The 288358-nt window shown below is 40.2% G+C and overlaps 2 protein-coding genes, 1 non-coding gene and 3 pseudogenes across 5 annotated transcripts in view; 3 read left to right on the top strand and 3 right to left on the bottom strand.

Moving 5' to 3' along the window:
- Positions 1-12459: 12459 nt before the first annotated feature.
- Positions 12460-221674, top strand: DENND5B (DENN domain containing 5B). Of its 3 annotated transcripts, XM_065886568.1 has the most exons (22): positions 12502-12586; positions 113176-113241; positions 116375-116484; positions 124017-124683; positions 151195-151382; positions 157594-158130; positions 160806-161037; positions 165439-165589; positions 175553-175646; positions 180096-180227; positions 181509-181661; positions 182533-182611; positions 189856-189937; positions 205532-205660; positions 207448-207569; positions 210225-210370; positions 212215-212333; positions 213175-213362; positions 217104-217186; positions 217400-217526; positions 219759-219933; positions 221491-221674. In XM_065886568.1, the coding sequence occupies exons 3-22, from the start codon at positions 116482-116484 to the stop codon at positions 221672-221674; spliced, it is 3591 nt and encodes a 1196-aa protein (XP_065742640.1). In that variant the 5' UTR covers positions 12502-12586; positions 113176-113241; positions 116375-116481. The 3 variants fall into 3 exon arrangements, with proteins under 3 accessions (XP_065742639.1, XP_065742641.1, XP_065742640.1); XM_065886567.1 differs by lacking the exon at positions 113176-113241 and having other exon boundaries at positions 12460-12586; XM_065886569.1 differs by lacking the exons at positions 113176-113241; positions 160806-161037; positions 165439-165589; ... (12 more) ...; positions 219759-219933; positions 221491-221674 and having other exon boundaries at positions 12460-12586; positions 124017-124152; positions 157594-158238.
- Positions 20009-20115, bottom strand: LOC136131688 (U6 spliceosomal RNA). The gene has a single exon (XR_010656417.1). It is a non-coding gene; the product is annotated as a U6 spliceosomal RNA (small nuclear RNA).
- Positions 67076-69815, bottom strand: LOC136131092 (RNA-binding protein 25-like; annotated as a pseudogene).
- Positions 202633-204157, top strand: LOC136130673 (glucose-6-phosphate 1-dehydrogenase pseudogene; annotated as a pseudogene).
- A 9186-nt stretch (positions 221675-230860) lies between the features above and the next one.
- Positions 230861-231100, bottom strand: LOC136131530 (cytochrome c oxidase subunit NDUFA4 pseudogene; annotated as a pseudogene).
- Positions 231101-287619: 56519 nt separating this feature from the next.
- The window catches only part of SINHCAF (SIN3-HDAC complex associated factor), a 13149-nt gene continuing 12410 nt past the window's right edge, over positions 287620-288358 (top strand). Inside the window, exon 1 of the mRNA XM_065887823.1 lies at positions 287620-287747. Coding sequence (XP_065743895.1) covers positions 287620-287747 — 128 coding nt within the window. The remainder of the gene's footprint in view (positions 287748-288358) is intronic.

The raw sequence follows: 288358 nt of genomic DNA on the forward strand, positions 1-288358 counted from the left end.
CATGTGATATTGCAGCAGATTGAATGCAGAAGTAGATGTGAAAATGCAACCTTTTTTTTTTAAGTCAGACATTAAAGAGATTGGCAAAAAGGTAAAGCAATGCCACTATTCTCTCTAAATTTTGTGGAGACATATGTCTACTTAGAAAAATATATTATTGGGGCTTCCCTGGTGGCGCAGTGGTTGAGAGTCCGCCTGCTGATGCAGGGGACGCGGGTTCGTGCCCCGGTCCGCGAAGATCCCACATGCCGCGGAGCAGCTGGGCCCGTGAGCCATGGCCACTGAGCCTGCGCATCTGGAGCCTGTGCTCCCCAACAGGAGAGGCCACAACAGTGAGAGGGCCGCGTACCGCAAAAAAAAAAAAATATATATATATATATATTATTTATATTAACATGATATGGATTTATTTTTTAATGGGCAAATAAATATTTTAAATTGTTTCAGCTCAGATTTCTAATACTAATGATACGTATTAATATAACTCACATAAACAAAGGCCTTGGGAGTCCACAATACTAGTTTCCAAGAGTGTGAAGGGACCCTGAGACCAAAAAGGTTGAGGACTGCTGAACTAGAATAATAGCAATGGAGGTAGTACAAAGTGGTTTGAAGGTAGACTCCATTGCTGGGGGTTTAGATGTTAGTAGTAAGAGGAAGAAAAGAGTCAAGAATGGCTTCTGGTTTGGGGCCTAAGCAAATGTGGATGGTGATGCCATGAGCTGAAATGGGGAGAACTGTGTGAGGAGGAGGTTTGGTACCGAAAATCAAGTTCTATGTCAGAAATTTAGACGTTTGGACATTGAAAGATGATCTCATTTAATACTCCCTCCAGTCCAATGAGTTAGATATTACTGTCTCCATTTTACAGGTGAAGACATTATAATTCAGAGTTTGCCTAGAACGCAAGAGATAGATCCTGATCTGAACCAGGTCTAACTCTGAAATCCTGGCTCATCTCAGTCGCCCTAAACTAAATTCATCTGAACTCCCAAACAGGAGAAAATAATAAAGGGATTTAGGTAAAAAGTGACATTTAAAATATGTAACAACCAGCGTGGTACCCTGTGGAGGCTGCAGTTCCCAGGAGTAGCAACGGCAGGTTTTCTGTGGGATTGCACAGGGTGAGGGGGACCAGGTGGGCATCAACCATGTCCACTAGGGTGCCGGCAGAGTTGCCAACCAGAGCCCAGGTCTGCTCCACTCAGGGCAGGATAAGCCAGTGGGCGGGTTGGGGGAGGAGGAGGAGGAGGCGCTAAGGTAAGTTCTCACCTTTTAAGAGGAATTTTAATATTTTAACAGAGTGCAACTATAGCAGTGTAAAGCCAGCTGAAAGTGAGCTGTGGTGCTGGGAAGGTGGATGATAAAATATTTCTCCTCTCATTCCGGGTTCAGAGAAATTGTTTTCAAAAGCAGAGACGTGGGGTTCCCTCGTGGTGCAGTGGTTGAGAGTCCGCCTGCAGATGCAGGGGACACGGGTTCGTGCCCCGGTCCGGGAAGATCCCACGTGCCGTGGAGCCGCTGGGCACGTGAGCCATGGCCGCTGAGCCTGCGCGTCCGGAGCCTGTGCTCCGCAACGGGAGAGGCCACAACAGTGAGAAGCCCGCGTACCGCAAAAAAAAAAAAAAAAGCAGAGACGTTGGGTTTCTTTTTTGCTCTGTTTCTTGTCCTGTTAATAACTTGCTTCAGTTCTACTCCTCAGATAAAATCAACCACCGAACCAACCAACCTATCACATATGGGAATGTGACTTATAACAGATATTCATTCTAACATAATTTCAACACAATAAAACAATACGTGGAAATACTTAAACTCAAAATTCAAATTCCTGCAACTTCAATCTGAAAAAAATTTTGTATTACCACTATTATCTAAACTAGGTGACTATCAGTAAGAATTTTAATATTACTTACTGTATATTATTTGGTATTAAGGTATTCATTTTTTATGTTTGAAAATGGCATTATGATTGTGCTTTTAAAAAAAGAGTCAATCTCTTAGATATACATACTACAGTATTTTCTGGTGAGATGATATTATATCTGACAGTTGATTTCCAATAATCTAGTGCAGTGGGGGTGAGGAGACAGTGGGGTTATAAATGAAACAAGATAGACCACATATCGATAAATGTTGAATCCAGGTAATCAATACATGGGGACTCATTATTCCATTCTTTCTTTCTACTTTGTGTATGTTTGGAAATTTCCAGGACAAAAGTTTAAGAAAAGAGTTCAATATTTATCCAATGTTTAGAGAGTGTTGTTGTTCAAAAAAAGGACACAGGATACAAGACTGTGAATTGTTTTCTATATTTCACTTTCTTTAGGGTCTTTTTTCTTTAAAGGATTCTGTAAAATTGTACATTTCAAGACGAATATACAAAGTAGTGTGTATTTATCCATAATCTCCTTTATCGCAGCTTCTGGGTACCTCCTGTACACTTCTAATTATAGCAATGAGAGTAAATAATTGCCCCTAATTTGGTCTTAATGTTCAACTGTTGTCACATTAATTGCTACCTTTGTGTAGCTACTGCCTAGTAATACATCACTAGACAAGACAGACATTTTAGTGTCTAAATTCAGATGTTAACCATGCAAGTTTTTCATTTTTCAGTAATTTACTTTTTTTAGGTGAAAATTTTTAAATTCTGTTTTAACTTAGTTCCTTATTGTAATCTGGGCATATTTTGCCTTAGAGGCGTCTCCAGAACTCACTTTTTACCCAACGATGTTGAAAAGGTGGTTCCACAATATTTTAACATTTCTAGCTATAAATTATTTTTACACCCTGAATAAGATACTCCTGCCACCACCACCCCCTCGCCACATGTGAAGACGCAACTTGAAGACGGCCGTCTGCAAACCAGGAAGAGGGCTCTCCCCAGACACCCAATCTGCTGGCACTTTGATCATGGATTTCTCAGCCTTCAGAACTGTGAAAAATAAATTTTTATTATTTAAACCTCCCAGCCTATGATAATTGCAGCCTGAACTAAGACAAGGAGTTTGGTGTTTTATAAGCCTAGATAGCAATTTTGTAAAGTGATAAAAAGTTAAGCAAACTTAACTTTTAACTAAATTTAAGGACAGGACAGCTAAATACAGAAAGTTGAAGGTATGTTATCCATTTCAAACCTTGAAGAAATGGGAGTATAAATTTAAAATGGTTGTTTCATGCTCTTGGTTCTTCACTACTAGATAATGCTCTTTCCTACTCTTAGTTAATAACATGCATATCTAAAATTAAGCCTCTTGTGTTGCCTTGGATTCTGTTACTTTAAATAGGCACCAACCAGATTATAATTTTTACTTGTTTGAAGGTTGTTGGAGTCTGATATTAATTTCTTTCCTGCCAAAAAAATCACAATGGGCAAGCTGGAAGTCAGAAACAATTATTCAGGATAGCACAATTAAATTGGCTTTTCTCCCGGCATCTTTCTTGTTACCTTTACTTATCGTTGGAGTCTGAAGTTCAAGGAAATAGTCATAGGAGAAGAATTCTTTTAAAAAAGTGAGAGAGAGAAAGAGGCTATAGTTTTCCTTAAACAGAATAGGTACTTTCCAGAATGTATTCCAAAAAGTATTATGTAATCTAAAATTGCTCCCTAGAAATCATGGAGGGTGTTCTAAGCTTGGAGGATAACAGTTGCTTAGAAGCAACTAAGATGAATAAACATGCTGCAATTTCCTCCTAAGATTTCAAGCCTAATTCAATGATGGGATTATGTCTAAATTGCTAAGCTTAAAATAATTGCCTCACGGATAGTCATATTGATTATGACTGAAAAACACAGAGGATCTGTGTTCTATTTTTAGTTTAAATGTACACTCTTTGTTGAGGAAGCTGAGGGATGCATTTACAGTTTTCTGAAAGAATAAACTGTGATGTGTGGATGTGAGGAAAGAGAAAACAGTTCTTGACCTCCATAAGCTCTCAGCTGTACAAGTTGGAAAGAAAAGATTTATATATCTGAATTAATTAATATTGCAAGACTAAATTGTGTGGGACTAATTACAAGTGCCTCTGAATTCAGGGTGGGAGAGAATTGATGAGTGAGATTTCTGTGATTTAAAGGAAGTATTAGAAAAATTGTATATGAAGTCTGGAACTGAGAACTCAGTTTAAGTTTAAGTTCTGGCATGTGGTAAGGGTCTAAAGATGTTGGATCCAAAACACACCCAAATCAAGATCGGTAGTTTTATTTAGCTGGCTCTTCAATTCAGTGCTTTCAACTATAAGGTTTATAGTTGAAACTGAAGGTTACACATTTATAACACGAAATCGAGTTCATCACTGAATAGCCAAATTAAATGGTTTTGATGATTGAAAATTATACACACATAAACATTATACTTTGCTACATTTCGACATTTATAGTTACGTATATTCTTGAGACTATTTTGGATCTCATTATGTGCAACACTGTATATCTATAGGACTCATTGACATATCACTAGAACACTGCCTGGCATACAGTAGGCACTCAATAAGAATTGTTGAATAATGAATGAATTGTCAACATTCATACTCCTTTATGCATGCATGTGTATATATGCATATATAAATATATCTATAGTCATTCAAATTGATCTTAAGAATAAGTCAATAAAATAGTTACAAGTTTGAGTTATTTATGAAAATAATCATGATTCACAATGTTGACAATCTTTTCTCACAGAAAAATACACATACACACTTAAAAAGGAAAGGTTTTGAATTACAAAACTGCAACAGATGCCTGTTGTAAATTTTTTTAACAATTTATAAATTTCATATTTGAGATATGAAAAATAAAAAGTGGAAGCTTTTCATATTTTCTAAGCACAAACATATGTATAGAGTTTATTTTTAACACAGGATCATACTCTATATTTTTCTTTCTTGATCTGATATATTTTATATATTCAACCATATAGTAGATAATCTTTTTTCTATCCGTGCATCCTTCTTTCTTGGCATTACACCACATAGATATACCATAATTTATATAACCATTTCCTCTTGGTAGAAATTAGATTGTCTCCATTTTTTTAATACCATGAACAATGTTTCAGGTCATATCACTGCACACATATCCTTTGCTTGTGTATTTTTGTAGGAGAGATTCTGAGAAGCAGAATTGATGAAACAAAAGGCAGGAGTGTTCTAAATTTTGATGGAAAATCTGTATTTTAATCGCTACTCTTATATTCTCAGTCTTGGTTTAGAGAAGGAACCCATCCAACCAAGGAAGCTATCCTCTACAGCAGACTGTTAAGATTTCTTCCTCATCCTATGGCCCCTGATTCTCAGGGGGAGCCTGCCCTAGCTGCCTGAGGTTCTAGTGGTATATTGTCATTACCTCTTGAGAAGAGATAGCATTGGGGCTTTTTCCAGAATATGGAATTATATATTCTTTCCTTTTAGATTTAGAGTATGTATAATTTTATTTTTAACTGGGAGGGAACTTACAGATCAATCTCCTTATTTGGGGGGCATACTTTTAGTTGATAGTAAAAGAAAATAACTCAAACCGGCTGAAACAATAAAAGGAATGTATTGGCTCACATTAACTGACAAATCCCAGATATTGACCTGGCTTCTTGTGTGATTTGATCCGGAGTTCATGATATAATCTGCTTTTCAGAGTTCCTCTAGTCTCTGCCCTGTTCTGTATGTTGGCTTCATCCTTGGCCTGGCTTTCCTTGTAGGGCTACCAGCAATTCTGTATACTTCCTCATTTACATCCAAGACGAGAAGAGGGTGTTCCTTCTTGCGGTTATCAAATGAAAGTTCTGAACCTCACACTAAGTAGACCAGCTTAGGACAATTGTCCATCTCCAAATCATTAACCCTTAAAGGGATATAGGTTCACAAAGCCTCACCCTAGAGCTAGCAGTAAGGCCAATCCCACCTAAACAACATCAAGGCTAAACAATGAAGGGAGGGGAATGGATTCTGATTAAACAAACACTCCTTAGGGAGGAACTTCCTTTCCTCTTGCCTCTTTTCCATAAGGAGGGACTTCTACTACTGTAACACTCATGGCCCCTCCTTTGCCCCTTGCTTACTATTCTCTTGAATGATGGATAGCAAAGTCTGACATTCATGGTCCTCATTTCTCTGCTGGATGGAGCTAATCTAATTAAAGGTTGTAAGCATTGAAGATTCAGCTATTTTCTTTCCACCTGGAGCTTATGTGGGGCAGCAATACTAGGGTAAATGTAGATGTTCTGCAGTCTCAAATGTTCCCTTCTGTGTGCCGTGCCAGGGTCTGGCTTGGGGGAAGATTTCTGAACACAAAATGTAATCTGTCAACAATTGAAAAAATAAGTTTATGATATTTTAAATATAGTCTGCTATTGTTTCAAGAAGTAGATAAGGTACAATTAGTTTTTATAGGTTTATGTATTTATAGTTATATAAATCTTGAAAACATATACAGTTACAGCTTCTCTTCACGTCTTTTCAATTGGGGTTGGGTAGATGCGTAGAGAGGTTTTTATACCTTTTAGCCTGGAGTAGCCAGAAGGTTTTGCCTAATTCTTCCTATCAATACTCTCCAGGCCAAATCACAGTTACATATATGCTGTTTTGGCTGCAAGGGGCAGAATCCCAATTTAAATTACCTTAGGCAAAAAAAAAGTCAAATTCATGATAACATTAGAGGATGCTTGCTCCATTTGTCTCCTCTGTACTGAGTGTCATCCTCATTCTTCTCTCTTGCTGCAGATTATCTTTCTTCACATAACAGAAACATGACCACTGGTATCTCCTGAGTTTCTCAGCTTACAATGCTGGCCACCTGCAGAGAGACCACCTCAACTCTCTAGGTCCCAAGTCCAAGACCAATGAGAAATTGCTTATTGGTCCAGCTTGGGCCACAAGGCTTCTTCTAGACCAATCAATTTTTTTGAGAGGAGGGAGAGATGTCTATGTGTGTGTGTGTGTGTGTGTGTGTCTGTGTGTCTGTGAGATGTTGTATCACATCATTGTATCAATTTGGTTGGAATGAAAGGAACAGGGTTCTCAGAAGAAGGAGGCGGTCCTGAGAAAATAATTACATAAATCTACTATAGTATTATTGGAAAAAAGAGAAAGAATAGGACTAGATGATGAATAGGAACTAATGTTTGGTATTTTATGTGAGGTAAAGGGAGAAAAGAAGGTCTAGAGATTTCATTGAGAAAGTAAGGAAACATTCATGTGAAACTTTTTTTTTTAACATCTTTATTGAAGTATAATTGCTTTACAATGGTGTGTTAGTTTGTGCTTTATAACGAAGTGAATCGGCTATACATATACATATATCACCATATCTCCTCCCTCTTGCGTCTCCCTATTTTTTTTTTTTTAATTAGGATTTAAAAAAATTTTTTTAATTTATTTTTGGCTGCTTTGGTCTTCATTGCTCTGCGTGGGCTTTCTCTAGTTGTAGTGAGTGGGGGTCTACTCTTTGTTGTGGTGCATGGGCTTCTCATTGTGGTGGCTTCTCTTGTTGTGGAGCATGGGCTCTAGACATGTGGTCTTCAGTAGTTGTGGCTCGCGGGCTCTAGAGCGCAGGCTCAGTAGTTGTGGTGCTCCAGTTTAATTGCTCCGCGGCATGTGGGATCTTCCCGGACCAGGGGTCAAACCCATGTCCCCTGCATTCGCACGCGGATTCTTAAGCACTGCGTCACCAGGGAAGTCCCCATGTGAAACTTTAGATAGTACAGACATACTCAAAATGTTGACAAATGTTATGCCTTATTACTTTCAAATACTTCAGTAAAAAACAGATGAAACAAAATGGCAAAATGTTAATATTAAAACTAGGTGATGGGTATATATGTGCTCATTATCCTAGTCTTTCTGTATGTTTGAAAAATGTTCATTTCAAAAGAAAAAAATAATCAAATTCCGAAGTGGATCTCTGAAAAGAAGTCATAAGCAGCACAGAGAGGAAAGATTAGTCAACTCAAGTAAGGAGATGTCATAGACTTATCAACATCAGAGCTGAAAGGGCCTTAAGATATCCTACAATCCAGTCTTTTAGGCTTTGTTCCTGTCCTGCCACTAACAATGTGTGTTTGGGTAAGTCACGAAAATTCTGCGGAACTTAGACATTTTTATTTGTAAAGTGAGGGGGCTGGCTTAGCTGATTTCAAATATTCTGTGTTAAACTCACTCAAAACTAGCTAAGACTAGGGACTTCCCTGGTGGCACAATGGTTAAAAATCCACCTGCCAATGCAGGGGACATGGCTTCGAGCCCTGGTCCGGGAAGATCCCACATGCAGCAGAGCAGCTAAACCTGAGAGCCACAACTACTGAAGCCCCTAGATCCTGAGTTCCGCAACAAGAGAAGCCTGCGCACCACAATGAAGAGTAGGCCCTGTTCACTGCAACTAGAGAGAAAGCTCACACACAGCAACGAAGACCCAACACAGCCAAAAATAAATAAATAAATAAATTTATTAAAAGAAATCATTAGCTAAGACTAGCTCTCAGGTACCAGCAAGACTTTAAGAAAGTGAGTCACCCCCATTTGCCTGGCATTGAAGGCTCTTCATGCTCTGGCTCCAACTGAACTATTGTCCTCTATGCACTTTTATACCCCAGTCATTTCTTCTGTGCCTGGAACGTCTTCCTTCCCATCTCTACCTGATGAACTCCTATTCCTCTTATAAGGCCACCTCAAATATTACCACTTTCTTGATGTCCTAGTGGATTCCTTAATAAGATTTGACCTCTGCTCACTAAATCCTACATCACTTTTTGAACTTGTCCTGTGGAATATACATTTTACTTTTTATTATCTCTTTTTGGTATTTTAATTATTATTATTAATTTTTTGCGGTACGTGGGCCTCTCACCGCTGTGGCCTCTCCCGTTGCGGAGCACAGGCTCTGGACGCGCAGGCTCAGTGGCCATGGCTCACGGGCCCAGCCGCTGCAAGGCATGTGGGATCTTCCCGGACCGGGGTACGAACCCGTGTCCCCTGCATCAGCAGGTGGACTCTCAACCACTGCGCTACCAGGGAAGCCTGGTATTTTAATTATTTTTGAAAAATATTTTCCTTCCTGCTAGACTCCTGAAGAAGAGGGATTGTGTCTTATTTAGTTTCATATTCTCAAAGCATTAGCATAATGACTTACCTAAAAGAGATTTTTTATAAACTTGGACCCATTGTATACGGTAGAAACAGATTTATGCAAAATCGTGAGATGGCTGTTTTGCTACCAAACTCTTATTGGCATAAACTAACACTTTTTCTGAAACTAATGATGAGGGAATATGGTTATTGATTTTCCAAATAACTTTTCATTGTGATAAGATTTTCCCAGAAAGCTAAAACCCTGGCAGAAGAAAATGTCACTCAAGAAAACGTCACTCACAAAAGAAAATCTTTTGTTGGAATTGTGATTATTCGGCATGTTTTGTGCTATGTAGAGGTTAAAGCTGGGATTGTTTTCTCCATTGCAGGTTCCTAGTCAGGCAGCATATGTACAAGCAGAATGGAAGGCCATGCTCTAAGTATTTGATCAATGATCTGCTGTCTCTGAAGGACTCTCTGGTAAAAACTTCAATGGAGGGCATCACTTATGCTTGGAGAGGCTCAGCCATGCCAGGGTCTGCTGCCTGCAGGAAGCACAGGAATGAGGAATTGACTGCGCATGGCTAACCTGGTGGCATATCATGTGGTGACTCTGACTACTAGTAAAATGTGGTCCAATGAACATCTGGGACTCTGAATAGTTACTTTAGCAATCCCATCTCTCTTGGTTGTGAGTATGTGTGGATGACATGGTGGAAATGAAGGATGGTACCGACAGAGGTTGTCTTAGCATGGGAATAGGGATATGATCTCTCCCCTCCTCAACACAACTTAAATATTTTGTAAGATTTAAGTCATTTTTTTTCACTTAATTTATTTCTATGTCATTATTTTGGAGGAAAACATGTATGCAATGATATATAGTTAATTCTTGGTTATCCTTTCAGCTTTTTTCTTTTTTGGTTAGCGGGCCCCTCACTGCTGTGGCCCCTCCCACCGCGGGGCACAGGCTCCGGACGCACAGGCCCAGCGGCTACGGCTCACAGGCCCAGCCGCTCCGCGGCATGTGGGATCCTCCCGGACCGGAGCACGAACCCGCGTCCCCCGCATCGGCAGGCGGACTCCCAACCACTGTGCCACCAGGGAAGCCCTCAGCTTTGTTTAACTGCAGCTTAATGCAGAATATACCTACACATTGTCATTCTGAAGTGATAATGAGAACATACCCAGGTATCTTCAAATTAGAGTTTAATCTTGTAATGTGTGACAATTCTCTTGAAAGCCTTAGGGGCGATTTTAGAGATTTTGTCTATTTTGATGAAATTTATATATCATAATTGAATGCATTCTGTTTGGGCTTCTTTCTATTTTTTCATCTTGAAAACATTAATGCAGGGCTTACAAACTCATAAGTCAGTTACTTTTCAAATGAACAAAAAGTGACATATCCCTTGGCTAGTGCAAACAGTAAATTAGTTTTCTACTGTGCTTTGTTTTATTAGTCTAGAATCTAACAAACAATCTGTAAGGATCTACCAGCAAAGACAGGAGAAACATACACAACCTGTCATTCCCTCCCCCCACCATTGGTGAAATTGTTTTACATATTTCAGTACTCTGTATATGAGAAACAGCAATCATTGTCTAATAGCAAATTAGCATATGTTCATAAATATGTCACAGATATTACAGTTTCTGTATTTTCCTAGTAGCATCAACAACTTGTTACTACCTAGATAACCACCCTTCTTTCATTCATTCAATAAACATAAATTGAAGGACTACGTGGACCAGGGTTCTGATAGATACTAGAAATAGGAATAGCAGGATGGTGACTCCTGCTGTGTGGAGCTTACAATCCAGATGAGCAGACAGACACAGAAAAAGTCATTATAAGCGTTTTGAGGGAAAAGTGCAGGGTGCAACAGGAGCTAATGGTGCGTTTCCCAGGCTGTGGCTCATTCTGATTTTTTGATTCTTCTTACCCTTCAAACTTGGAGAGAAAGTGAGGGTACAAGCTACAGTAATTGATGGTATGCATGCATACATATCTTCCAGGAAGAACATTATTCAGTCAAATAATTGAGGTTCGTTCTCTCAGTCCACCTCCCTGGAAGGTTTGCTTTTGTGTCTAGCAGCGGTGTTCACGATGCACACCCACACGCCCCCCCCCCGCCCCGCCCCCTTATCCCCAAATCCCGAAGGAAGAGAGTACGGAGTGGTGTGGAAGGGATGACACTGTGGAGTGGGATGGATTCAGTTTTTCACCTTTCAAGAGAGTAAGAACTGATTGGTGAGCTCGTTCTGAATAATGTGAAGTCAGAGGAAAAGGCAGGGTAAGAGAGCCATAGTCTTGCGAAGAGCAAAGTTCAGGGTCTAACTCCTGTTGCTTTATCAGCCGCCGATTGTACCTGCTGGGAGAGCTGATAATATCAAATGAGTACAGAGCTGGGGAACTGGAGCGCCTTGGCTACTTTACACTGACCTGGAAAATGTCAGGATAAATTACGGAATGGGTCGAGGAGGGGAAGTTGGTAATTGAAGTCCTTTTAGAAGTCTCAAAGCTTTGTGGATATTGAGTATTGTTCTCCCCCTGCCCCCTTCACCATTGAGCTGGCACCAATTCAGTGAGGAAGGATGGCTTGTGAACGGGGCTGAGGGCTGGGAGAAGGATTCAAAGACTAGGATCTTAAAATGAGATTGGAATCTGCACTTGTCACAGTTTAAAACATGTTGATGGTCCAGATAGTTGTGGGAAATGATTTCAGAGCGCCGTTAACCTTTCCCAAAGCTGCATTTCTTTTTTTAAAAAATCAGGATAGGTAGCATCCCGTTTAGAAGGCATAATCCTGCTCTGCGGCTTTGCCTCTTGCGGGCAGGAGGAGGCCAGGAGCCGCGTGTGTGGGGTCGCCCCCGCGCCGCAGCCCCGGCCGGCGGGCGGGTACGAATCCCGCCAGCCCTGGGCTCTCCCTCCGAGCCCGCTGCACGCGCGCGCACACACACGGCCGAAACGCGCGCTCCCGCCCCTCGCGAGCGCGCCCTCCTCTCCGCGCCCCCGCCCCACGCGCCGGTCCTCCGCGCCCTCGCGCTCCCACAGCCCGAGCGCCGGCTCAGCTGACCCGCGGGCGCCAGACACCGTGGCTCCCAGCTCGCGAGTGCAGCTGCGGCGGCGCGGGCCTCTCACGGCGACACCCCCCCCCGCGCGCCCCTCCCCCACCCCGCACCGGGATCCGGACCGACTGCGCGCGAGCTCGCGGCCCCTTCCCCGGCGCTGAGCGAGGAGCGAAGCTGCGGTGACGAGCGGCGGCTGCGCGGCCATGGGCGCGCCCGGGTCGCCCTAGGGCGGGCGCGCGGAGACCAAAGCCCGAGCGGCAGTCTCGGCCGCGAGCCCTCTCGGGAGGCGGCGGCGGCGGCAGCAGGAGCAGCGCAGCCGGGATGAGCGGGAGCGGCGCGGCGCCTGGCCCGGGCTCGGGCTCCTCCCCGGCCGCCTGCCGTTTCGCGCACTACTTCGTGCTGTGTGGGATCGACGCGGACAGCGGCCTGGAGCCCGACGAGCTGGCGGGTAAGGCCGGGCTGCGGTGGCGCGGGGGTCCCTTCAGGGACGCGGGGGGTGCTGCGGGGACGCTTGGGAGGCGGCGTGCGGGCTCCAGACAAAGTCAGCTCACGGCGGCGCCCGCTCTCTGGCCGGCCGGGCTCTCGGGCGGCGATTAATGACATTGTTATTTATTCCGCGTGCAGGGTGCGCTGCTGAGCCCGCGGGCGCCCGCCGGGGGCTTTTGCCTGACGGGCGCGGGGTTAGGAATAATGGGTGCGGGGGCAGTGTCGGGGTCGGCCCCGAGGGCACGGCCCCAGCCCGGCGCGCCAGCCCCTTCGCCCGCAGCTGCCCGCGGAGGCGGCCGGTGAGTCACCGGGCGCATTAACTCCAGGCCTCTCTGTGCTCCTGCGGCTCCCGCCCCCTACCCTCCACCCTCCGCCCCGGCTGCGAAGTTTCAGCCTCGGCACGTGACGTGGCGCCCCGGCCCCCTCGGGGAGGGGAGTTGGAGGCCGCGGGGTTCGCGCCCACCCAGGTGGCGGTGGCCCGTGGGGCGAGCACCGGGCGGGAGGCTGGTTGTACTTCATCCCTGACTGTTCCCGGTCTGCGCCGCCTCACGCCTCGGGTTCTGCGATGACCGTCGAGTCACCTTTTGGAATCCTGTCGGTTTGGCAGTGTCACCGGAGCTGGCGACGATCTTTGAACGCTCGGGTCCCGGCACGATGCTTTGTTGACACCGCTTATACTGTTCTGAGTTTAAGTAGTTGGATATTTCCCCTCAGTTGGGTACACCGAGTGTTGCCGCCTGGGTTTTCCTGGAGGGGCATTGGCCCGTCCTCTTGACTCATTTGGTGGCGCAGTGCAGGGCTGAGCTGGGGAACCGACGCTGGGAAGGGGGGCTGTTAAAGGATGGTGATGGAGGGGCCGGGGGTGAGTGCACAGTGTCTGGAGGAGGCCGGGGAGAAAAGGCTGATTTCATTTTTCATGCCTGTTTCTTTCTGCTTGCCTTCTTGGGAAATGAATCTGGATTTTTTTTTTTTTAAATGGGTGAGATAAGTGACATCTACCGCTTGAACTTTATCTGTGTCAGTGTTAAACACTTAGGTCATAGCCTTTCAGAGCAGCTTCTTTTGGACATAGCATTCTTGATTGCACCAGTGTGTATTTTTCTTTTCCTTTTTGGAGGGGCGGACTGGGAAGAATGTATTAAATAATAAACAATAGTAAACAAAACTGTTCAGCCTTAAGATACAATACCCAAGTGACCTCTTAACCTAAGTGAATATCTTAAGTCGGTTTCACAGCAAAACATTTTCAACAAAAACTATGTCTAGTTTTACTTAATTTTATTTTTTGAAAAGAGAGAGGAGTACCAGGTTTTCTCTATGTGTAATTATATATTCATGTTGTTTCTTCAATTAAGATTTCATGTACATATTAAGAATGGCTTTGTTAAGGGTTATGGAGTTAGAAAAAAATGTTTGCAGAGGAATTTGGAGAGATTCCTCCTTTGGGATTGGTGAAGGGATTATTTTATGTTTCTAGAATCCCTTTTCCCCTAAACATCTCCCTAAGCATTTGTGGCACTGAGGCTCTTGGAGACCTTCTGTCAGTGGCGACTGATGACTGGAAAAAGCCTGTATTTTTTTCTTCATCAAGTCTGTATGCCTAGTAAAGCTAAAACAACACCTGTAAGTGTGGCCTGGGACTCTTTCAGGCATAGTGCAAATGGCTTTAACAAAATTAAACAGTAAAAAAACTTTTAATGCTTTTTTTTAAGGCACAAACTGGCTTCTTTTGCAGTACTATGGGTGAGTGTGGGTGTTGTTTGAGATTTCTGCCCCTCATAATAGTTGGTGTTTTGAGGTAACAATTTTGTCTGATAATATTTTCATTCGTTCATTCAGCAAATAGTTTTGAAAGCCTTTAGGTGTAGATTGTGTTCTAGGCCCTGGGCTCAGCTGTAATCAAAGCAGTCAAAAAATTCCTGCCATCATAGAACTTACATTCTAGCATGACGAAATAATAAAAATATAGTTTGTCAGAGGTTAATAAGTGCTATGAGAAAAAATAAAGCAGGGAAATGATGGTAGGGCAGTGCCAGCAGAATGGTGAGACTTGTGGGGTCGTAACGATTTTAAATAAGATGGTTAGGGAAGGCCTCACTGATAAGGTGATATTTGAACAGAACCCTAAAGGAGGTGAGGAAGCAAGCCATGTGGATTGTCTCAGGGAACAGCATTATAGGCAGAGGAAACAGCACGTGCAAAGACCTGAGGTGGAAGGGTGCCTAGTTTTGCAGGTAACAGCAAGGAGGCCAGTGTGGTTGATACTGAGTAAGAGGGAGGATAGTAGATACGATCATTGAGAAGGGGTAGGGGAGATTCTGTAGGGCCTCATAGACAGACTTCTACTCTGAGGTGGAAAACCATCTCACTGGGTTTTGAGCAGTGTAATGAGACCTGATGTACCTTCTGAAAAGATGGCTGTGGCTGCCATGTTGACTAGAGTATATCAGGGGCAAGGATAGAGATGGACCAGTTAGGAGGCTCTTTTTCACTGTTGGAGGTGAGAGTTGTTGGTGGCTTGGACAGGGCAGTAGCCATGAAGTGGTTAGAAGCTGGATATATTTTGAAGGGAGAGTCAGCAGGACTTGCTGATGAATTGAGTATGGTATTCATACTCAAAGAAAGTGATCAGAGATGACGCCAGGGTTTTCTGCCTAAGCAATTATAAGCACCTTTATTTACTAAAATTGGAAGACTGATGGAGAAGCTGGCTGGAGAAGATTAGTTTAGCTTTGGACATGTTAAGTTTGAGGTTCCCGTTAGACATTCAAATGGAGATACCAAGTAGGCAGGACATCTTTCAGGGGTCTGAATTTATTTTTAGATATGAATCGAAAGCCATGAAATTGGGTGACGTCACCCAGGGAGTGGGTGTAGATAGAAAAGAGGATTGAGTCCTGGAGACATTCCAACATTCAGAGGTGAGAAGGATGAGGGGAAAACAACCAAGGAGGTTAAGAAATGTGACCAGTGAAGGGCTTCCCTGGTGGCGCAGTGGTTGAGAGTCTGCCTGCTGATGCAGGGGACATGGGTTCGTGCCCTGGTCCACGAAGATCCCACATACCGTGGAGCGGCCGGGCCCGTGAGCCATGGCCGCTGAGCTTGCGCGTCCGGAGCCTGTGCTCTACAACGGGAGAGGCCACAGCAGTGAGAGGCCCCCCCCCCCCCCCCCCCCCCCCCCCCGCCAAAAAAAAAAAAGAAATGTGACCAGTGAGAGGAGAGGAAACAAGAGAATGTAGTATCATGTTCCAGCTAACAGTCTTCTTAACTGTTTCCACAGAGTTACATTTAAGGATCAGGAAACAAGGCCAGTGAGTTAGGCAAATTAGTCAGAAGGTTGTTTCTGTTTTGCTGCATTAATTTCAAAGTTAATGATAGTTAAGTTTCTATTTTACTTTTCTGGAGCTGATCCATTTTTATCACACTGTTTCTTAGCAAGTTGTCACCCTGCCTGTAGAAGATCTTAATTGACTTCTATTAAACGTAAATTCTACCAATTGCTTTATAGACTTTTTCTTAACATATGCATATTCCTAGAACTCACACTGTGCAGGTGGTGGGACATTGTTATCAAATGAAGGACACAAACCATATGATGAAGTAACAATTAAATAGACTGAGACTTTATGAGAAATGAGACCTTGACACTCCTCCAGTAAGGTGCTGCTTTACCAACAATGGAAAAGACTTCTTTCATCTCAAATAGGTCTTTTAACAGCAGAAGATAATTTAAATATATATAAATTTAAAATATTTTAAAATGGAAGACCTAGAAATTTTATGGAGATGTCTCTCTCTATATGTATACTGTTACAGCAGTATTGCCTATTGTCCTTTCTCTACCATGCCTTAGCTGTTGTGCTTCTCCTACTCACTGTATGTTTTCAAGATGTACTTTATCCGTAAACAAAATTGTCCCTTAAATGTTAAAGCAGAAATGTTTAAATTTCTCTTAATGTTAAAGAAAACAAAAAGTTTCAAACTGATTCTTTATTGCATAAAGAAGAAAGGGGCTGTAAATAGAAGTCACTGGAATTAGTTGATGTGAAGGGAAGAAGGTGTCATTTTGAAATTTTCTTTTATGTCTCTCATTTCCTCTAATACCTAGCTGTAGGAATTTATGTGGCTTGATTTACAGCACAGATCTTTCAGGCAATGGAAAAGTGAAGGATGTGGGGCTTCCATGGTGGTGCTGTGGTTAAGAATCTGCCTGCCAGTGCAGGGGACACAGGTTTGAGCCCTGATCTGGGAAGATCCCACATGCTGCGGAGCAACTAAGCCCGTGCGCCACAACTACTGAGCCTGTGCTCTAGAGCCCACGAGCCACAACTACTGAAGCCTGTGTGCCTAGAGCCCGTGCTTGGCAAAAAGAGAAGCCACCGTAATGAGAAGCCTGCGCGCTGCAACGAAGAGTAGCCCCTGCTCGCCACAACTAGAGAAAGCCCGTGAGCAGCAACGAAGACCCAACGCAGCCAAAAACAGACAAATAAATAAATAAATTAAAAAAAAAAACAAACAAAAAGAAAGAAAAATGAAGGATGTAATTAGACCTTTATTTAAGTAACATAAATATGTGAACCCCCAAGAAGGAAAAGCCTTTGCCTCTCTCTTTCATAGTACCTTATACATAGTACATAATGTTTAATAAGACTTACACATGAGTCTACAAATTGTGTGGTGACCAGAATATTCTTAAAGCTTTCCCATGGTAGCTTGGATTCAGTACTGCTGATAGATATGGAAGTCTGATGGGTGAGCACTGCCACAGACCTTTGTTTAGAGATCTTCCTTGGTGCCTCCAGCTGTTTATTTTTAGCCTTGGTGTCTTGGCTCTGGTTTGCAGAAGAGCTTAGAGGCAGTGGAGACCATGGTCTAAATTCAAATATAAAATTTAGTTGAGACTGACGATATCATGCCACAGTAGTGCTGGAAAGGACCTTAGACATCATTTAGAGTGAAGAAAGCAAGGCTGAGTTTAAGATCTTAGAGATCACATTTGACCAGTGCAGGCACCAGACTAAAGCCTGTTTTTTGGGGTTTTTTTTTGCCTTGTCTCGCGGCTTGTGGGATCTTAGTTCCCTGACCAGGGATGGAATCTGGGGTCTCGGCAGTGAGAGCGCTGAGTGAGTCCTAACCACTGGACTGCCACGGAATTCCCAAGCCTGTTTGTTCTTATACACAAAGCTCCATAGTTATTTAAGCTCAGAAAAAAGATGAGGTTTACTCAAATTCAGCAAGCATTTCAGGATTGCCCTTAATCCAGACTGAATGTCAATAGTCAAGACTGTGCTAAAGTCTTTTAAAAACTGCCTCCAGGTGTACGGGCGTGGGTGGGGTAGGAGCTTCCTTCACCTGACTACATTGGCGGTGCCTCAATTGTTAGCCTCGTGGACATCCCTGGCCCGCAATAGATTATGTTTGGGAGTTTGGAAGGTCTGACCTGGTAACTGGGAGGCTGGGGAAGGAATAATACAAGGATCAAGTTCCATTCTAATGGAGCCAAAGAAGATTCAAGGTCTGGTTGCTGTGGTATAGTGATAACTTGATTTTAAAAATCCACTGGGAGGGACTTCCCTCGTGGTCCAGTGGTTAAGACTACGCACTCCCAATGCAGGGGGCCTGGGTTCTATCCCTGGTCAGGGAACCAGATCCCACATGCCACAACTAAGAGCCCACATGCTGCAACTAAAAGGTCCCGCGTGCTGCAACTAAGACCTGGCGCAGCCAAATAAATAAATATTAAAAAAAAAAAAAAGTTAAAAAAAATCCACTGGAAATAAAACTCTTCATGGTGAAATTGGCCCAGCAGTGAGAGCAGCTAAGTCCCTGTGGTAACCCTAGGGCTCAGGCACCTGCTGCATTGGTTAATGCAGGACCTTCCAGCATAGGGAGCTCAGAAGACCAGAGAAGACAAGATGGATAGGGAGAGGGGAGGAGGGAGGGGCATAAGTGTCTCTGGAGGAGGAGAAAATAGTAAGAGAAAGGGGAAGAAAGGGGATGGGAAGAGAAAAAGAAGGCTGGAGGAGGGCAAGTACATAATATCCACTGCTAAGGAGTTGAGACATACTGTTCTGAAATTCCTGAGTATATCCTTTTGTTTGCATTTCCACTTCTGGTCACAGACACTCTTGGAGTAATAGAAGTTAGTCATAATTTCCATGGAACTCCATATGGAAGAAAACATTTTCTTCTATAATTTGGTAGAGGGTAGAGGTAGTTCCTACATAAGGTACTTTAGTCAACTATACTTCAATTAAAAAAAAAAAGTACTTTAGGAAACAAGTATTATATGTCCAGATCCTTAACAGTTTTGATTAATAATGACCTAAATTTTGTTTTTGGTAAAGCTATAACTACTATTATGCTTTGGATTAATTATTCAATTTTTAAAAAATAAATTTATTTATTTTATTTATTTGTTTTCGGCTGCGTTGGTCCTTCGTTGCTGTGCGTGGGCTTTCTCTAGTTGTGGTGAGCGGGGGCTACTCTTCATTGCTGTGCATGGACTTCTCATTGCGGTGGCTTCTCTCTTTGTGGAGCATGGGCTCTAGGCGTGCGGGCTTCAGTAGTTGTGGCACGCAGGCTCAGTAGTTGTGGCTCACGGGCTCTAGAGCACAGGCTCAATAGTTGTGGTGCATGGGCTTAGTTGCTCCATGGCATGTGGGATCTTCCCAGACCAGGGATTGAACCTGTGTCCCCTGCATTGGCAGGCAGATTCTCAACCACTGCACCACCTGGGAAGCCCCTAATTATTCAATGTTAAGTGCTTACAGTGTGCCAGGTTGAGGAGTATATAGGTGACAGTCACTGTTCTGAAAGAATCTACAATGAAATAGCAATAATAAAATAACTAACATTTATTTAGTACTTTCCACATGCCAAGCACTGGCATAATACTTCATGATTATTACCTCATTTAATCCTGACAACAGCCTTAGGAAGTGGCACTATTTTCTCTATTTTCCAGTACTTTACCTAACTTCATATAAGAAGTGAGAAACCTGGATTAAAATCTGACATGACCCATCCATGCTCATAACCACTACATTTGCTGCCTCCTTAGTAACATATACTGTATCACACAGATTATAAAATCTACCAGTACTCTTCATGGATAACCTTATAATCAAATGAGATTATTTTTTAAACTCCTCTGTAGAGGAATGATATTAAGAGGGAGAAGACTGGTCTTTATGATCTTTAAGACCTGACTTGGCTTGTCTCTTCTTAAAGGTGGCACTGCATGCATTCTATCATTCATTTATTAAAAAAAAAAAGAATATATATTTGATTTACTTTTGTTCTTTTTTTGTGGTATTAAATTTTTTAAATATCTTTATTGGAGTATAATTGCATTACAATGTTATGTTAGTTTCTGCTGTACCAAAATATGGAATGCTTCACGACTTTGCATGTCCTCCTTGCGCAGGGGCCATGCTAATCTTCTCTGTATTGTTCCAATTTTAGTATACGTGCTGCCTAAGTGAGCACTACTTTTGTTTTTATTAATGTATATTTATAAAGATAAGATATTATATAGGTATAAGGCATTTACTGCATAAATAAAAATACCACTTTCAAAAAATTTTTAAACCTTTTCATTCTTCTTACTGGGTTTTATACCTATCTTTTCTTAGCATAAATTACTTGTCCTTAGGTAAGTTTATAGTTTTTAAGAGGAATGTTGGTTGCTTGTGAAACCATGGCTTGCGTGGCTGTCAGTACAGTTGTTAAAGCTGGATGCACAGTCAGAAGCTGAGAGTCCCATCCTGGGCCTGTTACATAGGACAGCTGTGGGCCTCAAGTGTTTTTTTGTTTTTTTTGAATTTTATTTTATTTATTCTTTTATACAGCAGGTTCTTATTAGTCATCCATTCTATACACATCAGTGTATACATGTCATTCCCAGTCTTTAATTTTTGCCAGTTTGATTACTATGTGTCTCGGCGTGTTTCTCCTTGGGTTTATCCTGTATGGGACTTGCTGTGCTTGCTGGACTTGGGAGGCTCTTTCCTTTCCCATGTTAGGGAAGTTTTCGACTATAATCTCTTCAAATATTTTATTGGGTCCTTTCTCTCTCTCTTCTCCTTCTGGAACCCCTATAATGCGAATGTTGTTGTGTTTAATGTTGTCCCAGAGGTCTTTTAGGCTGTCTTCATTTCTTTTCATTCTTTTTTCTTTATTCTGTTACACAGCAGTGAATTCCACCATTCTGTCTTCCAGGTCACTTATCCGTTCTTCTGCCTCAGTTATTCTGCTATTGATTCCTTCTAGTGTAGTTTTCATTTCAGTTATTGTGTTGTTCATCTCTGTTTGTTCTTTAATTTTTCTAGGTCTTTGTTAAACATTTCTTGCATCTTCTCGATCTTTGCCTCCATTCTTTTGCCAAGGTCCTGGATCATCTCCACTATCATTATTCTGAATTCTTTTTCTGGAAGGTTTCCTATCTCCACCTCATTTAGTTGTTTTTCTGGGGTTTTATCTTGTTCCTTCATCTGGTACATAGTCCGCTGCCTTTTCATCTTGTCTGTCTTTCTGTGAATGTGGTTTTTGTTCCACAGGCTGAAGGATTGTAGTTCTTCTTGCTTCTGCTGTCTGCCCTCTGGTGGATGAGGCTATCTAAGAGGCTTGTGCGAGTTTCCTGATGGGTGGGACTTGTCTCAAGTGTTTTTATCTGTCTTGAAGGGGTTAAGTGAGATTATTGACTTCTGAACTTACCACTCCTATCTTCTATGGGCCTGAAATTATTTTTGAATGAAAAACTAAGTATATAAGTTTTTTAAAAGATTAATCCTAAATGACATAGAACATGAAGACTGAATATACCCCATATTTCACATGAGGACTGATGGAGTAATTATAATTTCATCCACGAGGAATGGAAAAAAATAAGTTAGTCTATGCAATGCCCTTTACAGGAAAGGTGCAATTTTTAATAAGCTTTTTGAAATATTAGTATCAGTTCATGGGCTCTCAGTTGTTATCTGCATGGACTCTTAGAACCCCAGAGACCCCTGTTTGAAATGACTATATTATATAATCTCTAGAAGTCTGTATTCTAGCATTATGGATGATACTGCCAGTTCTCCACAAAATAGCCAGTGGGATCTGAGAATAATTTTTTCCACTTAAAATTCTTCAATAGATTCCTTTGTATTCAAATTCTTTAATGGTATCTTAGTTTGTTCAGGCTGCTATAACAGAATACCATATACTGGGTGGCTTATAAACAGCAGGAATTTATTTCTCACAGTTCTGGAGGTTGGGAAGTCTGAGATGAAGGTGCCGGCAGATCGGCTGTCTAGTGAGGGCCCACTTCGTGGTTCATAGATGGCTGTCTTATATGAAAGGGGTGAGGTTGCTGTCTGATATATTGCTTACAAGAATATGTATGAATCCCATTCATGAAGGTTCCACTCTTATGACCTAAGCACATCCCAAAGGCCCTACCTCCAATGGTATTCATCACATTGGGGGTTAAATTTCACCATAGGAATTTTGGCGGGGGACACAAATATTCAGTCTGTTCACCCTGGTTGGCAAAGCTGTTAATGATCTGCTTTCTGCCTGCCTTTCCAACCTTCTCAGATTGGATCACTCTTTCCTGCTACATTGGTTTTCTTGCAGGTTCTTAAACACAGCAAGCTTCTTTTTTTTTTAATTTTAATTTATGTATTTTATTTATTTATTTTTGGCTGTGTTGGGTCTTCGTTGCTGCATGTGGGCTTTCTCTAGTTGAGGCAGGTGGGGGCTACTTTTGGTTGTGGTGCGTGGGCTTCTCACTGTGGTGGCTTCTCTTGTTGCGGAGCATGGCCTCTAGAGCGCAGACTCAGTAGTTGTGGCTCATGGTCTCTAGAGAGTGCAGGCTCAGTAGTTGTGGCGCACGGGCTTAGTTGCTCTGCGGCATGTGGGACCTTCCCAGACCAGGGCTCGAACCCGTGTCGCCTGCATTGACAGGCAGATTCTTAACCACTGCACCACCAGGGAAGCCCCAGCAAGCTTCTTATCTCATGGCCTGTTCATCTTCTGTTCTTTCACTAGATCCTCTTCCCCTAGACCAGCATCGTCCATTGTAAATATAATGTGAGACACTTTTGTAGTTTTAAATTTTCTAGTAGCCACATTTAGAAAGGTAAAAAGAGACAGGTGATATTAATTTTATCTATATGTCTAGGAGATTATTTCAACATATAATCAATGTAAAAATTATTCATGAGATATTTTACGTTCTTTTTTTCTTACTAAATCTTCAAAATGCAGTGTGTATTTTACGCTTTCAGCACATCTCAATTTGGACTAGGCACATTTCAAGTGTTTAGTAGCCACATGTGGGCGGTGGCCACCCTTTGGGCAGTGCAGCCCTACATCTTTGCAAGAGTGGCTTCTTCTCCTCATTCAGGTCTTTGCACAAGTGTTACCTCCTCAGAGCAGCCTTCCAAGACCATCCTGTATAAGATAGTATCCTTCCTCTCCCTGCCTGCCCCACCCTGCAGTCGCCCTGCTGTATTTCCCTCACACTTATTACCACAGCACTTATTAGTACCGGACAATATATTGTGAATGCTTTTGCTTGCTTTTACTATTTATTTTTATTTATTTGTTTGTTTATTTTTGGCTGCATTGGGTCTTTGTTGCTGCACGTGGGCCTTCTCTAGTTGTGGCGAGCGGGGGCTACTCTTCATGGGCTTCTCATTGCGGTGGCTTCCCTTGTTGTTGTGGAGCACGGGCTCTAGGTGCATGGGCTTCAGTAGTTGTGGCTCACAGGCTCTAGAGCGCAGGCTCAGTAGTTGTGGCTCACGGGCTTAGTTGCTCCTCGGCATGTGGGATCTTCCTGGACCAGGGCTCGAACCCATGTCCTCTGCATTGGCAGGCGGATTCTCAACCACTGTGCCACCAGGGAAGCCCTGCTTTTACTTTTTAATGTCAATCTCCCCCATTAGATTGTCGGCTCCTAGAGGGCAGGACCTTGTCCCTCTTGTTTAGTATTGTATACCCTTTGACTAAAATAGTGCGTAGCCCATTATAGGGACTCAGATTGTTTGAATAAATGAATGAGATAACTTGAGATGGACAAATATAGAACTTTTCCTTTTGTTACCAACAATAAAAGTTAGTATATTTGGTTTTTTTGTGGGTTTTTTAACCTCTAAAATGGACTAGAGTATTTTTTAAATGGGAAGCTTGTAATTGATTAAAAAAAACCAAGAGAGTGGATGAATGGTTAATTTTTTAAAAGGTGTATGTCAGCTTTGTGGAAAGCTACTAAAATTTCTTATGTCTATAATATTTATTAGCCTAATCCTTCCCTCTTGAAATAAGCTATGATAAATAGATAAATAAAATTAATAAACTTTTTTTTAAACACTAGTTTTATGCAAGCAAGCATGCATATACCAGAAATGCTTTGATTTTTTTTTTTTAAGCAAACAACATGTCTTACTTATTTATGAACTAGTGCCAAATTATGAGCACATAAATGGTGGGTAGTGTTTATGAAATTTCAGAAAGTGTCTGTACAAACGAGCACTGGTAGCTTCAGTTGTGTCTTTAGAGGAATACCTTAGGAAATCGCATTCAGTTTCCTTCTTCGTGGGCATCCACATCAGTTTTGGGCCTGATCAGCCAGGACAGTTCTCTTCTATAAAGTTTAATCCTTTGTATTTTTTTTTCCATTTATACTCTGTCTTTTTTTTTTTTTTTTTTTTTTTTTTTTGCCGTATGCGGGCCTCTCACTGTTGTGGCCTCTCCCATGGCGGAGCACAGGCTCCGGACGCGTAGGCCCAGCGGCCATGGCTCACGGGCCCTGCGGCTCTGCGGCGTGTGGGATCTTCCCGGACCGGGGCACGAACCCGTGTCCCCTGCATCGGCAGGCGGACCCTCAACCACTGTGCCACCAGGGAAGCTCCTATACTATACTCTGTCTTTATAGTACCTTGTATAATGTTCTGTTCTGCCTAAGGCTTGACTTTTTAAGATGGCACCATTTAATAACCTAGAGATTCCAAAAATTTTCAGTATGAGGCTGTCTTCTACATTACTTTTCAAACAGAATGCAAGGATATTTGTCTTAGTGTGAGGAGGGTAAGAACTGAGAATTCTGGGAATAAAAATGGAAGTATTTTATGCACTGCTGAGACAGCACTTCATGAGCCTAGAAGAACATGAAACAGTTGCTTTACCCTTCATTCCTGTACCTTTCCCAAGAATCCATGATTTTTACTAACTTTATTCTAAATTAAATATTGTGACATTTTAATTAGTGGATTTCTTAAGTTAATGCCTTTTACCTTGTATAAAATGTATACAAGTTATACATATATATAATGTATATAAATAAAAAATATATTTCTTATATATAAAATGTATAAAACTTGTATACATCACTGGTACAGAAAGTTAATTTTGAAATAACTCTTTCTTTAAATGAACTTTCAAAGATACGTGCTAGCACTATTAAGTCAGAAGTAGTTCCAGGAAATCACCTTTATATGATGAAGCTGTGAAAATAGTTAACATTTATTGGGCCATGAACTGTGGTTGGTTTATAAACATTGTCTTTAATCCTCACAATAACTCGAAGGTATTACTATCATCACTTTACAGGCGAGGAGGCTGAGGTTTGGTGAGTTGTTGCCCAAAGTCACAGAGACAATAAAGGCCAAAGCTGGAATTGCTTCCTGGTGACCCTCTTCCACTGTGCCCTGCTGCCCCTCCAAGTCTTCCAGACCAGCTGTCCTCAACTGCTGGGTGGTGACATATTACCGTGCCTGGCAGTTGTGAGTTGGGTCACAAGTAATTATTAATAATAGTTGAAACACTGAGGTTGTAAATGGTATGTATTTTTAAATAAGTGGGATGAATTCAAGGTCTTCCCTCTAATGATGTCACTCTCACTTACATTCCTATGTGCTTTTATTGAGTGGAAGAGAAAGAGGTGGCATTACATGCACCATACCAGCAATTGTGAATAGCCCCATACATGATGGGAAATCTATCTTGTTAATGCTACTGCCAAGCTAGTTATTGATGAGCTGTGAATAGTTTTCATATATTCATGTTCTCTTAGGAAAAGCACTGCAAAAGTAGTCTATTTGCTTCCCTTCCCTGTATATTTTTTTAAAAATTTGTTCATAGTCCAAGGACACACATGGGAGTATGTTTTTCAACACTTACCACTGATCTAGATTGTTTCTAGATACTTTTCTCAATTATAAAATATGACAGTGATTTGCAATGAGCTTTTAAACTCTAGAATACAATAAAAATATGAGGTAGAATTATAATTTTAGAGTTGTAGAATTTTTAAAGTTCAACCTTGCTGTGGACTAGTAGTCTGAATCCTTAGATACAGCTTGTAGACCTCTAGGTTTTAAACTGTGAAACCCAGTTTAAAGATATTTTAAATAGTTTGTTTTCTATATCCCAGAGGCCTTGTGATGTAAATCCACCTGTTTTGCATAATTGTCTCCTGCCCTGGCCTAGAGAATCCAGGTTTCTGCTTTGAAGATCATGTTTTCTTGCCTTCCCTGTCTCCCTCTTTTCTAGTACAACACACTCCCAATTTTAACACAGAAAATTATTCTATAGTTTGAGGAAACATTCATGTAGAAGTGATATCTAAATTAAGTTTCCAGTAGTCAGCATGCCACAAGTTTGCTCATAGACCAGGCTTTTGTACTTTTTTTTTTCCCCCTAATCCCTTCTTCAAAGATCACCCTTATTTTCATCTTAGTCCTCTTAAAACCACAACCTGCTCTTTTCTTTTTTCTATAACAACGTGGAGAAGGGGAAATAATTTTTTGGCGAAAATTTTCACTGTCATTAACATCTCATAGTGAAGAAATTGAGGTCTCATGAATCCTCCAGTTACCTTCATCCCCAGCACAAACAGGGAGGAGGTTTGTTTGTTTTTTGGGCTGCGCTGCGGCTCGTGGGGTCTTTGTTCCCTGGCCAGAGATCGAACCTGGGCCCCAGCAGTGAAAGCCCCGGGTCCTAACCACTGGATCACCAGGGATTTCCCAGGGAGGAGTTTCTAATTTAATTTTTTTTAATGAATGCATGCACGCATGAATGAATGAATTTATGGCTGTGTTGGGTCTTTGTTGCTGCATGTGGGCTTTCTCTAGTTGTGGTAAGCAGGAGCTACTCTTTGTTGTGGTTTGCAAGCTTCTCATTGCGGTGGCTTCTCTTGTTAGAGCATGGGCTCTAGGCACACGGGCTCTAGGCACACGGGTTCAGTAGTTGTGGCGCACGGGCTTAGTTGCTCTGCAGCATGTGGGATCTTCCCGGGCCAGGGTTTGAACCCGTGTCCCCTGCGTTGGAAGGTGGATTCTTAACCACTGTGCCACCAGGAAAGTCCAGGGAGGATTTTCTTATTTCCCACAGCTATTCAGGTTCCATACTTTCTGTTTCTAGTATCCCTTCAATTTCCTTCCTTTTCCTTGCCTCATAGTCCTTTGGGAAAACAGGGACAATCTGCTAGATCAACAATATTCTTTCTATATATTAAATTTATATCATTTTGTTTCCTCCCAGGACTAAAATAACAAGGAGAGATTGTTTCCCCATAGGCAGATGAAATGTGAATTGTTTTGGGGGAAGTGAGCATCCCGTACTCTCATACAATTCCCTGACATGGAAGTCCTCCCTGTCATAAGAATCAGTACCAGCATATCAACTGGAATTCCATGAGAATGAGACTTTAATAAGAATAGTTTGGGCAGTAGGAATTTAGGACTGCTTAATAGGTTTAAAGCTTATGGATGATTCACTTCTAGGACCACAGTGTTTTGTTTTACTTTCCAGGTTAGTTTTCTTCACTTTAACCCTAACTTTTAAGGAAACTTAAGTGGCTGGGGTAACAAGATAACAAATTGTTTAAAAATGTTTCCCCATCTCCAATCTCAAGTGTGTCTTAATGAACTTTTGTCCAAATTTCAAAATATTCTGGCTCAGCTCCAGGAAAATGAGCTTTCGTACTTGATTCCGTTTACTTTGTGCCATTGTTCATGAGAACAATGACTGTGATTTCACAGTTTATTAAACTATAAGCATTGGTACCATTGAGGTGTTTATGCTAAAATAGTTTATTTTGTTTAGCTGTTCTCACTCCTGTCTGGCAGTGCTTATTTTTCCACTGGCAGCCCTAGTTACAATTTTATTTTAAATAAATACATGAAAGCCTTGTGGGCTCCAATGTAAAATCTTGTGTGTTCCTCACAGTGAAGGACTGACAGGCTTCGTTTACTGTGAAGCACTTGTAAACCATCTTGTCCCTGGTGGAAGGGGCCGGTGGAGAGAGAGTTAAAGTGTGCGTGTGTAGAGGATGGAAGACAAAAACTTAAAACCACACCTGTTATTCCAGTCCTCTATTCCTGATCTCATTGATCTATCTCTTAACCTCTCTTCTACATGGAACACAGATTTTGTGGTTAGAGTGCGAGAAATGGTACAGAGATATCCAGACAAATGCCCTAGATCCTGGAGTGCCCACAGTAATTGTGCTAGAGGAGTCATTACAGGGTCTTCTGTACAAATGTCACACCTGCTAAAAGTTTAACAGAATCATGTTCACTCTTCCCTGGGATGAAATCTTCTCTAACTAGGAGTAAAAATGTAGCTTTTTCTGAATGTGGCCATAAGGCCAAGAAGTAGACATATTTTGTTGAATCATTAGAGGGCAGAGGCCTTGCTGTGAAATGTCTGTTGACATGTATGTATATTTAGTAGTTATTTCCGTGCCCCAGTGAACCCTGTTGAATAGATCAGGTGACAGCTTTTATCTGAAAGTCAGTCTTTGAGCGGCAGCTGAAGCATGGGTGTATGTGTGTGAGAGATTGGTGTTTTTTTCAGTGTAGGGGAAAGAAGTAACTTCTTAAATTCCTTGCTCTTAAAAATAAGGAATTCCTTCATAAAATTCAGATTTGCTTTGGGACTTAAAGGAAATGGTTGTATTATTTTAGTGAACATGACTGAACAGTTTTTGAATGTCTTCAGAGATGATGAGATACAGCCTCCTTTCAAGTGTGGGAACTATTTTGCACCCTGTTCCCCTGTTCCCTGACCTCTGCCTTTTGACCCTGCTGCTTTGTGTGAGATTATGGGCCTTTGAGCTTTTCACCAGTCGACCCAGGTTTCCTTACACAGAAACATAAAGCTTTAAGCTTCCTTAAGAGGTGTTCTTAGAATTGGGGAGAACATTCAGATTTAATAGTGGGCATGACTTTTGTAAATATTTTTTCTTTAAAAAGTCTGTTTTTTTCTGTCCAAAGTATCTATATATTTTCTAATAGGAACTCTAAAGTTTTGTGACTGTGTATATGACTAAATATGTTTTTTTCTTTGGAGAAAAGTGTCACAAAGTAAAGGTGTTTATTTAGGGAGAGACTTAAAATTAGAGCTTTCCAGGATAAGGGAACCCAAGAGAAACCCAACTGTTTGCTCCCTATCGTTGTTTCTTTAAAAGAAGAAGAAGAGAAGTTAAAAATCTGTATTCATAGGGTGTTATGCAAGAGCAACAAATTGAATATTTTCAGAGAGAATCAATACTTTAACCTGCTTATCTTTCAATAAGCACTTTTTAGACAAAAAGTGAGTAGGAAGAAAATCAGAGACAGACAAAAGGAGATGAACGCATTTAGTTTTGCTGCTTGTTTGTAGTTAATGTTTTTGTTTTGTTTTTGGAAAGAGGGTAAAATTAGTGTCACAAATAAAGGTTTGTGGATTGTCTATGTATTTTATTATTGTTTTGCATACTATCTTCAAGTTTATCCAGAAAACTACGCATTTGCTCTGTTTTGGACATTTTAGTAGGACTTTCTGAGGAATGTGTGTTTTACACACTGTCCGAAGGCTTTATAATAATGAAGCTTTTGGACTTTTGTTTACATGGCACTTTGCTGCTACTGAATATCCTACCAGAAGTGAGGATAGGTAAAATAATTGGCTTGAAATAATAAAAGACAGTCAGTGCTTTTAAAAAAGTATGTGGCTTTTAAATTATAAAAATAATATATGCTCAATTCAAAAGCTGAAGAATAGAGGATTGTATTAAGAAAACACAAGTATCTGTTATCCCAAAGGGGTGGAATTTAAATTAAGAAAAGAAGTTCTGATTTCTGGTCACTAGTTAGAAGCCAGAGTGACTATTTTACTGAGGTGTTTTGGTTAAATGAGCTGAGCAATAATCTGAGAAACACAATAAGATTTTCTTTTGTCCAAGTCATGGCCATTGATTTCGTAAGACAGTTATGATGATCTCTGTGAAGAATTGTTGGTTGAAGGAGTGAATGAATAAATAGTATGGAGTTGTCTACCTCAGGTGTTTACTTTGAGAGATAAAATTAAATCCTTAGTACTTACAACACAATTTTTTAAAAACCAAAATCCTCTAAGATCAGTAATTAAAATGAAATGGAAAAAGAAAGAGTAGCTTTGAATCTCAGGAGTTTAACACTAAAATAATATATTAAAATTTTTTTTTCATTGTGGAAAAGAAAGAGGAAAGCACTGGTGGACAAATGAGATGGGAAGACAGAGGAAAGAGAAGCTGGTAAGCAAGAGGCAGTTCAGTGACAAATGAGATAAAGTCTTGATCTCCATCTTTCTGGGAATCCAATTTATTCGTAGTCACATAGCAGAATAGAAATACGTTTAGATGGCATAAGAAACCTCTGATGGAAAATCTGGTTGTCTCCCCTCAGGTTGCTGAGTCTAGAAGCAGCAGCAGACCTGACACTTGTCCCTCACAGCTCCCTTCCTGTCTCCCACGTGGGGGCTGTGTAAACATTTCAGGAGCAGTGCTGGCACTGGCCTCAGAGAATTCAGAGAGCAGGGCCTGCGGTTTCCCTTTTTATGTAGCAGAATAATAAGAACAGGGACAATTTTTTGATTGTCTTGCAATGTTTTGGCTGTTGGTTCTTTTAGATCCTTTCTGTAAATTACTTTCCTCCTAAAAGACACTTAGTCATATGTTTAATGTGTTTAACCAACCAACCAGAGAGACCTTAAGATGCCATAGAAGGCATGTTTGTCATTGTAATTGGAAAAACTTTACAAGGACAGATGTGTTTTTCTCATTTTCTTTAAACCTGTCAGTTTCTTGCCATGAATATGAGTTTTGTTAGTAATGACTATGCATTCTAAAAATTTTGAGTAAATGAGGCAAAATGTCTCCTCCAAAGGAAATTTTTTTAAGGACAGAGAGAGAGGGAGAGGGAGGGAGAGGGAGGGGAGGAGGGAGTTCTTATCTGGAGAGTATTATTTGCATTTTTGTTTCTGTTTAGTTGTTTTTTAGGAGGGCTGAATTGAGGTGAATTTTAGTTGCTCCAAACTCTGAGACTAGCAGTGGTTCTTTAAACCAATTTTTGAGAATATTAGCACATTGACAAAAGAAAGTAGAGGGGCAAACCATGGGGAAGAGGGGGTTTATTTATGCGCAGATCTCTGCTCCCACTGTTTGTTTCTAGAACTGAATGTATAGCTTACACATTTAAAAGAGGTATATAGACTAGCCTCCTTTAAGCATTTCATGGAGTGGAAATGAGTTGTATCCAGCTTTTAGAAGACTTTTCTATCAGAATGCTTGTGACTATAGGTCAAACAGGACCTAAGAAATGAAGGAATTTGGCTGGTTCACATAACAGTTTTTTTGGGTGGAGGTGATCAGGTATAGTTTAAACAGAGCTCTCGCCCAGGCTCACTGCAGTTCTTTATGCTTCGTCTGTCCCCATTTGGCTTCACATTTGCATATCACATCTTCACTAGAGGAGATTTAACTTTTCCTCCTCCACTCCCCATTCTGGGTCTTTGCTATGACCAGTCCACTTTAGGTCACACTCCCTAAGGCCATCCTTGAACCATTAGTGTGACCAAGGAAAATGGGGTTAAACTGACTGTTTAGAGACCAGTTTGGGATGAAATCTACAGGGCAGCTTCACAATGGAAGAGTGGGGGAGTGGCTGCTGGAAAGCATCCTTGCTGAATGCTAGACTCTGAAGACAGAAAAAAGCCCCTCAGAGGTTTTTAACAAGGGAATGGCATGCTCCAGGATGAGGGGTGTAGAATAGAATTAAACTGGGAGCCAATTAGGAGATTGTTCTCCAAAACAAACTAGAGGGGAAAGGCCTGAATTAGGATAGTGGCAGTGGGAGCAAAGAAGCAGGGATGGATGTAGGAGATAGAGTAGACATAGGATAAATTGAACTTGGCAACCTTAGTGTATGTGAGGTTAAAGGGGTGGTGAGATGCACATGACTCGACTTTGGGCCCAGGCAACAAGGATATAAGAATGTCATTCATAGAAGGAACACAGGAGGAAATAAATTTCAGAGGATGTAGGTGAGTTTGGTTTTGAATTTGTGGTAATGATGGTAATGGTATGACATTATTTTCCTTTGTAGCAGGTGGACCAAAACCACTTTCTCCACATCTTATTATAATAGTAGTGATTAACTATTTTGAAGGATGTGTGTGTGAGCAGGTAGTGGAGCTAGAACTTGAATTCAAGCCTTCAGACCCAGAATTCCATGATCTTTATATTATGTCACACTTCTATTTATAGATATAACTCTTTTCTCCTCCTTTTCTCTCCCTCCCTCCCTCCTTTTCTTTCTTTTTCTTTTAAGGGAGCCAACAATGTGTGTATGTTAATTTAAAACTGTGTTTTTAAACATGAAGTATAAAAATACCGTAATTAAGAAAAATATAGAAACTGCCCAGGACACAAGCTGAGAGACTTATTTTTGAGTTAGAGTCATTTGTTGGGCATTAATTAGTAAGTAATTTACCCTTCTCCTGCAGTGCTTCAGTTTGTAGTTAAAATGCACAGTTTTTGTGGTAGGCTTTAGTAGAGCATTTAGAAGGCATCTGTATTCTTCGGCTATGAGGCAGTGAACCATATGCTGCATAAACTCTTTGGAGTTTGTACAGCAGACAACTACCTGACCAGTACTGAATGTCTGCAAGTGCTTGTACTGGGTTCTAGGCATTCCCACCTAGAACGTTCAGGTCCTCTGGTACTCCTGTAGAACTATGCATACCAATTGGCTGAAAATGCTTGTATAGTGGGTACTGTAGAGGCTGGTGAGATATAATTGCTCAATAAGCATCAGCTACTACCCTCTTTAACATAATTGGTTGGATTAAACCTCAGACACTGGTGAGATTTAAGATGTTGCTGGAATTCTCCTTTAGACATTAAAAGATAATTCCTAGGATTGCATCCTTTTTTTTAAATGGCAGCTAACCTTATCCATTATTTTTAAATACGTAATACATTTACGTGGAGTCATTTTCAGAAGATACAAAAAGATTATGTTAAACGATATGTCCCCTTTCCTCAGCTGTCCAATTCCTTTCCCCAGACACAACCATATAGTTATCACTTTCTTGTGTATACTTCTAGAGGTATACTGTGTTCCATGACATGTTTCTTATTAATTCCAGAGTATTGTCTTACTTTCGAACTTTGATGTATTTCTCTTACCCATGTTATTGCCCTTTTTAACCTCACTTTATTTAGTAATGTTAATGATAAAGGTATTGCTCAAATTATATTTTTTATTGCTTATAGCAGGTCAGGTACAAACCCTAGTTTGCAGTTGGCAGTCGTGTTCAGAGATGTTAAATGACTTGCCAAAGTTTGCATTGCTTTTGTAGAATTAGAACCAGAGGAAGGTTCTTCTCCAAATTCAGGCCCCCTTCCCTACAGAAGAACTTAACTATTCTCATGGGTAAAAGAGCCCACCCGTTTTATCTATTGGAAAGCAGAGCGCTTATAATTAAAAAGAACGATAATAAACTCATTAAACTTAAATCGCATTCTGAATGAAAGCAAGACCAACTTTGGGCTGTTGTATGCATGAGAATTACAGATTTTGTTGGTTGCCCATCTATTTTAGGAATAGATTATCTACACATACGGACATACCTTGTTTTATTGAGCTTTGCTTTATTGCTCTTCACTTTTTTGCGTTTTTGCCTTGTGTCCAGCAAGTCTGTCAGTGCCATTTTTACAATAGCTTTTGCTCACTTTGTGTCTCTTTGTCACATTTGGTAATTCTCGAAATATTTCAGACTTTTTCATTATTACTGTAATATTTGTTATGGTGATCTGTGTTAAGTGATCTTTGATGTTACTATTGTAATTGTTTTGGGGCACCACGAACCAAGCCCATATAAGATAGAACTTAATATATGCGTGTATTCTTTTTTTTATTTTTAATAGATCTTTATTGGAGTATAATTCCTTCACAATACTGTGTTAGTTTCTGTTGCACAACAAAGCGAATCAGCCATATGCATATACATGTCCCCACATCCCCTCCCTCTTGAGCCTCCCTCCCATCCTCCCTGTCCCACCCCTCTAGGTCATCGCAAAACACCAAGCTGCTGCTTCCCACCAGCCCACTATTTTACATTCAGTAGTGTATATATGTCCATGCTACTCTCACTTGGCCCCAGCTTCCCCCTCCCTCCCCAAGTCCTCAAGTCCATTCTCTATGTCTCCCTCTTTATTCCTGCCCTGCAACTAGGCTCATCAGTACCATTTTTAAAATATGCATTATTTGTTTTTCTCTTTCTAACTTACTTCACTCTGTATGACAGACTCTGGGTCCATCCACCTCACTACAAATAACTCAGTTTTGTTTCTTTTTATGGCTGAGTAATATTCCATTGTATGTATGTGCTACATCTTCTTCATCCAGTCATCTTTCGATGGAGATATAGGTTGGTTCCATGTCCTGGCTATTATAAGTAGTGCTGCAATGAGCATTGTGGTACATGTCTCTTTTTGAATTATGGTTTTCTCAGGGTATTTGCCCAGTAGTGGGATTACTGGGTCATGTGGTACCTCTATTTTTAGTTTTTTAAGGAACCTCCATACTGTTCTCCATAGTGGCTGTATTAATTTACATTCCCACCAACACTGCAGGAGGGTTCCCTTTTCACCACACCCGTTCCAGCATTTATTGTTTCTAGATTTTTTGATAATGGCCATTCTGACCTGCGTGAGGTGACACCTCATTGTAGTTTTGATTTGCATTTCTCTAATAGTGATGTTGAGCCTCTTTTCATGTGTCTCTTGGCCGTCTGTATGTCTTCTTTGGTGAAATGTCTACTTAGGTCTTCTGCCCATTTTTAAACTGGATTGTTTGTTTTTTTGATATTGAGCTCCATGAGCTGTTTGTATATTTTGGAGATTAATCCTTTGTCTGTTGTTTCATTTGCAAATATTTTCTCCTATTCTGAGGGTTGTCTTTTTTATGGTTTCCTTTGCTGTGCAAAAGCTTTTAAGTTTTATTAAGTCCCATTTGTTTATTTTTGTTTTTCCGTTACTCTAGGAGGTGGGTCAAAAAGGATGTTGTTGCTGTGGTTTATGTCAAAGAGTGTTTTTCCTATGTTTTCCTCTAACAGTTTTATAGTGTCTGATATTAAATTTAAGTCTTTAATCCATTTGGAGTTTATTTTTATGTATGGTGTTAGGTAGTGTTCTAATTTCATTCTTTTACATGTAGCTGTCCAGTTTTCCCAGCACCACTTATTGAAGAGGCTGTCTTTTCTCCACTGTATATTCTTGCCTCCTTTGTCATAAATCAGGTGCCCATATGTGTGTGGATTTATCTCTGGGCATTCTATCCAGTACCATTGATCTGTATTTCTGTTTTTGTGCCAGTACCATACTGTCTTGATTACTGTAGCTTTGTGGTGTAGTTTGAAGTCGGGGAGCCTGATTCCTCCAACTCTGTTTTTCTTTCTCAAGATTGCTTTGGCTATTTGGTGTCTTTTGTGTTTCCATACGAATTGTAAAATTTTTTGTCCTAATTCTGTGAAGAATGCCATTGGTAGTTTGATAGGGATTGCATTGAATCTGTAGATTGCTTTGGGTAGTATAGTCATTTTCACAATGTTGATTCTTCCAATCCAAAAATGTTGTATATTTCTCCATCTGTTTATGTCATCTTTGATTTCTTTCTTCAGGGTTTTGTAGTTTTCTGAGTACAAGTCTTTCGCCTCCTTAGGCAGGTTTATTCCTAGGTATTTTATTCTTTTTGTTGCAGTGGTAAATAGGAGTGTTTCCTTAATTTCTCTTTCTGATATTTCATTGTTTGTGTATAGGAATGCCAGAGATTTCTGTGCATTAATTTTGTATCCTGCAACCTTATCAAATTCACTGATTAGTTCTAGTAGTTTTCTGGTGGCATCTTTAGGATTTTCTATGTATAGTGTCATGTCATTGGTAAGCAGTGACAGTTTTACTTCTTCTTTTCCAATTTGTATTTTATTTCTTTTTCTTTTCTGATTGCTGTGGCTAGGACTTCCTAAACTATGTTGAATAAGAGTGGAGAGAGTGGACATCCTTGTCCTGTTCCTGATCTTAGTGGAAAAGCTTTCAGTTTTTCACCATTTAGTATGATGCTTGCTGTGGGTTTGTCATATACAGCTTTTATTATGTTGAATTAGGTTCCCTCTGTGCCCATTTTCTGGAGAGTTTTTATCATAAATGGGTGTTGAATTTTGTCAAAAGCTTTTTCTGCATCTATTGAGATGATCATATGGTTTTTTTCCTTTAATTTATTAATATGGTGTATCACATTGATTGATTTGCATACATTGAAGAATCCTTGCATCCCTTGGATAAATCCCACTTGATCATGGTGTATGATTCTTTTAATGTGTTGTTGGATTCTGTTTGCTAGTATTTTGTTCAGGTTTTTTGCATCTATGTTCATCAGTGATATTGGCCTGTAGTTTTCTTTTTTTGTGATATCTTTGGCTGGTTTTGGTATCAGGGTGATGGTGGCTTCGTAGTATGAATTTGGGAGTGTTTCTCCCTCTGCAATTTTTTGGAAGGGTTTGAGAAGGATTGGTGTTAGCTCTTCTCTAAATGTTTGATAGAATTCGCATGTGAAGTCATCTGGTCCTGGACTTTTGTTTGTCGGAAGATTTTTTTAAAATAAATTTATTTCTTTATTTAATTTATTTTTGGCTGCATTGGGTCTTTGTTGCTGTGCGCAGGCTTTCTCTAGTTGCGGCGAGTGGGGGCTGCTCTTCGTTGCAGTGCACAGGCTTCTCCTTGCGGTGGCTTCTCTTGTTGCAGAGCACGGGCTCTAGGTGTGCAGGTTTCAGTAGTGGTGGCGCACGGGCTTAGTTGCTCCGCAGCGTGTGGGATCTTCCCAGACCAGGGATTGAATCTGTGTCCCCTGCATTGGCAGGTGGATTCTTAACCACTGTGCCACCAGGGAAGTCCCTGGTGGAAGATTTTTTTTTTTTTTTTTTTGCGGTACATGGGCCTCTCACTGCTGTGGCCTCTTTCGTTGCGGAGCACAGGCTCCAGACGCGCAGGCTCAGCAGCCATGGCTCACAGGCCCAGCCGCTCCGCGGCATGTGGGATCTTCCCGGACTGGGGAACGAACCCGTGTCCCCTGCATCGGCAGGCGGACTCTCAACCACTGTACCACCAGGGAAGCCTGGAAGATTTTTAATTACGGTTTCAATTTAATTACTTGTTATAGGTCTGTTTATATTTTCTAATTCTTCCTGGTTCAGTCTTGGAAAACTGAACCTTTCCAAGAATTTGTCCATTTCTTCGTGGTTGTCCATTTCACTGGCATATAGTTGTTTGTAGTAGTCTCTTATAATCCTTTGTATTTCTGCAGTTGTGATTTCTCCTTTTTCATTTCTAATTTTATTGACTTGCATCCTGTCCTTTTTTTTCTTGATGAGTCTGGCTAAGGGTTTATCAGTTTTGTTTATCTTCTCAAAGTTTTATTGATCTGTGCTATTGTTTTCTTCGTTTCTGTTTCATTTATTTCTGCTCTGATCTTTATGATTTCTTTCCTTCTACCAACTTTGGGTTTTGTTGTTCTTTCTCTAGTTGTTTTAAGTGTAGGATTAGATAGTTTATTTGAGATTTTTCTTGTTTCTTGAGGTGAGATTGAATTGCTGTAAACTTCCCTCTTAGAACTGCTTTTGCTGTGTCCCATAGGTTTTGGGTCGTTGTGTTTTCATTATCATTTGTTTCTATGTATTTTTTTATTTCTTCTTTGATTTCTTCAGTGGTCTCTTGTTTATTTAGTAGCACACTGTTTAGCCTGCATGTATTTGTGGTTTTTTTACACTTTTTTTCCTATAATTGATTTCCAATCTCAAAGCGTTGTGGTCAGAAAAGATGCTTGATACAATTTTAGTTTTCCGAGGCTTGATTTGTGACCCAAGATGTGATCTATCCTGGAGAATGTTCCATGTGCACTTGAGAAGAAAGTGTATTCTGCCACTTTTGGGTGGAATGTTCCATAAATATCAGTTAAATCTATCTGATCTATTGTGTCATTTAAAAGTTGTGTTTCCATATTTATTTTCTGTTTGGATGATCGGTTCATTGGTGTAAATGGCGTGTTAAAGTCCTCTCTACTGTTATTGTGTTAATGTTGATTTCTCCTTTCATGGTTGTTAGCATTTGCCTTATGTATTGTGCTCCTGTGTTGGGTGCGTAATCATTTATAATTGCTATATCTTCTTCTTGGATTGATCCTTTGATCATTATTTAGTGTCCCTCCTTATCTCTTGTAACAACCTTTATTTTAAAGTCTATTTTATCTGATACGAGTATTGTTACTCCAGCTTTCTTCTGATTTTCGTTTGCATGGAATATCTTTTTCCATCCCTTCACTTTCAGTCTGTATGTGTCCCTAGGTCTGAAGTGGGTCTCTTGTAGACAGCATATATATGGGTCTTGTTTTTGTATCCATTCAGCCAGTCTGTCTTTTGGTTGGGGTATTTAATCTGTTTACATTCAAGGTTATTATCAATATGTATGTTCCTATTGCCATTTTCTTAATTATTTTGGGTTTGTTTTTGTGGGTCTTTTTCTTTTGTGTTTCCCACCTAGAGAAGTTTCTTTAGCATTTGTTGTAAAGCTGGTTTGGTGGTGCTGAGTTCTCTTAGCTTTTGCTTGTCTGAAAAGCTTTTGAGTTCTCCATCGAATCTGAATGAGATCCTTGCTGGGTAGAGTAATCTTGGTTGTAGGTTTTACTCTTTCATCACTTTAAGTGTATCCTGCCACTCCCTTCTGGGCTGCAGCGTTTCCTCTGAAAAATCAGCTGTTAACCTTATGGGAGTTCCCTTGTATGTTATTTGTTGTTTTTCCCTTGCTGCTTTCAATAATTTTTCTTTGTCCCTAATTTTTGCCAATTTGATTAGTATATGTCTCAGTGTGTTTCTCCTTGGGTTTATCCTGTGTGGGACTCGCTGTGCTTCCTGGACGTGGGTGGCTCTTTCCTTTCCCATGTTAAGGAAGTTTTTGACTATAATCTCTGAAAATATTTTCTCAGACCCTTTCTTTTTCTCTTCTTCTTTTGGGACTCCTATAATTCGAATGTTGATGCATTTAGTGTTGTCCCAGGGGTCTCTGAGATTGTTTTCAATTCTTTTCATTCTTTTTTTCTTTATTCCTCAGCAGTTATTTCCACCATTTTGTTTTCTGGCTCAGTTATTTGTTCTTCTGCCTCAGTTATTCTGTTAATTGATGCCTTCTAGTGTATTTTTCATTTCAGTTATTGTGTTGTTCATCTCTGTTTGTTTGTTCTTTTGTTCTTCTAGATCTTTGTTAAACATTTCTTGTATTTTCTCAATCCGTGCCTCCATTCTATGTCTGAGATTCTGGATCATCTTTACTATCATTACTCTGAATTCTTTTTCAGGTAGATTGCCTATTTCCTCTTCATTTATTTGGTCTTGTAGGTTTTTACCTTGCTCCTTCATCTGTGACATATTTTTTTGCTATCCCTTTTTTTTTTCATGAGTGGGATTTTGTTCCTGTCTTACTGGTTGTTTGGCCTGAGGCTTCCGACAGTGGAGTTTGTAGGCTATTGGGTAGAGCTGGGTTTTGGTGCTGATGTGAGGAACTCCCTGAGACCTCACTCTGTTGAATATTCCCTGAGGTTCTCTGTTAGTCCAGTGCTTTGGAGCTCCCACCGCAGGAGCTTTAGCCCAACCCCTGGCTCGTGAACCAAAATCCTGCAAGCTGTGTGGGGCGGAAAAAAAAAGCGCACAATAACAAAGTAAAAAATAAAATTAGACTAGGAAAGTAACAGATATGTTAGAAAGAATATAAAAATAAAAATATAGATGGATCAACAATTGGAAGGTACATTAGTAACACAATAGTAAAAAAGAGGAGGAGGGAAAAGGAAAGAAACAAAAAAAAGATGGGGAAAAGGCCTTGGCTATGGAAGGTGGGGCCTAAGCAAGGGCGAGGTTTGGGCGGTGGGCAGGGCCTGTGCTTAGGACCCACAGGGCAGGAAAAGGCCCTGGGGTCCGTGGGGGGTGGGGTTTAGGGTCAAGGAACAGAAGGGGCCCAGGCGTGCCCCCTACCCCTAGTCTCAGAGCACAGGGGCCCACACCTGGGAGCCCAGCAGGCTTCTTGGGCTCGAGTGGGCAGGGCACATGCCCTCCTCTTCTTTCCTCTCCTCTTCCGGTCTGGTAGGGCCCCTCCTGCCTGCCTCTCCTGATCTCCCTGGCCTCAGGGGCGCCGATCCTGTCTGGCCTCCACTTCTCCTCCCCTCTCAGTCCCCCTACATCCTACCAGTTCACTTTGGGGTTCCTCCCGTCTCCTTGAGTGTTAGAGTTTGTCACCACCGGCCGGCAGGCCCCCTAGTTGTGGGGAGACACTAACTCCGCATCTTCCCACGCCACCGTCTTGACTCCACCTCCTATGTGTGTATTCTGACTGCTCTACAGATCTACTGTTCCCCCGTCTCCCTCTCCTCGGGCCTCCCTGTTTCCTGAGACACAGCAATATTGAAATTAGGTCAGTTAATAACCCTACAGTGGCCTTTAAGTGTTCAAGTGAAAGGAAGAGTCACGTGTCTCTTGCTTTAAATCAAAAGTTAGAAATGATTAAGCTTAGTTATTAAGGCATGTCGAAAACCGAGATGGGCAGAAAGCTAGGCCTTTTACACCAGTCAGCCAAGTTGTAAATGCAGAAGATTGAAGATGTGACTGAATTTCTGCAATCTCACGATTAAACTTGAATGGATGAGGAGTTCCTTCTTATGGATGAGCAAAGAAAGTGTTTTCTGGAGATGGAATCTACTCCTGGTGAAGATGCTGTGAAGATTGTTGAAATGACAGCAAAGAGTTAGAATATTACATAAACTGAGTTAGTTGATAAAGCAGCAGCATTTGAGAGAATTGACTCCAATTTTGAAAGTATTCCCACCGTGGGTAAAATGCTATCAAACAGCATTGAATGGTACAGAGAAGTCGTTCATGAAAGGAAGAGTCAATCGATGTGGGATACTTCACTGTTGTCTTATTTTAAGAAATTGCCACAGGGGATTCCCCGGCAGTCCAGTGGTGAAGTGGTGAAGACTCTGCGCTTTCATTGCCTAGGGCGCGGGCTCGATCCCTAGTCAGCGAACTAAGATCCCACATGCCGCAGGGCAACTAAGCCTGTGTGCTGCAACTACTGAGCCTGAATGCTCTGGAGCCTGCGAACCATAACTACAGAGCCCAGGCGCTCGGGAGCCCGTGTGCCACAACTAGAGAGCCTGAGTGCCGCAACAAAGAGCCCTTGTGCTCTGGAGCCCAGTGCCACAACTAGCGAGAAGCCCGTGTGCCACAGCGAAGAGCCCACGTGCTGCAGCTAAGACCCGATGCAGCCAAAATAAATAAATAAATAAAATAAATTCAAAAAAATTTTTTAAAACTTTATTATCGGGAATTCCCTCGCTGTCCAGTGGCTAGGACTCGGTGCTTTCACTGCCAAGGGCCTGGGTTCAATCCCTGGTTGGGGAACTGAGATCCCATAAATCACGCCACATGGCCAAAACAAACAAACAAACTTTATTATCTAAAGAAGTACAGAACACATGTTTTGGTTTAATTAACCTTTTTCTTTGGTAAGATACATTTCTATAAATTATGTGACATCACCTGGATTTCATGGAGTCTTGGTATGTTAAGTGGAAGTTTTGATGGATTATGGTAGTTAAGTAGGAAATTAGCGACTTCCCTGGGGGCGCGGTGGTTAAGAATCGACCTGACAATGAAGGGGACAGGGTTCGAGCCCTGGTCCAGGAGGATCCCACATGCTGCAGAGCAACTAAGCCCGTGCGCCACAACCACTGAGCCTGTGCTCTAGAGCCTGCGTGCCACAACTACCGAGCCCATGTACCACAACTACTGAAGCCTGCATGCCCAGAGCCCATGCTCACAACAAGAGAAGCCACCACAATGAGAAGCCCGCGCACCACAACCAAGTGTAGCACCCACTCGCCACAACTAGAGGAAGCCTGTGTGCAGCAACCAAGACCCAACACAGCCAAAAGTAAATAAATAAATTTGTTTTAAAAAAAAAAGTAGGAAATTAGCCAGTGTAGAGTATGTTTTGTTTTGTCTGCTTAGAAAAAAACCCCAAAAAACAACAAAAAAACCCCTCATTAGTATGGAAAGTTTGAAACATACATATAATGGATCCACTTGTGCCCATTAACTAATTATCAGCTTACTGCCATATTATTTTATCTTCACCCTCCTGCCTCCTAACTCCTACCTACCACTACAGAATTATTTTGAAACAAATGCCAGATTTTGTCATTTCAACCATAATCTTTTAGAATGTTTCTCTAAAGATAAGTACTCTTTTATGTACACTTTAATGAAATGAGTTTTGGTTTTCTATTTAATCTTCAGGTCCCAGGTACAAACAATTTATGTAATGAATAAACAATATGAAATGTTTCATTAACCAAATGCAATAATTAAGTCAAGAAGTAAATCTTGTGTGTGCTTTTTAACATTTTGAAAGTTAAATTGACATAGATTTTAAAGATGTGACTAATTTTTTTTTTTTTTGGGCCATGCCACGTGACATGGGGGATCTTAGTTTCCCGACCAGGGATTGAACCCGCGCCCCCTGCAGTGGAAGTGCAGAGTCCTAACCACTGGACCACCAGGGAATTCCCAAGATGTAATTATTAAAAGCATCAATGTTATTCTAGTTTAGAAATTTAGATTTTTTTTTTTGCTGGTCTTTTTCTACTTTTTTTATTGAGATATAGTTGAGTTACAATATTGTATAACTTTCAGGTGTACAACATAGTGAATCACAATTTTTAAAGATTATGCTTCACTTATAGTTATTATGAAATATTGTCTATATTCCCTGAGCTGTAAAATAAAAGGCCCTTTCTGTTAACATCTTGTTATAAGTAAGCTGTCAATAGGGCCTCTTGCTTGTATTAGTTAACTATTGCTAAGGAACAAATTATCCTAAAATTTAGTGCTGAATAGAAATGTGTATTATCTTGCATACTTTCTGAGGGTCAGGAATCCAGGAGCAGCTTAGCTGGGTGCTTCTGGCTCAGAGTCTCTCTCTTATAAGGTTGCAGTCAAGCTGTTGGCAGGGACTGCAGTCACCCCAGGGCCCTGCCCAGCTGTGGCTGAAGAATCTGCTTCTACACTCATTTGTGTGGCTGTTAGCAGGCCTCTGTTTCTCACCACTTGGGCCACTCTGTAGGCTGCCTCTTTGTCCTAATTACGTGGCTGCTGGCTTCCTTCAGAGCAAATGATGAGAGAGACATACAGACAGACACAGACAAACAGATGGAGAGAGGGCCCATGATGGAATCTGTGGGTTTTTTATAACCTTATCTCAGAAGTGGCATACCATCATTTCTGCTTTATGCTGTTCGACCCACAGTCCAACCCTATTCCACTGTGAGAGGGAGTTCCTCAGGGTTCTGGATGTCAGGAGGCAGGGGTCATTGAGCCATCTTGCGGGCTGGCTACCACGATGATTTTGGCAATATTAAAGCTTTTAAATCTCTGATTTAGGACTTAAAACCTTCAGCAGTGATTTTAAATAGAGTATGTCAAAGCTGTACTAGTGGGTAGGATTTGAAGCAATCTGTATTTGAAAGAAATAATACCTATCTGCTCTTTTAGAGAGGCCAGCAGCAGAGTTTGAGTGTAGGCTCTGAAGCAGACTGCTTTGGGCAAGTTACTTAAATTCCCTTTACCTAATGATAATAGTACTCTAGCTCCTCTTGGGATTTGTTGATCAAATCCTACTATGCCTGGCGCATAGTAGGCGCTTACATGTTATTTGTAATTTCAATTTTTATTGTTAAAAGAACTTTAGTGAACTCAGCTGCTTTTGTCTCTGGAATATAGGGTGCAGTGTTGGAAGATGAGTCTGGAGAGGTAGGCGGGGACCAGTGTGCTCTGGCAAGGATGAGCTTTCCCCTCTGTCAGCTAAGCAGAGTTGATTTGTACTTATGTTTGATAACCCTTGGCAGTTAGTGTTTATTTTAAACTACTTTGTTTACGAAAGAGTGGTTAGGCTTTTGTAGCACTTCCTTTGTCCATTTTTGCTTCAGCAGTAACACCTAGCTAGACTCATGCTTTGGCCTCAGCAGTACAGGGCACACAGGTGTTCTTTTCTTTTCTTTAAAAATTAAAAACAAAAACCAGTCCCACTTTGAAAGAGAAGTGATGGTGGTATTGCTCTTTAAAAAAGAAAAGGAAAATGAAAAAAAAGAATGAAAAGGGTGGTAGTAGAAGGGAACTGAAAAGTGCGTGATAGATTATGTAAGGAAGCATTTGGCTTTGGTCAGAAATTTAGTAGTTAGCCAGCTGCAAGCGAACCCATCTGGCACCCTTTTTCATTATTCTTCTGAAATATTCATGGGCTCTAACAGTCCCTGCCTTGTTTCCATTAGAGTCTCACATATTCTCAGTTTTGGTAGCCAATCTAGAGTTGCAGTGGGTTGCCCTTGTTTTCTTTCTTTGTTGTTGTGGATGTAATCAATAAAGAATAGACACTCAAGGAAAAGTTTGTGTATACTCAAATTCTCTTGAAAAATAAACTGTGAAACAAATTAAATAATGTCAGATTTGAATAAAGTAACCACTACAGTTCATTATGCTTAAAAGTACGTATGATACTCTAAGCATGTCTGAATTATGAATCTCTTTTGATCTTTAAAGAGTACCCTTCATTTTCATAAAAGAAATTTTATTTTTGATTTAAAGAGCATATGATTAGTAAACTTAAAAAAATTTGTTTGTAAAAGACATTTGCATGTTTCTTATTTCTTAGAGATCTCTTGAAATCATTCAGAATGTAGATCAAGAGAGAGCACAAGGAATCCTTTTATATTTTAAGATTAGCTTTCTTTATTGAATTATAGTTGATTTATAATATTAATTTCAGGTATACAACATAGTGATTCAATATTTTTATAGATTATACTCCATTTAAGTAATGGCTGTATTTCCCTGTGCAGTACACTATATCTTTGTTGTTTATCTATTTTATACATAGTAGCTTGTATCTCTTAATCCCATACCCCTAACTTGTCCCTCCCCCTCCCCTCTCCCCACTGGTAACTGCTAGTTAGTTCTCTGTGTCTGTCTCTTTCTGTTTTGCTATATATATTTGTTTTAGTTTTTAGATTTCCACATATGAGATAACGTAGATTGTCTTTCTCTGACTTATTTCACTAAACATAATACTCTCTAGGTCCATCTATATTGTTATTGCAAATGGCAGGATTTCATTCTTTCTTATGGCTGAGTAATATTCCATAGTGTGTGTGTGTGTGTGTGTGTGTGTGTGTGTGTGTGTGTGTGTGTGTGACATCTTCTTTATCCATTCATCTGTTGATGGACACTTAGGTTGCTTCCATATCTTGCCTATTGTAAACAATGCTGCTATGAACATTGGAGTCCATGTATCTTTCTGAATTAGTGTTTTCATTTTTTTCAACTATATACTCAGAAGTGGAATTGCTGGATCATACGATAGTCCTATTTTTAATTTTTTGAGGAACCTCCATACTGTTTTCCACAGTGGCTGCATCAGTTTACATTCCCACGAACAGTGCACAAGGATTCCCCTTTTCTCTACATCCTTGTTATTTCTTGTCTTTTTTTTTTTTTTTTTTCTTTTTTTTGATGATAGCCTGTCTGACAGGTGTGAGGTGATATCTCATTGTGGTTTTGATTTGCATTTCCCTGATGATTAGTGATGTTAAGCATCTTTTCATGTGCCTTTTGGCTATCAATATTTCTTCTTTGGAAAAATGTCAATTCAGAGCTTCTGCCCATTTTTTAATTGGGTTGTTTGGGTCTTTTTGATATTGGGTCGTATGAGCTGTTTATATATTTTGGATATTAACCCCTTATCAGTCATATCATTTGCAAATATTTTCTCCCATTCAGTAGGTTGTTTAACATCTTTTACCCCAGATCATTGATACTGGAATTATTAGTTAACATTCCAAAAAAAAAGTTCTGAAAATTGGTCTTATAAATTACTCTCTAAGCTCATGAAAATGCTTTTTTCACTCATCTAGTTATTCCTACTTCTTTTTTTTTCCTTTTTCTTGGTTGCTGTTGTTTGTCTGTTTGATCTCAAACTCCCTTGATGTGGGCTTTAATGGAGGGACATCCTGGCACTTTGGAGGCAATGCTGTTGTCTTAAGAGGGATCCGTTGTGAGAAGCTTAAAGAGCCCCCTTACCCAGTGCTTTTTTTTTTTTTTTAAATTTTTTTGTTGTTGTTTTCAATTTTATTTTTTCTTTTTACTTTTGGACTCCCTTCATCAATTTCTCTAACTCCACCTCCCACCTCTGGCAACCGCCAATCTGTTCTCTGTTTCTATGAACTTGGTTTTATATATATATAAAACTATACATATATATATGTATAGTTTTTAGATTCTGCATATAAAAGAGATCATACGGTATTTGTCTTTCTCTGATGTATTTCACTTAGCATAATGCCCTCGAGGTCCATCCATGTTGTCATAAATGGCAAGATTTCATTCTTTTCTTATGGCTGAATAATATCCCATTATGTATATATATATCTCACAATTTCTTTATCCATTTATCCATTGATGGACACTTTGGTTGTTTCCATATGTTGGCTATTGTAAACAATGCCGCAATTAATATTGGGGTGCATATATCTTTTCAAGTTAGTGTTTTAATTTTCTTCAGATAAATACCCAGAAGTGGAATTGCTGTATCATATTGTAGTTCTATTTTTACTTTTTTGAGGAGCCTCCATACTGTTTTCCATAGTACCTGTACCAATTTAAATTCCTACCAGCAGTGCACGTGGGTTCCCTTTTTTTTTTGGCCCCGCCGCGTGGCTTATGGGATTTTAGTTCCCCAACCAGCAATCGAACCCAGACCCTTGGCAGTGAGAGTGCACAGTCCTTACCACTGGACCACCAGGGAATCCCCAGGGTTCCCTTTTCTTCACATCCTTGCCAGTACTTGTTATTTATGTTCTTTTTGATGATAACCATTCTGACAGGTGTGAGGTGATATCTCATTGTGGTTTTCGTTTGTGTTTCCCTGATGATTAATGATGTTGAGCATCTTTTCATGTACCTGCTGGCCATCTGTGTGTCTTTGGGAAAATGTCAATTCAGATCTACTCCCCATTTTTAAATTGGATTGTTTGGGGTTTTATTTTGGTTTTGGGTTTTTTTGGCTACTGTAAGAGTTCTTTATATATTTTGGCTATTAACCCCTTGCCAGATACATGATTTGCAAATATTTTCTCCCATTCAGTAGCTTGCCTTTTCATTTAGTTGGTGGTTTCCTTTCCTGTGCAGAAGTTTTTAGTATGATATAGTCCAACTTATTTATTTTTGTTGCTTTTTCTCTTGGTGTAAGATTCAAAAATTCATCGCCAAGACCTATGTCAAGGAGCTTACTGCCTGTATTTTCTTTTGGGCGTTTTATGGTTTCAGATCTAACATTCAAGTCTTTAATCCATTTGAGTTAATTTTTGTGTATGGTGTAAGATAGTGGTTGAATTTCATTCTTTTGCATGTGGCTGTCCAGTTTTCCCATCATGATTTGTTAAAGAGACTGTCCTTTCCCCATTGTATGTTCTTGGCTCCTTTGTTGTAAATTAGTTGACCATTTATGTGTGGGTTTGTTTCTGCATGCTGTACTCTGTTTCATTGATCTATGTGTCCGTTTTTGTGCCAGTCACATACTATTTTAATTACTATAGCTTTGTAATATAGTTTGAAATCAGGGAGTGTGATGCCTCCAGCTTTGTTCTTCTTTCTCAAGATTGTTTCCAGCTTTCTTCTTTCTCTTCTTCTTTCTCTTTTTTCTTTCTTTCTCAGGTTTTTTTGTGGTTCCTTACAAATTTTGGGATTATTTGTTGTTTCTTTGAAAAATGTCATTGGAGTTTTGATAGAGATTGCACTGAATTTGTAGATTGCATTGGGTAGTAATCACATTTTAACAATCTTGATTCTTCCAGTCCATGAGCGTGGAATATTTTTCCATTTATTTGTGTCATAAATTTTTTTTCATTAATGTCTTGAAGTTTTTGATATCCCAAGTCTTCCTCTTCCTTGGTTAAATTTATTCCTAAATATTTATTCTTTTCGATGCAGTTGTAAACGGTATTGTTTTCTTTATTTCTCTCTCTGATAGTTTGTTATTAGTGTACAAAATTGCAACAGGTTTTTGTGTATTTATTTCATATCCTACAACTTTACTGAATTTGCTTATTCTAACAGAATTTTGATAGCTTCTTCAGGGATTTCTATACATACCTACTTCTTTTTTTTTTTTTTCCTACTTCTTTTTTTAAGAAGAAACTTTTCCACTATTTAGGAATGTCTTCAATGGTCAAATATGACTTTATTCTGTTAGCTCCCTGTTTTACATGGGAAGAAAACCCTTGTATATATTTTTAAAGAGGTTAGCAGTTTTTATTCATACCAACTGCTGAGATTTTACCTAGTTGAGTGGTAGATTAAGATTTTAAAAACGAGTGGGGTCAGTCTTTTCATTTTTGTAGGTTAACATTGTGAAGGCAGTGTTAAAAAAAAAGTAGGGGCTGTTTGTGTCACAAATTTGTATGATACAGATTTTAATGTTTGTCTGATCTTCCTCTGGTTTCTCTTCTTTTAGCTTTGGCTTCTTTGTCTGCTCTGGTCTTGCAAGATGAAGAAACATAATGGCTTTATTGGGGTCAGTGCTTCTCAGAAACCTGGCTGGCTTTATTGGTCAATAGGACCCATTTGCCACCTTTTAAACAAAGGATTTGAAGGCCATGCAGGCTGCCCATCTGTCTTAGGAAGCTTTGTGTAGCTAACGTGTAAAAAGAAGTTTTACTTAGAGGCAGAAGGAAACCTTTTCTACATAAGTATTTAGAATCTGTGAAAAAAAGTTTCTAGGTGAATACTTAAAGTGGCTTTCAGTTTTGTGCTATATTAAAGTCACCTGATTTTGTTCCCGTGTGTTAGGAAGAGATGAGTTGGACAGAATTGGAGGTCTTGTCACTGAAGTAATTAAATTGAAGTTATTGCAGATCGGCCTTTTTAGAGTAGAAAGGACTTAGTTGCTTTTATCTATTATTTTCATTCATTTTACGTCTCTTGTAAAATTGCTGTCATTATGTAAATCATATACAACTATAAGCTATTTATTTCTTTAAAATTAAATTTGTTGGGCTTCCCTGGTGGCGCAGCAGTTAAGAATCTGCCTGCCAGTGCCGGGGACACTGGTTCAAGCCTTTCTCTGGGAAGATCCCACATGCCATGGAGCAACTAACTCCGTGAGCCACAACTACTGAGCCCACGTGTCACAACTGCTGAAGCCCACACACCTAGAGCCCATGCTCCACAACAATAGAAGCCACTGCAATGAGAAGCCCGCGCACCTCAATGAAGAGTAGCCCCCGCTCGCTGCAACTAGAGAAAGCCCGCGTACAGTATCGAAGACCCAACACAGCCAAAAATAAATAAATTTTAAAAAATTAAATTTGTCCTTTAGGGAGTAATTCTGTAGTATAAAATGTGTAAATTCTTTACTGTAGGTACTTAATTTGCCATTTTTATTTACCAGGTAGACTTTTGGGCACTAATGAGATGGCACTGGCCACATGTATTAACATTATTTCTAAGCTTATCTTTCTGCTCTCCAGACTTGAAGCTACTTGAGGGAAGCAGTTTAGCATAACAGTTAAGTACATGAGTCCTGGAGTTTAAAGTGCCTGAGATTAAACCCCAGCTCTGAGACTTGCTAATTTTGCCTCTTAAATTTTCTAAGCTTTAGTTTATCATCTCTAAAACAAGGATGTTTAACTCATAAAATTGTTGGATTAATAAATGAGATAATATGCAGTGTCTGGCGTACAATTAACAATAAATATAATCTATTATTCACCTTTATAACCCCTGAGTATCTAGTACAGTGCCAGAATGTATACTCATTATCAATATAATTGATAAATATGCTTAAAATAAAAGCAAATGCTCATGTGTTTGATATTTGTTCCTCATTTTGACTATAGTCACTACACTCAAGGCCATATCAGCTCCTATCACAGGCCTGCCAAATATTAGGTACTCAATACATGTTTGAATAAATTGTTGATTTTTCACTTGTCCGTGAAATGACAAGTTTTTCTGTTTGGCACTTCATGTTATGCTAAACCGATTGGAGCTTTAGGTGTCCTTTTTGAAAACTGAAACTATGAATTCAGGAAGTTAGATGTTGGCTAGTCAGAGTTCAAAATGATGATGAGTTTTTTTTTGTTTGTTTCTAAAGCTGAGCATCTCAGGTAAGAGACAAACTGTTACAGGTATACGGAGCAGAAATTATTTAATTTATTTGCATGTACCTGGCATTAAGATATATTTCCTTGCTGTTTCTCTTTTGCCATGTGTAGGTAAGGAAATGGTTTGCTATGCTTTAAATTGTGTTTGTTTGTTTTCCCCATGAGCCTCTTACATTAGTGTATACCAGATATATATTTGTGACTCAGATAGGGCCTCTGTGTATAGATCCTTTTTGGTAGCAGAACTCCTCTTTTCTTTGTCCTTTGCACATAGAGTTCTTCAAGTCTCTAAACATGACTAGGGTCTTGATGAAGGGTTCCAGCTAATCTCCTGTTCCATTTTCTCATGGGAATATACTCCCTCTAGTACTAGTACTTTCTTCCACAGTCTTTGCAAGGTGAGATGAGTTCACTGAGGGTGAATTTCTTCCTCCCTGCTTCCCTCCTTTCCTTCCTTCTGCTATATTAAGTAGAGTGGACAGGGTAGGCCTCACTGAGAAGTGATCTTTGAACAAAGACTTGAAGGAAGTAAGGGAGTTAACCGAGTGAATGTTTGGGATAAATGCCTTCCAGGCTAAGAGAACAGGAAAAGCAAAGACCCTCAGTGGGGTTCTGGTGGTTGTCTTGTGACTTCAGGGAACCTTAAGGGGCCTGGAGGAATGAACAGTGGGAAGAATAACAGGAGGGGAGGGCAGAAGGGTCGCACATGAGGTCAGATCATGAAGGGCTTTGTATCATTGAAAGGGCTTTGGTTTTAACTCTAAGAGAGATGGGGAGCCGTGGCAGGGTTTGAATAGAGGAGAGACCTTTGACTTAGTTTTAAAAGGATCATTCTGGCAGCTGTATAAAGACGAAACTGTAGGGTATTAGGGTAGAAGCAGGAAGATCTGTGAGGAAGCCTGCAGTAATCTAGGCAAGAGATGGTGGCAGCTCAGAACACATGGTGAGATATGGTTAGTTTGTAGATATATTTGGAAGATTGAAGCAATAGGATTTCATTACCAAATCATGGGATGTGAGAGAAGGATAGGAATCAAGAACAGTTCCAAAGGTTTTGACTTGAGCAACTTGAAAAATGGAGTTGATGTCAGCTTAAATGGGGAAGACTGTGGGTTGCATTGGTTGGAGGGGTGGCAGTGCAGATCAGGAATTTATTTTTGGACATGCTGAGTTTGAAATGCTTATTAGATATCTTGATCAAGTATGTGGTTAAGTGTATGAGTTTCAAGTTAGAAAAGGCTGAGCTGGAATTATAAATTATGCATGTATTTAAATCCTTGAGCCTGGATAACATTACCCAAGGAGAGAACTGTAGATAGAGAAGAGGAAAAGGGCCAACGAGAGCTCATGGACACTCTAGCATTAATACTGTATCTAGTAAGCACATTTAAAACATTTTTAGGGAAAAATTATGAGTATTTTTTTAATATATATATTTTAAATTTTTATTTATTTATTTATTTTTGGCTGCATTGGGTCCTCGTTGCTGTGCGCAGGCTTTCTCTAGTTGCGGCGAGCAGGGGCTACTCTTCGTTGCGGTGCGTGGGCCTCTCATTGCGGTGGCTTCTCTTGTTCCGGAGTACAGGCACTAGGCGTGCAGGCTTCAGTAGTTGTGGAGCACGGGCTTTAGGTGTGTGGGCTTCAGTAGTTGTGGCACACAGGCTCAGTAGTTGCAGCTTGCAGGCTCTAGAGCGCAGGCTCAGTAGTTGTGACTCACGGGCTTAGTTGCTCCGCGGCATGTGGGATCTTCCTGGACCAGGGCTCGAACCCGTGTCCCCTGCATGGGAGGCAGATTCTTAACCACTGTGCCACCAGGGAAGTCCCGAGAGTATTTTTTTTAAAGGATAGAATAGTAAAGGATGGTGGCTGCACTCAGAGTATCTCTTTTCTTTTCCCTCTTTTTCCTTCTCTTAGAAAATTCTTAAAATTTTTCCTTTGGTAGTAAGCTCAAAATCAGAGTGAACATACAGCTCACCCTTTTCCTGGTGGATTAACATCTTTTGATTGTGTTCCTTTAACTGTTTCAGTGATGTTCTAAAATCTTTGATTGAACTTCAAGTATATAATTGCTAAACAGATAGTAATAAATGCTTACTTTTCCATCACACTTTCATTAAGCTGAACAATGAAACAAAATATACGCAGAATATCTTCACTGGTATAATTGATACATTAATATTATAAATTTTGAAAATGACTAGCTGTTGGACATAGTAGGGTTTAAATTTTTTTCTTGTGATTTTATTCCTTGCTTGCTTGAGATAATGCCAAAATATTTGTGATTTGGCAACTTGGTGTGCTTAAGCAGTGTATCATAATGAATGATAGAAAGTAGCTGATCTAGCGGATGGAAAATTCTTACTGATAGTTTCAATTAGTTGAATGGAGCCGATTCTGAACTATAATGTGGCTTAGGAGACCATGTCCTTCTTTCTTCTCTCTTCCATTCTGTGTCCCAGTTCTTGAGCTTGTCTCTGAATTTGTTGAGGAAAAGTAATTTATGGAGAGTAGCTTGATGTGCCATCAGTTCATTTCCTCTACTAATGGAAGGGTTCAACTAAAATAGGTTGGAGACTGATTATTTTCCCTTCCCTAAGTAATAAGGATTGTCTGTCAGTACTAGGATGGTAGAAAGTTTGCTTTTCATTTTTCACCTGTTATTAAAACTTCTGTTCTAAATAACGTATTTACCACTGAATGAAGGTGTATCTGGTGATTGAATGACTGATATTTGGAAGGACAAGTGTACTTTTTTTCTCCACACAGATAATGCTTCAACAATGCTGATTAAGTTGGCAGTTAAGAGTCTTAAATCACTCCTAATGAGGGATGAAATTGTGTCAGTTGCATTTGTTAATAGAAATCAATATCAAACTAAATTCATGAGGTTTCTAGTTTGAACAACCACAGAGTTTCAAATACTAAAATAAACCTTCAGTTGCCAAATGGATGCATAGTCAATTCTTAGATTGATTAGATTGATTGGTTTTTTGGGCTTTACTACTGTAATTAAGCCAGTCCTTTACGGGAGGGAAACAAAGGGGAGTTGATTTAGAGTACTGTGCAAAATGTGTTTCTCTACATCAGTATGGGTATTTTTCTTGTTTTATTCATGGAGTAATGAGTTCAAAGAAGTTTTAGTAAAATGCCCAATTTTATTTGCAAAGTCAGAATAAACCTTGAAAATAAAAGCTTGTGATACTTGGGTACAAACTAAAAGACTAGGGTAGGGAGTTATTTGGATCTTGCATCTAAAATTTAGAAGTTCTAGAGAATAGTTTCTGTTTGACCTTGGACATCTATAAGTCTCCATAGATAAAAGGTTTGGTTTTCTTATTTTGCTGTTCCTTCAGTTTCACTGCAGTAATCTTTTTTGTAATATTTATTCAATTATTTATTTGGCTGCACTGGGTCTCAGTTGTGGCATGTGGGATCTTCATTGTGGCATGCAGGATCTTTTAGTTGTGGCATGTGGACTCTTAATTGCGGCATGCATGTGGGATCTAGTTCCCTGACCAGGGATGGAACCTGGGCCCCCTGCATTGGGAGCACAGAGTCTTAACCACTGGCCCACCAGGGAAGTCCCCTCACTGCAGTAATCTTTGTGAAGTGATATCATTGCAATTGCTTTTTGTTCCAAGCCCAGGAAAAAGAAAAAAAGGAGGGACAGGGAAGTTTTGACCCATATTGATACATCATATATGAAGAAATTTAGAACTGCCCTCTATGAGGAATTACTGAAAATAACAGTAAAACTTAGTGATATACTTCCATGTAACTTTAGAATGGGCTCAGTGTCTGAGTATGGCCAAAGCTAGATTATCATGATAGTGAGCTGCTGAGACTAGTCTGTGTGGCTGGTTTTGTTTCGGGGTGGGGGGGGTAGACTTAAGAGCACCTTCCCATGCTATGCTTCTGCTGTGGTTAAAGTGGTGAGCTTCTCTATGGTGTAACAGGTTGCTCACTGTTGCCACCCTTCAGCTCTTTTACTCATTTCTCCTCTTCCCTATTCTCCAAAAGACCTGAAGTGTAGTAGGCAGGTGGGGAGGGCTTTTTGCTTTTATTATTTTTTCTCCATTGTTAAGCTTCCTTATTCACTCTAAGCCTTGAATTTGTACTTCTACTTTTTGCCTTAAAAAAATGCATATAATTGTATTTTTAAACTGATTGTAAATATAGTATACATGATTTTATAGAAAATTGAAGCAGTACAGGGAAATATAAAGGAAGTAAAAATGAACAGCAGCCCAACTGTTGAGAGGTAACTACTGATATATTTTATTGGACATCATACTTCTACTCTCTATAGGTGAAGATACAACATATAATAAGTAATTTATTTGTTTATTTAATAGTAACTTTAATATATATGACTTAAATGTTTTATTTAATATATTTTCATAATCATAATATGAGTTCATTATATAAAACATTATCTTAATCTTTTCAAACTGAATAATATATTTTGGAGGTGATTTCATTGTAGAGCTGCATTATCCTTTTAAGAATAGAATATCATGTACTTTATGATGCACTTATTTATTTACATATTGTCTTCCAATAAGTACTTGGGTTGTTTTGAATTTTTTATTTATAAACAGTATTGCACAAAACTTCCTAGTGGAAAACCTTTGCACACATTTTAAATTATTTCTTTAGGTCATATTCCTAAGGGGGAAGCTACTGGATCCAGTGGCATATATATTTTATTTTTTAATGCATATTGCCAAACTGCCCTCCATAAGGGCTGTACCGGTTTACTCTACCAGTATTCTTTTTTTTTTTTGCGGTATGCGGACCTCTCACTGTTGTGGCCTCTCCAGTTGCGGAGCACAGGCTTCGGATATGCAGGCTCAGTGGCCATGGCTCACGGGCCCAGCCGCTCCACGGCATGTGGGACCTTCCCGGACTGGGGCACGAACCCGTGTCCCCTGCATCGGCAGGAGGACTCTCAACCACTGCGCCACCAGGGAAGCCCTCTACCAGTATTCTTGAAGAAATATTACTGGTTTTGACATTTTTTTAAAAATCCTCAATTATTTATTTTGTTAAGAAAAGACACTCCAGTGAAAATTTCAGAATCTCTTTATTCTATAGAAAATAACTTTCTTACTAGTGTCCTGCAAAAGCCTCTGGAATTTCCAGGTGTTGTAAAGTTCTCTTTTGAAAATTGAGTGTCCTCTTCCAGAAACCCATGTGACAAAAATTTCTTTTTCTAAAAAAAACACATAGGGACTTCCCTCGTGGTACAGTGGTTAAGAATCCACCTAAAGATGCAGGAGACACGGGTTTGGGCCCTGGTCCGGGAAGATCCAACATGCTGTGGAGCAACTAACTCCTTGCGCCACAACTACTGAGCCTGTGCTCTAGAGCCCATGAGCCACAACTACTGAGCCCACATGACACAACTACTGAAGCCTATGTACCTAGAGTCTGTGCTCTGCAACAAGAGAAGCCACCACAATGAGAAGCCCATGCACCACAATGAAGAATAGCCCCCGCTCGCCAAAACTAGAGAAAGCCCGCACGCAGCAACATAGACCCAATGCAGCCAAAATAAAAATAAATTTAAAAAAATACATAGGTACCATAATTAAAGTAACATTTGCCTTTTAAAATAATTTTTAAAATCTTAGGTTTTATTCACAACTTTAAAAGTTATAATTTCTTTTCTTACAATTAAGAAAAAAAGACAATGCCTTTTTAGTGTAACAAGGAGACTCGGTTATCACTGCTGATGTGAATAGATGGTACATTTTAACTCATTTCTGAACTTTCTTACTGAAGCCATAATTAGAAAATGAGTTTGGCTTTCAGTACTGTGCTTATTGATCCTATGCTGAAAGGCCCAAGTTTTCATTTGCACGCAGTAATATATTCTCTGTGTAAGGAAACTATAGTACTCACCATTGAAAAAATACCTAGCCATAAATTAAGTTGGTCCCCTTGAGGGCACTCTTGCTGAAAAGGTCCATCCTTTTACCCAAAGAAGGAAAAGGTTTGATTAATTTACAGATTCTGCTCCAGCATATTATATATTATTTGGGAAAATATGAGGCTCTCATGAATTTAAAAAAATTATCCTATGGGAAATTCACTTACCTGTTTATTGAATTAGTTTCCAGAAGGGTGTGAAAGCCTCAGGTCTTGTGATGGGAGGCAGGTTTGTTGAGAGACAGCGTGTCATGTAAGGAAGAAACTTGGTCTCAGAGTCAGATATCCTGGGTTTTACTCCTGTTGGGAGACTCACTTGACCTCTCTCAGCCTCAGTTTTCTCAACTGAGCAGAGTTGGTTCAGCTGCGCTTCGCGGAGCTGAATGAGCATGTCAGTCACTGGGGGGCAGAGTCTGGTTCAGGAGGTCTGGGCTGGGCCTGAGGTTCTGCATTTTGAACAAGCTCCTGGGTAGTAGCAATGCTGCTGGCCCAAATATCACAATTTGTATAGCAAGGAAATAGATGATATCTTTTTCTTCTAGCTCCAAAAGACCGATTCTAACTAAAGCTGTAGTAGACATTGTTTAAAATCTTAACATTTTAAATAAATATTTTTTTGGCCACACCAAAAAATATATTTTTTGGCCACACCTTGTGGGACCACATCCCACATGTGGGATCTTAATTCCCCGACCAGGAATCAGACCAGCACTCTCTGCAGTGGAAGCATGGAGTCTTAACCCCTGGACTGCCAGGGAAGTTTCCATTTTAAATATTTTTAATACTGTTAGGTTTAAGTGAAAGAAGACAAGTGTATTTACAACTTTTTAAGTTTGATAGCAAGAGACTTTCTTCTAATCATGTCCAAGATTTGTTTTAAAGTATTCCACTCCTTCCCTTAAAAAAGTTGGGGGGGAATAGATAAAACAAGAATAACAAAATATTGGTAATTGTTGAAGCTGGATGATGGGTACATAGCGGTTAATTATACTTTTCCCTTATTCTCTGTCCTTAGGTGAAAGTTTGAAAATGTATTTTAAACAAAGAAAAGTAAAACACAAACAAAACTAAATGTGAATTTGTCAGGATCACAGACTGATGATATATATACATATCTATATCTATTTAGCTTTAGGCACCATTTCTCAGTACTAACTTGCCTAATAGGAAGCAATGTGGCAGTGACCTGAGAGTCTTTGAAGGAAAAAAGCACAATGGCTAATGAAGCACATTTGCTGGAAGGAGATAAACTCAGAGCTGCCATTCTCCATGTGCCAATCTTAGGCTGTTTGTTTCTGTTGAACATTGCAGATGTGTCTCTGCCAACTAAACTTGAATGTGTTAATGTGATATTTTTGGAAATTCACTTTGCAAACTGTGAACTCAACATAGATTTTGGTTGCTGTTGTTGAATGTATCAATCAGATATCGCCATTTTTTTTAAATAGGACAAAGATACTTAAATTAGTGTACAGGAAATACACATTCAACAATGTTTTCTGCTATTCCAGGGGCTTTTAGATGTGGGGTTATAATGTTGCTTTTATTATTTTTATTTATTTATTTTGTATAAACAAGGTTTTAAATTTTTTTTTAAATTTATTTTTGGCTGCATTGGGTCTTCGTTGCTGTGCGTGGGCTTTCTCTAGTTGTGGCTAGCGGGGGCTACTCTTCACTGCGGTGCGTGGGCTTCTCATTGCAGTGGCTTCTCATTGCGGAGCACAGGCTCTAGGTGCACAGGCTTCAGTAGTTGTGGCACGTGGGCTCAGTAGTTGTGGCTCGCAGGCTTAGTTGCTCCATGGCCTGTGGGATCTTCCCAGACCAGGACTCACACCCGTGTCCCTTGCATTGGCAGGTGGATTCTTAACCACTGCACCACCATGGAAGCCCAATGTTGCTTTTAAATCTAGAGTGATTTTACACTCAGCAGAAAATCTTGATTCCCACTAAATACGTATTTTTCAGGGAGGAGTTGAAAACAAAATGGAGAAAGATTATAAGAGAGCTTTGTTTTGGTAAGGTTTCGGGAAAATGATCAGAAGATAGTTATAGGATGACAACCTGTTTAGGAAATAACATTTTGATATGGGATAAACAAATATACTCTAATATAAAGCTATCTAGATTAGTTATTTTATAGGTCATATATATAGTTTATAATTTGAGAATAAATATTTAAAAAGCAGAAATTAATGCTAAGTTAATAACAAAAACTAGAAAATAAAAAAAATATTTTAGAAGTGTAAACCCCAGCCACAGCGATTGTTAATATTTCATTGTATTTCCTTTCTGTTTTTAATGTGATTTTATATAGTTTTTCTCCTACCTTATATATCCTTTTATCCTGTTCTTTCACTGACTATTGTAAAATATGCACTTTTCATTATTATTCAGTTTTATAAATATAACCTGAGTAAAGTAATTCTCTTTCAGGTCAGAGTGAAGACCTTCATGGTCCCCAAATGGGTAGCTTAGAAGTATCTTTCTGCTTTGATTTATTTTTAGGCTAGGTCTAGATTGTTTATTATGGTGAGGGAAATGGGCCTAGGAAGTTATTTTCTGTTGGAGAGATCAAGGCAGTTGCGGGGTCCATTCGATATTTGAGTTTTGAACCGAAAGAGATTCTTATATTCATCCTGGAAAGAATGTAATCCCAGGTTGAACAGAGCCACACTAGACCTTTAGTCCAGACCAGTGACAGCTCTGATGCCAGGATTCAGGACTTGGAAGGCTCTTCTTGGGGAAGTCACACTTCTGAATCAAACCCCAAAGTGAACCTTTGGGTATAATTAGGATGTGATACAGGTATTTTTTGTCAGCCCAGGGAGTTCAAGCCTCAGCAAAGGACAAAACAAAATAAAAGATATGTATACACATACATGGATTAAGTGAGCTAATACAAATAAAGTGCTAAGAACAATTCTTACCACTTAGTTAGAATATAAATGTTAGGTATTGTGTAAAGAATTGAGGAGACTTTAAGTCAGCTTTTATGTTTAGTGTTAAAAGTAGTTACACACTTTAGGGCTTCCCTGGTGGCACAGTGGTTGAGAGTCCGCCTGCCGATGCAGGGGAAACGGGTTCGTGCCCCAGTCCGGGAAGATCCCACATGCCTCTGAGTGGCTGGGCCTGTGAGCCATGGCCGCTGGGCCTGCGCGTCCGGAGCCTGTGCTCCGCAATGGGAGAGGCCACAACAGTGAGAGGCCTGCATACCGCAAAAAAAAAAAAAAAAAAAAAGTAGTTACACACTTTTTAACAAGAAAGTGTGAATTTCTTTGAATACTGAATAAACTGAACCAAGTTGAAAATAATGATTAAGGCTGTTTCTGCCTCTTCTTCTCTTTCATGTTTTACCCATTTTACTGAGGACCTTCCTTGGTTTTACCTATTTCTCTAATTTAAAAGCCTTTTTTAGATGCCTGAAGTAAAATGGGAGATAACTCTTGGCTGATTATTAGAAGCAGGGGGAATTAGCTAATAATCTCGCTGGTAATTGAGAACAGGAATTTAAATGTAAGGTCTTAGGCTTCTGTTCCTTTAAGGTTTAAAGTTTTCAGAAGTAAGTGTACTTGTTCTGTTAAGGGATTTCTTTGGAGCATGTTTTCATAAGAAAATTTTCATGGTGTCTAAACATGACTTGAACTTGACAGATTTCCCTTATCATCAGTGTACTTGCTTTTAAAGATGTGAAAGTGTGTATTCTATTTTTAAAATCCAATAAATTTTTAATTTTGACACATTCAGTTTGTGCTTCGACTTTCAGATCTCTAGCAATGTTAATTTTCAAGCCTGAAAGTGTAAACTATGTTGAGATCATGGATCCCATTGCAAATGTAATAAAATGTTTGAACCTTCTTTCTAGAAAAATGTATGTACATTCAAAATGTTGTATACAGTGTGAGATTTTTCACGAATATCCTGAAACAAAAATCCACATATTATTTTTAAACTGTTGCACCTCCTAAGTTAAAAAACAAAATTAAATTAAATTAAATTAAATTAAAAAACAAGGTTCCTTCTACCAGGGGGAAGAAAAACAAAATTGTTGCTCCTCCTTAGATATGTTACTCGTCTGTTTCCATTTAGTTAATGTCTCATTGTATTAAATTTCATTAAAATTGAACTACAGTGCTATAGTGTTTAGTTTGCATAACACAAAAGTTCTAGATTGTCTCTTTGGAAGCAATAATAAAATAGAGGAGGGGCGGGACTTCCCTGGTGGCACAGTGGATAAAAGACTCCGCGCTCTCAATGCAGGGGCCCAGGTTCAATCCCTGGTCAGGGAACTAGATCCCACATGCATGCTGCAACTAAGAGTTGGCATGCCACAACTAAGAAGCCCATGTGCCACAACTAAGGAGCTGCCTGCTGTATCTAAGACCCGGTGCAACCAAATATATAAATAAATATTTTTAAAGAAAATAGAGGAAGGGCAGTTGTGCTAAGTGGATTTTTTGGAGGGTGCAGAATTCAAAGCAATGACTACTGATAAGGCAAATATAGCTATCCCTGTTTTATATACTTTATATATTTGTATATACTTTGTCTTTTAAAAATGTAATATAAGAGATTCTAAATAAAAATTGTCATCATTTTGTGTTGGGCATTTTTTTAAAAGGTATTCTCTTGAGTGATGGATGTTTTAATTCTTTTTGTAGGACTTGGAATGCTATATAGCAGTATATATTGTAAAATTTGGGGGAACCAGAAAATCTTTCAAGACATTTACGTAGTCTGGGCTTCCTTCAGTGGATCAGTTTCCTTGAAGAAATGCTGATAGCTCCACCCAATCTTAGGATGACTGAGGTTATACAGTTTTCTTTGGTTCTTTTCTGCCCTGATGTGTACCGCTTTGTGATTTTATAGGTTGCTGTAACTGTCTCCTTTGGTGATCTAGTCCAATATCATGACTTCAGTATAATCTTATATTAGCACTCTACTGATTAAATGTTAAATTTATATCTCTAGCTTAGAGTTTTCTCCTGAAATCCAGACTTTTATCTAACTGCCTTCTTAACATCTCCATTTTTTTTTTTTTTTTTGCAGTACGCGGGCCTCTCAGTGTTGTGGCCTCACCCGCTGCGGAGCACAGGCTCCGGACGCGCAGGCCCAGCGGCCACGGCTCACGGGCCCAGCCGCTCCGCGGCACGTGGGATCCTCCCGGACCGGGGCAGGAACCCGTGTCCCCTGCATCGGCAGGTGGACTCTCAACCACTGCGCCACCAGGGAAGCCCAACATCTCCATTTTGAATTAGTATCTCAAACGTAGTTTGTCCAAAACTGGAATTCTGTTATTTCCTATAAAAAGTATTCTTCCCCTTCTCAGTTGATGGTAGGTCAGTCTCAAAGCCTTGGAGTCATTCCTGATTCCTCTCTTTCTCTCACACTTCACACTCTGTTTAGTCTATCAGTAATTACTGCCTCAACCTTCAAAATATATCCAGACTCCAGCCACATCTCACCAACTCCACTGCTACCACCCTGGTTAGAGTTACTATCATCTTTTGCCTAGATTACAGCTTCTACAGTCTTCTGCTTCTTCCTTTGCCCCCTCTAGTGTATACTTAAAATTTTTTTTCCTGCAGATTCTTATTTTGAAAAATATCAAATCTATAGAAGAGTTGAAAGAATAGTATAATAAAAACCCATAAACCCTTCCTGCTAGATTCACCTGTTGTTAACATTTTGCTGCATTTGTAAGTTATCTAGTGAGTGTTCTCTCTCTATATATGTGTATTTGTTTTTGCTATACAATTTGAAAGAAAGTTACACGTTTTATGAAAGTTCATCTCTGATTCTTTCAATATATAACCCCTAAGAACAAGGATATTATCCTGTAACTGCAATCCTATTATCACATCTAAGAAAATTAATGTTAATTCAGTATCATCTAATGTCTAAGAAACATCTTTTATACCTTTCCCTTCTGTAGTAGGCTGAATAATAGCCCTCTAAAATATCAGATCCTAATTCCTGGAACCTAAATATTACCTTACTTGGAAAAAGTATTTTTGCAGATGTGATTAAATTCACGATTTTGAGATGGAGAGATTATCCTATCCTGGTGGACTCTAAATGCTTTTCACATGTGTCCTTATAAGAGGGAGGCAGAGAGAGATTTCACACACACACACACACACACACACACACACACACACACACGCACGCACGCATACACAGGAGGAAGGGATGTAAAGACAGAGGTAAATATTGCAGTGATACAGCCAACAAACCAAGGGATGCCAGCAGCCACCAGAAGCCAGGAGCAGATTTTCCTCTAGAGCCTCCAGAAGAAGCACAGCCCTGCCAACACCTTGCTTTCAGCCAGTGATACTGATTTCTGATATCTGGCCTTCAGAGCTGTGAGGCATTAAATTTCTGTTTTATGTCACACAGTTTGTGATATTGTTATAGCAGCCATAGAAAACTAATTTACACCCCTTTTAAGGATTTCAGTCGAGGTTCATTTTGCTTGGTTGTTACGGCTCTTTTAATTTAAAATAGTTCCCCTCACCCTTTTTTTTTTTTCATGACACTGACTGTTTTAAAGAGTTCAGGCCTGTTGCTTTGTAGAATGTCCCATATTCTGGAATTACCTTATTGTTTTCTCATGGTTAGGTTCAGGCTAAGAATACCACATAGGTGATGTTGAGTAAAGAGTATTTTCAATACAACTGCCAGAGTGATTCTTTTAAAACATTAAGTTGGGGCACAGTACTCTGTGCAGTCTCCAGTGGTCCCCATTCTGTTCAGAGGAAAAGCCAAAGCGCTCCTGTGGTCTGGTTCCTGAAACCTTCCTCACCTTCTCCCCTCCCACTCACCCCTCACTCTGTGCTGCCTTCTCACTGATTGTGGTGCCGCTTCCTGAACAAACTGGGCGCGCCCCAGTCTTGGAACCTTTGCTCTAGCTGCCCCGTTGCCTGGAATGCTCTTCCTCTAGGTATCCTTTGGCCTGCTCCCCCTCATGTCTTGCTCAGATGTCCTCTTCTCAGTGAGGCCTTTCCACACCACTATTTTAAAAAATCCATCTTTCCTTCTCTCCCCAACTTCCGATCTCCCAACACTGCTTTACTGTTGTGTTTTTCCATAGGATTTATTACCTTCTCACACACCACATAACTTATTTATTAAAGTTATTATTTATTGTCTGCTTCTCCTACTTGAAATACAAGCACCACAAGGCAGAAATCTTTGTTTTTTGTTCACATATTCATCCCATGATCTTATGTTCATAGCAGGTGCGCAACATTTGTTGAATAAACGTGAACGAACTTTAGATGAGTATATCTAATTTTACGTTACTCCACAGTAGAGAGTCTTCTGTAAAAAAAAAAAATAAGCAAAACACTTTACTTTGAAATAACTTTATTAATATATTTATTTATTTTTGGCTGTGTTGGGTCTTCATTGCTGTGCGTCAGCTTCTCATTGTGGTGGCTTCTCTTGTTGTGGAACACAGGCTCTAGGTGCCTGGGCTTCAGTAGTTGTGGCACATGGGCTCAGTTGTTGTGGCTCACAGGCTCTAGAGCGCAGGCTCAGTAGTTGTGGCACATGGGCTTAGGTGCTCCGTGGCACGTGGGTTCTTCCCGGACCAGGGCTTGAACCCGTGTCCCTTGCATTGGCAGGTGGATTCTTAACCACTGCGCCACCCTGAAATAACTTTAGATTTGCAGAAGAGTTTCTAAGACACTACAGAGTTCCTGTATACCTTTCATCCATCTCTCCAGATGTTAACATTCCACATAATCATGGTACATTTATCAAAACTAAGAAATTAACCATGGCATAATACTGCTAACTAAACTACAGACTCTATTTGGATTTCACTAATTTTTCCACTGCTCTTCTCTTTCTGTTCCTCTGCCCAATCCAGGATACCACACATTGCATTTGGTGGTGTCTCTTTAGTGTGCTCTAATCTGTGGAGAGACTGATTCAAAAAGACTGTAAATCTTTCCCAGGAATACTACCTTGTGTAAATTATTGTAAAACACTGCAACTCGTGCATTATTTGAGCAAGTGGCTATTTCAAGGGAAAGAAAGATGGTAAAACTCAGGAGCACCAGAATATGTAGCCGTGGGGCATTGGTAAACTTCAGACAAGAAGATCGTAGGATTTGACAGTATTTTCTGGTTTAGGTGCAGAGTATACCTATCTAGTCCATTTTCTTCTGCCATCAGAACTTCCCACCCCATCCATGCTATCACTTGAAGAGATGAATCCTAGAATATCACTTAACCATTTTTGACTTTTTAACAGGTAAATTTGACTCAATATGTTTAATTTCACTCATTATTTGCCTATGTTACTCTTTGAGGGTAATTAATTCTGTAGTACACTAAAGATACATTGAGTATCTGCTCTATGTAATGCACTGCCTTAGGTCTTGGGAAAGTGGATGCAAAGAAGAGGAAAAAGTTTTTTACTGTTCAGAAGCTTGTGCTCTAATATAGGTAACATATAACTAACAAACTATAATAACAACTGTTTTGACAGTGTAGAGGAAATTATTAATTTTTGCTAGGAAAGGTAAGAAATGGGGGAGGATCATATTTGAACTTGCCCTTAAAGTACTCATAGAGCTTTTAACACAGTTTAATTGAGATGTAATTCACATACCCTACACATACCAAACATCCCATTTAAAGCAAACAATTCAGTATCTTTTAGTATATTCACAGGGTTATGAAACCGTAAGCACAAATCAACTTTAGAACATTTTCATTATCCTAAAAAGAAACCCCATAACTGCGTTGACTCCCTGTTCTTCCTTCCTTTCAGCTCCTGGCAACTACAAATCTACTTTCTGTCTCTATAGATTTGCCTATTCTGCACAATCCATATAAATGAAATCATACAATATGTGTCTGACTTATCTCAGCATAATATTTTCAAAGTTCATCCATGTTATGGTACATATTAGTACTTCATTCCTTTGTATTGCCAAATATTCCATTGTACTGGAAGTATTATATTTTATTTTTCCATTTATCAGTCGATGGGTATCTGAGTGTTTCTACTTTTTGGCTATTACGAATAATGCTGCTGTGAATATTCACGTACAGGGTTTTGGGGGGACATATTTTCAATAGTTTTGGGTATTGAAATTGGGAGTGGAATTGCTGGGTTGAGGAACTGTCAGAATATTTTCTAAGGTACCGTTTTACATTCCTACCAGCAGTATATGAGGATTCCAATTTCTCCACATCCTAGCCAACACGTGTTCCTGTCTTTTGTTTTTTGGTTTTTTTTGGCTGCCCCACGCGGCTTGTGGGATTTTAGTTCCCTGACTAGGGACTGACCGGGGTCTTCAGAAGTGAGAGTGCAGAGTGTGGAGTCCTAACCACTGGGCCTCAAGGGAATTCCCTAGGGTTTGTTTTTTTTTTTTAATTTTAGCCTAATCCTAGTGAATGTGAAGTGGCATCGCATTGTGGTTTTGATTTGCATTTCCCAAATGACTAATGATGCTGAGCATCTTGTCTTGTGCTTATCAGCCATTTGTAGATCTTCTTTTGAGGCATAGAATTTTAATAGATAAAGAAAGGAAAAGGGAAGGGAGCACTTCAGCCTAACAGAACAGGGTCAAAGGCCTGAGAAATGGTGAAGAATCAGTAAAACTATAGAGTAGGGTCTCCAGAAGAAGGGAGTGAGAAAGGACACTGGAAAATTTTAGGGATGCTTGGGTCTCTTAAGTTTATTTTTTGATGAGTCAAGTCACACTGTCCTCTGCTTCTCTTAAGCTTAACATTGCTCAGATTTGAAGGATATTCCTTCTTTTGTAAATGTCAGTGTGTTGTGGTTAGTGCATTTGATTGATTCATCCAACCTTAAATAAAGAATTATTGAGGGCTTACTTCATTCCAGGCGTTCCAGTCTTCACTTAGTAAGAGGGGTAGATCAGTGATCAAAAACAGGCAAGGTCCTTGCTTTTCATGGAGCTTATTTTCTAGTGGGGGTGATTTTTTTACCAATAAAAAACTGCCTGTTAGAGGCTGCCTTTATCCAGCATTTCTGGGCTCAGTAAACAAATCCAGGTCTACTTTGTTCATGCTGTTGCTGATTTTGTTGGCTTGGGTCATAGCCCCTTTCAGCTTTCACCTTTTCAGACCTAAAGTTTAATCTTTAGTCATCCCTTACACAGCAGCATCCTGAAATCCCTCTTGGCATCCTTGTTTCTCTTTTTGGGACTGTTACACTTGAAGTTTTTTCCACTGTCGTTTGTACCAATTAATCAAAAAGACTGATGAACTATAAAGAAAAGTTACATGAATATTTTAAACATTTTCTCTTAAAACATACTGTGTGTATTTCATAAATGTTTGTTTTAGGACCAAGGCTTTTCCTTTGAATAAGGATCTGCTGACTATAATTTTCTGTGATGTCTCTTATTATAAAGCCCGCATATAATGAATCATCTATGATTTTTAGTTTCCATTTCTTTACAGTAGAGTGAGAATTTAAAGCCATTTCAAAGAAATCTGAGTGCAAAATCCTTCTAGATTTTTGTGATTTTCCATTCCACTCTTTAGTATTTCTGTATCTAATTAGACAGCTTATTATTGTTATTATTATTTGGGGGGAGTCATTTTAATATTTACAAGGAACAAATCAGCAGAACAAAATTATATCAGATAGGCTGTGTACAGTAGCTGCGGCTTATAAAACATACCAGTAATCTGTACCTGGTGAGTATAAAGAGAACCATGGTAGGATTCAGATGTCTTTACAACCAAGGAAGTGCACATGGCATTAACAAATTAGAGGACAAAAAAATTCACATTTTCTACATTAAAAAAAAATTACAGATCTCACAAATGTCTGTGAAGACAAAAAAAAAAATTTAAGTTCTTTGAAGGGTGGGAAAGAAGAAATCTGAAATGGAACTCTAAATGTAAAAAGAATTTTACTTCACAAGACCAATTTTCTTGGCTTCTGTTTCATATATCAGTAATCTCCACATCTTGACTATAAAAACTTCTGCTTCTTCATCAAGTACCATGGCAACATCATCTGAAATGCTCTGAGGTGAACTATGAGCCATAACCTTAGAACAAACAAAATCAACTAATGTAGCTTCTTCTCCACCTATGTATTCTATGACTTTTTTTTATTAATCCATGGTCTAATTTGTCGTTCCATCAATATAGAATCCACAATAGACCAATCCAGGGGATAAGCAAAGAGCTCAGGTTTGGCTGTAGGGTTCCCCCCCCCCCCCCCCCCGGTACGCGGGCCTCTCACTGTTGTGGCCTCTCCCGTTGCGGAGCACAGGCTCCGGACGCGCAGGCTCAGCGGCCATGGCTCACGGGCCCAGCCGCTCTGCGGTACGTGGGATCTGCCCAGACCGGGGCACGAACCCGTGTCCCCTGCATCGGCAGGTGGACTCTCAACCACTGCGCCACCAGGGAAGCCCATTGCTGTAGGGATTTTTTCAATGAGACTCTTAATGTGTTTGCACTTTTTTTCAGTGTTCACAGTGCCTTTGGCAGCATTTTTATTGTCTTCACCATAATCCAAGGGAACCAGTTTCCTTTTTCGGGGTACATCATCACTGTCTTCATTCTCAAATTTGTTAAAGACACTATCTAGAGGTAGTTTCTTTCTCTTCACAGAATTAGGCTGACCAGGACTCCTGGAAGCACCCAGTTTAAGACTCAGTCTTATTTTTGGCCTATGCTCCTCAGGTTGTTGTTGATCTGGTGAATTTTCATAAGGAATAATAATACCACAGGGAGACTCATCTCCAGGAGTGTTGGGAGTTGCATTGCCACTGGCAGAGGAAACAGATGGGGCAGAACTGATGGGCCTCAGAGTTGGTTTGAGACAGGACTTTTGCTCTGGCTCTTCCTCTTCCATGGGTTCCTCTTGTTTTTCTTCTTTTTCTTGCTTTTCTTCTTCCTCTTCCTCTGATTCTGGTTCTTGCTTTATTTGTGGTTGTCTGTGCCTCTCAGCCTCTTGTTCCATCCTGTGGAGCTCTGCATCTGGATCTGGGTGCCCTTCGGCCAAAAGGCGCTGCCTGATTTCCTCTAGCTCTTCCTTGTCTCTCTTCCTATCCCGTTCATCTGCTTCCATTTCCTTTTCCCTATCACGCAACCTTTTCTGAAGAGCGCTTCCTGTGTAATATTTGGGATCATCTCTATCATCATCATAATCTTCTAAGAATTCTTTCAGTCGTTTAGCTTCTTTTGCCATTTCTCCTCTTCTTTCTTCTTCTCTTTCAGCCTCTTTCTAATACTCCTGGGTTTTCTTTCGTTCTCTGATTTTCCAGTTCTTAAGGCACTCTTGATAAGCAGCCTCTTTCTCTCGGAGCTTTCTTTCAAGTTTTCTTCGTTCATATGCATCTTCTTCATCCTCTTCTCGGTCCCGCTTGTCTTTTTCTCTCTCGTGCTCCCATTCCCTTTCTCGCTCTCTCGCTCTCGTTCTCTTTCTTGTTCCCGTTTTCTCTCTCTCTCTCTCTCTCTCTTTACCTCTCCTGTTCCCTTTCACGATCTCTGCTCTTTTCTCTTGATGGACTGCGATGCTTATTCCGGTCTGAACTCCTTTCTCGATCACGGTCCCGATCTCTCTCTCGATCCCGATCTCGATCTCTCTCTTTTGTCCGGTCACGATCCCTATCCCATTCTCGTTCCTGCTCCCGTTCCTTCTCCTTTTCTTGTTCACGTTCTCTTTCCCTTTCTCGTTCCCGTTCTCACCTTTCTCGTTCCCTTTCACGCTCCCTCTCTCTTTCTCTCTGTTCTTTCGCAATTTCCTTTCTTTTTCCTTTTTGCCTTTCTCTTCTTCCAGTTTCTTCTGTGTCTCTGAATTTGCTGATCTCTCAGAATATCAGGTCTCTTTTGTCTTCTTCCATTTCTATAGCATTTATATCCTGCTTAGTGATGAGTGGATAAGGGATCAGTGGGGCCGCTGGAAATCTGCGAAAAATGTCCTCCTTCTTTTCCTTATTCTTCTTCCTGGGGTGAGAGTCAGATTCTTGCGAGGGGGCATTGAGCTCGCTGGAGTATTCCCGTATTAAAACTTCAATGGCCCCTTTGATCATCTGATCTCTTCTCTTTGTTTCTTCATCTAAGGCTTCTTTGTCATCATTAGTGACGGTTTCTGGCCTAGCATTCCCATTAGAAGCTTTTTTCTTTGCTTTCCATTCATCCAGTTGTGCCTTTGTCTTTGTATCAACTTTAACAAGTAGCTTCTTCTCTCCAATCTGCAGGTCATGCAATAACCTGAGTGCATGGAGGGTTGATTCAGGCTCCTTATATGCACAGAATCCAAAGGCTTGAAGTTTTCCAGATGCACCTTGTACTCTCTTCCAGCTCAAAACCAAGCCACATTTAGCAAGGAGCTGTCTTATAAGCATGTCTGAGGCTTTTTCAGAGATGTTGCCAACGAAAACTGTAGTAGTGGGACCACAGTTTTCATCATTTTCTTTAGCCTTCAAGCCTGGATGATCCTTCCGTGCTCCCAAATGTTTTCTAACCATGGACACTTAAGACAGTTGGAGCAGGAGCCATAATGCTCATTGGTACAGGAATCATTGGAGTCCCTGGAGATACAGGTGGTGGAAAGCCAGGAAACTGTGGGGGTGGGATCCCTGGTGGGAGTGCTGGGATTCCCATGGGAGGGTGATTCAAATGAGGGGGGAAAGACATTCTTATCACAGCGGTCCGCCGCTGAGGAAATTGTACTGTCTTTGCGGCCTTCCGGGCTCCAGGTTATGAGGGGGTTCCACCAGCTCGAGATTTCTGCACGCCGCTAGCCAGGAGACTCGTGCCAAAGCACCTACTCTCACAGGCCGCCTTATTATTTTTTTAGCAGCTTGCCTATGTACGTATTCAGCTTCATTTTCATAGAAATTATGAGTCTTTTCACAATCATATTTCATAATTTACTTAATAATTAAATTATGAATTCAGTATCATGTGAAACTGGATAAACATGTTGGGAATGGCTGTGGCAAACAAATTCAAGTACAAGATGTGGAAGTGCTACTGTCTATGAGCACTTTTGGCCTACTGTGGACATCAGCCATTATGTTTTACAGGAGAAACAGTGTTAGTTCAATCCAAGCTATTGGTTAAGGAGAAATTTGGTTAGGACAGCTGATTCTGTATATTGCAAGTTAAGTACTCTTCCACTGCTTTCTCCTAGCACTCTATATAGACCTCTTTTTTAACTTAATTCACTGCTTATAATCGTCTACTTGTTTGTCTTCCTTATGGGATTTCATAGTCTTTGAGGGCAGAGGTATACTCTCTTGTTGTTACATTCATAGTTCCTAGTATATTCTTGGCATGTAATCACTTATTCACTTTAAAAAAAAAAGAATTGACTGGAACTTTCCTGGTGGTCCAGCGGTTAAGACTCCATGCTCCCAATGCAGGGGGCCTGGTTTCAATCCCTGGTCAAGGAACTAGATCCCACATGCCACAACTAAGATTCCGCATGCCGCAACTAAAGATCCTGCACACCGCAACAAAGATCCCTTGTGCTGCAACTAAAGACCCGGCATGGCCAAATAAATACATTAATTAAAAAAAAAAAATTGACTGCAAGCTCAATATAGCTCAATAATATGACCAGTTCAGTATGATTCCTAGGTTGCACTAGTTGTGTGTAATGTTCGGAATAGTTCCACTGTATTTATGTTGTCTTGAACTAGGGTGATAGATTTTAAGATACATATTGACTAACTTGAGCACATCCCCTAAAAAGTTAATTCAGTGAGACTGAGACTATGTTTGTTATTCACTGCTATATCTCCAGTACATACAATATAGAGTATTAATGCCTGGAAGACCAAAGGTGCTCAGGTTTTTAATTTTTTAAATTACTGAATCCAGGGAATAGAGAATAAGATGGTGATGTTTCTTTTTTATTTCTTGAGGAATGATAAAATGAATAGGGTGTGCTTCCTTAGAAGAGGAGATTAGTGAATATATCGACCAAATTTGAAAATTTGAGCCCTAGTCATACAGAAGAGAATGTGGGCCTCAGTAGCTCTAGAGAACTGAACTGGGACTAGAGAGTATAAATTATAGGAAAGCAGATTGTATGTTGAACTATTTTCTAATTATTAAGGCTTTAAAAAAATAGAATGTATTATTTCATGAGGTCACTGGAAAAGAAGTTTAATGACTTATTTGAGGGGTGTAAAAAAATAAATTTTTGTATGAAATGTGCAGTTGGTTTATCTGTACAAACTAAATTCATCCTAATTTAAGCCCTGTAATCTCTTGTTTCAGTCTTCCATAACGTTTATATTCTTTATCAGTTATTGTCTTATAAGCTATTATAGGTCTCATGGTCTTAAGGAGAAATAAATGACTTTTTATCTCTCCGTTTAATTTTTAAGTTTGGTGGAGAGCAAATACTGTATCTTATTACAATAAAAATTTTTTTAATGGTATGCTTGTAATCCAGAAATCTTGATGGATCCAGAAATCTTGATAGATTTTGAATAGCCCCAATTGTCTGCTTCATTTATTAGTGTTACAGATGGTGTGCCAATTAATCTAGCATCAGATTGCTGATAGTACCATAACGTTTGTTGAATCTGATGGGTGCAATAGTCATTACACCCCTCCATATGATATATAATGAATCTTCATATTATAATGAATAAGTTCTATGAGATATTACTATGAAATAGTACTGCAGAAGTCTGGATTTTTTTTTTTTAATCTTTGCTGCTTTCATAGCACTTTGCAGAGTATCTTATTCATATAAGCTATTCAATAAATATTTGTTAAAAGGCTGGAAAATCTCTTGAGTTCTTAAAAACACCAATCACCCATTTGAGGAATTATTTCTTGTTTTACAGAAAGTTTATAAGCCAAAAGTACTTTGGTCCAAATGTCAAGGTTATTAAATTATATTGTTAATTTATTCTTATGTCAACAGGGCTTAATTAACGATACTCCATTTATTTATTCCAAACTTAGATAGATAGCTATAAAAATAATTTTCCTCTTTGTCTAACTTCCAAAAAACTTACTTGCTGTGTACTTCCTCTGCTTTCTTTAGATGGACTTATTCCAGTTTTGCCATATTAACAGTTGTGGGGTATTACTTTTTGAACTGTACCCCATGTCTAGAGTATCACTTTTCTTACAGATTCACATGTATGTGGCCAAAGGAACAACTCCATGTTTTCTAAAACGCCTAGAGAACATGTAGCAGGTACCTCTCATTTCCCTTTGTGTTGGTCAATTTTTACGAATTACTGGAAGATGGTGGTTCCCGCTGACAGAACCATAGGTTAGTTCTTAAACATCATCTGGAATCTTTTGTTGGGCTTCTTTTGCTTAACAAAGTGTCACTGAGATTCATCCATGTTGTTGTGTACATCAGCAGTTTATTGCTTTTTACTACTGAGTTGTGTTCCATTGAATGAATATACTACAATTTGTATATCCTTCTGCTTGTTGGTGGACATTTGAGTTGTTTCCAGTTTTTTTGCTATTATGAGTAAAGCTGACAGTCTTGTGCAAATAATTTTGTGGATATATGCTTCTTAGGAGTAGAATTGTAGGTGTATGGGTTAGGTATAAAACTCACCAACAGGTTTTTAAAGTGGCTTTGCCATTTTATAGTCCCACCAACAATGTATGAGTTCCAAGTGGTCAAGATCCTCACCAATACTTGGTATTGGTATGGTAAGTCTTTTAAATTTTGATCATTCTAGTAGGTTTGAGGTGGTGTCTCATTGTGGTTTTAATTTGTATTTTACCTGACAACTAATGATGTTGAGTACCTTTTCATTGGCTTATTGGCTTTTTGTATATATTAAATTTATTCTCTTGTTCAGATCTTTTGTCCATTTTTTAAAAATGGGTTGTCTTTTTTAAAAAAATTATTGATTATAGGAATTCTTTAAATATTCTGGTGATGAATCCTTTGTCAGATATAAGGACTTTCGGTTTTGAAAATTAGTAAAATATTCAAGCTAGAGGTTTCAAGATTCTTTGGGCATCTAAGTAATAGGTCAATTTATTATCGGCAGAAATTCAATTCCCATTATAAATCTAGGGTTGTAGAAGAAAATTGGTTAGGGGGTATGTGGATTTTTCGGTTATCTATTGCTGTGTAACAGTGTATGCTGTATTCCATAGTGGCTTAAATCAGCAGTTATTTACTGTTTCTCACAATTCTCTGGGTCAGCTAGGCAGGTCTTCTGTTTCACCCAGTGCCTACTTGGGTCGCTAATTTGGCTAGATGTCCAGGATGGCTTCTCTCACTTGACTTAGGTGGCTGAAATGGCTAGTGGCCAGGTGGGCCTCTCCTGCTTCTCCATGTCATCTCTCATTATTATTTAGTAGTTTAGCCCATGTCTCTTTATGTGGTGGTTTGATTCTAAGAGAGGAAAAACAGGAGCTGTCAGGACTCTGAAGTGCTAGGCCTGGAACTGGCACAGCGACACTTCTGTCACATTCTGCTGGTTAAAGCAAGTCACAGAACCAGCCCAGATTCAAGGGGAGGAAAATAGAACCCTTCTTTTGATAGAAGAGGCAGCATGCACACATACAGGGCAGGGAAGAATTTTTGGTGGCCATTTTTTGTGATATTTTATTACAGTGGAGTAGATGTTTAGAATTTCCTAATAAAAGGTGATTTCATTAAAAATATAATTTGTAAGTTATTCCTATATTTATTTCTATGTATCTTTCCAATTCTTTTTTTTATTTCATGCATTTGTTTATCCCTTGCTGCATATATTCTGCTACCAACGTTTCTAAGATATGATTCAAAATTGGAGATGATGAAAAAAGGCTCAGTGGTATATAACAAGGAGGCTTACTGAGCTATTAAAGATGTTAATTAGGATTCATGGTCTTTAATATGCTAGAAAGAACGTTCTGATGCCACTTTGCTGATGAACAAAATGAGCTTAATCACATCCTGGGCACTAAGTATTCTGACATTATAATCTCTTCTCTCTGAGCCCATCACAGCAGTCTTAGGATTCAAGATCTAATCCTGGGCAACATTATAGGGCCAAGTGTGTTATATACACACAGTGAAGGAAAGTAGGACGGCCTTGGTAATCCTGCAGTATTTTTCTTATCATATACTTGATTTTCATTTTCAAAAATTGAGGTAAAATTCCCATAACATAAAGTTAACCATTGACCATTTAAAAGTGTACAATTTAGTGACATTTAGTACATTCACAGTGTTTACATCTCCTCATATACTTTTTAAAGGAAGGATTTATGTCAGGGAAATGAAGAACAATAAAATTATGGCAAAAAAGACTAATAAGATGTCCAAACATTAACTCAAAAAGAACACTTCTGGGCTTCCCTGGTGGCGCAGTGGTTGGGGGTCCGCCTGCCGATGCAGGGGACACGGGTTCGTGCCCCGGTCCGGGAGGATCCCACATGCTGCGGAGCAGCTGGGCCCGTGAGCCATGGCCGCTGAGCCTGCGCTCCGCAACGGGAGAGGCCACAGCAGTGAGAGGCCCACGTACCGCAAAAAAAAAAAAGAACACTTCTTTGGTGGAATGGTTTAAGAGATATACTGGGACCACTGCCTTCCCACTGAAGTGCCAGCGTCTGGTCAGCAGCAGCATGGCCTAAGCAATCTCCTTCTTGCCTCCTGCCAGCCTCGTAAGTCCTCCAAAACTGCAAGGTTAGTTCAATTTTATCTTCCCTTCTCTCTTCTGAAGATGGTAAGCAGTCTCAGGGAATCTCCCACCTTGGTCCCCTCTATCCCAAGGCTTGGGAGTTTCACAGACCCATTCTAGATCTGAGAACAGCTCTTTTCCGGGGAGCAGAGATTGTGGGCATTCATTAGCCTCTTCCCGTCCTTTTCTATGCCTCAGAATGACTGACCCACAGGTTGTCCTGAGGGCCAAGGCTATCTGCAGTAAACTTGAAGTTGCAGGCTACTTGCAGGCCCTGCTCCCTCTTCTCCTAAAAATGGAAAGATATTTAGATACTTTTGTCATTGTTTTACTGGGGTCAGGTAAGGACTGAACAGATGTAGTAAGTCATTAGAGGTTTAAAGATGTTTTTAAAATTTTGCTATACTCTCCCTCACACACCTACAATAGTCTCAAGACTTAGCTACCACCTCACTTGACCTAAAAGAGGGTGGAGGGATGGGGGAAGGAGGAGACATCTGTGAGGAAAAAGAAATACAAAGAAGTACTCTGCCCAGAAGAATCGATCATTCCAATATCTATCTTAATGATTAGAATGGGATAGAATAGAAGCAAGAAGATTGAAGAGAACATAACCTCCTTAGATAGTAGAAGCCCAGTGATTTTTTTTTTTTTTTAACGAAATGTTGGAAAAGTAGTGCTGATGATTATGGGATACATCAAGAATAATGTTAGCAACCTTACTAATTAAAGTTTAATACCAGTCATAACTTATTTGATATTTCCCTCATCTGTGAAATGGAGATCTGCCTTACTCCTAGAGGAAGGTGCATTTAGGACTGCAGAGTACAGCAAATTTCAATTCCCAATAAGGCCATGGTATCCTAAGAAATTTCCAGAGGTAATTTGACTCTGATTTTAGCCTTACATGATCACATTAGAGCCAAACGCTTGTAAAATTTGACTCCACTGCACAATGTGATAGATGCTGAAAAAGGGGGTTTAGAGGAGTGCACCTAATGTTCCCTGGCAGGAAATGGGGAACGTTTCCGTGAGGTTGTGTCACTGAACTAGGAGCAGATGCTTGCTAAATTAGCAGGGATTCAGGGGAGAATGTATTAAACTGAGTGAAAATATTTGTAAAGGCAGAAGGAATTTGGATTTTTATTCAGCATTAAAGGGCCACTGAAGGATTTTATGCATAGGATTGTAATGATCAGACTAGCATAATAGCATATTAAGAAGATCATTTTGGCAGCAATATGGAGGCCAGATTGACAAGGAGGCCAGTTAGGAGTCCACTGGTATATTCAGGGCCAGAGATGATGAGTACCTAAACTAAGGCACTCCTTTATGATGAATTGAAAGAGAAACTAACTTCAGTAATCTAAGGCTGTGCTGCTGAGTGTGGGAGCCACTTAGCCACACATGGCTATTGAGCACTTGAAACTTGACGGTTGCAAAATGAGATGTGCTGTAGGTGTAAAATACTCACCAGATTTCAAAGCCTTGGTATCTCAGTAAAACGTTTTTGTATATTGATTACAAGTTAAAGCAATATTTTGAATACATTGGGTTAGGTAAAATATATCATTACAATTAATTTTTCCTATTTTTCCTATTTTAAGAACGTAGCTACTAGAAAATTTTAAATTATATGTATGGCTCACATTATATTTTTATTTTTTTCATTGCTGACTAAATTTATTTCAGTTCAGTTACTTGCCTAACTTATGCTAGCTGTTTGATTAGAAAGTGTTTCATTTTAACTCATAATAGGTGTGGAAACTGCAGAAATGCAAAATGGTTTTCATATATTTGGGAAACAAGGTTGAAAAGCTCTGTAAGACCGTATTTTTATTAATTAATTAATTTTATTAATAAGAGTGTCAACACAGAGTATCTGCAGGAAACTGGCTTTTGCAGTGAGGTCACAGTGCATTTTTAAATCCATTGTTAGGTAATGTTTATTCACTCTTCTGCAAATAAATTATTTCTGCAAGATATGTTCCAAAACTGGTGCATGGGTAAGACTGGACTAGAGAAAAAGTTTATTTGAAAAACACTTTTTGAAACTTTTTAAGTGTTGTCTAAATACTCTGGAGGGTTTTTTTTTGCCATGTTCCAATTGACAAAGGCCAAGAAATTCCCTCATAGGTAACAAACATTCATAGCTAACAGGGATGGCTGTTGTATCAAAAACTCTGTCTACTAATGGGTACAGAGTTTTTTTGAAGTGATGAATGTTCTAAAATTAGATAATGGTGATGGTTGTACAACTCTATGAATATACCCCAAACCACTCAGTTGTATACTTTAAAAGGGTGAATATTAGGGTTATGAACATATCTCAGTAAAGCTGTTATAAAAAAACCCTCAATCTTTACATGCACATCTGTTGCAGTTACTGATTTCCTAGTTATTTAATGAGAATTATGTGAGCAGACACACAAAAAGCAACCATATATACAAAAATTCCTGTGATCACACAAAAATGGTCTGTTCTTTTTTGGCTTCTGTACCAGCCTCACAGATCTGGTGGTAGATGGAAAGCATAGTGGCCTTCTTTGGTGGGTATTTGTGAAGTTATTAAGCAGTGTTTATCTAGCTTAAGGGATTGAAAGATTGACTGAGTACACTAGATTCTCATTCATATTCTGGTACAAAATGAATGTTATACACTGAAAGGTGTTGACTGAATCCAGCAGGTTAGTAGAAAAAATAATACTCCAATATTTGATCATTTGATGTTGAGGAATTTTTTTTTTTTTGCGGTACGCAGGCCTCTCACTGTTGTGGCCTCTCCCGTTGCGGAGCACAGGCTCTGGACACGCAGGCTCAGCGGCCATGGCTCACGGGCCCAGCCGCTCCGCAACATGTGGGATCTTCCCAGACCAGGGCACGAACCCGTGTCCCCTACATCGGCAGGCGGACTCTCAACCACTGCGCCACCAGGGAAGCCCGATGTTGAGGAATTTATTCTTAAAGTTTTTAGGCCAAGTTAGAGTTGGTTTATATCTACCTTGGATCTTGTTAGGCATGTCTCCTGTTTCTTGTATCTCAGTTCATCCTGTAGAAAACCATGCCATCTAACTCACTAGATACCCAGAGAACAGCCATGCAGTGTTTTCAGCTACAGAGACTAGCAGAGGATGCATTTACTATTTCTTTCCTGGATGCTGCCATCTGAAGTAAGATTTTCTGGCTCATCACCAAGCACCTATCATCCCAGAAAGGAAGAAATAGAGTGGATTTGGTGCATCTCTTGTCTCTCCATAACCTCTTTCCAAGTCATTTCCACAGAAGTGCCAAGGCACAGGAGAGAAGCTGAGCCCCGGTTTTTCTGTTAAAAGCAGAACTCTTCACAGATTTTTACACAGCTGCTGCATTTGTCCTAATCCCTTTCCTGCTCAGCCTTGTTACTGCGGCCTTGCTCTAGGGCTGCTTTCAGCAACCTTTCTGACACAGGTTTAATGCTGATTAGTCCCAAAACAATTCTAGGGCAGAGCTCCCTGCCAGGATGAAGAATGAACAAAATTGGTTTGCACACAGGCCAGCTGCAGTTGCTGCAAGTAGAGTCTGTCAAATGCGGACCATTTTCTTGTTTACCAAGATGAGGTTAAATTAGCACAGCATGAAGCAAAATGGATAAAAAAAAGAAAAAACTTGCAAACCATCCATGCTAGTTGAGTAGGATGCGGTGAGTATGGAATTCAGGTGATTTTAAATTAGGTTGAAAAGGTAAGGTAGTATACAGTACTAAAAGCTGATTAAAAGTCGCTTGAAAGATTTGCTTGCTCCAGGTGGGACAGGGGCGTAGGTGGACTGTATAATCTTTTAAAGATTATTCAGGTCTAGTATGGTATGAATTACTCATTTTTGCAGTTATTTTCTAAAATATTTGAATCAGATTTTATGTGTTTATAGAGCAGTCTCTGGTTGATGGACTTGCAGACTAGATGAGAAAGCAAGGTGTGAGCTATGTAAGGAAAGAACCCCGAACCCAAGAGGTCTCTGACTTCCCAGGCTTTGGTGCACCAGGCTCCCTTCTTCTTCCTTTTGTGCAGAGCCTGCCCACAGATCCTCTCTTGGGAACCCAGGCTTCTCACCCTAGCATTCAGGGCCGAGTTGAGGGGAAGAGGGGGAGTAATTAGCTGAGGAGCAGAAGTATTGGATGGGAAAGGGGGGAGAAACGGCAAATACGGAGGGTACGAGACGAAAGACACAGTGTCTCATCTGACTCCCGGCCTCTATGCTTCACCCCCGCTAGTCCTTCATCCGCTGTGGGTTTGAGAGCTCCTGATCTTCTCTGCGCTCTGACCTTTCCTGGCCTGGGTCATGAGGTGTTTTACCCCTGCTAGTTTAGGGCTGGGGAGATAGGGAGACTTAACCACCTTATAACACTGTTCCTAAGGGAAATGAATTCTCTTATAGACCAACCCCTGAATATAACCGTTAATGAAATAGACTATTAAACTGCAGCTTGTGTGGTTAGAGAGAGATCCTTCCTTTTACCAACTGTGTACTTCTCACTCAGCACTATACTGTACATTTCACGGCCCTTCACCTCCACTGAGATAATTTACCTTATGTCTCAAGACCAAGGAAGCAACAGGAGTACTAAATTAAGACACAGAGCAGCGTAGTCAGGGTGTTACCTACTCACAGGCCATTGTAAGTTCAGGCTGGAGGGAACTCACAGAAAAAATAAAGATCTGCCTATATTGGAAATAAAGTGGGTTGGGTTTAGGGAAAACAGGAATCACTGTGGGCTGTAGTAGGGTAGTTTATAATTTAAGCTGCATCCTGAAAGAGGATGGGCCAAGTGAGGACAGGCTGGTGTTCTAAGCTCCAGGCCTAAAGGGGCCAGGGAGGGGCACAAAGGGGACTTTTATTCCATCTCTAACATTTTATTTCTGTTTTAAAAAATTGTGAAGCAGATACCACAACGTGTTAACATTTGTTGAATTCAGGTGGAATATACCCACACAGGTGTTCATTATTTCTGTTCTACTTTTCTCTACGTTTGAAATATTTTTTAATTACAAAAAGGAAAAGAGGAACTTCCCTGGTGGTCCAGTGGCTAGGACTCTGCGATCCCAATGCAGGGGGCCTGGTTTGACCCCTGGTTGGGTAACTAGATCCCACATGCCACAACTGAGACCCGGCTCAGCCAAATAAATAAATAAATACTTAAAAAAAAAAAAAAAGAAAAGAAATAACCTTAAAGCTGGGCAGTACAAGAGACAAATGAAAGAACTTAAATAACATACAAGTCAGTAGCCAGCTCTTGAGTAGGCAGGTGGGTAATGGTAGTCATTTTATCAAGGGTCTTGAAGGAACATACAAATAATGTATTTTTCTGCAACCAAAGAACTGAAAAGTGATTAAAATCACCCATCATGAAAGATCAAATTAATGAAGAAGTGGAAAAAATAAATAACAGGCCAAAGCTTTTCCATGGTTTGGACTTAACCTCCTTTAGGTTGAGTAGGATGCAGTGAGATATGCTAACACAGAAAATATGTTGTACATCATTTGGAGGAAATGAATATAAATAAATGATATATTTTAGTCACTGTCATCGAAAGGAGCAAGTTCAGGAACAAAGGAAGTAAGTATAACCTGTACACCTAGTTTTCACACCTATATATATCCGTGAAAAATAATCGTAAGCATAAGAATTATTTTTCTGAGAGAGTGGCTTTAATACATATATTTAGGGAATTCCCTGGTGGTCCATTGGTTAGGACTCCGCACTTCCATTGCAGGGGGCATGGGTTCAATCCCTGGCTGGGGAAGTAAGATCCCACAAGCCACACGGTGTGACCAAGAAAAAGACCATATATTTAAATTCTGTAAAAATATACTGTATAGCCTCTCTTTTGTGATATAATTGTCTCTCTTCACCAGCTTGAATTATTGCCTTCCCAGGAATTTCTTCTATAAGCACTGAGGGAAGAACCATTACTAATAATTTTTCTGTATTCCTAATAAGTTTGGTTAAGCTCATAGAAAGAACTGGATATATTTGTTGGTTGGTGATATAGAATTGTGAACAGTCTATTAACTACCAGTAATAAATACTGTGTTCCTAGTGAAAAAATAAGTTTAATCTTACTGAAAAAAAGTATGTCCATGTAACATAGTTTTTCTAAATGACAAACTACTGATTATTTATATGTAATTGAATGAAGTTTGAGTTTGTTGGATTTTTATTCATTCATTCATGCAAAAGCCTTTAAAACTTATCCTAAAAGTAACCCTCACCCATGAGGATGGCTGCTATCAAAAAACCAGAAAACAGCAAATGTTGGTGAGCATGTAGAGAAATTGGACCCTTGTGCACTGTTGGTTAGAATGTAGAATGGTACACTTGCTATGGAAAACAGTATGGTAGTTCCTCAAAAAATTAAAAATAGAATCATCATATAATCCAGTAATTCCACCTCTGTGGGTATATACCCAGAAGAATTGAAAGCCAGAGTCTCAAAGAGATATATGTATCAGTTTCGTAACAGCATTATTCACAATGGCTATAACAAGGAAGCAAGCCAGGTGTCCACCAGTGGATAAACGAGTAAGCAAAATTTGGCTTATACTATACAGTGGAATATAACTCAGCTTTCAAAAGGAAGGAAATTCTTCAGTATGCTGCATCATGAATACACTTTGAGAACATTATACTAAGTGAAATAAGCCAGGCATGAGAAGACACTCTATGATTCTATTCATATGAGGTGCTTAGAGTAATCAAAATCATAGAGATAGTAGAATGGTGGTTGCCAGGGCCTGAGGAGGCAGAGGGAATGAGGAGTTATTGTTTAATGGGCATAGAGTTTCAATTTACCTAGATGAGAAGAATTATAGAGATGAGTGGTGATGGTTGCATATTATAAATGTATTTAATACCACGGAATTGTATACTTAAGAATGGTTAAGATGGTAAATTTTATGTTATGTGTATCTTACTACAATAAAAAAGTTGAAGGAAAGAATTCATCCTAAAAGAATTTGACTTATTATATTCTCTCACAGAAGTACAATTTAACAAACATTTATGACAATTAAATTTATCCACTATACAAGTATATCTACAAAATTATAAGTATCTGGAATGGTCATGCAGGAGCACGAAATCCATAATGCAGCTTCCCTAGTTATTTCTCAGCTATTTCTACATAATATTGTGAAAGAAACGAATACTTTTACAATGATAGTAACGATAATTTTAATTTATAATTTCGGTATAATTATAATTGCAAGTCTTAAATTCTTACTAAATGACCTTCATACTACTACAAAACTATTATTCTAAAATTTATACAAACAAGATAAAAATCTTTACATAATGTCAGTAACAACCCATGTTCTTTCCACTAGCCTGTGTTCATAATTATTCATTTACTTAGTGAATGGTCCTTGAATTCATGTTATACTAGGCACTGTGTAGGCTCTGGAGATTCAGTAGAGAACAGCTCTTACCCTCAAAGAGCTGCAGTCTTTTCCAGAAGAAATGACTATAAGCTTAGATCTGAAGGGCGGCCAAGAATTTACAGGTGGGATGGGGAGTGGGGGCAATACTGGAAGAAGTATTTGTGGCAGACATACAGCATGTATGAAAGTCGGCTAATTTGAGGGAGCGAGGTACATATGGTGAGCAGCTAGTAATTTCCTCACGGCTGGAGTATAGAATACAAAGGATATGGAAAATCTTGCAGAAAGGGTTAAGATATAAGCAGTCAGATTATGAAAAATTTTGAAGCAGTGTTAGGCAATTTGAGATTTAAGGTTAGGATAATGAAGCACTATTGAAGGGTTCTGAAGGGGAGTAACCTCGGATCTATATTTAGAAAGATTTCTTGGGCTGCGTTATGGAGTGGGGGAGATGGGTGGTAAGCCTGGCAGCAGGACAGTGATGACGTTTGTAATAATTCGGGTGAGAGGCGACATTGGATTGGACTAGAGAAGTGGCAGTGGGGATGGAGAGAGTTGGATAGATTTAAGAAAAATAGAAGGTTAAATCAGTAGGATGAAGCAATGGATTAGATGTGGGGAATAAGAGGGAAAGAGGAGTCAAGGATAATTCCAGCTATACACCTTCAGCCACTGGGTGAATGGTTGTACTACTTGAGCTGGAGAAATTACCAGTCAGGGCTTTGGAAGTGATTCCCTGTTTTATCTCTAAGAACTCTTCCTATTGTGAGTGTAAGAATTTCTGATTCTTGACACTTCTAAGAAAGCTCATTATCTAATCTACAGATTAGATCATTTTTACTGCTACTTATGTAAAAGTCATTCCTGAGATGTCCATATTCCTAGTTACTCTCAGAGTTCAAAATAATATGTGAGGTTCATTGTTAGAGCTCATTGGTTTATTTATTAAAGTAGAGAGAGTATTGTTTTCTATAGGCAGTGTATAATTTTGTCTAGTTACATATGTAACGAAGTTATACATAACCCTTTATAGTCAGTGTAGCCATGTGTCAAATAACTCAAAAAGTAACTGTAATGATAACAGAGCCACTGTTGACAAGCATGACAACATAAATATATCTAAATAAATTAATAAATGTTAAAAGTAAACACTTGACAATTCTCCTTCATTGCCAGTGGGAATGCAAAATGGTATAGCTACTTTAGAAGTCATTGTGACAGTTTCTTACAAAACTAAACATACCTTACCATATGATTCATTAGTCACACTCCCTGTTATTTATCCAAAGGAGTTGAAGGCTTATATCCGCACAAAAATCCTTACACATGGATGTTTCTAGCAGTTTTATTCTTTTTTTTCTTTTTTAATGTCTTTATTGGAGTATAGTTGCTTTACAATGGTGAGTTAGTTTGGTGTATAGCAAAGTGAATCAGCTATATGTATACATATATCTCCATATCCCCTCCCTCTTGCACCTTCCTCCCACCCTCCCTATCCTACCCCTCTAGGTGGACACAAAGCCCTGAGCTGATCTCTCTGTGCTATGTGGCTGCTTCCCACTAGCTATCTATTTTACATTTGGTAGTGTACATATGTCATTGCCACTCTCTCACTTCGTCCCAACTTCCCCTTCCCCTTCCTCATGTCCTCAACTCCATTCTCTACGTCTGTGTCTTTATTACTGTCCTGCCCCTAGGTTCTTCAGAACCTTTTTTTTTCTTCAGCTTCCATATATATGTGTTGGCATACAATATTTGTTTTTCTCTTTCTGACTGACTTCACTCTGTATGACAGACTCTAGGTCCATCCACCTCACTACAAATAACTCAATTTTGTTTCTTTCTATGGCTGAGTAATATTCCATTGTATATATGTGCCACGTCTTCTTTATCCATTCATCTGTCGATGAACACTTAGGTTGCTTCCATGTCCTGGCTATTGTAAATAGAGCTGCAATGAACATTGTGGTACATGACTCGTTTTGAATTATGGTTTTTCTCAGGGTATATACCCAGTAGTGGGATTGCTGGGTAGTATGGTAGTTCTATTTTTAGTTTTTTAAGGAACCTCCATACTGTTCTCCATAGTGGCTGTATCAATTTACATTCCCACCAACAGTGCAAGAGGGTTCCCTTTTCTCCAGCATTTATTGTTTGTAGATTTTTTGATGATGGCCATTCTCCCTCTCCAGCATTTATTGTTTGTAGATTTTTTGATGATGGCCATTCTGACTGGTGTGAGGTGTTGCCTCACTGTAGTTTGATTTGCATTTCTCTAACGATTAGTGATGTTGAGCATCCTTTCATGTGTTTGTTGGCAGTCTTTTTATCTTCTTTGGAGAAATGTCTACTTAGGTCTTCTGCCCATTTTTGGATTGGGTTGTTTGTTTTTTTGATAGTGAGCTTCATGAGCTGCTTGTGTATTTTGGAGATTAATCCTTTGTCAGTTGCTTCATTTGCAAATATTTTCTCCCATTCTAAGGGTTGTCTTTTTGTCTTGTTTATGGTTTCCTTTGCTATGCAAAAGCTTTTAAGTTTCATTAGGTCCCATTTGTTTATTTTTGTTTTTATTTCTATTTCTCTAGGAGTGGGTCAAAAAGGATCTTGCTGTGATTTATGTCATAGAGTGTTCTGCCTGTGTTTTCCTCTAAGAGTTTTATAGTGTCTGGCCTTACATTTAGGTCTTTAATCCATTTTGAGTTTATTTTTGTGTATGGTGTTAGGGAGTGTTCTAATTTCATTCTTTTACTAACAGTTTTATTCTTTTTTTAAAGAAAGATTAACTTTGTCTTCTTTTTTAATTAATTAATTTTTGTCTGTGTTGGGTCTTTGTTGCCCCACGTGGGCTTTGTCTAGTTGCGGCGAGCGGGGTCTACTCTTGGTTGGGGTGTGTGGGCTTCTCATTGTGGTGGCTTCTCTTGTTGCACAGCAAAGGCGCGTGGGCTTTAGTAGTTGCGGCACAAGGGCTCAGTGGTTGTGGCTCATGGGCTCTAGAGCACAGGCTCAATAGTTGGCCACACGGGCTTAGTTGCTCTGCAGCATGTGGGATCCTCCCAGACCAGGGCTCAAACCCATGTCCCCTGAATTGGCAGGTGGATTCTCAACCACTGAGCCACCAGGGAAGTCCAGCAGTTTTATTCCTTTTTTTGTTTGTTTGTTTTGTTTTGTTTTTGTTTTTGTGGTATGCGGGCCTCTCACAGTTGTGGCCTCTCCCATTGCGGAGCACAGGCTCCGGACGCGCAGGCTCAGCGGCCATGGCTCACGGGCCCAGCCTCTCCGCGGCATGTGGGATCCCCCCGGACCGGGGCATGAACCCGTGTCCCCTGCATCAGCAGGCGGACTCTCAACCACTGCGCCACCAGGGAAGCCCCAGCAGTTTTATTCTTAATTGCTAAAGTTTGGAAGCAACTAAGATGTCCTTAAGTAGGTAAATGGATAAATAAACTGTGGTATGTTCATACAATGGAATATTATTCAGAGCTAAATTGAAATGAGCTACCAAGCCTTGCAAAGATGTGGAGGAACCTTGAATGCTTATTATTAAGTGAAAGAAGCCAACCTGAAAAGATTTCAACTATGTGACTTTCTGGAAAGGGCTAAGCTATAGAGACAGTAAAAAGATCAGTGGTTGTCAGGGATTAGGGAGGAGAGAGGAATGAACCGACAAAACACAGAGGATTTTTAGTGCAGTGAACTATTCTGTACCATGCTACAACAGTGGATGCATGTCATTACACGTCTCAAAACCCCTAGAATGTACATCACCAAGAGTGAACCCTATTGTAAACTATGGACTTTGGTGATATTGATGTGTGGATCATCTTTTATTCAGGATTACTTTCTATTCACACACAAACACACACAACACACACACACACACACACACGCACAAATTTTTTTTCTTTCTGTCTTTCACAGTATTTGTTGGAAATACTGCTTATGTTGTCTTACATTTGTAACTCTAGGGCATTTCTTACAACTACAAATCAGTACCTAATAAGAGATTCATGTTCCTGAAGAGTTTTGGTGTTTGGGTTGTTTTTGTTGTTGTTGTTTTGTTTTTTTAATGAAAAATTGACACAAGCAAATGGAGAGCTAACTTTGTAAGTCAAGAATGCTCTTAGGGGGCTTCCCTGGTGGCACAGTGGTTGAGGGTCCACCTGCTGATGTAGGGGACACGGGTTCGTGCCCTGGTCTGGGAGGATCCCACCTGCCGCGGAGCGGCTGGGTCCATGAGCCATGGCCACTGAGCCTGCACGTCCGGAGCCTGTGCTCCGCAACGGGAGAGGCCACAACAGTGAGAGGCCCGCGTACCACAAAAAAAAAAAAAAAAAAGAATGCTCTTAGGGGGACTTCCATGGTGGTCTAGTGGATAAGAATCCATTGTCCAGTGCAGGGGGTGCGGGTTTGATCCCTGGTCGGGGAACTAAGATCCCACATGCTGTGGGGCAACTAAGCCCGCATGCCACAACTACTGAGCTCATGCACCTCACCTAGAGCCTGTGTGCTGCAAACTACAGAGCCCACACGCTCTGGAACCCATGCGTCACAACTACAGAGCCCACGTGCCCTGGAGCCTGCGTGCTGCAACTAAAGAAGAGAAAACACGCATGCCACAGCTAGAGAGAAGCCCGTGCACCGCAATGAAAGAGCCCATCTGCTGCAACTAAGACCCAACTAGGCCATAAATAAATAAATATTACCAAGAAAAAAAAGAACGCTCTTAGGCATGCTTGCTATTGTGCTCACTTTTCCTAGCGTTTGGAGGAGGATTTTGAAAATATCGTTTTTAATATTTACTTTTTTTTTTTTTTTTTTTTTTGCGGTACGCGGGCCTCTCACCACTGTGGCCTCTCCCACTGCAGAGCACAGGCTCCAGACGCGCAGGCTCAGTGGCCATGGCTCACAGGCCCAGCCGCTCTGTGGCATGTGGGATCCTCCTGGACCAGGGCATGAACCCGTGGCCCCTGCATCGGCAGGCGGACTCCCAACCACTGCGCCACCAGGGAAGCCCTACATTTTTTATGATATAACTTTACTCATCATTGCCATTTTTCTTTCTGGAAAACACAGAATCAGTAGTTTACCCAAGGTCACATATAGCTTAGTCATTCTATATTTATGCTCCAGAAGCAGAAAACTAAGATTTATTCCCCACATTATGAGAATATTGAACCCTCTTTATTACAGAAAACACTTTGTGTGTGAGAGGAATGTTTATTTCTATTTACTTCCATTCTGTTTTCCTCAGCCTTTTTCAAGAGAGGAGAGAGTCAATCCCTGGCCTTGACTTGGGTGAGTCTTGGTCTGTCCAATGTGATAGCTACTAGAAATGTGTCTTATGCAACTAAGGAACTGAATTTTTAATTTTATTTATTTTTAATTAATTAAAATTTAAATAGCCACATGTTAGTGGCTACTTTATTGAACAGTGCAGCTCTAGATTACCAGTTAGAAGACAGGACCAGGTTAAACCGTAGAATGGGAATGTAGTCGACAAAATTCAAACTGTGGGAAACTCTATCAACAAAGAAACCCCAAGGGGGAAAAAAAAGATGTGGAGTAGAAACCCTAAGATTAAAAGAGACTTAAAGGGGGCTTTCCTGGTGGCGCAGTGGTTGGGAGTCCACCTGCCGATGCAGGGGACACGGGTTCATGCCCTGGTCCGGGAGGATCCCACATGCCACAGAGCGGCTGGGCCTGTGAGCCATGGCCGCTGAGCCTGCACGTCCGGAGCCTGTGCTCTGCAGCGGGAGAAGCCACAGTGGTGAGAGGCATGCGTACCGCAAAAAAAAAAAAAAAAAAAAGAGAGAGGCTTAAAGGGCATATCAACAAATCACAACGTATGGACTTTATTTGGGTCCTGATACAAACTGTTAAAAATAATTATTACATTTATGAAATAATTGGAAATTTGAATAATGGCTACATGTTTGATATTAGGGAATTACTGTTTATTTTTTAGGCATAATACATTGTGGTTGTCTTACAAAAGGAGGAGAGTGAGTCATTATCTTTCAGAGAAACGTTGAAATATTTACTTTCTGCCCTTACATTTACTAAGTTTTTCATGAATGACCTATTTTCTTTTAGCATTAATGATTTTAAAAAACTTTTCATATGGAGAATTTTGAACATATGTAGGTAGATAGAGTTGTACAATGAACCCCCATATACCCATTATACAGATTCAAGAATTATCAACTCATGGTCAGCATTGTTTCCTCTTCATGCCCCTGTATTATGTTTTAAGCAAATCCCAAACATCATGTGATTTTATTTGAAATATTTCAGCAGCTATCTCTGAAAAATAAGGCTTTAAGCGGTTAGGGTAGGTGGTTCCCGGAGAAAGAGAACCAGCCATTGCTTTCTTGATATAAGAGAAGCCAATTTTGGCCTAAACCATTTTGTGATCTAAGTCTGGCCCAGTGCTTGTCCTTGAACAGGTTTCAGAAATGATCTTTTTTTAAAAAAGAAAACTTTATTTATTTAGGCTGTACCAGGTCTTAGTTGTGGCGTGCATGATCTTTGTTGCAGCACATGGGCTTCTTAGTTGCGGCATGCGAACTCTTAGTTGTGGCATGCATGCAGGATCTAGTTCCCCTACCAGGGATCGAACCTGGGCCCCCTGCATTGCGAGCACGGAGTCTTACCCACTGGACCACCAGGGAAGTCCCAGAAATGATCTTAAGGGAACAAAAAAATGCAGAAACAAACTGTTATCAGGCAAAAGAAGTAACTTCGCTGTTGTTGCAAAGATCAGTTGTAAAGACTCCCAGTTCTGTGTCAGTGATACGTATAGGTTAACCTGAAGTGCTCAACCACCAGATCAGTTGGAACCCAAAGGATGATGATGTTGAACTTTTCTGAGCCTCCTGACTTCAGTCAGCTAAAGCTTGGACTCTGTAGACCTGTAAACTGCCCAATCCCCTTTGCAAATAGACATGTATCTTTAGCTTAAAACTTCCCCAATTTTGCTGTTCAGGAGACAGTACTTTGGGAAAGATCCCTGGTGTTCTCCTTACTTGCTGTAAGAAATCCTTCCTTTCCTCAATCTTTGGCCTGATTATGTCTTTTGGCTTGATACCCACCAAGAGGCAAACCCAATTTTCAGGTAACAAAGCCTCTTTGTTTTTACATTACTCTAGTACAATTATCAAACCTAAAATTTTAAAATAATATCATTTAAAAAATATTATCTAGTTAATATTCAAATTCCCACTTGTTTCAAAAATTTATAGTTTACATCTAAATGACCAAACATGACAATTCTGTGAATAAACGAAGTTACATGATCCATTTTACGTTCACAAAGTGGCAATGTAAAACAAATGCATAAAGTTACTAACTGTGAAAAGAATTACGCAGAGCTTTGTGACAGTTATGAATTAAGCCAAAAATAAAATAAGGTGACATTGCATTTGTCAAATTGATTAAATCTCTTTGTAAAGATATTTGAAATGTAATGGGAAAACTTTTTAAGGAATAAATAAGATATTAGAGTAGAAACTACTCAAGGCCTCTGTAAAGCTTTTTTTTTTGGGCTGCATTGGGTCTTCGTTGCTGCACGTGCAGGCTTTCTCTAGTTGTGGAGAGCTGGGGGCTACTCTTAGTTGCAGTGCACGGGATTCTCATTGTGGTGGCTTCTCTTGTTGCAGAGCATGGACTCTAGGCACGTGGACTTCAGTAGTTGTGGCACGCAGGCTTGGTTAAGTCCTATAAAACTCCTTGGTTTGGACAACTTGAATCATAGAGTTTATGAGAAATTTAATAATGAAGGTACAGTATAGGCAAGAAAATGGGATAAAATGAATAAGCTGTAAAAGTAATTTACCTTACATGTTGCTGAAAGGGCATAGTGAAAAGAGACTCCTAGAGAATAGGAAATATATATTTTTCTTTAAAATGCCCTCCTGTATTATACTACGTAAATTGTTTAGTATTTGAAAGATTTAAGACCATCCAAAATAAAATATTCTGAGAAATACGAGAATTCCACAGAAATATGGATATACTTAGTTCTTGAGTATACTCAGATCTTGTCTTGAATATACTCAGTTCTTGTCTCCGTCTGGGATGGATGAGTTTCCTAAAATCTTTTCAGATGAGGGAAGGGTAGGATAAAGTTATTTGCATTAAGAGTTTGACCTATTTTGCAGCTACATTTGTACAAAACTATTTGTACATTTGTATAAAATCAGCAGTTAATAAGTTTATAAAAACATTCTTGGCATCTTTTCTCCAAAGATTTCAACAAAGATGCTAAAAACTGTATCTCCCATTGCCCCTCCAGGCTGAGAATTGACGACTATGTAAAGGTAGGTTGGTAGAGTGGAGGGGAAAGGTGCAATCCTAATATGAAAATATTAGGCAACTGCTGAAAATATTACAAAGAACAAATACTTCATAAGATATTGTTATAAAGAAGTTTAAAAATGTATTTATAAATAGTATTGTAAACCTTCTCCTATTTAAGTAGTAGTTAAAAACAGGTTAACTTCTGAAGGGCCTAGAAGCAGTGATACCCCAGTAGAAATGAGCACACCTAGTGCCCAGATCTTGTTTGTAATACCATTCTCCAGTTAAAGGATTGAGGGATCCTTGAAGAAATGGCTAACTCTGGAAATGGAGCAGGACGTATTCAAGATGAGCCTGGAGCATCTTATAGTGCCAGAAATTAAGGAAGTGCCAAAACCAAAACCAAAACACAACACATAGATGAGAGTATGTCAGTGGGCCCCAAGAGACAAATGAAAGAGTTCCCAGTGGCCGTGTGAACAACAAAATAAAAGTACATTGGATTATGACCCAAAATATAAAATATCCATGAGTTCATACAGATGTAAACAAATGATCAAATAAATTAAGGAGGGGAGAGACACATCTCCCTTGCACTAGAATTCCAAATAATTTATGTAGCTACTCTTCCCTCAAGGACATGGAGTACAACGCTCCACTCTAAGTGTGGACTGGTTATAGTGATTTCCTTCTAAAGATTATAGTTGGAAAATGGAGAAAATAGAGGAATTTTACAATGGAGAAACATTGTCTCAGTCCGGTGATCAAGGTGATCATCAACAGTGATAAGTCCTGTTGATGTATATTCCTGATATGATGTGATGAAAACGGCACTTTACCTCCATGATCTTTTTCCCAAAATCCTTAACCTCAGTCTAATTATTAGGAAAACATCAGACAAATCCCATTTGAGGGACTTTCTACAAAATACCTGACAAGTACTCTTCAAAACTGTCAGTGTCATCTAAAACAAGGAAAGTCTGAGAAATCGTCACAGCCAAGAAGAGCTTAGGGAGACATGACTAAATGTAATGTGTGTATGGGATTCTGGAACAGAAAAAGGACCTTAGATAAAAACTGTGGAAATGAATAAAGTATAGACTTTAATAATGTATCAATATTGCTTCATTAATGGTAATGTAATGTTTACAGATGAGGGGAAACTAGTTGGAGGGTATATTGGAACTCTATACTATCTTCCTAATTTTTCTGTAAATCTAAAACCATTCCAAAAACTAAAGTTTACTTTGAAAAAAAAAGTTAGCCATGTAGTCCTGGATTCAAAGCAAAGAATAATAAACTTCTGGTTATGTGATACCACCATGGACATATGATACAGTAATAATATCCTTATGTTCTTATGTTTGAAATAAGGTAGGTGTCAACTTTTAATGTACAAGTCAGCACAAATTGGAAAAGAAATAAAATGTTCTAAAGAAAGTGGGCTAATTTTATTCCTTTACTTAAATTACATTTCAGTTTATATAGTCAAAGTTTTGAAATGACTCATTTTCACAGCTACCAATTCTTTAAATAAGTTTTACAAATTCTAGAGTATATGATTCAGACGTGAGAACAATTTTCATTCATTTATCCATTTATGCAACAAACATTAAAGAACATATGTACCAGGCATAGTATTAAGTAGGTGTTGAGGAAGTAAGGATGAATAATGTGCTGAAGAGATTAAAGTCGAAAGGAGGAGTTAGAATTGGACAGTTTTAATACAGTATGTTAAGTGGATAGCAATATGCAGAGTAGTTATAGGAATGGAGTTCCAAAAACTAAATGGTTCTATTTCCTTTAAAAAAAAAAAAAGGGCATTATAGTTATGTGCCAACCAAGAAAAGAAGAGAAATGCTGTGTTCTGAACCTTAATATCAGTGAGTTTTTATTTTAACACATCAACTAATAGGTATTTAGTACAATGTTTGTACAGTAGTGATTCATTTAAAAATTAAGCTCATGGAATTTAAAAGATGTTGGACCATAAAAATGATCTGTTCTAATTTGTAGTTTTATACGGTGTTATGGAAGAAACTCTTTACTTTTTTTGTGCTTAAAGACCTGTAGGAGCTCAGCAGGGGCCAAATGCAAGGACCAGAGTGAGGCCTTAGGTGCTAAGGGCAGCCCAGCTGACAGGCAGTAAGGGAATGGGGACCTTAGCCCTATAACCGAGTGGAACTGAACTCTGCCAACAACTGGGGTGAGCTTGGAAATGATTCTTCCCCAGAGCTCAGAAAGGAATGCAGCCCTGACAACAGGACGACTCCAGTATTGTGAGACCCAGAGCAAAGGAACCCTTTGGGCCACCCTATGCCCAGACTTCTGATCCACAGAAACTGATAATAAGTGTGGGTATTGTTTTAAGTTGTCAAGTTTGTCATAATTTATTAAGGAGGCAATAGAAAACTAATATGAGGGAAGACATTCCGGACACAAGATGATGGTACTTAAAGGGAACTGCAAGTCATTGAGCTCAAGTGCAGGTGTATTGGGAGTGGAGAGTTCGGAAACCGGAGCTGCACATGTAGACTAGGTCTAGATCACGGTGGTCCTCAAGTGCCATCTGAGGAATCTGGACTGTGGGTGACAGGGATCTGAACTTATGAGATTGGTGTCTTAGTTCACTTTGATTTTCCTGAGAGATAAGGTTTATTCACTTCTTTAAGTCTCTGCTCAGACATCATCATCTTAATGAGACCACCTGACCTCCCTATTTAATATTGCAACCGGTGCTCTGTACTGCTCTCCTCTTATTTTTAACTCTCCATTGCACTTTTTTGTCTTTCAACATACTGTATAACTTATATTTATTATTTTTGTTTATCTCCTCCTAAAATACAAACTCCATGAGGACAAGGATTTTTTTGTCTTTTTGTTCACTGTTTGTTCCAGTTACTTATTGTTGCATAACAAACCAAACCACCTGAAAACTATCTGCTTAAAATGACAGTCATTAATTTTGCTCACAGATCTGCAATTTGGGCAGCCCACCATGAGGCCCACTTGTCTGTGCTCCATGCTGCATCAGCTGAGTGGCCTGACTCGGGCCAGAGGACACACTTGCAGTTGGCTCACTTCAGGGCTGGTGGGCTGTTGCTCACTGTTGGCTGGGCCCTCAGTTTCTCTCCTTCTCACAGCATGTGGCTGTGTTTTAAGGGCATGTGTCCCAAGAGAACGAGGTGGAAATGCATGGCATTTTTTTATGACTTAGCCTTGGGAGCCATAGCCTCATTTCTCTGGTACTCTTACGTTTGAGGCAGTCATAAGGCCCTTCTAGCTTTAAAGGCAGGGGACATGGACTCCACCTTCTAATGGAGTTTCAGAAGAGCATGTAGAACAGGAGATATTGTTGTGGACATCTTTGGAAAATACAGTCTGCTGTGCTGTTACATCCCCAAAGCTAGAATAGTGCCTTGGCTCATAGAGCTCCATAAATATTTGTTGAGTGAGTGAGTGAGTAAGTGAGAGAGAGAGAGAGAGAGAGAGAGAGAGAGAGAGAGAGAACAAGAGGAGAGAGATGATTAGAAGGGGAGTACAATGTACAATGTATGGCGGGGAGACTGTAAGTTAGGAAGCTGTCTAAGTAGTCTGAGGCTGGCTTGAGATTCAGAATTAACAAAGTGGCAGTGAAAATAGAAAGGAAAGGATGATTGGGAGGGATATTAAAGAGGCATAAATTATAAATTTAATGGCTATTTGAATATGGAAGGAAAGGAGCTGGGTCCAGGTGAGGGAAGGGGGAGAAATCTAGACTCTAAATCTAGAATGGCTCCCAGTGAGTCAGATGTCCCAGCTACATACCAGGTAGTGCTCTGAGTGCTAGAATACAAGTAGTGGATGTGATACCTTCTTTTTTTTTTTAACTATTTAAAAATTTTTATTTTATTTATTTTATATTTGGCTGCATTGGGTCTTCGTTGCTGTGTGCGGGCTTTCTCTAGCTGCGGCGAGCGGGGACTATTCCTTGCAGTGCGCAGGCTTCTTATTGCGGTGGCTTCTCTTGATGCGGAGCACGGGCTCTAGGTGCACGGGCTTCAGTAGTTGTCGCACGTGGGCTCAGCAGTTGTGGCTTGTGGGCTCTAGAGTGCAGGCTCAGGGCTTCCCTGGTGGCGCAGTGATTGAGAGTACGCCTGCCGATGCAGGGGAAACGGGTTCGTGCCCCGGTCCAGGAGGATCCCACATGCCGCGGAGCGGCTGGGCCCGTGAGCCATGGCTACTGAGCCTGCGCGTCCGGAGCCCGTGCTCCACAATGCGAGAGGCCACAACAGTGAGAGGCCCGCGTACTGCAAAAAAAAAAAAAAAAAAAAAGAGTGCAGGCTCAGTCATTGAGGCGCATGAGCTTAGCTGCTCCGCGGCATGTGGGATCTTCCCGGATCAGGGCTTGAACCCATGTTCCCTGCATCAGCAGGCAGATTCTTAACCACTGCGCCACCAGGGAAGCCCGTGATACCTTTTTGATAGAGTTATTTTTAGTGTTAAATTAACTCTCTTCAGAGATGAATAGTAAATAGTAATATTTGATAACTACATGGGTTATGGCACTATTAACAGAGGAAAATCTTTGAGGGAGAAGAGGAGTTAGCTTTGAAAGTGTTGAAGTTGAGGCTGCTGGTACTGCTGAGATGAGTGGAGATTCTTGATGAGAAGTAGGAATTGTGAATTGAAACTCAGGGCTAAAGATCACCTTGAGGGTTTTCTTCTGTGTTTTTCTGGTGGAGAGGGGAAGGAGGAGTTTGTTTTTCCCATAGAGAAGAGGGAAATTCTACTCCCCCTCCCATTTTTATCCTTCTTGGTGGGTTTTGTTTCATGTTAATTTTGAAACCTTAAAAAAGTGGTTTTTCCCCCACCAAAGGTGACCTTCTTTCTTAATATGCTAGACAGTAGCTTTAGGAATCACAGTCTCTTGTAGAAATGGGAAGGTCTTGGTCATCTTACAGGTCATGTTCCCCCCATGCCCCCCTCCTTCCCCATGTATGTGGACCGTGATATCCTGGGTCTGTGCTCAACCTTAATACCATTTTAAAACCTAGAGTCTTGTTAGTTCATTTTAAAGCCTGAGTGTTCTATCTCACATTCAGCATATTAGAGGAGGACCTGGAAGGCCTTTGGTGAAAGTGCACACTGATGCACAGACTCAGAGGCTGTCACATCAATGGACCATTCTAGCTACCAGCAACTTCATGTAATTCTTGGAATAATACTGCTTCTTTTTGATTCTTATAGGAAGATTCTCTTTCCCAGTGAATCCTGTTACTAATATTTATTTTGCGTGATTTTGCTCATGTTAGAATAATTTCATACGCCATGGGGCAGTAGCATTAGTAAAACAAATGTTTTACTAATGAAACAAAAGAAATAATGTCTTTTCTTCAGAGAACATGGTTGAATTCTTATGCAGGAATTTTTTTTTTTTTTTGAAGAGGGTAGGGGGAATAAAGTGGTATTCCTGTGTAAGTTAATTGATATTCCTTTGCAAACTAAACTGGGTTACACATGTGTCTGAACACCTTATATTTTTTTTTTTTTTTTTTTTGGTGAGAGTATTGGCAGCAAAAAGTAACGAATGTAAGTGGAGGGAAAGGTCTACGTTAGCTCTGTGCAAATAGCTGCTTCTTTGAGTCAAGCAGCAGAAAAGCTTCCATTTGAACATCTCAGAACTCTAGCTCTGTAGTATTACTTGTCAGCTATAATATTTTAACGGTAGGTGACTTTCTTTTGTTCCTAAAGGCAAAGGGTGGCTCTCTTGGAGGCTCCTTAGCAGAGAATAAGTTCTTTAGCAATAGGAGAAGATTTGTTTTATTTTGTATGATAAAATGCAACATGAAGAATAACATTAACATGCTTTCCCAGAAATACATTAGATAAATGATTCTCACAGAAGACAGATATCTAATAATACTGCATACTAATAATGTGTTATTATAGTAATAAAATAATCTGTATATTATATATGAGGAAATTTTTGCTCAAAGAAATTGTGATTTGCCCTAGGCTACTAGACTCCAGGATATTCAACTAGAACTGGAACCTTGTTTTCTTTTTTTTTTTTAATTTTATTTTTTTATTGACTTTTGGCTGTTGGGTCTTTGTTGCTGCGCGTGGGCTTTCTCTAGTTGTGGCGAGTGGGGGCTACTCTTCGTTGCGGTGCACGGGCTTCTCATTGCGGTGGCTTCTCTTGTTGCAGAGCATGGGCTCTAGGCGCGCTGGCTTCAGTAGTTGCAGCACGTGGGCTCAGTAGTTGTGGCTCACAGGCTCAGTATTTGTGGCACACGGGCTTAGTTGCTCCATGGCATGTGGGATCTTCCTGGACCAGGGATCGAACCTGTGTCCCCTGCATTGGCAGGCAGATTCTTAACCACTGGGCCACCAGGGAAGTCCCTAGAACCTTGTTTTCTTGGCTATAATTATTATTTATAACAATTAAATAATAAATAAACCCTTTTATATTATTTATAATAATTATAATAATAAACCCTTTCCTCTTAGAGAGTTTCATGATGTCAGTTATACTACTTCAATGGCTTTTTAAAGCTTTTTTCTTGTTTCATATTTTATTACAAAAGGGATAGTATGACAAGCATGGATTAGGAGCAAAACGGTTTGTTTTTTCATCATTAGCAGAGGACTGTAGATCCTGGCTTCATTGTTAAGGTTATTTTTGCAAGTAAATAATGTACTGTTGTGTTCTATGCTTGGTGGTAGGATGCACAGTGCCTAGTAAGAATTTATCTGGTCTTTGTCCTGAGTTCCTGGCACAGAACTTCTAGAACCCTGGGGATTTCCTGGTAATAGGAATATTATCCTAATGAGGCAACTAATGATGGGACTCCTAGATAGCGTCAGGTAGAGGTTGGTCACAGAAGGACATTGAACCAACTTAGGAGAGGGGAGGAGATTGGAGATTGAGTTTCAATAACATGGTTAATGATTTTATCAGTCGTGCGTATGTAATGGAGCCCCAAACTTTATTTTTATTTTTTTAATACTAATTAATTTTTTATTGAAGTATAGTTGATATACAATGTTGTGTTAATTTCTGCTATACAACAAAGTGATTCAGTTATACATATATATACATTCTTTTTTTAATATTCTTTAGCATTATGGTTTATCATAGGTTACTGAATACAGTTCCCTGTGCTATACAGTAGGACCTTGTGGTTTATCCATTCCATATATAATAGCTTACATCTGCTAACCCCAACCTCCCAGTCCATCCCTCCCCTAATCCCCTAGGCTCAGGTTTTTTTCTTTTTTCTTTTCTTTTTAAATACAGCAGGCTCTTATTTGTCATCAATTTTATACACATCAGTGTATACATGTCAATCCCAATCGAGCAATTCATCACACCCCCACCCCCACCCCACCGTGGCTTTCCCCCCTTGGTGTCCATACGTTTGTTCTCTACATCTGTGTCTCAATTTCTGCCCTGAAAACTGGTTCATCTGTACCATTTTTCTAGGTTCCACATATATGTGTTAATATACGGTATTTGTTTTTCTCTTTCTGACTTACTTCACTCTGTATGACAGTCTCTAGATCCATCCATGTCTCAGCAAATGACCCAATTTCGTTCCTTATTATGGCTGAGTAATATTCCATTGTATATATATACCATATCTTCTTTATCCATTCATCTGTTGATGGGCATTTAGGTTGCTTCCATGACCTGGCTCTTGTAAATAGTGCCACAATGAACATTGGGGTGCATGTGTCTTTTTGAATTGTGGTTTTCTCTGGTATATGCCCAGTAGTGGGATTGCTGGGTCATATGGTAATTCTATTTTCCGTTTCTTTTTTATTTTAGACTTTATTCTTATTTTTTTAATTAATTAATTTATTTTTGCAGTGTTGGGTCTTCGTTTCTGTGCAAGGGCTTTCTCTAGTTGTGGCAAGCGGGGGCTACTCTTCATCGTGGTGTGCAGGCCCCTCACTATCGCGGCCTCTCTTATTGGGGAGCACAGGCTCCAGACATGCAGGCTCAGTACTTGTGGCTCACGGGCCTAGTTGCTCTGTGGCATGTGGGATCCCCCCAGACTAGGGCTCGAACCCATGTCCCCTGCATTAGCAGGCAGATTCTCAACCACTGCGCCACCAGGGAAGTCCCTGTTTTTCATTTTTTAAGGAACCTCCATACTGTTCTCCATAGTGGCTGTATCAGTTTACATTCCCACCAACAGGGCAAGAGGGTTCCCTTTTCTCCACACCCTCTCCAGCATTTGTTGTTTGTAGATTTTCTGATGATGCCCATTCTAACTGGTGTGAGGTGATACCTCATTGTAGTTTTGATTTGCATTTCTCTAATAATTAGTGATGTTGAGCAGCTTTTCATGTGCTTCTTGGCCATCTGTATGTCTTCTTTGGAGAAATGTCTATTTAGGTCTTCTGCTCATTTTTGGATTGGGTTGTTTGTTTTTTTAATATGGAGCTGCATGAGCTGTTTATATATTTTGGAGATTAATCCTTTGTTGCTTCGTTTGCAAATATTTTCTCCCATTTTGAGAGTTGTCTTTTCATCTTGTTTATGGTTTCCTTTGCTATGCAAAAGCTTTTAAGTTTCATTAGGTCTCATTTGTTTCTTTTTCTTTTATTTCCATTACTTTAGGAGGTGGATCAAAAAAGATCTTGCTGTGATTTATGTCAAAGTGTGTTCTTCCTATGATTTCCTTTAAGAGTTTTATAGTGTCTGGTCTTACATTTAGGTCTCTAATCCATCTTGAGTTTATTTTTGTGTATGGTGTTAGGGAGTGTTCTAATTTCATTCTTTTACATGTAGCTGTCCAGTTTTCCCAGCACCACTTATTGAAGAGACTGTCTTTTCTCCATTGTATATCCTTGCCTCCTTTGTCATAGATAAGTTGACCATAGGTACGTGGGTTTATCTCTGGGCTTTCTATCTTGTTCCATTGATCTATGTTTCTGTTTTTGTGCCAGTACCATACTGTCTTGATTACTGTAGCTTTGTAGTATAGTCTGAAGTCAGGGAGCCAGATTCCTCCAGCTGCGTTTTTCTTTCTCAAGATTTTTTGGCTATTCGGGGTCATTTGTGTTCCCAAACACAGTGTGAAATTTTTTGTTCTGGTTCTGTGAAAAATGTCATTGGTAGTTTGATGGGGATTGCATTGAATCTGTAGATTGCTTTGGGTAGTGTAGTCATTTTCACAATGTTGATTCTTCCAGTCCAGGAACATGGTATATCACTCCATCTGTTTGTATTGTCTTTAATTTCTTCATCAGTATCTTATACTTTTCTGCATACAGGTCTTTTGTCTCCTTAGGTAGGTTTATTCCTAGGTATTTTATTCTTTTTGTTGCAGTGGTAAATGCGAGTGTTTCCTTTATTTCTCTTAGAGATTTTTCATCATTAGTGTATAGGAATGCATGAGATTTCTGTGCATTAATTTTGTATCCTGCAACTTTACCAAATTCATTGATTAGCTCTAGTAGTTTTCTGGTAGCATCTTTAGGATTCTCTATGTATAGTATCATGTCATCTGCAAACAGTGACAGTTTTACTTCTTCTTTTCCAATTTGTATTACTTTTATTTCTTTTTCTTCTCTGATTGCCGAGGCTAAAACTTCCAAAACTATGTTGAATAATAGTGGTGAGACTGGACATCCTTGTCTTCTTCCTGATCTTAGAGGAAATGCTTTCAGTTTTTCACCATTGAGAATGATGTTTGCTGTGGGTTTGTCATATACAGCCTTTATTATGTTGAGATAGGTTCCCTCTATGCCCACTTTCTGGAGAGTTTTTATCATAAATTTGTGTTGAATTTTGGTGGAAGCTTTTTCTACATCTATTGAGATGATCATATGGTTTTTATTCTTCATTTTGTTAATATGGTGTATCACATTTATTGATTTGAATATATTGAAGAATCCTTGCATCCCTGGGATAAATCCCACTTGATCATGGTGTATGATCCTTTTCATGTGTTGTTGGATTCTGTTTGCTAGTATTTTGTTGAGGATTTTTGCATCTATATTCATGAGTGATACTGATCTGTAATTTTCTTTTTTTGTAGTATCTTTGTCTGGTTTGGGTATCAGGGTGATGGTGGCCTCATAGAATGAATTTGGGAGTGTTCCTTCCTCTGCAATATTTTGGAAGAGTTTGAGAAGGATGGGTGTTAGCTCTTTTCTAAATGTTTGATAGAATTCACCTGTGATGCCATCTGGTCCTGGACTTTTGTTTGTTGGAAGATTTTTAATCACAGTTTCAATTTCATTACTTGTGATTGGTCTGTTCATATTTTCTATTTCTTCCTGGTTCAGTCTTAGAAGGTTATACCTTTCTAAGTATTTGTCCATTTCTTCCAGATTGTCTATTTTATTGGCATAGAGTTGCTGGTAGTAGTCTCTTAGGATGCTTTGTATTTCTGTGGTGTCTGTTGTAACTTCTTTTTCTTTTCTAATTTTATTGATTTGAGTCCTCTCCATCTTTCTTAATGAGTCTGGCTAATGGTTTATCAATTTTGTTTATTTTCTCAACGAACCAGCTTTTAGTTTTATTGATCTTTGCTATTGTTTTGTTTGTTGCTATTTCATTTATTTCTGCTCTGATCTTTATGATTTCTTTCCTTCTGCTAACTTTGGGTTTAGTTTATTCTTCTCTCTCTAGTTCCTTTAGGTGTAAGGTTAGATTGTTTATTTGAGATTTTTCTTGTTTCTTGAGGTAGGCTTGTATAGCTATAAACTTCCGTCTTAGAACTGCTTTTGCTGCATCCCATAGGTTTTGGATCATCGTGTTTTCATTGTCATTTGTCTCTGGGTGTTTTTTGATTTCCTCTTTGATTTCTTCAGTGATCTCTTGGTTATTTAGTAACGTATTGTTTAGCCTCCATGTATTTGTGTTTTTTACGTTTTTTCCCCTGTAATTCATTTCTAATCTCATAGCATTGTGGTCAGAAAAGATGCTTGATAAGATTTCAATTTTCTTAAATTTAGTGAGGCTTGATTTGTGACCCAAGATGTGATGTATCCTGGAGAATGTTCTGTGCACACTTGAGAAGAAAGTGTAATCTGCTGTTTTTGGATGGAATGTCCTATAAATATCAATTAAATCTATCTGGTCTATTGTGTCATTTAAAGCTTCTGTTTCCTTATTTATTTTCATTTTGGATGATCTGTCCATTGGAGTAAGTGTGGTGTTAAAGTCCCCCACTATTACTGTGTTACTGTTGATTTCCTCTTTTACAGCTGTTTGCCTTATGTATTGAGGTGCTCCTATGTTGGGTGCATATATATTTATAATTGTTATATTTTCTTCTTGGATTGATCCCTTGATCATTATGTAGTATCCTTCCTTGTCTCTTGTAACATTCTTTATTTTAAAGTCTATTTTATCTGATATGAGTATTGCTACTCCAGCTTTCGATTTCCATTTGCATGGAATATCTTTTTCCAGCCCCTCACTTTCAGTCTGTATGTGTCCCTAGGTCTGAAGTGGGTCTCTTGTAGACAGCATATATATGGGTCTTGTTTTTGTATCCATTCAGCGAGCCTGTGTCTTTTTTTTTTTTTTTTTTTTTTTTTTGCGGTACGCAGGCCTCTCACCGTTGTGGTCTCTCCCGTTGCGGAGCACAGGCTCCGGACGCGCAGGCTCAGCGGCCATGGCTCACGGGCCCAGCCGCTCCACAGCACACGGGATCCTCCCGGACCGGGACACGAACCCGTGTCCCCTGCATTGGCAGGCAGACTCTCAACCACTGCGCCACCAGAGAAGCCCAAGTTGTGTGTTTTGGTTGGAGCACTTAATCCATTCACGTTTAAGGTAGTTATTGGTGTAAGGTCGGATCTTAACAAACGGCACCATGAAACAGAGAAAAGCTTCAAGTGAGCTTTATTAGGGAGCGCTCCCGGGCGAGGTTCACTGGTCCGAGAGAAAGGGGCCAGAGAAGTCGCACCCGGGTGAGGGTTGGGCAAGATTTTAGAGGGGAAGAAGGGAAAGGGGTGTGGTGAATCTGGGAGGGCACAGGGTATTCCTTATTTGGTGGTCTTTTCGGGTATCCTGGGGGACCGTTAGTCCCGCCCCTCGAAAGGCGGGAAGGTTGGGCTGGGTTCAAAGTCCCCAGGTCAGTTCCTGGAACTGGGTGGTCTGGAGAATTTCGGTCTGATGCAACCTGTGAATCTGACTGTGTTCCCCTGCCTCGGGCCAGTTGGCCTTACAATTGGTGTGTATGTTCCTATGACCGTTTTCTGAATTGTTTTGGGTTTGTTTTTGTAGGTCCTTTTCTTCTCTTGTGTTTCCCACTTAGAGAAGTTCCTTTAGCATTTGTTGTAGAGCTGGTTTGGTGGTGCTGAATTCTCTTAGCTTTTGCTTGTCTGTAAAGCTTTTGATTTCTCCATCAAATCTGAATGAGATCTTTGCTGGGTAGAGTAATCTTGGTTGTAGGTTCTTCCCTTTCATCACTTTAAGTATATCATGCCACACCCTTCTGGCTTGTAGAGTTTCTGCTGAGAAATCAGCTGTTAACCTTATGGGAGTTCCCTTGTATGTTATTTGTCGTTTTTCCCTTGCTGCTTTCAATAATTTATCTTTGTCCCTAATTTTTGCCAATTTGATTAGTATGTCTCAGTGTGTTTCTCCTGGGGTTTATCCTGTGTGGGACTTGCTGTGCTTCCTGGACGTGGGTGGCTCTTTCCTTTCCCATGTTAAGGAAGTTTTCGACTATAATCTCTTCAGATATTTTCTTGGGTCCTTTCTCTCTCTCTTCTCCTTCTGGGACCCCTATAATGCGAATGTTGCGTTTAATGTTGTCCCAGAGGTCTCTTAGGCTGTCTTCATTTCTTTTCATTCTTTTTTTTTATTCTGTTCCACAGCAGTGAATTCCACCATTCCGTCTTCCAGGTCACTTATCCGTTCTTCTGCCTCAGTTATTCTGCTATTGATTCCTTCTAGTGTAGTTTTCATTTGTTATTGTATTGTTCATCTCTGTTTGTTTGTTCTTTAATTCTTCTAGGTCTTTGTTAAACATTTCTTGCGTCTTCTCAATCTTTGCCTCCATTGTTTTTCCGAGGTCCTGGATCATCTTCACTATTGTTATTCTGAATTCTTCTTCTGGAAGGTTGTGTATCCCCACTTCATTTAGTTGTTTTTCTGGGGTTTTATCCTGTTTCTTCATCTGGTACATAGCCCTCTGCCTTTTCATCTTGTCTATCTTTCTGTGAATGTGATTTTTTCCCACAGGCTGCAGGATTGTAGTTCTTCTTGCTTCTGCTGTCTCTCCTCTGGTGGATGAGGGTATCTACGAGGCTTGTGCAGGTTTTCTGACGGGAGGGACTGGTGGTGGATAGAGCTGGCATTGCTCTGGTGGGCAGAGCTGTAAAACTTTAATCTGCTTGACTGCTGATGGGTGGGGCTGGGTTCCCTCTGTGTTGGTTGTTTGGCCTGAGGCAACCGAACACTGGAACCTACCTGGGCTCTTTGGTGGGGCTAATGGCAGACTCTGGGTGGCTCACGCCAAGGAGTACTTCTCAGAACTTCTGCTGCCAGTGTCTCCGTCCCCACGGTGAGCCCCAGCCACCCCCTGCCTCCGCAGGAAACCCTCCAACACTAGCAGGTAGGTCTGGTTCAGTCTCCCCCGGGGTCACTGCTCCTTCCCCTGGGTCCCAGTGCGCACACTACTTAGTGTGTGCCCTCCAAGAGTGGAGTCTCTGTTTCCCCCAGTCCTGTCAGAGTCCTGCAATCAAATCCCACTAGCCTTCAAAGTCTGATTCTCTAGGAATTCCTCCTCCCGTTGCTGGACCCCCAGGTTGGGAAACCTGACATGGGGCTCAGAACCTTCACTCCAGTGGGTGGACTTCTGTGGTATAATTTTTTTCCAGTCTGTGAGTCACCCACCCAGCAGTTATGGGACTTGATTTTGCTGTGATTGCGCCCTTCCTCCCATCTCACTGTGGCTTCTCCTTTGTCTTTGGATGTGGGATATCTTTTTTGGTGAGTTCCAGTGTCTTCCTGTCGATGATTGTCCAGCAGCTAGTTGTGATTCTGGTGTTCTCACAAGAGGGAGGGAAAGCATGTCCTTCTACTCCGCCATCTTGGTTCAGGCTCCCAGTCAAGCCCCAAACTTTAGACACCAAAGCTCAGTGGAGCTTCCTGGTTGATGAGCACATTGTTGAGGGGGTGAGGTGGTGTGTAACACACCCTGATTCCGCAAGGAGAGAGCATGAAAGTTCTGTGGTCCTTCTCAGACCTCAACCTGTGTGTATCTTCATTTGTCTGGTCCTTCTGATTTGTATTCCTTGTAATAAAATTATAATCATAAGTATAGCATTTTTCTGAGTTCTGTGAGTTATAAATTGTCAAACTAGAGGGGTTTGTGGGAACTTCCAAATGTATTGCCAGTCTGTGAGAAGTGCAGGTGGCCTGCGGAATCTCTGAAATCAGGGCAGTCTTATTGGGCGCCATGCCCTCTAATGGATAATGCCTGCACTAACTCCAGGTGGTTAGGGACAGAATTAAATTGGGGTACCTCCAGCTGAGTTTGAAACAGAATATCTGTATTGTGTACTCCTTTGGTTCCCAGTGAATAAACTTCAGTAATTGAAGTGTATTTATATTTAATGTTAACTAAATAAAGTATGGCTCTTTAAATTTGATGTAATCAAGAAGGAAATATATTATGAGTCTCTTAGAAATTCACAACTTACTGGATGGATGTTGATGTACTTTTATTAAGATCTTAATCAAAATAAACGTTTAGGATTACCAGAATTCAGGTTTCTTTATTGACGAACATTTTTCAGTAGTGTCTATGAATTTTCAGAGATCCCTCCAGCTTCTTTTGCTTGATTCCCTTTGTGACCAGCAGCCTACATCTGCACGATCACCAGCTGGATTTAGAGGTTGTAGATTTAGAAAGGCTAATAGGCCCATCGTGAGTTAAAACCTGTGGTCTTGATTAGTAGCTTAGTGGTGGGTATATGGCTTCTTCTATGAAAGGTAGAGAGCATCCATAGAAAATGGGCAATTCTATCCCATATTTGAAGAACTATACTCATCATGCATTTGAGCACAGTAGCAGGCAATGTAGAGCATTACCAAGGAAGAGAAGGTGTGGTATAGTCAGGAATTGCTTCTGATTATAGTCAGAAGGTCAAAACTAACACAAATTAAAATTCAAGCTAATCCAGAAATATAAAACTAGCTAACTGTTGTAATAACAGCCCTAGACTATCAGTGGCTCAAAACAATAGAAGCTTATTTCTCATTCATTGTTTAATCTAATGTAGGCCAACATGGGAAGGGGTCTGTTTTGCAGAGGCGTTCAGTGAGCCAGGTTTCTTCCATGTGTGGCCTTCCCGTCTTTAAGGCCCCATTTCCATTTGCATTTAGCTGATGAGTAGCAGAAGAAAGACAGGTTGTGTGTCTCAAGCTGGAGGTGGCACCCATCACTTCTGCTCCCATTTCATTGGTAAGAAATAGTCTTTTGGCCCCCACCCAGATGCAAGGATATTGGGAAGGAGAGGAGAACATGGATGTTGGTGAGCACCTGCTGTCTGTCATAAATCCAGGATCAGTAATAGCTGTTCACTGGTGCTAAGATAATTGGCATGGCTTATTCAAGTGAGAATGGTTTGGGACTGTCTCAAGGAGTGCCAGAGGGAGAAAAGATAAAGTGGCAACAGCGCAGCCCCTCGTGGATTCAGTGTCCTGTATAAATGTTATCAAACTCAGGTTTGGCTGCTTGATGCTTGAAAGCCAATACTTGAGAGACAAGTGCTGGTAGGAATGGAAAGGTTGCTTTATTCAGGAGGCCAGCAACCTGGGGAGAAAGCGGACTCATGTCTGAAAACCAACTCCAAAGACTGCTCTATCATGAAATTTTTAAAGGGAGAATTATTTGAGGAGGGTGTCAGAGTCTTTGTTCTCTTCCACTGTGTGCAGACTTTCTTCTGATTGGTTGATGGTAAGGTAACAGGGCGGTGTTCCAGGACTCTTGTGCTCGGCCTGAAGTTACCATCCTCCATCTGGGTGGGGGCCTTAGTTCCTGCAGAAGAACTCAAAGGTATTTTGTTAAGTATATTCCTTGTGATGGAACCAGGACCCTGCCCTATGGCTACACCACCCTTTCTTGACTGCTCCTCCTTTGTTTCTGCATTCCCTCCCTTCCCTGATAAGCAACTGTTTGAATCTGCCCTTTGGGACTCAGGGAAGGTCAAGGAGGCTGAATGAAGCCTATTTCCTGCAAACAAGAAATGGGTGACAAGGAAAGCCCTGGGAGGGCTTCAGAGGGTCCTGTTCTGTTTCATAAAGGCTTACAAGGATAAAGTAGGTAAGCTGTATGCTGGGGATAGGAAGTGTGGTTGCCTGGGGAGTACACCCTGTATCAGCCATAATGTAGTATGGAATGGGCAAGCCAGCTCTCTGTGTAGAATTAGGAAGGCAAGGTAGGAGAGTGAGAGATCCTCAGAGGACTGGACTCTCCTGATCAGGCCTAGAGCATCAGTCACTGTGTCTGCCATAGTGTAGGCACACTGGAAATGTTGCTTGAATGAGTTAACGTCCTCCTGTCTTTAACAAAACAACACCTGAAACCCTTCCCTCAACCCCACATTCTCCTCCAATATTATCCCTTTATCATCTTTCCAGCAGAACTCCTCAAGAAGAGTTGACTATGCTCTCTGCTTCGACTTCCTCTCTTTGCAGTCTTCCTTGGAACAACGCCAGACAGGTTTTCTCCCCCACACCACACAGAAATCTCTTTGTCAGGGTCACAGTGACTTCCTGTTGTCAGCACCGTCCTTGTTAAAACATTTTCTTTAACTTGGCTTCCATGATGCTTCTGGTTTTCTCTTACCTTACTGACTGCTTTTTCTCATTTACCTTTTTGCCAGTTCCTCATCCTCTTCCCAGCCTCTCAGTGTTGCTTGAGTCCCCTAGGTCTGACCCCAGGCTTCCTCTCTTCATCTACAGTCATTTCCTAAGTGATCTTACCCAGCCCTGTGATGTTAAATACCATCCTTTTTATGTTTCTAACTTTTCCCCTGAATTTAAATTCGTATATCTAGGGGCTTCCCTGGTGGCACAGTGGTTAAGAATCCATCTGCCGATGCAGGGGACACGGGTTCGAGCCCTGGTCTGGGAAGATCCCACGTGCCGCGGAGCAGCTAAGCCCGTGTGTCACGTCTACTGAGCCTGTGCTCTAGAGCCCGTGAGCCACAACTACTGAGCCCACACACCACAACTACGGAAGCCCGCACGCCTAGAGCCCAGGCTCTGCAACAAGAGAAGCCACTGCAATGAGAAGCCCACACACTGCAACAAAGAGTAGCCCCCGCTCATCGCAACTAAAGAAAGACCATGCGCAGCAATGAGGACCCAACACAGCCAAAGATAAATAAATAAATAAACAAACAAACAAATAAAAATTCGTATATCTAAATGCTTATTCAAAAACTTCTCTTGGATATCTAATAGGCATCTCAGAGTTAACATATCCAAAACTGAATTCTTCATTCCAGCTCCCTGACAGCCCTCCTCTCCACAGTAAAATCCCCGTCTTCTCCATTGTTCCTTGTTTCAGTAAATAGCTACCCTATTCATCCAGGTGCTTAGACCAAAATCCATGGTATCATGATATCCTTCTTGACTATTCGTTTCTCTCACATCTAATCCATCAGCAAATCATATATAATACTTTATGCCTTCAGAATGTATTTAGAATCTTATCACTTCTCACCACCCTAGCACTCTCTCTGCCATCATCTCTTGCCTGGACTGTTGCAGAAGCTCCTAGCTGATCTCTTTGCATCTACCCTTGACCACTACAGTCTGTTCTCTCAGCTGCCAGGGTGATCTTTTTAAAACAAAGTCACTTCTCTGTTTAAGACACTCCAGTTACTTCCCATGGTACTTAGTATAAAATCAAAAGTCCACACCACAGCCTACAAGGTCCTGTTTTATCTGGCTCCTGGCTATCTCTCTGACTTCATTTTCCGCCACCTCACTCAGATGCATCAGTGTCCTGGTCTTGCTGCATCTCAGCTGGGACAAGCTCACTTGTACCACAGGGACTGTCCACTTGCTATTTCCCTTGCCTGAAATACTTTTCCTGAGATGACCTCGTACATAGAATTAAGAGCACAGACTCTGGAGTCAGACTGCTTAGGTTTGAATTTCCTCGTTATCTGACCTGAGCAAGTTATTTAACCTTTTTGTGCCTCAGTTTCTACATCTGTAAAATGAGAACAATAATGGGACCTACTTCATAGGGTAATTATGCTGATGAAATGGGTTAATATATAGAGAGCACTTAGAATAACACCTGCCTATAGTAAGCTCTGTGTGTTAACTATGTGACGGCTACTACTTCATCAGGTCTCTGCTTATACGTCGCCTGCTCAGAGATGTCTAAATAGTTGGAGAATTATCAGAATGAATGGTAAATATGCAGCCTCCTGGGGCATGTGCTTTGAAGGGGACAGCTTACTGTGGTGTAGAGACAGCACATGTGCAGGAAATGTCTTTCTGTGAAAGGAGTGCCCCTTTATTTTAGTTACCACCGTGAAGGTGCCCACCTCTCCTCACCCACCCCCATTTCTCTTTCCCTGGTCAGTCTCTTGTAGGACCCATTGCTGCCTAGTATTCCCTCTCCCAACTCCTGCTCATACTAATTCAGGCTGGGTCTTTGGAGATAGACATTTGGAGACCTGTAGGGTTAGACATGGGAAGGAGAAGAGTTACCTCACCACCATATCATCCCTTTTTCTTTGCCTCAGCATGGACTTCTTAGGCAGCATCCATAGTATCTCCATTTCCTCCTCTCACCTTTATCAAAATACTGAGGAAAAATTACTGACTGTGAGTATTCTGTCCGTGTGTGTGTGTGTGTGTGTGTGTGTGTTTTAACTTTACCTTTAGAGAGAAAAGGAACACAGTGAAAAAGGGACAGGGCAGAAGAGATTACCTGTTTCAGCTTCCCTTCTGTTTTCATTATTCCTATCAGCAAACTTTCTTTAAAGCATCTAGGCTTCAGTGATATCCCTCAGGGACAGGAGCATAGGGAAGTATTGGGAGACTTGGCCTTGTTTCGTGGAGAAATACCCTGTTCAGAAATAGACTGTGGTGGAAATGGACAACAAGGGAGGGAACTCACTGGGGCCCTAGGAGTGGGAAGGTTCAGAGAAGAGATGAGTGAAGAAATATGTAACAGGGTCTCTCAGCCTGAGAAATAGCTTCAAGGTTCACAGATATCCCTCTACTTGCAGCCTCATGCACAGACTATAGAAATCCTCACCAGTGACTTGGAGCTGGGGGCAGGGTCCCTGACTCCCAGTGCCAATTGAGAGGAAGCATGGAGCTACCAAAAGGCCAGATCTCGTGCTCCCAGCCACAGGGAGAAGAGGTGTATTTTTGGTATTCTAACATCATCTACAAAGTAAGAAGAGGATTAGATTCTTTGTAATACGACATATTTCAGAAACTTTATGAGAGTTAAGAAAGTTTTAGATCTCAGTCCTTCTAGACCTGCCCATATACATTCTAGTGTGTTAAGTAAAAATATTAGTTACATTTTTCTTTTTTGGCCACGTGATGTGGCTTGTGGGATCTCAGTTCCCTGACCAGGGATTGAACCCAGGCCCTCGGCAGTATCAGCCTGGAGCACAAGCCACTGGACCACCAGGGAATTCCCTAGTTACATTTCTTTTATAGTTATACATTATCTTTTTAAATATATGTGCTATAAAGTAGACTTTGAAATCCAAATTTGGTCTAATGGTGATTCACATTATAGCTTTGCATGAAGCAGATGCACTTATTTCACTGGAAATTCTCTGAATTATTTAGGCCATAGTTAATTGGATTTTTGTAATCTGGAGGCAGTAATAAAATAATTGAATCTCAAATCTGTTAAAATTATTTTTGCTTATGTACCATTCTCCGTATAACTGGCCAGAGTAAAATTATCTGGAATAGCTTTCATATTTTTTCTTTTTGTCCAGTAAAACCAGAAACAAAGGCTATATGAAGTAATTGGTAAATATAATGGCAGTGGTACTCTGAACACAGTCAAGAGTTTACACCTTAAACAGGGCAGGATAGGCTTTAGATAAGAGCTATGTAGAATTATCAGACCATTGAATGGATTAGTTTCTCCCTACTTTGTGTCTCATTTCTGTAAGAGGGATATTCAGCCGTCATTTGTAAAATTTATGCTTGCTTTTCTAAATGGGGAAATATTTGTGTCACTTGGAGTAAGTAATCTAATACTACCCTACCCCGCTACTACTCTTAATTAGTAGTTGTTATTCCCCTGACCCAGAAAGAGGAAACGCTTGTAGTATATATTCAATGAATGAGGTCTGCTTCTCCACTTCTTTCATGTTAGTCCCAGTTGTAACGATATTGCCTCCCAGGAGTATGCAGTAACCTGGAGGAATGCACTGACTTGTGTGCCCACTGGGGCACCCTCAACCAAGGGCTTTGCACACTGGGTATATTTTGGGGGGCTGTTCAGAGGTCTGTTTTGGGTCATCTATCCCTGATGATAGATGGATGTCAGTTCACAGTTCTGGCTGTCCCTAAAGATCTAAATAACTTCCGTCGTGATTTCAGGGTGCCCTTAACCATTTATAATGAGTCAGTTCCTTTATTCCTTCAGTTCAGGAGTTCCATAGGTAGCTTTCCCAGCCCTGTTATTGTTGTTTTGTGGAGGGAGAGCATAGAAAATTTCTGCAAACCTTGTTTGGGATCTAGAACTCTCACAATATCTTTGGATAGATAAATAGCATCCCAAAGTAGAAGCTTAGCCTGTGCTACTCTCTTGGGATCGTTCAGCCCTTTGAGATGTGGATAGGAAGGTTCCCCGGCTATTCGGACCCTACAGTCATCATTATTTGGCTCTTTAAAGGAAAGACTCTGACATCTCTAAGACATACAGAAGTTTACACACCCTTCAAAGCTTCTAAGTTACAGAGCTCTAGTGTGAATTTTTTAATACCCTGTGTCCTCATTGTAGTAAATTTTCCCCAAGAGTTGATACTTCTTAGTCAATGGTACATAAGAGGATAGTTGACTAATGGAATCTCTGTAGCGAGCAAACTTGAGCTTGTGTTTGCATAGCTTATTTCTCTTAACTGTTACCCTGTACCAAAATAATGAGAGTTGCCATTTTGCTGGAAGTTGTTACTGTGGGGCCTAGCCTCATCTTTGGTGAAGACAGTGCTATAGGTATTAAGAGGAACACAACTGTTAGTTATATTTATGAGACTTGGAGGAGCACAGACAAGCTTCTGAATAAAATAGAGAGCAAACAGCAATGACAGAAAATAATTTATCAGCTGCTTATGCCAGCAAATTAATGGAAAGATATTAAAGAAAAGAGTGCCTACATGAAGCAGTGGAAAAATGGATTAGAATGTAAATAGATTACAACACTTAATCTTCTTAAATTAGTAATATATTTCAAAGTATAAATTATTCTGTGAGAAATCAGAATGGTGTCCAAAACTAGTTTCTTGCTACAATATGAATCCACAGTCATTTGGAACAAAATGCCACACTTGATGTGTTTTATTACTTTTAATCATTTGGATGGATTAACAGTAAGATATCTGTGTTAGCCTTTACAAAAGGTAGACTACTTATAAGATTGGACATAATATATGTTTTTGTCCTTACATTAAATATTGGAATGTAATTTTTAAAAACAGACTTGATTTTTAGAACAGTTTTAGATTTACAGAAAAATGGAGAAGATAATAAGAGAGTTCCCATATACACCCCACCACACCTCCCTCCATGCACAGTTTTCCCTGTCATTAACATCCTAGGGTAGTATGATGCTTGTGTTGCAGTTAATGGATCAGTGTGACACATTATTGTTAACTAAAGTCTATACTCCATTCAGATTTCCTTTTGTTTACTTAATGTCCTTTTTCTGTTGGAGGAACCCATCCAGTATACCACATTACATTCAGTTGTCTTGTCTCCTTAGGCTCCTCTCGGCTATGACAGTTTCTCAGACCTTACTTGTTTTTGATGACCTTGACAGTTTTGACAAGTATTCGTCAGGTATATTGTAGGTTGCTCCTCTTGAAATTTGTATTATGTTTCTCTACTGATTAGGCTGGGGTTATATGATCATATAGTAGGACTATGTTTAGCCTTGTAAGAAACTGCAAACTGTCTTTCCTAAGTGGCTGTACCTTTTTGCATTACCACCACCAATTTATGAGAGTTCTGTCTCTTTGCATACTTGTCAGCATTTGGTATAGTCAGTTTTTTGGACTTCAGCCATTCTGATAGGTTTGCAGAAATTGGGGTGCAATTTCCATAGTTGGTCATTTAGTCTTACTACCATATTTTATTATATCTGACTATAGAAACATTAGCTTTCTCCTGATATTTCTCTTTAAATTAGCATTAAGAAAAGTGTGTACTTTTTCCCACATGAATAACTGTTACAGATGTTTCAATAGCATTTCGCTTACTACATTAAAATACAATTACCTATTTTCTTTCCTTTCTTATTACTAATAGCTTATAAGCTACGTACTATTAGTGTTAAGCTGTGTTCCGTTGATGTTAATGTCTCATGTTTAATTGCTTTTGTTTAATTTTTTAATTCTCATTTTCCATTCTTCACAGTCATTTTTGCTTTTTTGTTTGTGTTTCTTTGTTCATAAAGCTTTTTTGTTTCTGTTACATTATGTAGTTTTGTACCAATGGCTAGAAGCAGATCGTCATGGCAAGAGCCAAGGTGCTGCAAATACGACTTCAGGTAAAAATAAAAATAAAAGTTGAGGTGTTAGAAATTATTATTTTAATTCATCCCAAGCCCATCAAATTGCTTCTTTATTCACTTTTGTTTAGGCAAAAAAAAAGGTATTATTTTGTATTTCTGTTCTTTCATTTGCATCTTAATTTTTGTAAAGACCTCATTTGCTTCAAGCCTTGAAGAAATTATTTATTCATTAGCGTTTAAGCTCTCTTGGCAGATATGTCCTATTTTCTTAGGAGAAAAGTCTTCATTGTAGCTTAAGGTCAGTAGGAGGTTACTTGGCAATATTACTTGAAATTAAGTCCACTTGTAGTTGTCGTGGGAGATATTAATATTTGCACAAATTTATAATCCTTGTTTATTTCAGGACAATGTTTAAAAAGTGGATTTTAAGTTAAGTAAAGCATACTTATGTAATTTCCATTTCCTGGGAATCCAAATTCTTAGACTGATTCATTTTGCCTGCTAAGTCCTAGCAATAAATTCTGTTAGAGGTTTATGGGTTCAAAGTGCAAAGGTTAGGTGGTTGCTCTGTCTGACACCTCCAAAAGGCATCTCCAAGATTCTCTTCTTTGGTACTAGTAGGAATAGCTGCGTTTACTAACTTCTGAATCCTTAGCAGTGTTATCAGAATTATCACTCAGATTTTCTCCAAATTTTCTTCAAAATAATATTTGCCAAGACAGCTGTGTATATAGCAATGATCTTACCCCCTTCTAAAGCAGTCTCATAAGAAGTGATGGTGGTGGTGGTGGTTCTGTTTTTCTTTTGTTAGATTTGTATTTCTGTTTCATGGGTTTTTGTTTTTGTGAAGTTCTTCTTCCCTGGAGGTGGTTTTCCTTCTTTCTCTTCTGGTTGATTCATTGTGCTTCAAGAGGGTGTGGTGTTCCTTCCTTAACAGGACAATTATATTGAAAATGGCAGTATCATGACTTTTCTGATTTATTTCCTGACGCATTAGTAACTTGATATATGAATGAAGATAATGTTACTATTTTAACCAAACTGAGGCAGAAATTCATTAAAAGGTAAGTTGCAAGGAGTTATATCCTGCATTATATGCTGTTTCTTCTGCTCCTGCGGTATTTCATATTTTATTTACATTTGTGAATGATAAAATAAGCATTTTTGGTATTTGAGGGTGGGCGAAGGAGAGGGTTTCTTGATGGCTGGGTATTATCTGAGGATATCCCGTTGCTGTGTCACTAGCACAGTCAGCAGCATAAACCTTAGAACCAGGAGAGAATTTTTGTTTTTCTTTTTCTCTGACTTGAAGTGAAAAGTAACCTTTCTTTTTTTAATGAAGAAGTAAATAATCTAAAAATTCTTAGCATTTGCATGAAAATCTAGTACCAGCTTCAAGGTACCATTTACCCTTTCTGAAATCAACCATGAGCCCTCACTCCTTTCTTCAGAGTAGTGACCCATGGATGGTTTCACATTTTCCATTGACTTTCCCATACCCTAGAGGCATGGTGCAGAAATTGATAAACTTTCCTTAGGGATGCATTTGACAATTTCTCTTCTAGAAGTGAAAGCTCTCTATCTCTTAGAAGATGGAAATATGAGGTAGAAAGACATAGAGATGAAGTGCTTGCCTAAATAAGTAAGAGGAATCCAAAGGAAAATGATCATTAGCCAAGGGCTTAAATTAGAAGTAAACGGTTAGGGCTTCCCTGGTGGCGCAGTGGTTGGGAGTCCGCCTGCCGACGTAGGGGACGCGGGTTCGTGCCCCGGTCCGGGAGGATCCCATGTGCCGCGGGGCGACTGGGTCCGTGGGCCGTGGCCGCTAAGCCTTTGCGTCCGGAGCCTGTGCTCTGCAACGGGAGAGCCCACAACAGTGAGAGGCCCGCGTACCACAAAAAAAAAAAAAAAAAAAAAAATAGAAAGAAAGAAGTAAACGGTTAGTTGTTGCAGTAAATCTATTTAAATTATGTGCCTTTATTCAAAAACGCTCCTGTGTATTTTATATTGCAGTCTCCAACAAGATTTTATAGTGTGGCTTTTCCCTCCTTCTGCGATCTGATAAGTTTTGCACTGAAAGGTGTTTTAGTATATGTCTTTTTTTTTTTTTTTTTTTTTTTAGTATATGTCTTTTATATTTTTACCAGAGTTGGAAACTGAGTCTAACTAGGTGTCCAAATATGACTCATGAATTGCTTTATGATATTTTTATTTGTACAGATACTGGTAGGTGGCATTTATCTTTTGATACATCAGCTTGTGTTTTGTACTTACTTAGAACTCAACAAGTAGAAAGAACACAGGAGACAGAATGGTATTGCTCCCAAGGTCTTCTAATTCCTTAATCTCAACTTTCTGACACTGAGAATTTGAGATCCATCCATATTAAAATATTTTGTGAAAGTAAGGCATTTGGAGGTAACAGGTCCCATGGGTGTTAATTTAGTCAAGGACATAAAGAACTGAGCTAACAATTATTACTGAATTTTCTTATATATAATAATCAAAGGATAGTCTTTTTACCTTTCCAGAATTTTAACAGGTGATAAAATTGGCTTAGAATAGCTTGTTTCTTTTCAGAGGTTAGTGTGCTTAATGTGTTCTGTCTGCTAAACCAGACAACTCAGTAATGATGTTTCTGATTCTGTTAATAATGTTACTTGTAAAAGCATGGAGATGCAGTCAGATTTACCAGAGATTTTTGTGGGAACTCAAGCAAAGTTGCCTCCTTTGGGCACTGCAGCATTAAGTCTATCCATGTACAAAATTTCAGGATCTTAAGAAGTATAATTAGCTTAATTTGAGATGTTTCTTTAGTGAGTTAAATGTTTCCAAATAGGTTTTTTTTTTTTTTTTTTTTGGTCACCACATGTTGAAATGAGGACAGTAATTAGGTTACAGCAAGGATTATTTTAGCATGTCTTGATTTTTAGTATCAGTTGTGTAGCCAGGATTTTAAAATTCAGATTCTGAACTTTTAAATGCAGATCTCTTATTAACAGTTCCTTTTCAGTTGTCCATTGAAAAATTTACAACTGAGACTATTAGAGGTAGAAATTGAATCAGATTTCAACATTATCAGTCAGTATATATACAAAATAAAAATAAAACTATGACATGCTTTTGAAAAAATTCTAGATATTAACTAATTACTAATTATCTGTTGTAGGTGAAAATTTTGACCAGAGTCCTTTGAGAAGAACATTCAAGTCCAAAGTTCTGGCCCACTATCCTCAGAATATAGAATGGAACCCTTTCGATCAAGATGCAGTAAACATGGTATGTGTTCGGTTTGTTTGTTTTTTTTTTCCTCTTCAGCCTTCTTTTTATTTTAAGATGACAATAGTGACTATATTTTGAATGTCTACATTATTTCATTTAATTTAACCCTTTAAATAAAAAATTCTTTAAGATATAGTATCCTCATTTTACAGATGTAGAAAATGAAGCTCAGAGAGGTTAAGTAACTTGCCTAAGGTCCCCATAGCTAATAAGTGTATATAACAGACCCTCAAAGCCCATTTTCTTTTCCGGCTATTAAGCTGTGTGGTGAATTTGTATTACTTAATACATAGACACTTTGGTAACTGATATCATTTTCTTGGCCTGAAGTGGAGCCTGATGGAAGGAGCATGATTACAGTTCTCATATTTCAAGGAATGTTGTATGATGGGTCTTTAATTTATCATATTCACAAAGTAAGGTAGGAAAGGAACTTCAATGCATCATTTAGACATTAGTAGGAATTTGTTTATAAGGAATTTAAATTAATGTAATGAGTTACCAGTGGTGATTGTAAGTCCCTTTAGAGGTTCTTAAAAATACAGTAGGTCATAATTTTCAGGTCATTTAGGAAGGGTCCTTCTTAGAGGCCTGCATGATATTTTGTTCCTCCATGATCTCTGTGATTATAAAAATCAGGGGCCCCCAAAGTGAGTAAATCAGAGATCAGGCACGATAGGCACAGAAGTGATTAAAAGTGGACAGGGACTTCCCTGGCGGTCCAGTGGTTAAGACTCCACACTTACACTGCAGGGGGCGTGGGTTCCATCCCTGGTCGGGGAACTAAGATCCCGCATGCCATGCGGCGCGGCCAGAAAAGAAAAAAAGAAGGTGGAGTGAGACACATAGTTGTGGTTCTTTTTGAGTATTTTAAAGGTGGAGCCAAAAGACCCCATTATGATGTGATATTGTAAGGGAAGAAAATGAATATTTAGTAGTAGATACCCACTAGATACCTCATGATTGTTACTTTCACATACATGCTTACATGTACCCAGTGAGGATTCTTACTCATATTTTACAGGGGTTACGTTTACTTGCCCAGAGTTATACAGGGAGTCTCAGAGGTTAAATCCAGATCATTTTTACTCTCTAGCTCACTTTTTTCCCACCTGCATGCTGCCTCCCCCAAAGAAAAGCTATGTAACTTGGTTTTGACATGCCCCAAAATGATATGGGTCACATTGGATCCTTTTCAGTATTTCTCTTATCACAGTAAACCCATTCCAGTCTGGACTTACTCCAAGGATGGAATAGCATGGTACTTTTTCTAAGGACAGATGCCTAAGGCACTTGGCAGTTCGACTTTGATTCTTTACAGAGCACAGTGTACTTATTTCTCTTGACTGTTACCCTATACCAAAATAATGAGTTGCCATTTTGCTGGAAGTTGTAACTGTGGGGCCTAGCCTCATCTTTGGTGAAGACAGTGCTGTAGGTATTAAGAGGACACAACTGTTAGTTATATTTATGAGACTTGGAGGAGCACAGACAAGCTTCTGAATAAAATAGTGAGCAAACAGCAATGACAGAAAATAATTTATCAGCTGCTTATGCCAGCAAATTAATGGAAAGATATTAAAGAAAAGAGTGCCTACATGAAGCAGTGGAAAAATGGATTAGAATGTAAATAGATTACAACACTTAATCTTCTTAAATTAGTAATATATTTCAAAGTATAAATTATTCTGTGAGAAATCAGAATGGTGTCCAAAACTAGTTTCTTGCTACAATATGAATCCACAGTCATTTGGAACAAAATGCCACACTTGATGTGTTTTATTACTTTTAATCATTTGGATGGATTAACAGTGAGATATCTGTGTTAGCCTTTACCTCTATCTGCATAACATTCATCTCTAAAGCAATTATCAGCTTCCTTGATCTGTCTTTGATATTTTCTTTACCTCTTCTCTCTGAGTTATTTTACGTAAGCAGAAAACATTTCCCTCTGAAGAATAGACACGTAGGCTTGTGTTTCGACGCTTAAGCACCATACAACATTTTGTTTATTGATGCAAATCTAAAGGGATTTGCTGGTACTCCTTGAAAATCTCTGGAAAGCATCCCATTAAACTAGTCTGCATTTGGGTCATAGATTTACTTCCCTTAATTTCCTCTTTGATTTATTAGTAAGTACATTTGTATGAAGCTATAATTTATTCCTACCTAAAGGTATAAAGCTTTGTTCTTGTCTTTAGCAAAACCCCACTCCAATAAATTATTGCCTTCTGTAATATCACTCATTCTGCTAACAAAGTGGAGCTTTGGATAAGGATCATTAATTTCATACAAATTAAGTACCCCAAAGCAATGAAACTTGTTAAATAAAAAAAAATTCCATGTATAAGAGTGCAGTGCATATATAACAGAAAATAGTTATGTGACATTTGAAATTGCTTCTGAATTAATTGCTTTTATTCTCTTTTGGTTGTGGATTCCCAGATTTTTGTGGGAAAAAAATGGAAGTATCATAAAACAGAGAACAAAACAAGTCATATACCCATCACCCAGAACTAACATGTCAACATTTGACAGATTTGCTTCAGAGTCATACCTTTCCTCTTAAATGAAACAAAACATTGCAAATGGAGCTGAAGTTCCCCTGTCTTCCCCCCACACCCCACCGTCCCCATTTCAGATCTCTTTAAGGAAATCTGCATATTGGCATCCATGACTGTCTATGTAATGTTCTAATTAGATGGAGCTTATCCTTAAGAATGTAGAGAACCTAGGAATTGTTAGGAAGAAAATATGGTTAATACTTTTTTAAGCAAGTTTTGCGAAATATAAAGATTCTTTTTTGTATATATGGCCTAAATGAAACGTCTGGTATATGATATTTCAAGTAACTAAAGAGTAATGACTATTATATAGCTCTTTATAATCTGTAATGCTCTAAGTTTACAGTTTACTGTTTGATCACAAAGAAGCGTGGAGTGGAATGATTGGCGAAGAGTAAAGGGTAAAGGGTTGGCTGGAAAATACCTGTTTAGAGATCCATCTTGCAAAATGCAAGGGAAAAGAGCACTATATACTTTTGACAGACTCAGGAAGCACTTGAATTTGAAATGGATAACCCTTAGTTACATTAATAGATCTGACATTGGAATGAAAGTAAGCCCTCATTTTGACCCAGCTTTAAGTTCATGTCTCACAATAAAATCAAAGGAATGGGGGCTTTAATCCAGCCATTACTGGGGGAGCCCACTTGTTTTCTTAACATCGCAGCTAGAATATTTCACCGGCATCTCAAACTCAGCATGCCCCAAACTGAATTCACAGTCTTCCCACCAATCTTGGTCAGTGAATGGTACAACCATCTACCTAGGTGCCTAAGCCAAAAATCTAGCATCATGCATGAAAGTTCCCACTTTGTCACCCTCTCGTATATGCAATCAGTTATCATCTACTTCTCTGTGCTTCTACATACCCGCCTTAGTCCAAACCAGCAAGCTCTCTTACCTGGATTCCTGCAATAGCTGTCTAACTGGCCTCCTGCCCCTGTCCTTTCTGTTCTTCACACTACAGCTTCTGCTTCTGCTTTCACCTCTCTTTGGAAGGCTCTTCCACTTCTCCTTCCCCTAGTGAATTCTTTGTATTGACCCTTCAGATTTCATTTTAAACATGATTTCCTCAGAGAAGCCATCTCTAACCACCACCTTCCATCACCCTTCCAGCATTCAGCCAGGTCCCCTTAGGTTCTCTTGGCACCTTGTACCTTTTTGTAGCACTGTTACAGTTGCAATTAATTAATTATGTAGCTGGTTGTCTACTCCCTGTCTCCTGCTATAAAGTAAGTACCATTAGGACAGGAACACTCTCTTTTATTCATTGCTATATCCCTAGCTTTGCACATAGTAGAGGTTCTAATCATTGAATAAATGAAGGTCTATATGCTTGCTTACAGTACTTCCATTCCCTGTCTTTGTTCAGGTGTCACCTCCACTGCAAAACCATCTCTTAAGCAGGAATGGTTAGGTGCTCTGTCTTCTCTATTCCCATAATACTTTGAACACACTCTGTAGCAGTATTGGTTACATTATTTTGTAACTGCTGGTTTATATGTCTTTCTTTCCTATTAGGCTAGAAGCTCCCAGAAGTAAGGGATGATTTTCATATTTGTGTTTTGAGTTATCAAGATCTAATGCAATACATGACATAAAATAAATGTTTATTAAATGAAGAAAGGAAAGAGAGAGGGAAAGAAGGAAGCAAGAAAGGAAGGACAAGCTGACTCATTGAGAGTTTTATTTGTATAGTAAGAGAGAAGGAGTGGGATTAATAGAACTATAGAAAATGGAAAAAAGAATTGTTAAAATTCTAGCCACACTGCCTAAAAGAGTCCAGAGAGATAATAAGGACATTTGGTCACTCAAACCAGGAGAGGTACATAGCATTGTGAGCCCAATTTGGCTAATCTGATTGCCAGCGACAATCTGGTCAGCAGTGACAACTCTAAATTTTTAGTTGTTGTGGGGGAGTTGGGTGGGGAGGGATATTGTTGGTAGACAGCAATATCAGGGGCTAAAAGATGTTGTTGAATGCCATGGTGAGCAAATCTTGACTTACAGTTTAGGATTATGAAAAATAAACTTGACAAATCATATGATTCTCACGTTTAAAAATGAAAAAGCAATAGCATTTCCCAATTTATGGTTCCGAGATTAGAAATATAATTCTTAGTTTTGTTGATATGTAGGAAGAGAATTTAATAATTCTTACATCTGTTATCTGTAACATAGAAAGTCATTCTTCATTTTGAGCACAACTTTTGGCAGGTTTTTCCTGTAGATGTTTGAATGCATGCTGACGAAAACTACAAATCCTTAAGGGAATATTTGGCAGCTGTTCAAAAACAGTTTGAGCTGGAATTTTGTGGTTTATGATGTCAGGAAACCCTGTCAATTAAATGAAGTCTTTATGTTGACTTTGGAGATCACTGTGTTTCTGTGTGCCTATTTAAAAGAGAACTACAGATTGAATGAAGAGATGAACTAAATCTGATCCTGTACCCCGAGCTGTTGTTTTTGATTGTTTTCTTGTTCATTCATTTATTCATTCATTCAGTCAACAAATACTTCTGTGTACCATGCACTATGCTATTGCAGGTTTGAGCTTAGCCTGGAACAAGACTGATTCAGGTCATCCTTCCTACAATCTTTATTGACTATAGTAAATGTGTCAGATGAGTTTTCATTCATAATCAGTAGAAGATCTCATTGACTTGTTATGGTGAAAGCAGCTTTAATTATGAAGGCCTCTTTATGAAAATATTCTGCCATGGCCTTTTATTCCCAAGATTAGGAATAAGCAAAATTTCCCCCTAACAGATCGAGGTATTCATGTGTTTTACCTAAATCTATATCTTATTTTGCCCAAATGTACACAGTAATTTAATTTTTGTCAACATACATATATAATAATAATTAAGTAAAGCTACCATAGCTCTTTCCACTTCTTATATTCAGTGATATGAAATATAAAGACATTTTCACTGGGATACTTAGGCTGAGCTTCACAATTTTTGCTTTTTATCTTTATCAGTCACCATTTATTACGGCCCCAAATAGTGTATTGTTCCATGTGTGGTACTCTTGAATCGTTAAGGCTATTACGAGTCCTTGAGTAGTTTTCAATCTAGAGATGAAACAAAATTTGAGAAACTACTGTGTGTCATTATACAATGTACATATGTATACTATGGTGCAAGATTTTAACTGCTTCATTCAACAAAGACTTTTTAGAGGAGAAGTGACATTTTAACGGCATTTATAGGATGAAAACACTATTTTTTATGGAAAGATAAAGGAAGTCCTCTTTAAGGTAGTATTTATATGGAGACTTACAGGAAGTAAGGGAGTGTTTTGGGTATATATAGCTCTATAACAAACCATCCCAATGTTACTTAAGTGGCTTAAAACAGGCTGGTGGGGTTTTTTTTTCCACAAAGGGCCAGATAGTAAATAGTTGAGCGTTGTGGGCCATGCAGTCTCTGTTGCAGTTATTCAGCTCTGCTGTTGTAGTGCAAAAGCAGCTGTGTAGACAGTGCTTAAATGGAGGAGCGTGATTGTGTTCCAATAAAATTTTATTTTCAAAAACAAGTGGCAGATTGGATTTGACCTCAGGGCTGTAGTCTCTTGATTTAAAACAACAAAATCATCGTTTTGCTTACAGATCTGCAGTTTGAGTAGGGTTTGGCAGGGTAGCCCCTTTGCTCTACTGGATGTGAGTTAGGGTGGTTCCAGGCCGAGGACTGGGATTGTCTGAAGGCCCCCAGCAGAGTAGGTGAGCTAAAGAGCAGGTTTCAGTTCCCCAGAACCTCACATTCTGTCTTCTGGGCTTTTGCACGTGCCCTCTCTGCCTTCTCTTCATCTCACTAACACCTATACACACAGATACTTATCCTCAGGTCTCCGCTTGGGCTTCCTTCATTTTTTCCCCTGGTGGCTTCCTCTTTTCTCATTTTTGTCCTCCTGCTGTGTTTTTTCCTAGCAGCCTATATTTACCCTAACGTAGCACTTCCAATACTTTATAATTTTTTTTTTAATAATTTTTTAATCATCTGTCCTCCTTACTGGACTGGAAGCTTCAGAGGACCAGAAACTGTGTCTTTCTCACCATTGTATCACCATCACAGGGCCTAGCTCAGAAAGGCACTTAATAAGTGTTTGTTCACAGTTTGGATGAAGGACATGTAACTCTTAAGTGAATTACATCTTTTTGGTAATGTGGGGATTTGGGAGAACTTCTAAATTTTACACCAGATCGACTATTAAATCTGAAAAAAAAATGTCATAATGTATGGTAAAATTATTTCTATGCAGAAAGTATATTGTAATACAAAAGTAGAAAGGAATAATAGAAAAGTTAATAATGATCATTATTTTAGGATAGTTGAATTACAAGTCCTGTTTTCCTTAGTGTATTTCACATTTTCTGTAATTTGTTTAAAATGTTTTAAAGACTTGATTTTATTTTCTTGTGCTTTGTAAGTATCTTAAATATAGCATCTTTAATTCCTCATGTAATTTTATTCCCAAGTTTGACTCAATCCTGGGTAGTTCCCAAGACCTGGGACATGATCTCTGCTGGAAATAATCTAAAATGTCTTGTTTCTGCCCTTCTGCTTCAGTAAATAAAAAATCATTTAATTTTCAAAGTTTATTTTCCTAAGGATAATATTGTTCAAAATGATACAAAAATGATACTGTTGTTTTTATTATTCTATGTTTAACTTTTTTTCCATTTATCAAATGAGCCTTCACCTGTCTGTGTATTCCTCTGAAACATTATCAACATTACTCTAAAAATAGTCCTTAAATACTAAATATTTGTGAAGTGCCCTTGCATATTTTGTCTTCAAGTCACTGATGCAGCAAATGTTGTAGATAAAGAAACCGAGGCTCAGAGAAGTTACATGACTTAATGAAGGTCACAAGCTCAGATGGAGCTTCACAAACATTTTTTTCTGGTTTGAAGTTGTTTGTGTACTGCCTTCTGATGCTTTTCTTCTCCTTCCTCCACAGTTGTGCATGCCTAAAGGGCTATCTTTCAGAACACAAACTGACAATAAAGACCCTCAGTTCCACTCATTTATAATTACCCGGGAAGATGGTTCTCGTACCTACGGTTTTGTTCTCACTTTTTATGAAGAAGTTACAAGTAAGCAAATCTGCACAGCAATGCAGACGCTCTACCAGATGCACAACGCAGAGCATTACAGCAGCTTGTACGCTTCATCCTCCTGCAGCATGGACTCACTGGCAAGCAGTATTGACGAGGGAGATACAACTTCCCTTTTGAAACTCCAGCGATACAACTCTTATGACATCAACAGAGACACCCTGTATGTTTCAAAAAGTATATGTTTGATCACACCACTGCCTTTCATGCAGGCCTGCAAGAAATTCCTTATTCAGCTTTACAAGGCAGTTACCTCACAGCAGCCACCACCCTTGCCGCTTGAGAGCTACATCCATAATATTCTCTATGAGGTGCCCCTTCCTCCTCCAGGGAGATCACTGAAATTTTACGGTGTTTATGAACCCGTCATCTGTCAGAGGCCGGGCCCCAGTGAACTTCCTCTCTCCGATTACCCGCTCCGAGAGGTCTTCGAGCTCCTGGGCCTGGAGAACTTGGTACAGGTGTTTACCTGTGTTCTTTTAGAGATGCAGATCCTTCTCTACTCACAAGGTAGGTCTGCCCTAGCTTTTAGGTCTCCCAAAAGCAAGTACTTATGCTCTCAACTACTGGGGTATATTATTAGAACCAAATAATTAATGGTCCGAAGTCTCTTCTGTCTCGTGGAAAGGAGAGGGTTTTAGGTAGGACCAGAGGCTGAGAGATTACTTCTCTTTTGGATGGCAGTGGCTGTAGAGAAAAAAAGGGAAGGAATATAAAAGCATTAACTTGGCTGACTTGAGTGTATTTGTTTTTTAATGGAAGTAGCCCTTTTTTTCCCTGATAATAACATAATCATCATAAAAGAAACATATTTCTTTTTATAATGAAAGTGAGAGAATCCTCTTACTACCAGGAACATGTAGACTTCTCATTTTTTTACAGGTTAGTAAAAGTTCACATCAAGACTCAGCTGACATTGGAAAGGGATAAATGAAATCATTGACTCTGCGGTTTCCTAAGGTGATCAACTTTGGATGGGTTGATTTCCTGTAGTGAGAGAAAGGGGTACAGGCGTGTGGAACAGACACGATTCTCCTAGGTCTAATAATTCCACCGAAATTATGTGGGGGTTTTTTGTTTTGTTTTTAATCCCAAAGGAAGTTATCTTTGTGATATTTTTCATTCAAAATTCTCCCAGAACATACTTACAAAACTAGCAGAATTTGGGTTTTAATTTACCAGTGCATCTGTGATGACTAACTTTGAGCCTAGACTAGAGCACTGGTTCTAGTCTGAACATGAATTTGCAGAGGAAATAGAGATGCTGTGGGTTTTTTGTTTGTTTGTTTTTGTTTTTTTGCGGTACGCGGGCCTCTCACTGTTGTGGCCTCTCCCGTTGCAGAGCACAGGCTCCGGACGCGCAGGCTCAGCGGCCATGGCTCACGGGCCTAGCCGCTCTGTGGCATGTGGGATCTTCCCGGACCGGGGCACGAACCTGTGTCCCCTGCATCGGCAGGCGGACTCTCAATCACTGTGCCACCAGGGAAGCCCAGGATGCTGTGTTTTAATGGATAGTGAATTGAAGGAAAATATAAAATGGTACCTGTGCCTTGATGGGTCTTTTGAAAAATGTGGCACAAATATTGGGTTAGCATTTTGCTAACTTGTACTTAGGCTGACAGAATTGTAGTGCAGTCTCCTGACTGTTGCTGTCAAGCTTATTTTACCAGTTTCCTTTTTTTCTTTTCTATTTTAAATTATAAATGAGGCTGAGCCAAGTGGGCTATATTTGTACTTCCCCATCTTGTGTGTATGTTGACACTGTTTGTGTGTTGACAGCCCTTCATGAGGTTGTATTTTCTTCAGTTTATCCTACATAATGTTCTCTGATAATGTGTTCCAGTGACTCAATTTTTGTTGTCAGGAAGTTCTTCTCTAATGACTAATCTAAATTCTTTCCTGTCCTCATGCTCTCACTTTCTTAGTGCTGGTCATTACCACAGATCACCCTTTTGTATCTGAAAGATTTAATGTTAAGTAATTCTTTCTTCTTTTCTGCGTCTTCCTGTCTTGTTTTTTGCCCTGTAGGGGATAGGGGTTGGAGAGTTGCTTGTTGGGGCAGGGGCTTGAAGCTTAATACCCTCAGGTATATTAGCTTATTAGTAAAAAGAATTTAAATCCTAGATTTTCAAGAGATCTTCCCAGTCATTTAGTTCCGTTTCCTAATGTTCTGCCTAGAGAAGCAATTTGGGGCAGAAAGAATATTGGTTTTTGAAGTGATAACAATCATGGGTTCAAATCTCTGTTCTGTCACTTACTATCTGTAACCTTGGACAAGTTACATAATCTTCCTGAGTGTCAATCAGTTCATCTTTATGGGGATAACAGGTTTTTTCCTTCTTCTCTCACTGATATATTGTGAGAAAGTAAGAAACCTGTGCTGACTAAATGATAGCCAATGTTGTTGTAATATCAGTTTTATTAGTCCTACATAATCCTCTATAAAATTATGCACATCTTAAGTTGTGAGGGTCTGACATATTATTGCATTCAAAGTATAACTTTGTTAAATTAAATAGTCAAGGCATTTGTTTCAGGGTTGAGAACTTAATAAATGTTCTCTTATACTGAATGTCATGCTTCTTAAAGAAAAAAGCCCTTAGTTATCACACTTCCTGTTTTAAATAGCACTTTATGTCTCTGTGCTTGTGGTCTGTCTTGAGCTCTCATCTTTCTGCTCAGCTTGATTAGCTTGTCGCATTTAGTTTATGGAGTCTGTTGAAAAGTTATAGTTAATTAATATCTACGTATTAATTTCAGTTTCAAATTAAGAAGACTGAATATTTATGAGCATGTTTTTGTACTCAAATGAGTATTTTTTGGTAACTTGGTCTTTTATGCTGAACACAAGAGTGAATCTTGAGATTGTAGAACTCTCATCATACATATATTTTTAAAGTGTCATACAAAAGGAAGGCTCATAAAGTAATTTTCTAATCATTCACAGAAATCACTCTATATTAGGAATTGTACTATTAAAGTGCCTTGTACATTTTGGTCTTTTTGCCCCCTGCATTTAATCCTCTCAACAATGAGTTAGTGCTGCACATGCTTTTATGAAGGAGGAAATTGACACTCAGGGAAGCTTAGTAACTTACCCAAGATCACACAGCTATTAGGTAACGTGGTGGAGCTGAGAATGGGCTTGGATCGGTCTTTATCCAGAACACTTACCCATATGTTAGCTGTATTGGCCACTGCACTTAACCTTTCCTTATCTGTCTCAGTATTTATTTTAAAATTATAAACTCACCTCTGAGGGTCTTTTGTAAAGGTACCATGTTAAATAATTGTAGATTATCTGTGTAAATGCAAATTTTAACAATGGCAAGTGTCTTTCCCATTAGAGAAAGAAGGGAATGAATTAAGAGTTGTTATGTTGATTTGTACTCTGGTGCCATTCTTCATTTCTCCTGACTGTGTTAAGGGGTTTTAATAACATCTGACACTTCATTTCTTGTTCACTAATGCCATAAAATTTAAAAACATTGCAAGTCTTGAACAATTACCATGAAAACCCAAAAACAATAAAAGTAGATGGATTTCAGTGATGAAAATGTCCTTCTAGACTGATTTGAAATTCTTGTCCACAGCCCTTTTTTTTCTTTATTTTTTAAAAAATGCTGCTGCACACATTCCTGGGCCCTGTTTGTTTGTTGGCTGCGTTGGTCTTAGTTGCAGCATGTGAGATCTTCGTTGCGGCACATGGGCTCCTCTCTAGTTGCGGCATGCGGTTTTTCTCTCTCTAGTTGTGGCATGTGGGCTTCAGGGTGCGTAGGCTCTGTAGTTGTGGTGCATGGGCTCTGTAGTTTGCAGCACGCGGCTCTCTAGTTGAGGCGCCCGGGCTCAGTAGTTGTGGTGTGCGGGCTCAGTTGCCCTGCAGCATGAATCGAACCTGAGTCCCCCCTGCATTGGAAGGCGGATTCTTTACCACTGGACCACCAGGGAAGTCCCCCACAGCCCATTTAAATCTATCCAGTCTGGGGACTTCTCCAGTGACTCAGTGGTTAAGAATCCACCTGCCAATGCAGGGTACACGCGTTCGAGCCCTGGTCCGGGAAAATCCCACTTGCCGCAGAGCAACTAAGCCCGTGTGCCACAACTACTGAAGCCCGCATGCCTAGATCCTGTGCTCCGCAACAAGAGAGGCCACCGCAGTAAGAAGCCCGCACACCGCAATGAAGAGTAGCCCTCGATCACCACAACTAGAGAAAGTCCACACACAGCAACGAAGACCTAATGCAGCCAAAGATAAATAAATAAAAATAAATAAATTAAAAAAAAATCTATCCAGTCTGTTATTTGGAGAGTGTGTACCTCACAGTCACTTTGCAGTGGTAACTGGCTAGAAATTTTAAGCAGGAAATGAACCCAAGAAGTAAAGGCTCTTTTCTAGAACCCCAGATCAGAAAAGAGTACTTTTCTTCTGCAGCCTAGAAATACTTGGAGCAAGAGAGTGGGAAGATTTGAATCTGATCATCTTTTCAGAGGAATAGTGGAGGAATAAAAGGGGAATTTAAACACCAGGATCTAACTTTTGATACCAGTAATTAAGGTCTCAGGAACATTTTTGGATCCTTGCTTATTACTTTCTTTGACTCTTCACAATGGAAATAAGCAGTTACCCACAGCCCACGCTGCACTGCCTGCCTGGGAGCCTTCACAGTACTCCTCTCCCTTCCCCTCCCTTTGTAAGTTGTACATGAATTAACCTTGTCAGAAAGTAGAAGCTGCTTGAAGTTTTCTTGAAGAAGTTGGGAGCCTTGTAAACACAAATTGCTAGTCATGCTCAACTAAACATTATATCTTATTGGTTATGGAGTTGATAAATCATAAAATCAAACTTGATATTTTGATGGCAGAAACTGGGTTCCCATGACCTGTATCCAGAAAGCATTAGAATTTTAACAGCTTTGGCCAATATTTTTATAATACTAGTTTTACTTTGTGATAAAAACTTAATATTAAGACATTTTTCTTAATAAGTTTTCATTATATATTCAAGAAGCTAATCCTTGGTCAGTTATATGAGAAGCACATGTCTCCTTCCAGTTTGTGGCTGTTAATTTTCTTTTAGGGATCTTTTGATGAATTAAGATACTCTTAATCATAAATTCTCATTTACAAATCTTTCTTATGACTTAACTTTCTGTTCTATTTAAGAAATCCTTCTCTATTCTGAGTTTGTAAAAATAGTCTACATTTTTTTCCTAAATGTTTTTAAGTTATATTTAGCATCTCTAAGAAATTGATTTTTACTTATGTTACGAGGAAGAGATCAAATTTAATATTTTAGAAATATCTGTAATTAGTTATTCTATACTAGTTATTAGATAGACCATTCTTCCTCCCTCTGATCTGCAGTGCCACTTCAGTCTGTATAAGTTCCTGTATGTGAAGTTCCTCTATGTATTTCTGGGCATTCAGTTTATTCTGCCAATTTTTCTGTCCCTGTAGTAAATCACGCTGTTGTAATTACTATAGCTTTAAAGTAAGTCTTGGTGTCTTATAGGACAGTTCTCTTCACCACCTTCCTTTTACTGAAATTTCATTGAATGTAGTTTTGAGACAATTAACGTATTTAGAATGTTGAGTCTCCCCTCCATGAAAATGATGTATCTCTCCATTTATAAGGGCTTTCTTTAATGTCTTTAGGTAGTTTTATAATAGTAAAGTAGGTGATAATGTGCAAATAATGATGGTTTTATTTCTTCTTTTCCAATCTTTGTCACCTTTATTTCTTTTGCTTGCCTTGTAGTTCTAACTAGACTTTTCAGTACAGTATAGAATGGAATTGATAATAATAGGCATCCTTGTCTTTTTCCTCATGTTAAAAAGAATGCTTTTAATGCTTCACTGTTAAGATACTGGCACAGTACCTGTCCCTTTGGCATTACTGCTTAGTTCAGTATATCATCCTACTGCATGAAAATGTCTCCCAGAGCAAGGCCACTAAGGTTTGCAGGGTTCCAGTACAATACATCTTCTCAGGTTCCAACTGCAGCAATATATGGCTTCCCCCTTTCAAGGCATCCGGTATAATTGAGCTAAGAGACAATGTCATCTCTTGCCCCGAACCTCTTTCAGGGTGTTAATGTAATATTGGATTTCTCTTATTACCTACCATAACTCATTTATTTACTCCTTTACCCTTACCTACTATTCCTCCTTCTTTCCATTTGTACCCAAACTTTTCCACCTTTGGAAGGGACATTAGGTTCGGCCACAGCGCTGGTTTAGATTGCAGGCAGCAGTAGTAGTCTAGCAAGTACCTCTGCCTCAGTTCACTACCATTCATATTAGGGTAAGGTTACATAGGTACAGAACTAGTGGGCTGTTTTTACCTCCAGACATTACAGCTGCATTCACTGTTAACCCCCATTTTGCCAGACGGGGTGAAGGCACAGCCCACCCCAGCAGGCTCTTAGGAATTCTGACATGAAGGTTTAAAAATAGAGTTTCATCCCTGCTTCTGGCACTTGTAGCTGTAGTCCTGGTCCTGCCTCAGGTAGGAAAAACAAAGCTGAGATGATGTGGGGAAGAAAATAAAAAGTATATTGTCATACCAGCATCCTTACCCCTTAGGAAGAATTGTAGTCATACCAGCATCCATCTCTATCCCCTTTTCCCCAGATCCACCAGAAGAACAGAGGTATCTATCTAGTGGGGACTCTCCCTTAGGCCCCCTTATGTTGAATGTGAGCACACACTTGTGAATGCATGAAAGTCAGCCCTTTATGCTTTTATCTCACACGTTTTAGACAGCAGATGTTTCAACTGCCTGTTCTAATTCTCAATTAAACCATTACTGTGAGGGTGATAAGCAACATCATATATCCATTTGATGTGGTATCTTTTCACCCACTGTTGGACACTGTGTGCTGTGAAGCGTGTTGTGTCCCATAGCCTGAAGATGTGTAACTTGGCGGCCCACATTGGTAGAGTATCTTCTGTTCCAGTCCTCTAATAGTATTTTAAGCATCTACTGCCTCATATGCAAAGCCCAGTCTGAAGTGTCTATTCCTGGTAGGACCCATTTATAGCCCCCCCAACCAGGGCTGCTGGCATTAATCCAGTGTAGTCTGCTTGCTGGCTATGTGTAGTAGGGCCTTCCCCCCCGGGGAGTCTTCCCCACAGCCATCTGCATCCTCTGTCTCTCCTGTTGGCAGACAAAACAGTTCTTGTTGGCAATTTGTGCCTCAGAGGGTATAAGAGGATTATGTCTAGATTCAGCCCATCTCTGCATTGCTGCAGTCCCCCAGGTGGCCACTTGAAGGGAGTGTACCAAAAGGTCCACTTGGTGGTTACATCACCTCCCAAACCTGAAAGTGGGTTCTTCTGATGGGCATTAACATGTCCTACTTTAAAGTGGCCCATAAATTCCCAGAGGGATTTCCATATGGCTGCACCGTATACAGGCATCCTTTTAATAGTCCAGTTTTCTGTTGCCCATGAGTCAGTAAAAACCCAAGCATATGGGCTTTACCATTGTTCAGTTCTTCCATTACTGCTAGGAAAACAGCGTGTAAGTCAGCCCACTGAGCCCATCTGTGTTTACCTTCTTTGATCAGAGTGGTGGCCATTCACCTTGGAACTGTCATACATAAACCAAGCAGCTCTTTGTTGGTCAGATGAGAGGTATTTATACTGTCCAAGTGACAACAGAATCTGGCACCTCCTCACTCAGTTCCAGAGTCAGTCCTCTGGGAAAAGAGGCTCCTCATTGTATCTCCTCCTTACCTTCTCCTCATAACAAGATCCTCTATAAACAATCTCCATTTAATTATGGAACTCTTCTGTGCACTGCCTTCCTCATTAGAGTGTTTTTCTGACATTACCCAAGACATCATGGGTATTTTGGGTTTCAAGATTATTTTGTCTTTCAGTCATAGGGGCAGTTTAGACTAACGTTCAATAGCAGGCTAGTAATTGCCTCTCAAATGGAAATTCTCCAGTTCGTCATCCCAGTAGTTGTCACTGGGAGGTGCTCACAGGCTTTTGCCGTAAGCCGCAGCCTGTGCTCTGTGTAGGGCTCCTGTACAGAGTTTGTCTGCCAGGCTCCAGCTTCTTGTCTATAACACTGTGTGGGCTCCGGCAGTCTTATTCCCATTTAGCATGATGTCTAATTAATATTGCTTGGATTGGAGAGCGATTGACATGCCATCTGTTTTACTTTAGGGGGAGGTGTTCCCCATTTAGACATAGTATCCATTCCCATAAACCATTCAGGTAAGCCTGTTTAAACATTCCAGTTTTCACCCAAACTTCCACCTTAATCAGTCAACTTTAACTTTTTTCATATTCTCTCAATCTAATTGTAGCCTGCGTTAAGACTTCACCAAAGGGTTTTGGTATCACAGTGCATGAGGTCCCATCCCAGTAAAGGACTCCTAGAAACTTCTCCACTCCTGACCGTTTTAGCCAGCAGGGGGTTTGAGCCAAGATTAATCTGCCTGACTGTTGCCCCAGGTGATGTCAGGTCTGGTTTCTCATTATAATCATTGCTTTCCCCATGTCTTACATTTCTCCAAACTAGGGTAAACAAACTCAACTTGCTTAGAGCCCTTTAATGTAGGGGGTCCAGCAGGGGTCCCTTTGATCCACCAGTCTCAGATAGTACTGTATTAAGACCTTTATTTCAACCCCATCAACATCAATGTCCATTTTATTCATCCCATTTCTTTTTTTTTTAATCTTTTTATTTTTAAGACTTTAAAATTTTTATTTATATATTTCTTCCTTCCTCCTTCCCTCCCATCCCTTCCTCCCTCCCTCCCTCCCTCCCTTCCTTCCTTCATTTTTGACCGCGTTGGGTCTTCGTTACTGCACGGGCTTTCTCTAGTTGCGGTGAGTGTGGGCTACTCTTTGTTGCGGTGCGCGGGCTTCTCATTGCAGTGGCTTCTCGTTGCGGAGCACGGGCTCTAGGCACGTGGGCTTCAGTAGTTGTGGCACGCAGGCTCAGTAGTTGTGGCTCACGGGCTCTAGAGCTCAGGCTCACTTAGTTGTGGCGCACAGGCTTAGTTGCTCCACAGCATGTGAGATCTTCCCGGACCAGGGCTTGAATCCGTGTCCCCTGCATTCGTCCCATTTCTTAATAACCATCCACAGATTTCCATCCTGCTGGGATGAGTCTCTTGACACCCTTCTTTCTTTTTCCTCTTTCCCACTTCTATCAACATTTGCTTTATTCACTCAGTTTCTTAATAATTGTTTAAAAATTTCCACCATGCTGGGACAAGTCCCTTGACTCTTTCCTCTGCCTCTCCACATTTTCTTTTAAATTAATATAATGTTTTTATTAGCATCTGCTAAGATTCATGAGGGGAAGCTGAGACAGGCTTCTCTGACTCTAAGGTTACATGGGTTGCTAATGCAGAAGGCGCCCACAGTATTTACCATGACCTGAGTAATGGACATTTTCAGCTGTGAATATACTAGTTATCATAACACCAATCCCACACGGTTTACATATGAATAATAAGGGGTGAATTCATCTGGGGTGTTCCACTTGACATTTTTAAGGGGAGTCAGGTAGTCCCCCTTCTTTGAATAAACACTTTACAGCAGTTTTTATCCAGTGCACCAGGCTGGCTGCTCCCTCGGGAGTAACCTGCTCTGTGTCTGTATCATGGATAGCCATCTGTAATTGTCCCGTAGTTAGCTCTGGGTCCTGCACCAACCCTTCCACTCTGCAGCATTTAAAAATGAATATACTGGCTTCCCTGGTGGCGCAGTGGTTGGGAGTCCACCTGCTGATGCAGGGGACAAGGGTTCGTGCCCCGGTCCAGGAAGATCCCGCGTGCCATGGAGTGGCTGGGCCCGTGAGCCATGGCCAATGAGCCTGTGCTTCACAACCGGAGAGGCCACAACAGTGAGAGGCCCGCGTACCGCAAAAAAAAAAAAAAAAAAAAAAAGAATATACTGCTCCAGGGACTTCTCTGGTGGTCTAGTGGTAAAGAATCCACCTTATAATCCAGGGGACACAGGTTCGATCCCTGGTCAGGGAACTAAGATCCCACATGCTGTGAGGCAACTAAGCCCGCGTGCCACAACTACTGAGCTTGCGCGCCTCAACTAGAGAGCCCACGTGCTGCAAACTACAGAGCCCACATGCTCTGGAACCCGTGTGCGACAACTACAGAGCCCACTCTCCCTGGAGCCTGCGCACCACAACTAGAGAAGAGAAAACCCGCACGCCACAACGAGAGAGAAGCCCATATGCCACAACGAAGAGCCCATGCGCCGCAACAAAAGATCCCACATGCCTCAAGGAAGATGCTGCGTGCCACAACTAAGACCCAACGCAACCAAAATTAAAATAAATAAAATAATAAATCTTAAAAAATAAAAATGAATATACTGCTCCTAAATTTCTCTTTGTCCTTTTTAGTAAAGCTTCTTCAGGAAGCTGGTGATGCCAACCTACAAAGTGAGACAGCTCCTTCACACTGAGCCCCGTGGTCTCAGTAGTTTCTTGGTTTTGCCCTTCCCAACCCCACACATGAACTTTGGTGACCAGCAGTCTTGAGGTGCTCTTTGTTGTCCCTGAATAACTTTTCGTTTTGGGGGGCAGCTTTGAAGCTAGTTGGCCCAGCATCAAAATCTGACCCAGCACTCTCTTTTAATTTCATTTTAGCTATTATAGCTAATAATAATCAAGGGATTGTTTATTTCACTTTTCTCTTATTGTTTTGTATTTCTTTATGCATCCATTGAAACAATTCCCCAGGAGTTAGGTCCATCAATAAATTCCATCGATAACTTTTACCTTCAGTCATTTATCTCAGCATAGCTGCTGCCCTACACCATGATTGATCATGTGGCCACCCAGGAATCAAAGGTTCCTCATATCCTGCCCTGTTCCTCATCCTTTCTCTTCCTAAACCACATGCTTCTGTGAGCCTGTGTCATTCTACTGAATTCTACATTTTATGACACTAAATGAGAGCTACATTCCTCCCTGACACCCATCAGATCTGATACCAGCAATTTAGTTCACTTCTGACAGGAAGAACCTGGAGTTAACATCAGATTCCACAGGTTTAAGGGTTTGATCCTGCAAGACTACCCTCACTTCAGGCACCAGCCACAAATCGGGTGCCCAGGCTACCCACATTTCTGTCCAGCCAACTACAAATTCAGGATTTCCCACGACCCCACTTTCGGGGGGGGGGGATTTTCCCACAAACCCACTAGAACGACTCACAGAACTCAGGAAAGCACTTTACTTACTGTCACCGTTTACTATAAAGGATACAACTCAGGAACACCCAAATGGAAGACATGTATAGCAGAAGGTATGGGGGGGAAGGACACAGAGCTTCTGTGCCCCTCAGGCACATCATCCTCCTGGCACCTCAGTGTGTTCACCAACCTGGAAGCGCCTCTGTTTCTTCTTGAATCAATTTTTGTTTATTTCTGTTTTCTCTAGGAATAATTTTCTTAGCTTTCAGTTTATTGACATAAAGTCTTAATATTTATCTTCTTAATATCTGCTGTGTCTGTTTTGTCCCCCTTTTCATCCCTAATACTATTTATTTATGCCTTCTCTCTTTTTCCCTTGGTTGTTTTTCCATAAAGTGTGTCAATTATGTTACTCTTTTTTTTTTTAAACATCTTTATTGGAGTATAACTGCTTTACAATGTTGTGTTAGTTTCTGCTGTATAACAAAGCGAATCAGCTATACATATACATCTATCCCCATATCCCCTCCCTCTTGCGTCTCCTTCCCACCCTACCTATCCTACCCCTCTAGGTGGTCCATATATATGGGATCCGTATATATGGGTTAGCATACGGTATTTGTTTTTCTCTTTCTGATTCACTTCACTCTGTATGACAGACTCTAGGTCCATCCACCTCACTACAAATAACTCAATTTCGTTTCTTTTTATGACTGAGTAATATTCCATTGTATATATGTGCCACATCTTCTTTCTCTGTTCATCTGTCAGTGGACACTTAAGTTGCTTCCATGTCCTGGCTGTTGTAAATAGTGCTGCAGTGAACAATGTGGTATATGACTCTTTTTGAGTCATGGTTTTCTCAGGGTATATGCCCAGTAGTGGTATTGCTGGGTCATATGGTAGTTCTATTTTTAGTTTGTTAAGGAACCTCCATACTGTTCTCCATAGTGGCTGTATCAATTTACATTCCCACCAACAGTGCAAGAGGGTTCCCTTTTCTCCACATGCTCTCCAGCATTTACTGTTTGTAGAGTTTTTGATGATGGCCATTCTGACTGGTGTGAGGTGATACATTGTGGTTTCGATTTGCGTTTCTCTAATGATTAGTGATGTTGAGCATCCTTTCATGTGTTTGTTGGCAGTCTATATATCTTTTTTGGAGAAATGTCTATTTAGGTCTTCTGCCCAATTTTGGATTGGATTGTTTGTTTTTTTGATATTGAGCTGCATGAGTTACTTGTATATTTTGGAGATTAGTCCTTTGTCAGTTGCTTCATTTGCGAATTTTTTAATCCTTTCTGAGGGTTGTCTTTTCGTGTTGTTTATGGTTTTCTTTGCTGTACAAAAACGTTTAAGTTTCATTAGGTTCCATTTGTTTATTTTTATTTCCATTTCTCTAGGAGGTAGGTCAAAAAGGATCTTGCTGTGATTTATGTCATAGAGTGTTCTGCCTATGTTTTCCTCTAAGAGTTTTCCTCTTAGAGTTTCCTCTAAGTGTCTGGCCTTACATTTAGGTCTTTAATCCATTTTGAGTTTATTTTTGTGTATGGTATTAGAAACTGTCCTAATTTCATTCTTGTACATGTAGCTGTTCAGTTTTCCCAGCACCACTTATTGAAGAAGCTGTCTTTTCTCCATTGTATATTCTTCCCTCCTTTATCAGAGATAACGTGACCATAGGTGCGTGGGTTTAACTATGGGCTTTCTATCCTGTTCCATTGATCTATATTTCTGTTTTTGTTGCAGTACCATACTGTCTTGATTACTGTAGCTTTGTAGTATAGTCTGAAGTCAGGGAGCCAGATTCCTCCAGCGGCATTTTTATTTCTCAAGATTTTTTTGGCTATTCGGGGTCATTTGTGTTCCCAAACACACTGTGAAATTTTTTGTTATAGTTCTGTGAAAAATGTCTTTGGTAGTTTGATAGGGATTGCATTGAATCTGTAGATTGCTTTGGGTAGTGTAGTCATTTTCACAATGTTGATTCTTCCAGTCCAAGAACATGGTATATCGCTCCATCTGTTTGTGTTGTCTTTAATTTCTCCATCAGTGTCTTATAGTTTTCTGCATACAGGTCTTTTGTCTCCTTAGGTAGGTTTTTTCCTAGGTATTTTATTCTTTTTGTTGCAATGGTAAATGCGAGTGTTTCCTTAATTTCTCTTAGAGATTTTTCATCATTAGTGTATAGGAATGCATGAGATTTCTGTGCATTAATTTTGTATCCTGCTACTTTGCCAAATTCATTGATTAGCTCTAGTAGTTTTCTGGTAGCATCTTTAGGATTCTCTATGTATAGTATCATGTCATCTGCAAACAGTGAGAGTTTTACTACTTCTTTTCTGATTTGGATTCCTTTTATTTCTTTTTCTTCTCTGATTGCCATGGCTAAAACTTTCAAAACTCTGTTGAATAATAGTGATGAGAGTGGGCAACCTTGTCTTTTTCCTTATCTTAGAGAAAATGGTTTCAGTTTTTCACCACTGAGAACAATGATGGCTGTGGGTTTGTCATATATGGCCTTTATTATGTTGAGGTAAGTTCCCTCTATGCCTACTTTCTGGAGAGTTTTTATCATAAATTGGTGTTGAATTTTGTCAAAAGCTTTTTCTGCATCTATTGAGATGATCATATGGTTTTTCTCCTTCAGTTTGTTAATATGGTGTATCACATTGATTGATTTGCGTATGTGAAGTATCCTTGCATTCCTGGGATAAACCCCACTTGATCATGGTGCATGATCCTTTTCATGTGCTGTTGGATTCTGTTTGCTAGTATTTTGTTGAGGATTTTTGCATCTATGTTCATCAGTGATATTGTCATGTAGTTTTCTTTTTTTGTGACATCTTTGTGTCATTTTGGTATCAGGGTGATGGTGACCTCATAGAATGAGTTTGGGAGTGTTCCTCCCTGTGCTATATTTTGGAAGGGTTTGAGAAGGATAGGTGTTAGCTCTTCTCTAAATGTTTGATAGAATTCACCTGTGAAGCCATCTGGTCCTGGGCTTTTGTTTGTTGGAAAATTTTTAATCACAGTTTCAATTTCATTGCTTATGATTGGTCTGTTCATATTTTCTATTTCTTCCTGGAAGAAGGAAGGTTGTGCTTTTCTAAGAATTCGTCCATTTCTTCCAGGTTGTCCATTTTATTGGCATAGAGTTGCTTGTAGTAATCTCTCATGATCCTTTGTATTTCTGCAGTGTCAGTTGTTACTTCTCCTTTTTCATTTCTAATTCTGTTGATTTAAGTCTTCTCCCTTTTTTTCTTGATGAGTCTGGCTAATAGTTTATCAATTTTGTTTATCTTCTCAAAGAGCCAGCTTTTGGTTTAAGTGACCTTTGCTATTGTTTCCTTCATTTCTTTTTCATTTATTTTGGACCTGTTCTTTATGATTTCTTTCCTTCTTCTAACGTTGGGGTTTTTTTGTTCTTCTTTCTCTGATTATTTTAGGTGTAAGGTTAGGTTGTTTATTTGAGATGTTTCTAGTTTCTTGAAATAGGATTGTATTGCTATAAACTTCCCTTAGAACTGCTTTTGCTGCATCCCATAGGTTTTGGGTCGTCACGTTTTCATTGTCATTTGTTTCTAGGTACTTTTTGATTTCCTCTTTGATTTCTTCAGTGATCTCTTGGTTTTTTAGTAGCGTATTGTTTAGCCTCCATGTGTTTGTATTTTTTAGTCTTTTTCCTGTAATTGATATCTAGTCTCATAGCATTTTGGTCAGAAGATACGTAATATGATTTCAATTTTCTTAAATTTACCGAGGCTTGATTTGTGACCCAAGATATGATCTATCCTGGAGAATGTTCCATGAGCAGTTGAGAAGAAAGTGTATTCTTTTGTTTTTGGATGGAGTGTCCTATAAATATCATGTATGTCCATCTTGTTTAATGTGTCATTTAAAACTTGTGTTTCCTCATTTATTTTCATTTTGGATGATCTGTCCATTGGTGAAAGTGGGTGTTAAAGTCCCCTACTATGATTGTGTTACTGTCGGTTTCCCCTTTGATGGCTGTTAGCCTTTGCCTTATGTGTTGAGGTGCTCCTATGTTGGGGGCATAAATATTTACAATTGTTATATCTTCTTCTTGGATTGATCCCTTGATCATTAAGTGGTGTTCTTCTCTGTGTCTTGTAATAGTCTTTATTTTAAAGTCTAGTTTGGGACTTCCCTGGTAGCACAGTGGTTAAGAATCCGCCTGCCAGTGCAGGGGATACGGGTTCAAGCCCTGGTCCGGGAAGATCCCACATGCCGCAGAGCAACTAAGCCAGTGCGCCTACAACTCCTGAGCCGGTGATCTAGAGCCTGTGAGCCACAACTGCTGAGCCTGTGTGCCACAACTACTGAAGCCCACGCGCCTAGAGCCCATGCTCCACAACAGTAGAGGCCACCTCAAAGAGAAGCTCGTCTGCCTCAACAGTGAGAAGCCCCCACTCGCGGCAACTAAAGAAAGCCCATGTGCAGCAGCAACAAAGACCCAATGAAACCAAAAGTAAATAAATTATAAATAAATTTTAAAAATAAGAAAATAAAAAATAAAGTCTATTTTGTCTGATATGAGAATTGCTACTCCAGCTTTTCTTTTGATTTCCATTTGCATGGAATATCTTTTTCCATCCGCTCACTTTTAGTCTGTATGTGTCCCTAGGTCTGAAGTGGGTCTCTTGTAGAGAGCATATATATGGGTTTTGTTTTTGTATCCGTTCAGCCAGTCTTTGTCTTTTGGTTGGAGCATTTAATCCATTTACATTTAAGGTAATTGTCGATATGTATGTTCCTATTACCATTTTCTTAATTGTTTTGGGTTTGTTTTTGTAGGTCTTTTCCTTCTCTTGTGTTTCCTGCCTAGAGAAGTTCCTTTAGCATTTGTTGTAAAGCTGGTTTGGTGGTGCTGAATTCTCTTAACTCTTGCTTGTCTGTAAAGGTTTTAATTTTCCCTTGAATCTGAATGAGATCCTTGCTGGGTAGAGTAATCTTGGTTGTAGGTTTTTCCCTTTCATCACTTTAAATGTATCCTACCACTGCCTTCTGGCTTGCAGAGTTTCTGCTGAAAGATCAGCTGTTAATCTTATGAGGGTTCCCTTGTATGTTATTTGTTGCTTTTCCCTTGCTGCTTTTAATATTTTTTCTTTGTATTTAATTTTTGATAGTTTCATTAATATGTGTCTTGACGTGTTTCTCCTTGGATTTATCCTGTATGGGACTCTCTGCACTTCCTGGATTTGACTTACAATTTCCTTCCCATGTTAGGCAAGTTTTCAACTATATTCTCTTCAAATATTTTGTCACACCCTTTTTTTTTTCTCTTCTTCTTCTAGGACCCCTATAATTCGAATGTTGGTGTGTTTAATGTTGTCCCAGAAGTCTCTGAGACTGTCCTCAAGCCTTTTCATTCCTTTTTCTTTATTCTGCTCTGTGACAGTTATTTCCACTATTTTATCTTCCAGGTCACTTATCTGTTCTTCTGCCTCAGTTATTCTGCTATTGATTCCTTCTAGAGAACTTTTAATTTCATTTATTGTGTTGTCATCATTGTTTGTTTGCTCTTTAGTTCTTCTAGGTCCTTGTTAAATGTTTCTTGTATTTTCTCCATTCTATTTCCAAGATTTTGGATCATCTTTACTATCATTACTCTGAATTCTTTTTCAGGTAGACTGCCTATTTCCTCTTCATTTGTTTGGTCTGGTGGGTTTTTACCTTTCTCCTTCATCTCTGCATATTTCTCTATCTTCTCATTTTGTTTAACTTACTGTGTTTGGGGTCTCCTTTTTGCAGGCTGTGTGTTCTTAGTTCCCATTGTTTTTCTTGTCTGCCCCCAGTGGGTGAGGTTGGTTCAGTGGCTTGTGTAGGCTTCCTGGTGGAGGAGACTGGTGCCTGTGTTCTGGTGGGTGGGACTGGATCTTATCTTTCTGATGGGCAGGGCTGCATCCAGTGGTATGTTTTGGGGTGTCTGTGAACTTAGTATGATTTTAGGCAGCCTCTCTGCTAATGGGTGGGGTTGTGTTCCTGTCTTGCTAGTTGTTTGGCATGGGGCGTCCAGCACTGGTCATTGGGTTGAGCTGGGTCTTAGTGTTGAGCCAGAGATCTCTGGGAGAGCTCGCCGATTGATAATACGTGGGGCCACGAGGTCTGTGGTGGTCCAATGTCCTGAACTTGGCTCTCCCACCTCGGAGGCTCATGTCCGACACCCAGCCGGAGCACCAAGACCCTGTCAGCACACGGCTCAGAAGAAAAGGAAGAAAAGAAAAAAGAAAAATTAAAAGAAGAAAAAATAATAAAATAAAAAAAATTTAAATAAAAGAAGAAGAGAGCGACCAAATCAATAAAGAAATCCACCAATGATAACAAGCACTAAAAACTAAACTAAGATAAACATAAAAATCAGAAACAAATCAGTCACAGACAGCAAACCCCAAGTCTACAGTTGCTCCCAAAATCTACCGCCTCAATTTTGGGAACATTTGTTGTCTATTCAGGTATTCCACAGATGCAGGGTTCTTCAAGTTGATTGTGGGGATTTCATCCGCTGCTTCTGAGGCTGCACGGAGAAATTTCCCTTTCTCTTCTTTATTTGCATGGCTCCTGAGGCTCAGCTTTGGTTTTGGCCCTGCCTCTGCATGTAGGTCACCCTCAGGCGTCTGTTCCCCACCCAGACTGGAGGGGGTTAAAGCAGCAGCTGATTAGGGCTCTCTTGCCATCTCAGGCCGGGGAGAGGGAGAGGTATGGTAGTCATAATTGGAATGCGGGGTGGCCTATGGTGGCAGAGGCTGGCATGACATTGCAACAGCCTGAGGCACTCTGTGTATTCTCCTGGGCAAGTTGTCCCTAAATCTCGGGACCCTGACAGTGGCGTGCTGCACAGGCTCCAGGGCGGGGGTTGGGAGGGGTTGTGGGTAGTGACCTGTCCTTGCACACAGGATTCTTGGTGGCAGCGGCAGCAGCATTAGCATTTCATGCCCGTCTTTGGGTCTGAACTGATAGCTGCAGCTTGCACCCTTCTCTGGAGCTTGCTTAGGCAGTTCTCTGCCTTCTATGGGCACACAGGGAAGGAATCCCCTTTCCTAGTACACCCCGAAACAATGGTCTCTTGCCTCTTCAGCAGGTCAAGACTTTTTCCCTGACTCCCTCCTGGCTAGCTGTGGTGCAGTAGCCCCCTTCAGGCTGTGTTCATGCAGCCAACCCCAGTCCTCTCCCTGCGATCTGACCTCCAAAGCCCGAGCCTCAGCCCCCAACGCCCACCTATCCATGTTTAATCCATAGTTAACCCTTCCTTTGACATTTTAATTTCAGTGGTCCATTTTAATTTCAAGTGTCTCAGGCTGGTGAGTGCTGGTCGGCACCAATCCTCTGTGCGGCAATCTCTCTGCTTTGCCCTCTGCACCCTGTTGCTGCGCTCTCTTCTGTGGTTCCGAAGCTTCCCCCCAACTGCCCACCCCACCCCCATCTTGCGAAGGGGCTTCCTAGTGTGTGGAAACCTTTCCTCCTTCACAGCTCCCTCCCACTGGTGCAGGTTCCGTCCCTATTCTTTTGTCTCTGTTTTTTCTTTTGCCCTACCCAGGTATGTGGGGAGTTTCTTGCCTTTTGGGAGGTCTGAGGTCTTCCGCCAGCGTTCAGTAGGTGTTCTGTAGGAGTTGTTCCACGTGTAGATGTATTTCTGATGTATTTGTGGAGAGGAAGGTGATCTCCGCGTCTTATTCCTCCTCCATCTTGAAGGTCCCCCACTATGTTAGTCTTTTTAAAGAACTAACTTTTACCTTTGTTTGTACTCTCTTTTTTATCTTTGTTTTCTGTTTTATTAATTTCTGGTTTTGTTTTTTACTTCCTTTGGACCCATCCCACCCCAGTATTAGCATCTTAAGTATTTGAGTGTTACGTTAGTTGCATCCCACAAGTCTTAGTATCTGGTATTTTCATTATTCAGTTCTAAGAATTTTTAAATTTTCATTTATTTTGACCATTTGCCTTTCTCCCTCTTTTTTTTTTCTTTTTTGCCTTCTTTTGAAATAACTGAAACGTTTTTTCTCATTGCAGTTTTTTTTAATTTAATTATTGTAGGTGTTATATGCTCTGTTTCTCTTTATTAATGGCAAACCTTGAGATTTTAACATGAACACTCAGTGTTATGTTAATCAGAATCTTTAAAATACAGATACTCTAAAAATGCTTTGACTCCTATCACCCCCATCATGGCTTATAGTTGTTCAAAATTTTGATAATTCCTCAAATTACTTATATTTTGTGTACTTGATTTTGCTTAAAATTACTCATAATTGCCATTTTAAAAAGATTCACATTCGATTTTGTATCTTAGGTATTTCTTCTGGGATTAGTCTCCTTATTCCTAAAGTGTATCCTTACAAGTTCCTTAAATGAGGTGGCATTCTCTATTAGATTTCGTTCAGCTGACAGTGTTTTAAATTTGTCCTTGTTTTTGAAAAATGGTTTCATTAGATATTAAATTCTGTGTTGAAAATTTGTTTTTCCTCTCCCTCTTTGCACGTTATATTCTACTGTCTTTTGGTTTCCATTGTAGCCATTGAGAAGTCATTTATCACAATCATTCTAATTGTCATTCCTTGGCCAGAAATCTATTTTCATTCTGGCTATATATATGATTTTCTGTTTGTCTTTGGTGTCCTGTATTTTGACCGTGATTTATCTAAATGAGGGTTTCTTTATTTGTCCTGCTTGTGATTCATTGTGTTTCCTGAATTCTAGGGTTAATATTTTTCACGTGTTGGAAAATTCTTAACCATCTTTCTAAATTTTACTTGCATTTGTCTTTTTTCTTTTTTATCCTCCTGAACTTTAATTAAACATGTTACTCTGTCTTGCTCAGTCTTCCATATCTCTCAACCTTTTTTTCTGTCTCTTTGTCTCTGTGCTGTATTCTGGTTGATTTATCTCCCACCTTATAAATTCTCTTTTTATCCATGTTTAATCCATAGTTAACCCTTCCTTTGACATTTTAATTTCAGTGGTCCTATAAATAGTCTTACTCCTAATTCTTCCTTTAATTTCCTTAAACATATTAAACATACACATTTTATATTCCTTCTCAGATAAATTCAGTATCTCATGAGTTGAGGATTGAGGGTTTATTCCTCCAGGAAGGGTTTGTATTTTCTTTCACCAGGCACCTGAATTCACTGGCAACACAGGTTTACTTTAAGTTAAAATTCTCACTCTTAGTCTTTCTTTGGGCCATACAGATAACATGAGAGCCCCCAAACATCCTTGAAAACTAGCCGGTAGGTAGGAATTCACAGGGAGGCTTTTTTCCCCCTTCCTCCCTGGGCCTCGGCCAGGGCCAGGACAGACTACTTTCCTTGGCAATACAGATTTTGGCTGTGTTTTTTCCTTTCTACAGGTTTTTGCCCTTTTAGGTCTAGCTTTTTGCAAGAGGATCTACCATCTTAATTCCAGCCCTTCTTGGACTTTGTCCCTCAACATGCACAGAAGTAAAACCGAAGCTCTAGACCACCTTAGATCAGTAAGCACTCCAAAGACAGCCAGACGTTTGCGTTTTACCACACTGGACTCTTGCTCACATTTTGTTCTCAGCCTCCAATGACTTCCCTTATTTTTATTTAATTTATTTATTTTATTTATTTATTTTTAACTGCATTGGGTCTTCATTGCTGCGCACGGGCTTTCTGTAGTTGCGGCGAGCGGGGGCTACTCTTCGTTGCGGTGCACGGGCTTCTCATTGTGGTGGCTTCTCTTACTGTGGAGCACAGGCTCTAGGCATGCGGGATTCAGTAGTTGTGGCTCGCAGGCTCTAGAACGCAGGCTCAGTAGTTATGGCGCACAGGCTTAGTTGCTACACGGCATGTGGGATCTTCCCAGACCAGGGCTTGAACCCGTGTCCCCTGCATTGGCAGGCAGATTCTTAACCGCTGTGCCACCAGGGAAGCCCCAACTTCCCTTATTTTTTTTGGCAAATTCATAGTCATGTATTGGGTGTTATATAGCTATTTTATTTACCATTTGTAGACTAGTTTTGGAGTCCTAGTCTACAACATTGCCGTAAATAGAAATGTTTAAAAAAGATCACTGAACTAAAATTAAAATGAACAGATTGATTGTGACAGTTATTACAGAATGTAACAACTGCTAGGCATATTAATGTAACTATTAGTAATGTAAAATAGGAAAAGAATCCAGATCTTTTTTCTCTTTTACCAACAATTACCAATTATATTTAACCTACATTAAATAATTTAAGTACATAGTATATGCATAAATACTTTATTTTTGTTTTAACCTTCATTGAAGCAATAAGATACTACTTTTCACATATCCTCATGAGTGTTAGAAAATTCTATTTTTATGAATGTATAGATATATATATTTATAGGAAGCGATATTTTATTTAAAATTATGAATTAAACAAGACCTTTTAATTTAGAAAACAATTCTCATAGTTCATTGCCTATTTTGCAAGCCTGTTTGACTTTGAAACATATGTATACTTTTTTAAAAAGTCATCTCATATCAAATAAATCCTTTTCAAGTCAGATTCAAATTGTTTATTCTCATAGATCCATTTTGGGGGTATTCTACTTCCCACAGATTATTTCCATATAGATTATATTCAGCAAGTTTTAAAAATTGTGATAAGAAAAAAACCCCATAAATTTACCATCTTAACTATTGCTTAGTGAAAAGTTCAGTAGCATTAAGTATATTCACATTGTTGTGCAACCAATCTCCAGAGCTTTTTTCATCTTGCAAAGCTGAAACTCTATACCCATTAAACAATAACTCTGCATTTTGCACTCCTCTTAGCCCCTTCCTGACAATCACCATTCTTCATTTGTTTGTATGAATTGACTACTTTAGATACCTCATGTAAGTGGAATTATACAATATTTGTCTTTCTTTGACTGGCTTATTTCACTTAACATAATGTCCTTAAGGTTCATCTATGTTGTAGCATATGTCAGGATTTCCTCCCTTTTTAAGGCTGAATAACTTTCCATTGTATGTATATACCACATTTTTTTAATCCATTCATCCATTGATGGATGCCTGGATAGTTTCCACCTTTTGGCTACTGCGAATAATGGTACTATAAACACAGATGTACAAATATATCTTCAGCACTCTGCTTTCAATTCTTTTGGGCATATACCCAGCAGTGGAGTTTCAGCAGGTTTTTAGTACTTAGCTGCTTCCTGCTGCTGCCAAACACACTTTGGTTTTCTGTGTTGATAATATAGATATACTTTTAATAGCTTCAGTATATTTCATTATATAACTGGCCATAAATCTAACCCTTTTGTTAGTCACTTAGGGTATTATAAATAGTTTATTGTTATAAATGACACTTTATACATAGCGTCCATGTACATATGTTTTTGTATATTTATGTGATAAATTACTAGAATTGCTGGGTCAGATGATCTGTATATTTTTTAAGCTTTTGATAGATATTTCCAAGTACAAAGCTCTAGCAATTTATGCTGCCTTTATAAGGCAATGTATGAGAATACCCTTTTCTCCACACCTTTGCTGTGATTTTCTTTTTAATCTTTGTCAATCTGATTAAAGCACAATGTAGCTCACTTTTCAGCCATCATCGAGGGTGATTTTTTTTTATGTTCATTTGAATTTGTATTCTGCCTTTTGTGATACCTTTGTGAACTAGGAAGATAAGCTGAATTATGCATGGGTCCAAGCCCTCAAAGCCAGCCTGGCTCAGTTAGTAACCAGTCACTGCCTTGGGTTAGTAAATGTATAATCTTTCAGCTGCATCAGGATGTTCACCAGAGGTGTGCTGTACACCACCATCCTCACACCTCCACTGGCAGTGCTTCACAGTATGTAAACCCCGATAACCATGGCCTTTTCATGGGGCGTTGCACCACCAGCCAGCGCTGGACCTGCTCTGTGTCACTCAGCCATCTCCTCAGCCTGCAACATGGGTCCTGTGCCCCCAACCTTAGCTCCAGCCCCAGGCCGCTGGACTGTCCCCACAGGGCTGACCTTATTCTCCACAGTGATGCTGGTGGACAGGGGCCGAGACCCGGGGATGAGACAGTGGAGGCCAGGCCATCTCAGAGTCTTTGCCTGTGCCACTGCTAGGCAAATTTTTGGCAGTATGTTTTATTGTATAACATAGGCAAGCATAATGTCCAATAGTTTTATTTCATTTTACATGTCCTAGTTGTTACCATATTAATTTCTTAGTACACATTCATTGATCACTCACTATGTAGTAGGTCCCGTACCAAGTGCTAGAAATTCTGAGATTAAAAATATAGTCATTGCTCTCCAGCAGGTGAAGGTTAGCAGGGAAGAGTGGAGAGATATATGAACAGATAATTATAATTGAATTTTAATAGTTTTAGTGAGAGGAATAATTAGTGTGATGGAAATAGAGGTGGGGTACTGTGGAAGCATGTGGAAGGGACTCTCGTGACGATAAGAAGTATTCAGGGAATGCTTTCCAAAGGAACCATTACCTAAGGAAAAAGTGGAACTTAGCCAGGTACTGCAAGGGGAAGAGACATTCTGGGCAGAGGGAAGGGGTGTACAGAGGCACAGGGGCCTGTGAAAATATTTCATGTTCAGTAAATGAATTTTAAGCAGCTAATTTGACTGTATATGTGGTGGTAAGAAATGAGGCAGGAAAGGGCTAAGTTATGAAGAGCCTCATACGCCATGCTGAGGCATGTCTTAAATGTGGAAACTTATTACACATTTCTCACTTTGAGTATCAAAGAAAAAATAATTTTCCAAATTATTTAAATTTTTAAAAACATGCTTAAAGAAGAAAACTACCTTTTATTTCTTGATTCAGTTAAAAAGAATTGCCTTGTTGCTGATAAATAACTGCATTATTAAAATGTGTATGGCATTTAAACCAATCTTGAGAAAGCAGAACTGGAAAAAAGAATAGACATAGAACACCCACAAGTTGGTGGAATTGTGGTGAAGGAAAAATAAACCATGTGTATCAGTCTTTCATGTCTATTAGAAGAGGGGAAAACATATAATTTATTTTCACTTCCCAAGTGAAAGTTTACCATAATCAAAGCAAGAAAATAGCCCAAGATGCTGGTTTCCATTCCTTAAAGAATCTGTGTTTCCTTTGAGATTGAACATTTTCCATCAACAGCAAATAAAGTAGCCAAGCTGCTAGGGATTTGATATGACGGCTTAAAACCCTCTGCCTTTCAGGATAGGTCCAATCACGAGACAGATTAAACCACACAGTAATTTAAATAGAGGAATGTAATAAGAAGAATTGTTAAACTATAATAGGAAACTATAAAGACATGAAGAAAACTCTAAAGGGTACCCTAGGAAGGACAAACTTGGAAGGGGACCCACTTCCCAAGGCTGAGGTTCATATCTCACTGAAGAAAGTGTGGTGGCAGCTCATTGGATGGTGGAGGTCAGTGGGTTGCCTGGGCCAGAGCTGATCCTCAGTCACCAGGCAAGCAGAAGACAAGACAAACCTCCCAGGTCCAAGTGAGCTGTGGCTGGTGAGCAGGCACACATAAGTTGTCAGGGCGCCAGGTGGCTGTGTGAGATATGAGTGTGCCGTATCTGCATTAGGAGGGCCCAGTCACTGAGGCTGCCCACTCTGGGCTTGTGGCCGGGGAAGTGGGACACCAGATGTCCTCACATATCCACACCAGTGATCAGCCATGCAGAAGGAGCAAGAACACACAAAACACTGCACCTTGCCCACTACACTCCAAAACCAGGGAGGAGAAGCGCTTCCTCCTGCAGTGTCTCTCCACTGTCCTCTCTGGCAAAGTTTTCCGGTGTGTTCACTATAAAAGAGAACATGCTTACGGTCCAGTCCATTTTCATAGACCACCTATGGAGTGATTTGGAGCTCAGTAAATAGATCAATAGATAACTGGCACAGGATCTGACTGTTTAAAACCCTGAACCTTTCACCTGTGTCTGGCTTTTAATTGAGAAAGAAATTAAAAAGCCCCTGACACCCAGGAACTGATCTAGCTCTCAGCTCAGCCTCCCTGTCACTGTAGACTGATCGGATGCTCATAGCTGAGCCATGTTGCTCTGTAGAGCATAAACGGTCTCACGGGACCATCCACTCCAAGCAAGGTCACTGTGCAACCCACAAAATACCAAACACCCTCTTCCCTCAAGCTGCCTGGTATTTGGGGGGTTTTTTTGTGGTACGCGGGCCTCTCACTGTTGTGGCCTCCGCCGCTGCGGAGCACAGGCTCTGGACGCGCAGGCTCAGCGGCCATGGCTCACGGGCCCAGCCGCTCCGCGGCACGTGGGATCTTCCCAGACCAGGGCACGGACCTGTGTCCCCTGCATCGGCAGGCGGACTCCCAACCACTGCGCCACCAGGGAAGCCCTGCTATTTGTTTTTTAGAAGTATTCCTGTAAACAGGTTTTCACCTAAAATTTTATAATGAATCAAATAAGGAAAAATTTAAATACATATAGGCTATGGATAGCTGATGATTCATGACTAAAATCCCATTGTAAACTATTAAAGATAGTCATGTACAGATTATAAAACAACACAAGAAAAAATTTTAATGGAAAACATCCTGCTTTTGCGTGGTTTGGTGTTCTTTGAGTTTGATATGAACCAAGTAGCATTGGATCATTTCCCTTAACCTTTTTAAAAAGACTTCCCCAGAGTCTTACTCCCGCAGATTTTACTGTATTTGTGCACAATAAATTCTGTGAGAGAATTATTACAATTCCACAGTATCCATTCTGAAAACCAAACTTTTTTTGGAAACTCATTTATTGGCAAAATCAGATCTGAACCAAAGTGACCCTATTTAAGTTCTTTGAGTATACTGGGACACTCATATAGTTTGTTTCAGAAACATTAATGTTTTTGATTATAGGATGCTGCCCTGGATATTTCAAGTATGTGTGGTATGCACAATATTACCTTTCTAAATTAAAAAAGAAAAAATCTGAATTCTGAAACACATCTACCTCTGAAGGTTTAAATAGGGATATAGACATATGTATGTATAGCATCCATGGCAGAGTGGTTTTAGAGGGCACTTTATTTGTAGCTATGTGAGTTGATGAATGTTAACTAAACTTATTGTGGTAATTTATTTTGCTGTTTATATATATATCAAATCATCATGTTGTACACCAAATGTTATATGTCAATTATATTTCAATAAAACTGGGGGTGGGGTGAGAAGGCACTTTAATACTGTGGACAGTTTTTAGTTTTGATAAATTAGTTCATGTAAACAAAACACAACAAAAAAACCAACCTCTAATTTTCTGGTAGCTTTCACTTTGTCCCTAGATTTGAGTTGGAGGTTAATGTAGGAAGTGTGACTATGAATGCATATATCTGTTGACTTCTTGTACCCACAAAATGAAGGCTAAAATAAATATAACAAGGATAACTATAGGCTATAGCCATGATCATTTATACAAGAAAAACAGAGCCTCTGAATTGAGGATTGCGTAGATATACATGCATATAAAAAGTGATCAGTAGCAATATTCTTACACATTTTCAGTGGCAGAAGTGCCAAGAGCAATTTTATTAGTTCTTATTTGCTGTGCATTTTGAGGGAATGTCAATACACATACCAGTGTTTTCAGAAGCAAAAAGCTTAATGATGTTTCCCACCTACTCATACCCCCTTAAAACCATTCAGTGAAACCATTTAACTCTTTAATTATGGTGGAATAGAGCTGACCTCTTTTCTGCATGGTCATGAAGAAACATTTTACTTATTTATTAGCACACGAATTTTTTCTGGAAATTCATATCTTCAAGCTTAATGCAGTGATTATGTTTTGACTTGTAATCTTCCCCTCCATTTTTGTTGTTGCTGTTCTGTACAGATTATCAACGCCTGATGACTGTGGCGGAAGGCATCACCACACTTCTGTTCCCATTTCAGTGGCAGCATGTTTATGTGCCCATCCTCCCTGCTTCTCTGCTACATTTTCTTGATGCTCCTGTCCCTTATCTGATGGGCCTTCAGTCAAAAGAAGGAACTGACCGTTCTAAGCTAGAACTTCCTCAAGAGGTAAAAACTTACAGTGAACGATGAAGCACTTGCTGTTTGTTGATTTAGGTCAAGCCCACTTTTGTTAGATAGCACTGTCTTTGTCTGAACTGAGTCTCTGGCTATTCTGCATCTTCCAAGTAGGTCTAGGGCAGAGGCTCAGCCATAGAATGCAGATCCTGATTCCTGATGATTATTATATGACATAGTCATTAATTAAACATGGATCAAAACAGGACAGTGGCAAATTTTCACAGCTGTAAATTTGTGAAGATGGAGCAGTAGTAGTATTATCTAGGAGCTTTATTATTTTAATAACATTTTATTTCTTTTTCCCTATTCCTGTTATAAATTTTGTTTTTAAGTGGTACAGCCCAATTTTAACATCCTTTAAATTATTGTATTAATTGAGGTGAATTTGATTCTTGACCTCTACCACATGAAAAGTAACATCTTTCAGCAAGCTAGGGATCATGGAAATATTAAATACTTTAGTAGTCTGTTTTCAGACGTAAGGCCAGTTTTCAGCTTTTTCTAAATGTTAGCTTAGCTGTCTGGTTGAGATAAAAATTCTAACCCTTAGCTTTTAGTCTACCTTAAGATTACTGTGCTTTCTGTGTGCTATATTTTCAAATGTTGTTTCAGAAGAAAATAAACAGGAATTCTTGAAAGCATTTTGAATCTAATTTTTAGCTGTTGTTAATGGTACTCAGAATTGAAATGTAAAGACTTTGAATTGAAATATTGATGAGAGTGCCATGGCCTATTAAAAAACATAAAATGGTTAATTACATTATATTATTCGCTATTTAATTAGCACCTTTCTTAATAAAATCTTTCATGCTGTGCTTCACTCTTTTTTGTTATTACCCATTTTAATAAATGAATTTAAAATAACATACTAAGCCACAGACGTTATACCCAGTAATGATTTCTGTAATCATCCGCTGCTTACTTTATTCTAATGAATGTTTCCCTACCAAAATTAACATTTTTGTTCAGGGGAAAATAGCTTGATTCAGATCATATAAAATACACATGCAAACTGTTCTGCTCTTTTTTGAGCTTGTGCACATTCTCTGCTTCTCCCTCTCTCTTATACCTCTTTTTTCTAATACCTGAACTCTCATTTTCTCTTTTATTAAATTAATCTAAGTATCTTGTTGATTCAAAGAAGTAAGTCCTTTAAATTTTTAAGGAAAAAGAAATAGACTAGCCAAATGCATTTTGTTTTCTTTTTTTTTTTTTTTTTTTTGCGGTACGCGGGCCTCTCACTGCTGTGGCCTCTCCCGCTCGGAGCGCAGGCTCAGCGGCCATGGCCCATGGGCCCAGCCACTCCGCGGCACGTGGGATCCTCCCGGACCGGGGCACGAACCCGCGTCCCCTGCATCGGCAGGCAGACTCTCAACCACTGCGCCACCAGGGAAGCCCATGCATTTTGTTTTAAAGACTTAAACAGTGACATGTTTTAGCTTCTTGTTGAGTATTTGGTCTCTTTGCATGTTAATTAAATGGTATATTTTTAGACATAAATATTATCTTTCCATTTTTGCATGAGTAATAATTGTTGAGAAATTTTAAATGCCACCTTGATGTATTTGTCAGGAAATCTTTCTGTCTCTATGCCTGTGTGTATACTCTGACTCTAAAAATAAACAAACTTAAAAATTCTGAAAGCTGTTACAATAATGTCTGTGATTTTCTAATTTTTCATTCACTAAACCAACACTATTTAATAAATATACATACTCATGTATTCATAGAGTAGAATAATAAGAAATAACCTGAATCAGCTGTGAAAATAACACTGCTTCTGTATAGAAAGTATTCATTAATGCATTACTGTTTTATAAGAAAAGGCTAATAGCATATCACTTTGCTCTGGTTTCATTTTACAATGAGATGAAAGAATCTACTCCACAGAATTTGGAGGAGGAAGTGGGTATAAAAATAGTCTTTTTAAAAAAGTGACTAGTAATACCCTCCCTTGCCTTGAAAACTGTAAAATATACTAATAGCTAAAAATAGTGAGAGGGCTTCTTAGAATAGTTGTGAAAATAAGTTTACAAAATGATTATTTTAAGAAGACATGATTTTAGTTGTTAACTAACTAATGTAACTACATAGACTTATAATTAACTACCCACTCGCTTGCCCCATGATTCCAAAATGACAGGCACAGGTAGCGATTTGTTATATTGTTTTGGTCGGGGGAGCGGGGGAGAGTGATGGTGGAAGGATGTGGCACTGGGGATTAGTTGCATAGACTGTACCTCATTTTCTACCATTCTTGCTCATCTTTACAGTGAACGGTAGACAAAAAAATCTAGGGAAAAACTGAAGCAGCATTACTTTGCTACTTTCTTTTTGTCATATCTTGCCCTAAAATTTTATGAAAATGTTAAATGTGCCCCTCTGGCTTACCCTTATACCAACTTAACTTCAGCTATTGAGAAACCAGGACTCTTACCAAACATGAAGAGGGCTGTCCTGGACTCACATCCCTGGATACTTCTTCCTCTTGCCTATATTTTTAAGGTTCCACAAAATGACAATGTCCTTAAGCCTTATTCATTCATTCATCAAACAGTTGTATCATACACTACTAGTGTACAATATACTGGGAGACATATAGAGAAAAATGTCACCTTTAAGAGGTGATTTCTGATTTCCAAAGTAAGACATTTACAAATATCAATAACACAGGCTAAAAAAAAACGAATAAGAGGAATGAAAGAACTAAGAATATATACAGAGGAAACCAAGATGCCTTTAGGATAGGAACATGGGAAGCCTTCATGGCAGAAGAGATCATTAAGCTTCAAGTCTTTGTTGCCTACTTTTGAGGGAATGTTTGTTGTTTTTAATTGGAAGTAATTACATATGAAGGCTTCTGGGCAGTGTTAATCAGTAAAAATAGAGAAATATTTAGTTCTAGGGACTTCCCTTTTGGTCCAGTGGTTAAGACTCCGTGCTCCCAATGCAGGGAGCCTGGGTTCAATCCCTGGTGGGGGAACTAGATCCCACATGCATGCCACAACTAAAAGCGCCTGCATGTCACAACGAAATTCCCGCACGAGGCAACGAGGATTCCGCGGGCCGCAACTAAGACCCGGTGCAGCCAAATAAATAATTAAATATTTTTTAAAAAAGAAATAGTTCTAAAACATCATAAGATTGAGATGTTGAGTATATTTGTTATTCTTGAGTTCTTAAATTTTGTTTTTAATTTAATGGTATTAAAAGTGAGAAACTGACTTAGAATACTCTATTTTATGGAGTTCTTATCTGTTTTAGAAAAAGGGCTTTTGGGGGCTTCCCTGGTGGCACAGTGGTTGAGAGTCCGCCTGCCGATGCAGGGGACACAGGTTCGTGCCCCGGTCCGGGAAGATCCCACATGCTGCGGAGCGGCTGGGCCCGTGAGCCATGGCCACTGAGCCTGCGCGTCCGGAGCCTGTGCCCCGCAATGGGAGAGGCCACAACAGTGAGAGGCCCGCGTACCGAAAAAAAAAAAAAAAAAAGGGCTTTTTGGTTTTTCTTCAATAAATTTTTATAACACAAGTTTACATTCCCTATTTCTACTTTGTAATAATCAAAGCCCCAATTCAGGCTCCTGTAAGTCAGCATAGGAGGGTGAGAGAGACTTGCGGGAACATGAAGACAGGCCTGTAGCTGTGGTGCTGGAACATCCACCTTGCCGCACATTTTTGGCTCAGCAGTGATTACATGAGCATAACAAGCTTTAAAATTTCCCCAAATGTATCATTTTTCTCTTTTCACAGGGGAAGGAGAGGTATAGAAAAGGATAGCAGGAAGGCATTAATGAAGGATACAGTACAAAATGTAAGTGGTGAGAGGTTGCTGGTTAACACTTAGATTAGCAAGTTAGTGAATTTTTTCTTCTGTTTTTAAAGACATTGAATCATCCATTTGAATTATGGTGACCTAGTTTCTCCCTTTAAGCCTTACAGTATATCCTACTTTCTAGAGACTAGAAACATATATAAAGATGTGGATTTAAATAAAGCTGTAATAGCACTACTGTCTTCAGTAAGATGTGACTTCAGCTTTTACTTTATTTAGAGAAAACTATTGACATTGGAGATGAGGCATAATGTAGAAGAAAAAAAATCCCTTAAGCTACCAGGCTGTTTGAGGGTGCGTACCTGGAACAGGTGTCAGGAAGTCACCTACCTTCTTGGGCCTCAGCTTCTTCATCTGCAGAATTAAAGGGTTGGATTCAAAGGTTATTTTAGGCTTGAAGAATCACTGTTGATTCATTTTTGGATGGTGGAAAATCTTGAGTTTTTATCAATCTTAATTTGGAATTTTGCTATACTTCTTGCTTATCAGTATCTAATATGAAGAACAAGGATCAAACAGAAATAACAGGGACTTCCCTGGTGGCGCAGTGGTTAGGAATCTGCCTGCCATTGCAGGGGACACAGGTTCAAGCCCTAGTCCAGGAAGATCCCACATGCTGCAGGGCAACTAAGCCCCCGTATGCCACAACTACAGAACCCATGCACCACAACTACTGAGCCTGTGCTCTAGAGCCCGTAAGCCACAACTACTGAAGCCCACACGCCTAGAGCCCGTGCTCCACAACAAGAGAAGCCACCACAGTGAGAAGCCCGCACACTGCAATGAAGAGTAGCCCCCCCACTCACCGCAACTAGAGAAAGCCTGGGCGCCGCAATGAAGACCCAATGCGGCCAAAAACTAATTAATTATTATTTTAAATTTGACATTCAAAAAAAAAAAAGGAGAGAATAACAGAAGCCTAATTGTTTGCTCTCCTCTTTTCATCTTACCTTGGCATTCAGGATCAGAAGACAGTATGAATTCTCTCCTTGCTGACCTGGGGGCATTGTTGAGGGGCGGGGAGATGGGGAAGCATGAGGTGAGGCTTCCTATTGTGTTTATTGACTTCACCCCATGCCTTGTGTCCAGCTACTAATCCAGTCAGGATCAGTTTTATGTGATGGGCTACCTTGCCCCCCTCCTCCTCCCCAGTTTAGGAGCTTAGTTTTCCTTTACTCTGACAACCTTGTTCTGATCAAGAGGGTATGGACAGTAAAGGTAAAATACTGTTTTTGTATATACTGTCATCAAGTACCTGAGGGACAATGCAAATTTTAGGCAGGTACTTAGCCCCTTGAATTTTCTATATCTGAAAGATATTTAAAAGTCTTTTAATTCAAAATCCAAAGTGTAAGCAAACTCAAAAAACATTTCCTCTTATTTCTGTCTCCTCTTTTCCTCAACTCAAAAATGTTCAAGTCAAGTCTGAGTTACCCAAGAGTTGGTCACTTACCTTTCTCTAGGCACTTGCCTCCACTGCTCTCTGCCTCCTGCTCTTCGTCCAGTGGCTTCTGAAATGGTTTTGCCATGTAAGAGGTTGAAGCTAATTTAGATAAAGTGAAAATTTGTGGGTTTTCTGTGGACTGGATTGCTCTTTGCCAGTTTCATTCCATTTTGGGGTACTACAGCTGCTAAATTTTAGCAGTTATTGCTAATTCTACATTATAAATGGTGTTAGAGCAGTGGAATGGCATAGAAAGTTCAAGCTTAGTAAGCATTTTATTTTCCCCAGTGCCTAATTTGTAAGGTACTATGAGTCTGTGTGCTTTTACCTGTCTAAGGAAAGTCTGTTCGATGCCATGCATTACAGAGTTATATCCAGATTATAATAAACTGATGAGACCCAGGGGAAATGATTCATATGTATTAAATATATACTTATATATTCCCTCACATAGGGAAAAATGCTGGCAACAGAGATTTATTTTTAAAGAATAAAATATTCTTAACTCTGAGAAGGTTAACATAAAAGACAGTGCAACCTTTTCTTTATAATAGTTGGTTTTGTTTATAATAGTTGGCAAGAATATTTTAGAACATAAAATTACTATAAAACCTTTGTATTTTTTAATTGATACTTTATCATTTTATTAAGTAAAAGTTTTTTAAATTAATCTTTTAATTGAAGTATAGTCGACTTACAATGTTGTGTTAGTTTCTGCTGTACAGCAAAGTGAATCAGCCATACATATACATATATCCAGTCTCCTCTAGATTCCATTTCCATATAGGTCATTACAGAGCACCAAATAGAGTTCCCTGTGCTATACAGCAGTTTGTTATTAGTTATCTTTTATGTATAATAGTGTGTATATGTCAATCCCAATCTCCAATTTAAAAACCTTTGTATTTCTTTTTCCTCTTTCAGGCTAATTTGTGTTTTGTGGATATTGACAACCATTTTATTGAGTTGCCTGAAGAATTTCCACAGTTCCCCAATAAAGTAGATTTTATCCAGGAACTCTCTGAAATTCTTCTTCAATTTGGGATCCCTCCTGAGGGCAGCCTACGTTGTAGTGAGAGTGCCACGAAGCTAAAGAATCTGGTTCTGAAAGACTTGGTCAATGACAAGAAGAATGGCAACATCTCTGCTAATAACATTAGCATGTATGAGTTACTGAAGGGCAACGAAACCATAGCCCGCCTCCAGGCTCTAGCCAAGCGGACTGGTGTGACCATGGAAAAAATGGACCTCTCTGCCTCTTTGAGTGAAAAAGAAAAAGATTTAAAACTGCAGTGTGAAGAGGCAGAACTAAGGGACTACCAGCTCAACGTACAGCTCCGAGAGGTCTTTGCTAACCGCTTTACACAGATGTTTGCAGATTATGAAGCGTTTGTGATTCAGACTGCCCAGGACATGGAATCTTGGCTGACCAACCGGGAACAGATGCAGAACTTTGACAAAGTAAAAAGAAGCAGAGTTTCCCTTTTCATGGTTTTTAGTGGGCTATACATTACTGATTTTGTTAACTTTTTTAAAATACAGATTTTTCTGCCTCTCCTTTCCCTTTAAGAACTCTTTTTTACCAGTATTTTATACTATATAAAATAATTTCACTGGAAAGTATAAATCAACTAGCTCATTAAGCTGCTCATTGAATTATGTATTTAATTGCCTTTAACCTTATTTTTAACTTTTCTATACTTTAAAGATGTTTGAAATGAAACTTAAATTCCGTGTTTTTCAAATCTGTTCATACTGTCTCACCTTGTACGCATTTTATTTACTCATATTTTAGGATCAAGTCTAGTTAAATGAGGCCTATTCCTTTTCTAATAAATCCTTATTCTTACATTTTGTCTTCATCCTGCAATGAAGTCACGACTTGCCCATGTAAAGGTAACAGTTTACTTTCAGAAGGTAAATTTTTATCTCATCTTAGGATCAAAAGAGAGAAAAAGGGAGGTTTTATGAGAAAAATGAGTTTTTATGACTTTAACCCTCTGTTCCTAAGATTTTGGAAAGGGAAGACAGAAAACGACACTAACTTTTGATTGTCCTGCTGAAATTGAAGCTTCTTTCTAAGGTTTACTATAGAGTATTCTTCTGCCGGTTTTTCTGGACATATCCACCAATTTTTTTTTTTCTTCCAGACAAAAGCACTTAGGGGTGTGCATTAACTCTTTCAGGTCACTAGGGTATAGTTCAGTCCCTTGCCTCTGTGATTGCCAAGGCATGATATTGCCATTAGAATGAATTATGGCTTTTTGCTAAATAGTACCCTTGTATCATGAAAGACCTCTCAAAGGGGCTAATATGTTCTAAGAGGCTAATCTACAACCTTGGAGCATCTGACAAATAAGAATTAATAAAAAATTTTGTAAAGGTGGGTGGTATAAAAGATTATTTTCTGATTTCATCAGATTTTTTTAGATGAGTTATATAAACCACATTTAACAGTTAATTTCTGATGCACTTTATGTTTGAGAAAACTTCTTTAATAAATTAAGAGGCTTTCACCTCTCCAAATGTATTCTTGCTCTTAGTTTCCATTCTCATTAAGCTTAACCATTTTTCCACATTTTTTCCTAGCCAGCTTGGAACTAATCTGTGTATACTCATGATTTATCCTTGGAGCAATTCAAATTCTTATCTAAATCGAGCACTGGTACTTTCTTCCTTCTTAATCTTTATGTAGCTTCAAACTATAAATGGAATTCTTTTTATATAACCCCTAGAGAAATGAAAGTTTCATGTTGGATTCCAGAAGGCTTGTAATCATCTCATTTTCACTAGGAAAATTTACAGGACTATCACACAGTAGTCCTGCAAGCCAAGTCTTTGCTGCCTTAAGTGATGTAGCCCACAAGGATCTGAATATCAAAAGCCAGACATTTGGTCCATTTAGGAAAAAAGGCTGTTTGCTCTGTGAAAAGTAAAATTGATATTTATCTGTAAAATATCTTTTGAAGAGGTGAACTATTTCTGGAGATGACTGTGAACCTTTCTTTGGTTATTTGGATTTGTGTAACTACATCTGAACTATGGAGGCACTTAAATTGAATAAGTGGATTTCTGTAAGGAAGTTTTTCAAAGCTATCCTAAATTTCAGAATTTATTTCCTAAATAAATATGCTAGGAGGAAGCTAGTGAGTATTAAGGAGAGTAACCTTAGGTCAGAACTTATCCTTCCACCTTTCCCCTTCTGGCTTTTGCCACATTGGACCTAATCAAAAGAATGAAAAGCAAAAGTAACCCCACAGCTGAAATAGTAATCCACTTCCGAATTTTAGCTAGTGTCAAATTGTGGCTAGAATTCCTCTACATACATGGACCTGAAGAGCCAAAGGAAAAAAATGAACCCTTTGAATTAGAAACTGATTACAATTTACTGAACCATTCCATGCAAGCAGAAAGGCTGGTAACAGGAACATGTGGCTGGTTGTACATGTTTTCCAAAGGCTTGGCTTGCTTTGGATGGTTTTTCAGGCAGTGCTTTTTTTAGTTGTTAAGGCCTAAACTATTCTTTCAGCACAGGTCTGGATGGAGTTTGATCTTTAACTCATACTCCTCCATCAGTTTTTAACTGGGGGGGGCCTAGGAAAACATCCCCCTGAACCAAAGATTTTACCCATAAGCACAAATTCCACGTTGTTGGATTTTTTAAGGTTATTGCTTATGTATATCTTATTATTGTATCAGTTAATCACCTCGATGCCTTATGACTTGGAGGTATTTGGCACAGGCTAGGAATAGAGAGCAGAAGAAATTACAGCTCACTGGGGAAAGGGGTCAAATTTAATGGTAAGTGAAGAGAATGATTGATGATCATGTAGCAACTGATCCACCATCTTTCATTAATGATGTCCTTTTTTCTGCATAATGGTCATGAGGACCAGAACGTAAATCAATTTTGAAAGGTGGGATCAGTGCTGAAGAACTAAGTGACCTAAATTCTATGACTTTAGAAGATAGGAAGAGAAAGTGGAGTTTTAAGGATTTTTAAATTTCAAGCATCAGTTTTGTGTGTTATAAGATTGTGAAAAGGAATGATCTTAGCAACAGATAATTTTTGGATTTATCATGTAGTATTGAGATGGTCTCTTTGCACTAATAATTGCCTGATTATCTCATTACAGGCTTCCTTTCTGTCTGACCAGCCTGAACCTTATCTGCCATTTCTTTCACGCTTCATTGAAACACAGATGTTTGCCACCTTTATTGATAATAAAATTATGTCTCAGTGGGAAGAGAAAGATCCTTTGCTTCGAGTCTTTGACTCTCGGATTGAGAAGATAAGACTGTATAATGTAAGGGCACCCACCTTGAGGACATCTATATATCAGAAATGCAGCACTTTAAAAGAAGCAGGTACATTTGTTATGCCTTTTAAAATTAACTTAAAATCCATGATCATATCTTTTTACACATCGTTGTCCTTATAAACTACAGAATTAATTTTCAATTTTAGACTTCTTGGTTAACCCTTGTACTGTATCAAGAGATGCTTTCTATCGTTTTGTTTCCTTCTGTTTTGTGAGCTAATGTCTGTCCTGTTCCTGCTTGACATTCCTCTTCCCTCAGAAGATGAAAAACAATAACAAATTGAATGGAATACAACTATAAGGTTGCTGTGAAACTGTTAATTTCTGTCTTGCTGCTTATTTTGCCTTTTTGCTTTTTACCTATTCTGTCTTCATCCAAGGAAAGATAAGTATTAATTTGAAATAGTAAATTTGAGTTGCTGCCTAATTTACATAACTAAAGCAGTATATTTACTTTAGCGGTGCCATTAATTAAGATAGCTTCATTTACTGAAATTAAATCTCTAGATTCTTGTATTCAAATTAGAGGTTCCTAATCCTGACATTAGTTTTTCCTCTCAGAGAATTATGAGTCTTGGCCAATCTTGTCTGGCAGTGTGATATAGTCCGTTAAATAAATAATCATATTAATAGTGTTTACTGAGTACATACTATGTGAGGGACATAATACCAGCTGTTTTACATGCATTTTGACATTTGATCTTAATAATGAGGGGGTATAGACACATTTTATTGTCTGTTTTATTGCTGTCGTCATCTTACAGTTGAGAAAACTGAGAGGTTAAGTAACTTGCTGTGATTGCATAGCTTGTGGTTGGTAGAGCCCTGATTTGGACCAGAGTTTGACTGATTCTAACCCCTGGAGTCTCACTACCACATTAGCTGTTCATTCAATAAATGAACATGTAAAATGTACCACTCCACACAACTTTATACATTTATACCTGGTTCCTAACTCTTTCTTTGCCAAATAAAGTGATATCTATCACTTGAGTGCCCCTTCCTTTTATTTCTTCCCCTTCGTGTAGAAGTTATTTGAGAGCAATTTTTTTTTTCTGGAGCAAAAAGGGGCAGCAAATGTGGATTTTCTTTGCTCTGCCTCTGTTGCTTGCCTTTCTCACTTTATTTTAAATAGATCAAAGTTACAGGAGTGGTGATGCTGTAGTTGTAGCATATTTTAAGGAAAGAAGTATATAAATGATGTCTCTTGTGTAGCCTTAGAGGTTTCTGATGACTCGCTGAAACATCATTCTGTTGTATCCCACTTATGAGGATAGATCCTTGGAGCCCCTTTAGGAAGTGGCAATTGTTTCTGTGTTTCTAGAAGTTGAGGGAGTAGAGTGAATGAAATTGTCTATGCCTATTCAGAGAATAGTATGACTTTCAGTGCTTTAATAGCCATGTAAATAGTGTAATGCCTTGTTGAGCAAATTTTATTCTTCCCTTCCTGACAGAATTTTTTAAATGAAGTTAAGCGCTGATTGCTATATTTGTGTGCTTCTAGAAAATTTTTTCAATTAAAATAGATTTTCTATCAGCCTCTCAGAGTTTTATACTCCTACTGTCATTGCAGAAATTATATAAACTGTTGAAAATGTACCATTGTAGCTTATATATGCAGTCCTTTTATTTTATGATGCTATTAAAAAAGCATTGACAAACAGACAATATGTACCCAAAACACTTCTTTACTGCTTTTATATTAAAAGAGCTTTAAGAACAACAACAACAAGAATGTACCATTACAGGTTTAATATATATGAAAAAGAGATTAGACTAAATTAGGAATAGTCTCCCAGGAACTTAATTTATCAAAGACTTTCTTAAAAAGTAAAAGGAGGGCTTCCCTTGTGGCGCAGTGGTTAAGAATCCACCTGCCAATGCAGGGGACACGGGTTTGAACCCTGGTCCAGGAAGATCCCACATGCCGCGGAGCAACTAAGCCTGTGCACCACAACTACTGAGCCTGCGCTCTAGAGGCCGTGAGCCACAACTACTGAGCCCGTGTGCCACAACTACTGAAGCCCACATGCCACAACTACTGAAGCCCACATGCCTAGAGCCCATGCTCCACAACAAGAGAAGCCACTGCAATGAGAAGCCCGTGCACCATAATGAAGAGTAGCCCCCACTCGCTGCAACTAGAGAAAGCCCGGGCGCAGCAACGAAGACCCAACGCAGCCAAAGATAAAAATAAAAATGAATAAATAAATTTATTTTTAAAAAAAGTAAAAGGAGGCAGTCAGCTGTAACTATGTCTCACAGATGGTGCAGTTATTTCTTTTATCAGGTAAAATTGTCTCCTCCCCACCCTCACCCACAACAGAAACTAGGATTTTTTTGGTTGACATTGGATTTTATTGTGTATCTTGTTTCTTTTTTTCTGTCCTTTGTTGTGTTGCTTTTGTTTCTGTTTTGCCTCTAACTAAAAAGAATTTTGATTTGCAGGTGAACTCTTTAGGCAGAGGCTATCTGCTGCTGATATTGTGGCACCAGAACCTCATGATTTCTGTGCAGAAAGACACCAAGTTGCTAGTAACGCAGAGTTTTCTTATTCCTTACTGATCACAGAAAATGAGTTTTGGCACAAACCCTTGAAAGTCTAACAACAGCCCCATGATCTCTCAAAGCAGGCATTTAATAATTTCTGAATGTTCAGTATTCACTGATGATACAATCACTGAAAAGTAGCATTGTGTTATGCTCCCTATGGCAATCTTATAAACCCTAGAGTAATTCATTGTGAATCATGATTTTTGTTTTTACAGAGCTTCCGAACTAAAGGAGAATAACACAATATCAGATGGATTTTTTTCTGTCATTTTAAATCCAATGGAAAAACTAAAGCTACTTTTCCTTTTTTCCTTTTGTGAGAACAGAAGCGCTTTTTGGCAGAGATGGAATTCTGTAGTATTTCATGGAACATAAAATTGTCAGGGACTTCAGAGAATTCCATGCCATGAATCTAAGCATTATTTCTCTAACCATCTGTTAATTGTGTTTTATAAATATTAAGAAGCATTAAGATTATAGATACGGTTGTGGAGAGTCAGGGGGCATCATTGAAAATTAAATATCATTTCACATTAAAACATGACATCCTTTTGCCCAGCCTAGAACATATGGACTATGTTTCACAAGAAGTTACAAGTTACACATTAAAAATAAAATGAAATTCAAAAAGTTGTGGATAAATTCATATGAGTTATAAAGAAAAATTAGGGAAGCTTAAAACAGATACCTAACATTTTGAAGTTTAGGGTAATAATGCCTTCTGCACACATGCCTTAATGTTGCAAATGCAAACAACTGGCTGGGAGGCATCGATCTCACATAAGATGGTCTTAAGTAGCTCCATTTGACAAGAGTGAAATGTGTCATGGACAGACCCCTCCCCATCCAAAACAGAAATTTTTCTAGAGTATATATGGGGAAGAACCAGCAATACTCAATCTGCTGGTATTGAGTGGGGCAAAATAAACTGATTCTATGAAATATTGTAAAAATACCTGTTTACTTCTCTCAAATCCCAAGATTGGCGGTTCCCATGGTGTGTTCTGTTTATCACACAACCACACTTACTGCTTGTTCTCCTTGCAGTAACCTCTAGTCAAGGGATGGGAGACCTAATCTTGCTTCACAAGTATTATATTTTTTCTTGAAAATTCAGTTGATAAAGGCATTTAAGATCAGATTTTTTACCAGAGAAATAGTTCACTGTTTCCTGGGCCTTTGAAACATCTCTCAACTTTATGTGGTTTTAAAATAGAAATGTTGAGTAATTCCTATTTTTTAACTCTGGCCTATTTTATTCTTCAAAAGGCAGCTTCTTATCCTCTGGACATTTTCTAAATGCCTGCTTATTTTATTTTTCTCTGCATTATGCCTTTTGATCTAATAAACACTCCTAAATGACTCCTACTAATGAGAATGTGTTGCTAAAAGTGAGGTGATAAACTTTACACAGTTTCTTGTTTTTACAAATGGAGAAGCATGAATATTTAATGGATCTTTGCACAAAGAAATAAAGTAACATAAGGCTACAGTGCTTGCTTTTTTCTTCCCTTTGTCTTTCAGCTCAAGGAGAATATTTTATTTGCCATCATTTTCTTTAATGTTGTACTTAGAACCATATTTTCATTAAGAATATTGAATTTCCCACTTAAGGGAAACTGTTTCAATACTAAATTATAGATTTTATTTTTTAACCCCGCTGCCCTGCTTTTGACAAATGCAGAAAATAGTATGAAAATGAATTATCTAGTATTTACTTAAAACTAACCTTTTTATACTTAACATTATACTGATTTCTGAAGAGCTTTTGTAAAAATCTATTTCAGACTATCAGAAAGGTTGAGTTTCTTGTCACTGCATGAATGGAGGAAGCATTACTTTTTAAGGTTTAGCCAATGAAATGTCTCTAATATGTTATGAATTTAATTTATAGCGCAGTCAATTGAGCAGCGACTGATGAAAATGGATCACACTGCAATCCACCCACATCTACTTGATATGAAAATTGGTCAAGGCAAATATGAGCAAGGGTTCTTTCCAAAGTTACAGTCTGATGTCTTGGCAACAGGACCAGCTAATAACAAGTAAGCATGTTCTTCACTTGAGTAGTTGGTTGAAGGAGTGAATGAAGGGCACAGTGCTCTAATGGGGAATGCTTAACTGTTAAACATTTTATCAGTCATTACTTTTTCAAAGACCAAATTAATCTGCTTGAAATATGAATTGACACTCAGTGAGTACTTGACTTTTAATTCCATCATGTAAGAAAATCCAAAGACTAGATATTTTTCTCTTGTTGAAGTAATGTGCACTTAGGAATAGTTTCATTTTAAATGACTGTGTTTTAAATATAATGCTAATACTGTCTAATGGAATTAGAAAAGTTATGCCTTCACTGTCTGTATTAGTTTCCTAGGACTGCTGTAACAAAGTACTATAAACTTGGTCGCTTAAAACGAGAGAAATTTATTCTTTCATAGTTCTGGAAGCTAGAAGTCCAAAATCAAGGTATTGGCAGCGCCATGCTGCCTCCAAGGCCTGTAGGAAAGGACCCTTCCTTGCCCCTTCCCACTTCTGGTAGTCCCAGGCATTGTTTGGCTTACAGGAGCATAACTCGGTCTCTGCCTCCTCTTCACAAGGCTACCATCCCTCTGTGTCTGTTCTCCTCTTGTAAGGACAACAGTTATGTTGGATTAGGGCCCACCCTAAATGCCCTCATCTTAACTTGATTACATGTGCAAAGATCCTCTTTCCAAATAAGGTGATATCCACAGGTGTTGGGATTAAGACTTCAGCATATCTTGGGGCTTCCCTGGTGGCTCAGTGGTTAAGAATCCGCCTGCCAATGCAGTGGACACTGGTTCAAGCCCTGGTCCAGGAAGATCCCACATGCCGCGGAGCAACTAAGCACATGCGCCAGATCTACGGAGCCTGTACTCTAGAGCCACAAGTACTGAGCCCACGTGCCACAGCTGCTGAAACCCGTGTGCCTAGAGCCCGTGCTCCGCAACAAGAGAAACCACCACAATGAGAAGCCCACACACCGCGATGAAGAGTAGCTCCCTCTCGCTGCAACTAGAGAAAGCCCGCGCGCAGGAATGAAGACCCAACGCAGCCAAAATAAATAAATTAATTAATTAATTAAAAAAAAAAGACTTCAGCTTATCTTTTAGGGAGACACAATTCAACCCATGACACCATTTTGTACTTTTAAGTATCAAGTGCAGAAATTACAAAACAACCAAAAATAAAGGTAAACCATATCATTTTTTATGGTAGATGATTCCACTCAGAAAATATCTGAATATGGTTAGAATTGAGAAGTTATTCGGATTTAGGGGAATTCTTGATTTTAGCTGAGCACAAGAATGTAATAAAGAAGGATTTTACAAGAAAAGAACTCAAAGGAGAGTATTAATGGGGAATATGGTAAGTTGGAAAGAAGTGTTTGAATTGGAAATCAGCAGTTCTGGAATTTAGTTCATTCCTGACCACTAACCAGCTTAGGATCCTTGGACAACTTGGAATCACTTGCCCCTTTTCTCATTTAATAACATTCTATAACATCTGTGATTTTATTAAAGAGGCTCAGAGAAGGAAAGGGAGGAGCCAGGCAGTGGCCAACAAATGAGATAGAAGACTGTGGTAGAGATTGGGTGTATAAAATGGAAGTGGCGTTGAGCCACCAGAATTGTCAGAAGGCAAGTAGAGAATCAGTGAGGGGAATAAGACAGGTGGAATTATGCCTTTTAACCTAAATGGCCCAATCTAAATAATAATATGCAAGTTCTTGAAAGATGGCTTTAAAGTATGATGTTTCTGTCTAACATATGATCTGCTGAGCTACATGTTGGAGAAGTTTTGGTACTTAACCTCTTTATTTCCCGTGATGATTGTCATGATTTTATTTGTCAGGAAAAAAGAAAACTTAGTAAATTATCTTTATCATATGTGATGGTAATGCTTGGTTTAATTTATTAAACACTATACTAAGCTAAGTATTGTGCTACTTGGAGTTTCTTGGGCTGCATATATATGTGGTAATATTTGTATATCTTGTGTTTGTATAGTTACTGTCCTATTTTTAATAACCTGAAGGAATGAAACCCTTACCGTTTTCCCAGCTAAAGGTGTTCCTTTAAATGTGTTTCTGAAATGTGTCAAAATTACTGATTCATTTAGGTCTACACGTGAGAAAACTACAGTGATAGCAAACACATCAAAGGAAAAAAGATGGTGTGTGTGTATGAATTAAGGAAAACAGTTACAGTACTATATACATTGCTGTTTCCTTTGCTTTCAGAGTCTAGTACTGGCATACCTCAGAGATATTATGGTTTTGATTCCAGACCACCACAGTAAAGTGAATATCGCAATAAAGCAGGAAGTTTTTGGTTTCCTAGTGCATATAAAAGTTATGTTTACACTATGCTGTTGTCTATTAAGTGTAGAATAACATTATGTCTATTTTTTTTACATATACATATCTTAAAATACTTTATTGCTAAAAAACGCTAGCCGTCATCTGACAACACAGGGTTGCCACAAACTTTCAATCTGTAAAAAATGCAGTATCTTTGAAGTACAATAAAATGAGGTATGCTTGTATGTGTCATTATAAGTATCCGCCCCTTTTGAGATCTCAGTCAAAAAATTTGGAAATTTTCATCACTGCTTCACTTAAAGTAATTATCCTTCCTTGTAACCCATTTTTTCTGCTTTCAGAAAGCATTATCTTCCCTGCCAGTGGAGCCTTCTGTATTCCAAGAGAGTGTTGGTTGTGGAGATGCTGCTGATAATAGCTAATATTATTAAGCCAGTCTGCACTAGCGTCTCTTCTGACTGCATTAGCTCATTGATCCTTATTATAAGCATATCCCTACATATAAAGCCTATATTGCTTTACCCATTTTATGATTGAGGCTCAGAGACAGTCAACAACTTGCTTCAAGATCACATAGTAGGAAGTGGTGAAACTAGGATTCAAACCTAGGTCTGCTGATTCAGGGGGCCAAGCACTTAACCATTGTACTACATATACTGCCTGGCTCTGTTACTCTAATATAAAGGTGACGTGTGCCTTTTGTTACTTCTGGAGTTGGATGTTTTGCTTTGGTAGCCCCCAAGAGATTTTGAATAGCCTAAAATATTGAACGTAAGAGAGTTTAGCAACAGCCTGTCATACCAGCCTAATGGTTTTTCAGAATGAAAGAGCCCTCAGATGCCTCACTTCTACCTCACACTGGGCTCTGTTAAGAGGGGTGGACCCGGGGCTTCCCTGGTGGCTCAGTGGTTGAGAGTCCGCCTGCCGATGCAGGGGACACGGGCTCGTGCCCCGGTCCGGCAGGATCCCACATTCCGTGGAGCGGCGAGGCCCATGAGCCATGGCCGCTGAGCCTGCGCGTCCGGAGCCTGTGCTCTGCAACGGGAGAGGCCACAACAGTGAGAGGCCCGCCTACCGGAAAAAAAAAAAAAAGAAAAAGGAAAAAGGGTGAACCCAAAAGAAGATAGGGTAATAATTTGGGAAGCAAGATACATTCTCAGGCGCCATCTTGCTTCATGAAGAAAAGATTGAGATCAAATAGCCTAACCCCGAAGTAGTGTCATCGTTATATGTTGTTGGTAAGAGCACATTTTTGGGTTAATGGCAGGGTTAGGATTAGAACCCAGGTCTCCTTATTCCTGGCACCATGTTTATGGTGTCTCATTTATAAAAACTGTGGAAAGGTCTGGAAAATCTTAACCAGCATTCTTTTACGTATTTGGAAAAGGATCACTATGCAGTAAAGTTAAAGAATTATGGATTTTTTAAAAGCTTTATTTGATTGAACTCTTATTTAAATAGGTTGTTTGAACTTTAATGAAGACAGTAAAGGAGGATGATTCACTAGAAAGGTGGCCCCTCCTGTAGAAACGCAAGCGTTTATGCTAAAGTCTTGGGTAGGAAGGCTGTAGAGAGAATTTAATATGCTGCTTACAAGATGGAAGTAAATAGCTAATGACTGAAAATTTTACCTTACTTACCTTAGTTAATTTACAGGGTTTCACCTTCTGAAGAGCTATCCCTGCTTTTATAAACACTGAACTTAAAATGTGCTAAGAGATGTTGACCATTATGGGGATTCAGACTTTACAGATGATTGTACTGGATACAATGTTCTATTTTTCAGAAGTGAATGACTAGTCATCAGTTTATTCATTTTTTCTTATGTTTATGAATTATCCTAATTTTTTGAATCAATTTGATATGAGTAGACTATTAATTTAAATGGTTTTTATTTCCTTTTGATAGCATTAGAGTGCTCATTCATTCATTTGGCAAATATTTATGGGACCCCCCTACTATATGTGAGACACTGTCCTGTTCATTGGGAGTTTAGCAGTGAACAAAATAACAAAATCCCTGCTTTCAACATGAGGACGCAAACAAAAAAACTTAATATGTAAAATAAGTAACCTGTCAGAAAGTGATAAGGTTTGTGACGAAAAATAAAGGAAGGGAAAGGAAGTAAGGAGTGCTTAGAAGGGAAGATTTCAGTTTTCAAATGCCATATTTTATTGCTTTTAATCTTATATATAATCTCCCCATTTCCACACAGAGCCCCAAGCATTACATTTTCAGCTAGATTGTAGTCTGAAAGAGAATACATGTCAGAACTAATTACAGGGTAAAGGAATTTATAACCGTGCCTGTACAAATGGTTGATCAACTGTAAGAATTTCATACACTACTTACAAAGCAAAAGCAAATGAGCAGTCTTTAGCATTTCAGCAAATGTGGTCATCTTTGGTAAAATTATGCTTAGAAATGAGGTTTAATAATGCAAAGAGTAAATTAATTACTTAACAAGACCAGGAATATGTGGACGTCATAGTAATTTTCTTAAGTAGATGCTCATTTCCCTGTTTTGAAAATAAAATTAAACTGGGCGTTTTGTCTCACAGAGTGAGATGCTAGATATATCCTGTAAATTAATATTTATCCTTATCTTCTGTGCTTTTCCTCTTTGCCTGCCAGGAGAAATGTTCATCCATGTGTATTCTGCTCCTTCCTTTATTCATTATATAAGTTTATTAGCTGGTGTTTATAATCTATTTCATATTTTTACTATTTATTTGAACCACCTTGCCCAGTAACCCTAATTTTTTAAACCCCTGAACAAATTTTACTATCTTACACGGACTGTTTTTTGCTACAAGGCTGTTTCCAAGGCCTCCAGGTGTTTGTACATTGTATTACTTATATTTTACTCTTCCTCTTTATTTATTATATAAGTTCATCTGCTGGTATTTATATTTTGCTTCAGAGCTGTTAAAAAAATATTCATGACACTTGTTGAAGATGGTAAGACAGACTTTATTCAAGGCGGAGGGGGACCTTTATTCAAGGTGTAGGGACCACCGCGATGGGGTCTTGCAGTGGAGAGGGAGATTAGAGGCTTCTCTGAATACTGCATGGACAAGTGGGAATTTATCACCAAGGAGCAGAGTGGAGGTCAGTGGATAGAAAATTACTAAGAGGAAACATCATGGGTATGGGGGATTCTGACTAAACTGACCTAACAGGATTCTTGTGGAAGGCAGGCCTAGGTGATTAAACATCACCTGGGGGATGGTGGAGAATTCAGAACCTGATCAGGTATCCAGAATGATCATATAATGAGAGGGGTGATGGTTTCTGCTAAACTGACTTAGCTAGGTTCTTGCTAAAACTGAATTTTACAAAGAAGTGCACAGATGGGCTTAGGAAAGGTTAGGAGTCTGACTAAAGTTTGGTCAAGCAGAGAATCTTTGTCAGTGTCTTGATATGCTTTTTTTCTGGATCTTCCTTTTCAGTCACCCAATTCTCTTTGTATCCTGTTTACAATCTTTTATTGATCTTTTGCTTTAGGGACATTTCCAAGGATTCTACTTCAAAGATCTGTCACTAGATCTTTGTACCTTTTTTTTCCTGCTATAAACCCTATTCTTTAAAAACAAACAAACACACACTATTTTAAGAGGGGTTACCTTCCTTTGCTACCATTTTTATAATAATTATTCAGTGTTCCTCTAAATAGCAGACTGAAACGAGATGATTCGTCAGTTTGAAACCAAAGCCATGCATAAATTATTTAAAAAGCAACAAAAGAAGCAGCATTCTCATTTTAAGCTCTTTGTAAATTGGATACTTCATTAATAAGAAAATTTTAAATTGTGAATTGTCAGTAATGCAGTATGACTTTCGCTGAATGGCAAAAGTATAAATTCATTTCTTAACTCATGTATAGCTCTGTGCTGTCAGGGATATACTCAAGAGTAGATATTTCTAGAACAGTACAATGAATACAGTCATGGGGATGATAAGTGAAGACCTGAGAAATCGTTTTAAATAGTTTGATATATGAAGAAAACATAGGCAGAGCACTCTTTGACATAAATAGTAGCAATATTTTTTAGATCTGTCTCCAAAAGCAAAGGAAATAAAAGCAAAAATAAATAAGACCTAATTAAACTTAAAAACTTTTGCATAGCAAAGGAAACCATCAACAAAACCAAAATACAACCTACTGAATGGGAGAAAATATTTGCAAATGATATGACCAATAAGGAATTAATATCCAACATAAATAAACAGCTCATACAACTCAACATCAAAAAAACAAACAACCCAATTAAAAAATGGGCAGAAGACCTCAATAGACATTTTTCCAAAGAAGACATACACAGATGGCCAACAGGCACAGGAAAGATGCTCAACATCATTAATCATCAAAGAAGTGCAAATTAAAACCAGAGAGGTATCAGTTCACACCTGTCAAAATGGCTGTTATCAAGAGGACCACAAATAACAAATGTTGGTGAGGATGTGGAGAAAATGGAACCCTCGTGCACTATTGGTGGGAACGTAATCAGTGAGGTCACTAAGGAAAACAGTATGGAGGTTTCTTAAAAAACTAAAAATAGAACTATTTTATAGTTCTATTGCTATCTTTTATAGCATTTCCACTTCTGGGTATTTACCTGAAAAAACAGAAAACACTAATTCGAAAAGATACATGCACCCCAATTTATTTATTTTTGTTTGCATCGGGTCTTAATTGTGGCACGTGGGATCTTTTGTTGTGGCATGCGTGCTTCTCTCTAGTTGTGGCACGCAACTATAAAAATAAATAAATGTTCATAGCAGCATTATTTATAATTGCCAAGATATGAAAGCAACCTAAGTGTCCATCAACAGATGAATGGATACAGAAGATGTGATGTGTGTGTGTGTGTGTACACACACACACACACACACACATACACACAATGGAATATCACTCAGCCATAAAAAAGAATGAAAGGGCTTCCCTGGTGGCGCAGTGGTTGAGAGTCCGCCTGCCGATGCAGGGGACACGGGGTCGTGCCCCGATCTGGGAAGATCCCACATGCCGCGGAGCAGCTGGGCCCGTGAGCCATGGCCACTGAGCCTGCGCGTCTGGAGCCTGTGCTCCGTGGCAGGAGAGACCACAACAGTGAGAGGCCCGCATACCGCAAAAAAAAAAAAAAAGAAAAAGAAAATTTGCAATTTGCAACAACATGGATGGACATGGAGGGTATTATGCTAAGTGAAATAAGTCAGAGAAAGACAAATAATGATATCACTTATATGTGGAATCTAAAAAATAAAACAAATTAGTGAACATAACAAAACAGATTCACAGATACAGAGAACAAACTAGTGGTTACCAGTGGGGAGAGCAAAGCAGGGAGGGACAAGATAAGAGGAGGGAATTAAGAAGTACAAACTACTATGCACAAAATAAATGTGCTACAAGGATAATACTGTACAACACAGGAAATGTAGCCAATATTTTATAATAACTGTAAATGGAATATGACCTTTAAAAATTGTGACTCACTTTGGGACTTCCCTGGTGGTCCAGTGGCTAAGAATCTGCCTTCCAATTCAGGGGACACTGGTTCGATCCCTGGTCAGGGAACTAAGATCCCACGTGCCGCAGGGCAACTAAGCCTGTGTGCCACAACTAGAGAGAAGCACACACACCACAACAAAAGATCCCACATGCCACAACTAAGACCTGATGCAAACAAAACTAAATAAATAAAATTTTTTAACTAAAAAAAAAATAAAAATTGTGAATCACTTTGTTGTATACCTGAAACTTGTATAATATTGTATATCAACTATACCTCAATAAAAATTAATTGTAAATAAAACCACCTATAATGCCATCACCATGAGATGTTAACATTTGGTTTTATGCCCTTCCATTGCATGGATCCTGATATGTGTGCATGTCCATACTTACTTTGTTTTGTTTTTTACAAAAGTAGAAAATGCTTACACAGTGTTGTATCCTGCTTTTTCATTCATTATTGTATCATGAGTACTCTCCCATATTACTGATATTCCTAGTAACTTAATTTTTTTAAATGACTATATGATGTTTCATTATATAGCACCTCCTACTGTTGAACATTTGGGTTGCTTTGAGCACATTTACTTGATTCTAAGTAACTGTTGGTTGTAAGATCTTCTATTAATTCAAAAGCTTTTTGGAAAAATTATACTTTAAACATGTATATGAAATAGAAGATTCATCCTAGTTTCAGGAACATTTAAAAGCCAAAATGTGAGTCTTAGAATAATGGAAACACAGAATTGGTTATTGCATATATGCTGTGATGAACGTCTATAAACCTAAATATTAGACTGTGTCTCTGATTACATTTATTTAGGGTATATTTATAGAAGGGGCAGGTGATGTAGCTGACTCTGCAATAACATGACTGAAAGACATGATACCAACCCTTCAAGCGTTTATAGTAGAGAGGATTGTATAGAAAATAGAGATAAGTAATTATAACACACTGTGATAAATGCTACAATTGGAGAGTATAAGAGGGGTAGCTAATTTAGATTTGGAAGAACCATAGAAGACTTCCTGTGTAGCATCTAAAGCTGTCTGAGAGATGAATAGAAGTTGGGAGAAAACTTCATCTTCAAAGGCTCAAAGGTGAGAGAGCTTATCCCATTGGAAGCACTGAAGTAGTTGAAGACAACTGGAGTTTTAAGGTAGAAAGGGTGATCAGCAGAGAGTTTAAGTAAGCTAAGAATTGAAGAATAGCCATTGGATTGGCAGTGAGGGCTATAAATGGCTTCAAGAGCATTTTCAGGGGAAGAAGCTGATTTGAGATGAACAAAATATCCAAAGATAAATAAGTAGAGGCCTTACATCTAAACTTTTCTTAAGAATGTTTACATGAGAAGAGTGAAGAAACAGATTTAAATGTAACTATCGAATGTCGAAAGAGACCAGCATACTTGTAAGCTGAAGGGCAATACTCAGTTGAGAGAGAAAAATTGGAGATATGGCACAGGAGGTTTCTAATGGAGCAGATTGGAGAAGGCAAGAGAAAACTGGTCAGGGATCCTGGTGGAAGCAATAGTTGAGGCCAATATACATTATACTTTGGGATTAGAAGAAAGATGAGGGGTTTGCGTGTGTGCATCATTGAAGTAGAGAGTAGGAAGAGGGAGGCAAGGCTGGGTCATCAGTTGAGTGGAGGCACTTGAGGATAAAGTGAGAGGTTTGGGAATGGGGAGCAGGGGAAAGTTGATAAAGGGCAGGTAAAGTGATTCATGGTAGTCATGAGGGAGATCAATAACTAATTTGCATGGATATTTTAAAAGGAAGTGAGAGGGTAGTCCCTATCCAGGTTTGGGGTTCTGTTGGGCAGATAAGGTGGAAAAGAGAAGATCATTACAGCTACTGTGCATTTTTTAACCTTGGTTTCAACAAAGCATTGATTGTGGTGGTGATTGCATATCTCTATGAATATACTAAAAACCATTGAATTGGATACCTTAAATGGGTGAATTGTATGTATCTAAATTACATCTCAATAAAGCTGCTATATATTTTTAAAAAGAATTGATTGAAAAATAAGTATTGTTGGTCTTTGGTTTTCAACAGTACATTCTTTCTATTTTAAAGACAAGTGATCACATTTTTTTTTGTTGGGTTGTTTCTTTTAACCTACCCCTTCTGTTCTTTCAGTCGCTGGGTAAGTCGGAGTGCCACTGCACAGCGCCGGAAAGACCGCCTTCGCCAACATTCCGAGCACGTCGGGCTGGACAACGACTTGAGGGAGGTATGTGGGCGGCCCTCCCGGGATGCCTTGATGCAAGAGCTGTGAACTAGGCTTACTTAGCCCAGCAGGTGTCATTGTGTAGGTTCTTTTGTGTTCTTCTAAAAGAATCGGTTCAATTATGTTTTAAAATAGTAATCCTTTTATACTGACATAGCTGAAAGCACCTTTTTTTCCATTTTTTGTAATTTTAATACATCTAAAATAAGGCTGTAAAACAAGTCGCCCTGTGTACCACATCAAGTAAAGGCTAAGCTTAGGATACATTTTTGGTCAGTGTGTCTCCCACAGGGAAAAAAAGCTATAAGAAGCATAGACTTTCTAAGTTTCAAGCATAATTTAAACTTAGTAAGTAAAGATACATTTGCCTGTGCTTTGTCCTTGGCTTGCTGACACCATTTTTAGGAGTGTTTTAAAATTATTTTAAATTGAGATCCTTATGCTTTATTTGTACTACTTGAAAACAAAACAGTAATTACACATTTGAATAATGATAAGTAAGTTTTTATTTTTTATTGTGATCAAAAGAAAATGCAGTCAGAAGATCCATTAACTATTTTCTAAACTCAGATGGGTAGAAATAAAGCAGAAAACAGCATTCCAAGTATGTGTTCATGTATATATATATGATTTTAAACATTTTCTTAAGAACTGACGCATAGCCTGTCTACTGCTTTTCTTTTGTGCTGCTGTATTTCTTCTCTCCCTTCCCTTCTGCTGTGACTTTATCATATGCATGCTTGTTTTGCAGTCTCTTTCTCCCTGTCCTTTTCTTTTTTTGCTTTTCTGTCATTGGCACTTCTCCATCCTCTTAGCCTTCCGGGGAACTTGTGGTCTGTCAGAACTCCATGGCATTCTGGGAGTGGGATCAGGGTCCACCTCCTCCTGCACGGCTTCCTAAAAAATCCTTCTCTGAGTGCTGCCTGGTATGTTCTATGCCTGAAAGTGCTTTGCAGATGTTCCTGAACCTTGTCTTTGGTGTTCCTCGAGTCATCCACGTGTATGAGTGCACATAGCTCTAGAATGCCTCACATCACCTTGTGACGTGAACTGTTAGCTCTCCACTTCCTTTAGTGATTGGTACCTTTTCATGGTGGTGTGCGCTAACAAGAGTAATTCTATACCATTGGCAGATAAAACTGATTATTTGAATTCCCTGTCAGTGGTATTTTTGAGGGGGAAAGGGGGGACTAGATTTAACACAATTGTTTTTCTTCCAAAGGGGAAGTACATTAAATATTCAAATTTTATTTAAGCATTTTGCAAAAGTGCAGAAGTGATTCATTTTCAAACAGCTTTTCTTTTGCCGAGTTTTATCTCCACAGTGTTTTTTTTTTTTGCAGTACGCGGGCCTCTCACTGTTGTGGCCTCTCCCATTGTGGAGCACAGGTTCAGCGGCCATGGCTCACGGGCCCAGCCGCTCTGCGGCATGTAGAATCTTCCCGGACCGGGGCACAAACCCATGTCCCCTGCATCGGCAGGCGGACTCTTAACCACTGAGCCACCAGGGAAGCCCCTCCACAGTGTTTTAATTTACCTTCCTTATTCCTGGTCTGTATTTTATATGGTCAGAAAATCAGATCATCAATATAGAATCTTAGTGCTAAGAGGAACATTTGAGGTAACTTTGTCCAACTTGACATGATTTAACTGAAGTCTGAGAGGCTTGCCTAAAGTCAAATGGACACACAAAGTCAGGCCTAGGCCCACAGGCCAGGCCTCCTTACTCCAAGCCAGTGCTCTTCCCAGTAACCCTGTACACTGAGTTGCACTGAACAGCTACTCACCTGAGGGCCAGAGTTACTTAGGACTCCTGGTTGTATTTTTTCCCGTAACGACATATTAATATAAATTTACTTAACTTTACAGTGGTCTGCTCTTCACAAGCTCCATGCTGGTTAGAGGCACAGTGTGTTTATTAGAAAATTCAGGGAAAGCCTGTACTAAAGAGCAGTTATTTCAGTGTTTACTGAATAATAGGATATATTTTCATAGGTAGCTGCTACTGATTTGCTTTTGGCTTAGGCAAAAACGACAAAGAGCATAGTAAAAATCTCAGAAGAAACCTGGGGTGACTTCCCTCTGTAGGGAAATCGACTTTATTATAAAACCAGTCCTTGTGAAAGATTTCTTTCTTCTCAGTTTTTTATCTTAAAATACACCTTTTCTTCCAGCGACCCCAAAGAAAATTACATTCTTATCATCACTTGTTTACTGTAAAGGCACTGCTCTATTTTTGTAGTATACAGGGGCAGCCTCACTGCTTGCTGTGAGGAAGGGCCTTGAGCCACCCCTGTATCCATTCTGTGCATGTCTGTGGAATGTTGCTTATTTTGTGGCTTCAGCAAAGGTGCTCAGAAGGAGAGTTTGCACGTGGCCCTGTGGAATTCACTGTTGGCTAATACTACATCTGCCCTGTATGTGCAGGGTGATTGGTGAATATGGCCACTAAAGGACAGCCCCATTCTAGCTTGCTGTCATTTATAAAATAGAACATAAACTTTAAACAGTGCTTAATTTTTAATCCAATTACTGACTTTAAAAAATCTAATTATGCATATTTTTCAGAAAAAAGAAAAATGCCTGTGGCTTCTTCCTAGCCTCTTGCCTGACCATGTACCTCACTTCTTTCCTTGTAGCCAGTGTATTTCTTCCTAAGCCAAGTTTAATACTTAACCCTTCTTGAGAATTGAGTGTTGTAGTGGGTCTCTCTGCATTTGCACAAGTCCTAAAGACGGAGGAATTGAGGCTGGGGGAGAAACAGAACTCTATTAACATTTAACAGTTAACATTTGTTTTTACCAACTATTTATCTCTAATTTGTAATATTCCAGTTAACATTAGTAAAACCTGAAATAATAGGAAATGCAGGTATTATAATCTCATATATGATCCCTGTCTTATATCTCAGGTTTGTTTTTCTGAAACTTTTCATTTCCTGATTTTATTTATGTGAACATTAACCTTCAGGATGTTTGCTAGACCTTGTTACAGTTAATTTCCCTAGTGGTGATAATTGACTCTCATTGTCAATTTTTCCTGTTTCTTTGACCCTCTAAAAAAGATTTGAAGCGGAAAGAAGTATACACAGCTGTTACAGAAACTAAATTCTTGCAGAGTTCATTTCAGTTTTTAATCTGTTCTTAAAATAATTACACTGGAAAAGAGATTATTTTGTTAATGCTGCCTTTCGTCAGGAGGGCTGGTAGAAGTAGAAGGTAAATGGATTCATTGAATCCCTAGTTGATGAGATTTTTAACGAATTGTACTAGATTTAGCAGGTTATTTTTCTTCCAAGGGGGAATGTATTAAATGTGCAAACTCTCTTTTATTTAAAGAATGCAAAGGATTTTACACATCTTTTTCTTATAATATCAAATTTCCCCTTAAGATAGAAAAGATAGACTTCACATATGTATCTGTGGGAGGATGTGCTGGCTTGCAATCTCTCTCTCTCTCCAATAAACTGCTGGTTTTACTGTATAATTTAGAGCAATTATTCTCTAAATATGGACCTAAGAAGACACTTAGACTTTTTGGAGATTCTGCCCTGTGGTCCTGACAAACATAAGGTATCTGATGAGCTTTTGCAGGTACCACAGAAAGAAGAGAGACAACAGCTGTCCTGCGCTAATTACGTGTAGTGATTTTTTTTTTTTTTCCTGGAAGTTCACTAATCAAAGCTCAAGAGCAGTGGTCTGAGTTTCTGTGGTCCTCTCTGAGCCATCGATGTCTCCTAAAATGATATTTCTGCTTTCTTTTGACTGTGGAACAAGGCAAAGGAGGGATGTAGCAAAATGTCTTGGAAACAAGAGGCCTCCTCCTGCATTTGGAGCACATACTTTTCAGAGTGATCTCATAGCATTCTGTGAGGCAGGTGGGCTTGTTTTATGCCCATTTTATGAATAAGCAGATATGCCTGAGGTCATAAAATTGGTTGCAACCATTTTCCAGAGCTCCTGATTTTACTGTTGTGACTTGATTAGAGCAAAGGGTTGGGTTGGACAGCACTGCCCAAGAGGTTAGAAGCATGTCAAGGCTCTTGTTTTGTGGGGAGATGGGTGGAGGAAACCAGTGATCTGAGAATCACTGGGTTCCTGGAGAGCCTTGGATTTGTTATTCAGACATGCAAATTTTTCCATCCCAGCCATGATCCTGACTAATCACAGCCCTGGGTATTCCCAATAAAAAGACTGAACTAGATGAAACTCCATCTCATTTTGAATGAGTTTTTACTTGGTGTGGCTTCTGTCACTCTTCTTTTCACGGGGCTAACAGTAGAGGGGGTAGGAATACTTTCTGCCTTTCAGTGTGCTAAACCTTGAACTGCTGTTGCATGTATACACTTATGGCCTTTTTTTGCATCTTGTTGTTCCCGCACTTGTTTGTACGGTTAAGTAGGTCAGAAGAATATCTGATGTTTATGCATTAAAAATACTCTTTAATTTTTAGAAATACATGCAAGAGGCACGAAGTTTAGGAAAAAACCTGAGGCAACCCAAATTGTCAGACCTCTCTCCTGCAGTGATTGCACAAACCAACTGGAAATTTGTAGAAGGCTTATTAAAAGAATGTAGAATGAAGGTATGTATTACTCCCTGTGCAGGACAGTGTACATTCATGTTCAATCCATGTATGAAGCTAAGATGAGCTGAGCCAACCCCCACTTGAGCCTGTAGCTTCCCTAGAAGGACACTTTTACTGGGGCATAAACCTCATGTGCTCTTTACTGAGGGCATGAACCTCCACGGGTTCTGTTACCCACAGAATCAGTGACATGGGAGCCCTGCATGGTTTTTCTCACCTTTCAGCCATTGCTGTCTTCCTCTCCAACATGACAGATATTAAGCCAGTTAGAAGTTGTGTCAGGGATGTCGTCATCTTATGTGAAAGGCAACACATTTTTTTGTATGTGTTTATACGTGTCTCTGTGTGCACCTGTGTAGAACCTTATCTGTGCTCATATGTGTGTGCGTATATCCATAAAGAAGAAGACCTTAGCTGTGTTGTAGGTTTGTGTATATTACACATGAGCCTCCTCTCAGACATCTGTGTTTATCAGAGGTAGCAATACAAATTGACAAAACTCAGAACATCATTTTAGCCAATAACTTCATTCATTTATTTGACAGTCATTTCTTGAGTACCTTCTCTGTATTCAGTAAATGCAGTATTTTAGCATCAGCTTACAATGCTGAATCACACAGACAAGGTCCTTGCCTAGAGGAACTAGATTCTCTCTCACTTTACATTTTATGAGGGCAGCTAAGTCTGCTGTAACTTAACTTAGTTGAAACTGACTTCCATTTCCTTTCCATTTTCTGGTACATACTCATAGCAGAGAAGAGATGAAAGAGAAAAAGAGGAAGGAAAAAAAGAGGTCTGCTTCACTCACAAATTAGACAGCTCTGAAAAAATTTAGAGCTGCCTGTTTGTATTGTGGTTTTTGCCTAAATGCAATCAGAACTAAGTGTGAATATCTTTAGTATGCTAAGATGAAGTGTGAGTTGTGGCAGGTTGGGGTTTCAGATTCTATAGTATATTTTCTAGGCCTGGTGTAATCCCCCAATGTTATTCAAGTAAGTAATCTGAAAATTGTTGTACATAAACATTTACATGAGGATACTTTAAAATAGCATCAGAGTCTCTCTTTAGTGACTATTTCTCTGACAAAATAGTAAAAGTATACATAATATTACTTGTTAGTTGACCACAGAGATTAAGACACTTTTCCCAAGGTGATTCAAAATCTGCAGTTAGAAGTATAATGAAGGGGAACCCAGAGCTCCTGATCCAGGAATTGACTTGATGGCTTTTGGGCTCACTGCTGGGGTTAACACTTGCGACCACATGTGATGTTTTCAGACGAAACGCATGTTGGTGGAAAAGATGGGACACGAAGCAGTGGAACTGGGCCATGGGGAAGCAAACATAACCGGCTTGGAGGAGAACACCCTGATCGCCAGCCTCTGTGACCTGCTGGAAAGGATATGGAGCCATGGCTTGCAGGTCAAGCAGGTAACAGTCTCAGGAGGCCCTGGTGACAGGGCGAGTTAGGAGCTCTGTTAAGAAAAGTAACAAAAAGAAAAAGATACTATAAAAATTCAAGGTTATGTCCCTTTGTCACAGGATGACTAGAAATACGCCACAGGCATTTTAATTCCAGAAAAAGAAAATATAACCCATGATTAGCAGGCAGTTTGGGGCTCTTTTCTGGTAAACAGGAAAAGATAAAACAACACATTCACTGTGGAGGCTGTATCCCCTGTAGATTCCATTAAGTATCTGCTTTCATCGCTGTCCAAGAAAAAAATCTATTCACCAGAATTAACAGTTCTTTGCCATTTTAAGTTATCTGGTTATTCAAGGCAGAAACATAGATGATTTCTTTGCTTTTGTCCCTCATTTCCCTTTCTGTTTTTTTTTTTTCTGTTCATCTTCCTCTCTGTCCCCTCTTCTCTTTCTCCTCTTGCCCCAGTTTTCTTCCCTCATTGCTACTGCATACATCCAAACATATTTTGCATACAGAAGTACATTCTGTGCTGCTGGAGCCTTTAATTCTGTGCTTGCTTGTGTGGCCAGTGTAGACAGCCCTAGTTACATACAACTAAGCAACAACTGAGCTGAAATCGGGAATTTCCTTGCCTGCACTTCTGCCCTTTGCTTAGCTGCCCTTCCCCAGGCTGTTGCCAGTCTTGTCAGTGAGGCAAAGGACGACCCTCACTACACATGGAGTGGGGTGCTCAGAATTTCACACAGCTAGGAATGGATGAGCTTGGGTCTCCCAGCTTCAAAAAATAGGCATTTCAGTGTGAATAGTTTTGATAAGTTATTTTTCGATGACTCATTTCTTATAAAATGAAAAACTTTATATGCCTTGTACTTTCAGGGGAAGTCAGCTTTGTGGTCACATTTAATTCAGTTTCAGGACAGAGAAGAGAAACAAGAGCACCTTGCAGAATCACCAGGTGAGAATTCATTGGCTTGATTGTTTCTACAGCACTGGCAGCAGTGAACCATGTGAAAAATCAGCACCTATGGCTTTGTCTCCACCTCTCTCAAGCTGACGCTCATCCCATCTTGGGGTAAAGTAGAAGGAGCAATATCACGTGCTAGCTATGAGACCTGGGAAGAGTCCCTTGACCTTTCTGATCTTCAGCTTCCTCATCCACAAGATAGGGAAAATGATATTAGCCATGCCAAGGCTGTAGTGTTGATCCAATCAGAAAACATTTGAATACGTCTAATGAGTTGTAATCATAGATCATACAAGTAGTATACCTTACTCTCAGCAGTATTAGGGTGCGGTGTATACTGGTTTTTTCCTTAAATAAAAGTTTATTCACATCGTTAATCATCTTTCAGAGGAGAAAACATGTATATATGTTTCAAAAGTAGTCAGAAATCAGATTTCTTCTTCAGTTTATAACAAGACATCTCATGTTACAGTATCATGAGTCATTAGCTAATAATGGTAACATAACCATCTATTTCACAAAAAGTAGAAGTAACAGTGGAAAGCCAGTAGAAGTAAAATGTTTTATACTGAGTCAGCTATTTGGGAACATTTTCTAAAATTATTGATTACTTTAGACATAGAAAAATGTGGAAAAAAAAGTTTTATTTTTTTAAAAACTCATAAGCCCACCACCAGCGTAAGAAATAAAGCATTGCAAATATGATTGAACCACCCTATTTCCATTCCCCTCACTGCCCCTAGAGGGCAATACTACCCTAAATGTGGTGTTTATTGTTGGAAACCTAGTTTTTCAATGTATCCAATAAAACAGCTAGGAATATGAATTTGATACTACATTGCCCTGGAGTCCCTCTAAACAGAATGTCAAGGTTCTGATGTCCCGGGATATAACTGTATTTATAAAGATTTAGATCGAGTTTAAAAGCATTCTCTAGTGTCCATCTATCTCCGTTGTCCATTTTTCTATTGACAAAGTAAAAGTGCATTGGCATATTCCCTGAAACGATCTCTAATGTTTACCCACGTTCATAGAAGATTTAGCTGTTCAGATGTAAGGCCATAACCAAGGTAGTTTAACCTAATTAGAATAAATAAATTCCTAGGAAGAAATAACCATTTGTAGGATGTAATGTTGCAAAGCCAAGCTCAGTTAAGCAGGGAGGTGGAAGCATTTGACTCTTGTGCTGAACAGGCATGTGAGAATGTCCAGCTGTTAAAGTGAGCAGCTACCAGGCAACACCAGCAAGTTCATGGCTTTGAATGGTCAAATTGTGGGTGGTTGAGCTAGAGACCAGAGACTCAGCTGTTTGCAGGGCCTTTCAGTCAGTCAGTAATGACACCAGTAAAACTCTGAAGTCAAGGCTCAGAAATATGGAATGTGTCAAAGCCTCATGCAGTCCCTGTGCTGCACTGCCAGGTGTCAGTGAAGGGCTGGAGATCTAAGAACGAACATAAGCTAAATATTGTACTGATCCTATGTAGGATTAATGTAAGCTGTGTAGCTTTTGAAATCAAATTTATTGTCTGTTTGAAGGGGTGGGTTTGATAAATATTGCTCTAACACTTCTGATAATTCAGCCCACAAAGTTAGGACTTAAAAAGATGACAGTGTGAAATGTATTTGAAAAAATCAGTTTAAAAGAAAAATCATTCATTGTTGAGAAACAGTGTGTTCTAATTATTTAGAAATTAGCAGTTACTGACTTTAATGATTTTAAATCTGGGTATTTGTTTTTTTCCCCAAAACATACTTTTTGTTTGCCAACTACTTAGCTTCCTAATTAATGGCAGTAAACAGTCTGCATCTTCATATTAAGGAAAGATCCTCCAAGTCCTTAGAGATTCACAGTGGGTTTGAAGACAGCTCTTATTAGCATCGAGCCAGGATGAGATTAGGTGATAGATCATTACTATTCTTTCAGAAGCAGCAGTAAACAGGAATCAGACATTTTAAGGGTTGCAGAAGAATGGAAAAGATCTGTCTTAGTAAGAGGACCATAGCAGGGTAGACTGTCTTGAAATTTTTTTAAGAGATTTGATTTTTATAGCAGTTTTAGATTCATGGCAATATTCAAGAGATGGTTCAGAGATTTCCCCTGTAGCCTCTGCCCCTACACATACATAGCCTCCCTCATTATCATCATCCTCCACCAGAGTAGTACGTTGCTTACAGTTGATGAACATACATTGACATATAGTAACCCTAAGCCCATAGTTTATTTACATTAGGATTCACTCTTGGTGTGTTGTGCAGACTGTGGGTTTAGACAAATACATGTTAATGACATGGACCTACCATTGTGGTATCATATAGAGTACCTTCACTGTCCTAATAATGGTGTGTTCCTCCTAATTATCCCTCCCTCTCCTCTAACCCCTGTCAACCACTGATCTTTTTAACTGTCTCCATAGTCTTGCCTTATCCAGAATGTCATATAGTTGAAGTCATATAGTATGAGGCCTTTTCAGATTGGCTTCTTTCACTTAGTAATATACATTTAAGTTTCCTCCATGTCTTTTAAAACTGTCTTAATTTTGACCTAGTCAAATTTTGACCAAGTCACTGTACCTAGTAGTTAAAAGTCCTATTTTAGAGAAAAGATCTCAGAATGCAATTGATTCTAGAAAGAGGACTGTTGTTGACATATCACCCCAAAGTTCCTGCCCTTAAGAATGTTGACCAGCTTAGACATAGGGGGTGGGGTAGGGTGCAGAAGGGAGTGGAAATACCATTTTAAACAGTTATTCTGGATCTAGCCAAGAATTTGGAGTCACTCTTTAAACGTCTTTATCTTCATCAAAGTTTTCTTTATTTACTTACCTGCCTGTAGACTATAAATGGCTCTATAAAAATAATATATGCAATCTGCGCTCTACAAACTTGCTGTCTATGCAGTAACATTGATTCAGGCAGAATACAAAGGAATTCCTATGGCTAAGTATTAAATCCGTGAGTGTTTATATTGAAGGAGAAAGTAGCCTATTGCATTTGAGTATAGTGAATTAAGAAATACTAATAGGGGCTTCCCTGGTGGCGCGGTGGTTGGGAGTCCGCCTGCCGATGCAGGGGACGCGGGCTCGTGCCGCGGTCCGGGAGGATCCCACATGCCGCTGAGCGGCTGGGCCCGTGAGCCATGGCCACTGAGCCTGCGCGTCCAGAGCCTGTCCTCTGCGGCGGAAGAGGCCCACAACAGTGAGAGGCCCGCGTACCAAAAAAAAAAAAAAAAAAGAAATACTAATAGAGAGAGTTCCCTGGTGGCCTAATGGTTAGGATTCAGGGCCTTCCCTGCTGTGGCCCAGGTTCAATCCCTGGTTGGAGAAGTGAGATCCTGCAAGTCATGCAGTGTGGCAAAAAAAAAAAAAAAAAAAAATATATATATATATATACACACACACACACTAATAGAAGTATACATTTTTTTTTTTTTTTTGCGGTACATGGGCCTCTCACTGTTGTGTTGTGGCCTCTCCCGCTGCGGAGCACAGGCTCCAGATGCGCAGGCTCAACGGCCATGGCTCACGGGCCCAGCCGCTCCGCGGCATGTGGGATCTTCCCGGATCGGGGCACAAACCCGTGTCCCCTGCATCGACAGGCGTACTCTCAACCACTGCGCCACCAGGAAAGCCCCACATTTTTAAATAGTTCATAAATTTCTCTTCTGGCTAGGGTAGACTTCTTGGAAACTTCTTAGATTTTAGATCTCTAGATAAAAAGTATGGCCTTACTCCTTTATTCCTAATCTGCATTTTTGTTCACAGGCTTCTAAACTTTCCTCCAAAGTTACTAATAAAATACTGTATTAATTTCCTGGGGCTACCATTATACAGGACCATAAACTGGGTGGCTTAAACAACAGGCATTTATGGTAGAGGTACTGGGCATTAGGACTTCAGCATTTTTTTGTTGACAGTTAATCCGATGTTATCATCCAACTATCCCATTAGCAGATTTTTCATAAATCTCTATCTCCATCCCTAGTTCCTAGACGTCCATAGCCCACTGGGACCTCAAACTCAACACATCCTGAAACAAACTCATTATCTTAGCACCTCTACCTCCTGTCCCAGTCAGGCTTTCTCCCTTCTTCTATCCATTTCACTTAATGACATCAGCACCCTCTTATCAGTAAAACTATAAGCCAGAAAGTTATCCTTAATGTAGCAGCCCACTGGACATGACATCAGAACACTCTGCCCCTTTTAATTAATGGATATGATTGGGCAGGTTTCTTAACCTCTTTGAGCCTCAGTTTCTTCATTTGCAAAATTAAGGTTAAAAAATTTTAAGGAAAGTTTTAACTATGGGATAGTATATATTAATACAGTTTATATTCATACTTAATATTGTTTGTGACTCTTGAGTCCTGCTTACCCTTAATCCAGTCATTTAAGTCCACTGCATATTTCTCCTCTTCGTTCTCATTGGCTGACACTGTCTTAGTTCATCCACAGGCTGGCCTTTGGAACAACTTCTAGCTCATCTTCCTTATAGCCCTTATACCATCACACTATCACTCTAGTTAACTAACTAAAAAGCACTGAGAAGCATATCATTTCTTTTCAAAATTTCTTTCCCCTCCCTAGGATTTCTGTAAATTTCTAACTTGTCATTTAAGGTTCTGCCATCTGGCCCTAAATAATCTCATCTTCCTCAGTGAGTATTTGCTGTGCATTTTGAGGGGCCCTCTGGATATTCTCAGAATAGGATATGACCAAGCCTCAAGAGGCGTATAATTTAATAGGAGTAACAGAAGTGTTAAATTGTGGTAAGTTTGTGATAGAGGTTCAGTTTTACAAGTCCCATGAGAGAGAGGGAATGACTTACCCAACAGTGTTCCTAGGGGAAAGAGAATATTCAGGAAAGATTTCACACAGAGGCAAAATTAAAGCTAAATTTCTTTCCTTTTTTTTTTTTTGAGAACTTTATGCCAGGCACTATTATAAGTGCTTTACATCTATTTGAATATGGTAGGTATTGTGACTGTCCCCAATTTGCAGATGAAGAAACAGACCATTGAGGGGTTAAACGACCAACCCAAGGTCAGCGAGCTATTAAGTTCTCTGTAGGGCTTGAGAAAGCCATGTTCTTAACCATTAAGCTATACTGCTCTCAATCTGAAGTGACACATAGGCTATAAACAAGGAGAAAGATACAGAATCACTAAAGGATGAACCAGAGACTTTAACGAATTGCATGGAGACATGAAAAAGTATATCACATGTTTAAGGAATATTGATCAGTGAAGGGTGGCTAGAATACAGGATTCCAAAACAGGATTCCCAGAACATGGTTAGGCCTGTGAATGCTCTCATTGTGGTTGCTACTGCTTCTTTAAATGTCAGACTCCTCTTTTATTAAGTCTCTCACCTGTTCTCTGCTCCCTGAGACATGATTCCTTGTATTGTCATGTCTTCTTCTGGCCAAGTTGTCAGATTATGGTCTCAGCTCCTTTCTCCTGCCTCATGATCTTTTCTTTTTCTCTTCTCAACCCATTTCATTTTTTTAAAATTAATTCATTTATTTATCTGTTTTTGGTCTGTTGGGTCATCGTTGCTATGTGTGGGGCTTTCTCTACTCTTCATTGCTGTGTGTGTGCTTCTCATTGCTGTGGCTTCTCTTGTTGTGGAGCACAGGCTCTAGGTGTGCGGGCTTCAGTTGTTGTGGGCACATGGGCTCAGCAATTGTGGCTCACGGGCCCTAGAGCGCAAGCTCACTAGTTGTGGAGCACAGGCTTAATTGCTCTGCAGCATGTGAGATCTTTCCGGACCAGGGATCATACCCGTGTCCCCTGCATTGGCAGGCGGATTCTTAACCACTGCCCCACCAGGAAAGTCCCTCAACCCATTTCTTATTACGTGTGTGGCCATCTTTCATGCTGTCTAATCATCTGGAGTGTAGAGGCATTCTCTGAGGTATTTCACTTTCTCCCCCAAAAGAGGGATGTGCTTTCATTAATTAGCACACTTAAGTGATGATAGTCTCAGACAGGAAGACAACCAGCACATTCCCTGCAAGTCTCTGGAACAGTGTCTTCGGTGTCTGTTACCTCTTGGGTATCAAGATGAACCAATGTTTTCAGTGACCCATTGAAAACTCCCTCCCCAAACTGCCAAGAGAAATGCCCTATTTGTTACCTGCTTGGTAGGGAAGGCCCTCAAAAGGACTGCCTTTGGGCTGGTCTGGCCGCATTCTCTTTGTCTTGGCAACCCCATCAGTGCTCATTTATACCTGCCAAGTATCAGCCCAGCTTCTTTCACCAAGTGCCAAAAACTTGCAGATCCTAATCCACCAAAATGTTCCCTATCTTCCTTCAGTGCCAGCTTCATGTATATTTATGTGTTCTGATATTGTATTCTAGCCCCCCGAAGTAGAATGGATCTAAAAACAGAGAAAATGCAAGTTTAATATACGACGAAAACCCACATTCTAAATTCTGATTTTATCAATGCATTTGCCAAGTGTGATGTTGCAATTTACTTTTCATTTACAGGTGGGAAAATGGAAATAAAGAAAGGGGACAAAACTCCACAGCATCTCATTTAAAGTGAGATTGAGCACTCCAACTACAACATATTAACCAATAATTGATTGTTTAGCCATTGCTATATAAGAGAATAATCTTTCCTTTTATAAATGTTAGCCCTTCAGACTTCATAGGAGAATGGCTCATAGACATTATACTTCTAACTGTCCATTAAGATTACTCACTTTGCATGATAAACATACTGTAGTTTGGATTCTGAACTTTGAAGTAGAAACTTATATCAGACTAAAGAATCCAAACTCTTAGGTTTTTCTTTTTAAACCCTCTTTCAAAAGGGGACTTGTATGATTGTAGTTCACAAGCCCAGAGATAGTTCACGTACTTAGTAGGTTAATTTACAGACATTACTTTCCTGTAATTATTTGGACCTATTAGAATGATAACTTTAGAAAGTGACTGGCCCTTCTGGCCAAAATGTGCACACATTGTCTTATTTGCTAAGTGGGCTTTTATGATTCATTTAAAATTTTCAAATACAGCCCCATATTAACTAGAAAGAAAATAACTAGTTTACTGTATTAATAAAGTAGGAACATTCAGGTAAACAAATTTGAGCTTTTCTGTTGTCTTTAAAATTTGTTCACATCAAAATAATTTCAAAGTATTTATTTATGGAATGTGAACCATGTAGTTTTTTTAAGTCTTTACTGTTATTTTTCTAATACTTTGCTGATATTTTTCTACATAGTTGCCCTTGGACCAGAAAGAAGAAAATCTGACTCAGGAGTTATGTTGCCAACACTCAGGGTCTCTCTTATCCAAGACATGAGGTATTTGATATATGTGCTAGCATATGGTGATAACTTTGAAATATTTATGGCTTTCATTTAAATTGCTCAAATAACTGTGGCTATGGTATTTTTTGCTTATGTATTCTGAAGAAAACCTTTTTTATAATCTTACTTTATATTTACTTTTATACTATTATGTGTTTTCCTGACATTAAATCCAAAGGCAAAATGCAACTGAGAAGAGTTTTTAAATAGCCCTATTTTAAATTGTAAATTTAAATTGTAAATTTAAATTAAAAATTTTTAAATCGCCCTATTTTAAATTGTAAATTATTTTATAATTTCTCTGGTTCTTTTTTTTTTTTAATCTCCTTGAATTCCTTCTGCCCCCAAATATAAACCAAAAAATCTGCAAATAATGACAGGTTACTTAGCAGAAAAATCGCTGACAGGTAGATTTTCTTTGAAGCAAATGCAAATCTGAGAATTATCACGTGCAGTTACTGGCTTTAGAAATCATTAGAAGGCATCAACATACCTAAAATAGATTTATTGAATGAGGAAGGCAGAGGCTTTTTTCTTTTAAACATTTTGGGTACATTTTAGTCAGCTTTTAAAATATGTGGGTCTAAAGTGAATGTTATAACATTTATAACGCTTGAAATTTTTCTTTTGTGGTGTGCTTTAACATTAACTATTGATGTTTATTTGATTTGTCAGAGGCTTACAAGTGAAAAGCATAACTTTTATGAGTGGCATCATAGTACAGTGGTGACACATCCTGGCTTCACACTAGCTGTGTGATCCTAGGCACTTTTTGTAACTTCTCTTTGCCTCAGTTTTTCCTTCTCTCAAATAGAGATAAGAACAGTTATCTAGCTCATAAGAATTAAACTGGTTAGTCCATTACACTAAAAAGTTTCAAGAAGTACTCGGGTCATCCTGAGAGTTCAGTAAATGTTGGATTTTGTTATCTGAATCAATTCCTATGTTTGTGTCTTAAATGCCCTTATTCCTTGATAGATGAAATGTAGTTGTCCTCGTGTAGGTTATGATTCCTTTTGATGGTCAGCATGAGATGAATAGTTGTAACTTTGAGGGGGAAATGCACTCCAGCTCTCTTAATGGAAGCATAAAACCACATCTGTTCTGCAGTGATTTCACAGTAGCCATCACTTTAAGGGGATGATTGTCAAAAGTTTTGCAGTGGTGACCTCAGGGCCAAACTTCTGAAACCTAATTAGGAGATGGTGACGTCACATAAGGCTGCCCCGCTCCTTCCAGTTTCCTGCTTATTTACTTTTATCTGCTTCATGTTGTTGGTTTTTTGTGGGGAGGGATGTCCGGCTTCAGTAAACTCCCTTCACTTTATAAGAGGCAGTCTAGCGTGCTGGTTAAGACCTCAGGCTATGGAACCAGCCTATAAAGGTTGCTATTTTAGCTCTGCCACTCACTAGGCTCCGTAGCCAAGGGTAGTTCCTTATATTCCCAGTTATCTCACCTGTAAAATAATAGTGTTTCTCTTAAAATTTTGGTGTAAATATTCAGTGAGTTAATAAGTGTAAAGCACTCAAAATAGGCCTGGAAATAAATCTATGTTTATGAACTCACGCATACACATACATCTATATTTATTTCTGTTTCTATATTTATTTATAAGTTTGTATATGTATTTTTACACACACATATACACAGTTAATTTTTTTTTTTTTTTTTTTTACACAGTTAATTTTTTTAAGACCATAAATTCATAATGATATCTCTGATTCCAGTTCAGTACCACAGGACCATTCTAGCCTTCTCCCTTATTTGTAATTTTTTTCTCCAACTATGAGACACCTGGCTCTCGTTATCTGCAACATATTCACTTATTTGTGCAACCTGTATTTTCGGAATTGCTACCCCAGCCCCTGTAAGGAGCAAGATTACTAGCTAAGCTCAGTGCTGTGCACAGCTCCAGTTTTCTTTGTCATTAGCCTTTCAGTATCCAGTCAAAATACTGTTTTCCAAAACTTAGTTTAGTTCTCTTTTTCTCCAGTCCCTTCAGTGTGGTTGTATTATTTATTTGTAATGGTGTTAGGGTTGTTAGCTTGTATTCCGTTTGAGGTTCCCTCCACATCCTAGTGGTTTTTGTTTTGGGTTTTGGTTAAATTTATATACGGTAAAATTCATCCTCTTTTGGTGTGTAGTTCTATATGTTTTCATAAACACACAATCATGATACAGAACAGTTCCATCACTCCTTTCACATCAACATCTCTCCCAGTTTCCTACCGTCGGCAATCAACTGGTATAATTCCAAGCTCTTTCCACTGAGAGGGCCTCAAAGTAGTAATACCCTAGTAACAATGAGCACAACTAGTGCCCACATATTGGTTTCCAAATACCATTCGCCAATGAAAGGAACCATGGCTTTCTAGAGAAGTGGTTGATTCCAGGACTAAAGAAGGGAAAATATAGGATGAACTTAGTGCATCTTTGGTAAGGCCAGAAAGTAAGGAAGTGCTCAGAAAGTATAGGATCAGGTAATAAAGACATAGGAGAGACATCCCTGGCGGTCTAGTGGTTAAGACACTGAGCTTCCATTGCAGGGGGAGTGGGTTCGATGCCTGGTCTGGAAACTAAGATCCTGCATGCCACATGGCATGGCCAAAAAATAGAAAAAAAAAAAAAAAAAAAAAGACATAGGAGCCAGGCTGAAAGAGCTCCAAATGGCCAAAGCTGAAACAATTTGAGCAACAAAATCGATAACAGTAGTAATAGAGCATAACCCATAAAATAAATATCCAAGAGCCTATTCTAATTGAATAAATAGATGAAAGCAATGGGACAGCTCTTTTTTACAGAAGCATTCCAATTAATAAACGTAGAAGAATGAAGTAGAAAAATTACTGGTTGAAGGGTCTAAGGTGAAACCAGAATATCTGCATAGTCTCAAAGTATCCTCCCCCAGGAATTTATTAATTGCAGAGGAAAAAATAGTAAGTTCACAGTGGAGAAACCCAGCAGACATCTCTTTAAGCAAGTGATCAAGGTTAACATCACTAGTAATAAGACAAAACTAGTAATGTACCCCCGATATGATATACCAAGAAGAGAACATCACTTCTGCAGTGTTCCTACCATAAATGCATAAACTCAATATAACTATGAGAAAACATGAGAAAAATCCAAATTGGGGGTCATTCTACAAATAGTTGACTAGTACTTTTCAAAAGTATCAAAGTCATAAAGACATGAAAAGGCTGAGGAAATATCATGGATTGGAGGAGACTAAGGAGGTGACAACCAAGTGCAATAGGGTTGCTGGATTAGATCCTAGAACAGAAAAAGAACATAAGTGGAAAAACTGGTGAAATCAGTCTGTAGTTCAATTAATAGTGTTGTACCAATGTGAATGTCTTAGTTTGGTTATGTAAGATGTTAACATTAAGGGAAGCTGTGTATACAGGAACTCTGTGCTACTTTTATTTTAATTTTTTTTATTATTATTTTTAACATCTTTATTGGAGTATAATTGCTTTACAGTGGTGTGTTAGTTTCTGCTTTATAACAAAGTGAATCAGTTACACATATACATATGTTCCCATATCGCTTCCCTCTTGCGTCTCCCTCCCTCCCACCCTCCCTATCCCACCCCTCTAGGTGGTCACAAAGCACCGAGCTGATCTCCCTGTGCTATGCAGCTGCTTCCCACTAGCTATCTGTTTTACATTTGGTAGTGTATATGTGTCCATGCCACTCTCTCACTTTGTCACAGCTTACCCTTCCCCCTCCCCATATCCTCAAGTCCGTTCTCTCAGTAGGTCTGTGTCTTTATTCCTGTCTTACCCCTAGGTTCTTTATGACCTTTTGTTTTTTTTTCTTAGATTCCATATATATGTGTTAGCATACGGTGTACTACTTATAGAACATTTTTGTAAATCAAATTATTTCCAAAAAATGTATGTGTGTTTGCGTTTTCTTTGGTTTGTTTGTTAGTAAATTTATTTATTTACTTTTGGGTGTGTTGGGTCTTCGTTTCTGTGCGAGGGCTTTCACTAGTTGCAGCGAGCAGGGGCCACTCTTCATCACGGTGCATGGGCTCTTACTGTCGCGGCCTCTCTTGTTGCAGAGCACAGGCTCCAGACGCGCAGGCTCAGTAGTTGTGGCTCACGGGCCTAGTTGCATCGCGGCATGTGGGATCTTCCCAAACCAGGACTCGAACCCGTGTTCCCTGCATTGGCAGGCAGATTCTCAACCACTGCGCCACCAGGGAAGCCCGCGTATTTTCTTTTTTAAACCAGGCCTGGTACAAAGTAAATGTCTAAGGGCTGTTATTATTATAGCTATGGAGTAGATAGCTTATTTTTTTTTAATACTATTTTCTGGTGGTTGTTTTTTTTTTTTTAAATTAATTTATTTGTTTTGGGCTGCGTTGGGTCTTCGTTGCTGCGCACGGGCTTTCTCTAGTTGCGGCGAGCGGGGGCTCCTCTTCGTTGCAATGCGCGAGCTTCTCGTTGCGGTGGCTTCTCTTGTTGTGGAGCACAGGCTCTAGGCATGTGGGCTTCAGTAGTTGTGGCATGCGGGCTCAGTAGTTGTGGCTCGCAGGGTCTAGAGCGCAGGCTCAGTAGTTGTGGCACACGGGCTTAGTTGCTCCGCGGCATGTAGGATCTTCCTGGACCAGGGCTCAAACCCATGTCCCCTGCGTTGGCAGGCAGATTCTTAACCACTGCGCCACCAGGGAAGTCCCTGTTGTTTTTTTTTAAAATTTTTTGGCTGTGTCAGGTCTTAGTTGAGGCACCAGTGATCTTCGTTGTGTCATGTGGGATCTTTAGTTGCAGCACATGGGATTTTTAGTTGTGGCATGCAAAGGCTTAGTTCTGGCATGTGGGATCTAGTTCCCTGACCAAGGATTGAACCCGGGCCCCCTGCATTGGGAGCACAGAGTCTTAGCCACTGGACCACCAGAGAAGTCCCAGGAGTAGATAGCTTATTATCCAGGGGTATAATTCTTGGTACAACTGCTGCTCACCTCTTCCTTTGAATGTTAGATCAGTGAGCTGTCACCTCTCTAGTCTAAGCCCCTAAAATTTCTCTCCTGGATTACATCATGGTCCACATATTTCAGTGCTTGCCCTACTGTAATTCATCCTCCTCACTGCTAATATGGTGATCCTAGAATAAAGTGCAAATCACTTACCCTGACTGGCAGGGCCCTACTTGATCTGACGCCTGTCTGACTGCAGTATTATTTCCTACCACTCTCTCTTCTTTATTTCCTCCAGCATGCCAAACTTGTTTCCTGCCCTGGGGCCTTCTTTACCCGTTCCCTTCACCTGATAGCTTTTCCCTGAGTCCTACCCCCATAGAATCTCCACAGCTAAGGCTCCTTCTTGTCATTTGCATCTTGGTTCAAATGTCACTTCCTCCCACTAGCCATCCCTGACCACCTGGTCTACAGCAGCAATCCAGTCACTCTCTTTCAAATTCCCCTATTTTTTAAAAAAATATTTATTTATTTATTTGGTTGCGTTGGGTCTTAGTTGCAGCAGCCGGGCTCCTTAGTTGTGGCAGTCAGGCTCCTTAGTTGTAGCTCATAGTCTCCTTAGTTGCCGCGTGCAGGCTCTCAAATTCCCTTATTTTAATTCTTTGCATAATAGCACTTATTTGCTTGTTTGTTTTTCTAATGCTACTTATGAACTTCATGAGAGAAGAGAATCTATCTGACGTGAAACTGTTGAATTGCAAGTTAGTGTTAACAGAGTGGCACATAATTGGTGCTCAATTAATATTTGTTAAATGAAGGATTTGCCATATTTTAATCTCTTTGAGTGTGGGTAAGAGAATGTGTGTGGGTGTTCATGTGTGTGTGTGTGTGTGTGTTTATCTAACATATATACATGTGTATATATATACACACATATATATATATCTCCTTATAGCCAAACTGTTACTGAATTACATTGGTTACAGTTTTGAAGATTTAGAAAGGTGGTGATTGCTGAGGTACCTTTTACTAATCAATTTAAAATTTAGAATATAGAAGAAACTTGAGAAGTCATATTGCTTAGCTTCTTCCTTTTATATATGTGGAAACTCAGGCGCAGGCAGATAAAGTCTAAGACCATATATATAGCCAACTAACAGCAGAAATGGAACTAGAACTAAGGTTTCCTGACACAGTTCATGTCTCTTTCTAACTAGATTCAAGTTCTCAGCCTTTGCCTTGTCATCAGAAAAAATGCCAGGTGTGACTAGGCACAAACAAGTTGGCAGTAGTGTATGGGTGCACATCACCCTAAATATAATTTAGTATAACCTTGAATAGTCTATATTTGTTCAGGATACTCAACAAAAAGTTGATTTCCTATGACTTCTCACTTAAGGGTTACTTTGGCTTTTAATTTTCAGACTTTGCCTGAAAAAGACCCCTGGGTACCCTAAAGTGATGTTTTAGCCAAATGATAGATACTTTTAATAAAACTTAACTGGTTGATTGCTTTCAAAAGGTGTCTAGTATGGTAGAAAGGCATTGCCGAGAAAAGACAAGCTGACTTCCTAGGGTTTTTCCCTAAGATTTTATTATTAAAAATTTTAAACATACAGCCAAGTCAAAAGATTTTATAATGAATGCATCCATATACCCACAACCTAGATTCTACCACTAACATTTTTCTATGGCTTTTTAAAAAAATGGGGTAAAATATATATCTCATAAAATTTACCATTTTAACCATTTTTATGTGTATAGTCAGTGGCATTAAGTACATTTGCAGTAGTACAACTGTTACCTCTGTCCATCTCCAGAACTTATTGTTATTGTAAACTGAAACTCTGTACCCATTAAACAATAGCTCCTCAAGCCCCTGGTAACCACTGTTCTATTTCCTGTCACTGTGAATTTGACTATTCTAGGTACCTCATATAAGTGGAATCATGCTTTTTGTGTCTAGTTCGTTTAACTTAGCATAGTATTTTTGTGGTTCATCCGTGTTACAGCATGTATCAGAACTTCCTTACTTTTTTAGGCTGAATAGTATTCCGGTGTATGTACATACCACATTTTGTTATTCCACTCATTCATCGAAGGGCATTTGGGTTGTTTCCACCTTTTGGCTGTTCTGAATAGTGCTGCTATGAATGTGAGTGTACAAATATGTGTTTGGGTTCCTGCTTTTAGTTCTTTTGGGTGTGTACCCAAAAATGGAATTGCTTGATCATACAAAAAATAATAATAATAGGCTGAACTTGGGTCATCTGTCCACTCTTGTCTAGTCATCTATGATCAGGTAAGGGCATGGTCTCAGGAAGCCAGTTAAACCAATTTATTATTTCCTTAACCAGAGGACTTGATATTCTTTTTTTTTTTTTTTTTTTTTTTTGCGGTACGCGGGCCTCTCACTGTTGTGGCCTCTCCCATTGTGGAGCATAGGCTCCGGACGCGCAGGCTCAGCAGCCATGGCTCACGGGCCCAGCCGCTCCACAGCATGTGGGATCTTCCCGGACCGGGGCATGAACCTGTGTCCCCTGCATCAGCAGGCAGACTCTCAACCACTGCGCCACCAGGGAGGCCCCAGGACTGGATATTCTTTCATTGATAAAGATAGGCTCTGCCTGGAAGCTAGATCAAAATCAGAAGTCTACTTGCTGTCCTCAGGAGCAGAGATATGGATGCCTGATCACCCAGCTCCATGCCATTGATCCTCATACTAAGGGGACTGATGTCATCTCAGAAAGGCCCTGCAGAAACACTGCCTGTGGTTCTCTCTCCCTTTTCTCTGCTTCATTCTGCCTCTTTAAGATAACTTTATATGTATTGTTGTTCTTATTCTTGATATGTTTACTTTAACTCTCAGTGCACGGGCTTATTTCTGTTTCCAAGTTCTTGGCAAGTACTTCATTGTAATCCCTAGTTGCTCGCGCGATAGTTGATGTAGATGCTTTTCCTTAAAGAGAAACACCCAAGTAATATTTCTAAACTTCGGTTTCTTTCACTATGGGCACTTAAAAACTTGTTTTTTAAAGATTAGGTAGCAAAGATATCTGAGTTCACGCATTCTGTGGGGCACATTCCCTGACAGTACCTCCTGTTTCCCACATTTCTCTCTTGAAGCAAAGCCACTGGCAGTGTAGAGACTTTGAGTCCTCATAGTTGTCAAGTGTCTTGGTACCAGATTGCTTAGCAGCTGGCATGAGTCCAGACATGTCTACAGGCTATCCCCTGTTATCTCTGACAACTCCCCAGGACCTTCATAGATGCCAAGTATCACCATACTGTCAGTTATAGAATGATTCTTTTCTTCCAAAGAGAAAGGCTTGGGACAGTAAATATTAATAATTGTACAAGTCGTTGTCTACTTATAAAAGAGGAGTATTACCATGCCGTTACCATTATTACCAATTTCTTTCCAGAGTAGTTGTGCATATATCATCTAGCCATTCAAACTAGCACGGGCTTTCTCTAGTTGCCGTGAGCAGGGGCTACTCTTCATTGCGGTGTGCGGGCTTCTCATTGCAGTGGCTTCTCTTGTTGCGGAGCACAGGTTCTAGGCACACAGGCTCAGTAGTTGTGGCTCTCGGGCTCTAGAGTGCAGGCTCAGTAGTTGTGGCACACAGGCTTAGTTGCTCCACGGCATGTGGGATCTTCCCAGACCAGGGTTCGAACCCGTGTCCCCAGAATTGGCAGGCGGATTCCTAACCACTGCGCCACCAGAGAAGTTCCCCAACTTTTATTCTTAATGACAAAATGCAATTAATAATGAGGGGCATAGTAGAACATTACATGATTGAGGAGATTGTGAGTACTATAATCCAAGTATAGATATTCTGAATATGTAAACAAATGAACAGGATATCTGAGTAAACCCTAGAAATATCTGGTTTACGATGGGAATAAATTACTTGAGGGTAAATTGGCTACTCACTTTATCTTTTTATAACTAATGTCTGCATATGAGCTGTGAGCATCTGGCTTTATTCTACACTAAAGTTAAATAGTCACGATTGGTTTTGTTACCCTCAGAAGGAATATTTGAGGAATTTTTATGACTATACAGAATGTGGGCTCACACTAAAATTGGCTAATTCCTTAATCTCTCTAATAAATATTATTGTGTTTCATTGGTGATACAGTGAAATAAGCACCAGTTTTGGACTCAGGAAATGTGGATTCAAATTTAGTTGCTGCCACTCTCAGGAATCATTCAGTTTTAGGGAACAGAAGCCCGTTCAAACTAGCTTCAGCAGAAAGGAGGATTTATGGGAGATACATGAGGGTATTTTCCAGAATCCAAGCACAAGAACTGTGGCTGGATTGGAAACAGTTTTGTCCAAGGTTACTCTCCATCTCAGAAGAAGCAAATTGTCCCTGCTTTTCCCTCCACTTCTGCTGCTTCTCCTCCCCTCTGTCTCTTTCCCTCCTTTTCTGCTTTACTGTGAACATGCTCTCCCAAGCCCTGGCCTTAACATCCCTTATTTAAGCATTCAACAAAAACGAACTTGGTTTTTCAGTGTAGTAATTTCCAGTTTCTGAGAGAAAATCTGATTGGCTCAGCTTAGATCAGGCAGATGCTGCTTATCCATTCAGTTCTAGCTGAAGGATAAGGAGCATCGTCATGGTGGTACCTGAAGTTGTTGCTTCTGGTTCTTCTGGGTCTGTAGAAGGAGAGCTACTCCAAGAATGTGAGTACCAGGAAGAAATGATTGGTAAAAAATGGGTGGCATCTCTAGAATATGTACTATTTCTGTGACCTTGGGTGGGTCACTTAGTCTTGATGAATCTCAGTTTACTCATTTTTGAAGTGAAATAATGATGGTCTCCCTCTCACTAGTTATTGTGACAATCAGATAAGGCAGAATACATAAAAATTAGAAAGCTTTGTACCAGGCTTGGAAACAAATCAAATAAATAAGCTATTTAAACCACACCATGTTTGCTTTTCTGTGAATTAACAGGATCTATTTTATTTTAATTTTTATTTTTGGCTGCACTGGGTCTTCATTGCTGTGCACGGGCTTTCTCTAGTTGCACCGAGTGGGGTGTACTCTTCATTGCAGTGCGTGGACTTATTGCAGTGGCTTCTCTTATTGCGGAGCATGGGCTCTAAGCACACGGGCTTCAGTAGTTGCAGCATGCGGGCTCAGTAGTTGCAGCATGTGGGCCCTAGAGTACGTGCGCCTCAATAGTTGAGGCGCATGGGCTCAGTAGTTGTGGCACGTGGCCTCAGTAGTTGTGGCTTTTGGGCTGTAGAGTACAGGCTCAGTAGTTGTGGCACACGGGCCCAGCTGCTCCACGGCATGTGGGATCCTCCCAGACCAGGGATCAAACCCGTGTCCCCTGCATCGGCAGGTGGACTCCCAACCACTGTGCCACGAGGGAAGTCCCCAGGATCTATTTTAGAAGTAATACTTGTATAATATTATGCTGAGTATCATTGTAATTACCTATAATAAATTATTCCAATTAAAAAGATTCAAATGGGGGCTTCCCTGGTGGTGCAGTGATTGAGAGTCCACCTGCCGATGCAGGGGACGTGGGTTCGTGCCCTGGTCCAGGAGGATCCCACATGCCACGGAGCAGCTGGGCCCGTGAGCCATGGCCGCTGAGCCTGTGCGTCCGGAGCCTGTGCTCTGCAATGGGAGAGGCCACAACAGTGAGAGGCCCGCGTACTGAAAAAGAAAAAAAAAAAAAGATTCAAATGGTATAACTACACAGAAAAAATTTTAATAGATTTAAAGTTGAATAACACAGCACATAAAATTGTTTTAAAGGATAAAATTAGATATAGATTTACAAAGCAACAGAATTTTTTTAGCATTTTATATACACTAGGCAGGCCCTAGAGGGAGCAAAGAAGGATTCAAGGCTAGTAAGAAGTATTGGGCTCCTCATTCTCAGGGAGCTTTTGTCAAGCTGAGAAAAATGTATACCAAGAGAAAATGATAAAAGTAGTAATGCAGGGCTTCCCTGGTGGCGCAGTGGTTGAGAGTCCACCTGCGGACGCAGGGCACGCGGGTTCGTGCCCCGGTCTGGGAAGATCCCACATGCCGCGGAGCGGCTGGGCCCGTGAGCCATGGCCACTGAGCCTGCGCGTCCGTAGCAAAGGTCCACATCAAAATAATCGTTAAAAAAAAGTAGTAATGCACAATAAATGCAAATCAGACTATAGAATTCCGTAAATTAGAGAGGTCATTGAAGGCTGTCATGGTCAAGGAAAACTTTCTAGAAGAAGCTGGGATTTCAAACATGAATAGAATCAAATAAGGAAGCTAGAAGAGAATAAGTACTTCAGGTAATAAAATACAGAGTCTTATAAGTTAACTGCTTGGAATAGAATTTTTTAATAGGAAAATATGTTGAGGCCAAGGGGTAATGGGCCTTGAATGCGGGCCTGAGCAGTTCAGGCTATATCCCGTGAGCTTCTGAATATTCTGGGACAAAGGAATTACATTAGGAGGCAATCTTTTAGGCAGAGTAATTTCCCTGGTGCCAGTGAACAAGGGGCTTGAGGAGAAGAATCTGGTGGCCTCATCTCCTAATTCCCATGCTTCCTGCCAAAAAGAACACAAAAAAACAAACAAATAAACAAAAATTAGTGCAAACATTTTTATGATGGGAGTGCTGATAGCCACCTAAATAAAAGAGGTTTCACTTTATGTATTCCAATCCTTCCCATTTTCCTTTAACATAACATTGTTTTTCAAATACTTATTTCCCATTTTGACATTCTTCACCTATCATGTCTCCAGATACTTAAGACCAGCATGAAACTAATTTCAGTAGACTTTACTGTTTTAGAGTAGGAAGAACACTTAGGGAAAGATTATACAACATACGTACTTACCAAACCTCATATAGATTCATTTCTGGTGGATACACTTTGATCAACTTGGTATTCCTGGATCATGTGAGCTCTAACCTGGCACTGCGCTCATGGGGGGACCTTGTACATACTGTGGAACTTTAAGTGGTAAATACCTGAGCATTTCCCCCTTGTTGCTTTTAGTCAACTGTGTCATCATTTGGGCAATGTCAGTAGTTGAGGAACAGCCAGTGCTGTTTCCTAGGCTCATTTTGGAGGTGCCCGTGTGGGTCATCCCACCACTGCCGCCACCACCAGAACCAGGGTCTAAGCGGAACTTGCCTGACACCAGCTTTCTCCGTTCACGACCGTGTGTAATGGTATTAGCCCTTTAAAGATAAATTGTCTGTCATAATTTCTGAAAAAAATTCTTAGAGGTGAGGTTGGTTAACGAAACGGCAACAGAATTTTCTTTTATATCCTCATTCTGACTTGTTCTTAAGCCATCTCTTTAAGCCTCACTTGTGTGATGTGATAATGCTTTACATTTTATCGAGAGTGTTTGATCAGACGCAAGGGAGGCTGCCCCAGACGGGAAGCCCGAGCAGCCAGACGAGCCACCCTGCCCCTGCTGGGGGAGGAGCCACAACGAGGCTGCCTAATGGGGCTGGTTTGACCTGAGCAGGTGACCAACGGCCAGGGGGCGAGGAGGTGAGGGGGTGGGGCTGCAGAAGGCCTGCCTACAAATGGGGTCGAGGGGCATGACCACACTGCAGACGTGGAGCCCTTCTGCCCAGGGCTGGCGAGAAAGCCAAATTGCAGGGGCGGGGTGGGTCGGGGATGTGGACCTGCGCGAACAGTATGGAGATGTACGGGCACTCACGAGGCATCCAGGACATGGAACAGCAGCGCTGGGGACCACAGGTGACCCGCAGCCCGGCAACCAGCACAGAGAGCGTCATGGCAGAGCAGGTGGCTCTGAACCAGACCCAGGTGTGTGGGATACTATGGGAAGAGCTGCACCAAAGTGATTCCTTCCACCAGTTTGATACACATATCTTCATCATCACGGGCGCATCCAGCAACCTGGCCAAGAGGAAGATCTACGCCACCATCTGGTGGCTGTTCTGGGGTGGCCTTCTGCCAGAAGATACCTTCATCATGGGCTACACCCTCTCCCACCTCACAGTGGCCAATACACGCAAGTGGAGCGAGCTATTCATCAAAGCTACCCCAGAGCAGAAGCCCAAGCTGGAGGAGTTCTTTGCCCGCAACTCCTATGTGACTGGCCATTATGATGATGCAGCCTCCTATGAGCGCCTCAACAGCCACATGAACACCCTCCACCAGGGTACGTAAGCCAACCGCCTCTTCTGCCTGGCCTTTCCCCGCAAAGCCTATGAGGCTGTCACCAAGAACATCCACAAGACCTGCATGAGCCAGATAGGCTGGAACTGTATCATTATGGAGAAGCCCTTTGGGAGGAACCTGCAGAGTTCCAACCACATTTCCTCCCTGTTTCACGAGGACCAAATCTGCCGCATCGACCACTACATGGGCAAGGAGATGGCCCAGAACCTCATGGTTCTGAAGTTTGCCAACAGGATCTTCGGCCCCATCTGGAACTGTGACAACATGTCCTACGTCATTCTCACCTTCAAGGAGTCCTTTGGCACTGAGGGCTGCTGGGGCTACTTCAATGACTTTGGGATCCTCTGAGATGTGATGGAAAGTCAGATCCTGCAGATGGTGTGTCTGGTGACCATGGAGAAGCCCGTCTCCACCGACTCAGATGACGTCCGTGATGAGAGGTCAGGATGTTGAAATGTATCTCAGAGGCGCAGGCGAGCAATGTGGTCCTGGGCCAGTACGTGGGGAACCCCAACGGAGAAGGTGAGGCCACCAAAGCGTACCTGGACGACCCCATGGTGCCCCGCAGCTCCACCACCGCCACCTTTGCAGCTGTCATCCTCTACGTGGGGAACCAGAGGTGGGACGGGTGCCCTTCATCTTGTGCTACAGCAAAGCCCTGAATGAGCACAAAGCTGAGGTGCCTCTGCAGTTCCGAGACGTGGCCGGTGACATCTTCCAGCAGCAGTGCAAGCACAGCAAGCTGGCGATCCGCGTGCAGCCCAACGAGGCCGTGTACACCAAGATGATGACCAAGAAGCCCAGCATGTTCTTCAACCATGAGGAGTCGATGCTGAACCTGACCTATGGCAGCAGATACAAGAACGTGAAGCTCCCAGATGCATATGAGCGCCTCATCCTGGACATCTTCTTTGGGAGCCAGACGCACTTTATGTGCAGTGATGAGCTCCAGCAGGCCTGGTGCATCTTCACACCACTGCTGCACCAGATCGAATGGGAGTAGCCCCAGCCCATCCCCTACATCTACAGCAGCTGAGGCCCCACAGAGGCAGATGAGCTGATGAAGAGAGTGGGCTTCCCATACAAGGGGACCTACAAGGGGTGAACTCCCACAAGCTCTGAGCCCTGAGCACCTGGTCCCCACTCCCACCCACCTTGGCCCTGTCTCTCTGTCCTTCCCACTGTCTGACCCCACTTCAGGAGGACTTCGGGACCATAAACGTCAGCCTCACGTTACCAGCCCCGGGCCTAGGCCACCCTGTGCCACTGCTGCCTTGGGCCCAGCTGCATTCCTCAACCACCAAGCCTTGGAGAGTCGTGCTGTGACCATCCCCAGCCACCACTGAGCCAGCTTCTGTCCACAAGACTGAGCCCCAGTGGAAGGAAGGAGAGTGGCTCTTCATCTATCCTGGCTTCTTCTGAGGCCTGGAGTTAGGAGCCACAGGGAGGGGAAGTGATAGGCCTCATGATCTGTATAAGTCAAATCATTATGTTGTACACCTTAAACTTAGACAGTGCCGTGTATCAATTATACCTCAATAAAACTGGGGGGGAAAAGAGAATGTGTGTGTTTTACTGGGAGGATATTCCTTACTCTGAATGCTTGGAATCATCAGAGAAAAGGGTTTGTTGCAATATTTATTACAGCTGAGATGAGTCATTCTGTACATTAAAAAAAAAAAAATCAAAGGAAGGGATGGTGGGTCACAATCACAAAGACTTTTCAGTGAGTCACTGTAGTGGTTCTATAATTATCCTGTCCCTTAGGCTTGTCCTTCCTGCTCAATCCTTCTTTCTCCTTAGGAGGAGAATCATTAGATAAATTCAGTCCTGCTGGGTATGGCATCAACTTCTACACAGAATACTAATATATACATATATGTAACATTCATTTGGGGGTTGACCACACAGTTTGTTTGTGGCCACACAATTTCCTAAGTCTCTCAAATGTTTAAGAATTTTGAATTTATTAGTATAGTACAGCTTGTATTCTAATGCCATAGAAAATGCGATTTCATATTTTCCATATGTTGTCAGGGCAATTTGAAAAACGATTCAGTGGATTAAAGTTGTAGCAGATACTTCAACTGTAGAACAATTATTCTGAATAAGAACTTGAATATTCAGCCTGTTTTATTGCTTTTATTTTTCTGAGTGTCAGGAGTAAGCAAGTGCCCGTTTATAGGTATCTATGAGCCTGAAACAAGAATAAATAAAACCTGAAAGTGTGAATGAGTGTTAAATGCTTTATCTTAGGATATTGCCTGTGTGCTTGTGTTTTAATAGTAATTCTGATGTTGGACTAATTTCGTGATTCAGGTGGAACACTTGAAGTTTAATCAACATAAATTGTGTGTTGCCTGTTGCTTCCTCTAAGTACAAAATAACTTTTCTGTGCAAGGTGCTGTAACTCTTCATTTCTTTTCCAGTTCAAGGTTAGCCTTAGGATTTACATCTTTGCTGTTTTACTATTCTTTAGGCATATTCAAAACATGAGTGAGATCAAGACTGATGTCGGACGAGCTCGAGCATGGATAAGATTGTCTCTAGAAAAGAAGCTCTTGTCCCAGCATCTCAAGCAGTTGCTCTCTAACCAACTGCTCACAAAGTAAGAGATGGCCTCTTGAGGCATTTCTGTTTCTGTGACCTGTGTGCTTACAAAATACATTGCATAGGCTGCCAAGCTGCTTTCTTCAGCCTGAGTTGCTGACTCCTCTGCACATGAACTCTTCCTTTCTAACAGGCACATGCTTCAGAAACTCTGTGTCATGACCTCCTATTTGATTATATCTGGGAGGGTACAGATTTCAGAGCCAAGGGGCAGATTGTGCTACTCTGTTGAGAACACAAGCTAATAGTCCCACAGCTGATAGTAACATCCAAAAGATGGGTGGAATTTATGTAAACCGTATATCATATTCTAAAGGTCACAACAAAACCAGGAGTGGCAAAAAAATAAAAAGGTCCACAGGAAAGGGCTTCTCTGAGAGTCTTGCTAATACTTACATTTAGTAGTTTAGAGCCAGGAAACCAGTCAAGTGCATATTAGTTAATTGTTAACTGTTTTGATAGTTTCCCTTTACCCCATCAAGAAACCTTGGATGAAATGCGTCATCCAGCTAATATGTATAATAGAGCTAATTTGAAGGTTGAGGACTTTGAGTTCTCTTAGACCAAAGGTATGCAAAGAATTCAACAGAGACCTCAAACGTGACAGTGTTGGAATGCCACCAAAACCCAATTCTTTTTGTGATTTTGCATTTGTACATATCACTGTTGGGTTAAGTTACTCTCTGGAGCATTTTAGGATGAGTCTTAATGTCCAAAGAATAGCTTTGATAAAGAGTGCATGATGTGAAGTACAGTCTGTGAACCTGACCTTGTTCTCTTAAAACTGATTACTCTCCCCACACCTTATCCCCACCCATAAGTCACTTGCCCTTTGTGGCCAAAGTACAAAGAAGAAAATGATAATCATTTAAAATCTTACTACATAAAGGTGACTACTAAGTATTTCACATGTTTTCTTCTGTACTTCTGTACATGTTCTCTTAGTTAAGATTATACTGTATTTGCAATTCAGCATCATCTTTTTTTGGCTTAATATTATACCATAACATTTTCTATATCGTAAGGATTTAGCCTCTGAAATCTGAATGCCTGTGTTCAAATACTACCTTTACTATGCACTATTTGAATAGCCTTAGACAAGATACTTAACTTCACTGTATCTCTGTTTTCCTCATCTACAAAAGGAGAATGCTAATAGACTTACCTCTCGTGGTCACGAGAATTAAATATATTAATAATTTTTAAATACTTGGAAAATGCTTAAATGTAAGTGCTTAATAAAAAGTTATTTATTATTTTTGGGAGTAGTAGTTTTGTTTTTGTTAAAACTCTTCCTAAACTTTATTTTTAATGGGTATACAATGATATATTTTTACTTTTACACATAATATTCAAGTGGACATTTGTGAGTAAATCTTTGCCCACATTTCATATTATATCCCTAGGACTGAGCCCTTAAAGTAAAATTAATGAGTCAAAGAATATGACTGGTTCAAAATAATTATTACCAACAAATTGCTTTTCTGAAATTTTCAGTTCCACTTTTTATTATTCACTGCCACCCCCCATCAGCAGTGGTCATCACTTTTAAATCTTTATTACTTTGAGAGACAAAATGGATTCGTGGCAGGTTATTTCTTTAATTACTAAATAGATTTAAATTTGTTATTAACTGTATATGTGTTCATTTTTGTGAATTGTCTGTTCTTTCTAGATTAAAGTTTCTACCCATAGTTTGTCTAAGTGGAAATGTTTATTTTTAGTGGAAGACAGAATGAAAAATATACTATACTATTATTTTGTGCTTGTCTTACCCTTTCCTAGGAAGCTTTATAAACGTTATGCTTTTCTACGTTGTGAAGAAGAAAGAGAGCAGTTTCTTTACCATCTTCTTTCCCTCAATGCTGTGGACTATTTCTGCTTCACCAGTGTGTTCACCACTATCAGTAAGTCTGGAGAATTGACTGTTAAGTGAAGAGTTGCTCAGATGACTAATGGAATAAGGTTTATAGTTTTTAAAACGACACATATCACAGTACAGTGAGTCACACACTGTGACATCCACCACCACCCCCGCCCTACCCCATCTCCATTTATGAATGAAGGTTGTGCCCCAGCAGCCAGAGATGCTGCTGGAAGACCACTCTCAGCTGTCAGCTCCTGTGGGGAGTGTCTCACCAAAGAAAACTACCTTACCTGAAGCTATCCCTCCTACCAGAGCTGGCCAGCATCCCTGCCTGATCCATGGGCTGTCCCAGAACTCACTGTGGGACCAGCTGAGCACTCACAGCATCAGAGCTCAGTTTCTGCCTCAGCCCATCCTGCTTTCTTCCTCACATTCTGCATGCTAATTTCTGACTCAGAGTCCGCTTCCCAGGAAACCCAGTCTGCAGTAGGAATTGGGATGGATGTAAAGGAAAATGTTTTATTAAACAAATATTCCAATATCTTACCTGAAACACATACATTCAAAGAATCAGTATATGATAATAAACTTATATAACTGAACATCATTAAACTTTGAAGATTCAGAAAGACTTCAGGATCTTGCTGGGTGTTGTAGGTCTATAGAGGGAGGAAATGATGATTGGAGATGTGTTTTTGATAAATTGAATTACAGCATTTATTCTGTTGCAGTGCGTCCCCTTCCCTACTTTGGAGAATTTTTACTTGTATCAGGAGTTTTATTCAGCTGCAAGTATCAGAAGCTTGGAAAATAGTGGTTTAAAGAAATCGGTTGTTTTAATTTTCTTACACAGTGATAAGTCTTGGGGTAGGCAGTCCACAGTGCTATCACGGACCCAGACTCTTTGACAGTTATCAGTGCGTGCTAATCGCCTCCAGCGATGGCTGTTCTTAGTCTACCCTCCAGCCCAAAGAGGGAAGGAGTGCCAGGGAAGAGGGGTTAGAATCTGTGCTAGAAAAACATAGTTTTCTAAGAAATCTCAATAAATATCACCAATATTTCACTGGGCACAGTTGTGTAGGTTTTGGCCTTCGAAGTCTCTGGTAGAGGCAGACAAGGGAAAAATGGAGTTGGAATGGTTATTGGAACAACCTGTATTATCTTTCAAGCTACTATTAGTTTACTAGAAACTAAGGTGTTATATACAGTTTTGAAAGAGAAGAGTTAGGATCCTAAGTTCCTCCCCATATATGCAGATTTTTCTTCATCTGAGGAACACTTTCAGTTAGAGGAATCGAAATACTTCATGAAATAAATATTCTGAGTTTAATAATATTGCTCTTTTTCTACTTTATGAAATCATTGTTGTGCATCTGTGAGCCCTTTGCAGCCACAGAACTGCTGACCTTAAACAGGCCTTTTTCGGTAGCTTTTCTAATCCTGTCAGTGAAAGAAATGAAAGTAGCCTCTGGGGCCTAAAATAACATCTTGCACTAACCTCTTCTGCTTTCAGTTTCAAAAATCATTTGAGTCTCATGATTACTAAACCATGAAAGTATGGCCTTCCCTCTGACATTTTTCTTTCCTTCAGCCAAAATAAAAGGACAGAAAGGGAGGTTATTCACCCAAAAGAAAGTCGTCTATGTAAAGTTAGGGAAATGAACCATTTATCCCATTCATTTTGCTCATCTAAGAGCACATTGAAGCATGAGCTCCTATTGTGAGGCTGTATCTGAGCCTCTTGTCCAGTAAATGTTTTTAATTCTACGTGTAGTTCTTTCAAGGAGGGCTTTCTATTAGCTCTCCTGTGGCTGAATGAACAGAAACCCTGAGAATACCAACCAAAATATGTATGGCTCTGAGGGATAAAAATATGCTAATGTGTGTGAGACATCCCCATTTTTTAAAGGAAATGGAGGTATGTGTAATGCCTGGGTGGTTTCCACATTTGAGCAAAGGATGGTGATAGGACAGTGACATCTAGTGGTGTGCCTTTTGAAGAGCCTTCAGAGGCGAAAGATTTCTTACAGATCCCTTTCCATATCCTGATTCTTTCCCTGGGGCACCTCTTGTACATGAGTCACCTTTCCAAGTTGTAGTTTATAGACTTCATATTATGTCCAGAATGGAGGTGCTGTTGTTTATTATTCTTGGCTTTGCATATTGGACTGTAAAACTGGGATGGGAAAGTTCTGAAGTGCAGTGCTTTTAAGGGTTGGCCAAGAAAATCAGCAACAAGAGGATACTATCCAAGAAGTCATCTACCACCTTTTTTTATATGAAACCATACCAGTAACCGTGCTCATTTATACTCGATTCTGGGACAAAATTAATAAAAAACATTAAAACAATGAAAACACTATATAGCACAGTCACTGTTTATGTCCTCAGAGATTCTGGTGCTAATAATGCCTGACATTGTTTATAAATGTAGTGGTGATGATAAGCATGTCATGTACACATGGTGATGTATATGTGTGGAAACCACAAATATTGGGACTTTTGGCTTATAAACCAGACCTCATCTTTCTAGACTGGGGGAGGTTATGATCTATCTTTTTGTTTAAGTACATCTTGATAGATCATTAAAAAGCAAATTATCTGTGAAAGCCAGCCGAGTTCTTAATGTATATTTGTTTTGTTATCAGGAGAATTTTATTGTAATTCTGTATTAATTTCAGCATTTTTCTTTCAGTGATTCCGTATAGGTCAGTGATCATTCCCATCAAAAAGCTGAGCAATGCGATCATCACATCGAACCCTTGGATCTGTGTATCAGGAGAACTAGGAGACACGGGAGTAATGCAGATTCCCAAAAATCTCCTCGAAATGACCTTTGAAGTAAGTTCAGCTGATACCTTTCTTTTTTTTTTTGCGGTATGCAGGCCTCTCACTGTTGTGGCCTCTCCCGTTACGGAGCACAGGCTCCGGACGCGCAGGCTCAGCGGCCATGGCTCACGGGCCCAGCCGCTCCGCGGCATGTGGGATCTTCCCGGACTGGGGCACGAACCCGTGTCCCCTGCATTGGCAGGTGGACTCTCAACCACTGCGCCACCAGGGAAGCCCAGCTAATACCTTTCTTAGCACAAAGTGTCATACATAGTTCTACACAATGATGCCAGTTTCACTTTTTCATTTTTCCTTGAGTCAAATAATATAAAGGAGTAATTAAGCATGCAGGATGATTTTGGGGATTATATTCCTAAAGTTGTCTTGAACACGTGAATTTTTGTATTTTTATTGTTATTTTAATTGTTAAGCTCTATTTTTCCACTCATAATGGTGCACTTTGGGGCTTTGCCAGGTCCTATTCCATAATTCCCAGTGCCTAGCACGGAACCTGGCAAGTAGAGAACATTCAAGTAATGCTTTCCTCACAGTGGTTCTCTTCCAAACTGTAAATTCACCCTGCCTGAACCTAGACAAAGGGACGGGGGAACTGCTATCCATGCTTTTGGTTTTTAGACCACGTGGTGATATTTATAAAGTGATTTTGCAAAAATATACCTTTCACTATGGTAGTCAGTTTTCAGGTCTTACCTGGTGAAGTATTCCCATACTTTTGAGCCCACATGCTGGTTGATCCTGACATGCAGGAAGAAGGCAAACAGCTGTTCTTGCTTCAGGAGGGAAATGGTGCTAACTGAAATGTCCTGTTCTCATGTTCCTTGGAGTCTAGGTATAGCAGTTTCCACTCAGAGTCATAACACTGCCCAAGAGCTAATTTTGACACTATCTATCTAGTGGGGTCACAGCCATCTGTATATAAAAGATTAAAATCCTTGGCTTTTCTTCAACTACCAAGTACGGAACATAAACTGCATTGTAAGTCCCATCATTGCTGTTTCTAGACTCTCACATCTGCCTACTTCTTTCCATCTCTGCTGCCACAACTAAGTCAAGATGCCATCCTCCCTCACCTAGATCGCTGTGATTCAAAGACATCAAGGGCTTTGAGAACTCATAGTTCTGATGTCTATGATCTGGGGTCTATGTCTGGGGTAGACCCCAGATCTCGGGTCTATGTCTGGGGTCTATGGTCTTTTATCAGAATTTAAAAGTCAGAATTTAGTTGACATTTATTTTCACCATTCCTATTATCATCGCTTTCTTTTGTACTTGTCCATAATGGGTCAGGAAGGACACTGATAACTATGTTTTTTTTTTCTTTTTAACAACAGCTTCAAAGACTTCTAGGTGAGGTTTGAAGTCAGTTCTGCCTTAGTATTTTATTAGAAGCAGAAAACTAGTCATGTTGGTGATTTTTTGTATCTATAATTGTTTCTCTGACCTCTCTGCGACTAAATCTAAACAGCATCCTTTTCCCACTTCTTGAGATTCTTCTCATCCTTCATAGGCACAAATCACTGACTCTGCAATGTTTCTGGGTTCTCCAATTAGAAATCATCGTTCTTTCCCCAGTGTTCTTCAAGTACCTGTTTACATCTCTACTCTAGGGCATTGTGCAGTCCCTCTCATTTGATAGTTAATGTTCCTATGGCTCCTGTCTCATTAGAAGGGATCTATTAGGTGTGAATATTTTTCTCTAGTGCACAGCAGAACGCATTATGCAGAGTGGGTCCTCCGCAGTTGTTAAATTGGATGGAACCATGGCACCACTGCTAAAGCTGAGAGGTAGTAGGAAGGGATCAGGTACTGAGTAACCTGTGGTCCTGTCCCTGCAGTGCCAGAACCTGGGGAAGCTGACTACTGTTCAGATTGGTCACGATAACTCAGGACTGTTAGCCAAATGGCTAGTGGATTGTGTCATGGTCAGAAATGAAATCACAGGACATACATACAGGTAAGTAAATGTCCTTGGGAGCTCACACTTCTTTTAAGACTCTTTAGACAAGAAAAGGTTTGAGAATTATTTTCATTCCAAAGCTTTCCCGCTGCCTTCTGAATTTTAGTTTAGTTTTTTGGGTTGTTTTGTTTCTGTTTATGTCATAACAAAATTGTGTTATTTTGTTCCAAATACAAAATTGTCCCCAAAATACTTTTAAGAAACTGATTGTGTTTGCTGCTAATGCTTAGTCCACAAATGTTGAAAATGATTGGTGGAAGTCTGATAAAAAAAAAAGGAAACAAAAAAGAAGCTTAAAATAATGTCAGTAAGAGGAAAGGGCTGTTTCAGATGCTCCTGGGCAAAGCCAGCACTCTTCTTTGAGAACATTCTCCTCTTTTCTCCTGTAACTTAACTCCCACATTAGCATCTAGTTTGAAGATATTGTTGTTGAAACTAACCCCAGAATTTTAATACAGACGAGGTATGAGAAAATATTAAAGAATTATTTTAACTTGATGATAACAATTTATTCTCTTTATATAAGAGAGAATATCTTTAGTTTTCAGAGACTCATACTAAAGTGCTTGGGAGTAAAATGTCCTATTGTTTGTAATTTACTTTAAAATACTTTTAACAAAAAATAAAAATGAAGCATATGGCAAAATGTTATGTTTAAGTCATAAGAATATGGGTGTCTCTTATCTTTTCTACTTTTTTATGTGTTTGAAATTTTTCATAATGAAAAAAGCAACCCACAGGCACTAAAATGATGGGCTTCACCCATGGTGCCATTTAAAAATTCTAATTAAAGCTAGTAAGATATTGGTGATTCTGAAGTTTGTTTCTGTCCTACCAGGTTCCCATGCGGGCGGTGGCTGGGGAAAGGCATTGATGATGGAAGCCTGGAGAGAATTCTCATTGGAGAATTGATGACATCAGCAGCAGATGAGGATCTAGTGAAGCAGTGTCGGACTCCACCCCAGCAGAAGTCACCCACCATGGCCAGGAGACTAAGCATCACTTCACTGACAGGAAAAACTACCAGTAAATAGTTTTTTTATTTTCCAGTGTGTCATGTTGCAGGCATCATGTAGCCATTTCATAGAAAACTGTTGAATTAATGAATTACGGTAAGGAGATTGAAAAGAAAAAAGCTGAGGAAAATTAATTTGAGAGAAAGGCTTTAAGAGTGGGGAGAGAGGGCTTCCCTGGTGGCGCAGTGGTTAAGAATCCACCTGCCAATGCAGGGGACACGGGTTTGAGCCCTGGCTAGGGAAGATCCCACATGCCGCAGAGCAACTAAGACCGTGCGCCACAGCTACCTAGCCTACGCTCTAGAGCCTGCAAGCCACAACTACTGAGCCCGCGTGCCACAACTACTGAAGCCCATGCACCACAACTACTGAAGCCCGTGCTCTGCAACAAGAGAAGCCACCACAATGAGAAGCCTGCGTGCAGCGAAGAGTAGCCCCCACTCACCACAAGTAGAGAAAGCCCACACGCAGCAACAAAGACCCAACGAGGCCAATAAAATAAAATAATTAAAAAAAAAAAAAAGAATGGGGGGAGAAAAAAGGAGGAAAAATAAAGCAGGACATTAACAAATAGTTAAAAGCCCCTGAAGAATTTAGATGCTAAAATCCAACAAAAACTGCCTGCTTCTGTTTTAATTAAGCTTTGGAAGTATGAATAAATAATATCTTGCCTGAAACTTGAAGGAGGAATAAGGACAGTTACATGTTACAGTACTCCTACATCTAGTTATCCAGAGCCCCTTTTTCTAAGAGGAATTCTAAAAATTCCTCTCCCTACCCCACCCCCAACTTCCTGTAGAAGTGATAAAACAAAATACTATAAAAAAGTGAATTCTGTGGATAGGATACTATGTTCATATGCCATTTTGAATAGTACAATAAACTTCTAATTTATACTAATGTGGTCTTTAATAGGCTGAATAATGTCTCCCAGGGGTATCAGATTTTAATCCCTGGGATCTGTAAATGTTACTTTATTTAGAAAAAGGGTCTTGGCAAATATAATTAAGTTAAGGAACTTGAGATGGGGGGATTATCCTGGATTATCCAGGTAGGCCCTAAATGCAATCACATGTATTCTTATAAGAGGGAAGCAAAAGGAAATTAGACACACACAGAGGAGAAGACAATAGAAAGATGGAGGCAAAAATTGAAGTGATGCGGCCACAAGCCAAGGAATGCCAGAGCCACCAGAGCTTGAAGAGGCAAGGAGCAGCTTCTTCCACTGAGCCTCCAGAGGAAGTGCAGCCCTGTCCACACCTTGACTTCTGCCTGGTGATACTGATTTCTGACTTTTGCCTTTGGAATTGTGGGAGAATAAATTTCTGCTTTTTTACGTTACCAAATTTGTGGTAACCTAGTACCAGAACCACAGAAAACTAATAAAGAGGCAGTATGATTTAGTGAAAAATCACAGAAGTTTATCAGTGAAGTGGTTTTACTTCAGTTTATAGACAGTAACCATGAGTAGAATAAGAGGTACCTAAGAGGTCCTTAGTTAGCTAACAAAGCAGCTTCCTTAGCTATTATTATTCCATATCCATTTCTTAGTACATAGTAATGTATTAGCTATTAGAATGATACAGTCTAAAATGTAAAATTATTCTTTCTCAAATGATTCCCTGTATTCATAATTCTTCTCTGCCTTCAGAAGTAAACTTACACACACACTAGAAGAGCTAAAATAAGGGTAGAGAACAGTGGAATATTCATATATTGTCAGTGGGAATGCAAAAGGAAAAACCATTTGGCAATTTCTTTTAAAGATATACACATACTAACCATACACTTGACCCAGCAGTCCCACTCTAGATATATACCCCAAAGAAATGAATACATATATCTACACCAAGACTTGTACTCAAATGCTGCTAGCAGCTTTATTCATAATAGCCAAAATGGAAGCAACCCCAGTGTCCACCAGCTGGTGAGTGGAGAAGCAGATAGTGGTAGATCTAGTCAATGGGATACTATTCAGCAATACTGTGGATATATCTAGCATCACGGATGAATCAAAACTATTATGCCAGGTGAGAGAAACCAGACACAAAGGACCAGACACTATATGATTCCATTTGTATTAAATTCTGGAAAAGCCAATATAATAACGATGAAAAGCAGATCAGCATTTGACAGGGGTTATGAGCTGGGGAAGGGGATTGACTGAAAAGGGGAATGGGGGAACTTTTTGGGTTGATGGAAATTTTCTATATTATGTTTGTGGTGATGGTTATATGTCTATACATCTGTCAAAACTCATCAAATTACACACTTAAAATTGGTGAATTTATTGTATGTAATACCTCAGCTATGCTGATTTAAAATTAAAAAGTGGATTTCAGTTCAGTCCTTCCAAATTATTACAACTTGTGAATCAGTCCAATTTTATGGGGTATTAATGTTTTGAGAGGCCTTATCCCCCGCTTCCAGTCATATTTTCTTTCTCATTAAGCAGAAAATTTTAAATAATGTAAAACTCAGAGATGGGTACCGTGGTGTTTTTTTCACAGTGTGTGCAAGGTGATATTTAGAGAACTAAACATTTTAAATTGGTTTCAAAGTAATGCTGATCAGCACAGGGTTCATTCGAAATGAATAAAAGATTTCAACGTAGATCTTCATGTTTAAAAGAGAAAGTTACAAGTGAAAAGATTACTAGGAGCTGGAGATGACACAGTATCAGTCCTTCAATTATAAGAGGTTTCCATTTTAACAACTTTTTTGCATTGGTATAGAGAAAACTTACTTGAGTCTTACCTGGAAAATGTCTTATGCAAGAAATCCTCCAGCAGTATGAATTTAAAGATTCTTAAATTCTAGACTGTATAGCATGTCATTTATAGTGTGATATGTGAGTTTGATTTAAGAGTTAATCACTACAAGAAAAGACCAATTATTTAATTTTTCTCTTGTTACTTACTTCTATCCATGGATGAAACCTGTTTACCACCTTTCTTCCTTTTCCGTCTTTTTCTCCTTTTTTTTTTTTTTTTTTTTAATCATTCTTGGGGTTTGGGAGGCAAAGGTGCTTTAGATTCCATTCAAGAAACCCACCAAGCTCCCCCTCAGGAAGGGGGCCTAGATAAGCAAGTACTGTCTGAGAGAATGAAGCAGTGCCCAGATGGACTAAGTGGCCAGAAAGAAACAGTTCTGGGCTTCGAGGCAGGGTGTCCCCATGTACCTGGCATCTTTAAACATATACCCTTTTACTTTTAAGACAACAGCAAAGCACACGATCCAAATTAGACATTCAGAGCTCCAGAAGCCTTAGTCTGTGCCTACTAAGGACTCGGAGGTAGGTGGGATAAGGGGTACCTGAGGGATGATGCTGTGGGTCTTTCCCACCTCTCTCCTTAGATCTGAGGACTAGTAGCACTTTGTGACAGGCACCATGCCAGATGACTTACACATAAGATCTCATTCACTTTTCCCTGTGACCCAAGAGGTGTGTGTTTTCCCTGTTATAGATTGAAGAAACTCAAACTCAGAGGAAGTTAGATAATTTGACCAAGGTTATGGATTGCAAGTGGTAAGGCTGGGATTTGAATCTTGGGGGTCTCTTGGTTTCTACTCCATTGTGCCAATATGCCTCTCCCTTGGCCAAACTGGCCAAGGCAAGTTTCACGGTACCCTGACAAGCCAGCCTACTCTGGTGAAGTGTTTCCACCACAGGCAGGCACAGTTGATGTCCTGTAGTACTTTGGTTTATTTCCCTTGCATGAGAATTCAGCCATTATTGATTATTTTTTAGAACCCAATGCTGGACAGATCCAAGAAGGAATTGGAGAAGCTGTGAACAATATTGTGAAACATTTTCACAAACCTGAAAAAGAGGTATGATGGGCTATAAAACTTAATATGGTAGGATTTTAAAGCTGCTTTATACATGATACATAAGGCAATAAAAGGTGCTTTAATTTTAATTTGTAAGCTTTCTAATAGCTGCAAAAAATGCTTCATTGCTACTCTCAGCACTTGTTCCTCTAGTATTTTTCCTAAACATCGAGCAAGAGCTTATTCTCCGGCACTGTGTGTTGCGCTCCACAGAGAGGAAGCCTCACTGTGTTGCTGTGTGGAGAGAGTGGCTTAGTTGCAGCACTTGAGCAAGTTTTCCACCATGGCTTCAAATCTGCTCGCATCTTTCACAAGAACGTCTTCATCTGGGACTTCATAGGTAAATTAAAGCTGGTGTGTGTTGTTATAAGGTCATCAAAATGTTTCTTAGAAAACTCAAACTCAGGGATTGGAGTGAATAAGTTAGTGATAAGAGTGTATGTTTTTAAAAGTAAATATCAAATAAGCAGTATCTGTGCTTTTCATTCAGTCAACAAATATATATAAATGTCCACAATATTCTAAACAGTATTCTAGATGCTCAAGATATACATAAAGATAAAAGTAAACAAAACACAGAAATTCCTATGGTTGACAAATTTATAATCTGGTAGGGGCAAACAATACACAAAAACATAACAGATATGCAATTCATCTGATATATTGGAAGGTCATCGTTGATCCGGAAAAAAATAGAGCAAGGTGAAAGGAAATGGAGTGGGGGCACTCTTTTAATGGGGATGCTTATAGACTTTGTTGACAAGGTAACATTAAGCAAAGACTTCAAGGAAGTGAGCCTTGTGAATACGGGGAAGAGGGCACTGGAGGCTGAAAGAAGCACCCCAGCAGAGCAGGGTGGGGCTGTGCTTGGCCTTGCATGGAGCAGCAGGCATGTCAGTGGGACCGGAGCGGAGTGAGGGAGAGGGGCTGGGATTTGGAGGAGAGGGTGTTTACTGCCAGAGCCGGTTGTGAAGGGCCTTCTAGGCCTCTGGAAGCACTTTGTTCTTTATACTGAATGGTATGGGAAGTCCTTGGAACGCCTGGAGCTAAGGAGTGACATGATATAATCTATGTTTTAAAAGGATCACTCTAGTTCTGTGCTGTCCAGTATGGTAACCAGTAGTCACATGTGGCTATTTAAATTGGCTTAATTTAAATTAAGTTTAAAATTCACTCCCTCAGTCACACCAGCCCTATTAGTGGCTGTAGAATTGGACCTTGCAGATGTAGAATATTTTCATCATCATGGAAGGTTCTACCGGAATGTACTGCTCTAGCTCGCTAAACTTTGTATTCTTTATTTTGCTATGCAGCTTCTTCTACAATTCCCAGTTTCTTTCACAGGGAAATTAATCATTTCATGTTTGTAAACAAGGCCTGGATGAAGTAGTTGATTTTATCCAATAACTTTTCGACAAAGAAAGGAAAGTTGACAGAGCTAGGCCCCCTAGAGTGGGTTGGTTTTTTTTCTTTTCTTTTTTTTTTTTTTGCGGTATGTGGGCCTCTTACTGTTGTGGCCTCTCCTGTTGTGGAGCACAGGCTCCGGACGAGCAGGCTCAACGGCCCCGGCTCACGGCCCACGGCCCAGCCGCTCCGTGGCATGCGGGATCCTCCCGGACCGGGGCACGAACCTGCATCCCCTGCATCGGCAGGCAGACTCTCAGCCACTGGGCCACCAGGGAAGCCCTGGTTTTTTTTCTTTTGGAATGCATAGACTCTTACTGCTCCTGCTTCTGATATGTATATACATAACTCTTCCTCAGATTTTTTTTTTAAATAAATTTATTTATTTTTGGCTGTGTTGGGTCTTTGTTGCTGCACACAGGCTTTCTCTAGTTGTGGCACACGGGGGCTACTCTTCGTTGCGGTTCGCGGGCTTCTCATTGCCATGGCTTCTCTTTGTTGTGGAGCACGGGCTCTAGGCGCACGGGCTTCAGTAGTTGTAGCACGCGGGCTCAGTAGTTGTGGCTCACGGGTTCTAGAGCGCAGGCCCAGTAGTTGTGGTGCACGGGCTTAGTTGCTCCATGGCCTGTGGGATCTTCCCGGACCAGGGCTTGAACCCGTGTCCCCTGCATTGGCAGGCGGATTCTTAACCACTGCACCACCAGGGAAGTCCCTCTTCCTCAGATTTACTGAAGCAGTTCCATTTCAAGGATTTTGTTGCACAGTTTTAGCCAGCCATTCTATAACTAGAACAGAGGGCGCCACCTCAATGGCTACCGTGTCTTTGCTACTTACTCTTAGAAGGCTCCAGTCTTAACAGACAAGTTCATGGGGGTTTTTTTCTTTGCTGTCAACTGCCATTTCTTGAAGGTATTCTAAAGAGAGTAAACTTTCCAACCGTCTGGAATGCAGTCTAGATTAGAAAATAGACTCCTGGGAGCATATTGTTCTACCGTGAAACATGGGCCTCTAGAATTTATTGTGAAACCAGGATAAAGTAATGGTTTTGGTTTTAAGGCTGGCTATAATGCAAAGTGTCGTTAGTATTTCCAGAATAAACCAAGTGATTCATCTTTTTTTATTTGAAATATTATGTGTATTGTGATATGACTCTGACTTCCTTCTCCAGAGAGAGCAGTTGCCTATTTTGAAACAACTGACCAGATTCTAGACAATGAAGATGATGTCCTCATTCAGAAATCATCCTGCAAAACCTTCTGCCACTATGTAAATGCTATTAATACTGCACCCAGGAACATTGGGAAGGACGGCAAATTCCAGATTTTAGTTTGCCTTGGAACACGGTATTAAGCCAGTTCTTGACTTTCCCTGTCTTTGTCACATGCTGAGCAAGAATTTAGAAAAGATTATACCAGATCATGCCCCTTCCAAAGCTCTCCCGTGGGTTTCTTTCGTACCAAATTTTATGAGACTCCTGTTTATTGGGTGCTTGCTATGTGTTGGGCAGTATGTTCAGTACTTCACGTACATTATCTTATTTAACCCTCCTGTCACTTTACCACCACCACTGCATGAAGTAGCAAGCGATATCCCCACTGTACAGATGAGAAAATAAAGTAGAAGAGGCACGGGTAAGTTAACAAACTTTCCCAAGGTCACACAGCTAGAAAGAGGCAAAGCCAAGATTTACACCTAGTCACACTCCAGAGCCCAAAGCTCTGAACCGTTACACAGTACTGCACCAGAGGTGGGTGGATAAGTAATAGGTAGATTGGTAGATAATTAGACACACCAGCACATTCACACATATATATTTCCTGTATAGAGCTTGTATAGTGTGTATATGCTACCATGTTGCTTTAATTTTAATACATTGTGGAATTCTTACTAAGTAATTCTTGCTATGGAAAGTCTTCTTAAGACAGTTTCCTACCCCTTTCTTTTTTTTTAAATGACACATAGGAGCTGTACACTCCATTAATTTTAAAACGGCTCTCAGAATTGTAAGAAATGAACCACATAGCTCTTTAGAAGATTTTTTTATCTGTGCAATGTTTGTTTTCTTCTAAACCCCTAGAAGCCCCAGCAAGAGGTGCAGGATGGCCTAGCTGCCTTGTCATGAAGGCTTAGCGAGAGGTGCTCAGTGAGGATGTCTTAGCTACTTAGTGACAGATAGCTCATGTCAGTTTAATCAGGAAACACTGAAGATTGAGATTCTGTCCTCCTGAAACAACTGGTTTACTGAGCTGAGTTCTGTATTTCTTCTTAATAAAAGCTGCCCAATTTCAGCTGTGTTTTTTAAAGTTCCTTTGGAGTATGATCCTTATCTCCTTTTATCTCTTTACTGTTCTGATTTATTAGACCAGCACAACCCCTCTTTTGGTTTATAAAATCTACGTCATGTTTTTCTGCTTTGATTTTGTTCCTTACCTTGTAGTGTTGTGTAAATTTTTTTTAAAAAAGTGCTAGTCCCTACAATTAAATGGAAACTTTCTTCACAAAAGGTCAATATACTTTGGCATGCCTTGCCACAGATGTCTGATTAACACCCCTGTAAAAAAAGAATACAAAATGGCATTCTGCCTTTTTTTAAAGTGGTAGAATCAGAATAGAGAATTTCTTTAATACATCTAAGTCCTTATGGCCAACTTGTGCAGACCCACTTTTAGAACCTGATGGGTTTCCTCGCTAGCTTACACTGTCTCATTACCTTATCTTTTTAACCAGTCATTATCCAGCTAGTTGACTTTGGTTTTGTCTTTGGTGACCTCAGAGCTTGGCTAGATTTTTCCCCATCCAGTCCCACACCCATACCTTCCCGTCGTCAAAAGCTCCAGTGTGTGCCTTGTTCTCCAGCGAGGGCAGCAGTGCTCAGGACTTGTTTCTGTTTGGGTCTGTAGGGATCGCCTGCTCCCACAGTGGATTCCGCTGTTAGCTGAGTGTCCTCCCATCACCCGAATGTATGAGGAGAGTGCCCTCCTGCGAGATCGCATGACCGTCAACTCCCTCATCCGCATTCTGCAGACCATCCAGGACTTCACTATAGTCTTAGAAGGCTCACTCATCAAAGGAGTGGATGTGTAACCCAATTAGCTAGAAATTCTCAGTCCAGACCCCTTGTTCCTGAACCTTCCCCAACGATGGGGACTGATTTGGACTTGTCTGATGAGGTAGTGAGTCACTGCAGGGGGCAACACACCGTATCCCCCAATTTGAACAATGCTGACACTACAGACAAGGTAAAGTGCTGTATTGTAGTTCATTTGAACCTGGAATTTAGTATAAAATAGAGTATTTTCATGTGTTAGATGTGTGTAAATATGCTCTCTTCTTTGAGAAATTATATTACTCTAATAAGATAACTTTTCTTAGATTGAATATTCCTGTGATTTAAAATAAGTAGTTTAAAAGTATTGGGAGGTGGGGGGTGGGGGGAGGAGAAAGAGTGGTGCTAGTCAGGAAGAAGCCAGTAAACATGGAAATACAGTGCAACCCAGTGGGGCTTTTTTTTTCCTCCCGGTATCACAAAGGAACTCAGAATGCATTGTTACGTTGTAACCAGTCATCCTGGTGTCTGATCCTTTGTATTGTGAATGTAAACAGCTTTACCTACTGTAGGGGATAGTAGCCCTCACTTACAGCTTTTAAGTTTCACATGGTTTCATACGTTTGAATTGAGCCACTTTTCCAGTCTTTTGGAAAAATTTTTTCCGTCAGCACAAGATATGATTCAAATATTTTAAATACTGTACCCCAGGAGCTTGGCTAAACTGGAAAGAGAACACACAAAGCCCTGAGAAGTGTGTTAACTTGTGGGATTATAACTTCTTTACACTTTGGAAAGATTAGCCTAGACTAACTTCATTCTTGGCATTTTTATTCTTGTTATTTGAGGTACTTTGGGGAGATGTGAATTTCAGAGTGTTGGCCTCATGGTCTTAAGAACTGCAAACAGCAATTAGATTCTGTACTTTTAATTTGGCCATCTCAACCCTGCAGTGGTCCCTTACCTCTTAAAGATAAACACAAACACGGTCTTTGTTTGGTTCCAATCACCCCCCTCCCCTCTCCCGGTGCACATCCCCCCTCAGGAAATGGAAAGAATGTTTAAGAAGGAGGAGGGCCCTGTGTGGCTTGGAATGTTTTTGTGAAAGTATTTGTTGACCATGATAATGCAAATAACAGAAGAAGAGAGAAAGAATGAACCCTTTCTGGGTGTTTCAGGGCAAGCTTTAAGTTCTTTTGTAAGCAGGGGTGAAAATGTAAAACAACTGGCCCAGAGAAGGTACAGGCCAGTACTGACAAAATGGAAGTGAAACAAGAGGCAACAATTTTAGGAGACCAAACATTGTAACTTTCCAGTTTGGTATTTTTTAAGGAAGTTAAATAAATTTGGTATTAGCTCGTTACCTTAAGTCTTCACCTTACGGTCAGTCCTTTAAGTCTAATTAGGCATTTGCATGTTGTTAGCAGGGAAATTGCCTCAGCAGAGCTCCAGATTTTGTTCCCAGTTGTGGCTGAGAAGCAAAGCCATGGCCTCTCAGGACCCTTGTGTAATCTGAGGGTCCAGGCTTTAGCTAATAGCGTTGTTTACCTTTTTTCCTGGAAGAAGAAACTAATGAAACAAGTGCCTCACTCCCTTTATCAAACACTGTATTCAGCCAAGGCACACGCCCTTTTAATACGTGACTTGAGTACTTGAGGAGGGTAGGGAGAGTGGAAGGCAGCATTTAGAAACCCATGGAAAGGGTTTAAGAAGATGGTTCTGGGTGACCTGGGTAGACCAGAAATTTGTTTGCCTACAGCTGAAGTTTGTCCACAGTGGTGTGACTGTTCCAGGGACATGGAAAGTCTGTTGTGGGAGACATCCAGAACCTGTTTCACACTAGGCACTTACTGTTTCAGTGATGAGAAACCATAGCGTGATCCAATCCCGGATTTTGTCATTGTTACCTTTTCCAAAGGACATGCTTCTGACACATTCTGGGCAAACAGAGAGATGGCTTAGGTTAGCAGGCTAGAATTGAGTCATCTAGTCTAGCCTTCTCATTTTACAGATGGGAACACTTAAGGGTCAGAGAGATTAAATACTTACCCGCACACCTGTGACAACACAGAGTCTAGAATTCATGTTTTTTATTACACCAGGCTGCATGAGACTGGCCTCCAAGGCATTCATATTAATAGTCTTTCTACCCTTGGTTGTTTATTCATCCACCTATACAGGTAGCACAGGGATTAATATTCATTTTAACAAATTGTCCTTAAGTTATAGAGAATTACACCTATTTTAAAAAGTAGGAGCAGGAATTCTCTGGCGGTCCAGTGGTTAGGACTCTCACTGCCAAGGGCCCGGGTTTGATCCCTGGTCAGGGAACTAAGATCTCACAAGCCTCACAGTGCAGCCAAAAAAAAAAAAAAACTAGGAGCAAAATTGGATTTCGGACCTGTGAATAATACCAATACTTTAAAAATCAATACCTCCCAAAAGAGTTATACCTAAAGTTTCATCCCACTTTCTATTGTCTGACTACAGTAGTGAGATGACCAATTTCAAAAGAAGGAGTCACACCAGAACTGACACATCCTCTAGAATGCTAGGCCCTTTAGAGTGGTCACCTTGGGAGTCCATATATGTATGCCAGTGATAAAGCCAGTGCTCCAGACACCTGGGGAACCTCCTTATGAGCTGCCTGAATGACCTACAGCCCATTCTTTTGAATACTGCCAGTGATGGGAAATGGTGGCCTTTCAAAAGAAATTTAAAATTTGAAACAACAAAAAGTCCTTAGGTTACAAGTTGATGAATGAAAAGGATACTTAAGCAAAGTTTGGGGTCACATAAGAAACACAATTCTAAAGAAATAAGACTTAGTTCTTACATGGCTTATAACTGTCTTTGAGCCAATATCAAAATATTTTGAGCGGGACAGTAGCAGAATCCTTAGAATAAATGTACATAGCCTTCTAAGCTGACTTTTGAAGGTCATTCAGAGGTATACTTTCTGCTCTGTTAACACTTTATTTTTTTTTCCTGTTAATACTTTAAACTAGTATATTGCTTTGTCATCACACTTCAAAGTTAAAGTACATAAAAATCAATTTTGTAATTGACATTTTTTTTTTCTCAAAATAAATTAAAAGTAATGCCTGGAATCATAATTAGTATTTTCACATAATAATAGGTTAAGAAGAAATTGTTTTAAAATTAACTTGCCAAAAATATTATCTCTTGAAACATTTATCTTCCAAGTGTTTTTCAAATGTCCTGAAACTCCTAATATCAACCTTGGTGACATAGTAGCATTACACCGACATTGGTATTATGTGTGAGACCCTGAAGCTGTGCCCTGTCTGGGGGCTTACCAGCGCCTTAAAAATGACTGAGGCTCAGTGTGGAGTAGTATAAAGTAGGGTTCTCGGTGGAGAAAAATGGGCTGCTGAGAACAAAAGGAAGGCCTCCCAACCTTATCCATCCTCTTTCCCACTGGGGGCAAGAATTTGATAGAAGAACCTAAAGCTTGCAAAAGTTTACGATTTCCCTCTAAAATTTATTTTAAATATTTCACACATTTTATACCTTTTATAACACTATGGTATTTACTTTAACATGGTTTTTTAAGAAATCATTTTAATGAACTTCTGTCACACTATATGAATGATACGGGGGAAATACTGAATTGCTCATATTTCCTTTTTTTGGCAATAAAGCACTGTAGTATGTAAATGTAAGTAAAAGAGGGATAGAGGCTATACATAACAGTTCATGTGTAGTAAATGTTGACACCTCTGAGATATTTTGAAACATGAGGCAACAGACAAGGACCTCAGATTCCCCAGGGAAATATTTATTTGACCGCATTGGAAGTGTAACTCTTAATGATGAAATAGCTTCTTTCTGCTAAGAATTATGATTTTTTCAGTAGATTTTCATTTTGAGAACTGTGAGTATTTTCTCTGTGAGGTTTACAGAAACTAGTCTATCTTTTTCACCATTCGAAAGGACAATCTGAACCGTAGCTATTTACATTTCAGTATTAACACACCTTCACTGATTGAGAATGGAGTCTTGAGATCATCTCTACTTTTGTAAAGTGAATCAATCCTATTTCCAAGTCATCCGTGTCATTTGAAGTCCATTTTTCTTATATAAGTATTTGTTACATTACCTTTTAGTGTAAAAGGAGGCAGAAACAAATACTAAGCTACTAGGTCTCTTATTCCTGTTAAAATACATTTATAAATCTCTTGAATCAAACTGATTTCCAAGCTTTTTGAAGAGGGTACCGATGGAGTGAGATCAGAGTAATCCAAGGAGAACCTCATCCTATCAGATCTTACTAGACATGATTGTCCTCTCAAGGACAAAATAAAGATTGGCTCCAGAAGGTTATCACATTGAGCAGTTAATACCAGAGTGAAAAAAAATCGTCAAAAACAGTCTCCTCATTTGAAGGAATCCAGGGTATCCTTGGGTTATGTGGGAGGGAATCACGCTTGACCCAATTACCTAAATGTATTCACATGTGGCCCAGCCTTTATTCCAAACACCAGACAGATCTTATTAAAAGTAGAGAGGTATGGTAAGAGTTCCTGTTGTCAATCAAATGAGGGTGTTAAACTTATAAAAAGAATTCTCTATGTTACACTTGAACCATGTATAAATGTACCCTGTGTATCTTTTTTTTAAATGAGCATTTCTGCATTTAAATTATATTGTTTTCTTTGTATTGTTAACAAAATGCATCAGAACTGGATTTTTTTTCTCATCTGAGCATACTTAAAATTTAAAGAGTATTGTGATATCAAGCACTTTAACATATGTATCAGAGAAACTGATGTGGGTTTTTCAGGTTTTGGAGTACATTTAAATATGACTTTTCATGCTTCATTCTTTACAAATAAAACTGTGGGGTTGATACTCTGTTTTGCTTCATTTTTATAGAACCTTAATACCGAGCAGTTCACAGGGCAAGTGACTCCAGAAAGTAGAGGGATAAAACCATTATGAGAGAAAAAACTACATAAAACCATTATGTAGTAGAAATATAGCCTGCTGGGCAACTGGTTATCTAAAAGGGGTAAAAAAAAAAAAAAAAGAACCCTACCTCACACCATACAGAAAGATCAATTAATTCTTGGCTTAACAACCTAAATGTAAAAGGCAAAACAAAAATTTTTGAAGAAAATGTAGAATGTACTTATGAACTTGGGAAAGGGTAGTATTTAAACAAAACACTCAAAAATAACTAGATTTTTAGTCTGTAGCAAAAATGAAAGGCAGAGATTCATTGATTACCCACTATATGTTAAACATTACTTTAGGTTAAGGACATAGAGCAGTTTAAACATGCACATACATCAAATTCTTGCTATCATGGAAATTATATTCTAATGGAGGAGTTACACAATAAACATGACAAATAGGTAATACATATAGTAGTTAGATAATAACAACAAGCAAAGAAGAAGGATTGAAAGTATAGTTGGGACTGCTTAGAGATGGACTGCAATTGTAAATGGGTTAACCAGGGAAAGCCTCACTGAAAATGGAGTTGTCTTTAGCAGAAATTGGAAAAAGCATAAGAGAAACAAGTTTACAGGAGGAACATCAAGAGCTTACTTTTGGCAGTAAGTTTGGCATGCCTGATAGACATCCAAGTAAAGATGCTGATAGACAGTTGCACATATGGATTCGGAGTTCAGGGGAAAGTAATGGTGTGTTTGTCAGGGTCCAAATCAAGAAACAGAAATCACACAGCAATTTGAAGAGGGGTAGTTTAATGTATAGAACTATGTTAGAATTCTCCAGAGAAACAGAACCGACAGGATGTGTGTGTGTATGTATATGTATATAGAGAGAGATTTATTTTAAGGAATTGGCTCACACAATTGTAGAGCCTTGGTGAATCCAAAATCTGCAGGGTAGGCTGGTGGGCTGGAGACCCAGGCAAAGAGTTGTAGTTCGAGTTCAAAGAGGTTTGACTGGCAGAATGCCTTCTTGCTCTATTAAGGCCTTCAACTGATAGGATACATTATGGAGGGTAATCTGCTTTACTCAAAGTCCACCAATGTAAATGTTAGTCTTATCCAAAAAACACCTTCACAGAAACATCCAGAATAACATTTGATAAATATCTGGGCTCCATGGCCCAGCCAAGTTGACACATAAAATTAACTATCACAGACTACTGTAATAAGAAATTGGAATTATGGACTATTTGCTATTAAGCAATGAAAAGAACTCTAAAGAATACAAGAATAGCATATATAGGAAGCAGCCACTAACCGTAGGGCTGAGGCAAGGCAAACCTAAAAAAGCTCCCTCCCCCTTAGGCTGAGAGTCAGACTTTTAATATTAAGAGGGCACAGCCATGGCCCACTGGATGGTAAAGAAGTTTACTGAGATGCTGCACCAGTGCCACTTGTTTGGAATCTGCTGTCAGGCACCAGGGAGACATCCATGGAGAGGTGGCATAGCCCAGAACTTGCTGGGAAACCACTGGAGAGGGTGCCAGGGAAGCCGTCCACTGGTGAATTCTATCAAAAATTTAAGGAAGAAATAATGAAAATTCTAATCAAAGTCTTCCAGAAAATGGATGAGGTATGTGTTAGTTTGCTAGAGCTGCTGTAACAAAGACTGGTTGGCTTAAACCACAGAAAGCTATTTTCTCACTATTCTGAAGGCTAGAAGTCTGAGATGAAGGTGTCAGCTGGATTTGTTTCTTCTGAGGCCTTTCCCTTGGCTTATAGATGGTCGTCTTACCTCTGTCTTTATATGGTCTTCTCTCAGTGCATGTCTGGGTCCTAATTTCTTCTTCTTACAAGGACACCAGTCATATTGGATGAGGGCCAACCCTAATGACTTCTTTTTAACTTAGCTCTTTAAATACCCTACCTCCAAATACAGTCACATTCTGAGGTACTGGGGGTTAGGACTTCAACATATGAATTCTGAGAGGACACAATTCAGCCCATAACAAGGTAATACTTCCCAACTCATCCCATGAGCCAGCATTACCCTGATACCTATATCAGACAAAGAAATTACAAGAAAAGAAAAATACAGACCAAGAACTCTCATGAATGTAGATGTAAAAATTCTTTTTTTTTTTTTTTTTTGGTAAAAATTCTTAACAAAGTGTTAGTAATTCAAATCCAGTGATAAAAATGATATGTCATGACTAATTGGGGTCTATCAAGGAGAGCAAGGTTGGTTTAGCATTCAGTCAAGGAATATAATTCACCACAGTTACAGATTAAAAAATAAAGACAATTTATATGCTCATCCCAGTATACACAAAAAATTTTTGACAAATTCTAATGTTCATTCATGGTTTAGAAAAAAAAACCCAAAAATTCAGTGGACTTCCTCACCTCAGATATACCGTGTTCATGGATCAGAAAATACTGAAAGTCATCTGCAAAAAACCTACAGCTAACATCATCCTTTATGGGGAAATGCTGAGTGCTTCCCCCATAAGATCAAGAACAAGGCATGGATATCCACTCTTAATACTTCTGTTCAACATTGTACTATAGTCTCTAGTCAGTGCAATAAGACAAGAAAAAAAAGGCGTAAAGTTTGAAAAGAAAGTAAAACTGTATTCACAGATGACATGATGGTCCATGTAGACAATCCTATGGAATTTACTAAAAAGTTACTGATGCTAATAAGTGAGCTTATCAAGGTTGCAGGATATAGAGTCAATCTACAAAAATCAGGTGTATTTCTGTATGCAATAGCACTGCAGTGCAAATCTGAAATACTTGGGGATAAGTTTGACAAAAAATGTGTAAGACTTGCTCACTGAGAACTACTGAGGGAAACTAAAGAAGTCCTAAATACATGGAGAAATATAGTGTGGTCCTAGGTCAGAAGATTCAATATTATTAAGATGTCAGTTCTCCCCAAATTGATCTATAGAGTCAATGCAATCCCATTCAAACTCCCAGCAGTCTTTTTCGTAGAACTTAACAAATTGATCCTAAAATTAATGTAGAAATGCAAAAGCCCTAGAAGAGCCTAAATAACTTGGAAAAAGATAAACAAACTTGGAGGACTTATATTACCTGATTTCAACACTTACACTAAAGCTACAGTGATTAATAAATACAGTGTGGGGAAATTGAGGTAAAGTCAGACAAATAGATCAATTGAACAGAACAAAGAGTATGGTAATAGACCCAAACATATATGGTCAATTGCTCAACAAAGTTCAAGGGTTATTAAGTGACAAAGAGGATAGTCTTTTCAGTGAATGGTCCTGGAACAATTGAATAGCTACATGTAAAAGAAATGAAGTTTGATCCACACCTCCCACCATATACCAAAATCAACTCAAAATGGATCATAGATATAAATGAAAATCCTAAAATTACAAAACTTCGAAAGAAAACACATGGTGAATGACCTTGGGTTAGGCAAAGATTTCTTAGATATGAAAAAAGATACAGTCCTTAAAAAACATTGATCGAGACTTCCCTGGCGGTCCAGTGGTAAAGAATCTGCCTTTCAATGCAGGGGACGCCGGTTCAATCCCTGGTCGGGGAACTAAGATCCCACATGCTGCAGGGCAACTAAGCCCACCTGCCACAACTACTGAGCCCGTGTGCCTCAGCTAGAGAGCCCACGTGCCACAAACTACAGAGCCCACACGCTCTGGAGCCCGCGCATCACAACTAGAGAGAGAAAACCTATAGGCCACAACTAGAGAAAAGTCTGTGCACCACAAATACAGAGAAGCCCAAGCGCCACAAGGAAAGATCCAGCATGCCACAATGAAGATCCCGTGTGCTGCAAATAAGACCCAATGCAGCCCAAAATTAAAAAATAATAATTAATAAATATTTTTAAAATTGATAAATTAGACTTAACAAAAATTAAGGGGCTTCTCTGGTGGCGCAGTGGTTGAGAGTCCGCCGGCTGATGCAGGGGACACGGGTTCGTGTCCCGGTCCAGGAATATCCCACGTGCTGCAGAGCGGCTGGGCCCGTGAGCCATGGCCGCTGAGCCTGTGCGTCCGGAGCCTGTGCTCCGCAACGGGAGAGGCCACAACAGTGAGAGGCCCGCGTACCGCAAAAAAAAAAAAGAATGTATGTATGCTTTTGTTTTTTCAAGTTTCAGACATTTATTAATCAGTGTAAATGCCAACACAATACACCGTGATTTCATGTATGTAGAGGGGAAATATTTCCTGGTTAATTAGAAAATTTTACAGACTTCTGGAACACCTTCATTCTAAGCAGCTTTATAGTCAAACATTTCATTTAGAAGTCTGGACCTTCTTTCTTCAGTTTGCTGTAATCCACATTCACTGAGTAGAACATATATTGATCACTGGGATTCAATTTCTTCTGGGTTCTGGGATATTCCTTCTGTTCCAAATGACTGAGCAATGCCAGATACAAGACATACAGTGCTGCTCCAGTACCTCCGGCTCCAATAAATACAAAGAAAGAAATCAAGCTTGTATGCTTCTTGGCCTAACCAAGGATCTAGTGGGACATATTTGTGGCAAAGGCCTTTGGCCTGAAAGGAGACGAGAACAAATCTGCCAGGCCCCAGACTAAGTAGTCTCTGCCCAAATGTACACTCTTTGTGGGACTTCTCTGGCGGTCCAGTGGTTGAGTCCGCACTTCCACTGCAGGGGGTACAGGTTCGATCCCTGGTTGGGGAAGTAAGATCCTGCAAGCTGTGGCCAAAAAATAATAATAATAACTTTGACATATACCTACCACATGATCCAGCCATTCTTTAGGTAATTAAATACTGAAGGGAAATAAAAGCATATGTATATGTCTACACAAATACTTACACATGAATGTTAATCACAGTTTTATTTGTAATAGCCAAAAACTGGATTCAACCCAATTGGCATCGACAGACAGATGAGAGGATAAATACTTTGTGATATATCCATACAATGGAATACTATTCAGCAATAAAAAAGAGTAAGCTATTAATATATGAAGCAACATAAATGCATCTAAAAACAATTATTCTGAGTAAAGAAAGCCAGGCAAAAAAATGAATGCATACTATAGGGTTCCATTTGTATAAAATCAAACCAAAAATGCAAATAATCTATAGTGACAGATGACAAATCAGTTGCTGCTTGGAAATGGGGGCTGAGGGGAGTTTGACAGAGGCCCAAGGAAACTTTGGAAGTAACAGATATATTCATAACTTTAATTGTGGTGATAATTTCACGAGTACATACTCATGTCAAAACTTAACAAAATTGCATAGTTTAAGTAAGTGAAATTTGTTGAATGTCAATAACACCTCACGGATTTTTTTAAATCTAACTGAAAAGTTGAGAATACACACGCTGTAATTAAAATGGGGTTTAAAAAAAAGGGAAAACCCAATAACTTGATTTACCAATCATTCCCTTCTACCTCATTCTATGGGCTTCTAAACAGGTGTACCATCACCTGTTTATCCACAAGCACTAAAGACATCTATGCTAAATATCGGAAGCAGGTCAGGTAAATCTAGATAAACCCAACAAGTGCCTAGCATGAAGAACTGCAGGCACACGACTGCAGTCACAGTTATACACTCCTTCAAAGAAAGCCAACTTGCATTTTTGCTTCTAGGTTTCTACCTGGCATGCTGTTGTGATTCTTTAAACTCCTTTCCTTAAAACCCTTGCATGGCTGTGTCAGTTAATCCCAAACTATTAGATCATGGTCCTACCCAAACCTAACCAAGCCCCCTTTCCCCATGCAAAGGTCTGCCTTAGACCAGTCTCCAAAACCTTAGTAAATATCCAGGCTCCGCCCTTTGCCCTCTGGCAGGTTACTAAGACTGTCAAGGGAAAGCTCTTCCTTACTGTGCAAGCAATAAACAGAATGTTTCCATGTTAATTCAGGAAGCCAGTATTTAACATTACTGATCGTGTATATTTCCTCTTCTGAGTTAGTTTAGTAATCTTTGCCCATTCATTTTTAATGTCTGTTTTGGCTTTGATTTATAGTTTAAAAACATTTTTGATAGTGGGAACCAGCGGCATAGCACAGGGAGATCAGCTCTGTGCTTTGTGACCACCTTGATGGGTGGGATAGGGAGGGTGGGAAGGAGGGAGACGCAAGAGGGAGGGGATATGGGAACATACGTATATGTATAACTGATTCACTTTGTTATAAAGCAGAAACCAAAAAAAAAAAAAATCATTTTGAGCTATTCTTTGCTCTATACGATATCAATATTTTCTCTTTCCTTTTAATTTTTGGTATTTTTTGTTGCACAGAAAACTTAAGTTTTCAATTGTTTAAGGTTATTATACATTCCTTAAAAAAAAAACAAAAAACAGCTTCTGGTGCCATACCGCCTGGGTTCAAATCTCTACTGCTTAACTATCTGAAGACACTTGTTTTGTCACTTGAGTCTCTGGGAACCTGGTTTCCTCATCTGTCTCCCCACAGGAATGTAAGCTCCACAAAGGAGGCATTTTTGACTGTTTTGTTAACTGCTGTAGCCCCAGCTCTGGGAACAGTGCCTGATACATAGTGCTCAGTAAATATTTATTAAATGAATGAATCTACAAAGCCAGAACAATAATCTTATTTACCTCATAAGGTTGTTATAAGAATGAACTAATCCTTGTAAATTTTAGTCTAGAACAATGCCTGGCACACAGAGCACAAGAAATGTTAGCTCCCCCAACCCCCAATCCCAGAATCCTGCCTCTTTGTGAAGTCTTACCTGAATACCCCTCCCCCACCTTCCCTTCTCCCTTTTCCACTCCCACCAGATTTGCCCACTGTCCCCCCACCTTAGCAACACCTGCTTGTCACTTGGAATTCTTAACCTATGGGCAGCTGTAAGCCCCTCTGAGAATCCAAGGAGAGCTATGAACACTCTCCCCAGAAAAACGCACCTGTGCACATACACACCTGTACAATTTCAAGGAGCTCATTGGACCCTGACACTAAACCGCCTTTTTAGATTCCTGAATTAAGTAGACCTTAATGTCGAAACTCCTTATTGCTTTGTAGCAGTAAACCTCAACAGGTCCCAGGAAATTTCTCAGAGCAGATCTTAGCTGCAAGGATCAAAGTCCAAACTGGGTGTCAAGATCTGAGCTCCGAGTAGCAAATTTCTCTCTCCCTTTGAGGAAAGGACGACGATTGTTCCTTCCTGACTGCCCCTTCAGAGCTGACCCTTCACCCTGATCTGACAGGGAAGGGCGCTGTGGAGGACGAGGGCTGGAGGAAGGGGGCTCTAAATGGAAACAGGAGGCCCCAGTAGATTCTAAGACCATCCGTAAACTTCGGCAACCCCGTTTATTTATTTCAGTCTCCCAGTTGGTAATTAATAAACCCTTACCACCATAATGACCTGAGTTCCTGTCTTCTGCAGCAGGATAGAGGGGGTAAAATGGGAAACTGTCCCACTGCCTTCTCAGGAAAAGAGGAAGACTGGCCAGTATGCAGGTGAAGAGCCCTGGCCCTGGCGACTAGCCGAGCGACTTCCTGTTAAGTTCTGTAACCTTCCTAAGCCTGTGTTTTGCGCTAAGAACAGGAACAGCAGCATGAACCTCATACTTTTGTTGTGAGGTAACTAAATCGACTACACACTGTTTTGCACCTGGAAGCACCCAATAATTATTAGCTGTTATTTATTACTATGAAATAGCAACTCGAAAGAAGGGCGTTGCCTGCTTACCAACGCGGTGGGCCTGGAGTCGGCCCAGGGGAAGGAGGGCAGCGTGTAGGGAGCTGGCCTGGGGCTGAGCCTGTGCCACTGCCCGGCCTCCCCACCAGCCACAGGCCCGTCAGCTTCTGTACTGTTGCCCTCCTTCTAGCTACATGGCCCCTTGCCTTTTCTCTGTCCTGGAACTCCCCAGACAGAGATGGGCAGATCCTCAAGGGGTTCACCACCTTCCCCTCCTTCTAGCCGCGGTGTAAGACTCCCTCATCTACGGATGTTTCTGTCACAGAGTCAGAAATTATTGGACTCAGAGAACCTGAAAGATGGGTCCAGCCCTTTCTTACTTTATTCTGATTAGAAACAGTCCAGAGGTGATGTGATTTGCCCAAAGTCGGCAACTTCCTGGAATTAGAAACCAATCGGAAGACTTCCATGTGGGTGTTCTTTCCGCTATTATCAGGTTACCTCCGAGCCTTAGGATCTGCTTTTGAAAAGGAATGAAGAGGTCGTCTAGGGAGAGCCACTGAAGGAAAAAATATTCGGATTTGGTAACCGCTTATGGCAGGGGATGAGAGAGTGGGGGGTGATAGAGTGTGTAACCTGCTTCCCCTCAGAAAGCATAATGTGAACGATCTTAGACTTGTTTTACGAGATTATGAATTTCAGTGAGTGCATCTTCCGGCGGGGGCGGCTAGGAACTTTCCTGTTTTGTTTACCCAGGCAAGTGCCTAATGCAAAGTAGGTACCGAATAAACATTTGCCACCTGGACGACCGCATGGCTGGATGCGCCCCATCCACCATAGAGATGCAGGAGGATTTGTGGAAATAGCCCCACCTGGGAGGCACGTAAGTCCTTTCCGGTTTTTCTCAATTATGGCTTTGCCATGCATATTCTTTGTTCCTAAATCCTTGACTGCATCTCTTGATTATTTCCTTAGGATACTTTCCTAAAAGTGGGATTACTGTGAAGGGTACGCCCACATTTAAGGCTCTCGATTCTGAACCCCTCCAGCGGTGCAAGAATGAGTCAGCTTCCCAGCACGCTGGCTCAAACTGCATTTTTTTGCCATCTTGATAGAACAAAAATAATATTTTATTTGCATTTCTTTGTGGACTGATAAGTTTGAGATTCAACTAATTTTAAAGGAACATTCTCAGGAGCCCAGAGAAATCCTGTGTGGGGTAGGAGAGCAGTGAAATTAGGCGCATTCCACCCAGTGAGGGGAAACCTAAGGGCACCTATTGTTTGGAGCAATTTGTCCTGAAGATGTAAACATCTGAGCCTTTATAGAGAGGCTTCCCGTGAACCAGGGAGGGAGAGCTGTGATTTACTAGCCTCCCTCTGTTTGTTACTTTCATTTCCTGATGAGGAGTTAATGGTATAAAACAAATGAAAAACCAGTATAAGGTTTTTCATTAAGGACAGCAAGAGAAAGTAGAAATGGGAAAACTATCTCAATTTAAAGTCCTGGAGAAAGGGGAGGGGTGAGCGGTGAACTTTGAAACATATTTCCAGAGGAAGGGAGGTAAGTCCCTGGGGGTCCGCCGCCAGCCTGGAGGGGCCCGAGGGGGACTCTGGAGACTTTGTCTGGGACACACTGCTGTTTGGTTGTGGAGCTTACAAGGCCAGGGGTCCCCGAGGACCCGGAAAGGGCTTTTAAAGGACTTTTGAGGCTCCCAGGTAAACTGCCAAGGGGCAAAGTAAGGCAGTAAGGAAGTGGAGGCCGCGGTGCAGCCCAGGCTGCTCCAGGAGTGCCGAGAAGAGAGCTTCGGGCTTTTCCCAGAGAAGAGGCAACTGTGAGCTGGGGGGCTTTTCTTGGTTTAGGAAACAATGAGGACTTCCCACTCAGTCAGAGCCAGGAACTGGTCCCCAACTCTTCAGGTATCCCCTGGGTTCTTTTACAAAGCACACCAAGGAGGATAACTATTTTAGAAATGTTTACAGACAGTTTTATTTACTAACCTAGCTCTCATTTACTCTCAACTAAATTTATAGTCCTAATTGCCGTCATTAGCATTTTCTTGATAATAAACATACAAGATGTGTTTTTTAGTTGTTGTTTTTTAACTTCGTGGGGGAGTTTATTTTGTTGATTGCTTTAAATTTCCTATTAAAGCCTTAAATTTAACAATCAGCCTCTCACAGCTCAGCAAACTGAGTTTTTCTGTCACTTTAATTCTTCGGAAAGGGCTTAAGCCAAATAAGAACCAGTAGTTCTTAGAGGTTTAAGTAAGTGATTTCAAAGCCTGTCACACTTCAAAAATCACTTAGCTGCTTTTAAAAAAATTTCAGTTGCCCCTGCCTCACTTTTGGGAGACTAATTTTATAGGGTTGGGACATACCCTGGAAATGGTATTTTTGAAAAGCCTCCTGGGTGATTTTTTTCAAGTTGCTGCTACAAAGAGCAACTTTGGGGAACTGATGTCTAAATGCTTATCTATTTTGTTTGTCTTTTAATGGAATTTGGAAATGGCAGCTTTAACTTCTAAAATATTAAATAATACTTTGCATTTCTGGAAAACATTCCTTTTCACCTCTCTCCCCACCTGCTCCAGGCTTCAGCTCACTGGGCTCTGCAGTCCTTACTTGACACTCTTACTACCCCGTGTTCTCTCTGGTTCCCGTGACTCCTGGTTTTCCTCCCTGGCAGCATATTTTGGGCTTTCTTTCGTGCATGACAATTGGCCTCTCTTGTACTGTCTTTCAAAGCACTGTTGCTGCTCAGGGTGTCCTGGAAGCTCTGGTGGCCCTACTATCCACTCTCACGATCGGCGCCTGGGTGCTTACTGTTCTCTAATCTGCATCTCTCACTATTTCTGTGGGAATCTCTGCAGATGCCCTCATTTCAACTGCCTACAGAGCATCTACTCTCGGATGTCCCACGAAGCACCTCAGACCCACTATTTCTCAAATATTGAGTTCCTAGCCATGTTTGTCCTCTGTGTTTCATATCTCAGAGAAAGGCTCTCCCAAGTTATTCAAGCCAGAAGTTTGGGGATACCAGAAACTCTGCTGAACTTGTGTTCTAGAACATGGCGACCGTCAGTCCAACTCCTTCGTATCTCTAGACTCCTTCAGTCACTACCTTAGTTCAAATCCCCCAATGGCCTTCCTCTTTCTCTCTTACTCCCTCCAATCCGTTCTCCCCACAGCACAGTCATCTTTCTAAGGTCAGATCTTAACTTTTAGCCTCCAGCTTGAAGCTCTCCATCCCTCCAGGGTAAAGTCCACCTTCACAAATCTGGGTTAAAAAGGTCTTACGCCCTCTGGGCCCTACTGGTCTCTCTAGCACACGTCTCCACCCACGGGAGCCGCTCTCTGCACAGCCACAGAGTTACAGCCGCAGCCCAACCCGCCAGACACTCCCTCCCCCCACCCCTTTAAGATGGCCCCGCTGATCCCCGCCTCCTGGGGATCACGCCCTTGAGTGTGTTTCCTGATGTGATTCTGGAGAACAGAGAGAGTATGGCAGGAGTGACGTCAGCTCCGCAAAGACTGTGGCTCCTTTCTGGGGGCCCTCCCCCCACTCACCTGCCCTGCAGGAAGCCAGCTCCCCTGTTATGAACGCCCGGGGATGGGGGCCACGTGACCAGGAACAGAGGGGAGGCCTCCAGCCAGCAGCCTGTGAGGAACTGACTCCTGTCAGCAACCGCAGGAGCGAGCTCGGAACCAGGTCCTCCACCAGAGTTGAGCGTTCAGATGGGAGCGCAGCCTCGGCTAGTGGCAAAACTGCCACCCCATAAAAGCCCTTCAGCCTGGAGGCGCCAGCTAAGCCACACCTTGATTTCTGACCCAAAGAAACTGTGAGATAATCACCGTCTGTTGGTTTAAGCAGCTCCACCTTTTTGTTAATTTGTTACGCAGAAATAGATAACCAGTACCACCTCTGGACCCCTGCCCCTCCTCCACACCAACTTCAGGGTCCTCCTGACTTCCGATTTCCACCAGTCATGCTCAGTGCTTAGCCCTTAGTAGTAGAATTAGGGATTTGTCCAGATCTCTGCCTCCAGACTGCAGGCTCTTTGGGGAAAAGAAAGAAAAAGCCCAGGGACTTCCTTGGTGGCGCAGTGGTTAAGAATCCACCTGCCAGCGCAGGGGACCCGGGTTCGATCCCTGGTCCAGGAAGATCCCACATGCTGCAGAGCAACTAAGCCCGTGCGCCACAACTACTGAGCCTGCGGATCTGGAGCCCGTGCTCCACCACAAGAGAAGCCACTGCAATGAGAAGCCAGCGCACCACAACGAAGAGTAGCCCCCGCTCACCGCAACTAGAGAAAGTCCGCGCGCAGTAATGAAGACCCAACGCAGCCAAAAATAAATAAATTTATTAAAAAAAAAAAGAAAAGAAAGAAAAAGTCCCTTTCACCTTCTCAAGACTGAATCCCGCCCTGCTCTGGCCACACCTTTGAACACCTACAGTATGGCAGCAATCACCCCCAAGCAGAGCTGCAGCTCCAAGAAGCTCAGGAAGCCAGAGCCAAGCCTGCCGCCCCCGCCATACCCCGCGCTGACCCGGGCGCACACACCCGGCCGCTGTGGGTGCACTGCCCTCTCCTCGCGGGGAGAGTGGAGTCACTCCTTGCTTCTTCACACACACCCTCAGGCTACACTTTTCCGGGGTTTCTGAATGGCAGGTGGGGGCGGGGAGAGCCGCCCAGTTCCTCCAGCCAACCCAACTGTCACACTGTTTGTTCCAGCACGTCGTGGGGAGTCCCTGCAAAAAGCGAAACAAAACAAAACGAAACAAAAAACCTACTAGCCCAAAGTACTCCTGCTGCTTTCATTTTCTGGTGATCCAACCCACGGGTCACTCACTATCTCAGACCTAACCCTGAGCACTCAATACGGTTCCTGGAGCCCAGCACCCGCCTCGGCGCAGGTATCACACAGTCCTTTGGGCTCCCGCCCTTGGCTAGATTGTCTTCCCGGGGGGGCCCCCCTGTTACCCTGTGCTGGCTGTACCACGAACCCCCGCTGCCAATCTGCCAGCATCCCTACTGAGCCCAAGGTGGATGAATGAATGTTTGAGAGACATGCCTGGGTATGAACACACCTCTGTCTTCTTAAGAACGAAAGCTTCTAAATAACACTGCACGCGTGGCGTGTGCTTCTGTCCCCTGCCCCACTGGACACTCCCAGCAGTTCTCCCCTGGGCCCTTCCTCCTGCAGTGGCTTTCTGCTAGCTGCTGTCTGTGGCTAAGAAGGTTCTGCTCTAGGTGTGTGGTAGTGTGATCGTGGGAAGGACATGGGTTTGAAGGCGCAGATCTGCTTTCAAATCTGAGTTCTGCCATTCATGATATTTACCCTGCTTGTGTTACCGGCCACCTATAGGCCTCATCCTCTGGCGGGGGTGGTCGGCTAATAAGCTGTTTCCCCCGTTCTGAGATTAATTTAAAAAAACCACGAATATGACAATGCATGGCATTGTGTTCAATAGTTGCTTCTTGTGTGTTTTAAAATGACTTTAACAATCCTTGTAATTTTTCCTTGGAAATATATAAAGCTAAAGAAGATGGTTGATGTCTAGCCGACAAAGTGTCTCTTTAGGTTTTTTGTTTGGTTTTTTTGTCAGGAGATGGAGTCGGAGAAGGTTAAGAGGTTAGGGGACCACTGTTTCACTGGTTTTTAATCTGACTCTTCCATCTGCCGTTCGGGGCAATGCTGTAGAAACAGCTGCTCAAATGCCTGAGGAAAGGATGTGCCTGAACTTGCCGCAGACTCCCAGGTGGTGAGGTGTTTTTCGTGTTTGTATTCAGGCCTCTGTGCCTCTGCTTTGGCCCCATCACAGGTGAAAGGGAAGTGCCCACATCACTCAGAGCACACAAAACACAGTGGCTCGCACGCTGCCTACACTCTGCCATCAGCAGCAGGTATATAGACTCACTTGCCAGATCAATAAACACATGACTTCAAAAATTAAATGCATCCAACTTTCTTTTTATTGCTCAGAGTAGACACAGGGGGTAAGATAGCAAGTCAGTAGTCTTTTCAAGTCAGTCCACTTCATGGTCTAGTGTGTGCCAGTGCCTGACTTCATGCGTGATCAGAAGACACACTGTGCTGAGGGTTTTAGATATTTAAATCAACTGTAGAAGCTTCTATATCCACAGAAAATTCACTGTAACAGTTCAACTTTCTCTCAACAATGTGAAAAATTACCATAGTGTGTTAAACCTAGGTTTAGTCAAAAACAGATCAAAATTTGAGTTCTGAAGTCTACATACTTACTTCCTTGATAACATAAACAGGAAGGAGAAGTATAACAAGATATTTTAACAGTGGGAGAGGTAATTTGGCATTTTTGTATAAAATGAGCATTTCAAATAATACTCCAAAGGGGCATCTACTTTCAGCTAGTCTCTAGCAACTATGTCTGAACTTGCTCTCCACCAGAGCCACTTAGAGTTGTTTGCCATTTAAAATGATAAATACTAGTCATCATGTATAATCATTGGTAAGGCACTTAAAGAAAGCAAAATAAAGATGTCAGGGAAGGAGGCTGACAGGGTTTGACTGTCTGCTCAGACAGGACTGCGTGACTTTATTTAGGTCATAATGCCCAAGGTTCTCGGCTTTGAAGATTCCCAAACTCCCTAGTTTGCTATTTTGGAGGTAATCACTCAGGCTCACAGTGGGAGCTAACAGTAACTAAACTCCTAAGAGGCTGATGTGTAAAACCAGCTGCCAATTTGTAGTTTCACAGTAAGAAGTATAACGCCAAGAAGACCGGATGGTCAGCCCAGTCTCCCTTATGGGAATAGGTGTGAGAAGTGGGAAGGCACATGTTAAACTAGGATAATAGAAATCAGAGTCCAGGAGTTCAAGATCAGGATCTTAGAGGTCATGAAGCCCTTCACTATCATGATAAGTGAAAATTCATGTTATAAAACAGTATGTACAGTGTAACCCCAGCTTTGTTTGTTTATTTATTTATTGGCTGCGAGGCTTGTGAGATCTTAGTTCCCCAACCAGGGATCTAACCCAGGCCCTTGGCAGTGAAAGCACGGAGTCCTAACCACTGGACCACCAGGGAATTCCTCCAGCTTTGTTTGAAGATAAAAAATAAACCTGGAAAAACATACATCATAACATTATAATAGCAGTTATAATCTCTGCATCATGGAATTACGAGCAATTTTTATTTTTCTTATCTCCACTTTATTTATGTATGTATTTTGGCTGCGCTGGGTCTTTGTTGCGGCACACCGGCTTCTCTAGTTGCAGCGCGAGGACTCTAGAACATGTGGGCTCAGTAGTTTCAGCGCGCAGGCTTAGTTGCAGTTTGTGGGATCTTAGTTCCCCAACTAGGGATCGAGCCGGGGCCCCCTGCATTGGGAGCACAGAGTCTTAGCCACTTGACCGCCGGGGAAGTCCCCTTATCTCCACTTCAAATTTTTTCTACAAAGTAATTATGAGTTCCTTTTGAGGAAACAAAATAAAGGACAAATTAAAAGTCCAACATTAGAGACTTTGGTAAGTAAATCATGAAAATCTACATGGTATGTTATGCCGTCATTAAATACCATGTTGGAGAAGAGTTTTTAGTGCTTGAGGAAGTAACAGTTAATATTTATGAGGCGCTTACCATGTGTTAGGCACCGTTCTGAGTGCTTTATCTGTCAGAACTCATTTAATTCTGTACCAAGCTTACAAGGTAGATGAGGAAGCTGAGGTAGAGAAACGTTAAGAAAATTGCCAAGGTCACCCAGCTGATCCCAAGGTCAATTTTCTTTTCCATAAAATAAGTTCCCTTCCTAACATTAGCTCATCAGATTGATATGTGAATTAAAGGAGATAATGAATATAAAGAAAATAATCCAGTGTCCAGAATGGGGGTTAGCAAACTTCAGCCCACAGGCCAAATCCAGCCCTGTCACCTGGATTTGTATGACCCATGAGCTAAGGATTGTTTTCATAGTTTTAAATAGTTGGAAAAAATCAAATCGAAAGGAGAATAGTGGGACTTCCCGGGTGGCGCAGTGGTTAAGAATCCACCTGCCAGTGCAAGGGACGCAGGTTCGATCCCTGGTCTGGGAGGATGCCACATGCCGCGGAGCAGCTAAGTCTGTGCGCCACAACTACTGAGCCCGTGTGCCACGACTACTGAAGCCTGCACGCCTAGAGCCCGTGCTCTGCAACAAGACAAGTCACCACAATGAGAAGCCCATGCACCGCAATGGAGAGTAGCCCCCCCGCTCGCTGCAACTAGAGAAAGCCCACGTGCAGCAATGAAAGCCCAACGCAGCCAAAAATAAATAAAATAAATAAATTTATTTTTAAAAAAGGAAAATAGTATTTCATGACATGTGAAAATTACATGAAATTCAAATGTAAGTGTCCAAAAATAAAGTTTCATTGGAACACTCTTAAACTCATTCTTTTTTGTATTGTCTGTGGATGCCTTTCTGCTCTGCTGGGATGAGTAGTTGAGACAGAGCACGAGCTGCAAAGCTTAAAATGTTTACTATCTGACCCTTTACAGAAAAAGTTTGCCAAAAGCCCCTGTTGAGGTCTAGCACTGATTATAATAGTTACATGAAAGAAGTCTAGTATTAATCAGTTAAAGCAGTGGCCTCCGACTTTGGCCGCACTTCAGAAGCTCCTTCCATGCTCCATTGGTCGCCCTACCCTGCTCCCCTTCACAATTTCAGCTTATCCTGTAGCGAAGTAGTTGGGAAGTTTGTATTTTCAAGGGCATACTGTGTCTCATATGTTTGTGTTTACACATATATCTAGTTTAATTTTGACAATGATCCTATGACAGTGGTATTATGACCCCAGTTTTACAGATGAGGAAACGGAGGCCCAAAAAATGTAGGTAGTTTGCTGAAAATTTGTACAGTTTAGGAAGTGGCAGTAATAACAGTTTTCTGGAGCTTTGTTAAGTGAGTATTCTTACCATGCACGCTGCCTCTCTGAACCTCTTTTGCTATTTCACATGCTTTGTTTATTCTATTCTCTCTGACCCTTGGTCACTTCCTGTTTGGGGTGGGCACCCTGATACCACACAGAAATCAAACATCAATCCCATAACTACCAAGAGGAGTAGCTAATTCTCTGGCCAACCACAGTGTACTAATGGGTAAAAGCTAACCTTAGTTACTCCTTTCAGCCCAGGTAATATTTAAATCCCAGTGTATTTTAACCCTATTCGTCTGGAACTGACATTGCTGTCTTTGTGGAGGGACACTGTTGGTGGACATTCTCAGTGGAGGTGAGCACAATGGCAGGTTGATGGGGATTTCTGAAATCAGACTATGTAGACTTTTCACCATCTCACCGGGCACTTGTGTAATCTTGTATGTGCTCACTTTTACAAAGTGAAAATGGCTTTTCCTGTGTACATTTGCATTTGAGCGTCTCATGCTTGCTGGTAACGCCAACTCATAGCAAATGAAAGATCCATAAATAATGTTAAATCCGATGGTACAGTATTTATTTATGCCAAGTTTATTAGTAAACCTTGGTGCTATTTTTTTTTCTTCTTTCATATAGATTCTGTACTTATTTCGTCTATTTTCATGGTCCTTTTTAGACTGTTACTTTAATTCAGTTTTTTTCCTTCTGGGCACATTTAATTTCTCCCGCACTGAGCCCAGCCCCCTGTGGCCACTCAGTAGCCAGGGCAGGCCAAGGGGAAGAGAGTGTTGGGTTCTTTGCCAGCACTGGCTTGGAAGCAATGTTGTCCAGTGACTCTGCTTGCCAGAAGTGTGAACAATACCTCTGGGGCCCAGATCCAGTAGAAGGTGTCTTGCAAAGTTGCTGCTTTCCTGGAAGAGCAAGTCTTAAACAGTTAATGATTGTAAAGAGACTCATTAGGAAAGGCATATTTTACTTCCTTTTCTATCACTGTAATAGAGGATTCAATCAACTGTAATTTTTTCAGCCAGGTGCCTGTGGAAGCTGCCTTGTTTGTTTGGCTTTGTTTTCATGAAATCGCTTGTCAACTGTGTTCTGAGCATCAGTGAGCTAATCCTGCCCCTCTGTCATATCCACGGTAGACAAAGGCCACTAGCACAGAGTCTCCACAATGAGAATGGCAGAGGATCTATTAATGTGTCAGTTGCCTGTGAATTACAGCCAAGATATTTGCCCAACATGTGGCACAAGGTTATCACATTGTAAAAGCATCTCATTGGAAGACAAGCAACGATGCACGCACACAGACACTCATAACTACTTAGTCGTATAAAAATTATGCCCAAGGACAAATACTCTTGGGAATTTGATGCAACCACTAAATTACAGTAGAGTTAATCTGTTGGGAGCATTTTACTTTTTATAGGACAAGAATAAATTAGAGATAAAATCAGAGCAGCTTTTGGAGATAAAGTGGAAAAACAACCACATTTAGTTCTAATTCTCAGTTAGGATTGAGGGTGGTGCCCATGGGCAGGAGAGAGTGCTGGGAGCAGAGTCCATTTTATCCACGAAGACATTTCAATGGAAAGGAACAAGGTAGTGTCATGGAGACAGGTATCACCTGGCCTTCTGATAGCCCCTCCAGACAGGCCCAAGAGGTTTGTCTTTCACTTTTGCTAATTAGGAATCTTTAATTAGCAGCCCCAAGTTAAAAGGATGCAGATAACTAATTCACTAACAAAGCTCAAAGACAGGAATGTATAAAATAGAATGCCAAATTATTCATTTCCAATGAGAAATACAATGGCACAACTTAACAGTTACTGAGTCAGCCTAATCAAAGGCCTCTCTCCTGGTCAGTAAGAGAGGCCTGTAGCAGTGTGTTCCTGTGTTAACCAAAAAGGGCACACTGGGTGAGTGCATAGGGGGACCATGGTTGCAAGGTGGATGGAGAGAAACGGGCAGAGTGGAGCAGATACAGTGGGAATGGCATCAGTTTCTCTGTATGTGATTCTGAGCCCAGTAGACAAAAAGCCATACAGAGTCGGGAAAGGGGCTGTATATCAGTTTTCTAGGGCTTCTGTAACAAAGTACCACAAACTTAAAACAACAGGAGTGTATTCTCTCACAACTCTGGAGGCTAGAATTTTGAAATCAAGGCATCAGCAGCGTTGGTTCCTTCTGAGGCACTGTGGGAGAATCTGTTCCCTGCCTCTTTCCTAGCATCTGGTGACAGCTGGCAATCCTTGGCGTTCCTTGGCTTGTGGACACATCACTCCAATCTCTGCCTCCATCTCCGCAAGGGGTTCTCCTTGATAAAGATTCTCTCCTTGACCAAACTCTAGTCAGGCTCCTCTGAACTCTCTTTTCAACGAGACCTCGACTTTTGGAGTTCTGTGTCATTCTTTGTATCACCCAGTTTTAGCCAGAACGCCCCACCGTTGATACCGGATCACACTCGATATGTGGTTTAGTTTGTCATCCTGTTCCATCCCCCAAGTAATGTCTGATCACCCTGGCCTGACTTCAGCAAGAATCCTGTTAGTTTCCTTAAGCAAGAAATCCCCCCTTAACCCTGCTGTTTCCTCTTAGTGATTTTCCATCCACTGACCGCACCCCCCCCCCGCCCCCGCTCTCTGGCTATAAATTTTCACTTTTCCTTGTTGTGTTCAAAGTCGAGCCCAAGCTCTCTCCCATACTGCAAAACCCCATTAGAGTGGTCCCTACACCTACCATGATGGTACCCTGAATAAAATCTCCCTCATCGTTTTTTAATGTGTTGTGAATAACCTTTCTTATAAGGACACAAGTTAGATTAATGACTCACACTACTGCAGTGTGATACCATCTTAACTACAGTTGCACCTTAAACCACACGGGTTCGAACTGCATGGATTCACTTACACTACCACAGTACTATATGACTGAATCCACAGATGTGGAACCAGGCGTACGGAAGGCAAACCGAAAAGTTATACGCAGATTTTCAGCGGAAAGTCAGTGCTCCTACCCACCCCACCCCCCGCCACCTCCTCTGTTCAAGGGTCAACTGTAATCACAACTACAATGACCACCTCACATCTGAGGTGCTGGGATTTAGGGCTTCAACATGTCTTTTGGAGAACACAGTTCAGCCTGGAACAGGCAGCCTCACTATTTCTGCCTGGGGTACCTCCCTCCTCCTGTCTCCAGGGAGACTTTTCCGCCACTCCAAACCTGGGATTCCACACCCCTGGCCACACAGGACTGAGATGTCACCCAAGCAGAACATGTGGCCAGTCAACTAAAACCCTTCCCTCAGATTTCTCTAAGTAGAGTTGGTGGGGGAAAGCTTTTCCCCCTGGGATGTGGGGCTTGGGCATGAAACCCTAGACCTGCTGCGCTGTGTCCCCAAATAAGTGGAGAGAACTTGTCTGCAGTACGAGCAAATGAAACCACCAGAGGAGAGAAGATGAGAAGAAGTGCAGAGAACCAGAGCTTGGAGGTTCCTTCTCCCAGCTTTCTCCAGGCTCAGCCCTGGCTCTTCCAGGGTCATGAGAACTAATCAGGCCTTCTCTGTGCTCAAACTAGTTTGAGTTGGGATCTATCACTTGAAAGGAAAAGAGTCCCAGGAGAAACATGTAGCATAGAGAAGACAAAAGACACAGAGCATTATGTGGATCCTTGAGGGCTGTGCCGTTTGGGAAAGCCCTGGGGAGAGCCCCTTGGGAAGGATAACGTCCCCCCAGAGGAGCAGAGGGGCTGGCTGGAGAAGAGAAGGGGACCCTGAGAAATACTCGGGGACACTTTGGGGGCTGAGGTGTGTGGCTCTACAGGGGAGCCACCAAATCAGAAATGTTGGTGTTAAAGCTCAGCTGGACTCAGTTATGACCCTGTAGGAGGGACCTGAAGATATTTGAATTAGAAATGAAAAGGCAAGTTATCAAAAGATTGGTTGGCAAGCCTAGAATCCTAGCAAGAGGTATTGACCCGAGCTGTATGATTTAACTGTTTACTAGCATCAGGCTCCAGTATCTGTTTTTACAATAGAACATGCCTGTCAGACATATATTAATTTATTCATTATTCAACAAATATTTATTAAGAGCATATGATGTCCCAGGCACTTCAGTAAGAATGAGTATATACTGATACACAAAAGACATGTGATTTCCCCTCCCATGGAGCTTTCAGTCTATGAAGAAAAAAGATATTTAATGAATAAATATACTACTAAATGTATAATTACAAATGGTAGTAAATGTGAAGGAAAAGTTATAAGAATTATGAGGAACCTATTTTAGATCAGAAGGTCAAGAAAGGCCTCTCTGAAGAGAGACTATTAAGACTTGAAAGTGAGTAGAAGTTAGCCAGACAACGGTATGGGGGAGGGGGTGGTAAGGCAAGGCAGGAGACGGCAGGAGAATCCACGTGAAGGAAACAGTATATGCAAAGGCCCTGTGGCCAGAAAGAGCTTGACGAGAAATGAAAGAGAGGCATGGCTGAAGAATAACTAGGGTGGGCAGAGAGTGGCTTGAGAAGAGCCTAGAAAGATGGGCAGAGGCCCAATGTAAGGATTCTAGAGTCTATCCCAACTGCAATGGAAAGGCACTGAAGAATTTTTTTTTGTTGTTTGTTTGTTTTGTTTTTGTTTTTGTTTTTGTTTTTTTGCGGTACGTGGGCCTCTCACCGCTGTGGCCTCTCCCGTTGCGGAGCACAGGCTCCACACGCGCAGGCTCAGCGGCCATGGCTCACGGGCCCAGCCGCTCCGCGGCACGCGGGATCCTCCCGGACCGGGGCACAAACCCGCGTCCCCTGCATCGGCAGGCGGACTCCCAACCACTGCGCCACCAGGGAAGCCCGGCACTGAAGAATTTTAACTAATGTTCCAAGGCACCTTTTAAGAAAGAGAAGTGATTGAAGAAGGACAAAGAGAAAAGACAGACCAATTAGGAGGCTGCTTGCAATAGTTGAGATGAGAGAAGGCGATGGCTTGGGCTGGGTGATGACAGAGACGTCTGCATTGGAGACACTTGCCGACGGTAGAATTGATGGTGTGGGTCTGGTGTGGATATGGTAGGTGACAAGAGGGAGGCACTGAGAATGACTTTCAGGTTACTGGCTTGAACTTTTGGTGGTTGGTAGTGCCATTAACCGAACTGAGAAATAATGAAGAAGGATGTTGCAAGGAAACAGGCAAGCAAGATCAAAGAGGGATTTCCGTTTTACCATGTTCGGTCTAAGATTCTTGGAGGACTTCCAGGTGGAGAGAGTAAATACTAGTTGGATATATGAGTCTCATGATATAGGAAAGATCTGGGCTGGTGGTAGAAATCTGTGAATCACTGTAAAAAAGCAATCAGAATAGTTGAGACTGCCTAAGAACAGAGTATAGAACAAGAGAAGAGGAGAGCCTGGGGACGGACAGGAACTCCTTGCACTGAGTTGTTGGGTACAAGCCAATGTGTTAACAAAGGGGACTGAGAAGGCACAACCAGGCAGGTGGCAGAAGAACCAAGAGAAGGCAGTGTCACAGATTCCAAAAGGAGAGTGTTATGAGGAGCCACTCGTCACATGTAACAACTGCTGAGAAGTCCAGTAGGATGAGGACTGAAAGGTGATGACTGAATTTGGTGGCCTCATCAAGAGCTTCCTCAATGGAGTGGTGGGGGCATAAGCTAGATGGAATGGGTGGAAGGGTCAATGGGAGGTGGGCAGTGGCGTCAGGAAGAAGTGTAGACAGTGCTTTCAAAACCTCTACTTAGGGAATTCCCTGGCAGTCCAGTGGTTAGGACTCTGCATTTCCACTACCAGGTTCAATCACTGGTCAGGGAACTAAGATCCCACAAGCTGCATGGCCAAATAACAATGATATCAACAACAAAATCCTCTAATACCTCGGAGTCCTAACCATTGGAGCAGAGAAATGGTACAGTGACCAAAGAGGAAATGGGGGGTCAAGAGGGGTAGGATTTAAATATGAAAGATACTAGAGCATATTGGAATGCAAATGGGAATCATTCCAACCAACCAGGAGGATAAAGACCAGAGGAGGTACTAGATGGAAACCAGGAAGTAGCTTGAGAGGACGCACTCTCCTCCAGACAGGGTAACACCTGCCTCCAGCTTTGCTCTGTTTTTGTTGATGACCTTCCCTCCTCATCCCGTTCCTTCTGGTTGACCTAAGAATGCTTCATTTCCATGAATATTTTTCACTTTCTTCAGAGTATTTAAAGGTAACAGTACCTCTTTGTGTTCATTCCGCTGTGTTTTGATTTTATAGTTTAGTTCTTTGGGAAGAATTTTCATCTTTCTTAGATAGTATACTGATGAGACAATTTTTGTCCCAGTGTAGCCTAAGTGGTGTGATTGGAACATCTAGTAAAATTTATGCTTGCCCCAAAGTATCCTTTAGTAAGAACTAATAATAATTAACTTAAGTATAGGAGTTACCTTTAATGAGCATCCTAATTTCACAGATGTTACCTCCTTTCATCTTTTTTATTTTTTTTTTTACCTCCTTTCATCTTGGTTTTTTGTTTTGTTTTGTTTTTTGAGGTTATTTTTGGCTGCACCACATGGCTTGTGGGATCTTAGTTCCCCAACCAGGGATCGAACTCTGGCCCTCAGCAGTGAGAGTGCGGAGCCCTAACCACTGGACTGTCAGGGAATTCCCTCCTTTCTTCTTTTTTTCTAAATTTTTTTTTTTTTTTTTCGGTATGCGGGCCCCTCACTGCTGTGGCCTCTCCCGTTGCAGAGCACAGGCTCCGGATGCGCAGGCCCAGCGGCCGTGGCTCACGGGCCCAGCCGCTCCGCGGCATGTGGGATCCTCCCGGACCGGGGCACGAACCCGTGTCCCCCACATCGGCAGGCGGACTCTCAACCACTGCACCACCAAGGAAGCCCTTTTTTTCTAAATTTTTATCAGAGTATAGTTGATTTAGAATGTTGTGTTAGTTTCAGGTGTATAGCAAAGTGAATCAGTTATACATATACATATATCCACTCTTTTTTCTTTTTTTTTTTAGATTCTTTTCCCACATAGGCCATTACGGAGTACTGAGTAGAGTTCCCTGTGCTACATAGCAGGTTCTTATTAGTTATCTATTTTATAAGAATTCTGTGAGGTAGTTTTCAGTATCTCCATTTGGAAAAGAAGAAACTGAGACCAGGAGCAGTTAAGAGATTTGCAAGGTTACAGAGTTAATAAATGGCAGATCTTGGGTAGTCTAAACCCAAAATTTCAAGCAAAGCTCTAGTTGGATCTTTACACATGTAGTTTCATTGCTCTTGAGGTTCATATAGATGATGAAATAATCACAGATATTCTGACAACACTCCCCAGCTGTCAGCCTCCAAGAACAAGGGGCAGGGAGCCAGAGTAGAAGCAGAAAAGCACAGATTTGACGTTCAGCTCTGAAAATGCCTCGTGACTGCCCTGAACCCATCATGTGGGTATCTTTCACAGATAACCGTCATTCCACAGAATTCAGCTCATGTCCTCACAAGTTAAAAGGAGACTGAGAAGTAATCTGGTTCCTGTGGACAATCAGACTGGAACCACGCATGTATTAACTGCAATTAACCTGGAGGAGGCTTATATTCTTACTCTTGTTTCAGCACACAAAGTGGAGGGTAGAATGAAGTTTTCCCACAACTTAATTTTCTGAGAATGGTGTTTGAAGTTGGGATGAGATAAGGGATATGAACTCTCTTGAGAAAGGTACTGCCACATTGCTGTGTGATGCATTATCGGTGGTGGTGGAAGGGAATTGGCAGCTCGCGGTATTATCTCAGAGCTCAGGGCCTTGTGAGCCAATGACCCTGCCTCCTACCAGGAGGTGATGGAGGCTACCGTGCCTCCCCTGCATCCCCCAACTGTAGTGCTCCATTTATTGAATGGCCCATTGCTCTTCCATCACACCAAAGAGATTAAAAATGGAAGAGGGACAGTGTCCTTTAGAAGCTGTAAGGACAGTTCAGAAGCCCAGATCGATTCTTTCTTGGTTATGCTAAGTAAGCAAAGGTTTTGGGAAATGTCCACCATGTCGTTAAGCTGTAGGACACACCACACATACTTAGTGATAGACAAACTGAGAAAAGCCATCCATTTTTCAGAAAATTATCCTATATAAACTAAGAAGGTAAAATGATAGGTGCACTATTTGGATTCAGAAGAACCAGGGTACAATCCCATTTCTATAACTTATGAGATGTGAGATCTTCATTTCTCTCAAGCTCATTTTGCTCAGTGATAAAATGGGTCTAATAATAATGCTTAGTTCACAGCGGCAGTGTGAAGTAAAGAGATAAAGTGACAGACCAGATAATATCGGTAAAGTGCCTGGTGCTTTGTGTTACACCCATTGGTCTGTAGCTGAAATGTAGGAAGGTGGGCTTGTAGATGCCCTGAGGAAAGTACAAGGAATCAAGTGAGGTTTTGAGAACAGTTGCTCCAGAGTGGAGGAAGTGCTGGTCTGGAGAAGTGGGAGGTGGGTGTGCAGGAGTTTGGGTGCCCTGGGGGCTGCAGAAAGTGGTCTGCTGGCTTAGTCAGATTTGGACTGGAGGTTATAAAGCTTTGTCATTTCTGACACATTAAATAAAGTCTGTCATATTGACTTCTAAATTGGAGGTTTTATAATTCACCCTGGAGGGTAAAAAGCATTTTGCTGCTAGATTCACTGCTTGGTTGTATTCTCTTTCCCGAACTCATGTGATTTTCATTTCTCAGAACCAGTTTATCAAGACTAAAGATTCATGCCCATGCTGTTGGCTTGTTTGGAGAAAACAAAGCCATTAATGATAGTTAACATATTAGTTGCAGAATGCGCTTCTTTAGGTTTCTGTTGGCAACAAGTTACCAGTCTAACAGAGTAAGTGAAGTGTATCCAGACTCAATTTAAAACCTGGCCAGGCAGGGCTTTTAACCTCCACGCTTCAGAATTTCGTTATTAGAGTTGCCAGAACGCCAAGCTTATAATTTACAAGTAGTACCCGTGTGTCACTTAGAAAGAAACCCAGATCTGAAAATAGAAATGAAACTCAGGAAAACACCAACCCAGATAAATGAATCTTATGTCAAATGCAGAAAGCTTGTAAACCGTGCTCAAGGTTACACTAATTGCTTAAATTTCGATGAAAGCAGTTACATTAACCAGTTAGTATGTCACTGCCCAGAGGAAAGTGGCAATTCGAGAGAATTATTTCAGAAAATTTTCTCACATCATTTCTTGCTCTTTTTTTCTTCTCCTGTCTGACTGATTTTTCAATTCTTAGGTAACAGAATGCTCTTTCTATAACAGCCATGGTAATACTTCCACTGGGATTACTTTTACCTAAAGCATTACCCCTAAAGGGCCAAGGTCATGGGTGATCCCTATACAGAACTTTGTTACATTGCCACACACTGTGTCCCTAACCCCAATCAGTTGTTAGAAACGTATATGCCATTGTTCAGGGTAGGACAAGAGTGAGATTGAAGTTAAGGGTAAAAACAGAGTACTCGCTGTTAAGGGTAGGACAGATGTGAGAAGGATAGTTGAAAACCATTGTGTCCAGGGCTAAAACCTTGGACCTCCTTTCTCTTTACCCCCACATTCCAGCCAATCACCAAATCCTCCTAGTGTTTTCTCAATTTTTTGTTTTTGGGTGGTGGGGGGACATTATCCATCCTTTCTTTCCTTTGTGTGGTGGTTTGTTTTATATGTCAACTTGGCTAGGCTATACTACCCAATTATTTAATCAAACACTAATCTAAGTGTGGGTTACTTTGAAGGTATTTTATAGATGTGGTTAATATCTTCAATCAATTGATTTTAAGTAAAGGAGATTATCTTGTTAATGTGGGTCGGCCTCATACAACCAGTTGAAAGCATAGGGGAGGAAAAGCTTTTTCTCTACTCTCTTAGGTTGAGCGAATGGGAGCTGCAAATTAAAGTGACAAAAGACTGATTAACAGGAAGAGAAAATGGAGTTTATTTATGCAATATGCATATAGCAGCAGAACTCTGAGAACTCAAAGGAATGGTTAGAATTTGGGGCTTATATACCATCTTAATACTAGGTGAATGGAAGATGGAGAAAGGCACTTACAGGAAAACATTTATCTTTGTAAAGATAAATGGGTTTTCAGGAGAACAAACAGGAGATAAGAAAGTTGGTGATAATGTTTGTCTGTACAGGTATGAGTAGTCTTTCCGACTCCTTCAGGGCCATAAAAAAACCCTCCTCTGTAGAACGGGTAGCTCTTTTTCACATTTTCCCTTCTGGGAATAGATCTGCCTTGAAGAGGAATTTATGGCAGCCTAATTTCCCAGAAGTTGCGGCTTTTAGTCAGATAAGGGGAGCTCTGAGAAGGATTTTTTCTCTATCTGTTGAATTTCAAGTATCTTTACCTTAAAATAATCTTTATACCAATATAGGATTCTGAGTGGATTCCCACAAAAGACTTTAGGAGCAAAAATGGAAGTTTCCCAGAGAGGAAGTAATTTTGCCTTAAGACGGCAGTCTCAACTCCTGCCTGAGTTCTAAGTCTCCAACCCGCTGTCTCCCCTACACATTTCAGTCTTGTCAGCCCCCACAATGATTAAGCCAATTCCTTAAAATAAATCTCTTTATATATACATATGTAATATATAGGCTCTGTTTCTCTGGAGAACTCTGAGAGATATACAGCGCCACTATCCCTAATGAAGGCCCTTATCTAATATTCGTACTATTGGAAACTTAACTAGTCTTCCTATTTGAAGTGTTTCTCTGCTCCAAAATCTTATACGTCAACTTCTTTTTTTTTTTTTTTGGCTGCATTCGGTCTTTGTTGCTGCTCGTGGGCTTTCTCTAGTTGCGGCGAGCAGGGGCTACTCTTTGTTGCAGTGCGCAGGCTTCTCACTACGGTGGCTTCTCTTGTTGTGGAGCACGGGCTCCAGGCACGTGGGCTTCAGTAGTTGTGGCACGCGGGCTCCATAGTTGTGGCTTACGGACTCTAGAGCGCAGGCTCAGTAGTTGTGGCACACGGGCTTAGTTGCTCTGCGTCATGTGGGATCTTCCTGGACCAGGGATGAAACCCATGTCCCCTGCCTTGGCAGGTGGATTCTTAACCACTGAGCCACCAGGAAAGTCCTATACATCAACTTTAAGTTTATCTTTCATTGGGTGCTCCCCCAGGCCTGCAGGAGCAACTAGCTCAACTAGTTCAACTCATTAAGGAGGCAGTCTATGCCCTCAGCACTTGGCGGACTCCACTGATTCAGCCTCATTTTCCAGCACTCTTTTTCTTCTAGTCTCCAGTTCCTGAGTATGCTGTGGGCATTGTCAGCTTCTTGCTATCTGCATTTTTTATCACCCGTTTCCCCATTCCCTTGTCTTTGTTTATACATGTCCTACCATTCCTCCAAGGTCTAGCTTTTCTGACAAGTCTTTCGCTGCTTGTATTAGTTTCTTATTTCTACTGTAACAAATTATCACAAACGTAGTAGCTGAAAACAACACATATTTATTCTCTTATAGTTCTGGAACTCAGAAGTCAACAATCAGTTTCAGTAGGCTAAGGTCAAGATGTCAGCAGAGCTGGTTTCTTCTGAGGGGGAATCTATTAACTTGCCTTTTTCAGTTTCTAGCAGGCACCTGTATTCCTTGGCTTGTGGCCCCTTCATCCATCTTCAAAGTACATCACTTCAATCTCTACACCTGTCGTTGTCAAATGGCTTTCTCTCTCTCTTATAGTAAAATTTCCTTCTGCCTCCCTCCCATAAAGACACTAGTGATGACATTTAGGCCCCACCCAGATAATCCAGGATAATCTCCCAATCTCAAAATTCTTAATTTAATTTCATCTACAACCTCCCTTTTGCCATACAAGGTAACATTCATAGGTTCTGTGGATTAGAATATCTATGCGGTCCATTATTCAGCCTACCACACTGCCCCATCTTTCTTACTTCCTTAACTCCAACGAGCACGGTTAATTGTTTAAAGCACTCTCTCCAACGCCCTCTACTTCTTTGTATTCATGTCTTCTCTCCCACCTATCCAGAAAGCCATTGTCTCTAGAACTCCTGAGTCCTTCTAGGACTTAGGCAAGTACAGATCAGCACCACTGCAAATTCATGATGTCCAATCTCAGCTAAACCCCTACACCCCCTTGACAACACTTTCATTTATCCTTTGAAAGCACTCTCTCCCATTCCACTCAACAACGATTCCCTCACGATTCTTCTCAATCCACTCAAGCACGGGACTTTCCATCTTAAACTGACTAAACTTACTTCCATTTCACTGACAAAATCAAGGTCATCAAGCAACAGATATCTGAGCTTCTCCCACTCCTAGAAATGTGGCTTCATTTTCCACCATGGCTACATCCTTCCCATGGGTCTCAGAGGATGAGATATCCTTTTATTGCTCCAGACGAACTCATCTACTTCTGTCCTTGAGTCTTCTCTGGATTCTTTTCCCAGGACCTTGCTTTATCAGACATACTCTCTCTTTATCTCCAATGTCTTCCTTCTCAACTCATTCTTTTCATTTCTTTCAACAAATATTTATTGAGTACCTACTATGCAGCATAAAATGCAACGCTGGGTCTCAGCCTACAAGCATGATCAAGTTATTCACACACTAAAACATAACAAAACATATAAACAAAAAACTTCCCTTGAACTTTCATTCCTCTATAGCTTCTGCTCTCTCCTTCCCTTCCTCAAATCAGATTTGTTCATCTATTCCTCTAAACATGTTGATTTACCAGTTTTCTCAATCTCACTTCATGTGACCATTATCCAAATTAGGAAAAAACACTTATTCTAGACTCCATCCTCTCCTTCATGTACATTTAGTAAAAACCAAGTCCATCTTATTTCCCTCCTTGAAATCTCCCAATCTGTCCTCTTCAGTTAGTTCATTTATATCCAATTATGGACCTTAATGATATATATATTTTAAGCTAAAAAAATTTTTTTTGGCTGTGTTAGGTCTTCGTTGCTGTGCGCGGGCTTTCTCTAGTTGCGGCGAGCGGGGGCTGCTCTTTGTTGCAGAGCACAGGCTCTAGGCACATGAGCTGCAGTAGTGGTGGCATACAGGCTCAGTAGCTGTGGATCACGGGCTCTAGAGCGCAGGCTCCGTAGTTGTGGTGCACAGGCTTAGTTGCTCTGTGACATATGGGATCTTCCCTGACCAGGGCTTGGGCCTGTGTTCCCTGCATTGGCAGGCGGATTCTTAACCACTGTGCCACGAGGGGAGCCCCACCCTTAATGATATATTGCCTAAACTATAGCACTATAATCTTAAGTGATCAGCCTGCCTCCAATCTGATTCCCTTTTAATCTGTCCGCACTGAACCTAGAATTAGATAGTTAAAAACATGAATCTGGGACTTCCCTCATGGTGCAGTGGTTAAGAATCTGCCTGCCAGTGCAGAGGACACGGGTTCGAGCCCTGGTCCAGGAAGATCCCACATGCAGCGGAGCAACTAAGCCCGTGTGCCACAACTACTGAGCCTGTGCTCTAGAGCCCGTGCACCACAACTACTGAGCCTGTGCACCACAACTACTGAAGCCCGCGTGCCTAGAGCCTGTGCTCCGCCACAAGAGAAGCCACTGCAGTAAGAAGCCAGTGCACTCCAATGAAGAGTAGCCCCCGCTCGCCGCAACTAGGGAAAGCCCGCATGCAGCAACTGAAGACCCAACGCAGCCAAAAATAAAATAAATTAATTTAAAAAAATTAAATTAAATTAAAAAAATAAAAACATGAAACTAATTATGTCATTTCCCTGTTTAAATGCTTTTAATGGCTCCCATTTCTTACAGCTTAAGTCCAAGCTCTTTATTAACATGGCTCACAGGCCCTTCATGACCTGACCAAACTTATCCCCCATTAATCCCAATCATGCACTTGACACTGTAGTAATTCTGCATGTTCCTTCAATATGGCATGCATTTGCCCACTTAAAAGCTTCTGTTTATGCTGTTACTGCAACTTGGGAAGCACTGCCCATGTTTGTTCACCTGTCAACCTCACATTCATCCTTCCAGATCCACTCAAGCAGCATTTTCTCCAAGCCTTCTCTGAACACCAGGCTGTGCTAAATATTCCAACTTTGTGTTTCCTTAGTACCTTGTGCATACTTTATCATGTTATGCTGAAATTATCTATTTACCTATCTGGGATCCTTACAAGCTCCGTAAGGGCACAGACCATGTGAACTCATACAGCAGTAATGGGGAGTATGTTTTATTTAATACAGAGCTTGTATTATTTTGAGTATTTGGGTAATTACTTTTTATGCAACTGTTATGTCTCCCTTGTGAGGCTGGAAGCCCATTAAGGATAGGAAGTATATTTTATAACATTGTGCGTCCTTACCAAATAGCAAATGTCCATAAAGATATTAATTAATGATTATTATTGTGAATATAATGAAAAACAACTCAAGTTTATACTCTACTACTTGTGGGTTAGCTCTATCATTCCTACATAATAAGAGAAGTCCATTTGAGGTAAAATCTAATTACAACAAATTCCAACAAGATTTCTAAATTCTTATACTGATAGTTAATATAAAATATTGAGAGGAGTGAAGTGTCAGTTAATATTACACATACACACAAATTTTTTTTGTTATTGTAAAAGTATCCAGCTAACAGGCAGAGATATCAACACAATTTGGCTACCTTAATAGATAATTCCTTAGGTAAGGAACACCATATTTTACACTGCATATGTAGACAGTCCTGTTCAACCACATTCTTGCTGTGATACCTTTAAGTCCCCTTCCCCGCCCCAGATAAATTCACCTTTTTTCAAAGCACTGCCAGAATGATCTAGTCCTCTTTTGCTTTCTTACAATTTCAAGGGAATTTGGAAGAGTCAAGGCAAACATTTTTTTCTGTAAAAATATTTATTATTTCCACTTGGCCCACTGCTTGGGAGAGGGCTCCAGGGTGGTTAAAAAGCTGCCTAGTGCACATGAAAAGACGCTCAACATTGCTAATCATTAGAGAAATGCAAATCAAAACTACAGTGAGGTACCACCTCACACGGGTCAGAGTGGCCATCATTTAAAAATCTACAAATAACAAATGCTGAGAGGGTGTGGAGAAAAAGGAACCCTCCCACACTGTTGATAGGAATGTAAATTGGTGCAGCCACTATGGAAAACAGTATGGAGGTTCCTCAAAAAATTAAAAATAGAGTTGCCATGTGATCCAGCAATCCCACGCCTGGGCATATATCCAGACAAAACTATAACTTGAAGAAATACATGCACCCCAATATTCATAGCAGCACTATTTATAATAGCCAAGACATGGAGAGAACCTAAATGTCCATCAACAGATAAATGGATAAAGAAGATGTGGTACATATATACAATGGAATACTACTCAGCCATTAAAAAGAATGAAATAATGCCATTTGCAGCAACATGGATGGACCTAGAGATTATCATGCTAAGTGAAGTAAGTCAGAAAGAGAAAGACAAATACCATATGACATCACATATGTAAAATCTAAAATATGACACAAATGAACTTATCTGTGAAAAAGAAACAGACTCACAAACAGAGAACAGACTTGTGGTTGCCAATGGGGAGGGGAGGTGGGGGAGGGATGGATTAGAAGTTTGGGGTTAGCAGATGCAAACTATTATATATAGAATGGGTAAACAACAAGGTCCTACTTGTATAGCATAGGGAACTATATTCAGTATCCTGTGATAAATCATAATGGAAAAGAATATGAAAAAGAATGTATATATATATGTATAACTAAATCACTTTGCTGTACATCAGAAATTAACACAACATTGTAAATCTACTGTACTTCAATAAAATAAAATTTTTTTTAAAAGTTGCCTAGTGGTTGCAGAGAGAATCTTCAGGCCAAAGGCCTGACACAAGGCGGATGCCAGAGGGGCTCCTCACAGGCCCCCAGGCTCTGTTCTGGAGGTTCCTAGACGTGCTTGAGGGTAAGCCCTTTTGAAGAGATCCTCGCCCAGCCCAGTGTGGGGGCCTGCAGCCTGTGGAGCTTAGTTAGGTGGTGGTCGTTTCTTGATGTTTCACCTTTTCATCTAGGAAGTGGCTCTCCAGGAAGTCACAGAGATGGGGGTCTGCATGGGCAGAACCCAGGGCATGCAGATCCAAAAGGCTGGTTCATGAGATGGTGGCTTTCCTAGTGTCCTGGGTTTCCCCACTCATCTTGGGAGTGCTTCTGCTTGTCTTGGAAGAGGGCTCAGCCGCCGTGTAGGCTTTGCATTCTCAAGAGATACTCACACTTCTGATGAATCTGGGAGTTCATGGTTGATCAGCAGTAAGGAGCTAAGCTCCATACTGTTGGCTGGTCCCAGAGGTTGAGGATGGCTGAGTGGTTGATTCTGAAGGTTGCGACTGGAAAAGAGGGTGGAGGGTGATAGGAGGCTAGAAGAAAGGGCGTCCCTGGGCCTTTTCTGTCCAAATACTGTTGAAGCAAGAGACAGATCCGTGGGACCAGGAGAGCAACGAAGGCAAACTCTTTATTCTTCCAATATAGCATAAACATTTTTATGCAAGTGTGATCTGGATAAAATAAGAATACCTTTCAAAGAACATAGCCATCATAAAAGGGCAGCATGTAGGCTGAGGGAATGACCTAAGAAGCCTGTTCTCCTTATTCCTTATGGCTATTTCCTTCTTAATACTTCAGGTGTGTTTGAGCACACCTTTGTGCACCAATTGTTTTACCCCTTAACCTCATTGTCCACTACTTCCCTAGAGCTTACGCCACTTGATCCTCACAGTGTTTGTATCACCCAATCACTTGGGCTTTTCTTCCTATAGAGGTATCTCTGATTCTACATTTGAATTTACAAAAATTATTAACGATTATGAGTAGCTTAACAAGTATTCTTAGGCAACTGCTTTTCACAAGGCACTATGGAAATTCCAGACAAATCAGGTGTGGATGATCCTGTGGATGTGCAGGTTTTTTTTTTTTTTTATAAATTTATTTATTTGGCTGTATTGGGTCTTCATTTCTGTGCAAGGGCTTTCTCTAGTTGCGGCAAGTGGGGGCCACTCTTCATCGCAGTGCGCGGGCCTCTCACTGTCGCGGCCTCTCTTGTTGCGGAGCGCAGGCTCAGTAGCTATGGCTCACGGGTCCAGTTGCTCCGCAGCATGTGGGATCTTCCCAGACCAGGGCTCAAACTCGTGTCCTCTGCATTGGCAGGCAGATTCTCAACCACTGCGCCACCAGGGAAGCCTTTTTTTTTTTTTTTTTAAAATATGCAGGCATCAAGGGCTTCCCTGTTGGCACAGTGGTTGAGAGTCCGCCTGCCGATGCAGGGGACACGGGTTCGTGCCTCGGTCTGGGAAGATCCCACACGCCACGGAGCGGCTGGGCACGTGAGCCATGGTCGCTGAGCCTGTGCGTCTGGAGCCTGTGCTCCGCAGCGGGAGAGGCCATAACAGTGAGAGGCCCGCGTACCGCAAAAAAAAAAAAAAAAAAAAAAAAATGCAGGCATCAACTGCAGAAATTCTGATTCCATTGGTTTGTGGCCTAATACATTTTAAAATTTAACACTTCTGTTGATACCAAAATCAGACAAAGACACTGAAAGAAAAGTAAACTACAGACCAACATTCCTTATGAATGTTGATGCAAAAATTCTCAACAAAATTCTAGCAAAACAAATTCAGTAGCATATTAAAAGTACCATGACCAAGTGGGATTTATTCCTGGAATGCAAGAATGGTTCAACATACCAACCCCCCCACCAAAAAAAAAACACCAAAAAAATAAAACCACTTATATGATTATCTCAATTGATGCAGAAAAGGCATTTGGTAAAATTCAACACTCTTGTATGATTAAAAACACTCAACGAACTAGGAGTAGGAGGAAACTGCCTCAACATAATAAAATCCATGTGTGAAAAAACCCACAGTGAACATCATACTCAATGATGAAAGATTGAAAGCTTTCTCTCTAAGATTAGGAACAACACAAAAATGTGCACTTATGCCACTTCCATTCAACATAGCACTGGAGGTTCTATCCAGATCAAATAGGCAAGAAAACTAAATAAAAGACATCCAAATTTGAAAGGAAGAAGTAAAATTATCTCTGTTTGCAAATGTAAGGAAGGAAAAGATTTTCCTGAACACTCTTATCCCTGGCTGCGTCTGAAAAGTAAATGGACAAAGACAGATTAACAGGAGAAAAGCATACAGATTTATTTGTTTTACATGACATGAGAGCTTTCATAAGGAAGTAAAGACCTGAAAAAACAGTTAAAACCTAAATATTTTTATGCCAGATTTGATAAAGTGTAGACAGATGTGAAAAAAAATGATAAGTCAGAATATGAGGGAAGGGTAGTAAACTGAGGGAAACTTATCAAGGCCTGCTTGATTGGACTTTCCTTGGTGACCCTTTATTTTTGGAGATAAGGATGCTCCTTTTCTCTGGGTAAAGGCAGGGCATCTCTCACATGAGATGAAACTTGTTGATGAAACAACAGGACTTGCTTCAGGGGAAAAGGGTTGGGGGGAAGGTCAAAATGATTTTCCTGTTTCTGCCATTTTCTCAAACTTCTTTAGCTTAAAATATCCAACATATCAAGGTGCCATATTATGGGGTAGCATGTCTTGAATATCATCACAGATGATATGACCTTATATGAAGAAAACCCTAAAGATTTCACAAAAAGAACTGTTAGTACTAATAAATGAATTCAGCAAAATAGCAGGATACAAAATTAACCCACAAAAATCAGCTGCATTTCTATACACTAACAATAAACAATCTAAAAAGGAAATTATGAAAATGATTCCATTTACAATAGCATCAAAAAGAATAAAGTACTTAGGAATCAACCAGTGAAGGAAAACTTGTACAATGAAAACTGCAAAACGTTGTTGAAAGAAATTAAAGGAGATATAAATAAATTGAAATGTATCCCATGTTTATGGATTGGAAGACTTAATATTGTTAAGATATCAATTCTACCCAAAGTGATCTACAAATTCAATGTAATCCCTATAAAAATCCCAATGATGCTTTTTTCTGAAGTAGAAAATCCCATCCCCAAATTTATGTGAAATCATAAGGGGTCCTGAATAGCCAAATAATCTTGAAAAAAACAAAGCTGGAGGACTCATACTTCCTGATTTCAGAACTTACTACAAAACTACAGTAGTCAAAATAGTGTGGTACTGGCATAAAGAGAGACATATAGACCAATGAAATAGAACTGAGAGCCCAGAAATAAACCCATGCATATATGGTTAAATGACTTTTGACAAGAGTGCCAAGACCATTCAATAGGGAAAGGACAACCTTTGCAACAAATGGTGCTGGGAAAACTGCACCCACAGTTTTCCACAAGCAAAAGAATGAAGTTGGAACTTACTTAACACCATATACAAAAATTAACTCAAAAGGGATCAAAGACTGTAATATCTAAAACGTAATACCTAAAACTATAAAACTCTTAGATGAGAGAATTCCCTGTTGGTCCAGTGGTTAGGACTCAGCACTTTCACTGCCGTGGCCTGGGTTCAATACCTGGCTGGGGAACTAAGATCCTGCAAGCTGCATGCAGCCCCCTAAACAAAAATGGCCACCAAAAAAACCTCTTAGATGAAACATAGGGCAAAACCTTCATGACACTGGATTTAGCAGTGAATTCTTGGATAGGACACCAAAAGCACAGGCAACAAAAGAAAAAATAGCTAAATTGCACTTCATAAAAATTAAAGCATTTTCTGCATCTAAAGAAAATATCAACAAAGTAAAAAGGCAACCCAAAGAATGGGAGAAAATATTTGCATACCGTATATAAGGGATTAATATTCAGTATATAAAGAGAACTACTAAAACTCAACAACGACAAAACAACCTGATTCAAAAATGGGCAAAGAAATTAAATAGACATTTTTCCAAAGAAGATATACAAATGGGGCTTCCCTGGTGGCACAGTGGTTAAGAATCCGCCTGCCAATGCAGGGGACAGGGGCTCGAGCCCTGGTCCAGGAAGATCCCACATGCTGCGGAACAAGTAAGCCCATGCACCACAACTACTGAGCCTGCGCTCTGGAGCCCACGTGCCACAACTACTGAAGACCACACATCTAGAGCCCTTGCTCTGCAACAAGAGAAGCCCCCGCTCGCCAGAACTAGAGAAAGCTCGCGTGCAGCAATGAAGACCCAAAGCAGACAAAAATAAATAAATAAAATAAATAAATTTATTTTTTAAAAAAGCTATACAAATGGCCAATAAGCATATGAAAAGATGCTCAGCACCACCCGTCTTCAGGGAAATGCAAATCAAAACTACAATGAGGGAGCTTCCCTGGTGGCGCAGTGGTTGAGAGTCCATCTGCTGATGCAGGGGACACGGGTTCGTGCCCTGGTCCGGGAAGATCCCACATGCCGTGGAGCGGCTGGGCCCGTGAGCCATGGCCACTGAGCCTGCGCGTCCGGAGCCTGTGCTCTGCGACGGGAGAGAGGCCACAACAGTGAGAGGCCCACGTACCAAAAAAAAAAAAAAAAAAACTACAATGAGATACCACCTAATACATGTTAGGATAGCTACTATCAAAAAGGCAGAAAATAACAATTGTTGGTGAAGATGTGAAGAACCTTTGTGCACTGTTGGTGGGGATGCAAAATGGTGTAACTCCTGTGGAAAACAGTGTGGTGTTTTCTAAAAGAAATTAAAAATAGAATTACCATATGATTCAACAATTCTACTTCTGGATATATACCCCCAAAAATTGAAAAGAGGGTCTTGAAGAGATATTTGTATGTACATGTTCATGGTAGCATGATTCATAATTGCTAAAACATGGAAGCAACTCAAGTGTCCACTGATGGATGAATGGATAAGCAACATGTGGTATATACGTATAACGGAATATCATTCAGCCTTAAAAAGAAGAATATTCTGACACATGCTACAACGTGAATGAACCTTAAGCACATTATGCTAAGTGAAATAAGCCAGTCACAAAAAGACAAATACTGAATGATTCCGCTTATATGAGATACTTACAGTAGTCAAAATCATAGACAGGAAGTATATAGAATGGTGGTTGCCAGGAGCTGTGGGGAAGGAAGAATGGAGAGTTACTGTTTAAGGGGTATAGTTTTACTATACTTTCAGTTTTACAAGATGAAAAGAGTTATGGAGATGGATGGTGGTGAAGGTTGCACATTATGAATGTATTTAATACCACTGAACTGTATATTTAAAATGGTTAAGATAATAAATTTTGTTATGTGTAGTTTAGCACATTAAAAAAAATTGAAAAAAAAGTTCATTGGTGATTTTCATGCCCTCCACAGGTTGAAACTATTAGATTTAGCTCTTGTCATATAGAGACATCAGAGTAACTGAAATATAAAGCAGAAATTGATGTGTGCCTTAAGATATACTGACAAAGTGCTAGAAGAGTTCAGAGGAGGAAAATAGTACTTGCTGTTTGAGGAATCAGGGCCAAGTCCATGGAGGACTAAAGTGGAATAAATCCAGAATTTGGACCTAAGAGACGTGGTTTCCTCTTTCACCTCCACCTCTTACCATGACACATGAGGCACCGAATAAGCCTCATAACTGTGAGAAAGACTCACATCTGTCACAGAATTATTGTGAAGACTTTAAACAATGAAGAGAGATAAAAACACATGGAAGCACAGAGAGTAATGCTAGATCTAGAGTTGACAATCAAAAAATGATAATTATGTCTGAACCTGAGCTGGCATTTGAGTCAGGGCTTGAAGGATGGATAAGATTTAAACATTCAGAGATGAGAGGGAAAGTAATTCTAGGTAGAAGAAAGAAAGAAGAGCTTTTATGGGCTGCATGGTTTTATGGCTATTTATATACATGTACCATACAAAACATTTTTGGAACTTTTGAAGCCAAACCAGATATGGATCTTTGGTTCAAGAAGCTAACAGTTACCTTAGTAATTCATTCATTAAACTAATACAGACACTTTTTCTTTAGTAATGTTGCTTGTACTCTTAATGGGCTACATGCATTTTAATAGGTGTCTTTCTACCTTAAAATATTTTAGAAGTAATTGATGTTCATAAAAGCTCAAAGAGGAAAAAATTATATAAAATAAAAATTACTCCTCCCGGGTTTCCCTGGTGGCGCGGTGGTTGAGAGTCCGCCTGCCGATGCAGGGGATACGGGTTCGTGCCCCGGTCCGGGAAGATCCCACATGCTGCGGAGCGGCTGGGCCCGTGAGCTGTGGCTGCTGAGCCTGCGCGTCTGGAGCCTGTGCTCCGCAATGGGAGAGGCCACAACAGTGAGAGGCCCGCGTTCCGCAAAAAAAAAAAAAAAAAAAAATACCCCTTCCACTTTCTTTCTCAATTCTATCTTCCTCAGAGATAACTGTGATTAAGACTGTGGTATGTCTACTTAAAATCACTTTTTATGTACGTACAACCACATTATATATATATATTCCTTTTGGCCCTTCAAATGAAATCATAATTTACCTACTGTTCAGGAAACTGCTTTTTATCCACTTTAGAGTGCTAATATCTTCCTATGTCAGTATATATAAAGCAACCCTATTCTTTGACATAGGAGCATAAGATTCCATTTTATGTATTTCATCATTTCTTCAATCAGTTACCTATTGATGAGCATTTGCATTATTTCCATTATGAATAATGCTGGAATGAGTATCTTTGGACGGACCTTTATGCTTTGTATAAATATATCTTAGGGGAAATTCCCAGAGTGGAAGCAAACAAAATTTTCACATTTCAATAGATAATGTTAAATTGGTATCTTAATGGAATGAATAATTTATACTCCCAATAAAAGAATATGAGAGTTTCTGTTTTCCTACATGTTCATCAACCCTGGATATTATCAAACAAATTCATTTATAATCAAATCTAGATAAAAGTGGTTGATTTTCCTTACATTAAAATTATTAATAAAGTTATAAAATTTATAACTAAAAATCTTATTATAAGTATGACTAAAGTTCGGCATCTTTCCACATGTTTATTTATATATTTTTGGGTGAATTAACTTTTTTATATTCTTACTCTATTAAGAAATTATCTTTATTTTGCAAGATTTTTTCAGTTTGACTTTTTTTCATTGATACTATCATATTTTTACCCATGTACAAATTTTTAACTTTTATGTAGTTAAATTTATTAATCTTTCAAGTCTTTTGAGTTCCCTCACTCCAGGATTAAAAAATTATTTGATATACGTTTTAAATTCCAACATTTAATTGCAACATTTAAAAAAAATAATATTCATGATATGACAAACATAGGGAAAAGTTTATAAATTTTATCTTTTGATTATATTGCATCAATTATGGTAAAAGTTAACAGGAATATGTTTTGTTTATATTCAGTTTTCCAAATCAAGAATTTGGACATAAATACCTAATTATTTAAAATATGGAGGCTTCCCTGGTGGTGCAGTGGTTAAGAATTCGCCTGCCAATGCAGGGGACATGGGCTCCCTGATCCGGAAAGATCCCACATGCCATGGAGCAACTAAGCCTGTGTGCCACAACTACTGAGCCTGCACTCTGGAGCCCGCGAGACACAACTACTGAGCCCACGAACCACAACTACTGAGCGTGCGTGCCACAACTACCGAAGCTCGCGCACATAGAGCCGTGCTCCGCAACAAGAGAAGCCACCGCAATGAGAAGCCCTTGCAATGCAACGAAGAGTAGCCCCCGCTCACCGCAACTAGAGAAAGCCTGCGTACGTCAACGAAGACCCAACACAGCCAAAAATAAATAAATAAAAATAAATAAATTTATTTTAAAAATATGAAATTTATTCTAGTGCTACTGGTAACTGTTCTGCTTTGAAGAAGTGTCAGAGGTAAAATTTCAAAGAATGCATTTTGGGGCTTCCCTGGTGGCGCAGTGGTTGAGAGTCCACTTGCCAATGCAGGAGACGGGGGTTCGTGCCCCGGTCCGGGAGGATCCCACATGCCGCGGAGCGGCTGGGCCCGTGAGCCATGGCCGCTGAGCCTGCGTGTCTGGAGCCTGTGCTCGTGGCGGGAGAGGCCACAACAGTGAGAGGCCTCAAAAAAGAATGCATTTTTTCAGAAGTAGTTTCAAAGATCTGGGATTCCCTTCCACAAAGTCTTATTTTGTAAATTATTAATCTAAGTATAGATTACATTATTGGCATTACAGTAGTGTTTTAGTTGTCAACAACTGAGTGCTAACACCCTTCCCTATTTTCAACAAGCTTGAGGATATGTTTTAATTCTATTCCTGTAAAGAAGTTTAAATTATATTCATATACTAGACCTTGCCTGCTAGCAAAACAGTATGCAATGTTTTACTCTCCTCTGATACCATCTTCTCTAACCATTGCCACAGATGCAATATGGTACATTCATTACCTCTGCTTCAACTGCTCTGCCTTGTATTTCCATTTCTGGAACACTAAAGCACTGCCAAATTAACAATATATCTAGATAAACTATTAATGCTTATATCATCTGAAACCTTGAAACCAATATCTCTCATTTGTTGACCTAAGTTATAAGATTGCATTCTAGTTTTTAAAATTCAAGGACAAAAATTCAAATTCTTCAAAATATATATTTAAAAAGTTAAAAAATTAACTGTGAGCAAGATATTAAATTTTTCTAGATTCCTAGATATTTTATTCCCAAAGTTCTTAGAAATGGCAACCCAGCATGTTTCTTTTACTTTTCTGTATTGTGTCTGCTTCTTCACTTGTTTAACTGTTGGTGATGTACTATGCTTGCCTTCAGTAATGATTTGAATAATTAGAAAAAGGGTTGTTCCAGGAAGTGGATTCTATGGCTGGGGGATCAATTTCTTATTGACATTTAGAAAAATAAACTTTTGCAGAAGAAATACATATTGATTATACCAACTGTAATCTAATCATAGGGGTTTGTCTCTAGAGTCCCTGCACTTTTGTGGTGCAACTACTTCCAACTCAGTGTAGGTACCAAATCCAGAGGGCTTACATTCTGATTTCTCTTAGATTCCAATACCTGACATGATCTTTTCACTCGAACAAGATTCATGTGTGACTTTTATTCAAAGTCATGATGCTTCTAGTCATGTCTTTCCCCACCACCCCAAGTACCTGGCTGTCTCTAAGAACTTTGTTCCTGAAGTTGCCATTTGTTCAACATTCTTTTCATCCTCCAATCCTTCATCTAATCCTGCTGATAATTCAGCTTCACCTCTTCAAAGATGCTTTCTCTTACCTCCAGATTACATCAGATCCCCTTGCTATACATGGTTAGGTTCACAGTTCCTTTTCCCTTTTATTTCTCACAGTTTGTAATTATATTTGTTTGGTTATTTGGAATGCCTGCCTACTGCATTCCATGAGAAACTCTTTCTGCATTGCTCCTCATTTTATTGTTAGAGCCTGGCAATTAGTAGATACTCAATAAGTATTTGTTGAATGACTGAATGAATAAATTCAAACTCAAATCTCATACTGTCCAAAACAACATTCCTAACCTCTCCAGCCACAGTGATAGAAAAATCCCTTTCCTGAACTTAAGGCTCCTATTGTTTTTAATATTTATTTATTTATTTTGGCTGTGCCGGGTCTTAGTTGTGGCACGTGGGAACTTCGTTGCAGCATGCAGGATCTTCAGTCGCGGCATGTGGACTCTTAGTTGTGGCATGCATGTGGGATCTAGTTTCCCAGCCAGGGATTCAACCTGGACCCCCTGCATTGGGAGCTCGGAGTCTTACCTACTGGACCACCAGGGAAGTTTCCTTAAGGCTCCTATTGTTGATACCACTCATTCATCCCATGGAATCACACTGATAGATTCACAGAGTTCAATAGGAGTTTACAGATAGCAAGGTTTCTATTGTAAATAATGTAACTCATTGAAATAAAAGTCTTGGTTTTATTTTTGTGAATGCCATCATTAATGATGGGGAGTTGCCTTCTGAAGTATCCTGGACCATCCTTGGACTATTCATATGTTTAGAAATATTCCTGATATTTAGCAAGACATTCTTGTGATTTTCAAGGCTAATTTTGGTTCCTAAGTGTAAAAAAATAAGCCCATTGGCTTTTCTTTTCCTTTTTCTTTGGCTCCGCTGGGTCTTCGTTGCTGCTCTTGGGCTTTCTCTAATTTCGGTGAGTGGGGGCTACTCTTCGATACGTCTCATTGCGGTGGCTTGTCTTGTTGCGGAGCACCGGCTCTAGGCGCCCAGGCTTCAGTATGCGCAGGCTTCAGTAGTTGTGGCACACCGTCTCAGTAGTTGTGGCTCTCGGGCTCTAGAGCTCAGACTCAGTAGTTGTGCCGCACAGGCTTACTTGCTCTGCGGTATGTGGGATCTTCCCTAACCAGGGCTCGAATCCGTGTCCCCTTCATTGGCAGGCGGATTCTCAACCACTGTGCCACCAGGGAAGTCCCTGGCTTTTCTAATGTCGGTCCTTCAGATAGTCAAAGATTGCTCTCTTGCTCAATCAAAACATAACCCTTCCTACAATTATTGCATTTATGCTGTGGTTTCCAGACTCTTTCATCATCCTGATTTCCTCTCCTGTGAACTCATTCTAGTTTGTCAATGTCCTTCTTAAAATAAAATTACTTTTGTTACCGATAATTTTATTTTTTAAAGTATGCTATTCAAATGCCATAAGACTTAAAATTTCTATAAATTCAGAGGTTGCTCTTTCTAAGAGTAAATTTGTGACAATTCTTTAAGTCTTTAAGTTCAGAAATTTGAAAAGTTAATTTTGATTAAGTAATAGATACCTTTTTCTGGCAGCTGTCAACAGTTGCTGGAGGATTGCTTAGATCACATAACCAATTCCATACTTATAGTTTAAAATTATCTGACTTGCTCTGAACCACTTGCTAGTTGAATTTCAAAAGGATTTAAACAAATAAGTAACAAAATACTGTGCTTTTAGGCGTGAGGAAAACGTTTAGTCTTATAGCTATTACCTGCTAAGGAACCAAACCCAATGTTTACTAATAATAATCAGCTCTTTCCTGGGCTCAACAAAAATGTTTTGATGTGGTTTGTACCAATCTCTGATGAGGGTATCAGCCTTCATTTAAAAAACAATCATTAGTTTGAGTTGTCATTACAAACCTTTCTAAATTGCTGATAATATCCTTCATTACCAAGCATGAATTGTCCTTTTCAGTCCTTTATATATAATTTTTCCTCCATTCCAAGATTATAATAAATTGTAAAATTGCTGACATAGTTAATCCTCAAAAGTTAATCCTCAAAAGAAGACAACAAAAGCCACAGAAGAAAAAGTAGCAAGTAAAATAGAATTATATAGAAATAAATTAGATGAGGTAAGAGGGGCTTGAGCCTCCCTACTTCTGAAATGGTTTTACTATCTGGCAGTTATGATCATTAAATGTTTGCTAAATGAACGAAAACATTTGAGCAACAGGCATAATTCTACAGCGGGGACAACAAATTATAACCAAGGTAGTTGGCTTAACCAGAGTATCTGGTAACTTATTTTCAATTTCAATTTTTACTACATTTTCAATTTCAATATTTTTGATAACTCAGTATGACTTCAAAATAGCACTATAGTCATTAAAACTACCCAAATATTTTCCTAACATGGTGTAGTTCAATCTCCTATAATCCAAATTTACATATTATAAATTCCTTCCTCCCTCCCTCCCTTCCTTCCTTCCTATTTCCCTCCTTCCTTCCTTATGAAAAAGTCACTTAGGCTATTCAGGAAATAGTATTTTAAAGTAGCTCATAAATGAAGCTATTGGCCCTGGATAGAGCCAGATATAACAACATGCTCAAGCAATGAAATGAACAAAAGAACCTATGGAATGCACCTGGTTGTTCAAAAATAGCAGGTGCTTTTTTTTTTTTTTTTTTTAAGATTCTAAGGAACTCAAATTTCTCTTTAAGGATTTCGTTGCTACCTTTCCTACAAAAATTACCCAGATTGCTTCTTGACCCCTACTTTGAGAGTAGAGGAAGCCTTACTGTATGGTATTAGCTCAGTAGCATAGTATATCCAAAATACTGTAATTCCTGCATTCTTTGCACATTTGGACCTATTTCATCCCTGGATTACAATATATATTCTTTTTTTTTTGTATTGAAGTATATAGTTGATTTACAATATATTAATGTCAGGTGTATAAGATAGTGATTCAATATTTTTATATTATACTCTGTTTAAAGTTATTATAAAACAATGGCTTACAATATATATTCTTTACATAAACTTTCAAGAGGAAAGGCATTCAAGGTGTGTATTTATATTTTATATAAATATATATTTTATATTTAAATAAAATATATAGATATATCTTATAAGTAATAATTGAAGTTTGAAAAATATTATTATACTTGCAATTTCCATACTTTCAGAAGCATATACTAATGTGAAATTATTTTTGGAGTATCTGTCATAAACCATATAAGTACTTGAGACAACCAGGGCCAAACTTAAAAAATCCTCTTCAAAAAGAAGGTAGAAGTTTATGCTTAGAGTCCATTTTGCCACCAAGCCCCAGAAATGGTTATTAAGCCTATTCTGCTTTACTTATGATAAGGACAGGCATTATATCAATCAAGGTGATCACTGTAACTTCCAAACTCATTTTAAGTTGAACACAAAAATTCTAAACTAAAACTGTTTTTATGTGAGATAAGTCTATAATAAATTTGAAAATGTCCACTGATTTATTACTTACAAGCAATTAGTCAGAGTTTATTATGTACTGTGCACTGTTTTTAGGCACTAGAGTACAAAAATGACTACAACATTAAATTCTTACCCTTAGGGAGCTCACATTTTAGTGAGAGGTGTCAGTTTTTTTCTCCTTTGCAGGTATTTAATATATCGCTTTCATATACAGTTACAGAAGTAGTATGCTACAGAGCTTAAAGAAAAAAGAAGCATTAGTTGAAGAATTCAGAAGTGGATTTGTCTTGTATGTACTAGGAATTGGCTGTCCTATTAAATTAGCATTTCTGAAGTATCTATTTAAATCCATATTGTTGACACTACAGTGAAAGCAGTGAAACCTGTCAGCAGATGATTAAGTTTTATGGTTGATGTCCACACTTTAGTATCCTGGGACCAATATCAAGTTTCTGGGAAAAACATCCTTCCTCTCTCCACATGTCCCTCTATCATTAAGTCAGGGTCTCAGCCTGTTGGTGTTAGATGTGTTCTGGGAATAAAGGTGTATCACAGTCATTTTTCATTTTTCACTTACCAATTTGAGAAGATTTATTTCAGTTTTTCAGTTTTTTTCCCCTCCTGAGGCAAGAAGCATGGCTACTTTTTCAATTCCCAAGACCACCAGTTGGTAGTAGTATTTCTGGGTGAGTGGAACACACTTTACCAGCAGCTGGAGATGGTACGCACGTCCCTAGATTACTGGCTTTCCACTAACTAGTCTTTTAGGAAAGCGACACTGTTCCCACGGAAATGAACAACCGTTCAACTCAGACTTGAAATCTTAAGGCCAAAGTGGAGAAGAAAATTGGATTGTTATGGGTTGGGTTACTGTTTGAGGAGGGCAGACAGGAGTTAGTGAATGGATAGAGTGTCAAAATGAGACTTTACTAAAAGACTCATTAAAGACAAACCTCTTCTGGCCCCAGAATATTAAAAAAGAAATAAGATTCAAAAACCCATTTTCAAACAAAATTTAGCAAATGTGGGAAACGTATAAACCAGTGTGGATGCTTGCAAGACCACCTCCCCTGTCACTTCAGGCCAGAAACCGGGCACAGGTGTTAACATTTTGCAAAAACAGCTTTCAAAACTATTTTTCAACGCGAAACGGTGTGCCTGAAAAGCTTCAGAGTGGAAAGCACTTCACGCAGTCTAGTGTTCTCCCTGGGTTGCTAACCTTTCCGCCTTTCCCATCCCGCCACTCCCCCTTGGCCGCCGCCTCCAGCCAGGGGGCGTTTGTTTACGTGACGTCAGCTGTAGTAAGCAGTCCCCGCCCCCATTTCTCTCTGGCCGCCGCGTTTCCCGCGCCGCGGCGCTTCTCCCCTTAAAAGGACAATAGAGGCCTCGGGAGCGCGCGCGCCCGCCGGGCCTTCTCTCCTCCCAGCCATCGACGCGCGCGCGCCCGTATGCAAATAAGTTCGATTCAGGAGAATTTTGTACCAGGAGCCGCGCGTGCGCAGAGGGAAAGCGGAATCTACACCTTCCGCGCCAGCGGTAGCAACTGCAGAACTGCAGGAGACAATCTTTCTAGACAAGGCAGTTGAGGAGGAGGGAGCGATTGGGAGGTGGGCTTGGCTTGGCGTGCACTCCGCACCTCGGGAACGTTATTGCGCGTGGAACGTCTGCTTTTGGCAGGTGAGTGACTCGAACCATTACTGTGGTGCAAAACTGTCTCACGAGGCATTGATTTGAGAGTGGCTCTTTTTCTCTTTTCACCTAACCTCACCACCTCCCCCTTCCTTACACAGACACACACGCACACATTTATATACACACAGGAAGTTTTGTCTTGGAGATGGCATTGCCGGGAGCGCTGTTTTCGTGATCTTCAGACCTCAGATTCTTTTGTATCTGCATGTTTAGTGAGTGCTTTTCAGTTGGGGAGGGTATCTGAGGCAAACCGAAAGTCTTGAGGTGGGGGAAGTGAGTGGAGCCTGGAAAGGAGTGAGGAATCGCCGGAGGTGAGGGATCCACGTTGAAGGTGACAATGACTTTTCTCAGCCGCAGTGTTCGCTGGCGACAAGGAGTTCGGTGGCTGAAAGGCCCGAGCGAAAAGGAGTTGCTGGCGATTGCGGAGGGGCCCCGGGTCGGTGCACCCGCGTGGGCGCGCGCCCGGGAGTGGCCGGCCGCCGTTGTTGGACCTCGTGCTTTAGTTTCTTGCGGCCCCCGCGCGTGTTGTGATGAGGGTGGACAATGAACGCCCCTCGCTCGAAAACTAAGTTGCCGCCTACTTGCGAGCTGTCGGGCGGAGGGCGTTTAAATCGACCTTTCGGGTCGGTGCCGGCGTGGCCCGAGTGCACGCGGGTGGCATTGTCCGCCCAACTCCGGAGGGATGCGGATGCGACAATGAGCAACACGCGGCTGCTCGGAAGCGGCCCCGGCTAGCAGACGCCTCTCCCCGGGCCGCACCCAGTCAGCGCGGGCGTCCGGGGTGTCTGTGGAGCCTCAACTTTGGTTCGCAATTTATTCACCTGTAGCGTAGATGTGGGCGCCGCGGCGCTCTCTAGGGCGACCGTGCGCGGCTTAAGATGGCCAGTCGGAGCCGAGTTGACTCCGGGATGGAGACAGCGGCGTTGACTGAGCCGGAGGAGTGCGGCAACTCCGGAGGGCACTGCTTTTTGTGCCGAGCGTGACAGACCACGTGCTGGGGCTGCGACCCGGGTTTGGTCGGGGGTCCGGCTGAGCGTCCGGCTCGCGGTCAGCCGGGAGATGCGGGCGCTGTCGGGGCCGGCCGGCAGGACAATGTGATTTGCTGATGATGGCGTCTTGCCAGTTTAAAAAGCAGAGTGAAAGTCGCCAACTCTCGGCCGGTGCGGGGCGGGGAATCCGGGCGTTTCTTATCAAGGACATTGCAAAACTTCGATTAAATGGGCCTGCTGCTAGGGGAGGACGTTGGGACTAGCCCCGGAGTCCTAGGGCGCAGGGTCCGGACCCTTCCCCTGGGCGGTCGTCAAGTGTCTCCCCTTGAGATACAATCCCACGTCCCTAAGGCTGCACGTAGGCAGCGCCCGGCTGGACAGAAAACAAAGAGCTGCATGTGCCGGTGCGGGCCCGGCCGGCGCTCAGGGCGGCCGCCGGGCGGGCTGGGCCCCCCCTAAGTTCGGACGAGTTTCGGGAGGGGCTTTTTGTCTCTCGGGCCCTCGCGGGGAAACTTTGGCGGCGCTACTTGTGCGCGGTGCGGTGCCGGTGCGCGGGGGAGGCGGCGTGCTAACGCGCGGCGGGCGGCCGAGGGGCGGCAGTCGGGGCCCGGCGCTGGAGCCCCGGCGCCGGGTGCCGCGACGGCCGAGGGCCCGGGAGAGCGCGGCCGCGAGGGCTCGGCCCGCTCCCCGGGGCCGAAGCCTGCGTCTGGGAGGTCTGTGGATCCGCCTTTGAAGTCGAACTGTTGCCATGTTTGAATTACGTCAGGGCAAAGCCATGAGGAGGAACAAGCCCCGGCAGCGCGGCGTGCGGGAGGCGCGGCCTGCGGGAGGCGCCGGGCCGGCCGGGTGGGCGGGCGGGCGCGGGGCCCGTTGTTCCGGCGCAGGTGAGGGAGGCGGCGGCGAGAGATGCGCTTCCCTCCAGCCGCCGCCGCCGCAACCCCCGCCCGCCCCGCCCCTGCGGGCAGCTCTCTGCGGGAACTTTTCCTTCCGACCCCAGTTGCTGTGTTTACCCACCGATCCGCCGGGGAGCGGTTCTCTTTGCTGCCTGGGTGCTTCTGTCTCGGCCGTCGCCGCGTGCCCGGGGTTGGGGGGGGGGAAGCGCATCCTGGGGCGACCGCGGAGAACCGGGGCGGGACGGGGAGGCATTTTGCTGCTTTCGGGGAAACCGGCGAGCGCGGCGAGCACCCCTCCCCCACAGCCGAGCCGCGGCCCTCAAGTGCAGGGGGCCCATCCCCGACGACACCCGAAAAACCACCGCGGGGAAGTTCGGGGCTCCGGTTGTCCTACAAAGGGAAGTGAGGACTGTGGGTGAATCGTGCGTGCAGCTCTCGCCTTTGTGTGTTTACGTGTGGGAGGGGGGCCGGCTGGGGCGAGGGCTGGTTTGGTTGGGGGGGTGACTTCTTGGGGGTGGTAGGGCGGTGCAGAGTTTGTTCTCGTAACTCTGACCCTACTAGGTTTCTTTGTTTTTGTTTTCTCGCTCTAACGTTCGATTACTCCAGGCACCCGGAAGACCAGGAATTACTGTTCAGTCAAACATCAACCCGGGGCGAGACAGTTTCTCCCCAGCCGTCCTTCCCCCCTCACTCCTCTCTCACGTTGTTCTAAAGAAGCTTAAGAAAACTACACCACCTCCTTTCCTCCGAATAATTAAAAAAATGAATTTGACCTTGTCATTAAAAGTACTCTGAAAGCACCTGTTTTTGAACTGGAGTTTGCCGGACTTGAAAAGCCCTTTAATAACTTATGTTGCAAAACCGAACACGTTTATTAGTTGCTGAATCTAAATTAAATTCTGGGAGTTTATTTCTGGTGGACTTGGAGAAAAGCCCGATGGCATTTAAAGTATTTATATAGTGGTTTGGGGAAGGGAGAATCTTCCTTGGCCCTAAAGGTATGCTTGGCTCAATGTTCCGGGCGTTATCTTTGGACGACCTTGAAGAAGCTATAGCACATAGGAGTTAGGCCTTTCTTGGAGATTTTCTCTGGGGGCTGGGGAGGAAGCTGCTCAGGGGTTGACACAAGGTGATGGCTAGTGATCCCCGCTAGCTGCTTCATAGTTCCTGTGAACTGGGGTTGACCTTCTGGTTACCCCTCTTAGATTTTCTTTCCAAGCTAACTTTTTTTTTTTTTTTTTTTGGTATGTGGCCCCAGGCATAGCTCAGAAATTATGCTGGTTTGACACATGGATGCTTCTTTGGTATTTGGGGTTTGCCTGCAGTCTAGACATCCTATAAGCAGCACCACGTCTGTTGCTTCTTTCTCGATTTCTCCTGCATTTTGACCATGTTTAAGGGCTAGAATGTAAAAGTGGTCATTACCGAAAAATAATAATATCCTGAGATGCCATGCCCACACAAACCAAAGCATCCATACAAATTGAAATCAGTTTTGTGCTGTCATTGTTTTGTTATTAAATAAACGTTTTCCCCAGGTTTTGGTTGACTAAATTACAAATACTTAAAGGCTACCAGTATTAGTAACAGTACATTTCTTAAGTGAATAGAAAGATCTTGTCGAGAGAATGAGAAACTTTGGATTTAATAACTTTTTGGCTTTGGGTAGTTGTTCTCTGGGTCAGGTATTTAAAATGCATATGAGGCAAGGCACACTTAAAGCAAGTTGTACTTTTGGCTGTATTTTCTTTGTATATTATAAACATTTATTTAACTTGTTGCAGTTTGAAGTAAAAAAATTTCCAATATGTATGCTCAACAATAATCATTAAAATGTTTGCAGCATAAAAATAAATAAAATGCGTATGAAGAGCTTTGCAAATACACTGAAATTCTTTGATTTGTTTTTCTTAATTAGTATTTTATAGCCGAGTTACAGCTAGAATTTCAATATTCTGGGAAATTTCAAATAAAATATCTTAAGGGTTTTTGTTTTAAATATAAGATGAAATGTGCAGTAGAAATTTGGTTTATAAAGGTAAATGAGTTGAGAGTGAGAAAGACACAGACAAGGTCTCTGCTGTCTTCCCTTTTTGCATTACTTTTGCAAGAGATTGGAGTTGAAAAGTTCAATACATAGTATATTCTAGAACCTTTGTGGGCCTCAACGCTGCTGTTGCACAGTACTGTTAATTCTGTATATCTGGAACCTGGATGATCAATTTTTTCCCAGAGTTGTAATCAGGCCCTGGGAAAACCTGGCTCATGAGGCTCAAATTCAGGCAGATTTATGTCAAAAAAGCAATTTGAGAATGATTTTCCATGTAAAATAAGTTTTTCACTGGGGAAAGCTTAAGCTTATTTGAAATCTAAACCAACTTCATAAGCTGTTGTAAGGACAAATTAATTTACTGTGCCAGGCACATGGTAGGTTGCTTTAAAAGTATTATGTTTTCTTTTTTCCCCTAAGCAGTGTTGGGAATATAATTGGCTAAGAATGAGGGGAACACATTTGTTGAGGCACTAGGTTAGTTGTTCAAAAGCCTCTGGGGTTGAAATGCCTAGGTTCCAAAGACTTGATCATCTTAAAGATGTAAGTCATTTTGTAGTCAAATTTTGTCACCTGCAGAATAGCAATAATAATAATAATACCTGGTTCTTGGGGATATAAATAAGCAAATCATGTGCTTGGTAAATACTGACTATTGTCCTGACTACTTTGGGAAGTAGACATTTTACAGAAGACAAAACTGAGGCCTGGATCAGTTTCCTTGCTGGAGGAAGTAATTCAGTAAATGATGAGTGGAAAGAATGAATGTCTTTGGCCTCTTCCCCACTTTCAGGAACTGGTTCTGGGAGTACACTGCCTTCAACTCCTGGTTGCCAATCCAATTCTGATTCAACCACTTTACATCAAAAAGTCCTGTGGAAATCTAGAATATGCTATTTTCTTCCTGATTTCTCTTGTCCACAAGGGTGTCCTGTTATAAAGTGAAAATATTTTATTGTCTTTTGGTTCTCCAGTTTCTTTCTCTCTTTTTTGTCAGTTTCTCTTTTAATTGAATCTGCAGCTAAGGTTTTCTGTATTATGGAAATGATCTGGAAATGCAGCTAATGCATAAGAAGGGGGAGTGTATTTTCAGGGGAGCGAAGTTTTCTTTTTGTACTAGAAATATGGAAGTCACAGGCACATTTGCTATTATATATCCAAGTACAAAAGTTGCAGGTGAACTAAACTATTCATTTCTAGCTTCATATTTAGTTGTTTTCACGTACTATAAGTTTGTTTGGATTAATGTTTTTTAAAATTTGGTTGGTGTTAATGTATGCTGAGTTTAAATAGCTCTCATTTTGCGATTCATTTCTCCGTACAGTATTCTCCTAATCTTCCCTTCCTCTCCACGTGCCTGCTTGAAATCAGCAAGAAATATTTCTTCTACCAGTTGTTATGAAAGCATTGACTTGTTTACTATTAATCTTTTCTAATTAAAGTAATTCATTTGGTTTACATTTCCTGGAAATCTTTAAAGCTCACAATTTTTTTCTACAAAAGTCTACAGAGTAAATGTTAAAGAAAAATGACACCATTCAAAACATCAGTTTTTTAATACATGTTTTTATTATGGACACCATTCCTATTTCATGCCCGTAAAAACACTGTTCAACACTATTTTGGCTACCCCACTCTTCTTAGCAAGTTCCATCCAGTTTTGTATACTTTGTACATTCAGCACCTGGTTGTAATGTAAGACTTTCTGCCCTGTAACAGTTTATCATTGAGTAGAGGAAATAATACATTTAGTTTCTGCCCTGTAACAGTTTATCATTGAGTAGAGGAAATAACATATTAAACAAGTTCAGGTGTGTTTGTTAGCTGTGGAAAGGTTTTGTAAAAAGATATAATCCTTAAAGAATTTCTCAGGTTAAGGTGATGGAGGAGAAACCATCTTGGACAAAAATAGGAGCCTAAGTAGAGATGCGGCTAGTTATTAAAGTTGGTTTGACACTCCTGGAATATCAGAATTCTAAGTTGGGAGCAGCTGCTAGCCAGGACTAGATCCTGAAAAGCTTTGAATTTCTTGCCAAGGAGTTTGGATGTATCCTGAAGCCAGTGTTGGTACCTTGGAAGGGATATTAACATTTGAACTTTAAGAAGATACCACCTGTTTGAAGGGTGCAAGGAAGTCGGTTATGAGGCTCTGACAGGTGTTCCGAACACCGTAATGAGGGACAAACAGGCAATGGGGATGGAAGGGACGTGAACCAGAGAAGTGAAGGAAGAAGCAGATTTTCTAAGGATTTCATCATGGACATGGTGGGGACCATGCAGAGGATGAGAAGAGAGAGCCTAGTTGACTTGCAGATTTTATGTGTGACTGTATGGATGATAACCAAGATAGGTGAACACAGGAAGAGCATGTTTGGAAGAGAAGACTATATAATCAATTTAGGGCATTTAAAGGTTAGGACTGCCAGTTCTTGTGTTGGTGCTTCAGAGAGCTTAAGGAACTTTCCTGAGGTTTGGGTTAGACCAGGTGTGTGCTTTCTTCACATTTTTGTCAAACTTGAAAATGGGAGAACAAGCTTCACTGAAAGGAATATGGTCTAGTTTCATGAACTTAAAAGTCTCTCTGAAAATGCTAAGTTTCTCTTTTCCCACAAACCTGGTCTTAAAAGAAAACCTTCAGAAATCAAGATTCTACCTTCACTTTAATTTGTTGTGCGTGCCTTGGGACAGATAGTTTATATTTCTATAATGTGCAAGTCTTATAAATTTAAGGAAATAAATGATGTACATACACTGATATTTTCTACTCTTGCTTCACAGCGTCCCTGGAAAGTAGAAGTGAGATTTCACCATAATATTACAAAGGGAGAAGTTAAAATTCTAAGTGATTGCACCCTAATATTACAAAGGGAGAAGTAAAATTCTAAGTGACTTCGTATTTACTTGTAAAGACAAAAGCAGAAATAGACTCCAACTTGACTCAGTGCCTTCTTCACCACACTCACAATAGTTACATGTCTTACTGATAATCATCTCTTAAAAGCAAATAAATACTATGTTCCCAACCTTTAACTTTCCCATCCACTGGAATCTCTCTTAATCTGGTATTGGGATACCCAGGTTTTTTAATAACACCATCAAAATGGGATTTTTTTTTTTTTTTTTTTTTTTTTTTTTTTTTTTTTTTGGATTTTTTTATACTATCTAAAACTCAGACCTGGATTTGTGATTTTTATTTTTAACCTGTGCTACTTCAGCTGAACACTTATTTCTGAGTTTGACCGCTTTCCCGTAGGAGGAGTTCTAGATTCTGCTAACGTGGTTTCCATAGGCACCACTGTATAAATATTTTACCATGTAATTTCTCAGGCTGGGTACATGTTTGGAGAAGCTATTGGCGAACAAGTGGGGATCCATCACCTCTTTTTCGGTTTTCCTCCAGGCAGGTTTAAATTGTTAAATTTCACTTAAAAAAGTGAATCAGTAAATTCAGAACCTTTGGTGTTGGGATGTGGGTTGGTATCTACTAGAAGCAGGTGAGAGGAAATAGTAGTGTTTAATTGCTCCATGGCTTTCCTTAAGCCCTGCCGAAACATGTCTCCTTGTAGGGGAATACTGCATCCAAGTGGCCTAGCAGTAGGAGAACACAAAACACTCAGTCCTGTTTGACCCTTTGTGAAGTGTTGCTCCAGTTACACTGTTAGTGTTTACTGGATCCTGTACTTATATGTGATTAAAGGTAGCGTACTGTTGACTAAAATGGTGTCCAGGGTAGCATTACTAGTTCCATGAACTCAAGGTTGCCCATAGCTTTTGATCATGAGTGTTTTTTCGTATTTCTCTTCATTTCCCATCATCCTGCCACTTAAAGTTCAGGTCTAAAGAATACATCTCCTTCACTTCAAAGTTGTCTTTGGTTGCTTGGTTCCTTTTGTCTTTGTTCACCACTGCTTCCTTCCCACTTAACAAATCTTTTGCTTGTCTCTTCTCTGCAGTTTCCTTCCCATTCTGTTCTGTCTGTTCTGATTTTACTAGTCTATTCTGTACTCTCTCCTGTGGAATATATTTCCTAATGTGTGTCTCTTTGTCCGTATGTCTTTGAGGAAGTTTATTTAAACTCTCTGGGAGTTTTCAGATTCCTCTTTAGTTAAGTCAAGATATGTGATGATAACTAAGGTTTTGGGGTGTGGTGCACTTGATTAAAAAAAATATCAGTATAGAAGGGAGTAAAGTGAAAGTAAGCCTCCTTCATTCTTGCATCCTTCAGAGGCAACTGCTGTTTACTCGTTTTTAAAAATCTATTTTAAAAAGCCAGTTTGTGTATTTAAGTTCTCATTAAAAACATACTATGGGATTATACTGTATAACAAGATACCTTGGATAAAAGTTCCCTCCCTGCACATGTCGTAGAACTACTGCCATCTTTTGAAGGGCTGAAAGGGTATTCTGTATTATGAAAACACCATACGTAAACCAGTCTGAGAATCCATGGACATTTAGGTTGCTTCCAATTTCTTATGTATTTTTTTTTAAAGGTCTAGGTCATTTGGATTTTAGAGAGAAAAAGTGATGATTAGAAGCTATAGGGTTTTGGTCTGTTGAAAACTAAGATCACTTTAATTGAGGAATGTTTTAATTTGGGAGGTTGCACCCCTAATTTGTGCATCAGAATTTCACTTCTCAAGATGGCAATGACAAGTTGTGAAGTTAACTGTAAAGCTGATTTATCATCGTTGGCATTCTTACTTCTCTCTGGTTTCTTCTATCTATCTAGTCCATCCAGTGGCATTTTGAGTTTTGAAAGGTACTTTTGAATATAAGAAAGACTTTACTACCCAGAAGGAGTCTAGAAAGTAAAATTGGGGAAGTTATTACATTGGAGGAACTATTGGTGTCCTTCAAAGCATACATAACAACTAAGGTGAGCCTAATACATGTTACATTTATCATAATAAGGACCCTCTCCATTTTCCTAAATGTTAAAATCACACCCTTATAAGATTTGAAAGACAAGAAAATACTCTGCAGAATTAAGTTCTTCACCTCACTGTCTCCTAATTCCATATTAAAAAGGGTACTAGAAGCTCTAAAATTTGCATTTCACGATTCTTCATACTGTTTCTTAGTTGGAACTTAAAATCAGGTATTTGGTATTATTAAAAATTGTAAGACATCGCCTTCAAGCTATTTTTCAGAAAACTTTTCTTAAATAGCATCCCTTCACTATTGGCTGTGAAGATTTCTTTCCCATTTATATTGTATTGTACTTAGTAAACTTAACCTTATGTGTGCCGAATTAAGTGTAGTAAGACATCATCCCTGCTCCTTGGCTTCATAATCTCATTAGATCAGATTAGAATTGGCTCTTTTGTATCTTGATAAACAGTGGTTACTTCACCCTTTCTTTGTCCAACACTAAGGTTGCATTTCCCATCCTTTCATTAAGTTGATGATTGAATTCTTTTTAAAGGTAAATTTATTTATTTATTTTATTTTTGGCTGCGTTGGGTCTTTGTTGCTGCGCGTGGGCTTTCTCTAGTTGCGGCGAGTGGGGCCTACTCTTCGTTGTGGTGCGTGGGCTTCTCATTGTGGTGGTTTCTCTTATTGTGGAGCACGGGCTCTAGGCGTGTGGGCTTCAGTAGTTGTGGCACGTGGGCTTCAGTAGTTGTAGCACGCAGGCTCAATAGTTGTGGCTCACGGGTTCTAGAGTGCAAGCTCAGTAGCTGTGGTGTACCGGCTTAGTTGCTCCACGGCATGTGGGATCTTCCCGGACCAGGGCTCGAACCCGTGTCCCCTGCATTGGCAGGTGGCTTCTTAACCACTGTGACGCCAGGGAAGCCCGATCACTGAATTTTTATGATCAACTTTTTGGAAGTTTTAAAGTGGAAGAAACCCCAGTAAATCAATCAAAACAAATGTTTAGAATTGATTGTTGCATTTAAAAAATTCACATTGTTGTCTATGTATGCTATTTGTTCATGTAATTATAGTTATTTCTCTTATGGCTTTTGCTGACTTAGCTATTAACTTTAATCTTTTTAATTTGGGGAGATTGAATTAAATTGGACAGAACAGTAATTTCAGCATGGTTGATTTGTCTTTAACTGTTACAGTATTGAAAAAAATTTGTGGCTTTTTGGCTGACAGTAGATAAAGAACTAATGTCAATGAAAGTGCTTTATAAAACATGAAGTGCTATACAAATGACAGCTTTTTAAAAAAGTTTAATCAACACATTTATTGAGTACATACCACATGATTGGCACTATTCTAGGTGCTGAGGTTACAAAGATGAATAAAGACAATAGGAGAATTCCCAACCCAGTCTGTTTTTATTTTTAAAAACAAGCTTATTGAGATACAATTTATGTACCATAAAATTCACTCTTTAAAGTGTACAATTCAGTGGCTTTTAGTGTATTTAGAGTTTTGCAGCTATCACTACTATCTAATTTTAGAAGGCAAATGACGGTTTTTAATCAGCATTTTATTCCTTTCTGATTTTTGCCTTTATCTCAAAGGTAAATTTTCTTCTGCCTTCTGCAAATACATACTTAAGGGTGAGATTGTACGGAGTACACTCTCATCTGTAACTATTCATCAATTAGGAAGCAGATGGTATTAGCTTCCTTCTATTAAAACACTGCTGAATGATGTGACACCTATAAGAATAGATGCAAAACTCACAAATAATTTGAACAGATAAAATAGATTGTTCTGGAGGGATCATTTAATATTGCACAAATGTGGGATTAGGAAAGAAATACTCTTTTTTTAAAATTGAAGTTGATTCACAACATAGTGATTCAGTATTTTTATAGGAAAGAAGTATTCTAAAGAACCACCCGGTTTGTTGAGATAACAGAAATTCCAAGTTTAAAATCAAATGTGCCATGCTCACCCACTACCTTCTCAAACATATAAAGTAACTTGGTTTCAGAGCCAGTTTGTGTCCTTAGTTTTTTCCCAGAGATTAGGTAAGGTTTTTTGTTTTTTAAAACATTAGTGGGTCTGTAGATTTTGTGAAAATATTTTCAGTTAATCTCTGAGCTCCCCAAAGCTCAAAATGGCTAAACACTAACCACTGCTTAACTGGGTTGCTGTAAACAGAGCCCAAAATGAAACGCCTGTGTATTTGCTGCATTCCCAGGTACCTCTCAAGTGAAGGAATAAGCTCAGAAAAGGTTTAATAGGTTTATTAAGTAATCATCCGTTAAAAGGCTCATGCGCTACTTGTGTGCTGCATTAGGACAAGTGCCTGCCTCCTTACTGCATTTAGCACTGCTTGGAAGAGGATGAACCCTAGGATTTAGACCCCACTCAGATGTATAGGCAGAAGAATTTTGTCAGGAAAGAAAGGTTGCAGAACTACATAAAAGATTATCAATCAGAAGACATCAGGCTATTATATTTTTTCTGATGTCTAAGAAGAATATCCTCAAGCTGAAGAATGGATTGTTTCACTGGTACTATTGGGTAAGTTTTGTGGAGATCCCCAACAACAACAAAAATCATACTGAAGATGAACAGTTGATTCACAGTAGCTGCTGATGAAAAGAAAAGCCTCAGTACCTAGTGGTAGCCCTAGTATTTCTTAGCAGCTTGCCCCCATGATAACTGGCACAAGCTCTGGCTTCTTGGTCAAATCCAGCCTCAGTGAAGGTAGTTCATATATTGGAGATGATCTGATTTTTGTATAGTTTTGATGGCATGTTTATTTGTGGAGAGAAGGGGATTGTGAGGGTAGAGATAGGAGTCTGTCTGTTGTAATAGGATTTGGTCTGTGTGTTAATGGAATGAACTGGCCTTTCTTGCTGACTTCCTTTATCCTTGCTGAGAAGAGAGGTTGAAGTTTCCTAGAGCTATTGATGAAGCTGGTGGCTGCAAGAGGAACTCTGGACTTTTGACCTTGATGGTAATGGAAGGTGTTGGGGGAGTTTGGAGAGCCCACAGGTTGGTGTAAGGACTAGAAAGTTATGTTACATTTTTGCCTCAAAACAGAAATATACAAATTAAAGCAATAGCTTCTACTTTCTGAGTACTTATTTTAATAAGTTTCTATAAACCTGTGTCATTTGACGTGGTTTTTTCCAAAGCAGCACATGGCCATTTTCTTCAGGAGGCAATTTTCTTTTCATTCATCATATGGGTTTGTTAGATGGAAAAAGAAATCTACCTGATTTCACAGGTCTGTGCCTTTTCCTACTATATACAGAGCACCTTCCTCATTTTTTTCCTTTCAAAAAAATCTCATTTAATGAAAATAATTAACTTAATCAACTAGGAGTATTTTATTTTCTTGTTTTAACAATTCTTAAATCAAAGTAACTGTTAGTTTAGGCTTAATTATTGAAATGCATCAGTGTCCTTCTGCCCCATTGCACCTCCCTTTTTGCTTGCCTCCCTCACCAACAAAAACATCAAAGAACACTTAAATGAACAGTGGCCCCTGTTTAAAAGGAAGACTTAAGTCTTTAGTTATTTGCTGATAAAATATTTTCTTAAAAACAAGTTATAAATCATTTGTTTATATTTCAGAATCCCTGCATCTCACACACACACACACACACACATGACATCCTGGATATTTGGTTATTTTTCTGAATCACTTTCATATACTTGCTCTGGTATGGCTAACCAGAAATGGAATGGAATGAGGTTAGGCAAGAGGTCATCCAAAGACAAAACACCAAAATTTTTGTTTTACTTGTATATTTGAGTGTATTTCTAAGAGAACTTTTAAAAGGGTGGTGTTCTGTAGTTATAACTCCTAAAACTGTGGGCACAAATCTAGCTGGTATTAATAATTTTCTCTTCTTGATGCATTATATGATGGTTTTGTGATAATTTGTATTTGGACCTTTACACACACACACACACCCTGCTCTGGATTTGTCCCTTGGGGTTTAGTTTCTGTTCATTACCTTTTCATCACCTCTCTTAGTCCAGATGTTCTGGTGAAGTTGGTCCTTGGTTTGGATATTCTAAATTACTTACAAGGTACATGTTTACTGCCAGCTACATTTTTGTTGCATCCGGCCCTGGAGCTGAATCTGCCTTCCTTGCTTGATGTTGAGATTTTTTTTGATCATGGAAATCACAGTTTACGTTTTTGAACATATGCCTCCCACTATTACTGTTCTAAGGCACAGCACCTCATTGAAAAACTTCAAAAACCTCTGTAACAGCTGTGAGGGGCAGACCACTGGGCAGGCAACATGAGCTCATTCTTAATTTATCTTAATGATTTATAAAATTATTATTCTTAAATTATAACCCTGGATTTTTGTGTATTTTACGTCCTCCTTTCAGTAGTTTCAATTCAGGGACAACTTGCCTTCGAACTTCCCATTTATCACAGAAGAAATCCCCTCTGACTTCCCATAGGGCAATGTAGTGTAGGTTGATGCATATTGAGCTACTTTTGTGCTTAGTATCAAATAGTGGTCCTGTAGTAAATGCTCAACACTTTCCAAGAGGGGGGAATCACATTAATGCAGAGATGCAAAATAAAAGGGGGTGCCTTAGCTTAAATTTTAGGATGTGTCCTCCATTGTGTATGGTTCCATTATTTCACAGGATTGTGGGGAGAGTTTGTTGTATTCTCTACTTAAAATCTTGAATTTTAGAAAATGCCTCCTTCCTGCAATTTTATTTTATTTATTTTAAAAAATTAATTAATTTATTTATTTATCCTTTTTTGGCTGCGTTGGGTCTTGTCTGCTGAGTGCGGGCTCTCTCCAGTTGCGGCGAGTGGGGGCTACTCCTCGTTGTGGCGTGTGGGCTTCTCATTGCGGTGACCCCTCCCGCCGTGGAGCACGGGCTCCAGACGTGTGGGCTTCGGTAGTTGTGGCTTGTGGGCTCTAGAGCGCAGCCTCAGTAGTTGTGGCACACGGGCCCAGCTGCCCCGCAGCATGTGGGATCCTCCCCGACCAGGGATCGAACCGGTGTCCCCCGCATTGGCAGGTGGACCCTTAACCACTGCACCACCAGGGAAGTACCCTTCCTGCAATTTTAGAATGAGTGTTTGCCAGGAGGGGAGAAGGAGGTAGTAGAAGCCTTGTTAAATACCTGAGCTACTTTGTGTGTTTTAGACACTTGCTATGCTCGTGTGCCTAGAATTGAGGTGGATCCAAGAGGTTTTCACCAGTGCCCTCCTCTCTCGGTCATGTAATACCGCATTGCTGGGGGTAGGGTGGAGCAGAGAGTTCGCTTTTAATGGTTTCTTGTTATAGCCCTCAACAAAGCTGTGTCATCAATTCCCTTGGCTTTACAGACTATTGCCCAGAAGAAAAGATGTTTGGTTTTCACAAGCCAAAGATGTACCGAAGTATAGAGGGCTGCTGTATTTGCAGAGCTAAATCCTCCAGTTCTCGATTCACTGACAGTAAACGCTATGAAAAGGACTTCCAGAGCTGTTTTGGGTAAGATCATGTGATGTTTGTACCATTTTTGGAGTGAAAAAGATCACAGTATACAGAAGTATTTCTAAGCAAAGGGATTGGAACAGTGTGCTAATAATTAAAATCACTCATATTCTAATCTAGGTTATTTCAAGGCACTTGCTCTTAAATCAAACAGTACTGACAGCCTTCCTTTTTCCAGATTATGAGGAACTACCAAATTAATTGTGAAGCCCTTTAGAAGTTATAATCAAACAAACCCTTTTGTTAACTTCAGGATGTACAAAGAGATTTTTTTTTAAAAATTACCCTTATTCTCTCTTACAGTAATTGTCCTCCACTAGTTTTCTGTCCTTTGTATTGTTTTTCTAAATTATAGAAATATATTTTAACCCAGTCTGCTGAGGATACTAGCAGGACTTAATGTACTGCCCTGAAACCTGTCAGGCTATGTTAGCTTTTATTTTATAATTTCGTTCTTTATTTATCTTTTGACAATAAACCTCTGCTTAATAAAATGAAAATTACTTTCCAACAAATACTTGGATGAAATAAAATACTTAATGTTGAGCCATTTCCCATGTTAGAAATTAATTTCACCACTGTTCTTTCTTATCAAAACATTTTGTGGA

This window comes from Phocoena phocoena, chromosome 11 (assembly GCF_963924675.1).
Source record: "Phocoena phocoena chromosome 11, mPhoPho1.1, whole genome shotgun sequence".
Lineage (NCBI taxonomy): Eukaryota > Metazoa > Chordata > Mammalia > Artiodactyla > Phocoenidae > Phocoena > Phocoena phocoena.

Coding starts and splice junctions, on each gene's coding strand:
- DENND5B (XM_065886567.1), top strand. CDS start 12,460: ATGAGCGGGAGCGGCGCGGCGCCTGGCCCGGGCTCGGGCTCCTCCCCG. Junction 124,684..151,194: donor GATCCTTCTCTACTCACAAG/GTAGGTCTGCCC, acceptor TGTTCTGTACAG/ATTATCAACGCCTGATGACT. Junction 189,938..205,531: donor TCTCTTATCCAAGACATGAG/GTATTTGATATA, acceptor ACTATTCTTTAG/GCATATTCAAAACATGAGTG.